General features: G+C 36.7%; 23 protein-coding genes and 2 long non-coding RNA genes across 51 annotated transcripts; 8 read left to right on the top strand and 17 right to left on the bottom strand.

Annotated features, from left to right (window-relative positions):
• The first annotated feature begins 13,539 nt into the window (after nucleotides 1–13,539).
• On the top strand, nucleotides 13,540–21,355 carry LOC118434714. The gene is made up of 5 exons (XM_035848860.1): nucleotides 13,540–13,739; nucleotides 20,711–20,772; nucleotides 20,834–20,899; nucleotides 20,967–21,053; nucleotides 21,116–21,355. Exons 1-5 carry the CDS (start codon nucleotides 13,712–13,714, stop codon nucleotides 21,182–21,184), a joined length of 312 nt encoding a protein of 103 aa, XP_035704753.1. The 5' UTR covers nucleotides 13,540–13,711; the 3' UTR covers nucleotides 21,185–21,355.
• Nucleotides 21,356–37,548: 16,193 nt separating this feature from the next.
• Nucleotides 37,549–44,604, bottom strand: LOC110855294 (CCAAT/enhancer-binding protein). 3 transcript variants are annotated; one of them, XM_022103738.2, is made up of 6 exons: nucleotides 43,128–44,582; nucleotides 42,844–43,043; nucleotides 42,414–42,697; nucleotides 40,488–40,589; nucleotides 40,181–40,207; nucleotides 37,549–38,953 (listed from the first exon to the last, which is right to left on the bottom strand). In XM_022103738.2, the coding sequence occupies exons 1-6, from the start codon at nucleotides 43,591–43,593 to the stop codon at nucleotides 38,944–38,946; spliced, it is 1,089 nt and encodes a 362-aa protein (XP_021959430.1). In that variant the 5' UTR covers nucleotides 43,594–44,582; the 3' UTR covers nucleotides 37,549–38,943. The 3 variants fall into 3 exon arrangements, with proteins under 3 accessions (XP_021959430.1, XP_021959411.1, XP_021959423.1); XM_022103719.2 differs by having other exon boundaries at nucleotides 42,844–44,581; XM_022103731.2 differs by lacking the exon at nucleotides 40,181–40,207 and having other exon boundaries at nucleotides 42,844–44,604.
• Nucleotides 44,605–48,883: 4,279 nt separating this feature from the next.
• LOC110853770 (CCAAT/enhancer-binding protein gamma) lies at nucleotides 48,884–51,055 on the top strand. Its single transcript, XM_022102099.2, has 6 exons — nucleotides 48,884–49,188; nucleotides 49,353–49,426; nucleotides 49,503–49,604; nucleotides 49,713–49,751; nucleotides 49,837–49,882; nucleotides 49,954–51,055. Exons 2-6 carry the CDS (start codon nucleotides 49,376–49,378, stop codon nucleotides 50,223–50,225), a joined length of 510 nt encoding a protein of 169 aa, XP_021957791.1. The 5' UTR covers nucleotides 48,884–49,188; nucleotides 49,353–49,375; the 3' UTR covers nucleotides 50,226–51,055.
• Nucleotides 51,056–53,506: 2,451 nt separating this feature from the next.
• Nucleotides 53,507–84,282, top strand: LOC110848319 (guanine nucleotide-binding protein G(s) subunit alpha). 5 transcript variants are annotated; one of them, XM_035851325.1, is made up of 20 exons: nucleotides 53,509–54,139; nucleotides 54,242–54,357; nucleotides 55,939–56,573; nucleotides 64,442–64,514; nucleotides 64,603–64,657; nucleotides 64,727–64,846; nucleotides 65,328–65,379; nucleotides 65,532–65,577; nucleotides 78,620–78,674; nucleotides 79,099–79,172; nucleotides 79,638–79,659; nucleotides 79,782–79,792; nucleotides 79,871–79,893; nucleotides 79,975–80,040; nucleotides 80,152–80,209; nucleotides 80,322–80,520; nucleotides 80,605–80,665; nucleotides 80,923–80,975; nucleotides 81,056–81,078; nucleotides 81,268–84,282. In XM_035851325.1, the coding sequence occupies exons 3-20, from the start codon at nucleotides 56,435–56,437 to the stop codon at nucleotides 81,275–81,277; spliced, it is 1,140 nt and encodes a 379-aa protein (XP_035707218.1). In that variant the 5' UTR covers nucleotides 53,509–54,139; nucleotides 54,242–54,357; nucleotides 55,939–56,434; the 3' UTR covers nucleotides 81,278–84,282. The 5 variants fall into 5 exon arrangements, with proteins under 5 accessions (XP_035707226.1, XP_035707218.1, XP_035707215.1 ...); XM_035851322.1 differs by having other exon boundaries at nucleotides 54,242–54,448; XM_035851324.1 differs by having other exon boundaries at nucleotides 53,509–54,165; nucleotides 54,242–54,448.
• A 379-nt stretch (nucleotides 84,283–84,661) lies between these two features.
• Nucleotides 84,662–86,006, top strand: LOC110842403. Of its 2 annotated transcripts, XR_002547346.2 has the most exons (3): nucleotides 84,662–85,494; nucleotides 85,556–85,629; nucleotides 85,702–86,006. It is a non-coding gene; the product is annotated as an uncharacterized LOC110842403 (long non-coding RNA). The 2 variants fall into 2 exon arrangements; XR_002547345.2 differs by having other exon boundaries at nucleotides 85,488–85,629.
• Nucleotides 85,980–89,732, bottom strand: LOC110842401 (acetyl-coenzyme A transporter 1). Of its 6 annotated transcripts, none has more exons than XR_004834721.1 (16): nucleotides 89,295–89,732; nucleotides 89,087–89,210; nucleotides 88,825–88,977; nucleotides 88,619–88,694; nucleotides 88,347–88,507; nucleotides 88,053–88,246; nucleotides 87,879–87,960; nucleotides 87,739–87,798; nucleotides 87,631–87,673; nucleotides 87,442–87,565; nucleotides 87,319–87,361; nucleotides 87,070–87,170; nucleotides 86,919–86,990; nucleotides 86,626–86,825; nucleotides 86,504–86,548; nucleotides 85,980–86,366 (listed from the first exon to the last, which is right to left on the bottom strand). XR_004834721.1 is itself a non-coding variant. In XM_035851306.1 (16 exons), the coding sequence occupies exons 1-14, from the start codon at nucleotides 89,514–89,516 to the stop codon at nucleotides 86,634–86,636; spliced, it is 1,647 nt and encodes a 548-aa protein (XP_035707199.1). In that variant the 5' UTR covers nucleotides 89,517–89,732; the 3' UTR covers nucleotides 85,980–86,366; nucleotides 86,535–86,548; nucleotides 86,626–86,633. The 6 variants fall into 6 exon arrangements, 4 of the variants coding, with proteins under 4 accessions (XP_035707199.1, XP_021943835.1, XP_021943834.1 ...); XM_035851306.1 differs by having other exon boundaries at nucleotides 86,535–86,548; XM_022088143.2 differs by lacking the exon at nucleotides 86,504–86,548.
• Nucleotides 89,733–89,878: 146 nt separating this feature from the next.
• On the bottom strand, nucleotides 89,879–105,817 carry LOC110842400 (probable serine/threonine-protein kinase HSL1). Of its 3 annotated transcripts, none has more exons than XM_022088139.2 (14): nucleotides 105,132–105,817; nucleotides 99,669–100,270; nucleotides 95,234–95,739; nucleotides 95,082–95,115; nucleotides 94,851–95,003; nucleotides 94,561–94,752; nucleotides 94,314–94,472; nucleotides 93,324–93,453; nucleotides 92,802–92,939; nucleotides 92,200–92,423; nucleotides 91,870–92,104; nucleotides 91,455–91,778; nucleotides 90,396–91,054; nucleotides 89,879–90,305 (listed from the first exon to the last, which is right to left on the bottom strand). In XM_022088139.2, exons 2-14 carry the CDS (start codon nucleotides 100,193–100,195, stop codon nucleotides 90,140–90,142), a joined length of 3,447 nt encoding a protein of 1,148 aa, XP_021943831.1. In that variant the 5' UTR covers nucleotides 100,196–100,270; nucleotides 105,132–105,817; the 3' UTR covers nucleotides 89,879–90,139. The 3 variants fall into 3 exon arrangements, with proteins under 3 accessions (XP_021943831.1, XP_035707169.1, XP_021943833.1); XM_035851276.1 differs by lacking the exon at nucleotides 105,132–105,817 and adding an exon at nucleotides 104,162–104,338; XM_022088141.2 differs by lacking the exons at nucleotides 99,669–100,270; nucleotides 105,132–105,817 and adding an exon at nucleotides 96,072–96,533.
• A 3,943-nt stretch (nucleotides 105,818–109,760) lies between these two features.
• On the bottom strand, nucleotides 109,761–130,119 carry LOC110843934. 4 transcript variants are annotated; one of them, XM_035851290.1, is made up of 16 exons: nucleotides 129,054–130,119; nucleotides 120,170–120,311; nucleotides 119,619–119,837; nucleotides 119,384–119,520; nucleotides 119,159–119,271; nucleotides 118,952–119,092; nucleotides 118,665–118,883; nucleotides 118,418–118,584; nucleotides 117,954–118,334; nucleotides 117,708–117,830; nucleotides 117,402–117,551; nucleotides 117,252–117,281; nucleotides 116,925–117,182; nucleotides 116,342–116,825; nucleotides 115,884–116,202; nucleotides 109,761–115,796 (listed from the first exon to the last, which is right to left on the bottom strand). In XM_035851290.1, exons 2-16 carry the CDS (start codon nucleotides 120,298–120,300, stop codon nucleotides 115,615–115,617), a joined length of 3,054 nt encoding a protein of 1,017 aa, XP_035707183.1. In that variant the 5' UTR covers nucleotides 120,301–120,311; nucleotides 129,054–130,119; the 3' UTR covers nucleotides 109,761–115,614. The 4 variants fall into 4 exon arrangements, with proteins under 4 accessions (XP_035707183.1, XP_035707179.1, XP_035707176.1 ...); XM_035851286.1 differs by lacking the exon at nucleotides 129,054–130,119 and adding an exon at nucleotides 128,392–128,942 and having other exon boundaries at nucleotides 115,899–116,202; XM_035851283.1 differs by lacking the exon at nucleotides 129,054–130,119 and adding an exon at nucleotides 128,392–128,941.
• A 155-nt stretch (nucleotides 130,120–130,274) lies between these two features.
• On the bottom strand, nucleotides 130,275–134,154 carry LOC118435355 (heparan sulfate glucosamine 3-O-sulfotransferase 4-like). Its single transcript, XM_035851339.1, has 4 exons — nucleotides 133,847–134,154; nucleotides 131,648–132,083; nucleotides 131,066–131,236; nucleotides 130,275–130,587 (listed from the first exon to the last, which is right to left on the bottom strand). Exons 2-4 carry the CDS (start codon nucleotides 131,879–131,881, stop codon nucleotides 130,357–130,359), a joined length of 636 nt encoding a protein of 211 aa, XP_035707232.1. The 5' UTR covers nucleotides 131,882–132,083; nucleotides 133,847–134,154; the 3' UTR covers nucleotides 130,275–130,356.
• A 3,920-nt stretch (nucleotides 134,155–138,074) lies between these two features.
• On the bottom strand, nucleotides 138,075–140,771 carry LOC110860215 (phosphatidylinositol/phosphatidylcholine transfer protein SFH2). 3 transcript variants are annotated; one of them, XM_022109277.1, is made up of 9 exons: nucleotides 140,628–140,753; nucleotides 140,420–140,564; nucleotides 139,500–139,664; nucleotides 139,274–139,393; nucleotides 139,062–139,176; nucleotides 138,833–138,981; nucleotides 138,691–138,748; nucleotides 138,514–138,591; nucleotides 138,075–138,447 (listed from the first exon to the last, which is right to left on the bottom strand). In XM_022109277.1, the coding sequence occupies exons 3-9, from the start codon at nucleotides 139,626–139,628 to the stop codon at nucleotides 138,269–138,271; spliced, it is 828 nt and encodes a 275-aa protein (XP_021964969.1). In that variant the 5' UTR covers nucleotides 139,629–139,664; nucleotides 140,420–140,564; nucleotides 140,628–140,753; the 3' UTR covers nucleotides 138,075–138,268. The 3 variants fall into 3 exon arrangements, with proteins under 3 accessions (XP_021964969.1, XP_021964975.1, XP_021964963.1); XM_022109283.2 differs by lacking the exon at nucleotides 140,420–140,564 and having other exon boundaries at nucleotides 140,628–140,771; XM_022109271.2 differs by having other exon boundaries at nucleotides 140,420–140,743.
• Nucleotides 140,772–141,502: 731 nt separating this feature from the next.
• On the bottom strand, nucleotides 141,503–144,120 carry LOC110850093 (pre-mRNA-processing factor 19). The gene is made up of 9 exons (XM_022097580.2): nucleotides 143,908–144,120; nucleotides 143,671–143,823; nucleotides 143,457–143,553; nucleotides 143,207–143,387; nucleotides 142,943–143,122; nucleotides 142,673–142,849; nucleotides 142,366–142,569; nucleotides 141,953–142,290; nucleotides 141,503–141,867 (listed from the first exon to the last, which is right to left on the bottom strand). The coding sequence occupies exons 1-9, from the start codon at nucleotides 143,924–143,926 to the stop codon at nucleotides 141,720–141,722; spliced, it is 1,497 nt and encodes a 498-aa protein (XP_021953272.1). The 5' UTR covers nucleotides 143,927–144,120; the 3' UTR covers nucleotides 141,503–141,719.
• A 373-nt stretch (nucleotides 144,121–144,493) lies between these two features.
• On the top strand, nucleotides 144,494–147,909 carry LOC110851250 (protein tumorous imaginal discs, mitochondrial). 3 transcript variants are annotated; one of them, XM_022098973.2, is made up of 10 exons: nucleotides 144,494–144,676; nucleotides 144,823–145,045; nucleotides 145,277–145,438; nucleotides 145,797–145,873; nucleotides 145,955–146,242; nucleotides 146,343–146,646; nucleotides 146,757–146,950; nucleotides 147,036–147,249; nucleotides 147,339–147,423; nucleotides 147,570–147,909. In XM_022098973.2, the coding sequence occupies exons 1-10, from the start codon at nucleotides 144,509–144,511 to the stop codon at nucleotides 147,604–147,606; spliced, it is 1,752 nt and encodes a 583-aa protein (XP_021954665.2). In that variant the 5' UTR covers nucleotides 144,494–144,508; the 3' UTR covers nucleotides 147,607–147,909. The 3 variants fall into 3 exon arrangements, with proteins under 3 accessions (XP_021954665.2, XP_021954655.1, XP_021954648.1); XM_022098963.2 differs by having other exon boundaries at nucleotides 144,611–144,732; nucleotides 144,834–145,045; nucleotides 147,570–147,771; XM_022098956.2 differs by having other exon boundaries at nucleotides 144,617–144,732; nucleotides 147,570–147,775.
• Nucleotides 147,910–148,059: 150 nt separating this feature from the next.
• Nucleotides 148,060–149,024, bottom strand: LOC110851275 (eukaryotic translation initiation factor eIF1). The gene is made up of 3 exons (XM_022098992.2): nucleotides 148,830–149,024; nucleotides 148,450–148,607; nucleotides 148,060–148,364 (listed from the first exon to the last, which is right to left on the bottom strand). Exons 1-3 carry the CDS (start codon nucleotides 148,855–148,857, stop codon nucleotides 148,218–148,220), a joined length of 333 nt encoding a protein of 110 aa, XP_021954684.1. The 5' UTR covers nucleotides 148,858–149,024; the 3' UTR covers nucleotides 148,060–148,217.
• A 187-nt stretch (nucleotides 149,025–149,211) lies between these two features.
• LOC110860266 lies at nucleotides 149,212–150,550 on the bottom strand. Its single transcript, XM_022109324.2, has 3 exons — nucleotides 150,188–150,550; nucleotides 149,936–150,109; nucleotides 149,212–149,855 (listed from the first exon to the last, which is right to left on the bottom strand). The coding sequence occupies exons 1-3, from the start codon at nucleotides 150,337–150,339 to the stop codon at nucleotides 149,840–149,842; spliced, it is 342 nt and encodes a 113-aa protein (XP_021965016.1). The 5' UTR covers nucleotides 150,340–150,550; the 3' UTR covers nucleotides 149,212–149,839.
• A 428-nt stretch (nucleotides 150,551–150,978) lies between these two features.
• LOC110841603 (regulator of MON1-CCZ1 complex) lies at nucleotides 150,979–154,476 on the bottom strand. The gene is made up of 10 exons (XM_022087288.2): nucleotides 154,011–154,476; nucleotides 153,770–153,931; nucleotides 153,544–153,690; nucleotides 153,283–153,451; nucleotides 153,028–153,187; nucleotides 152,781–152,886; nucleotides 152,242–152,694; nucleotides 151,876–152,169; nucleotides 151,619–151,758; nucleotides 150,979–151,534 (listed from the first exon to the last, which is right to left on the bottom strand). Exons 1-10 carry the CDS (start codon nucleotides 154,140–154,142, stop codon nucleotides 151,285–151,287), a joined length of 2,013 nt encoding a protein of 670 aa, XP_021942980.1. The 5' UTR covers nucleotides 154,143–154,476; the 3' UTR covers nucleotides 150,979–151,284.
• Nucleotides 154,477–154,549: 73 nt separating this feature from the next.
• LOC110858147 (p21-activated protein kinase-interacting protein 1-like) lies at nucleotides 154,550–157,405 on the top strand. 2 transcript variants are annotated; one of them, XM_022106825.2, is made up of 7 exons: nucleotides 154,550–154,708; nucleotides 154,834–154,986; nucleotides 155,070–155,232; nucleotides 155,815–155,988; nucleotides 156,083–156,303; nucleotides 156,603–156,791; nucleotides 156,882–157,405. In XM_022106825.2, the coding sequence occupies exons 2-7, from the start codon at nucleotides 154,870–154,872 to the stop codon at nucleotides 157,347–157,349; spliced, it is 1,332 nt and encodes a 443-aa protein (XP_021962517.1). In that variant the 5' UTR covers nucleotides 154,550–154,708; nucleotides 154,834–154,869; the 3' UTR covers nucleotides 157,350–157,405. The 2 variants fall into 2 exon arrangements, with proteins under 2 accessions (XP_021962517.1, XP_035716341.1); XM_035860448.1 differs by lacking the exon at nucleotides 154,550–154,708 and having other exon boundaries at nucleotides 154,837–154,972.
• Nucleotides 157,406–157,458: 53 nt separating this feature from the next.
• Nucleotides 157,459–162,309, bottom strand: LOC118439269. The gene is made up of 11 exons (XM_035860431.1): nucleotides 161,995–162,309; nucleotides 161,649–161,906; nucleotides 161,348–161,567; nucleotides 161,118–161,251; nucleotides 160,846–161,027; nucleotides 160,713–160,756; nucleotides 160,535–160,630; nucleotides 160,231–160,432; nucleotides 159,096–160,129; nucleotides 158,307–158,966; nucleotides 157,459–158,190 (listed from the first exon to the last, which is right to left on the bottom strand). Exons 1-11 carry the CDS (start codon nucleotides 162,235–162,237, stop codon nucleotides 157,577–157,579), a joined length of 3,687 nt encoding a protein of 1,228 aa, XP_035716324.1. The 5' UTR covers nucleotides 162,238–162,309; the 3' UTR covers nucleotides 157,459–157,576.
• A 571-nt stretch (nucleotides 162,310–162,880) lies between these two features.
• Nucleotides 162,881–208,980, bottom strand: LOC110843925 (putative GPI-anchored protein pfl2). 2 transcript variants are annotated; one of them, XM_022089987.2, is made up of 6 exons: nucleotides 208,371–208,980; nucleotides 195,286–195,627; nucleotides 171,842–172,639; nucleotides 166,396–167,685; nucleotides 165,826–166,026; nucleotides 162,881–165,704 (listed from the first exon to the last, which is right to left on the bottom strand). In XM_022089987.2, exons 2-6 carry the CDS (start codon nucleotides 195,392–195,394, stop codon nucleotides 165,034–165,036), a joined length of 3,069 nt encoding a protein of 1,022 aa, XP_021945679.1. In that variant the 5' UTR covers nucleotides 195,395–195,627; nucleotides 208,371–208,980; the 3' UTR covers nucleotides 162,881–165,033. The 2 variants fall into 2 exon arrangements, with proteins under 2 accessions (XP_021945679.1, XP_035716335.1); XM_035860442.1 differs by lacking the exon at nucleotides 208,371–208,980 and adding an exon at nucleotides 196,632–197,102.
• Nucleotides 177,747–178,456, top strand: LOC118439278. Its single transcript, XR_004837334.1, has 2 exons — nucleotides 177,747–178,076; nucleotides 178,293–178,456. It is a non-coding gene; the product is annotated as an uncharacterized LOC118439278 (long non-coding RNA).
• Nucleotides 208,981–211,668: 2,688 nt separating the features above from the next.
• LOC110843915 lies at nucleotides 211,669–235,566 on the bottom strand. 4 transcript variants are annotated; one of them, XM_035850492.1, is made up of 19 exons: nucleotides 235,164–235,566; nucleotides 234,739–234,850; nucleotides 234,041–234,662; nucleotides 217,841–218,030; nucleotides 215,922–215,957; nucleotides 215,733–215,843; nucleotides 215,594–215,660; nucleotides 215,491–215,525; nucleotides 215,192–215,323; nucleotides 214,741–215,099; nucleotides 214,344–214,624; nucleotides 214,053–214,192; nucleotides 213,687–213,979; nucleotides 213,514–213,592; nucleotides 213,381–213,435; nucleotides 213,270–213,289; nucleotides 212,934–213,066; nucleotides 212,632–212,852; nucleotides 211,669–212,556 (listed from the first exon to the last, which is right to left on the bottom strand). In XM_035850492.1, the coding sequence occupies exons 3-19, from the start codon at nucleotides 234,134–234,136 to the stop codon at nucleotides 212,222–212,224; spliced, it is 2,583 nt and encodes an 860-aa protein (XP_035706385.1). In that variant the 5' UTR covers nucleotides 234,137–234,662; nucleotides 234,739–234,850; nucleotides 235,164–235,566; the 3' UTR covers nucleotides 211,669–212,221. The 4 variants fall into 4 exon arrangements, with proteins under 4 accessions (XP_035706385.1, XP_035706390.1, XP_035706383.1 ...); XM_035850497.1 differs by having other exon boundaries at nucleotides 234,739–234,847; XM_035850490.1 differs by having other exon boundaries at nucleotides 234,739–235,566.
• On the bottom strand, nucleotides 220,021–221,306 carry LOC110863378. Its single transcript, XM_022112674.2, has 3 exons — nucleotides 221,146–221,306; nucleotides 220,693–220,833; nucleotides 220,021–220,591 (listed from the first exon to the last, which is right to left on the bottom strand). Exons 2-3 carry the CDS (start codon nucleotides 220,816–220,818, stop codon nucleotides 220,169–220,171), a joined length of 549 nt encoding a protein of 182 aa, XP_021968366.1. The 5' UTR covers nucleotides 220,819–220,833; nucleotides 221,146–221,306; the 3' UTR covers nucleotides 220,021–220,168.
• A 406-nt stretch (nucleotides 235,567–235,972) lies between the features above and the next one.
• On the top strand, nucleotides 235,973–236,776 carry LOC110863222 (cyclin-dependent kinase inhibitor 1C). Its single transcript, XM_022112477.2, has 5 exons — nucleotides 235,973–236,144; nucleotides 236,215–236,255; nucleotides 236,318–236,402; nucleotides 236,474–236,520; nucleotides 236,593–236,776. The coding sequence occupies exons 1-5, from the start codon at nucleotides 236,054–236,056 to the stop codon at nucleotides 236,680–236,682; spliced, it is 354 nt and encodes a 117-aa protein (XP_021968169.1). The 5' UTR covers nucleotides 235,973–236,053; the 3' UTR covers nucleotides 236,683–236,776.
• Nucleotides 236,777–236,800: 24 nt separating this feature from the next.
• On the bottom strand, nucleotides 236,801–237,690 carry LOC110863221. Its single transcript, XM_022112476.2, has 3 exons — nucleotides 237,482–237,690; nucleotides 237,265–237,406; nucleotides 236,801–237,199 (listed from the first exon to the last, which is right to left on the bottom strand). Exons 1-3 carry the CDS (start codon nucleotides 237,661–237,663, stop codon nucleotides 236,801–236,803), a joined length of 723 nt encoding a protein of 240 aa, XP_021968168.2. The 5' UTR covers nucleotides 237,664–237,690.
• Nucleotides 237,691–243,135: 5,445 nt separating this feature from the next.
• LOC110860133 lies at nucleotides 243,136–244,623 on the bottom strand. The gene is made up of 4 exons (XM_022109198.2): nucleotides 244,089–244,623; nucleotides 243,814–243,958; nucleotides 243,582–243,731; nucleotides 243,136–243,497 (listed from the first exon to the last, which is right to left on the bottom strand). The coding sequence occupies exons 1-4, from the start codon at nucleotides 244,457–244,459 to the stop codon at nucleotides 243,300–243,302; spliced, it is 864 nt and encodes a 287-aa protein (XP_021964890.1). The 5' UTR covers nucleotides 244,460–244,623; the 3' UTR covers nucleotides 243,136–243,299.
• A 1,054-nt stretch (nucleotides 244,624–245,677) lies between these two features.
• On the bottom strand, nucleotides 245,678–258,273 carry LOC110857898 (unconventional myosin-X). The gene is made up of 32 exons (XM_035850264.1): nucleotides 257,135–258,273; nucleotides 256,984–257,049; nucleotides 256,545–256,902; nucleotides 256,233–256,366; nucleotides 255,929–256,147; nucleotides 255,768–255,852; nucleotides 255,542–255,677; nucleotides 255,170–255,293; nucleotides 255,029–255,103; nucleotides 254,834–254,959; nucleotides 254,459–254,727; nucleotides 254,213–254,353; nucleotides 253,925–254,137; nucleotides 253,666–253,835; nucleotides 251,560–253,566; nucleotides 251,221–251,496; nucleotides 250,983–251,080; nucleotides 250,826–250,896; nucleotides 250,602–250,740; nucleotides 250,132–250,495; nucleotides 249,467–249,977; nucleotides 249,173–249,383; nucleotides 249,043–249,076; nucleotides 248,794–248,963; nucleotides 248,465–248,708; nucleotides 248,225–248,295; nucleotides 248,111–248,164; nucleotides 247,880–247,983; nucleotides 247,685–247,790; nucleotides 247,434–247,449; nucleotides 247,193–247,350; nucleotides 245,678–247,121 (listed from the first exon to the last, which is right to left on the bottom strand). Exons 1-32 carry the CDS (start codon nucleotides 257,243–257,245, stop codon nucleotides 246,783–246,785), a joined length of 7,200 nt encoding a protein of 2,399 aa, XP_035706157.1. The 5' UTR covers nucleotides 257,246–258,273; the 3' UTR covers nucleotides 245,678–246,782.
• Nucleotides 258,274–258,832: the final 559 nt, after the last annotated feature.

Below are 258,832 nucleotides of genomic sequence, written 5' to 3'. Positions count from 1 at the left end.
ATGGCACTTACTTTATCTGAATGAATGGCCAAGACAGAGCGAAGTACGATGGCAGCAAAAATAGCGAAATAAGTAAAGCATATTATGCCCTATTTATGACAAACCAGTATAAACACAAAGTATCGTAACAATATTGCAAATATTAGTATCTGTGACTTATAGTTGTGAAAATTATGGTTACAAATCAATGCATGGGATTACCCACACTCAGGAAATTCAAGTATTCCTCCATATGGAACATTAAGTTCCCTCAGTTGCTTAAACCTAACCAGAATTTGTAATTTCACCACTATTTGAGTTTTCAAAACCAGAGAGACACAACTAGTGGATATAGTTTGGGTAAATATTCGTCGTCCTGTTCTCATTAATTTTGGGATAAAGATGAAATTAATATAAGCAAAACTACTGAATTTATAATTTGAGGGTACAAATGTTCGTAATATATTTGCCCAAATAACAGGTAATAAATATGTGCTACAGAGCTGCAAGATGTCCATTTGAGTAACGTACTTATGTACAATAGTGCCAAATAACCTTCGCCTTTGATGCTGGTTGCATTACATGTGCATGCAGATAATTTCCTATATATCAACTCGAATGAAATGTGGAAGTCATGGCAGCCGTGAAGAGGATCAAACTGAATCCCCTTCTTCACTGTACGTAATAAGAACAATAAAATGTTCCTCAACTGATGTTCTTGAGTCAAAGTGAAATGCAATGGTCGAATTTTGTTTTCATAATTTTCTTCCATCAACAATGTTTCATTTATTTGAATAACATATATACGTAACTGCATAATAAGTACATATTCCGTCGAATGAGGCATTCTCAGCGTTCCCAGGCTAAAATTATGTATGCCTTTGGCTCGGACCAATTTAGATGTCAGTTCGTGCTCAAAGTTTGAGTTTAAAGAGAACTTGAGTGATACTTCTTCGCACAAGAGGATTAAATTATTCACCACCACACACGCCACACGACCGTCCCGTGCGTGTACTTATACCGACGCCATCAAAAGATAACCAAGACTTTTTTTCCAGCGAGGTTAAGATTTTTGAAGTTGTCCACATTGCTTGAACATTTACTACATATGTACAAGCACATGCTTACATTGTAGTCTATTTATTTGTGATGACCGGCATACGATGAACTTAAACTCAAATTGTGACTTCAGAAAGTAACACATATTCCCAACGACACACAGTCAATCAAGAATCGTTTACAAACTCATGAGCATAATTTGTGTATGCACGTACGGAGAAATGTGTCTGATGCACAGTGCATCGCGAACTGGTGATGTGCCTCATGAGGAGCATGATAATTATTGATCTTGCAGTCAACCGCACTGAAAAGTACCTCGTTCATTCATTCATACCGATGATGTGATGAGTATGACCGGGCGACTGACGTTTTGCACGTAACCTATCGAAACGGCAATTGCTCTTACATGATAACTTTTACGTTGTTGACCGATACCAAACGACAAATGGAATAGGATCATCAGGAGCTGTTTCATGAGCAAAAATTCCACAATCTCGGTTCAACATGGGACGAAGAATTCAATTTTGTTCATGCGATCTCATCGACACCGGCATAAAACGAACCACAAAATTTCAACTGCTTATAAGGATGGCAGGTCGTACATATTTATTTCACAATCAGATCTCAGAGTGTCCTATAACCGGGCATCTCAGTCCGTTCATAAATTGTCCAAAGATTCAAATTCTGAAAATTCTGAAAATATACGCTTAGAGTACTGTCAAGCAATTACTTCATCAGTTACTGAGCTGGATTACAGTGTTGACTGAATACAAATGGCTGTGACCCTCAATTTCGATGAGTTTTGTCAGGCAGTGCAGTGGGGAGGGTAAGAATTTTAATTTATATTGAGAATATTTTGTTTCACCATGAATAACGAAACCATATTTAGGTATACTCCAAGATATCCCAACTACCAGATATACTGCGGGCTTATCAAAGGGCTGCAACGTGGTCGTGGAAACATTGCGAGTCGATTAGAACTTGCAATGTTTCTTGCAAATATTCTCCACGACACGAACGGTTTTGAAGTGAGTGAGGACTCCCAATTTGAAGATGTTATGATGGATTGGAATGTACCGCTTTTCTACTGGGAAAAATATATTCATCAGATTGCACTTGTTGGAAATTTTGAAACTATAATAAATGCCGTGAATGGAATGGGAGCATCCCACTCGGACACCCTCCAGCAACTTCAACGCAGACTGGACCTTTATGCACATGTGCGCATTATCTTGGGAGTTTAAGAACGAGTAAGTGCATTCCGATAATAAAATCAACAAATGAAAATTTAGCATACTGTTTTGAAAGTAATACGGAGCACGCTGGAATTCTCTGATACGTCGCAATTTATTTGAATACCTGTGATCTATATCCTACCAAAATTTGATTAGAAATTATTGACGATGAATCCCTAACACTGAAATTCCTCGCTTCTCTCGTTTTCCCCTCTCAATCCTCATCACATCAATAATGTTGTATATCGCTGAGTAATTGTTTTGTTGTCCAATTTAAGGTAACAGCAGTCCCTTTGCTAGGGTAGCAGATAAAAGAAGATGACATTTGGCTTGATGGATTAAGATACGAGCAAAGTTAAATGCCAGACAGCCCAAAAAACCTTCAACTAATGAAAACATATATTTTTTACCGTTCTCCTATGTATGATGACCCTTTGGACGAACATATTGTTTCAAGATCTCGACGAGGGAGCATTAACAGGTCATAATTTTGCACAGAAATATCCAGCGCACTGCAATTTGTCCAACATTTCGGTGTGGGTGGGCCTCAACATTTAGTTGTAGTCGTTCTTCGAATATAATGTAGCATGACATGTCGTGTTCAATCGTGTGACATTTTTACACGCGTTTTTCCTATTACCTTCCATTCACCTTATTTCCCTGGAGGCTCCATCAATAATCTCTAATCTTTTACCCGTTCGATACCTGCTGTACTCGAGTGGGCCGTCGGTGAAGTGAATTTCTGTCAAATGACAAGATGATGTACTTATTGAGAATTAATCTTTCACGGCATGATGATACGCATATGGACTATATATTTTCAAATACTTTTTCGCTTTTCGGTTTTGCGAGTGTATTTTCATACGAAAAGACTTGTATAACTTAACTACATATGTAAGTGTTCAGTAGATATGAGCTTCAACTATGAGCTTACATGTGTAATAAAATGTAAAAGTCCCCTGTAAAAGTGTACAAAGAGTTGAGGACAATAACAGGACAATTGTTTTCATCCTCCGAGAGTGGAGAAAGAAAAAGCCGCACAGGGGTATCATTCGCAGTGGAAGTTGCGTCTCTTTATCCCAATAAAAGCATTTAAAATTCCATAAAATGAGCGTGTAAAATTAGCCTCTACTATTATCCCAGTTGAAGTGCTACTTGACCAGACACGAGGCAAATTACGTGAGATTCTCACACGGATTTATTCCTGTCCTTCCCATGGACGTGCATTCATCTGATGCATAAATTCATACGTACATGCATATCTGGAGGACTACTGAAAGTAGTCGTATGGAAAACCAGTTTTTGGAATTTTCCAACAGCTTTTCGACCCTGTCCCCATACTCCCCATTCACATTCCCATCGCATCACCGATATTGCCACGAGGAGCAGCCCGGAGGAGGACTGGACAATGCGGGGAATGTTGACGGAGAGAAACAGACAAGAAGATAACATTTTTTTTCTCCTGGATAAATTGCAAACAGGGACATTCGGCTCGGTCGTGCGAGTTAAAACCTGTCACAATAATTAACTTATGCCCTGCCGACAATACAAAACAGTAAACCTGTTGTTGCCCTTGTCTCGTCCGAGAAGTGATGTGGTGGGAAGTTGAGACTGTGATGATGGGGATTCCCCCAGCCCAGCATCAGTAGTAGGTTTGACAGTCATTAGTCTCATGTTCCCTCCGCATCCGTGATTCATACTACATATTCAGTGAAATAATGGAGCAAAGTAAGCATTATTATACAAAAAAGACCGGATGGATACCGGTCGGCTTTTGTGGTAACGGGATATTAATTTTTAAACTAGATAAACCAACAATTATTGTCCAGATTGTCAAATGGTGTCGTTTAAAAACGTGTTTGGGGCTGATAAAGGGACACCAAAATACTTAAATTAGGGCTCTCAAGTGGTTTATTTTTTCCATTTTTATTGTTAAATGGTGTTATAGAAAAATTTGTCGGAAAAATGGGCAAATTAGGTCTCTCATCCTCAGAACCAACTCGCATGTGATCCGAATTTTTCATATCATGTTTCTGGTTGTGGGCGACATAAAATGTCTACAAGTTTGCTTTTAAAAATGCTAAATTGTTTTCTTTAAGTTGTTGTTAAGTTGTTTTCGGTATGAATTGTCAAATAGATTTTTTTTATGTTACACTTAACCAATTCACTGCCGGCATACGTATACTTCTGTATACATAAATGGTTTGCATGGTATGTTTATAAATTCTTCGCGCTTATTTGAATTACTGAAAAATTATTTGCAAACACATAAACTCCAAATGGTGAATGAAGATGCTTCCTTCCCTTGAAAATATTTTTAAATTCGTTGTATGCAAATGAGCAATTTATTTAATAGACCTGAAACGAGCAAAAATGTAGGCAATGAATTAAATTATTATTAAGTATTGTCTATGCATTCCCACAACGTCGGGGGTTCCGGCTCATGCATGACGACCAATTGATTGATTGAGAACTGGATCGAATTTCCCTTCTTAAAAACAAAGCAGGAGAAATGTAGGGAGGTAATCAATACGCCAAAACTGCTTGTGTAATATTATCATTATTGATTGCTTACACGATATCTCCATACTTTGCTCGTTCTGGACAGTTTTCACGGATTTATTATTTCGCAAGAAAACTAAAGCCTTGAAGAAACGTAAAGTTTTTCAAATAGAAATTTTGTCAATGAATATTTTATCTATTCCGTCCGTCGGGCTGGGCTGTAAAAATTTTCTAAATGATAAAAAAAGTGAGTTGATGCAACAAACAAAACTAAAAACTAATAAGGTGACCAGTTTACTTGGAAGAATGGACAAGATTCGAATAAAACAACTGCGCGTTTCCTCGTCGGTCTCTTTCAAATGAATTCAATGGAAATCGAAACCGTTTCCTCTTCATATTTCAATGCAATTATTAAGATTTCGTAATATATTCAAACCCGCAGATTATAAAATGAGTATTGAACTGCGTACTATGCTATGGCAATGTCTTTTACAATGTCGGATAAAAATCCTGTGCTTTATTGCCCAACTCACCGACTAGTTCCAGGAGAAAAGTTAAAAGTGCAAGAGACAACTTGTTGAGTAACAGTTGTACTGGTCACTGCTTCGACAAAGAGAAACTATTATTACGGCACAGATTCGGGTTGGATGACGTAATCATGTATGGATTATGCTTATCAAGTAATTATAACAAACTCGAAACGACATGCGAAATACATTATTTGTATTCAGAATCTTAGGTGGCTCCAGATCCCAGATAGTTCTCTCACAAAACTGTACTGTTAAACTTTGCCAAGTCAAAGTAATACATTTTTAAAATTTTTATAAAGTACACCCAGCGGGCATTTTACAAATCCTAGTGGACATAAGTATGCACATGTATTATGATGGCCCAACACTGGATTACTTATTCGAGGAGAGATGAGTCTTCATTTTGGAAAACCTTAATCCGCATTCATTGAAATCACCATTCACAGACTTTTAATTTCATTTAGATCTGAAGATGACTAAACCATTGCTTTACTATCACATATACACATGTACCAGTAAAGAAGGAACAGAGTGAGACTTTCGTTCCATTCAAGTGTATGCGTACAAGTCTATATGCGTTTTGCGTGGCTTCAACAACCCGTCCAACCTGTTTCCGTTTATTCATGAGAAATCGGGCATTACTTGTCCACACACATAGTATAAATGAGCTTATGAAATGCTCGTTTGACATTACGATTAAAAATTGATATATAATTTGAAATCACTTAATTCGTCATTGTAAATCTGAACTATAAAACTTTAATGGAAAAATGAATAAGCATTTTTTAAATTAAAATATATTTATTTTGAGGGTAATAAATAAACCCAGATACTGCATTGCATAACACTACAATATTTCATTACTAATTGTAAGGTGCGAAAACAATGATTCCATGCGTTTCCAATGAACTGACAATTTTGTATTTGCCAGCTTTTCCAAGTGTCATATATATGTCGTATGGTATGGCCACATTGGAGGATAATTTTATCAAGATTTTCATTGGCAGTGTGACACTGAAGCAACCTTGTTGTCGGTTTTGGTCAGGAGGAAATTGACCTGCTCGATACGTAAGCATGTAAAAGAGGTTGGGCTGCTTGGTGGTCCAACAGGAATAAATACAAATATTAATCAAACCAATTAAAAGCCGCAAAAATAATGCGCATGGTCAGGGGTCACGTTTACCCGTGGATACATTTAATAATAAAACATTGAGCTATATGTACACACTGCATGCTGGTTATATAAACAGTCTCATCACCGAATGAAATACATGATGAATACATGTCTGTTTAATTTTTGACTGTGTTTCGCATGCTGTATATGTATTTAAGCAAAGGGTTAAGGTTGTGGGGTTCAGGAAAATGGGATGGGCAAGTTATTACTGTTTATTTTATTTTTATACAAATGCACTAATTCAGTTTGCCCAGATATTAATAATAAAAATTATCCCTTTGATCTAGGGCCCTGACGAGTGACGAGTCAGTCAGTAGTCAATTATCCTTGCTCCTCGTCGTAAATTTGCATTGTTCTCCCTGGAAATATTTGTATGTACAGATTCAGAGCTTCATCATCATGTTTATCAGAAGTTTGACATTTAGTCACATATTTAGTTCAAGAAGAATGATTAAACTACATGAATTAGATGATTAATATGGTGCACCGGCACTGGAAATTTGTTTGAAAAATGATTTATTAGTTTTCAAAAAATAGTTAAAATTACGTATTCTTTCACCAGAGCAGCATAATCTAAATTAAATAATCGTATCCCTTTTGGATTGAAATTTTGTTGGAATATTATTTAACGTATAAATAATGCGGTTAGTTGTGTAGGACTAATTTGAATAGTTTTAACCTTTTTTGAGTTAGGGAAGATATTCGTTAGTATGGATTGTTATGTAACGTATGTATTGAGGTAAAGCAACAGGTAACTCTTTTTATCCATTCCTTTCCTGCTGCTGTTGGATCTGAATAAAAATTAAGGGGATGTACAGCAAGACTGAATCTTACAGATTCAACACAGGTCAAAGTAAAATACCGCAACTACGCATTCAATATCAGGATCAAGGTGACATTAGTTGCATAACTACCGCAGGGTTTAATTGGTTCGGAAAGTAGTTTTGTGAAACATATATCCAAGTCTGGATTATGGAATCCATAACTTCATGGAATGACAGAGTTTTGTATGTGCTAATAAAAATATTTGCAAGTAAGTACTCAGCTTGATATTTACCGATAAGTAACTTGGCCCAATAATTGGTGCCTATGTATATAATGCATATGCATAAATACATATACTGGCACTCCAATATTGTGTGTATCTGCACCTCAATTAAAGAATGGTGTAGCACATTTTGGTGAAAATTGAAAAAATGAAAGCAATTATAGTCACTCAACTTACTACTCATCATTGTAAGTTGACTAACCGTCTAGTATAATATTGGCGGCATAGTGTATACATATATTTACAATAAATATGTATAGCGTTACTTTGTGGTAGTATTTAAATTTGTGGCTCTTGCGGCTTCTTCGCCAGATTAATCTTCACCTTGCTGATATCTGACCAAGGTTACTTTTTCTGCAAATGCTTCGTGTTCATGTATCAATTTGTTTGTTCAGTATTTAAAATTTAATCAAAACAGCTATCGTAAAGCAGCAGAACTAGAAAAGATGGCGACAGTTTAATGTACAAGCAAAAATACCAACGTCAACTTACATCAGCTACCTTTGAGCTGCGAGTGAATGTCAATATCGAAGATTAAAGATTACATATTATTCATTAGTTGGGTGACGAGGAGGATGTGTGTCTTGTGGGATGGGAAGCCCATGAGCTCTGTAGCATGGTCCAATTTGTACAACTCTTTTTTATCCGTGAGAAATCTACGGCTTTTCTTCTCTGCTGCAGACATAGACTCTTTTATTCAGTGTGCTTATTAGCTTATTATATTTTTTTCTCGACAATAAAAAATTAAAGCCTGATCAAAACCAAATGGAACGAAATGGGGCAATTAAAATGGGTTATCCAGCAAGTCCTTTACAATTTTTTACAGCATGAAAGCCTTGGAACACACTTGAATGAACTATTTGTTTAAAACAAAATACTCAAAGTTAATGTGTTGTAAATATTTTTGCGAATTACTGACCTCAACCACCTTCAAAATTTAGGCAGATGTAAAAAATTCAATATCGCTCTCGTAGCTCCCATCAAAAACCTAAAATGTCCAATAATTAACCACTGGGTAATTAGCGAACATTCATCATTCGTTGGACCACGGTTACCTTGTCCCTTGTACATAACACTTCGTGTAAATAAACTATGTGCCGTTTAATGAAGCATAAATTGTATAATCTGTTTTAGTCACGTTCCTCTGTACAGATTTTGTTTGATATCTGCTTCTCATTAACCTTAAGAAGTATGTCTTTAGTGAAACAAAGTATGAAGTATGATTACAAGCATAAAATAAGTCTCCTCATTGTGTCGCCGGCACAAGGAAAAAAGTTGGATCGGCGAAATCTGCAAAATTTTTAACTCTCTATCTTTTCATATTCTCAATAAAGTATGAAGATGTGTGTAAAACATAAATTGTGCGAGTGGAAATTCTCCATAGCGTCGACTAATTAGGTGTTATACTTACTTATGAGCGTTACATAAGTGTAACTTGATAGTTGTCTAACAACGAAAAAAAATGATAGAAAGAATGTAGAATGGCAAGTAAGGTACAGGTAAAACAATGCTATTAAGAGGGATATGATTGCCATCATTATTATTATTATTGACTGGAATGGAGTTGAGAAAATCCAGATTACGAGGAAAAGGACTGACCGACGGAAATTATACTAGAGGTCTGTGGTAGTTGTGGTACTTACTTGATGTTCCTCCTCTGTCGGCCGATTACACTTTATTAATGCCTTCCGTTTTTGTAATTAATGCATCATGCTTAATACTAAGGTTTGCGAATGGTATTCAATATTTTCAATATGCTAAGTATAAATTTCGTTCTGGTATATTTAATTCGCAAAGTATACCTGACAATCAAAATAAGCCATTGAATTAATGCGTAAGTAGAATGTATGTGTATATATGTAATTGTGGCTATGGCAGTGTTGGTCAAACGACCACCATCAATCCAATTTATCTGCCCTTCGATAGAAAATGGTTCGAAGCTGACGTGGAAAACAGATCTACCTATGAAACAAAACTAGTTAATGGTTGTTTATTATTATTAAAAACTTGTAATAACTGAATAAGTTGAGTTGGAATGGTGGTAAGTGACAAGCGTTTGTCGGTGTCGGTAGTTCAAATTAAAAATTGAGATCCATAATGTTCGTTTCATGTCCAGTCAGCAAAGGAAATGATTGAGATATTTAATTTTTTGCTCATTGCTGAATTTCTTTCGAGCAACCCAAAACTAATACAGCACAATCAGAATCACGTATATGTACATACACACTCGTCTATTGTTCCTTGCGCTTTATTCGATGTCCGTGTACTGCATGGGTTCTGGCTAAAAACTGCAAAGAAGCAGTAATACGCGTAAGGCACGTCGCCTACATGGCCAGACAACGGAGTCAATTTCACTGATGCACGCAAGTAATGGAAAGCGAGAAAATTATTTATCAAATTTGGAATAAGGATTAACCAAAAATCTGTTTTTAAATTCCACCTTGCAATCAAATCCATGAAAATTCTCATGGTAAGAAATGTCTCGTTAGTTAAAACTCAGGTCTCAATAATTGCGGTTGTTAAGAACAGTTCCCCAGATCAGCTACATACGCTAGACGATCCTTCCTTTTCATTTTGCAGGTGCTGGACACATATTTAAACTATTTAAACTATGAACAGTATTAATTTAGTTGACTTTGTATGTCCATGATTAGAGTTTTAAGGTTCGTATGTATTTCCACCAGAAGGAACGATATCAAATTGTGAATCTCCATAATAATGACTGCAATCCCGTCATCCGTTCTGCTCCAGTGACCTTTGAGTTGAGTGAGACATTGCACATTTCACACCTAATTTCATGCCTCATTGGCACCAAACAATGAGTAAATTTTCGTTCTACCTACAGTCGTCGTCGAGTCAAACTAGTAAAGTTATTTAATAATTTGTAGGTGTGAAATTAATCATGATACTCGGGTACACAAATTTCCCAGCAATAATGCGATCAATATTTTCAAGTGCACAATCCTTGGAGTAATAGCATTAATATAGTAAATGCATATGTATAATAGCACATACATATGCATAATAAAGTGTTTTATAATGAATTATATAAGTTTAGTTCATGCACTATTCATCTTACGAATCGGCTGTAACTGTTGAGGTAGGTAAAAATGTACCCATAACTTGGCATAAGATAACACTGTTGATAAACAATTAATAAATGTTGACCACAATATGTTAAAGAAATGGGGTCGGCTTGATAATGGGCTAGTTACAGCTCAGGCCTGTCTGATGATATAATGCAAGGAACGATTGACCAAAGTATGCAAGTAGGAAACCAGGAAGTGACCGCAGTTGCTTGTATGCATTTGTCTGGTTTGTAGGATCGACGAAAATGTGTCAGAACCATTGGTCATGGCAAATACTTAATTAAAGTGTTTTCAACGCCGAACCACTTCGTCCACAACCTTCCCCTCTAATTTAAAACATTTGCTTTTAGTTTCACCCAACAAGGTGCATGTACAATAGAGATGACTTAAATAACAAAATATGGTGACCATTGCAAACTTCTTGGCTATTTGTTCCCATTTTACTATTTGTACATTGGAGTTTATTTGTTTTGAAGATGATGCCTACCTATTTATTTATTTTAAATAAAAACGCAGAAATGAATTAGAATATGGCATATTGAAGCTTGGGATAATAATTGGCAGACCTAAGGAACTCTGCCTCGTTGACTACCTTGTGAAATAGTGCATGACATACAAATTATGAATTTAATGCCATTGCATCACAAATCCTCTCCCGTTAAGAAATTACAGTACAATTCTGAAAGTAATATTACTCATCTTTAGTGACGACGATATATATAGAACACAAATGTCGATTCTGGAAGATTGGAATACGAATCTGGTCTAAAAATGGCATTTGAATTGAAATAATACGAAGGAGAAGGTCGAAGGTTTGCGTTTTCCTTTCGACAGTTTGAATTTAGTCAACATTGTAAATTTACATTTGAATTTAGATAGCATGCACCTTAGTCTCCTTGCCAAACTTAAAATACGTATGTTTTCCTCTTCAACTTCAATTCGTTCAACGAATTTGGAGTAATTTCTCAAGAATACTCACTGCCGTCACCACCAACATCATGAAGAAAGTAAAAACGTAAGCGTTTACATTTGCATTTGATGCAATGCCTTTTAAGACAAACCGGCATTTTATGTGATGATTTCCCGAGTAGCGTACGGAATTCGACAATAAATATTATGATGATGCATATGTATGTATATATGCTACACTTTTCAGAAGAAATTGAAATTTGTTTTATTCCTTAACTGCTGAACAACTTGAAGCGAGTGGCCAAATAAATGTGATACCATCACATTTTAAAAATTCTGATAAATTTGTTCCTTAAAACTAATATGATACCTGTTTGCATGTAATTTTCCTCTCTACGTGGTGTATGTGAACAGGCGGACGTTTGTGCCACCGTAGTAAGTATTATATAAATAAGTGGGGAATTTGTGAAAGATTATAAGATGTAAAGTTAAGGTTTGTTGCATATTATCCGTAATTCGTGTAAATAGTTCATGACGTGCCGTGAGCGGAATTGAGGTTAAACTTTTTAAAGAAATGAAAAGTATTTCCTAGATGACATAATAGCCATCCATCCATCCATCCCAACTTCTATACCAGTCTGACTGCTATCAACACCATTGTATCACGATCACTCATCTCGCAGCACAATTTTAATAAGTTTACTACGAATTTCTTTACAAAAGCAAACTTGTAACAAAAGGTTGTCTGTTATAACTTGGCAGTGCGTACCCTGAACCTGAACTAAATATTTTTGGAAGTGGACGATATGAACATGAATGGCTGGGACACTTCAACTGCTTTTTGCGCCTGTTGGAAAAGAGGTCATTCATTTCTATTTTATCCAACCAAACTTGCTTCAAACGTGCGTATTGATTGATTATTGGATATATTTTGTGCGACACTTTTGACGGAAAGTATATGCGGACAGAGATGCAATGTACAAATGCATTGGTTATAACCTAATAAGTTGAACATATATTAATGACAACTTCATAAAAGTACAATTAACACGCACGGAAAAATTAAACTACGTAATCCCTCCAGATTAAGTTGTACTTATTATTTGACCAAATAATGCATGACAACTATACCAACTGTATTTTTTATATTGGATCTGGATTCATGTTAAATAATATATTTTGTTATTCCACTGACCGAGTCTCATCCCATCATCTCATCATCCTCTCTTTTTTATGAATAACGAGTGACCTACTAACGAAACCAATTCAAATGTACGCATATAATATGCATTACCTTACTGCCATAAATAAGCGAACCCTTGCTGCTTCTTCAATAGGTTTCAGCGTACAAATGCACCACTACAGCATCACCACACGTGTTTCTTAAGGGACTGAATCAAGTATTATTATTCGCATACCGTGCCGTCTTAATTTAAAGGTACATACGCAAGAATGCCATAAGGCTTCCACCACAGCCATCATAAATACTTGGCGAAGTCGGAAAGATGCAGGTACGAATAAAAGTAAAAGGATTCAAAGAAAAGATTACATTGCGAATGAAATGGAAGACGCGTAAAAGGGAGTTGAGATGCAAACTGATGATGTTCCTCCATCTCATCCTGTCGTGATTCATGTTTGGCCTATTTTTCTTCCTGCTTTTTCAAAACCATTCTTCACCATTCTGTGCTTAGTTGTAGTCGCACGGTAAGCGTCGGTGTAAGATTTTTCTTAAAACGTTGATAATTTTTCACGTTAAAAATTTGGAGTGGGCATTTCTTGCAATGTTTTTATTTTTTAATTGCGAACTGCAAATTTGTATGCTTAAACGTCGTCTGCAGATGATGAGGCAGAGATGAAAGCGCAGTTAAATACATACAAACGTGAGATATATATGTACGAAGGAAGAGATGATGTATTTCTGTACGTGCATGCATGCATACCGAGTGAGCAAAATGCAAACGCACATTGTATAATATGTATCTCACAAAGAGGGAAGTTAAATGGATGCAAACATTAAAATCTGTTAAGACCAGACCAGTAAAGTTATTCCGTTAGTAGACCAAGACGAGAATGAGAGGAAGACATCCTGCTGTTTAAAGTTGACAATTTCTCTGTTTAATTTGCACCCTGCTTGCTATGTGACTTGTTTGATGTGCTTGAGAGTGAATCTTTGTTCGTCTGAATGAATGATGTGGAGTTTGCTGTCGTCTTTTGGTATGTACCTCTTCGTCTATTTGGCTAGGGTTGAATACGTAAATTTTGCCTTGCATATTTTTATAAGTACGTGGTTATACAAGAGACTTAATATATGGTTAGTCACATTAATGTCTTGAATGTCTGAACAAAATTGTAAACATTGAAGATGTTTTCATTTTTAGTTTAAGAGAATTTATTCAAATTTTAAGGCAGACTATTTTGAACTGGATTTCTAGCTATTTCCACTAAAGTGCTGAATGTGATTTGACATTTGTGAGAACCAGAAGTGCCGACTGTTTGATAATCCATTTCCGTTCGTGTATTTACACGCTTTGCCTCAACCAGAATTTTATTGTCTCGTGCTGAGGACAATTAAGTCGTTGATACACATGTGAATGCATAATTGCACATACTGCACCCGTGCCCACGAGATAAAACAGGATGTATGTAACTTCCCGCAGGTGTACATATGTACGAGGCTTAAAAATTCGCACGTGCATATAGTTCATAGTGTGTGGTGCGAGTCTTTGGCTGATTTGCAATTTCACTTTCATTTAAAATACTGCAAAATGTACTGCGTGTGTATGCAAAAATGCATACATATATTAAGTAGGTAATAGGTATTAGCATAACTTTAATGAAATAAGTGATGGGACAAAACGATCAATTGATAAGCACAACTTAATTCGACTTATCCTTATTTTTTTTATATTTACATAATAATGGTGAGTAATTTTTTGTCCTAATTTTGAATTTTAATGGTTTCTACTTTGTAAATGACATTTCCTGGTTTGCTGCAAAACAAGGCATACTCGGGGAATCGATTGAATAGATTTTATACCAAATTGGAACAAACTCTTTCCAGGTCAATAAATAATAGTGAGAACAGTCAATCTAATAGTATTAGCGGTTAGCCATACATACAATGTGATAGCAATTCTCAACTTTGTAAAAATACTGCTTAAATGACCATTATTCAAATATTGTGCAGATAAAAACTAGTTATTATTACTAAAATTATTGTGCGTTGACTTTATTACTGAATACACAAGTCTTTGTGTGGCATAAAATATTTAATATGTGAGTTCCTTTTGCATTTTTTGTCTGAAATAATAATTAATGCATTTCATGTCATAAACCGCACCTCAAGAAACAGAATGAATATTTGTTGAAAATATTTTACATCATGAGGACGCGATGTTTTATCACTGTTTCTTTTCAGTTCATATTATTGCTAAAATAAGAATTTAACGACCGACTTCCATGTCATCCAAAGCATTTGTGCCCCAGCCATACTGAATCATTTTTATGGGTATCAAGGGCAGTAAATACATTATATGATCGAGATGCTTTAATTTGTCAAAAGATCTCGCATATCCAATGACACTTTGAATATTTTGAATCACTAATCAATGCACCAAGCAGTAATAAACCAAACAGGCAAGATGCAGTTGTGCAGCGTTTACACACAATCCCGTTATTTTATTGGCCAAGCAGTGTTACCTGCATGTGTGTGTATCCCCATATTACAAATTTAAGATCCTCACTCACACACTCTTCCTTTCTCTTTATTATGGACGAGCGCGGACACGACATTTTTTTTGTCCACGTTTAGAATGCGATAACTAAATAAAAAATCCCAAAGGTATCTCAAACTCCTCAGATGCATAAAGTAACCAGTTTAAATATTGTGCATATGTGCATAATGTTCAAAGTTATGTTATGTATGGCCCTAAGGGTGCGCACTTGAGCTCGGACAAATCCTGTGGATGTGGACAGGGTAAAACAAACATAATGCAATGCAAGTTGGCAGGAATTACCATTTTCAGATATCGCCAGTTTCAAAACTGAAATTATTCGAAGGTTGTAAAGTTGTAATAATAAATAGTAGTACACTTATTTGGACGTCTGGTACTATTTTCGTAGCATTAATAATAAATACCATGATTCCATAATAATCCACGAATTCTTCTTCAAATTAATTAAACAAACTGAAAAACGCATAAAAACAGTTTGTACATATGTACATGAGCAAGCAAAAACAGGTACTGCCATTCTAATTTGCAGAAAGTGTTACACGCAAGTTACAGAGTTTATTCGCTATACGACGTTATTAAGGTAATCTCAATTTGCACCACCGTCACCATATGAATGCAGGTCTGCGTACCTAAATGCATACGTTTGTACGCTATTATGAATTCAACGCGTATGCGTTTTTATGCCATTGTTACTTAACCTGTTAAATAATACTCACTTTAGCCCACTAACTAAGCTGCACCTCGCCAATAATAATACACAGCCAAGCAAGATAATGAATGCTGTGGCTGGCTGGCTGGCTGGCTGGGAGTGAATGGCAGTGGTGGTGGTGGAATAGGTAATAATGATAAAAAAGTTGGTCAACTTTCACTCTCTTCCTCATCCCTCGCCATTGTTATCACGACTCAACAATGGGCCGTCAACCTACATTTGCAAAACACGAAGGCAGGAACACACTCTGCAAATAAATGCTACTCGACTGTATTCCCTCTCTGTTAGATAACATGACTTATCCTCAGGTAAGGGTGTAATCCAACGTGATGGCAGGACACTTTTGCATAGGGATTGAGTTTGCACATATTTTGTAAGCAACATCTATGCGATGGGTCTGTGAAAGCATATATCTTGACGGGTTAGTGGTTACAAATATGAAGAAAATATATGAAATACGACTGAAAATGGATATTCATATCCATTGCATCCAGAAAATCCGCATAGTACGTCTTGTATCAAAAAAGTTGCCAGCCCTTGAATGAAAAGTAATTAGTGTAGTAATTTATAACACCATTAGCTATGTACATATGTGTTTATGATACTATGTACTTATATGATTTCAGACAATTGTAGGTTCTGAATCTGAATCGAACTTTTCGGTATGTATTGATGTATTAATTCGCAAGGTGGTACACATATCTACTTTTTGCTCATTTTAAAAATCCAGTTTTTACAATGATTCAACATTACGTGATGACATGAAATTTATAACAATAATTATTTACAATATCCTTAGACGATGCATCAAGTGTCTAATACCAAAAATTGTGCTTAATTAATAGCGTTTATATGTTTCACAAAGCTTACATATTGGGATTTAACTCTAGATTGTTATTGCATTATTGAGAATAGAACATGAACAGAAGTACAAATATTTCCTCCTTTATGTTCAACTTTGACTTGTATTTTTTTACCAAATCTATAAAAAATCTGAAATCGTGGTCCAAAATCCCTTCGTTGTAGATTCCAGCGTTCATATTTGCGATGTTACGACGTATGTGACAAAATTCAATACATATCCCATAAAATTCATGCTTAAAACGTTTATAGGTATTATCTACATGGTGACGATGTACTGAAATCTTGTAAGAGCAATAATTCGTACAGTACTATTTTTGCTGGACCTTCATCGTAAAATGTTAACTGGCTTTTGTCAGCCATTCAATATATTTTATTTTACGACCTACATTGTTGTTGCACATGGGAAATGAAACCTGGAGTTAGCTTCCTTATTTCACATGAACTTGGACGTCTTCCTTTGTCCAAATACTTACAAGTATTCGAATAGTAAATGTTTCGTTTACGCATGTCTTCAATTTATAATGCATTAATTTTCCAAATATTTACTCATACAGCGGATATTTGTAACAATATTAACGCAGAGATTATATCAAGCATTTAATTTTAGCCGAGTCTTACATCATAATTATTATTAGTAACCCTAAAAAACATTAATTCATTCTTCTGCTTTTCAAAGTACATATTCTTTAGTCAGAGCAGAAAGAAAATCGAGAATGTATGGTCACATTCCTACATTAATTTTATTTCTTTTTTGAGCTTCCAACAAAACCATCGGCTTTTGATCAATTTTATTAACTGGAAATTTCTACTCAGAGCTTCATTGACTAGTAATAATTTCTGTCAATACAGCATGTTGTATGTGAATTGATGCATTGATGTAAGACTTGTATTTTTCCTATTTTGTGTGTTATATAAATCCCTTGTATTCACCCCACTTAATTTTCCAATGGGAATGGGACAGGTTCAAGGTTTTCCCAATTCAATAACAGACGTGCTGATGATGAACGAGACCATACTGAACGTATGCACGTATTCATGCCAAACTGAAATCAAGTTTTCCTTCCTTGCTTCCTTTTTTTGCTTGATGAATATTATTGTCGGCTTGCAATTGCAAATTACAATGCGTTTAAGCAGTACAGCAAAAAAACATTGGGATGATAAGTAATGTGCTCTACTGCTGTGTGGTGCTGATGGCGTGAGTGTGGTAGCAAATGTACGTATGTATACGTATGCAGATATGTACCAGAGTTGATCTGCGTCAAAATTGATTTGTTAGATTCTGATTTAAAATTGTAATTTATTTATATTTAAAAATCGGTTCGGTTACATTTAAATTGCAAATTGTCATTTTTGAGGTGAGTTGACAAGGTTCAAATTCAGTCAAAATCTATTGGATCCGCAGATATCGCTCATCATGCCACATGTATAAATTATTTATTTATCACTCGCCCTCAGTCAGTCAGTCGCCAAGTTTTTTGTAAAAGATCAAAAAAATTTGCAGCGATTATTTTATTTGTAAATTATTTGTATGATAAAAATACTGTCACTGTTTTATAACCGTACCTTCAGTATGTACAAAAAACATGAGATCATGAAAATATTTTTTACTAAATTACGATAAGATACTTTTCATAAGTTTGTTATTCATAGTTTTTGAATGCACAGTGGAACGATAATCCATGCGAAAATAAGAAATATGTACGGGTAACAAGCTTTTTTGGCACAAAATGTCTTTTGTTTGACAAAACTAATCATGATGGTAGTAAAATAATTTGAGGTCGCAACTCCCCGCACTCTTCTCACAAGATACATCGTAGAATGAAATGTCACGGCATAACCGCAGCAGGTCACAAGATAAGTTAACCAGCGAAAGAGCAGTGTTTATCTGATAAGTATGATGCCATGGTTGGTCGACGTATGTATACTATGTAAGTCTACGTCTTTATACTTTTGTTATGTACACTTGATATGCATAAATCATATCTGCATGTACTATTATTTTATTATATGTAACCTGTGACCTCTCATTCTATAAATGTTTTAAATTATAAAATGACTGACGATCATTGATCATTCCAATTGATTATTGAGATCAAAGAAACCCCAACATGGGACTGAAAGGATTCATTAACACAATAATGCGACGACCAAGCACACAAATTTTGCTCTTCGTACATAACTGCATACACGAACATGAACATGAGCATGACTTGAGCTACTAGGAACACATTTTTGTCAGACATCAATATCAGATATAACTAACGAGAGCATCTACTTGTCTTTGCCGGAAAAGTTTACCTAAAGCTAGATACCTGTGTCCACAGGAGAGAACCAAGTCAAAACTTTGGAATATTTTATTGTTTTGAAGTTTGAGGGTTTAGTACAGCAGCGAACAGATGGATACAAGATGAAAATGAAATTTGAATTGTTAATAACGTATAGAATCGTTTAGAATTAAGTAGCGCCTTGCTGTGTGGCATAATTTTCCTCCTTATCGAACCAAGATGTATGTATTATAAATGTGTGGCAGCAATATTATTTTATTCCTTCAGCTTAATATTTAGAGCGGAAGACTTCACACGGTGAGACAAATTGGATTAACATTGGGATAGAGTGTGGTTATTTCGGATTAGTCGTTCTGCAAACTAACCCTACGTAATAAATTGGAACTTCATAGCGCGGATCAGTTGCAGAAAATAAGTTGTACGGGCTACTACTCGATTAAAATTGAGTTGTGCATAATAAATTATTTCAAAAATTTCATGGAATTTGATACGACTTTCCTCTAATATGTCAAAATTTCAGCTTAGTCCTATCGTTCCAAAAAGCTATGATTCACCGATAATATCAGCATAAAGATCAGTTAATTAATTCCGCTATGAAATCTCAAAGTTTAATTTATCTTTTTGAAGAAGAACGCATGCATTCTGGGCATGCTATTTATTGTAAATGTAACACTAGCTTTCGGAGCACTTATTCCTTCATCAGGTTTTTACAAATTCGATTAATTTGTCATTCTCAAGGATATTCATGTTCCTGTCGAACTGGAGTCGCCCAAGAACATTATCGGTCTTTTTGTGAGACCGCTCAAATAAAATGATATTAGACAATTTTTTGTTTCCAAAATAATTCCTTTATGATCTCCAGAAGGATTACTTTGCTTGTTAGATGCTCCGAATTCATTGAATATTTACGAAGGAAGCGATAACTTATCGATTTACTGTGTCACGGTAGGAACTCCGAAAAGAAGCTGTAATTGAAGAAGAAGGGGAAAGATCTTCAAGGAAATATATATTACCTACATGTATTTATATACATACGGACGTGGGGCACGTATATATGTATATACCTGTATATATGCACTATTGAGGGACCTCTTGATTGATCCTGTGGATAGTTCGTTTATTTGGCTCTGATTGAATAAGAGAGCGTGATGTTTGATTTGTCGAGTAATTTGAAACCGATCCAACCCATCGTAATCGTTTTTCATTACTATAGGATTTAGAACTACAAACCACAAATTTGTTCTATGTGCATGCTGGTTAAGGTGAGAAACAGAGAAGTTATTAATTTTCTTGACAAAGTAGAGATTCATGAAAATCACAAAGAAACATTGACCATGCCCACGTTAGCATATTTTCTATAAAATTCTCTTGAGAGATATTGCATACATTGTAAAATTTCACAATGTGTACAATATATAAATCCTTAGAAATATGCATATGCTCCATATTAACGTCTAAAGAAGTGAATCTCAATTTGCCCATACACTTACGTATGTACAAATTCATACGTGTTGCTTCTATAAGACTGTCGTATTCTACTGATTTTCACTCGTCAATTGTATCGTGAAATCTAAACTCAAATTAATTATCCAGCAACGTCAATGTCAAAACATGACGACGACGACAACGACGACGGTCGGTCCGGATGTAACCAGGTAATTTTCGTTCAGCGATTTGTCCCGTGTTCAAAGAATGAAATGAATCCTATCTCCCCAGAAATCACCACTCAAGGAGAGGGAGGAAAATCAACCCTTTCTTGCGGTCTTGGTCTTGGTCGGCGAGGTAAATTTGATCCGAATTTCACAGATCACATCTCTGATAAAGAGAACAAAGCATGTTTACCCACCAGCTCCTTTGTCACTCACGGATCTCTCACTGGCCAGAACTGAACCAGTCCGATCGACACCCTTCACAGAAATGGATTAACAATATGCAGGTTTAAATCTTAAAGCTTCAAATAAATGCTGAACTATATGCTCAACTCTTTGATTTATGCAGGAGACACTTATCATCCTCTCTTATCTTGGCTCGGTGCACTCACTCGACCTAGAATCTCAGAATCCGTAAAACCTCGTGAAGTAAAGGATATTGTACACTCGGTGAAACGCACATCTCGCGGCTGGAAATATGACATAGCAGTTCAATTTATTTCATCTATGTAAATGGAGCTCATTGAATCAATCAATCAAGCACAGAAAAACAAGGGAAAAGGCAGAATAAAAGATAATGCTTCTTCAATGTGCGAGCATGTACTAAATGGAGATTTCATGCCAGTTACGTGTATTACGACGCGTACGTATTTATTACATAAATTACATCAACAGCATCGTCAAATGATGGGTTTGCAGAGATAATTATTTATTAAGAGCCCGCAGAGTCACTTGCTATGTACATAGGTGCATATGTGTACATATATGAGTACATATGTGAATAATGGGGGAAACAACTAAATAGGTTCCACAAACTGGAGTATTGTACTGCCCAGTTAGTTCATTTGCATATATTCGTCAAGGAAGAACGAATACTCAGCGAAATTCCACGTGTGTTTGCAGAGGGAAATGGACCCCAGACGAAGAAGGACTTGAGGGTCCTTTTGTAACTGCATACCTGTGCTTGCCCAACTTCCACCCATTCATCGGACTGCTTGAACTGCTCAACTCACTCACCTTGCCCTTTTGTTCCTTCATTAAGCATTCATATGTCCCCTCATTAAACAGAAGAGTAAAATAAAGACAATCTTTTCATTATCTGACCCGTTTTGTGTTACGTCGTCGTTTACCAGTACGTTTTTTCGTGCGACGTAAAAAGTTTGTACATATGAAGGATTCCTCCTGAGCAAATTATTTACTCAGGGCACCATGCCATCATTTTAATTGTCTTTTACTTGTCCTATTTCGATGCATTTTCAATTTAACGGTCTTTCCTCATCTCATTTGAATATCAGTTTAGATTTGAAATGTCAAGTGCTTACACGATTGAGCATCTGCACTTTTGAAATCCCGTTTCTTTCTTGAGGACTCAAGTGCCCACCTTCTTGGCCAAAGTGACAAACGAACCAGGTGCGCTGACATGTTTTTACTCGTGTAAATTGATCACGTTATAATGTTTGACCAACTTGCCGTTGCGCAATGGCACCAAAGCTGCCACACATTTCGATCGCTACGGAAAATGGAGCATTAATTACTATTTAGTAAAACGATGAGAATTGATTTTGGCACTGCATTTCCACCGCTTGGCAAATGGATTAAGAGACCATGTCCGAGTAGGTGATGCGAAGATGGTTGGAGTGATTGTGCAATTTTTGTTCTGAAGAAAGTAAGCAGTGCACCCGGCTCCCCTCGCCCTGGTTTCATTCCATCCATTCTCTAATCCAGGAAGGGAAGCACAATTAAATGAAGGGCATGCCATCCTGAGCTCCAGACAGCAATACAAAGAATATCTGTACGTATGTACGTGTGGGATAAAATAGTTACCTTACGTGACCAGTGGTGGTGGTGAATTGAATAATCGCCTGCAGGCTGACTGTATGAATGTATAGACAACTTCTCTCTTCAAGATTTTGCAATTTCCGTATTTTTCTTAACTCTGTACAATGCCATGCATCATGGAGAGAGAGGAGGGTTTGCCCACATTCATAGCCATTGGCCTGTGCTTTGGATCATGTTACGTGACGAGACGAGATGCATTTATTTGTCCAGAGAAAGAGAACCGAGTGAGCTGGATGGACAGTGTTTCGCAATGCCCCTCCATCCTTGTCAGGACATTGAGAGAGTATGGACATCGGAAATCGACGACCACTTTTTAGGGACTGAAAGTGAAATAAAATCTAATCTGGATTTTTTGGGTTTTGGTTTTCTTTCGCAGTAAACTATTTGTGAATCCATTTTTCACAACTCATTATTTAATGTGAAAAAATATTAAAAAGATTCTGCATTTTAATAAAATAAGCTTATTGAGTCAACCTACATATATTTTATCTCTTTCCAAGTGTCGATTATCTCATTCCTCGCGGAATTCCTTCCAGCTTATTTTTTATTCTTATTACATCTTTAAATAATTCATAATACGTCTGCTTCCCGAAAAATGGGTGTAATAATTCACATAAGACTCCGAGTTGAGTGCTGTCCTTGCTTTTGTCCAGCCGAGTACAAGTTTGCTCGAGTAGAATAAATGGATTTGGAAGAGTTTGTGCATGTTTAAATAAGGTGAATTAAATGAGTGGATAAACATGCCGGATAAATATCCACTTGAGGAGGATTCCGAGCAGACTTTCTCCTCTGGACGGAGCAGAGGAAGGAGCAGAAGAAGACGACGACGAGAGCGAGGAGGAAGGAGATTATTAAATATTGCAGTTAGGAAAACAAAACAATAACCGGCCCACAGGGGCTGCCTCCTCCGTGTCCTTTCGTCCTTGTTAAATATTCTGATTCCCAGAGACTTGCCCTCCCAACAGCCCAGCCATGTATACTCAGACCATCCCATGACGTATGCATATAGCTGGGAGGAAATTATTATGGCGAGGCATTTTCCGCCCCACTGCACACCCAAACATGCTTATGTGTTTCTTGTTTTGCCTCGTGGACTGAAATTTGGGAGAAATGCTACGCAAATAAAAGTGAGAGCAAGTGTAAAACTCTCTCCCCTGCTGCTTTTGCTCTTTGCTGCTATGGGCATAAGCAGAGAGTTATTTCACCGTTGGGGAAAGCAGAGGTTCTGTGGACAAATCTGAGCCAGATATGCAGAAAGAAGACGAGGAGACTTGTTGCTTTGCCCCTCGTTCGTCTCCCCACTCGACAATCTTTCCCTACTTGTTCCCTGCTGCTGATTAACGCCACACTAATGAGATTCTACTTCTGCCCCAGTTAACCCACACCAAGAAGAAGAATTTAATGTAAACGAGTAACACATACTTGGAAATCTCAAAGTACCCCGAAAAAGATTATCGAGTTGAACAGTGAAGTAAAATTCACATGACATTTCACTCTTCATACATACATCTTTGATTTCGAAATTCTTCATTGAGATGAACAAGAGCATAGAATTAGAATATCTAGTTCACAAACTTACATCTAAACAGCATAGCTGAACTAGGTCTTCTGGGAGAACTGAAATGGATGATCGGATGGGAAAATTGAGATTTACTCCAGGTAAAAAAATATGGAACTTAAAAAATGTCACTTTGTTTAGTATCCACCTCTCACTCTCTTTCTCTGCGTTGAATTGAATGTATAGATGAGTTGACATGAGATGAGATGATGCATGAGGACGACGACGATGTGATACGACGATCATAATAAATAATGACCATTCTCATTGTCCTCTCCACTCCTTCAATCCAACATTGTTGTAGTTCAGAGAGAGAGAGTAGTTCACACGTTCCGAGGACGACGATGCATTGCAAAAGAGTCCACCTCCTCAAAAGTCCGAATCCGGTTTCGCCAGTTTCTCCCAGTTGTGTGAGGTAGAGACGTAGTGGGTTCCATGTCATGCGGTAAATACTTGCATTATTCCACGCTGAATGGTGAATGGGATTGCGGCATCCCCTTTGTGTCCAAGGGATGATTATGATGATGATGATGATGCTTCTGCTGGGGCCCTTCAGTTACAGGGTCACTTTCTCCTGTATTCGAATTTTTCTCTCGGTTTTTTCTTGAACTGCTCTTGCTTGCATAACAAACATAGTACGATGCTGAGTCGTGAGTGGACAGAAGAGTGGACACTGAAAAATTCAGTGAAAAACTGTACACATTTTTGAAAACGATTGAATCATATTCAAAAGACTTTGGTTGTGGGATTGCTCGCTGTTCTCGTGTGAAAACACTGGGAGATTGGAAATTGATCTGTTAATCATCTCAACCCCAATACTTCTGTTGGGGAAGGGTAGGAACGACACAAAAATCGACGTAAAGGGTGAAGAAGAACGTCTTTGTCTTTAGGTGACGTTGATTAATCTGTAAATTATTAGTTTTTGCTAGTCGCAGCCTTGAAACAATGACGTAGGTATTAACAAATGAAACTTTGTGTGTTCGGGTACATAATGTGGGAATTGTGATCTTGTCGTCACTTTCCTGAGCAAACGTAAGGGGTGACTTTCATGCAAGAAATTTGATCCTCTTTATGCTCATTAACAGGGGAAATAGTCCAATTAGTTATTTTTATATTAAAATCAATAAAATACGAAGGGAAACATTTTCAGAAGTCTTAAATTGGAATTCGAATTATACATCGGACAAGAAAAGAAAGTATTAGGAATATTCGTGTATTACTGAAAACTTGCAGGCTCAAGAAGCCCCAACTTTTTCGTATAATTGAAAAGCATGGGGATTCCAAGTACGCATTAAAATTATCAATTAGGAAGCAAATGTGAGTTGTTAGAGTCAATGTCAAGTGAGATGAGATGAGATAAAGTTTGTTCAACTCTTATTTTTCAATGACACACCTATTCATCAGCTCCTGCTGGTGATGATGAGGATGACATGACACCAATTATCCGCTCCAATGTGGACAACAAAATCAGCAGAATATATGTTTACAAGTAACAGCTTTCGCCCATATTGCAGGTAAACGCTTCCTCCTCCTACAACGGTACACTGGCGTTTGTTAGGCTGCTTTAACAAATATATATAGTTCAGTAAGTGAATAATAAAGTACCATTCATGCTGCATGTACAATTTTAACTAGGCTGGTTGAAAAAAAAGTTTGCATATATCAGACAATCTTCTTACACATGTATGTGCAGATATGTGTATTAATACGGAGTCTGATCCCGTAAAATGTCAAAATTTATTGGGATTCCATCAGATTGAAATGCTCGCCAACGACGCAGTTGCATATGATATCCGTATATCGAGTAGATGGAGTAAAAAGGGTTCAGTTATATTTACTTGCGCGATGAGTGATGATGAGCGACCTTCATTTCTTTACTGTTTAAATATATCAATGAAATAAAACATTTCCCTGTTGGCCGAATGGCATTATTATATTCAAGTGCTTATTATGTTATGCAGTGCTATTTATGTCCATGTCTGGGTGGTATTCATAGTGTGAGTGTCAACAGACATACATGTGTACAGCATACAATTCCTCAGTGCGAGTCTCACAATTTATGCTGTGCAATAATGTGCTGTATGTAGGTGACCACGAATCCGCATTTTATGATGTCTATACAAAAAGATGCTTTATAATTTGTTGGCTTGTATAATATGTTATTATATGTTAAATGGTTAGTAATTACAGCCAAATTGGTTAATTAATATAATATACGCACACAAGTTTAGCTTTTTCCCCTTAGCTGAAACTTTGATTAAAAACAATTGGGAATACTTAGGATTAGTAGTGTGTACATACTGATCTGATAAATGATAAATAAAGGAGTTCTAAGGTACTGCAGATCAATACCTAAATTTTCCCATGCTCCAATTCTAAGTCGATTTGATTTACAAAAAAGTTACAATGTTTGTATCGACATTTTTTCCATTTGAAATAAAGCCCCAGTTGTTGGATTGAATGGAGCTGCAGAGAGAAAAATGTTGACAATGAGAGCGATTAAAAGGTCCAGTCAGTGCTTTATTCAAACTTCACCCGTCCATTAAATTCACAAGGCGTACCTGACCAGTGACCATACTGGTTCGTCGCATATTCTTGAAACTCATAGCGATGCATGTCGGAAGCTAAATAATAATGAATCGCTTCTGAGAATCTCAGAACTCCCACCGAATTGACACCACGTATTTTTTTAGCAAAGTGAACCATTTTATTCCTCATCCATTTGACTTCTTTTTATACTGCATTGACACTGCCATGACTGATACCTGATTGAAATGAACAGTGGTATGCATGTAAATACCTTGGCTCTTAAGTTCATCGTTATGATCTTGTTTTCAAACCTGGGCTTCAAGTCGTAATGTGAGCTCGAGAAGGTGTAACATAGGGAAGGACCTTCATCCCCCGCTTGGCAGAACAAAAATATTTACCGTACATTTGCGGAGGTAAGACTCGTCTGAGCGAGGGATTCTTTGTTCATCTTTTCTATTTAAGAAGACTCCGCGGTTCTGCAATAAAATCAGACTCATTCCAAACGACATATTTAATAAAAGCTTTATTTTGCACATCTGGGACCGAGCAGACTACTCGACGACGACAAACGAACACACACTTAAATGCATACGGGTAGGCTTTGTTCATTCGCTCACACTTTCTCTGCTGCGACTTCAATGAAGTGAAGGAGGGACAGAAGAAATAGATGGCAAATGTTTGTGGCAATGTCCAGTCTGGAATAAGAACGATCTTCCACATTTTGTCATTGTCGAGAGAAACGAGCAAAAAATCGAAATCCTTTTGTGACAAATTCTCTCACGGAACCACTTGTGCACATGTACGTACGGATGGATGAAGATGGACTCACAGTGGATTGAATGCATGGCGATCTTGTATCGACTGATTTGGTGGGGATGGGGATCACAAATACCAAGTCCTAACATAATGGCTCGAAGAATCCCTGTCAGATTTAGGAGGAAATGAGCAAAATTATGGAGTTATGAATTTCCTCAGTTCCAGTGGGTCCAAGGAAGCAGGTGTTTTAAAAGAAGAAATTTGTTTGCAAAAAAGATTCTTTCGAAAGAATTGTGATATGCTGCTTCCACGTATCTAAATGTGGATCAAAAATAGAATATATTAAGCCATGTGTATCTCGCTCGTGTGTAGCTTATGCAGTCGTTGATCGTTGTATGGAAATCATGATCAAGCTTTGAGATATTTGATTTGCATCTGTGTTTGCAGAAGTGAATTTGAGGCAAAGGATCAAACATCAGGTGAGTGGAGGAGTGAGTGAGGATTGGAGGGTTTAATCCGTCATCATCATTTCGTGAGTCATCGTATTATATCATGAATGTTGTCCTAACATACAAGCATCAGGATCGGAGAACATAATTCCTGCTGGATAAGCCTGACTGGATTTGCTGTAACGATGATATGAAGGAAAACATGTAAATATATATATCTATATTTCGTTCCCCTTGAACTTGGATTTGGGTTTTGGAATTTAAAAAATTATTAGTGGGGTATGATTTATGTAACTAGTTTTGTATGTTGTATTGGTATTCTACGTTTCTGTGCAATACTAATATTACAATATTCTACTTATGCACATATATATATATTGCAAAAATCCTTAATCCTTTAAGTACGTTGTTAGGTATTTGCCTAACTAAGAAAAATCTTTTGCACACCGTTGAACTATCCTAATTTTCTGCACCACACCGACTAATATCTCAGAGAAAAAAAACACTTTCATTCCATAAACCCCTTTGGATTATTCAGATTAGATGTAAACTAGTTAGTTGAGATTGCAAAAGTATAAATCCTTCAATTTTAGTCGGATCTAAAACAAAATCTAGGTTTAAGCATTCTTAGTCAAACGGCGAATAAAAAAATCGCAAAATAATTGATAATACATATACTCTGAACAAAGAGAGAAGTTCTGCGTCGAATTAAATGGAATGCAATGGTCTGTGTAATGGGAACATGATCTCATGCGAAAATATCCGAGCATCTTTTTACCCTTGTTCGGCATTGACAAAGTGAACCCTCTGCAAAAAATAGCACCCCCCAATACACTTTGTCACAATGTTTTCCAGGATTGTAAACATTTGGAATGCATACATATTCACGCACTTGGAGTGTAGTACAGAAATATCAAAATGTCACACAAACATTTTATTTGCAGAGTTAGGAAGCACTTTTTATGTATGTACATAAACGCTATTACTCGTGTATTGTTGACCACCGTTTAATAAATGTATACGTCCATTCCATCCCTTGCTTGGGTGCGTATGGTAAGAAAGTCTTGCGTCGTCCAGACGTTTTTTTGCCCTATATACTTACATACACATTTAGGTAAGCATAGAAAGGGCCAGCTGCCTTATTTTTTCTGCTGTAAACTCATTTTCTCTTCAATTTAAATTCAGCAGAAGAACATGGCAATATGTTTTGGCCGAACTGTAGACAATTTTTCTATTCACAAACAAATCTAGTGGTATTGATATATGGCAACTGGAGGAATGTATCTTACTTGCGTGTGAGACGAAATTTTACAAGATGGCATTTAGCTCTATGGTTACAGTAGTGGTGACAAAATCATGTAAGTGTCGCGTCGTTGTAGTAGCATACTTGTCCACATCCTTAATTCGTCACGCATACAGAAGACTTGCTACATATGCGTAAGAAGAAAAGGAAAGGGTTGTAAAGTGGGCTGTGTACTTGGAATTACTTTATTATGCTCTGGCTCCCTTTGAAATGGGAGAAAAGGGTTGAAGTTGAAAGCAATTGGGGTGAAACTAACAAAAACTGTGAAAGGTGAAGGTTTTTAGCCTGGTCCGGTCGGCACGTGGCAAAAATAAATAAAAAACACCTTGGATTATGGACTGAATTAGTATTCTTATGATTCATGACTTTATTTAAATGGAAGCTCCACTTTCATCAACGTTTGCTAATCGTGGTCTTTTATATGCACCTATGTAGTATATGCACCTTCTGATGGTATACCAGATTTCCATAAAGTGGTCGATTTTATGTAAGCTCGTGTCAATTTATTTTGTACGGAGTACACAGGACACGCTGTGACTATCATTTTGTATCAAATTGTATCAAATATAACTGAATCGACATGATATGTCAGACTGATGTCCATTTGGCAACCTGTATGTAGCCTCCACCTTGCTTGATTTGTTGGAAATCGTGCATATTTGATCAGGAGTACGAAATGTCAAGCTGGGTATTACCAAGCTCTTAACGGAAGTAGGTATATTCAAGTACAGATTTTGGTTAAAAAGTTTCCACAGCTCCATTTATTCTGATTTCTTGCAAGCAATTTCAACAGATATTTAGAGAAGGATAATTTGGTGACTGGCGTTTTTATGATAAAATGTCTAATAATGCGAGTACACCTTCCTTTAGATCCATGGAGTACACAGATATTTATTAAACTCTTATCCTGGCCGTGATCTTCCAGATTCTAGTGAGTTGTCTACGCACGCGAATTAAGAAATATTCAAATTAAAAAGTCTGGTTGTTGCCATGAAATGAGACCAAAATTGTTTTGCTCCTCGACTACTTACTCACTTTTTATACGCTCAACTGCAATGCTATTTATTACTTTAATTTAAATTGGAGTTCACACAGCATCTGGTCGTAGGTACAAGTGGGACCAAATAAATGCTTTTGTGTAGGTAATAATATCAAACTTGAACTTGACTCGATCCTCCAAAGTGCGAGGAGAGTATGAAATTTAGTTTTCTTTTTTGGACAAAATGATACTTAATTGTGGTGACTCGGTCGACACGCACGACGCACGTCAAGCCGTGCGGAATAATAGCCACGCACTTTTACCAGATCATAATAATGACTGCATGTAAATATCTCTGTGTACGCGTGGATGGGATACAATTTGGGTTCATGAAGTGGGGTTAAATGTGAATTTATTGGTGAAAGGTTACAATTTCGAACAGGTGGTTGAATGCAATTTGGGGGAAATGTGAGACTTTGCGTTTTTAACTAATTTCTTTCTTATCATGTAAATACAAATATATTCTGCTGTTCGGTGTTGAAGAGACAATGTTTGTAAATATGAGGACAATGTTGATGTATTTAGAATCAGACGATGATCGTAAATACAACGTGATGATAAATAAATAAATCCTCACACAACAAGGAACAGACTCGCCATTGACATTGTTAATAATTTGCTGTCTGGTGGTCGGGCTTATCATCAAATCTGGAGGTCATCAGAAACTTTTCCATTTATTTAACGTGCTTATTGGCTTTATATGATAACTGTTTTAAAAGGAAAAAAGGTGTTGTATAAGCTGCTGTGGCGAGTCAACAACGCAATTAATTGCAGCGCCCTGAAATATCGTGTATTAAGTGAGTTAGAAACACTATTCAATTACCTAGGACCAAATTTTCTTACTCGCTGGTAATATTCATGTTGTTTTTCTGATCATTATCCCCAAATTTTCCACCAGCCTGCTTCTCAAAATACCTATGGAAACTTTTTGTTCAATTTTTACTCCGGCCGGATCCCATCTTCCAATGGCCTGTCTATTTATTTAGCAATCCTATTACTGCATACACGGGTTCCACTTGACAGACATGCAAATATATCTTCCGGGGAGACCAACACGTAATGAAACGGGGAAATATAAATCACAATGATCATCTGACCCACCAAGTGACCATGAATGAGTGATAATATATATGATATGCTCCCACGTATGCAGTTTAGTTCCTGGATATTGCGGTGACAACAGTGTGATTACGTAGAATGGCATTACAATGGTATTGCACATAACAGTTAATTGTTAATTAGGTTTGGCATAGACAAATTCAATTAGGCTGTTAAGGGTTGAAGGCCAGTCAGCCAGGCAGTTTGGATGGACAAGATGAAGGCCACCCGGGTTTATATTTATTTATAATCTGTCTGTTGCTCAACACACACCATTGTCTCGTTGTCCAAAATACCCATCAAAGTTATCCCTCATCAGGAACTATTTCTACCCGGAAGAGATGTATGCAACACTTCAGGAGAATCAATGCATCGGATTTTTGGGCAATGCGGAGATAAATCGGAGAATACTTCAATAACAAATATCTCATCACACTAATGAAGGACAGTTATTTATACTGATCTAAAGCAATGTATTAGTCCGGTTACATCTACATGTTAACGAGAGTGTAAAATGTATTAAAATTATAATGCATTACAATGTACATTAAAAATGAAGTTTGCATGAAATCTATAGAAAAGCATTACATGATTCACAACAAAAATTAAAATTACTGAATTCAGATAGAAAAGTCCTCTGCAGGCGCCGCCTATAAAATGCCTAATAGATTTTGAATTTTACAATTTTATGTAATACAAGTCGCAGAATAATGACATGAAAATCCACACACTTACAGCAACATTGGCGTTTTAATAATTCCTTGTACTACGACGTATTTATAATTCCACTAATGTCACTGCGATTGACTCATATTTATGAAACATTAGATTATTTTAATTATGATTCTGGTAGTAGTGACAAGTGCAGTGCGCAAAAGATTAGTATTTAACTTTATGCATAACAAGACGAGGGTGTATTCTAAGGAGGAGAGCTTCACCACCTGCCCCTCTCAGATCGTGATGTGCTTTGCATATGTGGTAGGGTCCTATGAGTGTACTATAACCCTGAAGTGGTTTGACTCCATGGCCACATTTGCGCCCGCCACACCCACTCAAAGGGATGAAAATCATAAAAGTGACCAACTTCAAAAATCCACCAAAAATCCAATTTTGATCGGATTTTGATAAAATTTACATTTTTGTAATCCCAGATACTTGTTTGATCATATCCAGTAGCAATCTCAACTCTTTTGAAATTTTCGAAATTTTCAGGCATTTTCGGGCTGATGAATTATTCGAAAAAATTCAAAATTTCAAAAAAGTTGAGATTGCTACTGGATATGATCAAGCAAGTATCTGGGATTACAAAAATGTAAATTTTTCCAAACTCCGAGCAAAATTGGATTTTTGGCGAGGGTTTGAACAAGTGAAAACAGGGCTTTTTTCGTGTTTTTGGCGCCTTTGAGTGGGTGTGGCGGGCGCAAATGTGGCCATGGAGTCAAACCACTTCAGGGTTATAGTACACTCATAGGACCCTACCACATATGCAAAGCACATCAAGATCTGAGAGGGGCAGGTGGTGAAGCTCCCCTCCTAAGTCCCGTTATTAGTTTGTTGACTTTTTGGAATGCGACACACACACAAGCAGTGACGACGACGATGAGGGACAAATGCACGGTCGGGTTATGAATTGGCCTTTAAGGTCATATGATGAGAGTACGATATGCCTATTAACCATGTTTAGTAGTGAGTTTGATGGGGCATTTACACACAATTATTATATTAATCCGATCTTGTTGTAGATTTATTTGTTGTGAAATGTCAGGTGTGGTGATGGTCACGGCGCAGTTGTAAAAAAAGGGAAGTGGATGAACAATTTTTATTTAAGATAGGTTACGAAGGCTTTCTGGAACGACTCTGAGTCATCCTGCACACACCTTTTTGGAGAGATCTGATTAAGAACTGCTATTATTTGGCAGAAAAAAAGTAACCAATAATTTTTATATCCAGAAGTCAAAGGTGTTTGAAGTCGTCCATGACCACTTGACTTTGACCTTTTATTCTTTGTTATGCATGGTCAAGAATTGCGATAAACTCAACGTCAATTAATCAGAGTTGTTGTAATCCTTCGTTACATAAAATATGTTTACAGCAGCTCCAACATCACATTATATTTTACTATTGAGATTGAATTAAGGAATTACTTATGGTTAAATGAAGATGATGATCTCATCATCAACCAGCCACTAGCCAGCTGGAACGATTCCCTGATAATTATTTTTAGCTGATGGAAATCAAAATTTCCTTTGGTTTAAAAATTTCCATAATTCCATTACAAACTTCAAAAATTTTATATCGCTGATGAGAATTTTTCCAATGTTTATTTAAGAGTACAATTTGCAAATGAATTTGGTAAATCCAGTTATGGAACTTGATTTTGTGTGATATGCACATATGCATGAATCAGTTGGCAAGAGAAGAGTATTAAAAAGTTGGTGGTCGGATCGAGATAAAACCACTCAACAGTTGGTGGATCAAAAAATGTTGTCTAGAAACCCATTCCATCCAACGGTATACGCTGTCCATAGATACGACGACTTATCTTAATCATTTTTATTTTGGAACGAGTGCTTGACTTTTTGTGGCGTATCCTTCCTCTGAACCTCATTGGTGGATCTGTTCAGAGTTGGAGGTGTGCCCCTCAACTCATGCTTATCATCAGTTCTCTACTTCTGCACCATGTGCAAAATCGAAAATAAGCTGTAAACAAGCACTTGAATAGAATTGAAGGAATAAACATTTATCACAAGGGGATTGGAGGCCGCTTTATAATTCCAAATCCAGACTTTAATTGATACTCTAATCTTTATGAAGTACGTATGTATCTATGTACATATGTAAAATATAATCATGTGCTCCACGGTTTATCAGGAACGTACAGCCTTAATTTTCAAAATTGCCATTAATTAATTTTTTTCGATAAAAGTTTAGATCATCAAATAGTTTGTTAAAAACTCAATTTTTTCATCCACTATAATCACGTATGCAAAGAGTTAATCCATCTTGCTGCAATTTTTTTTGATAGTCCCAGCTTTTCCATGCACAAAATGCTATACATGTTCACATAAGTACGTATCGTTTCGACAAGAAAAAGCTGCAGATGATCAGATTTGAGTATGACTGGAGACAACGTTATCTTATTTATCATACCATAAAGTCGTTTATCGCATCCATCCGCGTGTATCTATCTACGCGGCGGAAAGGGTAAGGTGAGAGGTCATGGAGATCACAAGAGTAGAATATTTATAAGTATGGTGGTTATCCTCCGTCTACTTCAAAAATCAAACTATTTGTTCATTTAACAGGCCACTGCAGCCCAGATTGATTCTTCTTTTCCATCCTCAGCATTGCCTCACTTGTGACTTCACTTGTTACATCTCAAAGATAGAGGACAGAGAAAAAGAGAGAATCTTGAGTTTGGTCGGAAATATAATTTATTTATACGTGTCCTTCTTTGGTGGCGAACATGGAATGAATTGTATGGAAAAATATGCTTTTGTTTGCCACCGTCATTTCGATATACTTATTGAGCTCGTTAATTTCATCTTGGTGGTATGTGTGTGATACTATTTTGCTGCGTCAACCCCTAGTTTGAGAGAGCCCGAGAGAGAATGAATTGACTGAATTGATTCTTTGTTCCTGTAATCTCTAAACTCAATTAAGAATTTACGCTTCTTCAGCTTGCTACACCATAAATACACACGCTGGAGTTTGGAAGTTTTTTCGTCTTGATGGCATGATGATGATGTGTCGTTCTTATTTTGATAAATTGAATCTTGTTTGTGAAAACTGATAATTATTAGCTATACGCACATACACACACTACGTCCATCCCTCCAGGATACAATCGTTTCATTCAAAATGGCTTGGCAGAATCTACGACGACAGATATTATTCTGCTGATCAGACGTATGTATGTACATACTTATGTATTTATGTACATATGTGCGTAGTATTTGTTCAAATTTTCAGCTCAGACTGTGGCGACTGTATTGATGAAGCACAACAATATATGGATGGTGCGCTTATCTGTTGTGAGGTTGTTGTTTTCGTCGGATAAGTATTTGTTCTGTGGAAGGAAGGAGCAAGACGCAGAACCAATCATGTGAGGACTCATGTGGGTGTGTCATCAGAGTACAAATGAAATTGTGTCATCACAGTTACATAAATCTGTTTAAATTTGAAATGATGAAAATTCTAGGAAACGACTCAATAATGTGTTACATCGATGCTCAATAAACCTGCTATGAATATGCTATCAACTACAAATAACTGTATACCAAGTTTCTTGCATGGTTAATATTTCGTTTATGTTAAACAGTAGCTATACATTTAGTCAGTTAAATTTAATGTTGAACCAAAAAATCAGATTAGATTATTTGGATATCAGATTATTGGACCCACCTCCAGCACTCGAATGATATGCATACCACATTTCAAGTGTTATTTCTATTGATATTAACTTAATTCCATTAGGCCTAAAATCAAACCAAGTGCAGTTTAGTCATACAAATGCCTATCTATGTATACATACACTAATATATACACTAATATAATGGAGATAAGCATGTAGCTCTTGGTGGAATATGTTGATGATAAACTTGAACGACACACCTTGAATCTCGACCAATCCCATCATCTGCTAATCTACACGAATCTGGCTGGGAAAGTGACAAAATCTTTGCCCAATTGCTTGAACCATATCTGATCTCAAACTCACACTAATTGGCCTAATTTTGAGCACTAATTTAATTTTGCAGAATAAGCACAAGTAATTAAATATCTTCCAGTAAAATTTAGTCTTATTCGACTAATGAAAAACTTTCCTAAACTTTTCTTTGCATGGATCCAGTATTGGCAGGTTATACAAGATTGAAAGCATACTTCATAGCTCATGTGCAAAAAATTGCACAACCCGTAAATCCAATTTGACTTACTTATAATATATGGGCTTAATTGACACTTGAGCATTATGAGATGACAGTTGACACGAGCGACAGATTACTTTCTTATCCATTTTTCTCCTAGTGACTTCTGTACATGGCTTTGGTATTTATGACGCCAAGCATGAAAACGAAAACTCTTTTGTGGTATCCAAATTGCTAATTATGTTTAAAAGTTTTTGCAGATGGCTGGGATGAATAATTTCAGGCAGTAATGCAATTAAATTAATTGGTCATTTGTAGCTCACCTGCCGACGTTCTAGACTAATTGAATTAAAAAGTATTGGAAGGACGTATTGCTTGTGAGTTGCCAATTTTTATCTTTGCTGAGCACAAGCCAAAGGTTTATAGTCTTCCTATAAAGTTTAAATGTCAAACTCATCTATTTTCAAGAAAGATAATTCGATAAAATATGTCGTCCTCATTGGATATTTAATTACTTGCCAAATAATTATATGTAATAAGTAGTCTGCAGAAAGTGGATATCTCATGTCACCCCAAAGTACAGTTGACAGTCCGAGTGTTTGTCCATGCATGGTATTATTTTAACTATCTTTACAAAGGTACCTTGTAATGAGCTGAAATTATATCAAAATAATAGTGAATAAAATCTTGATTCAGTATCAATATTAAATTCGATCGAAAATTTCAACCTGGTTTTACCCTGACTAATCTTAAGTGCGTATAACAGCGAAGTTTGCCGTAATAATATGGGTAACCCACGGTAATCACGGTCTTGATTTAAAATTGTATAATGTTATTTACTTAAACTTGGGTCTATGGAACTTCGAATTTACGATAACGTCGGTGGATAATAAAATTAGGCAGAAGCAGATACCAGAAGGTTTGCAAAGGGGCAGAGTGAAATTTTCCGTTCGTCCCACACCTGAAATTTATTTATCTCCAGTTCTCCGCTTTGAGGTGTGTGTCAATCAATAGCCCAGCTAGTGTAGATTTATATGCCGAATTTTTTTTCTTATGACGGAGATATTTAAGGTTTTATATAATGGCAGATATTTATATGCATATGTGAACTTTTATTATCGTGACGCCCGTAAACAATCAGGAACAAGAGAGGAAGGAAGTCTTACATGCCCACGGTGGGCAGCCCACCACATTGCAGATATGTATAAAAATACATATACGTGCAGTAGCCATTTCCTTGTATGATTTATTTTTTCAATCGCCGTGGAAAATGTAAATATGATTAATTTTGTAAGAATGCATGCTTGTGAGTAAAAACAGGAGAGCCACAACCGCAAAAAAGGTTTAAAATAATTTGAGGATTTATTTAACGTCAACGTTTTCATACTTAATAATATCCTGCTGCTGTATTGAATAATTTTACTACATTCTACTAAATACTTTAACTAGTAATAATATCGTGTAGTAAACTCATTTGTGTACGTATAATAATCGATCTATTTCTCGATTATGTATACATTTCACACGATATGTTATGATTTCTGATTTATCTATGTACGCAAATATCTTGGCGGTGGGGTAGGTGTGAATTTACATGAAAAACAAAGTACAGTGTCGCATCTAATACCTTAGCAATTACCGGATTTTACATTATTTTGGTATATTTTATAAGGGGATGGGTTACAGACAACAAGAATTCAAGTGCATCAGTTTTACTTCTTCTTCTCTTTATTCTACATCAGTATATTTTTGCTGTACAGATATTTAATACATTTAAACATTTACAAACTGTACAATGTAAACTAAATTACTGACTCTGGTACGCATGCTTCGTTACGACATATGCCTGTACAAAAAATAATAAACTTGTGCAAGTTTAAATAAGTAAAAATAAAATGCAAATCTAATGTAAAGCGATATATAAAAATTAGTGTTTTTTTAACGTGAGAGAACAAATAGGAGCACAAAAATAAGACATAAATTATTTCGAAAGGAAAAAAATGGGCTACTTTTAGCTAATTAAATCGTAAACTGAGGAGTTACTAAGTCTATGTAAAAAAAAGTTTGTTTTGTACACAAAATCACACATCACCCTTCGTTTTTGGGAATCGCAATTCTCGTTCAACACTATCTAACTGACTCTGGTATGTAATAATAAGTGACCACGACTAAGGATAAAACGTGTGCATAAGAGCCATTGTGAATGTAAGTTATAAGTTGATAATAAAATAATATGTGTATGATAATAGCCATGTCCTGCTACGTCACTGTTGAAAGAAATGAATGAGTGAAATATTTAGAGGATGGAACACAAGTCAAAACTATAAAATATTCATAATATGTTGAACCCGAGAGTTAAACGGAATAATAACTTGAGAAGCTTTAAAGTAAAAAAATGACTACAAAATTTGTCTTACTGGAAACCAGCATCAGTGTTTTTCAAATTTTACTGTCATAGAAAATATTGAATTTGTAAATAATGTGTGATGCAACAAACTTGGGAAAAATTTCAGGAAATATTTCTATCTCGTTATCACTAGGTATTTGTAATGTAATAATAATAATTGGGTAATGTGAGTGACTATAATTACTAATGTTGTATAAGCATACATCGTTGAATGCTGTTGAGATACTTGGATTAACGGTTGGGTAGTTGGTTGGTTGGATCATTTGGAATATACGAAATTTCAAATCTTCATCAGTATCGGTCGCCATCCGCATCACGTCCCGTCGCATTTTCACTGCATACTGAAAAATTACAAAATTTATGAGTTACATATTTGCGAATACTTTCTGCATGTGTTTAAATTATGTGTGTGTTGAGAATAGAAACAAGAAGTGAATACACGTGCATGTGTAGCTATTGTGTACGCTTGATTAAAATTAACATTAAAGTCATGACAGTTCAGCAGACAACACTTGTTCTGTCTTTACTTATCAATTAACCTCATAAGCTACACAAAATTTAGCCAGTATTTGCCAAAGTAAATAAATCATTCGATAAAGTGAACAGAATAAAACTGATAAGTAAATTATCAAATCAAGCAGTGTTATCAATTCCAATGCCAATGCCATGCCATGCACACAAAAAGAGATGATTATTATGCTGAACCGAACTTTGCAAATTCAGATTACTCCAACAATACAAGGTTGTCCTGTCTGTATGTGAACGGGTTGATTTGATATCGGGTGTTCCGTATAGCTTTAAAGAAGAAAGAGTATTAAGTTGCCCCGTTTTGCAACGGTAGTGCTCCTCACCTGACGTCTCAATTGTATGCCTATACGCACCCTGTAATTATCGGACCGGTCTGGACTTGACATTTATTGGCCTATCTGCTGAGTCAACATTTATTTTATAATACAATTCGCAAACAAACGCTTTATCTCAAAGTGCGAACTTGTTAAGTCAGATAGATCCGACGGCGACGACTATGCAAAACGGACGGACGGCTATTATTATCAATATGATGACGACGGATACTCACTCATGATTCTCAAAATAATGGGTGCAATTAAAACCCAACGTGTAGTATGCAGTAGCAGAGTGACGTTTATATTTCTAGTCATCATGGATGCTGATGGACATATTTGTATTAACTTTGCACGTTTGCATATACAAAAGCTAACGGGTTGTGTTAATTTTCAACCTTTGTCCTCAATACTGATTTGTTGGGGACTTGATGAGTGCATGGATGCTGCTGATGAGTGAGTAATGAAATCTCACATTCATTCATTCACTCACTCATCTTAATAGTGCATCAAACCAATTCAATTAATACCTGTGATTATTGGGGCTATTTATGTTAAATAACTTCTAAATAAAATGACTCATAAATACGTCAAAAATGCAATCAATCATGCGCTATGATAATTAATTGATGAGCTAAGCACACAATGTAACCCATTACTTTAAACTGTAGTATATAAGCATATCTAAATTAATTTGGTAATCATATACATCAATAAAATACCCACCTTTTAAAGGAAGCGAAACTTGGAAATCTGAAAACAAGACAAACAAGCAAAAATGAAAATAAATAGAATAGAAGGGTAAAAAACCATGCATTTTTGCATAATGCTTAGCTAATATATGCGAGCAAATTAAAGTATCAAAGTTATAAAATAAAGTACTCAAATTGCTAAAAACAAAAACTGGGCAACATTGGAATATGCAGCATGCAAAAGGAAAGGTGATGGGGATGTACTTTGAGATTTTATGCATGAATAGGTTTGATTCGGATGATGACGACGGGGTGAAAAGTAGTAAAAGTCAGTCACTTACTGAATCCCGTTTTGAATGTGATGGTGCTGGAACGCCTCGAGGTGTTTGTTGAATTCTCGTCCAAGCTGTTCTGGTAGCGCACCCACGTTGGAGAAGAAAGATCTGAGAAACGGTATTTGATTTTAATAATAAATATAGTGCCATGATGGACTACTTTTCAGCCTGCAATGCGTATTTCTCAAACTGCTTCAACGAGGTAAAAGGCTAAAATAAATTTTTATTATGCTTTGTTGTAAGTAACTATCCTTATCAAGCCACGCAGAAAAAAAATGCCAAACACAGATCTTGGAGCGCGTCAAGAGAAGGCTTGGGTTAAGCACGCCACAAACCTGATGCATTGTTTGTCTTATCCCGTTGAGTTGAGTTCTTTCCCAAACACTGTGCTGTTAGTACACGACTTTTCTCCCCCAATTTGTCACACTGAACCAGAACTAGGCAAACATGGATAATGCTCAGATTTTTCAACAATTACAAAATTACGATAACTTCGGAATTACAATACTTGCTTCCCCCCCTTTACCTATACCTGAGCTAGCTGAAATTTGGGAATGGAACACAAGAACAGGTCTACCAATCTTTGGAAATCCGGAAAGACGTAAGTGTTTTTCCATTATTTTTTTTTGCAAGTTGTATGTATAAGTTAATTACTAATAATATTTTGTGTTTGATATAAATATTTATTTAGCTTGGTCACGATATGTTGTTGATTCACTTATGAACCAACAATTAAGAGATGGGTTGGAAAGTAATTCTGAGGAGTTTCGAGTAACATGCTCAGGAAATATGAAACGGAAATTTCTGGGGGATTTGCTAAAGTCTGACATCAAAAAAATTCGAGTTGTTGATGACAAGAACGACATCATCATAAGGAAGACACTTCAACAGCTTCTACCATTCGACGACGTGTATGGAGAAGGACCTTTAAAAACGACAAAGAATGACTCCACTAATCCAAAAACTGTCCCAGGTATTTTTTTACATTTGTAATAATATAATAATAATTTATTACAATGAGATACCCCTGATAACAGGGTCATTACATCCCAAGGAGCATATGTTGTATGTTGTATGCAGCATATGTTTTAAATTAAGGCTTTCTTCCCAAACAGATTTGCTCATCGAGGTAAACCGCAATGCAGCGAGAGGGTATACTGGACCAGGCACTTTTCGATGCAGAGAGGGGCATTGCTTGGTTACTGGACCTAATATCTCCGGGACGCCCAACTCGATTCAATGGGGACCACAACCGCATCATAATTTGCCCCTCCGCAAAAGATTTAATTGCCAGTCTAACAACGTAGTGTATATGATACATTGTGTGGCCTGCATACGTAATGGAAACTGGAGTACATATATCGGGAGTACTAATTCAGTAAGTCTTTATGCAAATCTAACTTAATTTTGAACATATATTTATAAAATGTTAACTGTTTTTTATGAGGCCGAAAATATCCACCAGCGATTTAGTCAACATAAACAAATCGTATGCGATCAAACGCTGAGAGAATGGTACCCACCACCAAATCTAGAGGCAACAGTTTTGAGACGTTTGAATGGAGAAGAAGATGATGACGATTTGCTGCAAGATCCCTACATCCATTTTACCTATGTGCACACCCATGACGATAAGAGGTACACCCTTCTTGATGGAAATTTCCCAACAGATAGATGCAAAAATAGATGCGAATCGTATTATAAGCTTGTTTGTGGAAATTATGAATATGACCCATATACTTTGTCCGGCTCACTTAACAGAAAGAATTAATTGTAACTGTTTTGTTCTCGACCCAGGACTGACTATTGACTTGATTGTTGCTCTAAATTATGTGATTTTTTATATGAATTATATAATACAGTTGATGAATTTGTTATTTGTATTTTTCTACAGACGTTCCAATCATTAAATAAACTATATTGAATTGTAACCTGAGAAACGTCAACTCTTCCGTCAGCAAGTCAATCTTTTTCTGCAGACGCTCATTTTCTTTGCACAATATTTTGACCCTTTCCTCCGTCTCACGGGAACGAAGCTTGGCCTTTTCCCTACTTTTCCGAACCGCAATGTTGTTCCTTTCCCTCCTCCTCTTGTACTCGTCCGACGCCTTGTCCACGTTCTTCAGCTTCTTGCTCAGGTGGTGGTGATGGTTCGAGTGGCCGTGAGAATGACCCAACAACTTTTGACTCGGGTGTCCTCCGTTGAATGTGAGGACCTACGTGATAATAATGATCATGATCATCATGATAGCATGTAAAATGGTGGGATTCGCTTGGAAACAGTATGCTCTGGTATGTACACAATATGCCCTCTTCGAACATGTTGATTAATCGAAAGTAAACAATTTTTGTCTGCACTTACCCCATTTTTCCCGACGGTAAGCCCTTGTTCCGCACCCTGGTGGTGATGAACCCCACCCATCTGATGAATGTTTCCTCCGCCATAGGTTGGTGAGTACGAGCTGCCCCCACCACCTCCCCCACCCCCAGAGCTGCTCGTGCTACTCGTGCTCGAGGGTGAGGTGAGATTGTTGGATGAGGAGTATGAGGAATATCCAGGGTCTGAGGAGGATGATACCGTGTTGGCATTAAAGTCAAGTCGATGATTATCCATGGGTTCAGATTTAACGCCTTCTCCACTCTCACCTCCTCCGCCTCCTCCTCCTCCGTGGTTCATGTGGGGGCTGGATGAAGGGCTGGAACTCGCAGAATTCGGGGCGAAACTCCCTCCATGCACGGGTTGTGGGAGGTACGCCAAGGGATTGCCGCCACTGTGTCGAAAGTGTTGCTGCTGTTGACCATTGTTGTGATGGTTATTGTTGTGTTGCTGTTGTTGGTGGGGGTGGTGGTGATGAGACTGGGTGTGAACGAGATGGTTCCTCAGACTGAGTTGAGTGTGTGCCGCGGATCCAGACACCTTATCTTGAAGAAGTTCAGGGAAGAGTCCCTCGCTAACCTCAAAGTTGGGATCATCGATAAGGCTTTGAAGGTCGAGGGATAACTCTGGATTGTCCAGATCTGAGGGGTCAATTTCACCTTGGTTCGAGAGGAAGGATCGCACTTTGACAGAGAGAGCTGCCTTCTTCAAGTTTTCGATTCCAGTGTCATACATGATGATGTCTGCTTTACTTTTATGGTTACGAGTAACTACGTTGACAAAAATGGGTATTGAAGAAATAAGTTATTGGTTGCAATCGTCGAATAAAAATCCATCACACAAGAACAAAATTGCATTTACATTATTTCCTTGACTGTTGTGAATAAGTTGCTTGTTTGAAATTTCAAAAACAAACACAAATGTAATTGTCAATTGTTTAGAATGAAAACGAGAGTGAGTTTGAGTGAATGAGCGAGTGAGTCTGGCTAATTGGAGAGTCGCACTTTTTTATTTTTTGTTGTTTGGCTTAACCCAGTTTCTTTCTCTTTGGTGGAGCCGGTATAATTGTAGAATAACGCAGCAGCAGTTGTGATTAAATAACCTATTGTCTCACCACAACATTATTATAATCGCAGAGGAGGCAGTCACTTTTTATTTTACTTGTTTTAGTCACCAACTAAGTACAGCGACCACGAAATAAATGCTACTTCCGTATTTCCTTAAAGTCTCACATTTCCCACATTTCTCACTCAAAAACTAAGCTTCACGACTTTAGTGTCTGTTTCGTTACTGGTTTCCTTGTTTTTATTAATCCAGTTTTTAATACACTTTTAGACGAAAAAAATATATATTTATTTCGGCTGTAACAGTTTCCAAAATTTTGAAATATTCCAAGTTCAATTTTGTTTTTGCTATATTTGACACAATTTGGTTTCACTCTTGTCAGTCGCACCACGGACTGCCAACTACTGGCTGAGCTTCTTCCTCGTCTCAACTTTGCGGCTATGCAGAGATGGAATATGTGTGCCTGTCTGGCTCACTATGGAGTTGACAGAATATGACCAATTTGTTTGTGTGAAGGATAATTTGAAAATATTTAGGTTGACTTAAACCGAAAATTTGCGGAGGAGTTGTTGTTCGCGATACGTTCGCTATGGGTGTCGAAAGGGAAATGATTTGGGTGGAGGTAGAGCAATGCTACAAAAGCATGGAGTGGAATTATCAAACTTCAACCCTTTTCCCCTTCTCCACCACCAAAAGCACCACTAAAAACTCTTATGCCATCAGGTTATGCATGTGAGACTTGTGAGTTGGGTAGTTGTGTGTGGGAATCAGACAGTGGTGCTGCTGACTTATTCGTGTGTGCCTCACTCACGTATTGAACAATGATTTACTTTACTTTTACTCTTAACATTATTTAACGTTGGCCTGCATTGTGCTAATGTTATGTCATACGACGAGGAGGATGATGTTAGTGAACTACTTTTGCTTGACGCTGGTGGTGGATTGGATGTGCAAAATAATGCAGTTGTTGTACATGTAAGGCAAAGAGGAAATGCAGGTAGGATGCCAAAAGTGGAGTCCCGACACACATTATTCGTATAACTTGTATTACATCCATGTAATATGCGCAGAGGGTATGAATTTGTGGAAGTCTGTTAGTGAACTAATTTCGATTATTGGAGTCTAGGTTAAGATTTCATTTCTTAATTTGACCAGGAGCGAGTCTATGAAATCTCGCGATAATATGAGACGAACCAACCTGGAGGTGTTGTGTTAGGGGTGGAAACCGTTGAAACGGGTTGCTGGGGAAATTGAGATTCTCGGGAAATAGGTGAAACGCGTCCGTTCGTTTCTTCAATATGTTTGAGAAACCGCACAGTTCTATTATTAAAATGATTTAATTTGCATATAGACTGGCATAGGTTCATAAGAACGTCTTAATCAGTCGGAAATGGTAAGATACCAAGGCAGTTATAAAATTAAAGTAGGTATTTCCATTTTATCCCCATTGCAGATTTTGGGATCGCATATCTGGATTTGTTTTATTTATTTATGTATTTAATTAAGTATAATTAAAATAAGATTAATAGGATAAGAGGCCGATGCTTTATTTCGAAAATCGAACGGATGAGACATTAGGACATAATTGATATATTTTATTACAATCAGAATAACACGGTGCGTCCGACTAATTACACCATCAGTATTGTACTCATTTTGCAAAATTTCCATAAAAAACAAGAGTGAAAAGGATACGATCCAATCTAAGATGATGGGATATCAGCAGCCGCATATGGCACGCGTGTGTACTTTGGGAGGTGGTGTGGGAGATATGCCATTTAAATTGGACTTGTATTCATCAATTAAGGAAACAGAGCGGACCAATTCTCTTCCTCTTTATGAATGCATTTCTATTGTGCACGCTCAGCATGTCGGGTAAAAAAAGTATGCAATAATAATATTTCGCATTAATGTCATAATGTTATGCAACGCATTATTCTCATGGGAAGAAAACGATGATGGGGGTTTTGAGATAACTGTGAGATTTGAGCTTGTTTGAAAGATTACTATATTTCATTTCATGACAAATACGTTAAGATAATGTTTTTGTCACTTTGTGATTTTATGTGCTTCAACTGGAATATTGAAAATATTGGCAATATTAGAAAATATATAGTTTTAAATATATGTAAACACTGCTACCAAAAGCTAAGAAGTTTTTAAATGTGAAAATATTGGGGACATTAATAATGCGTAGCTTTAGAGCGTTTCACTTTCAATTTCATGTTCTTGTACCCCATGGTACTTGACAATAGAAGTGAGTAATATTAATAATACGACAAATATGCATACAACACATCCCCTTCTACATTGTTAGAGAGTAACGCCAGTAGCAGTAGTACTACAACGAGTTGCAGTAGTGACCCACTTACCTTCCTGCTTCTGCAAAAGATTATTAGCCCGTATCGACTTACACTCGATCTCCCACTCCATTATAATTATGTTGGGATTTGATGCATAACCTGTTGCGCATTATGCAATGCAACTTATGATTATCCAAATTAAATTAACTCGAATGCTGGTCGTCAACTTGACTTGGTTTGCTGGGTCTGACCAAAAGAAAACAAGCTCAGAAAACAGGTCTTTAACTCGCTCAGTCATCAGCAGTGTGTGTTCGCCACCACGTCAATAAGCCATTTTATTATTACATCACCGCAAATCAACACAAACTTCTTCCTACTTTTTTCCTCTGTTTAAATAGACTGTCCTCTTTTCTGTTGTTGTGGTGCTTTCATGCACCTGTTTGACCTCTTTCAATGTTCTATCGATCAGGTCTTGGATAATGTGAGAAGAAGAGCAAATTGGGAACCGGAGATTGCATGTCTCGATCTTCTCCAAATGTATCTTCAAGTCGTGCAAAATTGCAGGGCTCCAGGAAAGGTTTTATTTATTGGTTTGTGATTTGCAGCATTTTACACCAATTTGAAATGACGGTGAGATGAAATGTCATCGATGAGGTAGTAATACGCATCTGTGCTCTGCAAATGGTGTACTTCAGACGTCTTATTGTTTTTAAAAATAAGAGACAATCAGATATATTTTGATTGACGTAGATTGGTGTTCATGTCTCTAACGTGGAAGTGGTTTGGCTGGATAGAGGTAGGATAAATAGACAAATGTAAATATAATGAACGCGTGGACGTACAACTTCAATAATGATTCACGACAAGGATCTATTGGTACATGGTTTTCAATAAGTCTTCTATTTATGACAAGAGTTATATTTTCAGAGCATTGCTAAAATACTCAAAATTCAAAATCCAAACACTGCCTGTAGGACGGGGAACGTTTTCCTTATTCACTATTCAACCTGAAAATATGGAAATAGTGAGAGCCATTCCTCAAAAACAATCTTCATTGCGAATGTGCATACATGTGGAGGTTTTACAAGTCTATATTGTCAGATTTAATAAATGCGTAACGTCAAATAAGTATGCATACAGATTTTATCCATCTTCATGCCACGACCAACTACTGAATAATGACTAAATCTATACGAAATTGAACCATTTTTATGTGCATCGCACTAAATAATTTAAAGATATATGCTCTTGATCTTCGTCTTAATTTCAATAGGTGCAATAACCCAGTCGCTAAACTGCACTCATTCTTCATTCCTTTCAAATAAAAATACATATCTACATATGTACATACATACATATTACATCTGGGAAACATACAACATCGCAATTCGCAAATGATATTGGGATTTGTCAAAAATATCCTCGACAGGATCGATTTTGCTAATTTTGAGCGATATATACAGAACCATGTTGGAACTACATATTAAATTCGCATCGGTGTGTATGTGTCAATCCAAGCAACTTAAATATTGTAAGAAAAGGAAGATCGTAAGGAGAAGTTTCGGTGTGTATTTTTCTATAATTTTCCAAAATCCACTAGTGCTTACAACTTGGGAGCTTCATTTTAAATGCGGAAGTTGCACTTTTCTTAATTACTCTGAGCAAGAAAATGAGCAAACGTAATAAAAAATATAAAACTTTGCATTGCGATCACTACTAGTGTGACACGCCCGATTAAAACGGTTACTTAATAAAAAGCAATGTTGGAAGTGCAAAAGTTTGCCATTTGTCACTTTGCATGATTAGCTGGCTTTAATCGGCCGAATGGCAAGGTGATATTTGGATGCATACAGGCATCCCTTGCCTGGAGAAAATTGATGAAAATCAACTGAAGGTCTGCGATAAGTTGGCAGACAAATCTATCGTTGGACTTTGGCGTTGTTGGCGATCGTGGTTCTGAAGGGGAAACGTGAGAGCAGCACCTCACTGGCGCAGACAAAGAGAAAGAGTCGGAAGGGAGTCTCCATCACAAACGTTTAAACTAAACCAGATAGTTCAATCAAAGCCCAAAAACATTTTTTAGCACATTTCCTTCTGGAACAATTTGTCATGAACACGTGAAAAGTATGTGTACCCGTGTCCCCAAAATATTGGCACTTTAGAACCAAATTATACATCAGTATTACCAGGATTATCTATTATGTATGTAAATACAACATGAGACATATAAAACCTAATATTACGGAGACTTGGTATTTTAACTGATACCTTTCTTTAAAAGAGAACACAAATGGCTTTATCAGTTTTGGAGAAATCCTTCCTTTAAGCAACAAAAACAACGCATACATGATGTTTAAAATTCGAACAATGTTCATCTAAAATTGTAAATATTAATATAAATATTTCTACTTCAGGCGACACAGTTTTTTTAAACATGACATATTGTAAAATGGTAAAACAAGGTCCCTTCACATTCTCATTGGTTCGAAATCCTAGCTTTGCAGAAACATTCTGTGCCCTCAGCAACTTCCTCCTTTTCTAAATACACGCCACGCTATGTGAACGCCTCTCGTTCACAATAGCATAATCGTCGAAAAGAGAGATTTCAGTGGTGGTGTTATATTATTATACGTTGTCGTACTTTACTTACGTAGCCCACTGCTGCGAGAAGAAATTGTGAAATCGTAGATGACGAAATCTCAAGCCAACCAAAAACCAACCAGCCAACTCTGGCTCCAGTCCACCTTTCTCCAGCCTTACTTACTTATGTACCACGGCAGTTCTTCGGACAAAATCATAATAGTCATTCATACAGTCAAGTTTAACCAACAACACGAATATTATCATCCCATCGCAATCAAGGAAGTGAAAATTTCTACAACTAGGAAGTAAATACTTTAGGGGAGAAACCAGCAAACGGAGGATTGCAACATCAAGATTACAAGCTACACACGCACTACAGGTAAGATTTCATATGAAAAGAAGAAGCCCGATTTACAGAAAATTTAGAAAATTTTTGCTAAAGTAGAATATTCTCGATATTAGAGAGCGGTGACAAGTTTTTATATGTTGTTTCGTAGTTTATCATAAAAATTCTGATTTAGCTTTATTATTTGGTTTGGATAGGCTAATTTGTCGTTGGTGGGAGGATGGGGTCAAAAAAGAAGGGTTCATCAGGTCCGGAGAAGCACTCGATGGAGGTATTTCCCAATATATTTATATATATATTTTGTGAATGTCTTTATTATATATTGACTCACGAACCCTTTTGTATAGTACAAGGAAAAGAGGATGAAGAACAACGTCGCCGTGAAGCGGAGTCGGGACAAGAGCAAGATGAAGGCGCGTGAGGCGCAAAGTCGTGTCCAACAACTTCAGGTAACATTTTAATATTATATGATTTATTATATGATGTTTATTAGTACGATCAGAAACTAGTTAAAACATTAACTCAACTCTTTGTACTAACAAGATATATATTTTCAGGCCCAGAACGAGCACCTGCACAACACGGTGGACTCCATGGTAACCAACAAAAACGATAAGATGCACAAAGTATTTCAAAGTAAGCAGTGTCAAATTGTATTGAAATTATTTTTCTTCTTGGCAGACCTCTGAACTGCGGTACTTGAAGGACTTGCTCATCTCACAAGCTGGTATAGTTAAGAGTTTGAAAAAATTTCGCTTAAAGGGTCTTATCAGCTTACCTAAAATTGATTTGACTTAGGAACCTCTGAATATTTGAGTCCTGATACGGCTGCAGATCTGGAGGATTTGTTGATGGATGACGCACCACGCGATTTGGGAAAGCTGACCTCGGTTTTAAATGAGGTGAAACGCATTCAAGCGATTCAAAAGAACGGGATGGAGTCTATTGGGAGTCATCAGCAGCAGAATCATCTTTATGCTGCTGGAAATGCTTCGAGTTCCGGCTACTCTCAGATGCACATGTACAACGCCGGTGCTGACGTATTTGATGCGAGTAATCCTTACTTGTAAATTGCAGGGGACATTATGTAATATAGACGAATAAGAAATAGTTTATTGGTGTTTATTTTCTTGCTAATCTCATATATGTAGCAATCTAGAAATATTTAAAAAAGTTAGCTAGCACATTTCTGGTTTTGAAATACTTAAGATTAGAGTTTCTTGTGAATCATACATTTTTCTGAATTCTTATTCACTATTATTTGTGTGTGATGTATTCAACGTTACCGAATTAAGATATTGTACAAGTTGTTTGTGAACTTTGGCCGATTAAGCAACACTCTTTAACTGTCCAACTACACGTATATGCACACACCTAACCAAATATTATTTTTGTCTATCTGTGGTAACTACTTAATTCATAATCTACATTTTTACATTGATTTTGTTGTTTAATGTGTTATTCCTCAGCTAGTAATTTCTATGTTATTAAATGACATAAAACGCATATTGTATTCTGATTTGTAATTTCGGAAGGAACTTTTATTTTTTGTATCGATTCACTTTTAAATGCATACTACAAATAATATAAATATATGACGCCAGAATATTATCAATGTGTACAATTTCAATTCAAATATTCATATAAAATACTATTCGTATGTATTACAACAGGTTTAAAAGTTCACCATTATTCGAATATTCTATATAAGAGTAACTTTGACTCACTTTAGCTTTAAATCAGTAACGGCATATTTTTTTGATTAGTTAATTTCACGTGGTTTATTGTCTGTGTATGAAGGTATTTGTGTACAGTAAAAAAACGAATTGTCTCGGTGACTCGATATTACCAATTAGTAGTTTGTTACAAATAAAGAATAAATGTTGGTGGATAAAAAATGTTTCATATGTGGCTAATTTAATATCTAAACCTAAATCAATTAAATAGTTTTCATATTATTGCATTGAACTATGTATTTCCAAGTTAATTTAGGATCCTTAAAATTAGCTAGGATTCAAGTATATGATTTACATACGTGTGTACATATTTGGAGGAAACCAAGATTCATAAGCCCATTCTCGTCATAATTTATCCAGGCTTCACTTAATCACGTAGTGGAACCAATTCAAAGAATCCTTGTCTGGATGTCGGATAACCAACTTGCACGAGGTTCAATTATCTGGTCAATAAGTTACATTTCTCCCAAGTCATTGAATAGTTTCAATACTGCATTATTATGTTTCCATGTGTGTGTAATAATAAGGCCACCTGAAAGTAAGCTTCCCAAACGCTTATTAAATACCATTTCCTTGACAAAAAATTGATCCGAATGGGAATTGTGCCAAATTGATATTGCTACGAGTTTGTATAATTGCCGCAAATTTGCCAAAGTCATGATTTACCCAAGAATTGAGGTTATTGAGAATCAGAATGTGTATAATGTGACATCAAATAATAAGTACATGATTTTCCGAAAAATCTAAATCCACCAGATAAGGTTTAACCAAACCCTCCCCCATGAGAAATATATGTAAGTATGCATAAACGTAGATTATGAAATGAAGAGTAGAATTCCTGTACAAATCCAAGGGGATTTAATAAATAGTGAGTCATATCCACGATTGCAATAATTATCTACGTATAATACGGTATTCGCAATCCGAAAATGGCATGGACATTGAATAATTCCACAAAACCATAAGATTATAATCCATATAAAGCATTAGCGAAATAATAAACACATAAAACTTATTGTGTGTCATAAATTTTGAAATTGAGAATCCACGTTTGAATGACGTAAATTTATTATATTGACCGTTCACGATGCCTATCACACATTCAGCTCCTCCGGTTCCTCATCAGTATAGAATTGAATTTATGTAATACAGCTTTTCAGCAGATTTCTTTCTAAAATGATCATTATGAGGAAATTGATCTTATAAATACGTAAAGAAACCTGCAAATTTTTTTCTTACTAAATACATACGTGGAATTTTTTCTTCTGCATATCGTAATAATCGAAAAGTGTATAAAACTATAATCTCAGACTCAAAGCTTGCCGACACAAGAGCAAAAAGCTGTTGTCTGCAAGGCTTAACTGACTTTTGGATTGGAAACTAGCCGGAGAATCCAGCATTAAGCGAAATTAAATAGATTGACATCCAGCAGAAATAAAGTGCCGAGATAACCAAGTAACGTATCCATGTTACAACACTGGCTCCACGGCAAAGTGGAAAGTTGAATCTACTTTGCAGTTCAATTGACACTGACAACCACGACTATCAATTACGAAAGTCTATTAATAAAATTTGCAAATATTTTAAGCAAACTTGAATATTTAAAAAATAATTAGACCCGTAATGCCTATACATCACAAGCAGGGGACTCATTTTGGTTTGGCATTTTACGACATTGAAGCGACATCATGAAACGAATCCTGGGTAGCATATTTATTTGCTTTGTCCATGTCTCTCTCACTTTCTCTCCATGTCACAAGGACAGCTCTGAAATAAGTGACTTGTGCTGTTTCCGAGTATCATGATATAAATTTCGCATTTCACTGAACTTATCTTGACATATTATATTCATTGGCGAGTTTGCGGCGCTACGCTATTGCCACGACTCTACTCAAATCAAAATCATCTCGCTCGAGAGTAAACTTGGAACATTTTGCCCGAATTTTACAAAGGACAAGCACAGAGATGTATATGTAGTAAGTGTAAAGTAAAGGTAGCATCACTCCACACACATACATGCATTCAAGTAAAATGAGGTGGAAGTAAATGCTCTGTAATTTTTGTTACAGATACGGATATACAACAAGATGCATGCATGTATATTGAATTAACTTGGTTGTACTTGTACCAGAAATTGTACCACCAGCAACAAAACTCACATTACATTTCAACAGTAGTGCATTACGGCAGTAAAAACGAGGCAGAAGCTTCAGAAGAGGAGACAAGAGGTGAGTTAAAAGAGATAAGCATATCACATCACATCAAAAGCAGTAAAGGGTTGCATTGCATGACCAGAGAGATGCAAATAAAACTTGCTTTTAAACCAGCCCAACCACCATGTCCTGCCAAATCTACTGATTCACAACATAATTTTCGCATTGCAATTTCAAACCCATGTTATCCACGTCTCATCATCCTCCCCAGCAAAATGGTTGAACTCCTCACAAAAGCAAGTCTTGGTGTTCAAACCTCCACGTACACACCTCTTCTCTCTCTCTCTCTTAATAGCTATCTGCTATCTGCTGGCTTTTAATATACCAACAAGACCAGTTCAGTTTTGCTTTACTTATTTGCCCTTAGCCCATGCATGCAGGAGTCAGTCGGCAAAACCTTGCGACTCTCTTTCCTCCACATAGCAGTCGTGCCATTACGACCAGAGCATTGCCTGTGCTCTATATATTATTATATTCCCATGTAGTCTTTAGTTCAGTTTAGTTAGTGTCTCTCCTTCAACTTAGCACGAGCAGAAGAGGCAGTAGGCCGAACAGAAAGAGTTAAAGTGAGTGAGACCACGGGAATTGCTATTGGATTGTGCGCAGAGCGAGTGCAGAAATTCGCAAGTCTTGTACCACACCAACCAACCAACCAGCCAGCCAACATTGGATGGAGGAGATTGGATATTTAGGATCTGCTGGATTCAACATTTGCACAAAGTGAGACGGGCAGACAGGACAGACCGTGAGCTCAGCCAACAACCTCTTCTTTCTCCATCCAGCTTCTTCGCAAACCAGCACATTACACCATATTCTTGGTCTTTTTTTCACCAATCTCTCCCAATCTCTCTCCCACCACCACTGGGAGAAAACACCTCTCGTCCGCCCCACAGGATTTTATTTCGAAACATTCCCCCCAAGGAGAAAGCAGTCGTCCGTTGTTCGAGGACCGTCACCACCAGTGAAAGCAGAGGGGAAAAGCGAGGAGGAAATTGGAGTGATTGGAGAGAGGAGAATAATGCATCTAATCTCAATGTAAGTCAGTCCATGCAGAGAGTCAAGTAAGTAAGTGAGTGAGTGAGCAGAGAAGTGGATGGATCGACGACGACGAGTATATTGTTGTCTTCATTTCCCTAGATCAACACACACACCCAATTCGCAAATTCGCTTTTCCTTCATCTTACACCACTAAAACCAAAAACACTCAAATTGTGAAAACACATCAGCCTTCCTACACACACACCAAGTGGGAGGTGGGAGCGAGCAGCTAATAAATAGGATAAAACACAAGCCGTGCATTTGTGTGTGTGTATCTGTGTGTGTCTGTGTAATGGGGATTATTTGGTAAATAATAATAATTCAGGCTGGATATTATTATCATATGTGTGTGGTGGCCGACTCAAACAGAAGCCTATGGCACAGCAGCAGATATGTGAGAGGAGGAGGAGAGAGAGCTCTAATTGGTATCAATTTGATTTAATGTTGGAAACGATTATTAAAAGATGGCTAAAGTGCTTTATGGGTTAATTTGTGCAAGAAGCACGAGAGGAAAGTGAGAAAAAGTCTTGGGTTTTATGGTGGTCTTGGGAAGATTTTTTCATGTCTCGGTCTCTCTGCAATAATTTTGGACTAGGTTTAAATAAATAGATCGGCAGAGATATTCTTGCCAGCATATCGACTACTTTTCCTGTCCGGATTCGATTGTTCAATAAGTACTGAAATTTTAATTACTTGCAATGTTCGCCATTTCAAGTTCAAAATAGTTAAATAAATTATAAATTCGGCACCACAATTGATTAATTCCAAACACCTTGTTATGCAAACAATTGGGGATTCATTTATTTGGATAAGGGCACAAGTATCTAGAACAGAGTGGAAAAGTTTTCTCAGATTATTATTGCAAAAGCCTTTGACGTTGTCTACTGCCTTAGTAGTAATGCCTTTTGAATGTCTGTAATTACCAACATATTTTCCTCAGCACCTTCCTCTACAAATACAACACCATAGTTTTCATGTCTTTAGGACTGTATGTACATACAAATCATATTCAATGTACATCAATCCTTCATGATGGAATTTGACAGAATTGCTCCACTCTGTTTTGCTACTGATTGCTGTAAATTGCCCAAAATTTCCGGCATTGCTATCCATCCACCAACCATGCATCACACTCTTCTTGCGAGTTTTTGTTCTTAGAAATTTAATTTGGTGTGTGGTGTCTTGTGTTATTTCATGCTAGAAGCAAAACGAAAGATCTATGTATTTAAAATTCATAACGTAAATGTTTTATATTTCTGTGAATATTTCGCATGCAATTTTAAATTCCGAGCATACGTTAATCAATTCATATCATCTATTTAGCAAAATTCCATTCATACGAATACAGCATAGAGTACACATAATCACCACAAATCTAATCTAGTTTAAAGGCAGTCCAATTAAAAACACTGAAGACGCCAAACAAGGGTCTTGATTCTTTGTCACGAAAATGCGCTTTGTAAATATTTGCTGTAACTTGATCAAAAGTTAAGTGGTGGAGTGCCATTAGTCCATGGCAACTGTGGACACTGAATTGGAGTGACACATGTATATATACATATATGTGTATGAATATATACATGAATGGATGTGTGCAGATGAATGAATATGAATGAGTGAGGGAATGTGGTATGCCTGCGTATAGTTAAATATTTAGTAATAACTTTCAAGTATTTCAATTTGTCTCTCTCGATGTTGTTGGATTGTTATGATATTTTCGACATAATTTGCATATGTTGCAAGGTCCAAATCGTATCGTACTAAGTATCGTATTTTTTGTTTGTTTACGGTTTCAGAAATCTCGTGGACCAAGCCAGCTGGTCCTGGTGTGTGTGACAATCATTTTTCAGAATTGATTTTTCAAGAAGGGGCTCTTTCACAACAGGAAAATTGTGAACACGATGTGGTGCTAACATTGAAATTATTTTGTTGGCAATCTTATTAAACCTGACTGAAAATGGTGCAATACTACAACTAAAATTAATCACAATTCCTGCTGGACTCGGATATATTTATTAGCGTAAGAGAAAGTCAATACCGTTTTAGTGGCGAGTCTGTTCATTTCTCCTTCACACAATCAATGTTTGTCGATCTGAGCTTAAAATAGTAGAATAAGAAAGAAAGAGAGACGGGACGAAAGAGAAGGTCAAGTTGAAAGTGCAGAAAATACTAATAAATAAAGTGCTATCGATAGTTAAGCAATTTGCGGACAGACTCCAACTTGTGGAAGGATCGGAGGAGGAGTTTTTGTGATACTGTGGTTGGAGTTGGTTGAGCCGAGCCCCTTATGACATGGGGTGCTTCGGTGGCAGTGGCTCGAAAAACGACCAAGAGGAAGATAAGCGGAGGAAGGAGGCGAATAAAAAAATTAATGCACAGATCCAGAGGGACAAACAGATCTACAGGGCCACACATCGGCTTCTCCTACTGGGTAAGTACACACAGTTTTCATTACCTATTCACTGGAAAATAGGCCAGTTCTTCAGTCTGGATAAGCAAGAACTAGCTGTAAATACATAGTAATCATTTTAATTTTGGTTTGAGACACGAGATCTGGATTGCAATCCAGGATTGCTTGGCACATAATGTAGATAAATACGTATATATGTGCAGGTAAAACAATAGTGATGTGGCAGCGTATGGGGATATATTTATTTGGTTGGCGTTATACATGCATGCATGCATACATAGGTACATACGTTGTGTGTATGTGACACGTCGTCTTATCACCGAACGAACGGATTATCCTATCATCTCATCTCTACACATATGCAAATATTTATAAGAGTTGTCTGGCGAAATGGTTTTTAAAATTGGGTATTCGTATCTAGCAAAAATAATAATTCTGTTTCATCATAACAAAATGCCGTGGACTTTTTGGGGATTTTAGAACCGAATTCATATAAGAATATTTATTTAGCAGGAGAAAAGTGAAGCTGATACTTGAGAAATTCACTCTTTGCTCATGAAGTCAGTCATTTATTCAGGATTCTTGGAGATTTTTGCGGTTGGGGGATAATGAGAGACTTATATTTCTTTCATTAGTAACGAGCAATTTCATAGCATTTATGAGAACAGGAGGTGTTTTAGAAAGGAGAACCCGGATCCGCGGAATTTCGCAGAAATCATCACGTTTGACTAGAATATGTCTCTCGATTTATCCTTCCGTGTGTGTACAACATTCTGCCTTTGATCTAGACTGAATGGGTAACAAGGTATAGAAATATTTCGATTTGTAAACATAATAATAAACGCGATGTCCTCATTACTTCTCGTCCCAGGATGACTACTCGTTCAAACTCTCGGCATAAGTGGAACTCGGAGCGTTGCACAATTTAAATCAATCAAGATACGATTAAGGAATTTTATTTTTTAATCTCACATTCATATCATTCTCAATATACGCACTCGAACCTCTTCTTGTTTTCTTTGTCCGCTCTATTCACGAAGGATTTCTCATACTCATGCAGGACGCTCATTAGTATAATTCAATACGCTTCTCGTGGATTTGTTGGTGAAAAAGAGTTGAAGACATACTTTACATATTGTCGTCAATATCAAATTATTTTCAGAATCAAACATAAGAAGTGTAGAGTTGCATATTTGGTACGTAGTTCGTCCCAGCCATAAGTACTGCCGCGTTTTTTAGCACTTCCCCAGGATATCAATCAGAAATGCTAATTGCTGAACGACTACAAATGCAGACATGACAAAGCTTTTATTATAAGCTATGGATCAATTTTCTTTATGCCACTAAAAAATCTGCAAGTCAAGACGTTGTGATAATGTCCATCAGATGGAACTTCTTCGTGACAGTAATGGGGACGACGGAATCAGATTTCGTCTGGCGCTGGCCAAACTGGATTCAATTATGTAATTCTATCTCATATTCACACAACAGCGGATGGTTAACTAGTCTATTTATAACTATTTTCAATTTTATTCAAATTGACAAAAGTTATTCATATGTACCATTCATAATTAATGCTTTACTACCTGACCTACGCGTCAAGTACAAGAGCCAAAGTTCTCCTGAAATGAGTTACGATCACGTTACGATGCTGTTGTCTTGACTTTTAGAACAAGTGAATCGATCAATACATGAAGTTTGACTACCTACCAAGACCAGCCGCCGCGGTTGAGTAATAAGGATAACTGCTGCAGACGAAATAAAATTAGATGACTTATTATGTTTCCCTTTCGAAATGACGGATACAGGAGAAGGTGATGTTATGCACTAATATGGACGCTACAACCACACGGTGTGAACGTGGACAAACCGATAAACATTCCATTGACCATAAATATAATTTTAAATATTGATTGTCACTTTAGAAGGATGTATGTACACACATGCGAACGTGATGAATGAGACGAATGCCGTCTGACATGACATGCTGACATTGACATTCGTTCCTGAGCTTGCTTGCTTCTATTTTATTATGGCTGGTCACATTAAATGAATGATTTACAAGAATTTTCGTGCAATCCTATGATTCAGCACTGTTCTGGGATACGAAGGGAATACGAAGGACAATTCAAACGTGAATTTGCAAAAATGCTTTATACTTCATTTGCGATCAGTTCTAAATACTCATTCTCAAATAATGTGTGTTAGTCCAAGCTTTGTTTTGGAAGATTTGTTTGTCTAGTCTTTTTTTTATTCCTGTTCCAAGTTTTTATCCAACAGTACAACTATTTAACTATTTTGTTTTGCACGTTTTCATGTAAATAAATATGTTGGCTAAATCTTAAGATTACTTGGCGTTTTTATGATACATCTGATGTTCTTGCCGTTTCATGGGTTACAGTATTTAGATCCAGACAATCTGAGGAGCTGGGTTGGCTCTGAACCCAACACTCTCATCGTCTCGTGCTTGCGCTGGCTTTGCTGGCATATTTGCTTGCTAATAAAGCCCATGTTGACAACCTTGTTTCTTAAAATAATACTGGACTAGGGAACATATTAATATAATGATCTCGATAGAAGGAACAGCACAGACACGTAGATGTATAGATATAGGGACGCCTAGAGCAGTGTTCAAATATCAGTTTAACGAACGGATTCCACCCACTGCACTACCGAGCCAACTATACGAATGTACATATTTATATGCTGCTGAGCAAGATTAAAACATATATGCACCTCATTTGGTAGACGACATAGTCACACATTATTATTGTATTAACGTGATTGCTCAAAAGTAAAATATTCAACTGCAAATTTAAGTAAGACAGGGATTATCCTTTTAAAAATGGCCAACAACTACATATTATTAATTTCGCGATAGACACATATGTTCAAGTAGAATATATAGAAGAATGCATATCACTACGTTATTTTTTATATAATCCTGTAAAGTGACTAACACCATGATGGGAAATCAAGCCAATCTACTTTTGGTGTCCAATCTATACACATACTTTGCTCAGCCAGCGTCATACCCAAATTCAGCAAATGCATATTTAAGTATGTGTGTAAATGCTGAGCCGTCTGCTTGTTACGTTTATTTTAAATACGAACTCCACCTTGTTTGTTATACTTTGTCAACTTAGTTCCACATTGTTAGTAAAACATGCGATACTTGCATAAAATTCAGCGAAATAAAAATCTCTGCAGGCAACACTGGTAATAAGTCAGTCAACTGTGTCTCCCTCACATTAAAATAAAATCCAGATTCGACCATACATGTCAACTGCCAAACAAACCATCAAGGACTTGACGTACGTGATGCAATTCCCAATTAGGTCTATGCGCCATTAACACTTGGAAATATTACTTTACTACCTCGAATCACATATACTTTGACAACAACTTTTATTGTACAGTGGAATAAATGACAGTCAGAAAATGGTTGAAGGGTTTGTGCGGATGGCAATGTTCAAAATCTCTTTTCAAAAAACGGCTACAAGAATTTACGAAAAATATTGCGAGTAACCGGATATAAATTTATTAATTCTTATGTAATTGCCCATTTGTCTACAAGACATTTGTGCGAATTTTGTTATGAGTCAACGTCTGAAGAAGTTCTGGCACATGGTAGATTCAAACCACGTCCTGATTAGGTAGTTATACACAATTATTGATTGGACTACATTGTGTCAACACTTGACATGTTTATTGACACTGTAATACATAATACGCAATATGGGAGGTAAACTGGCCGATAGACTGCCATTCATTGTATTTATTAAACTTGGTAACTCTTACTGTGAGAGTGTAGCCCTTAAACAAAATCGAGTCAAGAGTTGTGCGACAATAAAATTAATAAAAATTCTAAACAATTTCATGTCTAACAACTTCCACACACATACTTTTGTAAAGCAGGTTTACTACGAGAATGAGACTTCACTTTCACATAAAGTTTGAAAATAGAAACTCTGCACATGCTTTCCTTATGCTATACATACTTAAATGAATGTATGTAACAATTAAAAATCACAATTAAAAATTATTGACTCTAAAATTTGACACCTCCAAAAGTCCAAAGATGAGAGAACAATTAGGTAGTTTTTTTAATTTATTAACGGCTCACTCTGTTTTCGAATGACTGTCGACTTTTTACGGTGAATGAGTCACTCATCATTTAGAGTAAAATTGAAACTAACTCTAAAGCAGACTAATGCAGTTCCACGAATAATCCTTACGTATTCCTTGTTAAACAACATAATTCACTTCATGTCCAGCAAACGAGTGTCAAAATAACCATTGGGGAATATGCCGCGCTAATCATTGTAAATTTAATGGCTATGTTCTTCCACCATTTAATTAGCTGATCGTGTACATGTCCATACTTCAAATGAGCCAAGGCTGGTTAGATTGTAGATGATTTCAGTGCTGCATGCGGGGAAATGTATGTGCAGCAAAATATATGTTAGTTTTTAGTTATTGCTGGCTGCATGATGTAATAATTAGTACAGGTACATGTATTAACTGTTTGTTTTGCATAATGAATCTCAGTCAGTCAGCACTTTGCCGTGTGGAGGGTTATAGTGGAATTGCAGTTGCTGAGACATAATGGTTTTATTTATTGCTCCATGTGATTGGTTCTGGAGGCGTGGAACGCAACGCGTCGTGGATATCGTCGTACCACGAAAACTTTACTCATAGATACTTGTTGTTTGCAATCTACCGATACTTAATTTGAATTGTCTCCTTTCTTGATGCAATGTTGATTTTGTTGTCATAAGTATGACAGACAACTGCTGTATGCTTCCATGTGATCCTCCACGCAAATTTAGGCGAGTGGAGTGTGAAGAGTTTGTAAAATATTATGCCATTATCCTCGATCGGATGAAAAATATAATTTTTTAACAATAGAAGGATAGCATACACAATTTGACAATATCATATTTTGTAGCACGAAGTCGTTATCCCACGGTTTTCTCAACATGCCACATATCAGATATCCCGTTTATTGTTTGCCGTTTAGGTCCTTTCAGCACTGACATCTCATATTTCATACACACTGAAATTACGTAAGATAAGATAACGGTGGATTTACTTTGTTGGCTGTTTCAAATGAATGTAAATGATCCGTCGTTTCATAATTATCAAGTATTATTGCGATTGATTTTATGGGAGAAAATATGAGCCTTGGGAGACCTGACGACTTGTGTGGATTAGGTTTCTTTGTGGCGTGAGAGAGATGATACTTCTTCCCTTATTATCCTAGTTGGAAATCAATAAGACGACGCCTGCACTTGCCATTCTAATATTTGTTTTTGTAAAGTAAAAATTCAAAGCCAAGCGCCTAATAGTTCTATCTAATACATAGGGCGACAGGGTCGTATATTCCGTGTCACTTGTCTGCCTTTATGGTATCCGTTCATCGAGGAACACATCCTCTCACCTTGGTTGGGGTGCAAATTATGACTCGATTTGTTATTAGTTCTAGATATTTGTTAAAACAATTGTTAATTTTCAGCAATTGATCTGTCGTCAATAGTCAATGATATCATCAATCTGGTAAATGTTGATACGGATTTATGCATGTGTATGCATGTCTCGGAAATCGTAGCAAAAGCAATATGCTCACAAACAAGACTAGTAAAATATTGTTCTGACGAAATAATGACAAATGAGTTTGGGCAACCCAAATTGATACACGAGTAGTGAGTGGCTCACTACCTAGTTTTGTGTTTTTTTCTCATTTGTATACAAACCAACTGTTAGATTTCTGCCATCAACCGATCAATGTGCATGTAATAAATATGCATATACATACATCGAACAGGAAGAATTACGATTCCTTATAATTTATTGATCTACATCTCTTCCCAATGATGGGCAACTACCGTTCGAAGACGTACTTTCATCACAAAGATCTTTTCAGCCTTTGCAGCTTTTCAGCCTTTGCCTCAGCAACAGAAAACTTAGTTTTTTTACTACAAGTCCATCACTACTTATCAGTTTAGATGACCTTTTCCTCTGAATTTTGTCATACTTTCCCCATCACCGATCACGACTGAATGACTGACCCGACTGGCTGCTGAGTTAACAATTTGTCTAATAGTCGATATACTTATTACATTTGTTATTATTATTCGTTTTTCGTGTCCCGACAGTCTTTGTGACTTTCTCCAAAAACAAAGGTTACGTTGGATTATGATGGAGTGTGATGTACTCCTGATGATGATATGGTGGTGTATTAAATATGTGTATGTAGTAAAGCGTTCTCTCGCTGCTGGGTCGATCGATCCAATTATATTGCAGCATTACATGAGAACGAGGGAAAAGTATTTGGCCAGAGGAGGAAGAAGAAAAAGAAGTCAACTGCATAGACTTTCCCTCACTCACCCACACCACCAGCACCACCACCTCGCTTTCTCCCTCCCTCCAGTCGGCGGAGAAAATTATACAAAACTCTCTGGCCCACAATTCCACCCATATATATTCAATATGTGAATCAATAGCACGCCAGCCAAACTACCTCCTCACAGCCTCCTCTCCCATCAATAATCTATCAATTAATCGCTACTCCTATCCAACCCCATGAAAAACAGGAAAAAAAGTTGAGTTCATGTCCGCACTGTGTGAGAAGTTTTGACCGATATTTAATTCTTGTAAAATGTCCTCTCATATAATAAAAAGAGCAATGAACAAAGGAGCTCTTAAAGAAATGCCAACAATGTGAATTAGACCCTGAGCAGTAAAAAAAATTCTTTAAACCCGTCCGGATGGATTTATGTCTTCAATAAGACAAATCCAATCTACACAATGAAATGAAATGTAAGCGTAAATCGGCAGAGTTTGACAAGGAGGGATCTACACGTTCATATATCCGCTTGACAAAAGTATTTCAAGAATTTCCTATTTTCTCCATCAACAAACGAACAGATTGAAAAGCGATATTATTATTTATATTGAGTTTGGAGTACGAGCCAAGCTATAATTCTTCCATGAATGGGACAGAGATGAAATGCTCAGATCAAGACGTTTTATCATCCTCCGCTCCTCTTACTACTAGAAGATACATATTTCGCCAAGTTGAATTTTTTAACTGTCTGCAATACTTATTTATACCAAAAGACGAGTATGGATTTAGATATATGCATGAATACGGGATTAATGGGGTCAATGTCGTCATTGTATGAGATGATTTTTTTAATTCGCAAACTGATTGAGTTCGGCTTTTGGTACAAATAAATGGTTTTGTACAATTTAAAATGACATATTGTATGGGTATTCAATCGTTATGGCAGTTCGCATAAAAAATAAGTTTTTTTATGCTTTACAAAATAAAAACATGCCCTGGAAGTGCGTTTTGCCAACCTTCATAAATCAAAATTTCCAACGGAAAGTTTACAGACCAATGAATTTAGGTTTTTATGCACTACGCCAATTACACTAACGCATGAAATGAATACCCCCATTATTTATTTATTTACCAATGTGAGTCCTTTTAACAAGAACAACTTTCTTTATCACAACTATTATGTTCATTAAATTTTATTCAAGTTCTCAGGATTTTTAGGAAGCAAACTCTGCCCTCATTTCATGGCCAGGTTCATGTCGATTTGTATAATTATTTATAGCATAGAGTAAATAAATTCCCATATTAACAAAAATGAAATTTTCTGCATACAGTTTTATGTGCCACACTAACGATCTGAAACGAGTTTAAAGGTGCTGAACATTGATTACATATTTGCATTGAAGCCAAGTACTGACCCGCACATCTCAATTGTTTAAATATAGGTTTTGTGCAAGATTATTTTTGGCTAGTTTGATAACATCTGGATACGTATGTATATTTTGAAATTAAGCAATATATTTGCAATATTTGTGTATTACAGGTGCCGGTGAGTCTGGGAAGAGTACCATCGTAAAACAAATGAGAATATTACACGTTGACGGATTTAGTGAAGAGTGAGTAGTCAAAATTATATAAATATTTTCTTGTGTGTATAGAATTTTTGAATGGATTCTTAATTGATTCCAATTTTCCTCGTTTCAGCGAAAAGAGACTTAAAATAGAAGATATCAAAAAAAATGTTAGAGATGCAATATTGGTAAGTTTACTTTCCCCTCCTTTTCTCATCCTCCTTCTAGTTGAAGACTAATCCAATTTGCTTTGGTAGACAATTACTGGAGCGATGAGCACACTGACCCCACCCGTTCAACTGGAACATCCCGAAAACCAATTTAGAGTGGATTATATCCAAGACGTTGCCTCCCAACCTGACTTCGACTATCCACACGTAAGTCATTCATCCTTCTATATCCATCCGTCCTAACTGCTCCCAACCCTCAATAACTGCATACATCAGACCTGTCCGTTCACTCATCACTTTCACCATGCACCCTTCTTCCTCATGAGCACCACATGTGTGTACGTAGGACCAGGTGTGTATGTAAAACATGTCTAGTTGCATATATGCACACAGGCTTCAACGTAATTAAGCATCCAAATGTGTGCATAATGTGATTCGAATGACGACCCTGGTAGAAAAATGTTCCAATTTTTAGAAAATGACATACCCAGTGTGGGGTCCTCACACGAGGTAGCAGCCACCGTGATCTGAAGTAGACAGATTGAACCAAAACTTAAATCCTCTAAGTTCCCTATTTTAATTAGGACTCAATACTCTCACGTTTGTTCTTAACTAAGGAGGAGAGGTGGTAGTTTCCCCTGATTTCTTCTCACTCATTCATTCAATGTGGGTGTGTTTTGACTTGTAGGAGTTTTACGAAAACACGGAAGAGCTGTGGAAAGACCGTGGAGTCCAAACATGTAAGTTTATTATAATTAAAATCAAGCAGTAATAATCTATTCATCAGGACGTATGTATTAATTAATGAAAGTCTCATGGGACGAGGAGAGAGATTCGAGTTTGTTAACAAAGTATGTATCAGTGTCTAACATGCGTTTTCCTTCCCATACAGGTTTCGAGAGATCCAATGAATATCAACTAATAGACTGTGCAAAATAGTAAGGACCTCAATTTTATTCTGAGCATAATTATTCCCGTAATCTCTTGGTGGTTGAACTGGGCATTTTGAAAAGATGATGAAAATTTTCTAGCATTGCATATTATTTAAATGTGCTGCACTGTGCATGACAGTCATTAGTTGCAATTGTTAGGAGAGGATATCCTCCACTAATATCCTCTACATTTTCCAGTACGTAGCACTGGAATTTTGTGCATCAATGTCAATGTACATATGAAGTCTTTCGAGTTAAGCTCCTCTAAAATTGAGTGGTGGAGAATCAACATTTTGCTAAATCCATGTTCGAAAACAACCAAATTAGGAAGGTATTAAGAAAGGAAAGTATGCACATGGAAAGCAATGCCAGTAAATATTTATTTGTCTTGTTTTTTCTGTGATGGGTACTTTACTGAATAAAATCAAGTTAGCTCAAACTGAGAATATCACTAATATACTGTTTACATCACTTTATTATCAGGATTATTGCGTCACTTATGCCCACTTTGCTTTATAACCTTGTTCCACTTTAGTTTTGAACTTATTAGTTTAACTGGTTAAATTAAGTGGTAAGTTGGTTTGGTTGTAATTGTGAAGTGCAGATGTTGTTTGTCAAAATGAGTGTGGCTAAAGACTCGGCTAAATACATAGTTTGTCACTTGCAGATCGGTATACGTATGTAACTCAGCCTAAAAATAACGACGTCATTCGAGTTACAGAATGATACACTTCGTATTTAAAATATACAATAAAAAATATTGCGTTTTGCTAATAAAACGGAAGTTTAATGGTAAAAATTTGCTGCACTCGTGTAGAATTTTCAAAAATTTCAAAGCATACATATTTACTTGCACAATATCCCGAAATAGTAATGGTGAAACTGATTCCATTACTTTCAATCAAAGGGCTTGCTCAACTTAAAAAAGAATACGAGATGAGGTGGTTCATTAATTAGTCAGTCTGGTCTGGGTCTGGGCAGAGGCAGAAGTAGAGGCATGACAGATCCATTTGTTATGCATATTTCAGTTCTTTTCATGGCCACGGTCGTCTTATAGTCAGTTCTGCATGTTCTACTCCCATGTAAAACTGGACTGGCTTCGGATAAATATGACTCATTTCCATTCGCCAATATTTGTAGGCGTTGTGATTTTTACAATACAACGAGAAAGTGCAATACGAAATACATAAAAATGTACTTGATGCACTTTAATTCATTCATTCAGTGATTTAAAAATAATGTAAATATGGCTTTACAACAGTTAATTTTTATTGTTATTAAGAAACGCTAACATAATTGTCATATGTTCAAAATAGAGTTCTCTTGAATATTCATGAACATTTTCCTTGTTTGTTTTCTTATGCGATCTGGACTTTATGTTTAAAGTCGTCCAACATTGTCGTCCTTGAAGTAAACAAGTCTGCCGGATACTGCAGCCAGACAGATGAAATTAAATAAGCAAGTCTAGAAAGGAAGAAAGATGTCAATTTTTTGGTTCACCTTTTTGCAAAACAAATACAACTACAATTAAGATACGTCGAATTGATATGTAGTACAATACGTGTAGAGTGCATCAGAACTGAACCATGCACATTCTTAATTGGCACTGTGTGTTGCTCCTCAACGGACATAATGCTGTCCATGTTTATTTTTGTAACGTATGCACAGAGATACATTTCTCCTGTATTGATCTCATTGGATTTATTGAAATTCTCCGCTATGGTAGACTAATCTCAGGAATATGCGAAGATGGGAGTTACGTACACATGTAATGCATAGACAGCAATGAGTGGAACTATATCCGATTCCTGTTGCTAATCATACACCCAATTAGGGTTTTGGTTGTATTATTTATATTAGCAGAGCAAATCATGAACATACATATTTTGTATGGGATTTTTTACTTTGCAAGTACACAAACTTACCTACCGTTACGTGATTCGATTATAATCATCCTTGAAATAAATTGAATGTCATGATACGGATAAGAGACGTACTTTGATAGATTTGCAGCCGACAAAGCTCAATTGTGCTCACTTGAATAGCGACATGCATTCTGTACGACAAAAAGAAAACTAAACTTGAGGTAGGTCAGAAGAACCAGTGCACAAGTTTTCTTTTTGATGGTTGAACCATGTTTATGAAAGCACCAGCAGCTTATATATTTGTATTATTGACCACTCACAATCCTATTACCAATTCCCAGAAATGATGAAACGGCGTGGGTTTATTCTCTGATGGCTCAAAACATGTCTCGACGTAATCACATACGACTCACTCACAATAAATACATGGACGTATTTGTCAGATCTCTGTTACTCTAGATTCAGTGATGTCGTATCGCGGAAGCAAGAAATTATTTATTTATTGGATCTGGCATGATCCGATGCATTTCTAATGTGTGCATGGTACCTGTTGAGTTTAAGCACTTGCTGATTAAACTGGCTGAAAAGACACTTAAATGAAACTTAAATGAAGAAGTTGTGTGCCTTCAGCTCTACGGCCCACCCATCCACACCCACGTCCATCCATGCATTCACTCGCTAACTCACTCACAGGAATTTATGCTGCACGAGGTTGAACAAAGAGAAAAGCTACAACTGCGACTACTTGCGTAAGCAGTGACATAAAAGTAAGTAGCTGGGTGAAAGTAACGATCATGTCCGAAGCTCAAGTAGTGTAATGTGCAAGAGTGTGGGTGCTGATGAGAGGGTGACAGAGAGAGAGAGAGAGAGAAAGAGAAAGCAGCCTCACAGAGCCCGGGGCCGCACACACCTATGATTTTTATTTTTGTGCAGTTCATAACCTTATTGAAAGTATGTACATGCATGTGTACATAAATATGTACAGTGATAAAGATCACATGCTTTCAGATCTGCAATGAGTATAAGATATGGCTGCTTATTTGGCTTAAACTGTGTTACCATTTTCACTCATCGCAAAATAATGAAAAGAAGAGATTTATTAGGAACTCGTCTAGAAGTAATTCTGTAGTTACTGTTGATTGGATAGGCCCGTGTTATTTTTATTTTACTCAAAGCCATCTACCTCTCTTAATAAAATCTCAGAGTAGACGTGTTCAACTCGAACTATTTATACGTAGGAAAACAATATACGTGACGACATAACCGGATTAATTACCCATTTTGAGTATTGGATACTATTTTACGGTGTCAAGCCTCCTCCTCCTCTGATGTCACATGTCACTTTGACCCAACTCCTTTAATTGTCTATCTGCGTTACAGCCATGACCACTTGCGCACTTATCGCATGCAGATTTGCCAGCCTGGGGACGCCTCTGCTGTCTCTTGTGTTTATTTGGCAATATAATTACAGAAACACGTCAGACACACCCTCGAGTAGATGAGATGGACATTTGTTGACAAACAGGAATAGACTTTTGTTTGCGCACTTTGGAAAGAAAATGTACAGGTTGCATTTTATGTGTGGATATTTAGTGTGTTTTCATCCCAGTTCAGCTCAATTTCATCCAGCTCAAAATGCTGTAAAACTAGGAATGGAAAAGAAACAAGGAAAATTGAAATTGAATGGCACTTGAATGGAATGGGTGACGCACATGCAGCTTCCTTCCGGAGAGATCAGATATACGGAGAGCGTCACCACCTGCCCTTCACAGATCTCGATGCCCTTTGGATATGTGGTAGGGTCCTATGAGTGTACTAAAACCCTGCAGTGGTTTGACTCCATGGCCACATTTACGTCCGCCACACCCACTCAAAGGGATGAAAACCACAAAAGTTACCAACTTCAAAAATCCAATTTTGCGCGGATTTTGATAAAATTTGCATTTTTGTGATCCCAGATACTTGTCTGATAATATTCAATAGCAATCTCAACTTTTTTGAAATTTTCGAAATTTTCGAGCTGATGAACTATTCGAAAAAATTCAAAATTTCAAAAAAGTTGGGATATCTACTGGATATGATCACACAAGTATCTGGGATCACAAAAATGTAAATTTTATCAAAATCCGAGCAAAATTGGATTTTTGGTGACATTTAAAGTACATGAAAACGGCTTTTTTCGTGTTTTACGCGACTTTGAGTGGGTGTGGCGGGCGCAAATGTGGCCATGGAGTCAAACCACTTCAGGGTTTTAGTACACTCATAGGACCCTACCACATATCCAAAGGGCATCGAGATCTGTGAAGGGCAGGTGGTGAAGCTCCCCTCCTGAGAGTTGTGTATTGTGGTCCACTACATACTCCATAAGCCCCACCTCTCACGTCTCTCGGCATATTTATGTGTGTGTACATACATGTGCATAGAAAGCAAATATGTATTTTACTTTTCCAAGAATGCACAAGCTTAGCTGATTCAAAATTTAGAGTATATTTTTAGTTGTTGTTTAGCTGTTGAAGTCGGAGATTGTCAGAAATCTTGTTTTCATTCATGCTGACACAAGTGTTTTCAAGATTCTGAAAATAGAATTTTGTCAGGAGTTTCCAATTAAACTAACTTCACACATTGTACTCCTTAAGGGTAATTTCATCTGTATGTTATGAAAATTGGACATTGTGTCTAGTTTAACCTGTGGCTTGATTATTAAATTGTGAAATCGTGCCCACTTGGACATCAAATTTAAGCCAACCTACGTTGTACTACTATGAATTCCAGGGTTGCCAGGCTTTCCGCCATGACTGTCTGTCTTTGACACTATTTCGGTAGAACGATCAAGGTCATCCAATCGACTTGAAAGTTTGCACACCCTTTGTATAGCCCCCAGATTAGGAATTACCTACAAAGATCGAAATTAAGGAAAATGCGGCGAAAGTTTCTGGCTCGGGCTACATCAAGCCTGCCCAATGAATTTTGCTATGGATATTGCCATACTTTCTCTTATGTATTACTAAGGAAAACCTGCTCACTTTTCTCACCATTTCCAATCGACCGTGAATGGCGAATGGAGTAGAAGATTTCGCATAAAACTGTAATAACAGATAGCTCGATACCATGTACATTCTGGTAAATGAAACATCCCAAGTTCAAGAACATAATAATACTTTTCCTCCTCCCCAGCCCACTCAATAGCACTGTTTCCATACGAGCAGTGTTTACTCGGGAGTGGAGTTGCCGGTGATGTTGGAGAGTGCAGTTGTTTGTTGATAAGCAGCAGCAGGAAGAAAGGGATCGAGAGACAAGAGAGGCTTTGGACCAACTCTGGCTTTCTGACGTCATTGCATTACCTAACTCAACTCCAGTGCTGGTCCCCTCTTTCACACATCCAGATTTTGTGAACAAAATTGCACAAGAAAATTTTGCCACGAGAGAGAAAGAGAGACGGAAATACTGTCCCTTGTTGCTTAACCAAGTCCTTGAAAAACAAGACATGGGCTGGATGCGTGTGTGTGTAACAGATGTAATGACTTCCTTGTCTCGTCCTGAAATACGTAAAGTTGTTTACGCAATTTTATACTTTATAAAACTGCAAATAACTAGGTTCAAATAATACACTACTAATATTTGTGCTTCTATTTTTATTCCACTGGTTTAAACTTGGTGAAAGTTTCGTCTTTTTCTGGAAAAGTTGGTATTAGCACGTGTTTACTTTTGTAAATAGAGTCCCAACAGAGCGAATAAAACTTGAAAGTTTTATTCTTAACTGTGTCAACTTTTTACGTTTCACCATGATCATTAGTACATTACATTATGTGTGCTTATCCTTAGTATGAATTAATATTAAGCTATACACATAGGATGATGCGTATGGTTGTGCTGCAATTATCTAGAAGGACTATTAGTGCATACACTCATAGTTGACAGTTTATTTAAAAAGTTTCAAGTCTAATCTTTCATCTAATAACTATCAGAATCGGGGAAAGAAAAACTTCATGATTCGAAAAAAAGAGTTAAAAACATGAACTAGGTTTTCTTAAATGTAAAATAATTTATCCATCTGGAATCTCAACTTGATAAGAAAGTGTTTGTAAAGGCTGTCTGAGGCTCAGCCTAGTAGGAAGATTTTAGGGTGGGGGAGTGATAAATGTGCGAACGAGGTAGAAGGTGCATCATAAAGGCCGAAATTATTGTGAAGGATATGGAGTGTGGGAAAAGAAATGAGTTTGGCGGAGAGTATGCAGGGAGAAGGAAACGTCTATAGAAGAGAAGAAGAAGTGTGAAGTAGATGAAATGTGGTGAAGTAAACCAAAGTGAAAGCACGGTGAGGAAGTGCAAAAGTCAAAGAAGGAGAAAGTGTTAGCACTGCACACACTGTGAGCGTATAACCTGCTTCACCTCTCATTAGCGGGTGTAAGTAGTTTTCCACCACGACCAGCCAGAGCATCACTCCCATTCTATTCGGCACTTTCACTTGCCACAATGTCGGAACAGAGATTGCAATATGAAAACTCAAGCCTCACCTGAGTGAGAATATGTTCAAGTAACATCTCCTTAAACACCTGAAACCATGGGTTTTTGGTCGATTTCCTTTTCGAAATACTTGGTAGTAATGATTTTCGTGGTGGGATCTGAACCATACAGTTTCCCATTGTGAGGAAGGAATGAGGAGGAACCTGATGAAAGCAAGCCGCCGTGGACGAGCAGGCCTCTGATCAGGCCTCTGATCTGCTGTTGCTGCTGCCTGATGCATGGGGAGAAAGTGGGAGACGAGGCTGGCTGAGCTGCTCTCTCGAATCGAAACCTCCTCCTGCCGGTGGTGTTGCTGGGGGATGTATTTGTGTTGGGTCTGCCTGGCTGGCTGGCGAACCTAAACCTGTGTAAACCAAGAATCGGATAATGTTGGTTGAATGGTGACTGAACCTATTGATCAGTTCAGATCACATAGCATAGTGTTGGCCAGCCGCAATCATGCCGCCACCGCGAGGGGACTTTCACTTATTTGGTGTACAATAGGAAATATGATCCACAAACGAAATGTCGATGACAATTGAATAGAGAGCTTATACTCAAACTCCGCTATGATTAAAGTGCGACTCGAAACGTAGTACAACTATTCCTTCCACTTGACTTGTGTACACACACAGGACGTCACAATAATAAATAAAACCATCTCATCTTAGAAAATGCACATTTTTTCCGAGGGTGAAAGCAATAACAAAAGTACGAGTGGGAAATGGCTTGGTCCGAATGTGGGACGACTGATGGACGTATAACCTACATATCCGAAGCATGTGTGCGAGTGTTGCACCACCACCAGCATCATCAGTGAGTGAAGAGATCGCAAATTGTGTGAGCAGTTGATCATCATCATCATCCTTGGCTAGATTCTTTCCGCTATTTTTAGCAAAACTCCCTAAAATTGTGATCCGTGTTGTGAGTTGCATATGTTGTAGTAGTGCCTATGTTGGTGTTCGCTCGGCGCCCAGTGTCGTCGGTTCGGAGGAGGAGGAGGAGGAGGCGGCCGCGATGGTCGCTTAAATGAAATGAATGTATCACATCATCTTCTCTTGCATTCAACGAACTAACTAACTCGGTTAACTCGGTTCCCCTGTTTTGGTCCACGTTGCAAATTCTATACATTATATATCACACGAGTGTCGGCAGGTTTCGCATGGAAGCAAAGAGAAAGAGAGATAAACGCCCCTGAACTCGGTCGGTCAGTCAGTCGGTTACGAGATCGAACAAATAAATGCTTGCGATGCGTGTGTTTTCTAGTCATCCAGAAAACTTGCTCGGCCAGTTATGATAACTTTCATAAATTCAAAAGGGCTAATACCTAGTAGTGCACTTTCTGCATAGAAAATCCTCATTGTTTTGCATAAATATGTCATACAGGAATTTAATCAAGAATAGATTGACATAAATGAATTGCAGAAATAAAATTGCTACAAGAGTCAGAAGACAACTTTGTTGTCGTATGTACATATACGATGCATGAGCAGATACTAATCGCCAATGTATTTTATTGTTTTTTTAAGTATACCTCCACGTATTGTTTTATGAAGTAGTGTTGCTAGAATGATTGGAAATTATTAAATGAACATTTTTTGGGAGGTAGAAAAGTTGTCTAGGAAAAACGATTGATTCACTGCTACACCAGAGCAATCTTTTTTTATTTACAAAGTTGTGAGGAAAGGGCACGTTACTGTCTTTGATCTGATTGAATGTAAGTTGAAGTTGGTAGGGAACCACTCCCCCACGATGATTGTGATTGATATTTCTTTTATTCATGTGTTAAACATATCTCTAAAAGCGGATCCATTCGTTTTAATGCTACATAGAGTTCTACATACATACATGGTCATGTCAGATGGTCGGATTGTAATGCAATCAGCAAATAGAAATGTCGGTGCGGTCTGACAAGGTAAGAAATGTGAGTTGAGCGGATGAAAATAAAGTTTACGAAATTGTAACGATTTGTTCGAAAACTTGAAGGAGTAGGAATAGGACATAAATTAGGATCGGCTGTATGGAAAGTGGGGAGAAAGTATTATTTTAGCTTCAATTCTTTCGCAGAATATATGCACATAGGTCTCATGAATGGACTTAATGGCATCATCAATTATTCAAAAACTCATTAGCTTTTCACAATTTAAAATCTAGCCCAAACGTTACTAAATTAATCTTTCGACGCACAACTACAAGTATTTAGACAATTGCAAAATATATGTCTTTAGCATAGTCTAAATAAGCTCTGTAGAAGTTTTATCAATGTATTTTCTGATTATTCCATTTATGTGCTTTCACTCAAGGGATGATTAATTTGATGTTACTATACATTGGTTTTGTCCGTTCAATCGAATTTTGTAAAATAAGTCTTGGAAAGTTCGAAAAATTATCACTTCATTGTTAACGTTGCAAGAGTGAAAATTCCTTACTGGCACAACCTATATTAACATGAAATTAATCCCCCAAGTGCAATCCCCTTGCATTGAAGTATGTACTCTTATAAGAAGTCCTTACTTATAAAGATTTGGATTTGATACATGATACGCTTTGGAAATTTGGAAGAAATATTGCTCAAAAAGTGTGTCGGGAGAATATTTGTTTGTTTTATTTTATGGTCCATTCAAATCAATTCACTTCATTTCCTGACAAGAAAAGTTGGTTATGTTAGCACGTGGATCAGCCTTAGCGAGGCTGATTCTGGAGAAGGACCACACCTTGATACTCTAGATGATAAAAGTCTGCTCGTCTGCCATGGCTTACCTTCATCCGTCCCGCACAGCTTCCCGTTATTATGATTATTATATTATTATCGAATCACTCTCAATATTGGTTTCCTTTTCTCCTTTCTCCCAACCCAGAATTGGCGACTTCCTTGTTTAAAGGCAGGATTTGCAGAGGAGGGAATGGCTGATAGAGGAGCCTACTCCTTGTTGACTTTATGTGTTGTGGGAGACTTTATGTAATAACCACCAGCAGGCTGAATGCAGGCTTTATTACGGTTTTGTTGTGATTATTTCCGTATTTTCAATTGTTATTGGGAAAATGTGCCATAAATCATGGTATATTGTGTTAACCTCAACATATGTATATCTACCTGTTACATTATCTGCATACACACGTCTAATTCTAATCCACATTCCACCCAAATGTTGACTATATTTTTGAAGTAGCAAATTTCTATCTATTTGCATTTCTACATAATTGAAATTTATATATATTGGTCGCTTTCAAAGTTGATCAAGTCGATAAATTATTTGTTTAAATAAAAGTAATATGACAATGAGCATAATCTTACCATACTGAATTTATATGAGTAAATATGCTAGCAAATTAGTGCAATAATGAACATTTTCCAATTTAAAATCCAAGACTGGGTCAAATAAAGAGTGAAAAAGTAGCAAGTAAACAAGTTGGAGGCGGCGTATATAGACCGCACTTTCTTGCATGCGTACATCTTAATATAATATCCTCCTCTCCACCTATCTTATCGAACGAATCGAGTTATCGACTACCCACTCCGACCTGTTTTATTTAATGTTGTTGTTCCTGGATTGATGTTGTGAGGACGAACGTATTTATTTATAGCAGACCACAGAGATGGATTTCATTCTCATTTGACTAAAAATAGACCCCGATTCTAAATCCGTGGAGGAGTGGAGGTATATATAGAAAAACTCGGAAACAAATCACAAACAAGAAATTCAACAAAGTTCACCGTCAAGTCGTACAAGGGAAAATTTGCTATAGATCATCATTAACGGGTGGCTGGTGGTTCGGTGGGTATAAATTTACCAACGTACACAATATTGTTTCCTAATATAAACCTCCAACCTTGTCTCCTATTCAAATTATACTCCAATTCCTCATGCTCATATTTTTAGTGTGGGATCAGACCACAACTTTTTTTTTGTATCATGATCGAGAGTCATATCTCAACCAGGAAAGGCCATAATATCCACCTCCTCTAAACACACGGACTCATTGCATGGCAGAAGAGATGTTGGAATGAGCTCTCCTGTTGGGAAATAAAGGATTGACTACTTGGCAGAATGGCAGAGAGGAGTATACGTACATAGGTATACGGATATATATTTCTATGTGTGGCAGTGGCCTACATTCCAGATTCCAGAAGACCAGATTCCGAAATGAATGTAGTCCATAGCAGAGAGTTGGTTGGTGAGTGAGACGGATGGGATGATGAGGGAAAGGCGAGTTCAACTCAAGCAAGGAATGGTTTCCTCTGGGAGAAAGCACCAGGCACGGCGGCTCCTAGGCTCCTATAGCGGGGGAGTGAGTGAGGTGTGTGAGTTGCTGGAATATAAGTAAGTGGATCGGCGTGTGCGGATGTATGTGCACTGGATGAGCGACTCGTGCCTTGCCTTTCGCCTCTGCCCCCCTTTGTTGTGCGGAGAAGTGCTATAGAGGAGACGACGAGGACTTTCACTCCCTCGGAAAGAAGGGCTGATGAATATTTTCAATTTGTGGAGCCAGAGAGGAAATAATGTTGGTGATGAAAAGGAGAATGTCTTCATTATTTGTAGAGGTTGCATAAGCTTTGTTGATGTTTATACCCATGCAAACAAGCCATGGCCTCGCCGGCATTATCAGCGTACGTATTAAGCAGATGCGGACTTTCACCTGCAGTTGTTGAGTGTGTTGTGCTATTTTCTTTTTACACTGACCAAGTTTCGATTTAAAGAATGCAATATGGATTTCAAGGTTAAGCCGAGACAACTTTTTTCAAAGAGAAGAGATGAACGCTTTGATGGGATGATAGATTTGAGCAGTCTTTGTGATTTTCAATAAATTTGGGAATTTGAGGGATTCGAGTTATTTTAGAATGTTTGGTTTGTCCAGAGCGTAATAATAGAATTATAGAGTAGAGCAGAGAGCTACTAGGATTACGAGAGAGAGAGAGAGTAAAGGAAAACGCTCAGGAGTAATCTAGGTCAAGCCAAGTTAGACTCACTCTACTTCCAATCCTTCCATTATTATTATTTCCAACCAGGCTGGTTGTGTGGTGCATTCCAAATGGTGACTAGAGTATCGAGTGCTCGTCCAAGCACTTTGTTAAACTTGACAAATATGATGCGGACGAAGAAATTGCAAGGAAAAAAGAGGACAAAAATTACACTTGTGTAGCGTTGAGGTGATTTGTTGGCTGGAAGTGTGTTCACCTGGAGAAGGTGAGTGAGACAGCCTCCAGATCAGTGTGGATGGACCGAATGTTTTGGTGAGCATTGAGTCGAGTAGTGAGATTTGATGAGAAAAGAAAGCATTCTCTGGCTGCTCTCTGGGTGGTTCGGTGGGTTGGTCGGTGTGGGTGTTTCCAACTTTCTCCCTTCTGCCGAACTGTGCCACATGTCTGCCAGTCAAGGGCATCCTCTCCAGTGACCCACCACCAGCACCATCCCAGCAAAAACACGCCATCCACGTATTCACAAAAGTATCCGGTACAACCGCAATTGCAACGGGTGGAATATAATGCATGAATTATGCAGACTGGTTATGGGTTGAGACAAAAATAATCAAATTGTTACCCTCAATTTCATGCATAATTATTTAATGTGGTAAATTCGAGAAAATGGAAACCCCTGAACTTGAAACCGTGTAAGAAGAGGACGTGAAATTAAATTAATATTTATTACCTCGTATTGATTGTTTTAGTAAGAGTTGAACATTGTCAGTTTGTTTAAGGTCAACGTTGTAAACAAACATTATGTTAGGAACGGGATGGTGAGATGGATGGGTGGACAAACACGGTGAGCATGCCCCTCTGGAGAAAGTAGGTCTGCCTGAATTTCATGGACAAGTCAAGGTTCTTTCCTTCTCGGCTCTCTTTTGAAGGAAAAGGAAACCCTGTTGGATTCTAGATTTTTACTTTTACTCCTTTCATGCCTGGCTGGTTGTCAGCATGGTCTGCAATTCGAAGATCACATAATATTCATCTCCCTCGCTAAGTCCTCCTCCAAATCTCTAAGTCTTCAAATAACTCCCAAATCTTCCTTTTGTTATGTTCTCAAGTCTGTCGAGAAGAAAAGGAAGGAAAGAAATAAAATGTCTTTCTTATTCCATTCTGCCCAAAACTCCTATGATTTCCACACTGCTAAAATACAATGCACTAAACGTAGCGTCACATATCAATAAAAGTGTTCATAGTTGTACAGATGTAGTAAATATCCCAGATTTGGGTAGGATGCATGTACACACTATCTGCTATCTAAAGGTGAATGTAATTTTTAGTATATTACTATTGTGAAGTACTTTACCCAACTTTCTGCATTACCGAGGTTTTCTCCTCAACCCACATCAGGTTTTCCCTCTACTTTATTCCCCATATCAACAAATAAGTGGCATTTCTTTTATTAATACGTCGTTTTGTTGAATAAATTATAAGCTAAGACCGATAATAAATAAATGTGCTTCCGGTGCACATGTAAAAAGATAATAACTAAATATTACGTGTAACAACTATAAGGATGTGTCATTATCATAAATAATATATACATATTTGCATAATAATGACGCAATTTTTCACTTCATTTTTCTTTCATACAAGTAAATATGTCCAGTTCAACTGTCAAACTAATGTCAATTATTGTTCATCGTTCAATTTTATACCAAGATAAATCATGCCTGGTTAATGAATGAAATCTAAATGCTGTTTTTTTGTTTTCCAGTTTTTTAGATAAGGTTAGCGATATAAAGCTAACAAATTATACGCCTACTGAGCAAGTAAGTATATTATTTAAAAAATTGTTACAAAAAGTCATACAAAAGACAAACAAACCAGTCAATATATTGTCCACTTTTTTGTCATTTGTAGTCCTAATTCGATACATATTATGGCAGTTCAGTAGGAAAACCTTTACAAAACTACTCATAAGATGTGTCAATTTGAATGATTTATTCATGCCAATTAAAAATTTAAATGGTTTTCTATCCTACTTATTTAGTGGACTGTTTTATTTGCATTGTCATAATTTATGGTTGTTGGCAAAGGTTTACGAGTTGCGAAAATAAACCTTATATGAGAATTTGCCTTCCAGTAGAAAGAAGGGCAAATTCACAATTAAAAATTTGACAAAGATGGGAAGTGTTTAGCGAGATAAACATTTAGTGTCTCAAGTTGTACATTGTGGTTATTTCGTTTTTACAGGATATATTACGGTGTCGTGTTCTAACGTCGGGTATTTTCGAAACTCGGTTCCAAGTAGACAAAGTAAATTTTCAGTAAGTGAACTTTCTACTTATGTAACTCCAGCTCACAAGCTAACATAAAAACGCTTATTTTCAAATGCAGTGTGGAACTTGTCATTCATGTTGGGTATTGTTATTTGAGTGCTTATTGTGACGAAACAAAATGTGTGTTTGGTGTATTCGTGCAGTTCTTTCTCACACTTCTGACTTTTGATCGCGTCTCACGTAAGATTTTCTTACAGGCTGAAAATTGAAGAACCAATTACATCATTTTTTAGAAAATATTCTTTACAAAAACTTATGATTAACAGCAACAAACTTGTATTTCATGTTTTAATTCGTAATGGCAAGCAGACCCAAGTATGAATTCCAAGTTCCATTACTAGTGACCATATATACTTCATGCAAAAATCAATTTTGGGGGGTCACAGTTTGCGTTTTTACATTGTGTTTTTAAACTTACAATATGTCCTTAATATTGTCTTTTCTTAATCGCAGTTTATTCGACGTAGGAGGACAGGTTTGTCTTAATAAAGATTATTATAAAGTTTGAAATTAGTATTAATTGTGAATATTTTTTTATATTGCGACATGAATGATTCCTCGTGTTAATTTAATTTTTAACATGATGTCGTTCACCAGAGGTCGGAACGGTAAGACATCGTTCGTTTTACTTGCAGTATTTTTTTTACCTTGTTAATTAATTCTCTTAATTCTTGTCTTAATTCTAGGAATAAGTGGATTCAATGTTTTAGTAAGTATTTATTTGCATCACTTGTATGCGTTCTGGCATCAAGTGTCGGACATGTTAGCTAATTTCTTGTGCACTTTTCAGATGACGTGACTGCCATAATCTTCGTGACTGCTTGTAGTAGTTTCAACATGGTGCTTAGAGAAGACGGTAAGAATACATAATACAATTCAATACCAACAATTAAAATTCGGATCCATGAAACTCAGCTACGAGTGCATAGTAAAAGCACACTTTATTCTCTTTTTCTATGTAATGCAGCTTCCCAAAACCGGCTCAAAGAGTCCCTCGAGTTATTCAAAAGCATTTGGAACAACAGGTCGGTAACTAATTTACAATTCCATTGCAATGAATATAAATAAGAAATGTATTATTATGATGAATGCATGTGCAATTTTTAAAATTGTGCTTATCGTCTCCTTCCCATTCAGATGGCTACGGACAATCTCAGTGATTCTGTTTTTAAACAAACAAGACCTGTTGGCGGAGAAAATAAAGGCTGGCAGGTCCAAGCTGGAAGACTATTTCCCCGACTTTACGAGATACCAGACGCCAAGTGACGCGGCATCGGAACCCGGCGATGACCCCGAATTCGTCCGCGCCAAGTATTTCATTCGCGATGAGTTTCTCGTAAGTATTTTCATGTTAAAGTGCGCTACATACATATATTACATAGCAGAGAAAAGTGATCATCCATTTTTTAAATTATAACAGCGGATCAGCACAGCAAGTGGGGATAATAAGCATTACTGCTACCCTCACTTCACATGTGCAGGTAATAAATGTTATTGGAAATTGTTGTAAGCATACGAATAAATCATATGGGGCGAATTAAGGTAGCTATTCAATTAGGGTATACAGTTTTTCATAAATACGGCATTTTTACCACAGTGGTTGGCGGACCTCGGACCTCGCCAGTCCGAAATAGTTCATGCTTTTAGGATGTAGAAAGTTGTTGGATACCTACCGTAATTGTCTTAGCTACCTTGAGGGAGAATAAAATTGCATTAATTTTGATCTGAATCTTTGTAGTTGACACGGAGAATATCCGTCGAGTGTTTAACGACTGCCGAGATATCATTCAGGTTAGCGTTGGTTTTCTCACTTTGCCAAACCATATGAACATATGAATGAGTATAAATATGAATTTTATTTCTTTTTGCAGAGGATGCACCTCCGTCAATACGAGTAAATTTTTTAAAGATAATTATTTAACTTTCTGCTATAATTTTTTCTACTTTAAAAAATTGAAGAGATCAAATTTTAAGGCTCGGAATTTTTACAAAGCTATGAAAATTGTCGCGGAAAGTTAACTAATTCTGTTGATAAAAGGATTCTTATGGATTTCAACCTGATTGATGTCTTTCTGTAAATTAGGTTGCTATGAAACAAGAATCAAAATTATCTCATTTATTGGAAGTATCGGAGCAACCTCATGGCTTGTCTTCATCCACGACCCCCATCACCACCACCACGGTTACTTATTCCACCGACTGGACTACTCCATCGAAGCGCATAATCACGACCACCGTTTACTTGATTGACTACATGAATAATAATATGTGTATGCTTTAGTTGGACAACTCGGACCTTATCTTTTTACACACTCGTAGTTCACAACCAATCATTATTACTCAATTTTCGCGATTCATTCTATAAACAACCGATTACAATAGGGCTCATATTTTCAGTCCAATTGAATCGTTGCATCATTTGTTTTACTAGACCATCAATGCCTCCATTTTGAGTTGCTTATAAGAAAAAAAAACAATTGTTACGAGCCAGCAACGAACTGAGGATTACTTTATGCTTTGAATTTGAATGAATTTCACAAGTGTTCTCATCTACAATTTCTTTTCATCAATCATATCATTTGTAATTTCATGGAACCTTATTATTATTATTATTATATTATGTCAATCAAGTACCTTAACACACCAACAACCCAGCAAGCAGTGAAAAAAACAATCTTTTAGAATAACTAATAAAGTTGACCTAAGGCAGCCATTTCCAGAAAAAAAAGTCTCTAGTCTTCCCGACACGTTTACATCAAATTAATTACATTACAATGTCATTAAGTATAATCTTAAAGTAAAATTAATACATAAATATAATAATTAATTGTAATTTAATGGAGAAAAAAGCCGAGCTGTGTACTGTGAGGTTTATTATTTCAAACAGGTGCAATTTAAAAATTTTACTCCTTGTTTCATTATTCGTCTTTTTAGAATATAGTGGACAAGGTTAAACGCTTTCAATTCAAATGACGCTATATTGTTACATTATTATTATTGTTACATATTATATAATAGAAGACAGTACAGTGCAGTTTGTTTAGAGACAGATGAGTACATTGCCATTAATAATTAATTTTCATAATAATGCGCCGTCATAATGTCGTTTGCCACGATTATCGAGTATAATAATAGGTTCATTCAGTCCCATCAGCTCTGATAGCCTTATTTTTAACGTTTTATAAACACCTTTTTTTGGTATAAAGTTTATATGAATTTCAAAAGTCCCCACCATATGAACTTGCTCTTGTTTGTCAATTGTCAATATTTTATGTACAGTTTTGTTTTATTTTACTAGAAATATTTTTTAAGTATCAAATTACAGTCAGTCAATTTTTCATTCATTCCTCAGGACAGAATCTCGATCCAAGTCCACAATGTTGAGTTCTTATTTAGTTATATATAAAGCTTTAAAGTTATTATTACTTTACGCAATTGTTAAGTATATTTCTTTGACGTCGTAGTTGTGAAATTATATAAATTTGTGAGAGAACAAATTCCTATGAATTGATGTTTTTTTTGTGGGTGCAATCAACGGCAATCAAGACTTGACTTATTTTATCCAGACAAGCTGTCGCCCATCCATCCATTTTAAGAGTTTTTACCGTAAAAGATTTACAAATCCAAAGTTACAAATTTCAATCTGTATCTGCGTACACCTTTGGGTAAAACACTGTAAATTAAAAAAAGTTCTTTTCATAAATCACCCTCCAAAGCTGAAAATCATTGTTTAAAATTTTGAACTTTGCGAAGTTTAAATGCCAAGGTTGATTATTTTGACTTTTCGTTTTTGAATAAAAAATAAAAGAGTCTTATCATGTAAAATTTGATTTGGTAATAAATTGCCAGATAAGCTACTTAATAACAGACCTATGATACAAGCATCGATAACAGAAAGTCTTCTTCATTAGTGAGGGTATAACGAAATGTGCATCAGAACTAATTTACCATGAACAAACTAAACCAATGAATGTGTTTTATACTGATTAATTAATTAAAACCGCTACATACGAGATAAGTTACGCTCTAGTGATAAGTGTTCAGAGTGGAAATAAGTAACTTGGTTTAATAGCCAGTATAAAGAAACAAGCCAACTATGCTAAATAAAAATAGCCAAGTGTGCGTATGGATGGATGCATGTACTTTTTGAAGCAGGACAAGTGATTTGTTATTAATTTCTTGATTTACTTGTGTTTGCAAATTTTGTTGAGAAACTAAATTATTTTGTTAACTCTGTTATTGTTCCTCACTATTTTCACACTATTAATTAAATTTTAATTATTTGTATATCAATGTATTCATTGTCAAGTAAAATCAAAACATGCCATTGCTTAAAGAATTGCTTATTTACAACTTATTGGTGCTAAATATGAGGTTATCTTAAATGCTATGAATCAGAAATATAATGGCACTTTATGCAGCATTTCTACTAAAAGCGAACATGAGAATCACGCAATTATTGAGTACACTATACATATAAATATATATATATATAAATATATATATTGAATACATATAGTATAATTTTGTAATTACAGACTAGAGCAATTATACACACAGACACCCTTGTTGTGTTCTTTTTATATAAAGGTACGTTGTCTTCTGATGCGGTCATGATATACATATATAGTGCTATATAAGTAATGTAATAAAGCTATAATATAACAAAATACGCCATTCTCCTCGACTACTCTAATACATTTGAGAGCATAAGGTTAAAAAAGGTGAATTAATATGGATTTTACGAACAATTTTTTACAAAACCATGCCCACGAAACAGAATGTATGAATGTCGAAAACCATGATGACCTACCTTCATTAGGGTCACGCCAGCACATTTAATTTATACATATAAATTTACTTTAAGCCAATTCCCTCCGTAATTCCCGCATATGATGTAAGCCATGATATATTATGAAGCTGCATTTGCATCTCCGTAGCTTTAATGATGAACTTAAGCTGAATTAATTATCTACCTTAATGATGTCTACATGAAACGAATAAATGTATAATTATAAAAAATATGTATGTCATGTACCGTCACACTACATAAAATATAACGGAAGAAAGGTGGAATAAATTACACTTAAAGAAAATACCCAATTCTGCATACATTAATCTATTGTTAATAAATGCATAAATATTAGCATAAGCGAATAGTCCGAACATTCTGCCTAGGATGGATGGATGGATTAGATTACTACATAGATTCGGTATTGACAACATTTTATTACATACAGATTTACAAAAATTATCAAAATTACTCTCCCCTCTATCTTGATCGGTAGCGTTTGTCATTTATAATTGGCAAGAACACGCAATGAAAAGTTAACTTGTCTAAAAAAGCATAAAGCTTTGGTAAAAATAGGTACTGGTTTATGGTATGCAAATTCGTACTGTCAACTTTGTTTCACCTCTGAAAAATATGGTTCTCATTCAGTTGTGGTTTGGCATCTTACTGCCAAACTCTTACTCTGTACAAAGCAAGCGCTTATGCAAAAAATAGTTACTCTAACTTGTAAAATTTAAAGGATAGGTGCACAAATTAATCCTAATCCTAAGTTATCCCACACTGAGAATTGATCAGGTAGTTGAAGAATTGTACAAAGAACTACAGATAGAGGTACATACATAGAGTTGCATGGGTTGCATGGCAATTTTTTATGCACATACTGATTGTTAGTACATCATTTCAACAATATGCATATGTCTCGCTCAGACTATATTTTATTTTTAAAAGCATCCAATGCATGGAGAATTCCATTAGATGTAAGTTCTTTTAAAACAGAAAATCAACACTTTAATTGAGTATGAAACATGATGTTATTTAACACAATGTGTAAAATGCAAATGCATCTATATATTCTGCTTTATGTAAGGTTTTTCTGAAGTTTTTTGCTTACGCTAAATTGCATGATAAAACAAGTAAATTTTTATGGATCAACTTTTAGGAAAGTGTAATAATTAGCTAGCAACTGGAGGCATCATGATATGAACGAGTGTTGAGTTGAAGGTTTTGAGGCAGATTTTGTGAGTTGAAGGTTGTAAGGAAGATAAACTCATACAAGGAGTTGAGGTAGGATGGTTATATGAATTCGTGGACTTCCAACAAAGGATTTGCACCTCAGAGACAGAATAATTTTACAACGTGTTTTTCTACAAGGCCAACACGTCCAGTTATTCATATACCCACTGACAGAAGTGAAAAAGTTCGGGTTGCCGCATGATGGCACATGATACTATTACATAGGACAAAGAAATTAACATGATTTCCACCATCGAGTCTGCTGACTCGATGAAAAAGTCTTATGTAAGAAGAATGAAAAAAGATTTTAGGGTTGAGGTCACTTTTCATTTCATTTGTGTGGCAGGCTCCAAGTGGACCAGTTGTAACGGCGATAGCTTAGTTGACTTACCTAAGTACCACATTATTGATTTATTGACTGTAAGTTTTCTCAATTTTAATTTATGGTAGAATCTTTAAGAATATGAATATATATTTTCATCCCTTATGCAGATCAACTGGTTTAAAATTGAAGCATACGAAACATGAAGCTGTCGGAGTGTAAAAACTATTTCTTTTACTGCATAAACGAACAAATTGAACTTTTGAAGCCGTACCTGCTGTCACTGCTAATCACCTTATGGTTCATCCTGGTATGGAAGTTGTCTCCAATGGCATTTGGCGTGATTGGAATAACGTTACTTAATTTTATACTGATATGTGGTTTACTAATTACAAAGTTCTTGGAGAATGTAAGTTTTGCATTTTAACATTCGATCAGTTTTTGTAGATTTATGTTTGATAAATTGTTTTTATTATTTTAATGTATATCATACTTTATTTAAAACGTGTAGATTTGATCTCTACGTAATTCCAACCTTGTATAACTAACTAAATGATCTCAATAGTTGTTGAAAAATATCACATTTTCACTAATTAGTAATAAATATCTTATGTCAATAAAATTATAGCTATACCTGCATTATCAGTGCATTACACCTGCAATTTAGTTGACAATAAGGCGACACGATTTTCTAAAAACTTGAAATTAGCACCACCCAGTTACTATTTGGTACTTTGGTAGATTTTGAGATAAAAACGTGACTTGCAAGCATGCAATGCAATACAACATATAGATGAGGATATCCCAATATCCATGGAACGTAGCAACATATATCCTGTTTACAGTCTTTTGTCAAGGTCTTTGTACTAGGGGGGGTTGCTTTGGAGATGAACTCGAAGCTACAACATTGTTGTAGCTTCGAATTCATCTCCAAAGCAACCCCCCAAGTGCAGGGACCTTGGTCTTTTGTACATTAAAGCTATATAATTCGTGCGGAAGTTACTTCAATGTCCGCACCTTTAAAGGAAAAGTATAAACTAGATTCAGAATCTTTAAAAAAATTGGTTTCGATAATTTTTACTTATATAACATACTAAGCTAGTCAATGTTCTTTCCTATTTGATTCAGAGCTTTGAACTTTCCACTGTCGATCAGATTTCGATTGTAATTTGTTAATTGTTGGCTTGCCCCATGTGTAAACCCAAATTAGACCGATAATAACACAAATTACAGACTCAATATAGTAGCCGTCCACTTCTGCTATACATTTAGATTTTAGAGTAGAGCTACAGGCCTGTAAAAAGAAACAAATAAAATCATTAATATATATTGGTGGATATGAATGCGGTGATCCAGCAATTAAATGAAACATTCATAAACTACATGCCTGCTTTAACTCATGAGTGGAACAGTCATTATCAGATCTTGCCTCACAGTACTTACGACTAAGTGGATCAACCTTAAATATAAATGAATATAGTACATGATTATTTCAATAATTATGATTTTTAAGATTTTCATCAATCTGGTCTATTCACCATCCATAAAGCCAAAGTTCCGGGCCAGTTTCCCCCAAGATTGCTTAATGTGTTTAGAAGAGTCATATAGGTTCCTCCAACGGTGGGATCACTAATTTTGGCTGTTCGAAAAAGACAAATACATGTTTTAGCTGTGTATTATGTTCACGTCAATAAGAATTTGTTTTCCATATAATGTGAAGCATTCACTTCTGATATTTTATATCAAATCTCCCTCAACGATACATTGAAAATAAAACCGAAACTTACCGAAAAAACTCATCACTGCCACAAACATACTGTACACAGAGATCTAAACCACACCCACATTTCGTATGAACATGTTATCCAACCTCAATTAAAATATATATGCTTTTTATTATAAGTTCTAACCTGATGTATGGAATATACCAACACTAAAAACGTGTAATACGGCCATCCATAAGAACCATCTGCAGATGCAAAATACCTCGGGGTTGCGTATACAATTGCAGCAAAGATAAGACCAAATACAAGTCTGTTTTGGGCAAAAAAAATAATCATGAGATCATGCGTAGTCATTTTTATGCTAGATAAACTCACCTGATGGGCATAGCTTTTATAAATATTCCCATTGGTTTTGACCCTAGTTAAAGGTTATTTCGTTTAGTTCATTGGATTATTGTAGATTATTAGGTAACCAATTTTTACCAGCAGTGTATTTGCTTATGAAAAGCGGCAGGACAATTTGCAAAGGGGTCATTGGGATTGCTAAAATAAATAATTCAGTCAGACTTCAGGTAATCTTACGGCAAATCTGTATCATCCTGATATCACGTGATAAATCTAACCTAATAGGGCCAAGCGATCTTTTGGAACTCCTGCCTCTACTAATTTTAGTCCTGTTACAGAGTCTGCTGCAGCAAAGCCAATCTGTTTGAATTAGAAGACAAACATTAACACAATGTATACATCAATCAGATAACACAGTTATGTTCAATATACTAGAATATATGGACACCAACCTTGCATGTGAGTAGGAAAAGAATAAGTCTCTTTACAGATTTTAGACGAATAATGTGCCACAACAATTTATAGCTATCTACAAGGCTGAGACGAGGTTCATCTGAAAAGTCTATTTCCTCTGGTTTCTCAGTTTTTAGAATCCATACAAGAGTGGTGGTGATTAGGAAGACCCAGCTCCAAAAGTAGAGGAATTCTATATATTTAATAAAAATAACATCTAAGTAAATGAAATCGAATGCTATTTTGACTATTCATAGATTATGAATAGTAAAGAGCAGCAAATTCTTGAATACCAGAGAGGGTCACCATTCCAATAGCTTTCGCTGCATCTGCAGATCGCAAATAATTGTTGCAGAAATCCGCAGATTCCAAAGCCAGGAAAACAACATACCCCAAGAAGTAACCAGCCGTTTGTCCAACACTATTGCATGTGGAAGCGTATCCAACATTTTCCCTGAAACGATCGATACCACAAGTTTCACACTTATAGCATAATTTACAGAGTGACAATTTGTTGTCGAACTAAGCCTCCTAACTTAGTAATACGGCATCCAAAAAATTATACCTCCTCAACATAGTTAGTGCCCACCCATCAACAGCAATATCTTGAGTCGCAGCGAGGAAATTAAGGCAGAAGAAGACTGCAAGAAAAAAGTAAAAATTACAAATTAAAATTTTTGTATGTACATATTATGTACTTATTTGGGTATTGATACTTAAGTTAATTATAGTTGTTCATTCAATCGTTACATAAGGATAGTAACCCTGTACCTGCGGTAATCTTTGTAATGTTCCCTTGTTCCAACAGGCCATCAACTTGAAAACTAAGACTGAACATAAAAATTCCAAGGAGGTACTGCATTGGCACCAACCACGTTTTTCTTCGTCCAAATCTCTCCGAGTAGATCGAGTCAACAATGGGAGCTGAAAAAAATCGAAAAAATCATTTCGAATCGACATTTTTTTAATACTATGTACTAAAACTCGATGATGTGATGATATATTAATCTCATCGGGATATTTTTATACGTACCCCACAATAATTTAAGGCTAAAGGGCCAGTAGGCAAAGGAGAACTTGGCTTGTTCCGTGTACGTCGCTGCAGATTTATTCAACAGAATCATTGGGATGGATGCAATCAGACCGAGTGGAATTCCCTACAAACAAGTTAATACTTTTACTTTACTCTTAATAATGGTATTGGCAAGACCGTAACAAGACCAGAATTTTAAGTAGTTCACCTGTAGAATGTAGAGGAAGAGTAGGAGGAGAATAGACGACAGGTCTTTTTTATAATCTGGTTCTCCATGGTAGATTCCTCCAGATTCAGATGTCGACGAGACCTTGCGCTTCCCCTTGGTCCGAGACGCCTGAGATGGTGTCGTGCGATTGTTACTGCTCATCGGAACTTCCAGGTAAGAAGAAGTACTCCCATTACTCGCCGACTTTTTTGTGTTGGTCATTCCTGTCGTTGTCCGTCCTCCCCTTTAATCAGCTTAGTTGCACAATTAATTTTAAGAAACCGTCAAAATTCTAGAAATCTTCGTAGGCCAAATATCGCACTAATTGTAATCTTTTTCGGAGCCATATGTGGAAATGTCCAATTGATTACAAATTTATTTCTGACGTGTTGACATTGGCTGAAGAATTTGGTTCGAATTTCCCTGCTCCCTGGGCTATGAGCGAATTTGTATCATGTAAAATGGTACGTATATGGTACGTAATACGTATTAGGATTTAGAATATGGATCCATGAAAAAAATGCATGAAAAAATCCAAGCGTTCCTGGGATTTTAATAATAAATATAAAGTAGGGTAACCTTTGTTGTTATTTTGACATTGTCGATTTATTATAGTCGATTTATTATATTAATTATATTATTATTATATTCTCTCTTTACTCATGTCTAACAGTATTTATATTTAAGCTAATAGGGAGCTTTATTATGTAATCATTTGAAGCGATTAAACAATTTACATAAACTCATCGTGTTTTTAATTCACTTAATTTATCACAATATAACAAATATAATCGAATTTTGTAATTTAAAATAAGGGAAACTAAATTTTGAGAAACTGGTCATTATTAATCATCGTCAACATAGTCTTCATATTCGTAGTCGTCTTCGTCGTCATCTTCCTCGTCCTCAGTCACGTGACGGCCTTTCCTTCCCCCAAGATTGTTTGTATTCCCATTGGGAAAAGAGTGTGGGCCGGATGAGGCTACACTACTGCTGCATGTGCACTTGCATCTAGTGAAAGCATTTCAATAATTAGATTTTGTTTCATTTATGTCATAAATACATTTGGATAATAGTTGGCTTCATTAAATTTTGTAGCACCTTCTACACGGGAATGGAGTGGACGATGACGAGGTCAGAGGACTCCTTCGTCTCCCGTTCCCATTGGTGTTTCGATACAATTGTGTTACAGCACGATCTAAGGTGTCCAACATGTCGTCACTCGATTCGCCATTGTGGTATTCATTATTATTATTCGACTTTCTCATCCCTCCGATCGCATGGTCTAGATGATTGTCCTCTTCGTCCTCTTCGTCCAATGTTGAAGAGATGGAGCGCTTCATGTTAAGAAGACCCCCAGGAGAGTTTTCTTCGAGAAATTCGTGGCTAGTGTCCTCCTCCGGAATTTGGTCCTCCTCTTCCACGGTGGGGGTCGTAAACGACTTTTGTTTGAGGTATGTATCGAATCCAGGAGTTTTAGAACTACTGGCTTCCGAGCTTAGAGACATATCAGTAACTTTTGAATCTTCTCCTCGCATGGGGGATGTTGGCAGGTTTAGGTGCAGTTGGCGAAAATTGAGGTCCTTGTTGTACGTGTTTTGAATACTGGGGAGAACTGAGGAAGGGGTATTTGCAGCACTGTCGCAAAAACTGGATTCGTCTGTCTGAGTCTCGCTATGAGCTAGATGATTATAATTTGTACGGTAGGAAGAGTATGACGCGCACGGTGAGTACGAGTGGGTGACCGGAGTCCCAACAACCTAGAACAAAGGAAACGTAAGTTGTAATAGATATCGTCACAAAGGCTGAAAACGAAATCTCCTTATAAAGAAAGATAGTCAATTCAAATAGTTTCATAAGAAGAAGAACCACCAATGAATAAGGGTATGCACAGTGTAGTCGTTAGAACCTATGAAATTACTTGCAATAGTATATAATATTTTAGGCAATTTAGAAATTTCATTCAATTTCAAACGGAGACTCCATTATCAAACATTCTATTTTAATATTCCAAGGGCGACAATATGTAGGCCCCTTTATGCCACAACAGTGAGTCTAATTCACTTAATACATAGTGTGCAAGACCCTTTCATCATTCGTATTACCCTTCACATAAACTTATCACATTTCGAACAATCAATGTTCTGCAACATGACTTACCCTTTCGAGATGCGGACTATTCCTGGGAGACATGATTTTAGAATAATTTTCATGACTCTTGGATCTTCGATGGCGATATTTGCGATATCTGTTCGTCTTCACAGAGTCAACAGATATTGCATTCAGCAGTAACGGCAGGCATTTTCCTTTTCCTCCAGTTGTGGTTGGAGTAGAAGATGCCAAAGCAGAGACAGTGGCTGGCAGGTCATTTTCTGCATCAATTTGCTCTCTAAACACCGATTCAGGCTTCTGCGAGGATAAATTTAATTCAGTGTAGAGTTCTCGAGTTTCTGAAGCTTCTGGATTAGTTTCATCTTGCTCGTTCTAAAAGAAAGTGGATATTAGCACACTACATTACGGAACGGACACAAAAAGTAGTATTATACCACATTATAATACTTATTGTTATACTCACATAAGAAATCCCACTCAAAACATGCTCTGGGGATGTGGGAGTCGTAGAATCGTCAGTTTTATCCGTTGAGTGGGAATTTACAACAAGAAGAGCAGTCCTTTTCCTCAGTGGAGTTCGAGGAGGATAGTCTACAGTCACTGGGTTGGAATGGTTGTTTGTCGAATTGCTTTCGAATAACGGTTTGAAGCGTCGTTTGTACTTGGATGCTGGGTTCAGTCCTACTTGTTGCTCCCTCCTAAATCAAAACAAGTTGTTATTAACAATACAGGTTTGGGGGAAATTTGTATATTTTAGTTCTATAAAGTGGACACATGTCTAATGATTACTTACTTGAGCAAATCCTTTTCTCTGTGTTTTAACGTTCCGAGAAATTCGCTCAGTTCAACGTAAAGGTTCTCTGTGCGTTCCAATTTTCTGAGATAATGTTCTCTAATATCTTGCGCATGTCGAAGCTCTTCTTTTCTTTTGCGAATTACAGCATCCTCCGCTTTCGAATGCGACTTCCGAGTCCTCGCCTTCAACATCTGCTCTCTAAGCTCTTCTTTCCAGGTAGTCTAAAATTCAAGCAACTCATATCAGCGAAAATGCATATAGAAAGTACATATATAACACAATTCAATTAACCAGAGAACAGGTATATAAGTCTAGAACATTGATACTAAACCATATTTAGAATTTCATGCAAGTTGATATTGCAGACTGCAGATCGAGTTTTGTCGTAACAAATGTTTCGTGAACAACGCAATTACTTATGTACTTTGACTTGAAAGGTGGTACATAAACAAGCTGAAAGCCATGTTTCACTCATAAACTAATATATGCTGAACTAGTCCTATTATTGCATATGCTCTCTCTCTTTCACTTTCAAGAAAACAAGAAACCATTTCGAAGTACATAGAGAGACTTATTTATTTACTATTATTTCAACTTACTTGCATTCGAAGATATTGATCTGGTGGTGTGGCTAAAATTTCGTCAGAGGCAATATCCAAGTGGAGAACAATGTGTTTAAAACTTGGTCTGTTTCTTGGTTTGAGACTCAAACATTGTTTTATTAACAACTTATAACCCTGTAAAAACATTAATCAAATTAATCATCCTCGTCACATCACAGGTTTACCGATGTAAAGCATTAAAAATATTTTAGTTGTGCTGATGACATTTGTTTGCATATACTACGTATGTATATGAATAAAAATTGACAAATGAACGCCTTGCTAACGTCAAATTACTTTTAAGCTTATTAAAGAGCAAAGGGCGATAAGTAATATAGTTGTGCCCTTCATTAGTGTAGCTTACGTTATGCTGCATAACGTAAGCTATGTACACTAATAAAACATATTCATAATAATAATGAGCATAGACTTTCACCCAATGACAGCATTATTATCATTTATTTTTGCGCAGAGAAAGACGGATCGATCCTAGTTTGACTATGTCTTGATTGTGCTTACCTCGGGACAAGACGCAGGCATAGGAAGATGCAGAGAATTGTTGCCAACTCCCCACATGACGGCAGAAGAGTCTACATCCTTGTAGGGCGTTTCACAAGTTATCAGTTCCCACAAAACTACGCCGAAAGACCTGGAATTAGTTTTCCAAATGATAATATTAGTCACTTATGAAAGATATCCATGCGATGCGAGTTTCATTTATTATTAACATAAAGTCTAGTTCATTGCTAGCATAGTCTTTTGCGTACACCTAAAAGCTAGTAAATATTGAATATCACTTGAGATCTGGATGAAACTACTGCTACGATTTTCAGCATTCCCTTTGATGTTTCATTTCATTATACGACGGCGTGCCCGGATTACTATCTCTGATGTTCCGTAACACACTTATTTCACTACCTAAAGCTGCTCGAGTCATGAGAACTAACGAAACTAATCAAACTGACCTAAATTTGAAACTCGATCATCAGCGTTGGAAAAGCTTTCTTCTGACTATCATACATAGGCCCACGAGTCGGAGAGCTTGTATATATATTTACTTAATTTAAAGTGGACTACTGGGCGGAACGCCTACACTTTCGTAAACAGAAATAAAGTACGAGTAAGTGTATAACCAATTCTGAATTTATTAGTAGTGAGTCTAAAGTCAGTTAGGTAATATATATATGCGGCCAAAAATAATAATGACGAAGATGAAAAGAAATCAAAATACTTTGAAAATAATGTAATCCTCGAAATTAAAATGTCAAGGAGGTTGCACGTCATAGTAGGCAAACCTTTCATGAAATAGTTCAAAGCATATACCTTTTGCCTTGCTAATTAATTTAAACTTCAGTTTCAGACTCATTCTGCGAATTTCAAGATTTGAACAAAGGGAAAATGATTCCACAAATTATCTACTATATGTACAGTGATCTATTTAGCATCAAAAGCCTTGTCCGTGTCCCTCTTTGTAATCCGGCAAAATGATAATAAATTAAATATACATACCAAGTGTCCACTCGTTCATTGCATGGCTCATTGCGAATAATTTCTGGAGCCATCCACGCCACAGTTCCGGCGAAACTCATCTTTGTGCTTTGCTCATTGTAGTGGCGACACGTTCCAAAATCACTAATCTTGGCTATTTCATTTGTTCCAATAAGTATACTATGAAACATACGAACAATCAATGTTGAAATGTCTATACAAAATTAACGGTAGATCTTAATAAAGTTTAGAAATATGAAACACTTACTTGGGACTCTTGAGATCACGATGAACAATTTTGTGATGATGTAAATAATTCATCCCCGAAGCGATGTGTTTTGACCAATCCACGAGTCTTTTGGGGGGAATTTCTTCTCCACGATTAATTATGCTATACAGCGTTCCAAACGGACAATACTCCATTATTATACAATAGATTGGAGTTTGAGTACATATTCCTCTGTAATTATAAACGATGTCAATTATTTTGTGTGTGTGGCAAAAAGGACAAATCGCGTCAGAAAGTTGAGTGAGTAATGTATTTTATGGGAATCTCACTTGAACTGAATTATATTTTGGTGATTGAGCTTTCGTAAGTGCTTTATCTCAGTCTCTTTGACATCACGAACTTTCTTGACAGCAACCCACTCGCTTCGCAACTTCCCTTTGAAGACAGCACCTTGGGCTCCAGACCCCAGCCACTCGAGGTCACTTAAATTGGTATTAATACAAAGAGTTAATATGCGAAAAGTGCTAAATATGAGATGAAATGGACTAAGAACAAACTACCTTATGTGTTCGAATGGAATTTCCCAATCGTCCGCTGCAGTTTGCGGAAAAAAAACACGATATTAAGTTAAATGAATCGAATGCAACCACATGTAATATGTTTTATAGCCACACATATTTATAAACCATGCGGATAATGGACACTTGTGTACCTTGATTGAGATGTTTCAAGTCATGATTCGCTTTTCCCAAGATTGTCCACACAGGTCTCAAGCAGCCCAAGAGTCCGTTGAACCAACTGTGCCCTTGACCACTGCTCCCACTGGCACCCCCACTACTGCCGGACATGGCAGACCCATCAGGCCCAATCACGGCAAGTGTATTGGTATTGTCAGAATTGCTTGAGGTAGCAACTTTAGTTTCCCCTGGTTCTATTAGGAGCACAGTCGTGTTATTCTTGCCGCCGTGACCTGGGTGTTGGTACTGACATCGAGGGAGGGGATCGTATGTCGAGTTGATTGTTAACCCCCTGGTCTTGTCCATGTTCAGATTTGAGAGGATGTCAGCTTGTTGATGGACTGGGACAGAACAACTCGTCCACTCGGAGGGACGGAGGGCGTTATGTCCCAGTTTGTCAGGACTGGCTTGATTATTAGCGTGGGTTGTGACATCAGGGACGGAGAGGGTGAGGGAGAGCTTGTCGTGGACGAGCATAACACTATAAAATAAACAAAATGTCTGTTATCATAACAGTGTGCCTAATGTATGAAAATTATTGAAACTATAGCCATATTATTTCAATTATCAAAACATTATGATCACATGTCATGTACTTAGCATCACCAACGCAAAATGAACTGCCGATTCAACGTTTTCTTGGTATCCGCGAACAAATATTACATTACAGCTTGTATTTTACAACCTTATGCATTGTACGAATACAAATGCAAATCTCTTTCTTAGACATATTCATCCAACGTACATATCATTACATATGTCGACCTTAACATTGTCGCAGCGTGTATAATTGATGGAGAAAGTGAACAATACTTTTTGGTAATCTGGGTGAACTGTCCTTCTGCTGTCATAAAGGTTGAGGAGCCTGGTGGGGAATCATCGGAGGTCGTGGTAGTCTCCCCACCACATCCTTCAGCAGGTGCATAGGGTCGTGCCCTGCTCCTCCTTCGGCCCCTTCGTCGGGAATAAGGCAGGCGACAGCAGTACAGGGCCTCTTGTAGAAAACTTGTCGACAGCATCTTCCCCGTTTAAAGTTTAGCACTTCTTACAACTTTTTACACTTCTGGACAACCATTTCAAGATTTTGAATAGAGCCCGAACAATGGAGAATGTGCAGTGGCTGAGGTTTTAGTAAAATTCACTTATGATGACAATTTGATTGAAATTTGAAATTATAAATATAAATCCCGATAAATATTAAATAATGTGCAGCAGGATTTGCTGCCTACAACAGATACAGATCACATGAGACGAGCTAACATCACCCTTATTTAATTTACAGCCTATATACATCCATAAATCGCATTTACATTCGTCCGCTCATGTACATACAATATGTATATAGCCTAATTATCACACATCGCTCTAACTGCTGGCGTTCTTGCACAAAGACGTTGAAGCTGGCAACACCGCGCCTCGATCCCTTCTCTTTCTCGTCCACAGTGTCTACAAGCACTCAAATTTATATTTGGAAGAATACGGAAGGAACGCGAACGGAATGTACATAACTTCCAGCGAGATAGGAATGTCAATTTTTGGGTGGAAGGACTGAAAGACGCCAAAAGTAAGAGAGCTGAGGAGGGGAGCTTGCGAGGTTGATAATAACAGATCCTGATGCCCTTTGGATATGTGGTAGGGTCCTATGAGTGTACTAAAACCTGAAGTGGTTTGACTCCATAGCCACATTTGCGCCCGCCACACCCACTCAAAAATGCCCAAAAAACGCTTTCACTCCAGGTTTCACTCATTCAAATCCACGCCAAAAATCCAATTTTACTCGGATTTTGAAATTTCTTTCACCATTACACTCCCAGATAGTTGCTTTCTTCAATCCAATGTCAAACTCAATTTTGATGATGATTATTTCGCAGGCATAATTTGCGTTGTGGATTACTACAACAATGCTCATTCAGAATTTTAAATTTTAAAAATACTAATAATTTCGAAAATATTGAGTTTGATATCGAATTGAAGAAAGCAACTATCTGGGAGTGTAATGGTGAAAGAAATTTCAAAATCCGAGCAAAATTGGATTTTTGGCGTGGATTTGAGTGAGTGAAAACCGGAGTGAAAGCGGTTTTTGAGCATTTTTGAGTGGGTGTGGCGGGCGCAAATGTGGCTATGGAGTCAAACCACTTCAGGGTTTTAGTACACTCATAGGACCCTACCACATATCCAAAGGGCATCAGGATCTGTTATTATCAACCTCGCAAGCTCCCCTCCTGAGTTGGCGTGAAAACATTTGCAAAAAATTGAGCTGTTCTGAGCATCAGAAATTGAATTCCCAATTCAATCGTGAGACGGCCTTAAGGAAGGTTTAAAAAATTAAAAAGTCGTAGCATGAAAGTTTCACTGGAAAGTTTTTAGTTTCTACGACATTCGGAGGCTATATATAAATAGTTTAACTACCATTAAGCTATATAGTTATCAAATAAGTACGCACATGTGGTTGAGAACCATGACATGGGCAATGATAATGTCAAAGTTTTCACTGAACTGCAGTGTGTGCATATGTTTGTATAATATGGAATTTGAGAATATTTGGGTATGTAACATGTATGTACATACATATTGATATGACATACCAATACATGTACAAGGTTAGAAATAGTTAGAATACAATTTGGTGTAATAGAGAGTTGGAGATTCCTTGTACTCTGACTGTAGACTGTACTGTGGACTCTAGATGATGACGTCATCAGCTTTTTGTACTAATTCTACAGTCTACAGTAGACAAATTGAAACACGGGCTCAATTTGTACTACTGTGGAAAAATCAAGGGTTGGCAACTAGGATATCTCTAGAACGCCTCAATGTAATCAGACGCCGTTTTCGCCATTTTGCTTCTAATTTTTGACCCTAGGTCGAGTTCGAAGATGGGCTCCCTGTGGTCAAGGTCAAGGTCACCCTGGCGTGAAGTAAACGCAAAATTGTATCTTAATTTTCATATGCGGTATCATTTTAAAGGAAATTTCACCAAGAATTTATAGTCGTCAATACTTTTGACCTACGACCAACCAATGACCGAAAGGACGAGGTCAAAGGTCGCAATTTAAGTGTCGACTGTTTTAGACGTGTATTAAGGCGAGAATTTAAGAAATCTGCATAGCTTTAACGTATGAAGACCCCGTGACCATGTTCACGAGGTCAAAGGTCAAAAATGTTAATATTTTATTTCAACCGTTGCAGACGTAGTTCACTTTGAAGCGAGGAGTTCAGAAATTACTATCATTTCGGCTTATATCAGCCTGGTGACCGTTTTAATCGAGGTCAAGGGTAAAAAATTTCGACTTTTTGGTTTGATCGTTTTAAACGCACATGTTGGAGGGATTCTCATTTTGTATATCATGAGTTGATTTGTCTCAATTTTTGACTCATCTATTTCGCGGAGTTTTACAATACAATTTTTTCAGAGTACAAAATAATGAAATTCTCCAGGTCTTTTGATTTTTGTACTAATTTTTGTATTGTACTGTAGTCACAGTACAGTACAAGTAAAAGTACAAAAAATCTCCAACTCTCTAATGTTGATACTGATATTAATACGCTTCCCTTGTTTAATATTCACACATTACTCCTACAGCACTTGTACATGTGTTGTCTCACCGTGTTAACAACGACGGTTGATCAACCATAATCAAATCATCATCATCATCATAATAATGAATGATTCAGATTGATTTTAGCTCAAATTGAATATTGCCTGCGATTACGAATTATGATTACGGATAAATTAATTTATTGACTAGTACCGTCAATTGTATCCACCCTTTCATGCAAATGGAATGGAAGATGGTACATGTCTCACACAATTAGTAAATTAATCTAACTATGATGCGACATGGGATTATGAATCCATGCATTAAAATTAAACACATTTCGGCATAAGTAATGCATGTTTTTAATTTTAATACCCCGACCTTAGTAACATTACTATTCGGTTATATTCAGCTTATGCTTGGCCATTCCAGTTTATTGCGTAACAACTTATAAGTGATGTGCATGATTGTTTGTTTCAGCATTTGATTCACAGATCTATATACGGATATATATCCATATATTTCATTATTGTCAGTGTCAATTTGTCAGCTCGAATGTAAACCTAACCTGAATTACAGCCAGCTTGTTTCATGAGACGAGTTCATGAAACAAAACTTTGACAACTTTCAATGCCTTTTTATCAGGAACGACGTATCGACTGAATTCCATTGTGATGAGGGAATCATGGAAAGTATCAATATGACAGAATTTATTCGTGAATGATGAATTGAGGTGTGCATACGTGCGATTGTATCATTAATAAATAGCAGCCAATAAGTAAACAATGTCAAACATTAATGATGACTTTTGATACGAGTGCTATGAGATCATAATTTATAACGAGAGTAATTTTGAGTGATCGCTTATTACCTGTCAGAGTGGTAATTGCTCTGCAAAATCCTTAATTCGTCCATTGACCGGAAGTTCCCAGCTCCAGGGTCAGATAAAATTTGAGCCACATAATTCTCAGTAATATTCATTTCGTTGTAGTCCGAGATCTGTTGAGACTCTTTTAAACTCTGGCTGAATCGGTTGTTGATCTTGTTCTCGGAAGAATTTTGACTGGAAATGTTAATATTTTTCAGGCTTTGGCTCAACTTTTTTCGAAGCTTGACGTTGAGAATGATGCCATCGCTTTCACAACAGTCAATCACACTTTTGCAACTTTTCGAAAATTTTGAACTTTTTGAAATTTTATTAGAGTTTGTCAGAGGCAACGTCTTCGTCTTCTTGATAGCATTTTTTATGCTGATGGTCGAATGTCTATCACTTTGGTTGAGATTTGAGATGCGACACTTTTCCAGCTCGAATGCAGCGTTGCTGATGTCAACATAAGAGAGGGAAAGTGCTGATGAAATCCTTCTCTCCCCGAGAAGAGACACGGCTGGAGGCTTCATCCTGGAGGATCACTGACGATGACGACAAAGGTCCACTGCCCTTTATTACTCTAACTTGACACTGTACCGTCCAATCTGCAAACACGACAATAGACGGGGAACCCATTGTTAATTTGTTTTTATTTATTTGGTGTCGATACGTTGCACGGAATAATATCACCGTTTGCTTATTTAAGTTTTAATATAGATTTCTTTTGCATAAGCTTTCAAATGTAGAATATGGATTGATAGTTTATTAATTTTATTTTACAAAGACTGAGTATTTGCAAGATGATCGATTATTGTTGCTGAAAATATAACCCTGGTGTCTATATGTCCTTTCGTGATTTTCATACTGTCAGATTCACAATTTGTGTGTATTGCTGTCGGAACGGCAAACTGAGAATGAAATATCAAACTGGGGATTCCCAAACGATGAGTGGAGTGGAGTCTCCAGGAAAGCCCACAACCGAGGGTCTGGTACGTGCTGGATGTTTGGTGGCAAGAAAGATACGCATTCTATGGAAGTTGCCCTTTCCCAGAATGGAGATTCGGCCTTTAGTGAGAGAGAGAAAGGGGGAGAACCGAAATTCGGAGTCGTCGGAGAGGAATAACCACGGCCACAAAGTAAGTAAGACACCCGCACTCAGCTCCAGAATAATATCGATTTCGCTTCACCAGGACGGGAAAGTTGAGAGAAAGGCTTTCTCCGTCCGCGAGACTATCTATCTCACCCACACGACGACCAAGTCTGGACTGCTCTCCTTCTTTGGCCGACGTCACTACCCAGCACGTACTTTTTTACGTACTTTATATGTGCACTGCTTAGCGCGATACGACCCTATCTCCTTTTGTGCTATGTTTGGTATGAATATATGTATGCAATGCTTCAGCAGAGAAAAGAACGGAAAATAGAAAGTGGGATTTTTACTGGCATCATGTGAGCAGAATTCCATCGTGTCCTTATTTCTATTAAAGATTATGCCCGAGAATTATCGAGGGTGGACATTGGAGCCAGAAGGAAATTCGAGCATTTCGGATTTCTAAGAAATGTACGATTAACAGGAAAAGAAGTATGTACATGAACGAGCAGCCGTAATTCTGGGTATCTGCATATGCGGATAATTTTTTTCCAATTTTGCAACGTAATAACGTAGAGTTTTGCAGACCTTCAACTGCTACAACTGATAAAATATACTTAAAAACTCATAACACATGCAAGTATTTGCTTCATTTCTTTAATCCTGCGAGTTAAACATTACTGAATCTAGCACCAAAAGTGTCTATGCATTTGTACTTGATTTGCTAGTTCTAAAAGCTATTACAATTTAATTTGCATGCCATTTGCAGCGCGATTTTTATTTGCATGCCATTCTGTCATTCTCCTCTTCTCAACCTTCCGATTCCGGGTAACATATAAACGTAAAGTGATAAGTAGACCAGACAAACGCAAGTATTTAGGTTCCCTGCACAACATATATTTTGCGCAATTTTTGCTCTTTGATTTTCAGATTATCAAGATTTTATAGTTGTATTTTCTCTTGTTTTTGACTTGCTCTTTTACTCGCCGTGACCGTAGAGCCTTAATTTGAGTCAGTTTCATTCAGCAGGTTTCATGAGCTTTCCTTCACACCACATAAAATGTCATAATGACCACGTGACATGGCGTGTTCATTGCGTATTTACATTGATACAGCCCAGAACATAGCGTTACGTAGTGCTATGAATGCGGTGCTTTGTATGCAGTGCTTTCTCTTTTATCTGAATTGGAGGTAATGGTGTTGCTGATACTTGCATAAAGTATTTATGAGGACCTTGCACCTGATACTTTGCCTCGTTCCGAGAAATAACGCAGGAACACATGTTTGGGAAAATGTCACCATTCATCAGTTTCTGACATGCACGACAGTATAATTGCATAACTTCACAGTAGCATAAACGGTCACAATAACAAAACTCAAAGCTACTAATATTTCCAAGGATATTATCTTGTGCATACATAGGTTTCGTTTCAGAACACTTTTACATGTTTCTTTAAACTTTCAGAACAAATGGCAGGGCATTATAATAATCTGTACAACTATTATCTGTGAATTCTCGGAAGAGGAAAGTTGACACAAATCTAATAAATCCTAAACCTACGATGGCTCTCGATAACAATAAAATGTTCCTGAAAGTAAACATTGTCAAACAATATTTACATCTCGTGAGAGATATTCTTCTTCTAAAGTTTACAATTTCAAGATCTTACGCTATACTTATAAACACGATGCCTGATTCTCAAAACATTACAGTCCTACTTGCTTGACCATAATCCTTATCAAGTCTTTCTATGAATCTTCATGGTGTAAACTGAAAAACAAATTAAAATTAATTGTTATTGCCAATGCTTCCCCACCCAGTGGATTGGATAAGTAACTTGCTCTTTACTCTTCTCTCTCCCTGATTTGACATGCTCGACTTATCAACCATCACGACATTTCACGCTAGTCCAAGTCGAAACATTTCATTTTTATGATGCCTTATTAATGAATGCCTGATAAAAGTATATCGAGTCAACGTGGCACAATAGCTATTAGTTTCTGGAATTTGTGATTCTCAGAAACAATCGTGTACTATTTAAATAGTTATTCTATCAAGAAAAATCAACACTTTTTAGATATATTTCACTCAGACGTTATAATTTGTATTGGAACATATTTCAATGAGGGATCTGGAGATTGATACGACAATGAACTTGTAAAAAACAGCAGGACAAATGCACAAGGTACAACTCAGCCTTTAATTATGCTATATAATATCATGAATGCATGCAAATCCAATACATTCATACGTGCATATATCCAACAACAAACGGATGAGAAAACTCATAATGACAAAAGTTGAACGGGAATGCATGTGTATTTAGGTTTAGGTACATAATGAGAGCAATAAAATTCAGCGAACGGCCACTGAACGCTGAACGACGTGTGCTTTATATTTACGACGAATAGAAAATACTGCCGACATGTTGAAGAAATTCTCATTGCCATTGATTTGTTCTTATAAATAATGAAAATGGGTTACCCTGAGCATGCATGTCCCAAACCATTTCCCGGTGTATTGAGCACAAACTTAAAGTCAATGTCATGGTGAAAGGGACGAATGCAAATTTTTTGACCTGCACAACCAACGGCATAATGGATTGCTTGGTTAATATGAGACTTGGGGTCCAACTTTTGGATTTTATTTTAAACTTATCAACAAAATCAGAGGAAACTAGGATTTCCTGAAATTGACTTTCTGAATTTTTCTTTGTGTTCGTTATTTCTAGGTACAATTTTTCATCTTTTATGATATTCTGACTATTTCAAATACCTCTTCACCTTTATTATAGACATAATACTGAGCTAAGAGATTCAATAAATGTATCTCAGTTCAAACCTACTGATATTTATAAAGGGTAAAATTGATTTTGTGGTTGGTGGTCAGTCTGTGGTTTAATAATAGCTATTTATTGCTGTGGCATAACTTGGAGTTGTTGTCACATAACACGTACTGCAGCAGATATGAAGGGGCAATGCAACCATTCTAAAGAAATGAGTATGTCAAATGTCGCTTTCACAACAGTTTATTGTGTGAAGGAGACAGCAACCCTTGCCTTGTGGACCAGAGATATAATACGAAGCAGATGAATGACAGACCAACTTTTTTAGTGGAAAACGTGACAAAAAACTTTCGATAGCTAAATACGTCGTACGATACATCGAGTTTTACTATAGAGAAAAATACCAATAAAGAATAAGAATCCAGAAGTTGGTGAGAGTACACAAAATATATGAATTTACGGGATTTATATACTGCCAAATTGTTACAATGTGACTTACGCAGTAATGAGTATCTTATACGATATGAACATATCTTCTTTTTTGCCTATTTTAAAACTTATTTGATTACAAAAAAGAGACATACTTATGAAAACTAAGCGTGTCTGAATTTAAAAAGTACCTGGTCAATAAGCCTTTTATCCTTGTCCTTTTAAGCTTCATGCGCGAACTCACTTATCAAAAATCAGGAACTAAAATATAGCATTTGAAGTAGTTTAATGACGCACGCAAACTTCTTAATTGAAAGACGAGAATTAACTGGAAAAGAAGCTGCCAGCAATAAGAGTCATTACTACGAGGCAACTCCAACCAAGCCAAACCAGGTCTGCGGTGACCTAACTTTTACTTGATCGACTCACGTACGGACGCACGTATGTACATCATAAGGTGCTCGTAATGAGCATTGCATGATAAGCTTGATATGATAAGAAAGGAGATAATTATTGTGTATGTATGGATGGAGATGACTTGGGCGTTAGTCATACCTGGATTAGACGTAGAATTCGCCAATTTGTACTTGTTGAATGGCTCGTACAGATGAAATAGCACCTGTTGCATTATTATTACGTTCACTATTCAGTCGCCGTGTTGAAGGTTGCAATTCAACGAGAATTTGCAATCAGTTCCAGAACTGCTCATGTTCAGTTCAATAACAGAACCAAAATGGTTCAATTAGCCGCATCACAGACCAGATAAACGACGACGAGCCTAGTATGTACATGTTCGATTAATTATTTGTGATATGCGAAATCAGGTCTAAACTGTTTTGCAAATCTAAATCGTAATCAATATCAGCAAGTCAACTGTGTGTTGGCTGTGTTAGCAAATTCTGTTTGCATTACCTGTCCCATATCTCATCCGCTATTTACCTCTTGTTACAATAAATGCACAGCAACAGTCATGATATAAATATTTAATATGCATCTAAAATAATGTATGGATGATGTAGTTGTGTTTTGCTGGAAATCATTAACTCGTAAAATCTAGTACATTTTTTTCAATATACCAGAAGCGCTATTTCTTAATTTCCCATGAATCAAAAGTTATACAGCCAGAAATGTGGAAATCATTCACTATAAGCAGTTCATTACCTGAATGCTAAAGGTTGGACGGATATTGACCCGGATCCTCATCAATTAGATATCTCAATTTTTTGTATAATAGTCACCTTTTTATTTTATTGATGACAACGTTTTTCAATCAATAAACACTTCATTCCGTGCAGCTAATTGAGTATTAAGTAAAATGTGCTCACTTTAACGGGAAAATCCCATCTTTTCATATTGCTCCATCAAACACATTCACTTTTACGCATCCAGTACGAAGTCGATATTATATTCTCTCATAACTAGCAAATATGTATGTGCATACCAAATGCATTGCATTGCATTTCAGTACCGTTTGTACATTTAAGTAAATTCACCTGAGTTATTTGATTGGCACAAGGAAATAATAAACTTAAACTATGCCGTGCTCAGCTAGTCAACTTGGTTATCGTAAACAATTGCAATCCATGACGTCAATGAAGTGGTGAGGTCACTGTAGCACCTCAATCCACAATCTCTCTTATTGGGGCACCATACATACCGTCTCACTTTTCGTGTAACTGTTAACTTTTATGTGCAATTAACATTGCCGTCGTTACGGAGCTAAAGTTTTAATACTTTTAAATCCAGCAATAGTATTTGTTATTAGGAATAAAAATATCGTTCTCTTTTAGAAATTCTGTGGTTCAGTGGGACTGGGTCTCTAATGCGTACCTAATTGTGTAGGTGAAGAAAATGCACTGAACTACCTTTGAGGCAACGCTATTTTGCGTCGACAATGAAATATACAATGCAACCCCCTACCAGCAAACCACTTCTCTCTAAGCATGGTTGGTGCACCTTGCCTTACCCTCCTCCATCCACCATCAACATAACCACCAACGAGCAAAAAAAGGTAGAGCCAACAACAATAGGTACATACGCCATCAAGTCAGAAGCAAGTCGACGTGTTGCAAACAATCCTTGCCACTGATGGCTCAAGGAATAAAACGTTACCATCAATCGTCCCAACAATGCGCCGGGGGCGAGAGCGAGAGGGGTTGAAGAGTTGAATTGGCTGAGGTGTAAAATGGACTTTTGCTCCTCATGATGATCACAATAAGCGATGAGACGAGGATGAAATTACATATTGCATCGTGTTCTAAAATGTTTTTCCAACATTGAAAACAACGTCTGGGTCTGGACTTGGAAAATGCATGCAATGTATCTCGCAAGAAGTTGAGACTTTCGAGAAATCGAGGTAAATATGTAAGGGACATGCAAACACCGACGCCGTATTCTGCTCAACTTGAACACGAATCTGCTCAGGGGGAAGGACTTGGATAGGCATTTGTTGGATTGCAGATATTGCAGGCACTCTATTTTACAATGAGACTGGGCAGACTGATGGACAATGGAAATGAGAGAGGAGAACGGATGTTGTAAAAATGTACTCCCCTCCATTCCTCTCTGAATTGTTGCCACTTGGTTGTTGCAGGGACACACGAACGATATTGCACCGTCGAACGGAGTTTAGACGAAGGGGTTGAATTTCAATTGTGTTGGATTGGACTTGGACATAGGTACCATGCGACTTAAGTGAGTGAGGTACTATGGCTGCATATGGCACGCAATTAATATCCACCAGCAGCCGATCTAATCACCCAAACTCCGTTCATTGTGAACGAAATACAACATAGCCACGCTTAAATTTCGTACCTGGCTTTCGAGTATGCTTGCATGAAAAGCTGAAAGTAAGTTTCATTTATTTCTCAAGCAAAAGTTTACTATGGCATTTTTCATGAGACTGACAAAGTTTAGTTTAAATAAACTCCTTCATGTCATGAACCTACTTACTCCATGCCCTGACAACCACTCCATTTCAAAGGGAGATTTTTGTTTGAAGGGTGTCTGAAAGATACCTTTTCGTGCTTATGCAAGTACTTCTCAGCTTTCATACATATATGGTTCACACAATTGATAGCAGGTAGTTATGAAGAAGGCTTTAGTACTTATTCACAAAACATTAACCATTTTTACCTGTTCATACAAGTCACAAGTGTCGCGTGATTTTAGCCGTAATAAGCCTACAAAGTAAAAAGATTGGAACTTAATTTTCTTTCGACGGCTCTGCAATGTTAATATCCAGCATTCACATAATGACAAGCTTCAAAGCTTATAATGAAATGAGACCTAAATACTACTATGAGCACAACTTTTGCTTTCAATACCTTCTACAATTGCGCAAAGGCTTTTGACTGAAAAAGATACAAGACTGCACTAGTTTGAGAGATTATATTGCATTTTAAAATAATTGTCTCAAAAATGCTGTACCATTATCAGCATAAAACATACATACAGTTTCCAACCGAAGATTGATGATAAATAATTACTTATTATTCAATGTGAACTTTATGCATTTGTATGCAAAACAAGTCAACAAATACTACGTATACGCTTTCTGAAACATGGGATCTTTTCTTACCTTATCTTTCAGGTTAACTGTGGAAATCGTAATGTAGTCCATTCGGTACAATACAGGATCACTTAACAACGAAATCAGGTAGGAAATACTTAAATAGTTTTCAATCCTCCGAGTTCATTGAGTAGGCAAATGTCAAATCAGAGACAATTGAATGACTTTTACTGCAGGCATGAATATACGTCAGTACATGTGCACATGCATAACATTTCAATGATTTGCGAGAATATTAACACAAGCTTAACAAGTGTTGGATTAAAAATCAAAGTACGTTTAACACCTTGCTGAGTTAATGATGAGACCAAATGTTTGGTAAATTGTATATGAAATTAATATTTTCTTCAAACAAACAGGAATCCAAAGGTGTTATATGACAGTAATCTGTTTACATCACACCGACTGACAGCACAACAGTTATGCAACTACAAGAGAAAATTATCTCAGCATCATTTATATAACAATTACACATGGAAATCCAGAAAGATTATTGGCATGGGATTTTGTGTGGGTCGGCTCAGTTCTTGTTTGGCTGCTGTTTCAATGAGTTCCCAGAATCTGTAAATGATATTCCATCCAACACCCCCATTAAGCATCCTACCAAAACCGTTAAGGAAAACCGAGACAGTGCAATTTAAAATGTGTGATTGGATTTCTACTACGACGAACGAGCACTCTTTTCTTCATCTTTTTCATTCCCATACATTGTCCATACCGTGTAGTATCTTATTCCATGGCCCATCCTTTGCTCATGAAGTAAGCACCCGATGATCAAATATACACTCGTCAACTACTGCATGTATGAATGAATCTCTATCTGAACTTGTAGTGTTAAGGAGAACAAACAAGACAGGGAATTGCATGGTTTAAAATTTTGGTATGAATTTTCTGTATCAATGTTCATAATTTTTGGGCATGGTGCCAAGACCTGAAAGAAACTGAAAACAAGGACTACGTACGGAGGTGACTGCGTCACCTCCGTACGTTTTGACAACGCCACTTGTCTCGCTGCTGCCTACCATAACGTGTAAGAACAACTTGAAGTAACCTTCAACCTTTATTTTCCGGGGAATCCTACAAATTATCCAACATTGGGTGAATCATCCGAAATGGGAAAACTGTCCCGGGGATCCGAATCGGCAGACTTTTTCTACATGAGAGTGTCATCATTTGCAATGATTTTAGCCCTGGCCTGCCGAGTGCCGGGTATCTACCGACAACACATGCCAAAAACTTTGTGCTTTGTTGACATCTGACATCATCTGTTAAATTTATGCTCAATTAAAGTATGCATGCACAATAAGTGGATTTATATATCTCAGCCGACATCCAGGAACCAAAGGAAAATAAATATATAGTGAATGACTGAATTTTTTCATGTAAAAAGTTACCAAGAACAAAACTTAACTAACATGAAGTGTAAAAACAAAATAATATGTATTTATTATGTATGTATGCATATATAAATAGGCGTATATAAATAATTAGTAAGTTTTCTAGTTTTGATACGAAATAGAAATTGTCTTTATAATAAATAAGTCTGTTTAAATTGTCCAAACTACGTGCGATTGATTAAAGTTGGCGTAACAAAGGTGACCAATATTGCATGCAAATATTAATGCTGCGAAGAAGTATTATATTTCACTTTCGTTTTCCCGACTTCGTTGGTTGTTCGTTTTTCAATATAATTATTGAACGTATGTACTCACGTCACTTCTTTGCATATCTCGCAAATTGGACATATCAACATAACTTGCAAAGTTTTGCGAGATTTCCCAAAAATTTTGCTGGAAAACCATAGGATTTTTTAGCAAATTTACCCAGCAATACATATGTTCTTATTTCGCAAAATTATTTCAGAAACTGATCCTCATCATCGTCAACAAGAGAAATTATAGAAATCCATGGAAACAATATCAAAATAGGCGTTTTTATTGGATTTGCGAATCCCCTCAGGACAAATATTTTGATCTTCGCAAGTTTTCTAAATGAGTTTCGATGCGAAATAAGACGTTGTCGTGAGGACGCCATTATATTGTTACCTTCATTGATCCTTTGAAATGCATACATATTTATTATTTATATTCCTCTGCAATAATGAGAACAGATAAGTGCAGTATGGAATTTCGAATCGCAATTTGCGATACATGGTTTCAGTAATTAGATGCGAAAAATTATGATGTAAACAATGCAGATTCGAAAACCACGAGTAGTTGTAGTCTTTTTGTTATAAAAATGAGTCGATTTTATTCTCTTTTCGTCATTTGGCTGCTTTCATGTTTTCTCGTCCCAACATTACATTTGCGTCATTTATATACATTAATTCTATATGGTTGTCATTGTATAGCTTCGTATTATTATTACAAATGAAATGCACCGCCAGTAGATGACCTTAAAATTACCGGAGAACGATAAATTGTTTCTAATTTACTTATCATGACGTCAATTAATGTCGGGCCCAGTGTCCGTCCATGTCGATTTTTGCATACATATATTATTCATTAATTTACACAATATAGCAAAGTTTTTTATTCTTCTGTTTCACTTTACTAAATTAAATTAATAATGCACAAACTGCTTCCCCTGCTTTGCGTTCGAAGCTCCATCAAACATCAAGAGCTTATTTTGTTAATTTTTATAATCCCTCACGTTTTATGGAAAACTTTGTAATAGTAGTCAAATTATCTGTCATTAAATAATTTCACACTCAAATCCAGCTATGATTATAAATCCAACAAAAAAGTTTTTCACCGATTAGTTACTTGAAATTGTGTGGTGTACGAAAGGAACGGCATCGTCGCAAAAGATTAATTTGTCAAGATTAATTTTTAGAAAACACGTACTTTAATGAACCGGCCAATAATCCAACAACTTTTGGACAGACTGGGAGGGAAGAACTGCAATTCATGGCGACACAACTTTGAAAAAGCGATACTTGATTATCTATCACAGCGACTAGTAAAACACCTCTACCGAAATTGTCATTATATAGAGTCGCAATGCGTACCTACATATGTGCATATTCCGCAGTGTTTTGCAATAATTCTGACAATCACTATATGTATTTATGTTCATAAGTAAGTGTATAATTTATAGACTTTAAGCACATGTACATACCATGCAGCTACTTAATCACTTGGGATTTGCAGAGTTTGTGTTCAGTTTTGAAATACAAGACATCAATTTGGTTTTGTATCTTTGTTTCATTTATTTTAAATGTTCACGACTGCTTAATGTAATTTTCTTCCAAATCGAAGGGTCGAAGTAGTGATTCAAAGAAGGCAATTCAAATATTACACAGTTTGGTATGTTTAATAATAGCTCAATCTTGTTTTCTGGGGTCTGAGAGTTAAAATATTTTACAATTTGTCATTTCTTTAAATGAAAATACTGACACAAATTTGGCTGCTCGCTGCAAGACTTTACCTAATAAGTACATACATACATGGACACTGATATCGTCCCAAATAGGGCTAACTGCAATATACATGTACCTTAGAACACGCCATGTATCACCCAAGTATGCATACACACGCATCATGTAAATATATCTATGCAGGCCCCGGAATTTTAACAATCGTAAATGGAATTATGTATTAGCGGCATGAGCAATTAATGGCCGGGAGGATTTTAAACCCCGAATTTCACAATACACCCTTAATAATGCCTGCACACATTCATATCATTCTCAGCATGTATAACCAATCACAAAGGTGGCTGTAATACACTTATATGTAGTGTCTTAAAAGGCAAGGGGTAATAACTGAAACAACACATTTAACCAATAAAAAAGAAACAAAATCAAATGCAAACAAAAATCAAAAAATCTCCACTCAACTACAACTTTATATATTTCTTTGTTTTTACTTTTTTTAATGTAATAACAAAACTGTATTTTTGAACATGAACGTATGCAACTCAAACAATTCAAGCATTCTCAATTCATTCAGAAAATAAATCAAAATTCAACCGAAGTGGAAAAGAGGCAAAACAAAATACGAGTAAAACCAAACATTTGAATTTAGTAAATTTTCTATCAGATAAATTAGTACAAGTTAACAGTCAACAGAGGTACAACAATACAGAGCTTAATATGAGTATATAGTACATAAGGTTCTAAACATGATAATAATTCATAGTAACACAAGCAACACAATTGTGTGCTGAGCAATAAAGCAACAATAATACCAATAAAAACGACGACACGGTTCCAATTCCACCAAAATTTAGATGTCTGAAGAAACACTTGAAGAATTTAGAATTTTTGACTGGTACATACGAGGACCCATGTCCTCTTACAATGCATAATTTATGCTTTCTTGCACGAATGACTGACTGAGACACATCGACATTTGGAACATTATTTAAGCATTATTTAGCCAAAAAACAAGTAAATAATAAATTTGAAGTTATAATTGTCATTACTAATTAATTAGGTACATCGAATTGTTATGCGTGTATATAGGCAGTTACTTTATGTCTTGTATAAATTATTTGAAACTCTACAAAGTGACTTTTTTCTTAAAGTTGATCAAGGGTTGGGATGAGACGACTATGTATTAGGATACACTTATCGGAATCTGTGAGGATTCGCCAAGTCAAGTTCGTAAAACAAGTGGTAGGGTTTCCTTCAATGACAAATGCCCATCCATTCATATCAGAAAATCGCAAAATAATAATCAGAGTTAAATATAATAACAATAAAGGTGTGGTCAGGAAGGCAAATATATATGTATTAGCACAGCCTAATTGATTGTTCCACCAACCTGTACACTCTTTGCTAACCATTAAATTAAATAAATCATCAAGTACAGCCCTACATATGTGTATATCCAGTCATATAACGTGCAGGAATATTTCTAGCAGAACTACAAATATTTCCTACATGTTTATATTATACACGACCGACAAAAAAAACATTCTTCGTCACTCTTTTTAGTTTTAGAGTGGTACTCAACCGTGAAACAATTAAGAAACAAATAAATTGCAATAATGTTGCTGCAGCGTACGATAATTCATTAACTTAATTTACAAATGGTCGAAACCCAGTTCCGCTAATTTGTTGGTTTGAAATAATTATAGATAGCATACAGTTTAAAATATATTTGCAATTAAATTACCACGTTCACTATCGAAACTAATAAAACGAACAGCTTCCCTACATACAAATATTAATTAGACAAAATACGTGTAGCCCATACACAATGACAATAATTTAATGAAGAGCACGAATAATTAGTTAATTTTAACGGATTTAGTAATTTCAGCAAATCTTCAGCCACTTTCCTTCTCATCAGACATCCTTAAACAAACCTAAGACCGCTATCGACGTCCTATACTTTCTTTCCATCGCCTCCTTAAGGAAGATTACGTGATTCATTTAAATTTCGACATTAACGTGAATCACGATTGCAAATTATTATATCACTACCATAATTGTATTCATTCTAGTAATAAATAAATTGATGTTAAGTCTTATGTTTTTCTTATCCTAATCTGTATTAATATAGTAATCAGAAAAACTCAAGCTAATATTATTATGAATATTACGTAATTGTCGACATTACAAAGGACAAAAGGCAAGAGATATAATTCTAGAATTATTCATGTTTCTTAAAAATTGCTTTAGTCGTATGCATAGTAGGTTTATTTTTGGTGAACTCAATTCTCGGAAAATTATGTATACACATACATATCTAGTAGCTCTGGTGAAATATAATATTTTTTGTTAATGCTGGCGATGCAAAAGGTAATTTAATAAGTCTTAAACAACCTTCCACTGTCTTACTTATCGGACTGGACTGATTAATTGCGGACACACACCAATATTTGTCTCAAGTTCCCTACTACATCGTCTAATCCAACAATAGTTAGTTCCCCATGAATGTATTCGGGTAAGAAATAAGCATCGTCCTAAAATATCAAATTGTCCTTGATTCGTTTGAAGTAATTAAGAATTGCCTCGCGAATTGAAAAGATACGAGTTGAGAGTTGTCGACATAAATTTAGTACGCTTTGCTGATTTGTATAATTTGGTCTGAGCAAAGTAACCGACCATTATCATAGTCTTTTTATCGAAAGAGTAAATCCCCCTTAACCTACAAATATTAAATGATGGCTTTCACTGGCTTTAAACCCTAAAAATAGATTATTATAGCAAAACTGATAAAAACCAAGGCAATTTAAACCAATATAAATTCTAATCACCAAAATATTGTAAAAACATTAAGTGACATTATACATAATACAAGCATAATAATGAATACATGATTTGGTAATTGGTACTATATTTAACGACTTGTTAAGACCAACAAAAATAACAAAACTTTCAATCGCTCAATTGTTATGTCTTTCCTTCCATCATCTGAACAGGGGTTGTTTTGTAGCAAGAAATTTATCCAGCAAAATATTATGAATGAATGGTAAAATTGAGGCACATTGCTTTCCTAATTTATTTTGCGTGAACTTAACAGACTTTTAATTCATGAACATATGAGCCAAAACAAAACTTTAATTCTGCATCTATTAATTGAAACCATTATTCCAGCTAAATATTATCTGTTAGTCTTTTTAACTGCAACGTATACAATTTCACATACTATATAGATTCGTAGTACTTTTATCACAAACACGCACACAAACATACGCCCTGGGTTGCACACACATTTGCATTGATTTTAATTTACCTTTAAATCGATAATAGTATCATCCTATTGTGTCTAACATAAAGATTTGATTGTGATTTGGCAATATGATAAATTCTTATTATTTAAATCGTTGGTCTAGCAAAATTTCGCCCCAACTCAAACTATTGTTCTAGTCGACCCTACATATGCATAGGATACTGATTGCCCATATTTCATCATATCGAGGATGAATAATTTTCCAAATATTGGACTGCAGAATTTAGCATCGATCTTTTTTAGGAATTGACTTGGTCAAATGATAAGTACACTACAACAACTGACAACCATCCTCCTTATTATGTAATGTTATAATTCTCCACTGCATTCATTGGATCAGTTAGAGTTACTTATCATATGGCCGCAGATTAAGTTTAAAACAATGACCGATGAATGCGCAAATATCACTGTCATCGCTCCCCTGGCTTAATTTTATAGTACCTAACGTATTAAATTACAAATACCAGTAAATCAGTTCTTTTGCTTAACATAAATGAGTCACTATCTATTATTGTAGTGTATAGTAATAGACGAGTTATGATGATAAGATTATTAGTTTGGTTGGTAGGACAGGTAATACAAAAGGATGGAAAACTTGATACCTCCAATATGCAAGCCAAGTCAAAGCTGCCTAACTGAAAGCAATGAATGGTCATATTTTTTTCCAAGGGTTGTACAAGTATAGAGGGTAGCTATTCGAATTGGCAACTACTTTTTTTTACTATGTGGTTAGTCGACTCAATTAAAAAGGAGTATAAATAGAAATTGTGGCAAAAGACCACTTTTGATAAGAAACCCTTTTCTTCTTTTACTTTACATGGTTTATATAATGCAGATCACAATAAAGTTTATCAAATGCAGGGCAATCAATTACTTATAATCGTAATTTCGAAAATACTAAAATTTCCAATCAAATGCGAAAATATTACTGAAGAGAATTATGTAGCATCCTACATTGCTTACAGAATTGTTATCCTTTGAATAATGCGGATGATTTTGAACAAGATAAGCATGGCGAATGAATTATCTAATAATCGGTACATTTTTAAAAACTTAAATTTTAAGTTAGCGTTCCCTGAAATACGTTTACGCTGCATAAGGTAAATTGGTAAAGTTCTTACAAATTAATTCGAAACGTCAAAGTTCACTTTAGGATTAGTTGGGCTTTAGAATTCGTCGGTTGATGTAGAGAAGTAGTAATTTGAAAGAAATCTGAAAACTTAATAAGTGGCGATGGGTGGGTGAATATTATTACAGAGCTAAAGTTGTAACTGGGTAGGATTGATTGCTGGTTGGGACCGTTGAGATGATATATAGGGATGCGGTGCGTTTGACGCTGTGGGCAGCGGAGATAGACGATGATGGCTGGAGTAAAGTGAACAACTTTTCACTTTGGAGACCTTGGGCCTCTCGCAGGTGGTGGCCTACTACTCGCTCCAGAATTACTCCCAGTATCTGATGCGTCAGACGTGACGCGGCTTCGGGGTCCCCTATTTCGATAGTTCCTTTCTGGGTAACGACCTTGAGTCTGATCTACACGATCTCGGTCACTATTCCCACGCGTGTTCCCTGTAGGATAAGACAGATATCAATAATGCAATTTGCAAGTTTAAAAACAACGTATTTCGAAATAAATTCTCAAAATGCAATAGTTACTAGATGATTGCGCACGAGTGTCTTTGTTGTCACGAGAGCTCCTTCCCTTCCTTTCATCCTGAAAAGACTGAGCACCTGAGGAACTTTGTGGAGGACTATTTATTTGAGTATGTGCAGCACTTGTGGAAGATGAATTAGAAGACGAGGACGACGTTGTAGGAGGTCCATGAACAGCAGCAGCATCTTTACGACTTTGTGCCACTTGTGCATAGCTTAAGCGCGCAGGGCCTTCGTCATTTGAAAGATTTGAGCAATCTTCTGCCTTCTTACCATCCCCTTGTCCAGACTCTTTTCGCTCATTTTCGCTACAGCGCACCGACTGTATTAGAACACAAATTCAACAAAAGTATTTATATCCGCCATTCGACAAGTATTAAAAATCAGTATATATTCGCACATTCGCGTTCTGTATGTATAAATATAATTGAAATAATAAATATATCATATGTTATGAATACCTCCTTGGGATTGTGATCAGTGACTCCAGAAAACGGTTTTGCACTAGCAGGGGTTGGCACTTTGACAAAGTTCGGAGCTGGGAAAGCCTCCTTATCTGTACTTAGTTTACTACTGGTAGGATTGACGATCGTTCCCCCAGCACCAGCACCACTACCAAGACGATTATTGTCTGGATACAGAGTCGAAGGAGCACCGCGCATCGAGTTTGGGGAGGGGTTGTTTAAAGGCACTTCAGTTCCGGTTATGTGTGAAACTCCAACACGATTAAGATTACTAGGAATAATTGGAGATTTACTTGCACCTCCTTGTTGTGAAGTTACGGATTTTCGATAATTGTTCCCAACAATTTGGGCCAGTTGTTGAGTTTGTTGTATCTGACTATTATTTCTGCTGTTTCCACCATTTGGTTGGTCCCCATATAGGAGGTGTTCATCAGTTCGTGTTGATTTGTCAGCCGTTTGTGTATGGCTCACAACGCCAGTTCTGGAAATAAATAAATAAATGCATTTAATAAGTGACCAAAGATCACGGTTTGCTGGTAACCAAAGACATATGTGCATATTAAACCACTTGTAGTCTTACTTTGCTTGAATGCTATCGTGATTCTCATCGGCACTGCCGACTCCAATCTCGCGATACTCTTTCTTAAATAAATGACTAGACATGTCGTTGCTATCTTCTTTCTGCGCCGCAGACACAACAACCTCACCAGGGGATCCAGAGCTAATTGATGATCCAGGCTCGGCAGCACTGACGACGATCTCATTAGGCCCTTCCTTATCAGCAGAAGAACCATCATCTAATTTCACACCCTTGAAACCCTTTACCACATCGGATAGTCTGCAGAAAAGATTTTGATTAATTCGAGTTCAAAGAATCGATTTATTTTATGAAAAATCTCCAACGTACCCTTTTGGTATCGAAGTGACACGGGGAGTTCTAGAATGGCAACAATGTAAGTGATAATTAGACTAATACATAGCAGATCACCAAAAATAAGATAAAGTGCATATCATTAGCAAATAGTAATAAAAACTAGGGTCATAAAATTGAACTTGCCTAATTTCTCCATTTTTGCTGGATGCATTGGCTGAACCTGGAAGCGGTGGAAACGATCCTTCCAAATCCAAATCAATTTGATGATTTTGATTTGTTACAGATAATTGTGCAGGGATTTGAGGTGAGACGGCTACTGGAGGATTAATGCGGCTGAAAAGAAGATAGGAGAAAATAAAATAATATATCATTGACTTTGCTAAACCAAGAGGTTTGTCCTTTTCTCTAATTAGTCTTTGAAAACTGATTTCATCATTCAACTGTAATCTATTACTTGTTTCATATAAATAAAAATAATATTCAGTTTACCTGGACGGATTTCCTCGATAATTTGAAGAACTAGATGTACCAGGTGAGCTATAGTCATACGACGAGCACTCCTCGTCTCGACGGGGGAGCCTTCTAGAGCTGGAGCTCATACTAGACCTTGGTCTACAGAACGAAATAACAAGATTATAAACATATACAACGCAACAAAGACAACGTTTTGCATGAATATATAGATATAGATAATGAATGATTGGTTCACTATAATAATAACAATTATATAATTACCTCGAATCGCCAGTCCCACGATATGGACGCGTATAATGACCGTTGTCAACCACGTGGGGTAAACTTTGGGAATATGCGTTACTACTATAGTGTCGACCTCCATTTGTGGATTGATTAGATGAGTTTTGAATCGAATTATGGGGCACCGAAGGATGATGGTTGGAGTGAGAAGACGGATGAGAAATCAAACTTTGTGGTACCATGCCTAGAAGGGGAGCAGGAACAGGAGCGGTGTTCTTGCGGGGTGGCTGGTTATTACTGCTATATGACTGTTGATGTTGTTGTGGCTGGAGTCCATTATTGTTTCCTCCAGTACCGCTCACAACTTGAGAATCACTGCCTGAACTCATTGTTCTTCTCGGACCAACGCCACGCATGGGGCTAAACATTATTTGGTACATGAATGAGAACAGTTAGAATGTATAATACAAAGCTTCTTAAATAAATGCAAAAAAGTTCCATACTTGAGATTACGTGACCTTAGATTATTCATTGGGGCTGACTTCCCATATCCTGATGGGCCTTGAGGTTGAAGTCCGTTCAGGGAGAACATAGATAGACTGTCAAAATATCCAGGCCATTGCCCAAATCCTGGATAGTTCGATGGTAGGGGGAATACATTTTGATGAACCTGGATAAATAAACTAATATCTCAGCATATGCTTTCTAGTCAATTTGTTTTTTTAATCTTCGACTTATCATAATACATACCTGCTGTGCAGGGGCATATAAAGATGCAGGCCCATTGTTTGCACCAGTTTGTTGTTGTTGACTTGCAGGTACGAATGGAGTCGCCGTCGCCATGTAAGACTGCATCATCCCTCCAGGTTGACTGTATCCATTTTTTATGCCTGCGGGGACACCAATTGCAACTCCTTGTGAGAGTAAAGTCGTTGGCTTTGATTTGATTCTTGCCATGATAGGATGACCCTGTAGGATAATCAAATATATTCAAATTGTGCTTATACTGAGAATTACCTTATGGAATTATGAACTACCTTAAACTCTCGAACATCTTCTCTTAGGTATCTGTGGGCCTGCATAGCATCTTCATCTGATTCAAAGCTGACATACCAAGAGTCGTTGAAGGCAAATTCACAACCCGTACACTTGGGACAATTCTCGTTGTCGAATATGTTCTAAAGTGTTTTTGTAAAGTTAACAAATTACATGATAACTTATTGATTATTTGATAAGTAACATACCTTGATTTCTTCCGCTGAAGTAGATGACGGAATGCCCCGAAGAATGACAACAGTTCGATGGCTGACAGGCCTGACTCTTTTGCCGTCAGGATGCACCTGAACATTTGCCGATTCTAAAATAATTAAATTTAATACAAAATTGTATTGCATCCATTCAATCACTATTGGTGCATAGCTAATATAATGTGTACTTATAATATTAGTATTAAAAATAATAATCAATACCTCTCAGTACTTCCGTGACGAGATTAATATCAGATGTTAGTTTTTTAACCATATTGAAAGTCGCTAAGGTAGCAATCGGAACGTAGTGGTCCTGATCCATCTGAGTAACCAAGTATTTGTCGATTGCCAAATTCTCCCTGCATCCCATAATTAAAGTTATAAGTACCCACAATCAAAGTGACCCATTCGTGGCTATCATAATTATTATCAACTATGTGTTACGGCGACGACTTACGGCGAAAAGTAATATTCGAGTTGAATTAGAAGCATTCGTTTTAGCTCGGTAATAGGAAGGTCAGGTATGTGACCAGCTTGGGCAGGTTGACCTGAGATAGTTTCATGACTGTTGAACCCTCGTTTATTTTCCGAGCCATTGAAATTCTGCAATTCAGCAGCCGTCTCGACTGTTTCGCCGTACAAATCCTGCGGCATTATCATTCCATTCATGCCGCTACTGAAAAACAATTCACGCATTTATTTAACATACATTTTGTATAAAAACCTTTGAAATTAAATAATGAGAACAAATACAAATTTGTATCCACTAAAGAAAATTGAAAATGTAAAATCTAATGCATCGCCTGCAAATACTAGTTGTCAAAAAACATAAGTATTACTAATAATTTTCAATTTTTGGCTCCTTCTTTACTTTATAGTTTCTTTGCATATACACATACATGCAAAGAAAATAGAAATATTGTTGCTACAAATAAAGCGTCCAGTGAAGCAAATACAAAATCATCAATTTTTCCAAACTACACTATCAATGGGGGAAAGAAAACTTACTGATGATGTTCAGAGTATTGGGTTGCAGATTGATGAGGATGAGGGGTGTGGGTGGTACCCACAGGTTGATACACCATTGTTGGCCCAGGCTCCCCAACCGATCTAACCGAAGATCCAATCTCCCCATTCATGTAAGCGCCACCTAAATAAAAAAATCCAGCATTAAACTACAATATAATGTTATACTATATTTTATAGGGCTTGCCATACAAATATTGCATACATGGTACAACCACCATTACCATATGTACAGCAGCTTATAATTAGTTCAGTAGCTCTCATTAGAATCGTATCATAATGTTTGCATAATTATTTATCAGCTTTGAAATGAGATAAAGATAGAACTCCGACGTGACTCTATCAAACTCGGGCCACTTGAATTTGATTCAAAAAGAACTTTTCTGAGTAATAAACAACTGATATTTGATACCCATGAAATTCAACAACAATGCCATCATTGTACCGTTAGTTAGTGTTTTCTTATTGTGTACTCCGCTTGACTAAGCACAAAACATAAACCCGAGATGGTTTACGTATCAACTACACACCAAATTCAGGATCTCAGTATTGTATTATTTATTGATTACGACACAAAATTAGTTAGTTGACCTTGATCAAACCAATATCCATTTCCAACTGGTTGCTGGAGGTATCGAATTGGTTCATAATAACACATCCCATTGTGATACCGAGAATGCATAACTGTCTGATGAGGGAGGCAAATTCTTCAGTAATTACAAATTAGGAGGATTATTAACTTATTCGTCCTGAGACCGACATAGCCAGAGAGCCTCTCGGACCATGTCGATCCAGTATAACATAATGACGACGTTTTTCTTCTTCTTATCTTGTCTTCCTCCACAGTCAATTACAAATCAACAGCTTTTCTGCTGGTAACACTCACACATTACATCAATTAACTTTGTACAAAAAACGGACGCTAGTGTCTAATTGTTCAGTTAGGCTGACATTCGTCTTTCCGGTCCTCTGCCTTGTGTAAGTTCATAAATATCTACTTTTATGAGTATATAAGCTGATTGGAATGCTAATTATTTAAATCTGATTTGAAATTTAAGTGTAAATATAAGTAAAAACAAAGTAAATGCTGGCGCTGTGTTTGTGTTGCATAAATTGAGTATTTTTTTTGGTGGGAAGGCGGCTTGTCTAGAAGCACAAGAGAGAGCGAGAGAGCAGCGACTTTTTGTTTCTCCCGATTCGCCCGTCTGACCAGAGGTGGTGACAATGGTCACAAATAGTTAGCACCTTTTTAATTATGAGTACCTTAGAAAGATCTTAAATCTTAGGATTAGATCTTATGTCTGCTTTCAAACTTATCACAACCAGGAGTTTATTTAAACATGTAATTGAAACAAAAAATTGGCTAAATTTGGGCTCCTACTGCGAGAAATGAGAATTACACTCTAGCTAGATTATGGTTTAGTTATCGTCGTCATATAAATTAAAATTAAAAATTACACACCATATTAAAATGGCTAATCCTTTCATCCTGTAACTTGACTTACGCGAATATGATACATTTCAGCAATCGAAATCAAATCCAGATTGATTATGAAACGTTGTTAATACAGTCGTAATATTAATTTCCTGAGAAGTGTACGAGATGCACCGAGTGAATGCTTTTGCTAGAAAATACAAGACTACTAAAGGAACGATTTTATGAATGGAGTGCAAGGAGATATCAAATTAGCAGCCCATTCACTCAATTTCTTGAGGTGATGAGAAATACCATTCATTAAAGTTCAATTAGGGCAGACAACGAGGTAATTATTATTTCGCTTTCCTCAGTTCACTAAGATAACGTAATAACACTACTTGGCTTCAATTGCAAAGGTTTAGCAGGGATGAGAATTGAGAGGGCATGTTATCAGTGTTTGAGTTTTAATAGTGGAAGTAAATCCGTCAGAGCATTGTTATTTATTACCAACCCCAACCTCAACTCAACCTCGAAGTAAATTGAACCAATGAAACTGACTAATACTGTTCAACCGAAAATCTTTAAACTGTAATCTAATTTTCTTTTGCATTTTCTCCAAATAATTTTAGGAAATACGGAAATTATTTAATGTCTAACTCCATAAAGGAAGGTTGAAATTTGAATCACCAGTTCATGACTTTCCCAATTTGAGCTATTTATGAAATCGAGATTAGTTAAAAATGCTCGTACTTTTAAGAAATTCACTTAAACAATAATTTCAAGCCAAAAATTAGTCAACAGTTGCGGACGCGGACCCAGTAAGCTCAAGTTCTTCAATTTTTTCACCCATTTTTATCTTACAATATATGCCATCAAATGAACACACACATGTGCACTATATAAATTGGTGTGTTGATAAATTTTGAACAAAATTATTCCAGGATGACTTTACTTGCACATATCAATCAGTATTATGTCAAGTTCACAGGATTGGCATTCCATTTAACAGCTTTTCTCAGTAAGAAAATTAGATTCAGGCATGCATAGTTTTTAAAAACGTTTGATAGTTCCTTCTAATGTAAGTAATGTATTATGATTTACGAGATGGTAGTCGAAAATTGCTCACTACATGTATTTTGTAAAATAAAATGTGTCAATTCAATGCACAATGAACGATTCAAATGAATCACAGACATTTTTCTTCATCGTTGTTTGTAGTTCTGGATTCACGTCCTTCCTTTCATCTTCCCAATGTCCACACTGCTTATGCTTACTACAGAGATTACAAGAAAATATCACGACCAACCTGCTACTAATCGTTAGCTGGCTTTGAACAACTATCATACTTGTTCTTCTCCGTACAAACAAATCCAAGAAGTTAGTACATTGTAATTTAAACCATGGTTAAACCCCCACCACCACCACTGCCAACACAATGTAATAAGTTATTACATTGTGGTTATAAGTTATTAAGTCATAAGTTATTACTAATAACAGAAACCTCTACAAACCATCCATGGGACGGAAAAGCAGGGCCAGGATCAAAGTTCAATAGGCCATGCACCACTATGTACATATGAATTCGATACTTTTGTTTGTCGACAGACAGGGCTGCACTGCGCTGCGCTGGAGGGGAAGATGGGTTTCAGGTGGGACACAGGTATGCACATTCGTATCTCTGCAGAGAGTCGTAGCAAAAGACTAGCAGGATGTTTCTGATTGAAGTGACAGTGATTTTTAAAATGGTCATGACGGAACAACCTTTCACCTCGCACAACTTCACTTCCGTTCGTTCACTTATGAGCAAATGTATGCGCCTGCTGCTTCGTAACATGCCAGATAAATACACAGGATTATTATTGACATTAATTCCATTCAGACCATAATTTCCAGAATTGATACTGGATTCGCATCTCGCATGATTAGTTTCATCATATTAATATTAAGCCAAGTCGTATTACCCACCATTGTAAATTTATTCTTCCCAGTTCCCACCTCCACAGGCACTTTTAGTGAATAATTGGAAACGTAGTGGATTTCAATTTCAAAAGTTCATAGATTAACATTTAAAATATGATCAAATGACGCTGTGCCAGGTAATGAATACTTGGCGAGGGCTCGATTTAAGCTAAATAATTTAATTTCGCAACAGTAAAACCGACGCTTGACTTGATTATGCAAATATCAGCATGCAGAGGTTTCTATGTAGTTTAAATAATTCCCTACTTGAATCATACATACGTTTGATTGTGCTTTTCGATGCGAGTCCAATGCTATGAGGAGATTCTTACCTGTTGTTTATTATCATATGAAGAACTTCTTCATCTCGACGAGAAAAGAAGATAACAAACTCGAAAGAAGCAGCAAGTTGTGCACCCCAATTCCCTCACTTCCACCACGGACGCCTTCAACAATTGAGCCAGACAAGATGATTTGCTACAAGTAGTTACTACTACTACCATACATCACAACCACAGACATTGGGCTACACGGCTATCGACATCGTATCACAATCAAAGAAGCAGACAGCCCATGGCTCACAACGCGAAAAGAAACCGATTGTTGGCATAGAGAATTCCAAATTCAATTTAGTCTTTACGTTACGAAAGACTTGTTTCGTTATATTACTTGCACCCATTCACAACTTGACTTCAAACAGGTTTTGTCCAACTTAAATACAACTCAGATGCCCATATTGTGAAAATGCGTACAAAATTCAAATAGTAAAATGTTCACTTGTAAAATGTGTAGGTCACTAGCCAACGGTTTAGTTCGACGAGTTTGATTGTAATCAATTATCGGAATAATACACACTTTGGGTTTGTAGAAATGAAGTAGAGACCGATTATCTTCTGTTCCATAAGATAATGCGTAGAAAAAATATCCCCCTTGATGGGTTTTTAAGCCTCATACACGAGAACCGGCACAAAATTTCCAAATGCTATCTTGCAATTGAGGAATGAATTGAAGGTATATTACGTAGGTGGGCAGGGTGTTGGAGCATGCCAGCCAGCCACGATGGAATGGAATGGATAACGACGAGGAATTCGGAAGGATTTAAAAAGGAAGTTGGTTGGTTGGTAAAGTAAGATTTGTACGATGCGATGAGAATAGAATAGTCTATCCGAAAATGCAGTGCAGTGCAATCCGAGAAAGCCAAACCAATCCAAATAACCGAACAACAACCGAAGGAGAAGAGTAGAGTACAAACGCATGTACTTACGACATGCAGCGTTAGCTAATAAGTTGGTTTAGTCTGTTATCAAATGCATATATATTGTGTAGTGATATTCACATAAAGTCGTCGCTATAATGCTTTTTGCTACCACATCTACAAGCACCGGTTGGATTGCAGAATCTGAGGAGAAGAATTACCATCTCTGAATGACTGACGAGAGGAAAATCAAGACCTAAAAATTTAACTTTCTTAACCATAACCAACACCAAATAATGTAAATATGTAACATGGAGAATGTTCAATTGTTGTTAAATTTTCATGGCCAACAAGCCATTTAAATATAGCATTATTAACATAAAGTGAATCAGAAATGAGAAGAGGCATGAACTTTTCAGTAAAATCACACTAGTTTCGGCACATTCAAGAGCGGAGAACCAATAGCATAAACTTTTAGATCTTGATCGTCTTTAGATCATAAGCGATAAGTGTACTAAAACCACCAAACGATTTTAATAATTTCACACAAAAGTATGAAAATAGCAGAAAAATACTTTTCGTTCATAACCTATGCCAAAAGTACAATTTTTTCGGACCTTGATCATCAAAAAAAATGTTGCCTTGTGTATTATATTCGAATGAACCTTTTTCAAAGACATTCGAAAATATCTAACAATTTAAAAAAAGTTGATATTGAGCGTGATTGAGTAATTATCGAGGACAGAGAAAATATAACGATTGTGTTTTTTGTGAATTCTTTAGTGGCGTGAATTTGGCGTTGGGCGCCCATTGAGGAGGTGTGGTTAGGTTGATCCAGCCTCCTCACCCACCTTCGGTTTTCCAAGTCCTCCAAGGACATCAGATGTAGATGTAGATGTTCTCCTCAGTTCAACCACGTAATATTTGGAGCCAACACTCTTTCTGGTCATGACTACATATCGGCGCAAGTCGATGCATTCACAAATTACGAAGAACGAAAGCATGATGCATACATATCTATGACTTCGACACTGCTATTTACACTCCAATCCCAAAACTAGTTTATACATTGGTAACGAATGCGTAGTGCAACTAAACCACGAGTTTTAATAATGAGAGACTACTTTGCGTGTGCAACTTATTCGCTCAGTCATCTTTTCTCCGTACCGTATGCTAAAATACACGTAAGCTGTAGCTTATCCTCAAATACGAGTAGGCAGAAGCAGACTTGCATAAATGCATTGAAAGCTACGCAAAAGTCACAAGTTGTGAGATAGGCGATTCGCTCATTATTAATATACCAAGTCAGTAGTATAATACTGACTCGGTCGAATTTTTTTCACGCTTAGCTAGGATGACATACATACCACATACACAGACAGCACCGACTAAAGAGCTGCAAATCAATGGACATACGCTCTTTGACTGATGACTGAATTCAAATACGCCAAATTCATCAGCATCCAAGTGTACGGTATTGGTTTTACACCATGCTGCATGTCCGTCCATCCAACCAACAACAAGCTCATCTTCATGACTGCAATCTCTTTGCTTACACACTTTTCGTCCGCTGCTAAATAAAATGGCAAGTTTAAAGTGTTTCTACAACAACTGAATGCAATTGGTTTGGTGGTGTGTGCATTGGATTTTCATTTTATGAGACAAAGAAAGGAACCTTCATGACCACACTGACACACCGCAAGATAAATGCACCTGCCTCTGCAGAGGCAGGTAAACTCTTTTTAACAACGAGATGCCATTGACTTTCCTGACTGAACGAACACCTATTAACCATGTCATTTGCAGATATAGACATTACACGTTATGAGATTATGATGTTTGGTACATGTATTTGCAGAAACGTGAAGGCGAAAAATGCTAAACAGATACAAAATTTCTAGAAAGGTAGATAGATAATGACACAACTGCAACATACATCCATTGGCTCAAGCCAGGAACGTGACCGAACAATCATTCGTACAAACAACATTATGCAAATCAAATCTTGAAAAACGGGAAAGGAATTAAAGAAAGCCAGAATTGTACTGGTCATCTCTCTTCGCCAATAATACATGCACGTACAAATGAGTATGTCTTGTATTACATAACTCACACCGTCTTGCCCGTACTGTTCCTGCTAGTTGAATAATAAAATATAAACATTCGAAATTAATGCCGTGCTCCAAATGACGAGAGTGTATCAATAAGTTTACTATGATGTTTTTGCTTAATTTTATCCGGCTACATTTCTGACTAATGTTTTGTTATAAATTTTTAATAGCTATGTATGACACTGGGACACGATAAACTGTTAAACAACGGACTTATTATTAGTCAATCAACCTCATATAGTCAAATACATGACTCAATCACTCTTCTTATAAACTACTCCATTCATAAAGATGTCCACAATTACCAAATTTTTCCGTCATACGAGTTATTAATAAAAACTATTATGGAATTGTGCATATGCGTGACTATACGCTGAACTCGCAGTAGTCGAAGTATTAGTATTATTAGATTTCATGCTTTAAGTATTTTTTGGTATGTCTACCGACCACACAATTGATAATAGCAGCAGTTCAAAATCCTCATCCGGAGCGATTTTCAATCTATTTTGCCTTTCTTCTCCAGTTGATCGTGTGTCTAATAAACTGGAGCGATTATTAATTACTATATTTTTCAACAGTTAAATTTAAAAGTTCATTTCAAATTATATTTTTATCCCATGTGCATATTCGTACACAAATGTATCATGCATTTTTTTGAGTGTTTAAATCAAGACACAATTTTCCCCCTTCTAAAAAATGGTTCTGACAGATAAATAATGTAGCAGATCAATCCTCGAAACCTCTGATTTTGTAAATAATTAATCATCATCCGTGCATCTCTTGTTCATTTGAATATCAAATGGATTCTGAATAATAATGCATAATATGGAATAAATGCTGATAACACATTAACATTCATTTCACATTCTCCCCTGTGCCCTGATCTGATATGAATCGACAATTTCTACCTGGTGACAACCTTTTGCTCGCATTTATTATATTCATCTTTTAACTTGCTTTCCCTGAGGTCTGCACATTTTGAACCATCTGAATAATAGTCGTTCTACAGATGTTAAAAAAATCTCTGCATGTCGAAAGGCACACGGATTTACATAGGTATTGGTACGTGTGAGAGTGGGCCGTGGTGGATGAATAGGCATGTATTTTATAACGAATTTTATTGAATCGACCGATTCCTGCATCTACGCTGCCTCAGTGGCTGCACTGTAAATTGTAATATCTGTGTTATCTAGGTCACCTTTTTCGATTCGCGTTATCTCTCTCTCTATGCTATTCTGTGATCTGATGGTATGATGATTTGATGTCCAACTAGCTCCTTTTTTCACTTAGCAGATGACCACTTGGTTGGGGTATTGAATTTAGTTCAGTCATTCTAAATAAGCCCGTAGGTAACCACTACATTTAGAAATTTCAATGTCAATCTTTACGATAAACACATTTCCTCTAACTATTAATTGAAATGTGACCTTTCCAAATTCTATTTACAAGTACTCTGAACATAATTTTGAAATCACGTAATTCGGAACCAATTATATTCAACTTCAGATTACAGCTCACTCACCTGTTAGCATTTATTATGAGTGAAGAGGTAGAAGAAGAAGCTTTTACTGTGATAGGATTAAAGATTTTGCGTCACATCTCGCATGTTCCAGGAATCCAGAATTATTATAACTCGTTGTCCAAAGTTATTGATGAGTATGCATGCATTAGTTGGGTTAAAACAGCTATAATATTCTAGACTATATTATATTGCAGAGTTGCCTTTTCCTTTTGTACCCACGTACATTATTATTATTCATCAGTGGTAATTGTTGTACGCATGGTAATGACGGTGATGCATCCCACTACTCCGTTTCGATTCATGTCGCCGTCGTCGTAATATTCAAAATCGTCGATTAAGACTTAAGTCATCATGTCTTAAGAGACATGATGGCACAATGTATTATTACTTCATTATCCAATCCAGAGAAGAGAAGGCAGAAAATATTACTGTTCTTATTATTAATATTGTTGGCAAGTTTAGGTTCAAAACTTAATTTTTGTCTTTAAATTGCTTCGTTATAGTTAAGTTGCATGATAATGTCATTATATTGATTTCAATTATTTTAGATATGAAGTGTATAGTGTGTCTTAACAATCTATATATTAGCAATGAAACAAGTAAATCATAATATAAATAAATAAAAATTTAAACAAAATATAAAATTAAACAAAAACGCTTACCCTTTATGGGAATGATTGTCGTTATCCTGAACGAACAAATGAAACTAAATGATAAGCTTTTCTTATCCTGTGTGATCCAAGTTTTTAACACAAACAGTCACAAATTCATGTAGGTCTCTTAATTTTTTTTCAGCTAATGGTAGAACAATAGAGAAAATACAAATCAATCGAAACCATAAGCAGCAACAAACTAATTATTTAGAAAGAAAACGTTCGTTCGACTTTATAAAACGTCGCCTAATCTATCCAACGACATGAGATTTAAACTGGTGATTTGCTGTGCCACGCTTGCAAAACTTTATATGTATGTATAAACTTTAAATCGTACGTGAAAACAGTTAAGCATTAATTTGTGTCTAAATTATTGCATAATTGAATTATGGACTTGGAACTGTTGGGTGCGTTAGGGCACTTATATTATAGCACATATAATTCGTATCCTTAATATTTCGAGAAAGGAATCACAAATCACAGCACTAAACGTTACAGACGGCCAACATCTTAATAAAATAGCCACAGTAGTACAACTTTTTATTGCTGCAGTTTTCGAACCAATCTGATAGTGTCAGATGTCAGAAATTCCAAAATATCCTCCTCCTCTTCCTTCTGTAGCTGATATAAGTTGCTCCAATTATTCTGATTCTGAAGGTTAAATTTGCTACGTACAACCCACAACTTGAAACTTTGGAATTTGATTATTAAGAATCCAATGAATGGGAGAAAATTATGTATATGACAGCACTAAAAACCAATCGAATTAGTGGACCAGGATAAAGGACGAGAAAGTGCGAACCCTTGGTGAAAATGTTCAAGTGTTTTTCACAAATGTCTGAGCCCCTTTTAACCCTTCCCTTTTGGAGAAAAGTGGTGAAGAAATTTAAATTCGACTCGACTTTATTTTTTTGGGGACAACAGCAGAGGAGTTCGAAACACGACGACTAATGTATTGCAGGAGTGAGTCTGCCGTTCTTCTCTATACTCCTCACAAATCTGATGATGAGAGAAATCCCACTGACTGACTGACTTGCAGCGAGAGAGGAGAGAGTGCGAATCCTTGCAGAGTGGAATACACAACCACATCGTCACTCCTCATTCCCTCAAATGGGCCAAAAATCAATCAAAATTTTTAACAAAGACTTTTAATATAAATAAAACCAAAACGGACAAAAATAACTCTTCTTATGATTAAATGTAATTTTGGTCCATCACTTCATTTGTTTGTATTCGGGTTTGTTGGTTTTAGGATGACATTTGAGGAGGAAATTATTTCATTGTTTGTAATTTTTTTAAACCAATTTTTGAACTAATTGCGAAGGGTGATGAGAATGGAGATATTCATTGTGTGCTCCCTTGGTTGGGAGTTTTTACCTTTAGAGGAGGGAGCAGCGGGTATCTCGAATGGGGAGAAAGTTTGGGGCGACTTGCGATGGTAACGGTTGTGGTGTCGCGCCACGCCACTGACCCCATGCTGCTTGGCGAGGAAGGGATGTTGTGCCACTCCCCCTGTCACCACAGGTCCGCCGCCAAGCCCTTGCTGCAAGAACAACCAGCCAATATTTGTATAAGATTAGTATAAGAAGCCAAGATGTACAGGTACATATTATCTGCACATAAGGATTCTTATTCCTTTGCATGATTCAGTTTTAAAACATACGTTAACTCAATAAAATGTTGGAAAACAAAATAAGCTTAATGAATGCAAGAAGAGAGATAGTATAATTGGGGAAAGGTAAAGAATGATAGTAATCTCAGAAATTGATCATCGGGAAATTGTCGAAACTGTAGAATTGCGCGAAAAACATGTAAACTATATACTCATTTTTTCTGGTTTTTTGCTTATACTTCGCTTTAGTATAATGTATGCATACTTTATTGTACTGGATAGATTATACATACAGTGTGCGATATTGGGCCAAAATGGTATTCAACATAGAACCAGTTTAAAGGGATCATGCAAAAGAGAAAGTGGCACGAGTGGAGAAAGCTGCATATTTTACAAACTGCATGCTCACTCTTGTTGCTCCAGACCCAGTGGAGCTGCTGGTCCCCTCATGCTGATGCTTCCCACTCCGATGCTGAAGACCGCCGGGTCGCTGCCCAGGCGGGAAGGTCGGCAATGCGGGAGGTGCGGGAGGAGGAACGCTGGCGTTCGCTGGAGTCACCGTCACACTATTCGGCGTCAACTGCAAGCACAAAAGCTTAATGTAATTCTTCGAACCAAGTAAATGGATGAAATGAACAAAGAACAACTCTCGTGTAGGAATTGTAAGTCATATATCATTCATTAGATATTCATAACTACTAAACACATTAATCAATAATCAATACAACAAATTTATTATTAACGCAATTCATACTCAATCTACTACTACATATTATTTCTAAAAAGCCCACTAGCTGATTAAGTTATTTGTTTGTAAGGACACAGAATTTTCATAGCTTATATAATTAATTAATGAAGTAGGGGGAATTTTAGCCGTTCTCGGTTTCGCCGACCGTTTGATTTCTACTTAGCTTCCTCTTCAAACACATAGTTCTCTTGCAATATGTATGCATATAAAATAGGTTGAATTGGTTGAATTGGCGAGCCTGACCTTTTGGATGATGTAGCATCGAGGGCTGTAGGAGGTGCAGACGTAGGTGCCGTTGACGTCGAGGCAAGCTGTGAGGGTGTCGGTAATGAGGGGCGGGGGAGTCTGGGTGACTGGTGGTGGTGGCGGCGGGGGTGGTTGGCAACGGAGGTTTGGAGGGGGGACGGTGAACAGAGAGTTGGAGGCACTGCTCACCAGCTGTTGTTGCGTCAAGTGGCGATGGTTCCGGTGGGGCATTGGTGGCTGGAGGCACTCACCCGAGACTGCTACTCACCCCTCCCCCACGACCGCCTCCGAACATTCTGCTTCCCACTAATTTTGGCATGCACCTGAAGCAGAAAATATGATGACGACGAGAATAATGCGAGCTCTGTTGCTCAAGTTCAGGTTTTGTACTTGTCCCTGATTTTCGTACGTCCCCCGTTCTTTGCATACATACCTAGAAGACCATGAAAGTCAATCATTATAATATCGCCATTTTGGATAGACACAAATTTCAATTTCAGTGTAGTTATATACTACAAGCTTCAAAAGCTGGTTTCATACGAACATGTAATTCATGAAAATGTCAGAATAACATGGTTCACCAGAGGAGGGGAGGTTGTGTATTCCGGATCTCAATGCCCTTTGGATATGTTATAGTGTCCCAAGTATGAAAAACAACCCTGAAGTGGTTTGATGCCACGACCACATTTGCGCCCGCCACACCCACTCAAAGGTGCCCAAAAAACGCTTTCACTCCAGCTTTCACTCATTCAACACCACGTCAAAAATCTAATTTTACTCGTATTTTGAAATTTCTTTCACTATTATACTCCCAGATAGTTGTTTTCTTATATTCAACATCAAACTCAACTTTTTCGATGACTATTTCACGGGGATAATTTGCGTTGTTGATTACTGAAACAATGCTCATTTGGAATTTTAAATTTTATAAATGCTAAAAAGTTCCAAAAGTTGAGTTTGAAGTTGGATATAAGAAAACAACTATCAGGGAGTATAATGGCGAAAGAAATTTCAAAATAAGAGTAAAATTGGATTTTTGGCGTGGATTTTAATGAGTGAAAGCTGGAGTGAAAGCGTTTTTGGGCACCTTTGAGTGGGTGTGGCGGGCGCAAATGTGGCCGTGGCATCAAACCACTTCAGGGCTATTGCTCATGCAACTATAACATATCCAAAGGGCATTGAGATCCGTGAGTTGATAGTACGCAACCTCCTCTCCTGAGTGAATTGAATATATGGTTCACCGAATATATATTCAGTCCAAACACTCCTTTTCCTTCTTAAAATACTAAATTCGTTGGGGGAGGCGGTTCTAATCCATTATCCAAACAAGTGAAATTGATGTCTACGTTATACTTTTGGTTTATTTATCCTTCCCGATTTCTGGGAGAGCTAAGAGAGATATTTGTTTGCGTTTAGGGTTGGGGAGAAAGTGAATTCAAGTAAACATAGAAGATGGAGAAAGAAAATCGATGAGATTATAAGAAAACAACCTGTTGAGCTCTCCCACTCTTCGGAAACCTTATTTATTTATATTCATAGTATATAATAATTTACTGGGATAACATAATTCCTGCTGTGATAGCTTCAATCTTAGTAGTACATTACATGTATCTGTCAGTTTACATAAATCAGTGACAAATAAACAATTTTCAGCCTGAACTACATAAGACTTGCGGAATCGTAATGTCCGGCTGTAAGACGCTAATAGATGAACCACTGCACCGATTGTTAGAGACTTGTCTTAAAATGTATACTTTGACATGAGTGAGAAGAAAGATGAGAATGATCGGTCCAGTGGTTGCATGACCACTGGGACTCCCAGTTTGGGAGTAAATAGCATCGAATATTGTGTAAATTTCTACAAGTTTTGTAGCAGGGGATCCAATAGAGTGACCAGCATTGTTTTTTTTAATTCTTCTAATAGTAAGGTGAAATTTTTGCTGTTTAACAGCAAGTTACCATGCACCTGACATACTATGTCAGGTGCATGGTAACTTGTACCCAGAAAAGTAAGCTGTAACCAAAATTTTTGGTCAAGAATAGTCGAAATATTGAAACTATGAAAAACCATATATTTAAATATTTTTGAAAAACTGGCAATTTCAATAGAAATAGTTCGAATAGTTCGAAATATTAATATTTCGAACAACAAAAATTTCAATATTTATGAGACACTTGAAAATATTAGTAACATACCCTACAGACTTCATTTGGCCCAGGGACAGAGTCCGCTTCTAAATTTTTTTGTCCGAATTGTCCGGACTACTACTAATGCCTAGCTCCTCCTGTGGTGGGGGATGGTCAAATGTTTGTTAAATATTATTTGACACCAAAAACTTAGCTCTGCACACATTTGCTTTGACTTTTGACCTCTTATTCAGGTATAAAATAATGTGGTTGATGTTGAAAATAGCCAACACCACCGGGGTTACACAGCACTCGCGGTGAAAGTGATTGGATGACATTTATTTTATTTTAACTTATTAATCCTTCCTGAGCCACTCTTTCTCTCCATTTCGTTGTATCGCACATCGTTGGAGTTGATATTTCCCTTCATTTCGGTACATAGTCTGTATGTTCTGTTTAATGCTTCGTATTGCCAGCACATTCATGCACATTTATATATTCAACCAAATTGCTTAGGGCTTCCCACGGGACGAGATAATCCTGTCCCCATCGGGTGGGACTTTCCTTTCAGTCGAGCACATCCCAATTCGAAAGTAAAAACCACCCCAAAACTTTAACTCATCTATAACTTTTTAAAATTTTAAAATCGGTCAACAATTGGCCGAGTAATTTGAGTACGAAATAAAAACATTATGAACAGTACAATGCCCCATTGCGATCGGGGAAGAACGGGTTTCGGACCCGATCCAGAATTGGTAACAACAATTTCCCCAATCAATTATGAAATTGATTGATTGTTACCAATTGTTAATCTAGCTCAGCCAGCTTAATATGTTTTTTGCGATTGGTTGAAATGAATTACCAAAAATGATCACTAGGTTTCAACCTAGTGACACTATAGTATAATAATACTAGTATAATTATAGTTTAGCACAATTTAGTTATAGTAGTTAGTACAAGCAATAACTAATGCTGCTTATCACCACCACGATTGCTTTGACATTTAGTAGCTACTCCCTTAACGGTTGCGACAAATGATAAAGTGAAAAATCTTGTATCATTAATTTTTTGCATTGCTGATAGCATCACTGAAAAATTTTCTCTGTCATCACATAGTTTTGATTTCCACTATCATCATATGACTTTATTTTGTTCTTGCTCTCACAACTTGGCCTGCTGGACAAGATCCACCCACCCACGCGTCACTCGTTTTGCCATAACCTGGAGTGGTTTACTAATATTTATGAACGAAATGAGTAGTTAAATAGCAGATACAGATTCAGCTACTCGTTCAAGAACTATTGTAGTTGTTTGAAAAACCTGTAAATCCTTTCCTGAAAAAAGCTATAAGAACACTAATAAATTTTGAGAATGGATTTGTTAGCAACTATGAATTCCACATTCAGTTACATATCTACATACATGTCTATGATGCTGTCAGCAGGGAATACAACGTTATCAAATGTTATTAGCCCACGCATTACAATGGATACCCATTCTCAATGTATAAAAATTGCAATTTGTATGTTTTCTGGGACAGTAATGTCTTTTACATGCATGGGCTGCATATTCCAGAAAGCTACGCAAGTAGAGCAAGACTGAAAGGGCAAGAGAGAAAGGCAAATGAACTGACAACAATATAATTTAGTTGTTGGTTGTCTCCTTTATTTGAGACGATGGAAATGTGACACCCAGGCTGCATAGCAATGCAAAAAGAGAATAATCTAATCATGCAACTAGTTGTTTTTCATGCTTTCCAAGTCCATGAAATGTGGGTATACGACGACACCGAGAAAATAAGAATATGTACATTGCTTGTTGATCAGATTGGGATCCAATACATACTTTTATGTCATCTTTTTGATCTAGTTTGGATCAGAATTGAAAGAAACAAGGGAGAAAAAAAATCAGCAAGTCTTGGGTTTTCTTCAGCGTTACTGATAAATTTAGTCTGCATGAACTATGTACGTATGTATGTGTTAATGCGTTTCATTGGTTAATTGAACGGGTGATAATTAAATTAAATATTGGAGATCATCATGACCACAGTTTATACACTTGGTTAGGAATTAAGTTTAAATCTACGTAGCTTAGACTCAAGTTTTGTATTTCGTTTTATGAATGTCACAATTAGTCACGCTACACCGTCGTCCATGTCATCGCTGAGCTAGGTCATCCCTGTCGACGTGATTTATGGATCACTTAAACTCCTTACTCGTGAGTGAGACATGGAAGCGAGCCGTGGGGGAACAGGAGCAAGCAACATGGGTCTGACTTCTGTGTGTGTCGTCGTGGCGCAGTCGCCGGCCAACGTTTGGTGAAAGGAGTCTGGAGAATGATTATTTACACTGAATCACACCATATGGTCAGAATGACTTTCTCCGCCACCACCACCACCAGCCCAACCATGCAACCAAAACCATATGCATTTCATTTCTCCGCAACTTTCATCTCAATTTAACAAGTGAAAAGTGTGAATAGGAAGGACAATTTGTTGCGTAATTGACATATAACCCAATAAAAAGAATACTTTGTAAAGTTTGCATCATGCCTGAGACCCATGGATTAACGAACGATTGCTACTACTTGACGGAAATCATAAAGTTATGTTCGGATCGACATTTCAAAATACTCTTATTTTTGCTTTATAAGTTGTCATTATCAGTAACTTACCAGTTTCTCCTCTCACGAATATGTTGCCCACATATCCACTGATTGTCTATCTATTTTTCCTCCACACTATTTTACAAAGAGAAAGCAGTGTCTCTGGCGTAAAACTGTTTACAAATTTCTTGTCCAGATTGTTCACCAATTTCAACAATATTGATGCAGTGTATTGTTCTGACTTCACATATACGCTATTTTCGTCCAAATTATGTAAGCTGTCAGTCAACCACCCGATATGTCTCACGGAATAAGGAAGTGGATCATTCAGAGTGCGTTTCCAAATGTTCACCACCAGCTTCACCATTCGTTCATAGCACAAAAGCAACGTTATTATTGGTGAGAGAAATGTTATGGCGTAGCATTCTGCCTCCGTAATTCATTTTGGCACAGCACTTTCACCACTGCCACTACAAAGTGTGCTTTTCTAGTCGGTGGTACTACATGTAAGCAAACGAATGATGACTTGACTTCACCCACACCAAGTGAAAATGTCACATCACCACAGCCACCACTTCTGGTGGACATATGTGGCTTTATGCTTAAGTGAGCCATGCTTCAACCCACAGATGTACCAAACATAAGTTGCTTTCTTCACCATATTTCTACATCCTTGCCATACTTTCACTATTTTTTTGGTTGGCTGATTGATCAGAGTCGATGACGATGATGAAGGTAATGTGTCCGAGAATTCAGATGTATGTAGTACAAGACGAGCGTCAGTCAACGTTGATTACTTTTGTCAAAACTCTTACATGTATCCACGACACGTTTGTTTGTAGCCTACAAGAACATAGCCCCACTGCTTCCCCTCTCATCTCAAATCACTTCATCTACATGTGCTTAAGTTTGTCGGCTGCTGTGGTCTGACGTCAATGATATGAATTTCTCGTTTTTTTCATGAATATACAAATTAGATTTTTGAAGATCCACTTTCACTAAACATGTTGTCACTGAATTTGTACAACACGAATGTCGCCTTGTTTAGAGACGAATGCATCAACTGAGAATGAGAGAAAATCCCAAAGAGCGTTCTGTCTAAGGCGATTTTCTGGACACCGGGAGGAGAAAGTGGAGGACCTGGTGAAAAGAGAGAGAGAGTTGTTTGCTCACTGAAGTGTGGAGATGAACTGGCGAAATGGGATGAAATCGGAGTGGAGAAAGTTCTGTGCACGGGAGAAACTCGGTGTTTCCGTGATGGAGTAAGTGGTGGTTTGCGTTATGTCTCACTGCAGGTCCATGCAAACGGAGGACATAAGTGAGACTTTTTCGGTTTTATGTATTTCGTCTCATTCAACTCCACGGGGTTGCTGCTTTGAAGAAAACGAATGAATGCTACTTATAGACAGACTGTAATTAGTCCGAGTTTTATACAGAACTCCGAAGACCATTCAAAGTATTATGCCATTTCATATGCATATAGTGCACCAACGGTAATAGGGTATGAAAATTACACCCTAGTACGTACGTATGCGACACAGGTTTCTCTTTCTGATAGTGCAATAAGTAAACAACGCAGATCAAGAGAAGTAGTACAATAATTCCTAAATGTTTCTTCTTAATGTACGTATACGTATTGAAATTGCCTTAATTTTCTATGAATTTTTTTCTTAGCTTGAAGCTTAATTCAAACTTTGTATGAAGTGAATGTATTATTATTTATTTAGTTCACTTGGTAAGAACTTGACATTGACCATTTGTTTTTTGAATATTGAAAATTAATGTATCAATTGGAGATTGGTCTGAAATGTATACTTCGTAATAATAACTATCAGTATCTGTAATCGTATGTTCGAAGCATCCTATTCACTTGATAACTTTATTTAGCTAATAAGGATGTCGTCGTGTTCCACCGAATTCTGTATAAAGTTGATTCTTGTCTACTAAGGAGTACAGATAATTTCGCCACTTGTCCTTATCTGGACCAAAAACTCTCAGCGCAACTCTTGTCTCTGGAGCCATGATGGGCTGAAGGAGTTGAAGCACGGTTTCAAACAACCCTGGAGCTGTAATGGTAAATTCATAGCATATATTTAAAATATGAACTTCAACTACGCATCGGGATGACTTACTATTCACTAGGATAATTTTATCTGAAAGATTTGGGAAGTGTACTTGGTGGAGAAAGTACTGATAAATTGTTGGCAAACCTGAAAAGACAATGCATTTGTTGGATAGTTAGAAAAACAATATTAGGCAAACTTATTAATAATGAATACGATTTCATCTATGTAAATATGTCGTTTTACATTGAAAGCATCCTTGTTGAGCCAAATTAAAATTAGCCAGGTTGATCAGAAAAATGGCCTAAAAATTGGATTACTTTAATTTTAATTAGATGTAACTTTAACTTAATAGAACTTTAATTTGCAGGTTTGTGTTTGGCCTTGCCTGCGTCACATTTTCTCCTCTCGCCTGTTTCTCCCGGATTTGGAGAGCAACGTCCTCGAAAGCCTTGTCCAAGTAGCGGATCACACGGTCACGTTTTCCTTGGACAATGCCCTTCCGCAAGTCCCAATCACCCAGGGAAAATGAGACAACTATGCAATATGGGAAGAAATTCCAATAATTTTTTTTTACATTTTTTGTCTCATCGACATTCACATCATATTCCACTTACTTGGTCGTCCTTCCTTGTCTACGGTGTCTGTACTGTATGGATAGTCGTTTTCTATATCGGACCAATCCTCACTAAGTATCCCTTCAAGGTTATTCTCCTCTCGAAACTTTAAGTTCTACAAGTGACATGACATGACAAGAAAGATTGAGAAATTAAGAAAAGAATATGTAGAAATTTGCACATATTTCATATGCAAAGTTTTGCAAATTTACATCAATCATACGCTGCTCAGCGTCCTTTAAATTCAAGTTAGCAGCCCTGAGAAACCTTATTAGATAGAGGTCTGTCTTCATATAGTCGTGCTTGAGTCTAGGAAGGATAATTTGCTTGTACTGCAAAAAGAACAATAAATGCCTATATGTGTTACATCAGAATACTTCATGCTTATTTATGATTAAAAACATTTCTGCACATGCATAATGGGAGGAAACTACCAACCTGTTGCAAAGCAGCCAGCTCCTTGGGTGAGATCCTTAGCTCTTCCTCGACCGGTATTGCGCTCACTATGACCAATGACGCGATAACCAAACCACAGTGTAAAATTCGTTTATAGATTCCTCGCTCCATGTTGGCGAATAAATATGGAGTATACACGACTTAAATCTGGACAGAAAAACAATTTTTATTGTTTGCATATAAAATTTTCTAGCTCAACTTCCTTCTTAAATCAATGCAGTACACGCTGTGGATTATGATGCCTAACTATGTACATATACGTAGATTCTCAGTATTTTGTGCAATTAACTGGTTTGTGAATTTTCTCATGAAAAATGATACTCTGATCCAATTTATGTATCGCAATTACGTTGGTTGGGTTAAAACTACTGGACTGCTACATGTTTCAACTTGGAAACATTAGTAAATGCCAAGTTAAACCATATTCTAACTAAGTAAATGCCTGTGAAGTACTTTGAATTGACAAACCCTGATAAATAGAACCACAGGTAGAATCACTAGGTAAATATATGTAAAGGGTATTGTTGTCAGGTAGTCGTGTAGACTTAGAATTTAGCAATATTCTTGTTGCATACATGTGCATTTGATGTGGTTTATCACTTTGTCAAATGAAAGCAATAACAAACCAGATGCACCCTGTAACCTTCCTTTTAACCTTAGTCTTAAAATCTTAGTTTAGTAAATAGAAATACATGGAATTATTGCAGCATATTATCCATTTGGGTAGCCTACATTCGTCTCTGGAAAGATGATCCTACTCACCTAGTTTGACAAAATTGAGACAGATACTATGTATGTATATTATGAAAGTAGGTAATAATAAAGTAATATAATTTCAGGGCCTCTGTCCAAGGCTGTTCATGAACCTTAAACAGAAAAATTTTATCTTCAAAGGAACTTACCACCAATACAATAAGTCGAAACTTTTAACGTAACACACACTTTCAATTCAACTATCCTCTCTGGATCAGTAAACTCGTCTCAATTATAACACCATACGGCACATATATGTTATGTAGATGCAGCGAATACAAGTAATCATAAAGTCTAATAAATCGTTAAACCAAGAGTAAATAATAGCTTAATTAAGGTTAGTTGAAATGATGCTACCTGTGAATCAAGCTCTGCTAGACTACATAAAATTATTGTTATTATCTTTTTGCAGTGAGTGTTAATACGAGCGAGGAGTGTACCACGAACCAACAGCAAAAACTAAAAGTTGTCCACATAATAACACAGCAACCCATGAATGCAATATAGCTTGCCTTGGCAAATAACAGCAATATTCATAGGCAACAATACATTAACAATAGTGATCTGCATGTGCAGGTGAGTGAGTGTGAGAGAGAGTAAAATATGAATAGGGTAGCATAGCGTCATGTCACACAAGTATAGCAATATGTCGTTGCTCTATTTATTCTTGGGAGCCCTGGGGCTTTTGCATATCTATCTTCTCATCGTCAGTTCAAGTCACAAGATGAATTTTAAGTAATAATGCCAATATGTCCACACGAGCATGAGGGGATTAAACACGCAGTTTCTCTCTCGGGTGTTGGTCTGTTTGGTTACCTGACCCACGCCGTTGCATCCCAGCAGAAATTATGAAGTCGTGCATATGTAATTAAGCTGTGTTAGTTATTGTTTGCACCCCTACTTATGTATGAAGTAACAATTTTTTATTATGCGAATCAATATTCGAACTCTGCAAGCAAAGGTCGACTTTCCAAATAAATTCTCTTCTGAAATATGCTTTGGTAAATTACATGGGACAAAAAGAAGCGGTTGCTTGTAGTATAATCTGTGCTATGCTAAAATGTTTGATTTTGTTTGTTGCAAGGTAAACTCGTAAGATCTAGGCGTAACATTAATAATGTTACATTATCCACATGAATTTCTGCATGTAAGAACCGGACAAGTACACGGGATATTAAAATTAATATTAAAGTCAAACCAGGTTTTAAGCAAATGCACGAGAGACATTTGTGTATGACATTTAAAATTATTTAATCCAGGATTAAGAAGTGATCAAGTATTGTTTAATTGATTAATTAATAAATTACAGCAACGAGAATGTATACAAAAAGTATTTCAAACGAATAGTAGCTGGTAAAGTAAAAGTCTAATTACGTAATAGTCCTGTCTTAAATTGTATTATAACGAAATATATATACATATATAGATATAACTACTTTGTTTTACAACCTACTGCTGTTCTCCATAAATTTTCAGGGAGCGATCCAAAGAAGTTGACGCAATAAATGATGCATTTTGTCCAAATCGAACACCAGTAGCAGTACCAGTGTGATCGTTATACACAGCAATTTCATTCCACAACTTGCAACCATAGACTCTGGAATTAAACAGATACACATAAATATGCATGCAAATATATAGAAAGGATAAAACAAATTGACAAACAAATATTTCAATAATACCTGACATCCGAGCCACTCACTGCCAAATAGGTACCAGTTTGATCAAAGGCTAAATCAGTGATAGAGTAGTTATCAGCCATTTCGATGGTTTTAAAGTTTTTGAGTTTTCGCAGATCCCACAATTTGACACATGCATCTTCTGCAGCAGTGGCCAAGTAATATCCGTTTTCAGAAAATGCAATTGAAATAATTCTCCCATTATGTCCAGGGAAATTTGCAACATTTGACTGTTCCTTCAAGTCCCAAATTCTTACGACGGATTTCAAAGTTCCAATCGCACAGATCAAACCATCAGGATGGAATTTTGCAGCAAACAACGGACTTTCCTCGTCTCCTATCTAAACCATTTTAAAATAATTTATCAATTATAACAACCCATACTTGAAAGTCTGTAAATTTCAAAAGGTACGAACCACTTTAGCCAGAACAGATCCAGTTCGAAAATCTGAAAATGCCCAGTACTGATCCATTGAGGATGAGAGTATGTAATCCCCTGTAGCATGCAGAGAAAGTCCAGTAATAGCTCCATCATGGGCACGGATCACTTGACGGAGTTGAGATGATTGTGCATCCCACAAGCGAATCGTGCAATCCAGGGAACCACTCAACACAGAAGTCTACAAGACATATTACAGTGATATAAACATTATTTAAAACTGAATATTTTAAAATAAAATGTATATAACACGTATATAAAACTACTATATATGATCTACGCACCTCGTCTTGATGACAAAGAACAGAAATAACTTTCTTTGAATGTCCTTTCATGGAGGCAACAACTTGTTCGCTTTCTTTATTGAATACGGTAACAATTTTATCATTTCCTCCCGTGACCACAGTACTTCCTTGGATATCCAAACACAGAATCCCTGGGCTACTGGCACTATGTAGTCCCTAAATAAAACGTAAAATAAGATATAGGCTAAATTGTAACACGTAATTTAAATTGTGTATGAATATTATTTACGTTGGACGATTAAAACTTACAGTATGAGATGCAATGACTTGATATTCTTTAATGGCTTCTGCTGATGCTAGATTTTGAGGAATTGCTTTGCCCTTTCTTTTCCTTTCTTGTGTGAGAACAGCTGCAGTATCCTGTAGTTTCTGATGAATTTCAGCACTGATGCCGATCGCCACTGTTTGTCCTCCTGCTGCTTCAAACGCCTGCGAAATTATTAGAATTATACGATTAAATAGTATATTATAACAAATTCAACTTAATTCAACGTTAATTTAAACTATACTTACTCCTGCTTGTCCACCCGTTGCAACATACGCCTGGGTTTGAGGTTTAAGGGTCGCAAGGGCCCCACGAGCTTCCGCCACCTCATCTGTCAGGCGAGCAATAACTCTGCACGCGGCCTCACGTTCATACAAGGCAAGGGACAACTCTTTTCTAGCAATGTTCAGTTGGTCGCTCAACGTAAAGCTAGAAAAATAAATTATCCAGTCACAACAACACACGACACATTAACAAACTTGTTGTTCAACAATGTACCTGTGAAGTGCCATTGCGTCCCATTCATCCTGAAGAATTTTAAGAATAGCAGGGATGCTTGTGCAACTAGGAGGTTTGGGTTTAACGAATGCAGGAGCTAAGAAATTTGAAATTAAATAAACACTCATCAAGTATTGCAGCCATCATGTGTGACACGTTACATGGAACAAAGGTGGACCTCAACAAGTGATCACATAATCACAAGACAACATACCTTTAATCTCTATAAGTTGATCAATATCCAAGGGCTCTCCATTTATTGGGTCCTTGCCTCCATTCTCTGCCAGAAGTTTTTCAATTAATCGTTTCTCAAAGACGGTGCCAGATGTTGGTGCAATTACGGCGGTGTCTGGGACGTGATTGGAAACTAGAAGGAACAAAATATTCAATATTAAAGTAATGCAAAATTTAAATGCTTCATGAACTGAAAGGCAAATAAACAAATTCGTACTTGCGCAAACGAGTGCCATTCTCCAATTGTTTAATTGATAAAGTAATTCAACAAAAGTTGCTTAACTTGCACTCAAAATCAATGAGGCGTTTGACAAAAATGTTTTGAAATTATTTAGTTTCAAAATTCTTTATTTTTCTAGTTTGAATAATTTACAACCACCGGCAAGCAAGTTGCAAGGGAAGCTTTCGAGTCGTCGGCTCTCCGCTGATGCCGCGCCATAGCTCGGCCACTCCAGTCCGCACGTCGAGATGGCAGGACAGCACAAGTTTCTTTTTATGCTCTTTGTTCTTTCAACTAATCGCAAATAAATTCTACATTATTTTTTATAACTCATAATTTATTGAATTAATAACTATTAATTATTAAATGAATGACACCACCGTACTGGTCTTGCCTGACGTGTACGTTTTCATTAAGTGAATTTGGGTGACTAAATATTAGAATTTAGAACAAATACAAAATGTATGCAGACTTTCAATAATTCAAACCGAATGAGATATGAATAAACCATAACATTTTTATTTTTTATAGCGACCTCTGAGTCCGGAATATATAAAAAATATTAGTAACTTTCTAAAATGCACTAAAAAAACAAGGAATGACATTTTTTATTCATGGATATGTCCAAGTGTTGAGTAGCGGTTGCATCATAATCTCGGCCGAAGGTGCCATCGAGTTACTGCTTGCGGGAAGGGGGACCGAAATCTCAATTTTTGTCGCACACCTTTCCTCGATTTTGTGGGAACACGTTTGTGATTTTGTGAATGTAAGTCCCTGCTGATTTTGACAAGTCTAGTTATTTTATTTATGGTGTTCGAGAAGGTTAGTTATCTAGTTATAATTGGTCCCAGTCACCTCATCCACATGATACATTTCTCGCTAGCTCTTACATAATTTGAATACATAAACTAGTTACTTCACAGTGCATTGTACAAAAACAAGAAAATCATGGCAAGTACTGTGAGTGGGAAGCTACTTGTTTCCAGGAAAGCTTTAGAGGGGCTGCTTCTACGCCCATCCAATCAAGTCATTCGAAGTCGAGGTGCAAGCAGCAGAGGATACCACACCTTAATTCGACCCAATCATAACCGGTGCCACCCCCTCAGCTCTATAAAAACTAGTAAAACTACAGCAGGTGAAAAGTAGAATTTTTTGCACGTTACTTACATGTTTTGTTAAATGCCTTGTGACGGTTGGACTGCAGACTGCACCAAAAAGTGCACATGTCGATCTCATTCTAAATGTTTGAGGATACTGTCTTATTAAATAAGAATATCGTACTGTGCGACTCATACATTATTGTGTATTATTATTCACTCACAATTGTTACCAATTGGTCTAACATGCATAATTTGTTGCATTTCAGCTGAATCCAGTTTGTCCAAGATCTCAGTCGACTTTTCCATCCAACTCAAGCGATCAATTCATGTGTCTTCTAATCTATCACAGAGGAAGGATTACTACCAGATTTTAGGAATACCAAAAAACGCAGCCACAAAAGAAGTGAAAAACGCGTATTACAAATTAGGTTAGATACCAATTCCAATTTGTGTAAAAATAGTGTTCACTATTCACCTTTAAAGCACATACATAACATTAGATGATTGAAGCTAAGACCTAGTAGTAACTAGTAGTAAGGGAACTACCAACAAGGAAATTATAATGTAATTTTTAATTTCAAATTGGATATATTTTGTATTGTCAATGGTTCAGAGTGTTTTTAATAATTATTTGCGAAGGGTCTGCAAGCTTTAAAAAAAAGAAATTATTCCTAGATGTGATTACGTGATTGTAATTTCCAAAGCTTTCACAATGTCAGTCTTTCTCTTTTCACTTTTCCATAAAATTTCCCTTCTAAGTGCTAACATAAGTTCACTAATTTTCAGCCAAACAATATCACCCGGATACCAACAAGGACTCTAATGCGAAACTAAAGTTTCAGGATGTGTCTGAAGCGTATGAGGTATAACTGCACACATTCAAATGCAATATTATTAGTCGTGATGACTGTTGATATAATATAATTACAACTGAATTGGAACAGGTTCTTTCTGACGATACGAAAAGACGAGAATATGATGCTTGGGGACGAACCTCGGAACAAATGGGGCGTGAAGGATACGGGGGAGGAAGAGGATTTGGTAGTGGAGCACAAGGTGGAGGTCCTCAATGGCAATACCAGTCGTCTGTTGACCCTGAAGAGCTATTTAGAAAAATATTTGGAGAGTTTCGAGATCCTCGATTTGGTGGTAATCCGTTTGGACAAGGGTTTGGAAATTTTGGTGGCGGAGGGGAAGAAGATGAAGCGTTTGGATTTGGAGGTGCTCAAGAGGTACTTAGTTATGAAATTGACATACTTCTATTACAACAATATTAATTGGTCTATATTCTGACACTAGAGATTTATTTTTATTGTTGTTCGTGTGTTGCAGCAAATATTGATGAATCTTACCTTTGAAGAAGCAGCACGTGGTTGCCTTAAAGACACAAAGGTAAACGTGACAGAGACGTGTCCCAAGTGTGAGGGGACAAAAGCTGCACCTGGTTCAAAAACTCAGAAATGTACTTCGTGCAATGGAACTGGAATGGAAACCATTGCAACAGGACCTTTCGTAATGCGAAGTACTTGTAGAAGGTGCAAAGGAACTAGACAAATAATAACAAATCCTTGTGGAAATTGTCGGGGGACAGGAAATGTAGTGAATCGGAAAACCGTTACAGTTCCAGTTCCGGCAGGTACATATACCGTATAAATGCCTCAATAGTAAAAATTACTTTATTTTTAGATATCTAGTAAATAATTTTTAATTGAGATCGATTAATGAGTAAGAATATTTTAAACTCAGGAATCGAAGACTCTCAAACAGTTAGAATGCCGGTTGGGAAAAAGGAAGTTTTTATCACGTTCAGAGTGGAAAAGTCAGATTATTTTACAAGAGATGGTATAGATGTGCATACAGACACTAGTATCTCATTTTGTCAAGCTGCCCTTGGTGGAAGTACACGGATCAAGGGAGTCCACGAGAATTTTGACCTTGATGTAAGCGGCAAGTTATTTTTTAACGTCCACTATTCACTATTTGAAATTCTGTATTTAACAGTGTTCTCCTATAATATCCTTCTAGATTCCACCAGGCACAAGTTCGCACACTCGAATGCGTCTTAGGGGTAAAGGAATCAAACGCGTAAACGGATTCGGTCATGGAGATCACTATGTTCACATTAAGATAAAAATCCCTACTGGACTTACGCCAGAGCAAGAAGCATTAATACGTGCATTTGCAGAATATGAGACGAATACTCCTGGGACGATTAAAGGTGTCACTAAAACAAAGTCTGGTGAGTGTCAAATGTAAATCTTATGTTATGACTGTATAAATCGTGATTGATTTTATATAATTTTAAATAATCTAATGCATCCAATCCAGGTCAATCTACTAATGCAGGAAGTGAAACTGAAGGAAAAGGAGGAGCTGGAGAATTTCTCAAGAAAATTAAAGATGCCATATTAGGGTGACAATCTATGACGAAGTTTTTTATAGTTCTTTAGCTTAAATTTAAACATACTTTTGATGTTTAGTTTTCTGCAATAGATAATCCATTGTCTTTTACTTTTACTCGCTAAGCAGTTATTTAAGTAAAACTTGATTTTTGAACAGGATGAACAATGGCCATGAACCTCCAGCAAGATCTTAAAAGCAACTGTCGTATCCTATCGTCATCGCATTAAATATTGACCATGCTTGCTACGATAAAATCTAGTAGTAACTATATTTCAGGAGTGAACGTAATGTGAACCATTAAAATTATTAAATATATATATATAGTTTTCGAATAAACTTGACTTGAAAACTCACGCAAGAAACACAAGATGTCCAATGTGTCATAATGTTTTATTCTCTAGGTAGACAAATTCGTTTATCAAGCAATTTACCATAAATGTGCACAACATTCAGCTGAAGTGAAAATATTTCTACACTTCAAAAAAAATTTATAAAACACGAAAAAATAAATAGTCAATTCGTTCCTGACACTGCTTTAATCTTGAATTAATTTGAACTAAATTTAATGCCTTATTCGTGATAGCTGCTATTTTATAACAGTTTATAATGAAACGTGTATGTCGGTGCCCAAGAATGTATAAAAAAATTAACTTGCTTCATATCAACATATTCTTTCGCAATTAATGCAAATATTATAATTCCATTTGATACAGATGATTCTTGATGGTTCAGTACATTCTTGATGTTTACCTTAATTTACAAATAGTAGAAGCAATAGGTTTGATACAAAAAGACAAAAAAAATCTAAAATCCGTGAACTTTGAGTTGATCTGGTTTTGCGAGACCAGTTTTGGTCAGCCACTGGCAAATGTTTTCTCGTTGATCTCCCTGCAGTTGCAAAACTTCTCCGTATTCGGGATGCTCAACGACAGTTCCGTTGCAAGCGAATTCCTAATTAATTATAACCATTGTTAATAATATTATTTCAGTGCTAAAATTGGATGATGCTAAAAATTTTGTATCGTCGTGTACACACCTTTTTGCAGGCACGGACAATTTTCTTCAAGTCATATTCCGAAGAGAGTCCTTGGACCGTGGTGAGCGTTTTACGACCGTTGCGCTGTTGGATTCTTATGTGAACGAAACCATCTTGAACACCCTCTTCCGAGCCCTTAATTGCATCAGCAAAAGGGTCTGGAACCAACAAAAACAAACAAATTAAATACTCAGATACAGTGACTCATTTATGTAGGAGAGAAATTTGTGCTTTGATTTGCTGAACTACACGTACATAATCTAACAACATAATTTTGTTAGTGGGCTGATTTTAACTAATAACTAAACTTGACAAAAAAACAGCTTGACTTTTAATAATTAAAAGTCAAAATTAACAACTCTTTCAAAAATAATGCTTACCGAAAGTGTTCAAATTCTGGATTGACATACGCCCGTAGTTCTTTTTCTTCTTAGGAGAATAAGTTCCTCCTTTAATTAACTAGAAATTTAAATTATTTGGAATAGTTTGCCAAATTTTGAGAAGAACTTGATCGAAATCGAAGTAGTGGATATTGCAGAAGAAAAGAAGACGAAAGAAATGTGCGGAGTCGGTGTATGCAGCAGAGGAGCGCTCACAGACGTGTTTTTGGTGAAGAGGAGAGTCTGTTGGCTTGGTTGCTGACCGACGCTCGTGGTGGACAGGGCTCAAATTGGAGGGTGTGAGTAGATGGCGCATCCTGCCGAGGGTAGATTGTGGAGCAGTTATTTATGCTGATGGAATGTGGGGAATCTGAGGCAAATATTATTTCTCATCCTTATCTTATTTATTTCATTTACTAAAAATACTTTACTATAAAAAATGTAACGAAATATATTCAGATATATATATTCCAACTAGGACAATTACAGTAAAATTACAATCCGGCGACTCTCTCAATTACAAACAGAGTACTCTGTCCATATCGTAATAATAGTTCAAAAAATACATTTCGATAACCAATAGAATAGATAGATATATCTAGGTACAAACAAGTAAAAATCAATTATGCTAGAATTATATGGATTCAAAATATCCTTGTTATTACGTTCGTCTGTAAATGAACACAATCCTTAAATACATCAATAAGGATAAATGAAAGTTGAGTCGAGATACTCACTTTACAACAATATACACTTGGCAGGTTGGTACATTGTGATATATTTCAACTATAAATTACTTAATCATTGTCGGTAGGTTAGCGGCTTATGAGAACAGACTATATTTCTCTTTGTAGGCAGTGACGTGCAATGATATTGTTTAGTGAAAAAGTCACCAATTACATGGAAAAAGAAGACTTCCGTTGTATTAGGCACGTTGGTAATAAAATTTTATCACATGGCGAGGCAGTAATATTAAGGTTGCAAGAGGTAGAGTATGTAGAGCCATTAAATTACGCACCGTTATATCTGTATAAGGTTAAAATAAACGTTTGCATTGTCTTGTACCAAATTTTTGTACACGCAAATATAATAAATAAAACACTTACTTGACGTTCATATTCTTTTTAGCGTGTCCAGTATAATTATTTTGAGCCGAGGCTCGCCTATCCTGTTCAGAGTTTCGCTGTGCCGTTTTTCTCTTCGTTCGACGAGGCGGAGGCTTGCTGATAAACAGCGTGCCCGTAGTCGTCACAGATGAGGGAGTTGGTGATACCCCACGCCTGCAATGCAAAATGTTTGACAAATACAGACTACGAAATATTTAATATAAAATAATTAACTAACAGGATTTAACTAACCTTCTTCGTTTACGCTGTTTACGTTCATTCTTGTGGAATGTCCTATGTTCGTCCAGTTCCTCCTTCGTAAATTCCTTGCCCACACACTTTCTGCACGTATAGATAATGTCCATCTGGGCATTTTCGTCTGATGAGCTGTCATCAGACTCCATTTTCGTAAAATTAGTAGTTTTAAACTACTAGTTTAGCAGAGTCTTCTCACGATAAGGTCTTGGCTGACTTGGAAAGATAGAGCGACGACTGACGAGGGAGATTACAAGTGCACGCGGCCAAGAAAGATCATGTTGAGATTTTGTATCACTGTGCTCACATATTTGCACTTTACTTTGTAGTGCTGGATGGATTCATGTAAATCATGGTTATTTAAAATCTTGGAACTTTGGAATTATGTTAAAATAGATGAAAGAATCGTCTCTAAGTTCTAAACATTGACTAGCTGGGATACAAATGTACATAATAATGATACGGTTGGAAAACGCATTTCTCCGAAATACAAATATTTATGACAGGATGGCAATAATATTAGTTGGTAAATGGGCTTACTGAACGATCTCATTGTAGGTCCTAAAAAGGGCAATGGACCCAAAAGTGATTCTTGTCTTCCGAACTAATATACATAACATGCATTTTTAATTATAGAAAAATAAAATTTTCAGTTGTAGATATGTAAATACATCCTCATACATATGTATGAGTCAAAGAAAAGGAAATGTAACAAATGTATCAATGAATTGTTAAATGGAAATCGTCCTTCGATGTAATGAGATGACCATTAGAAAACAAAATCCAAGTTCTGGGAAATAAAAAGTATTTTTATTCGTATGAATGAGTGACTTGTTATTTAAGTAGATAGGTATTAATAAATTCCATCTGGCGAAGGAACTTGATGAAATATATTATTTTTAATTTTCCTATGTGAATACAGCTGCAAGGTGCATGCATATACTAAAAATGGTGTTATCTCTGAGTAATGTATTTCATTTTGAAATATGGTATTTAAAAACGATTGTATCAATTATTAAGTTGCAGTATTTGTACGATTAACGAGCGTTTATTAAATAAAGAAATAACTATGTAAAACGCATGTATTTTATAAATCATTGTGGGGCACCATCCGCAAAAAAATTGGAACATGCAGAGCTTTTCCCAAAAACAGATTGGAAATGTTGCACATAAAGATCACACATTTCATTAGCCTCAAACACCGGCGTTCCTCGAACTCTAATATTTCTCTCTTCAAAAAATTTAAAAACTGCGTAGAAAACTGACTTGTCCTTGGTTTTCATTGCAGCGTCCAAAAATTTACGTGCTGAAATGTGATCAGTTCTCTCACAGCTTTGGACAAACCTAACATTTTAAAAAACGGACTTTGATTATAAACAGATAAGATGGTGGGGATGCTATATCATACTTTATTGCATTGCCTCTTACCTCATTGCAGGAATAATTTTCTGCTTATTAATCAAAATTTCGACAATCAAATCATTTGCAGTCGATAAACGCCTGAGCATATCCAAGGCAAGTTGATACGCAGCTGGATAAACCCCTTCCAGTGACAATAGTAAACATGCCTTTAATAAAATTATATTTATAGTTACGTATGTGTGCCCACTTATATCAGTCATTGTACATTTAGGTACATGTACTTAGTACATAGGTAATACTTTTTTAAAAATCATAAACCTTACCAAGGGTTTCGAGTCGCTGACTACATGATATTGTAGGAATTGGTGAAGTTGATAAAAAGCCTTCTGTCTGACCATTGCATGGAGAATCAACTCGTAGATATAGTGTTGCACCGGGATTTGGAATTGGGACAGTGAACGGATATATTCAGTCAAGATTATGACAACAAATTGATCAGTGACATTGCTGCAGTTGGCAAAGTTGGAGAAAATGTGGGTGTATAGGTCCTGTTGGTCCACGAGGACAATTCCTTTGGAAGCCAATCTCTCCGACTTCCCGTGGACAGGCAACGACATCTTCAATAAAACATTTAGAGATCGTAAAAATATTTTCACAACAATTATGACAATATATATGGCGCTGTTAACCTGGTTTTGCATTTCCACGTCCAGAAAACTCTTATAATTTTCATTTAATTTGTCAAACATTCCTGAAATCAGGGTTAAATCTGGAACACATTCCTCGGCCATGATAGTGGATTGTAATAGCTTTAAAATATATTTTTTCCCATTTGATCGCTGGAGAAAAAACTCAACGAGTCGAATTTTGTCGTGCATAAGGTTTTTGATCGAGTCCAACTTCAGTTGTAAGTACCACAGACATCCGAGTTTGGCGTCGATAATCACATTTGGTTGAAAGACGACCCAATTAACGGAATAAAGTTCACAATCAATTTCCGATTTTTCTCCCAGTGGAGTTGTTGTGCTCATAGGTAGTTTCAGCTGGAATGGTTTTATCGGCATTGGAACAACCAAAGTTTGGTGGTACGTAGCGTACCCATCAAACCCACCACTTAGACGTACGTCGAAAATCATTGAGCTCTAAAAAACGAAAGTTAAACCAATTGAAATAACCTGATAAAATAAGGCAAATCCTAAAAATATATCTTAAAACAAACAAAACTTACCCTTGAAGCTTGATGATGGACTATAATTAAATTGTCAATCACATTTATAGCGAATCGACCACTGGTATCCAACTTTAAGACGTGTGATTTAGGAGTAGTTTTCTCCCTACGTGTCAGACAAAAGAATTAACATGCTATATATGAATATTATGTAATTTTTTAAATGTATCCTAGTTCAAAATGCGTGCATTACATATTACATGAAATGCAATAAATAATGATATACACATATGCATTATATTAATACCTATTTAGTACATAGACATCAATTTCAGCACCACTGCACGTCGAGCTTTTGGGCTTGTGTCTCAGGATCAAAACGGCCGTTTGATTATACAAAGATGCAATTGATACATCTCGCTCGCTGGCTCGCTCAGGAGTCGCTTGGGAGCTAGTAGCCTGGTCAACTATTTGTTAATACTTGGTTAACTAATGCTGCTCGAAAATTTATTCAATTAATGAATACATAAAAGAGACCAATCTCATTCTCATAGTGTCTTACCGTCCAACTTTGGGAACTTGTAGATATTTCCAGGTTTGAGCTGAAACGGTTGAATCAATCCCCCTGTAGATGAAATTACCAAAATATTGCTTTCTGGTGAATGAAGAAACCAATCCACATTAATGGAAACATTTTTCAAGAATTTTAGCATTCGTTTTTCCGGATACACCTGTCCAAAGTAAAATTAAATGGCATATTACAAAGTTCTCGAATACTTTTCATCTCACATTGTAATTAATTTGATTTAAAATAAGGTCATACTTGAAATAATTCCAGTCCCAATTTTGTTATGAACAATATTTCGTTGAATGCAATCCAAATAAATCCCAAAATCGTAGCATTTTTGTTTTTACAAGATTGAGAATATTCTGGGAGATTTTCCGAGCTATAAACAAAGTTCATAAATTCCTGAAAAACAAATGTGCCGTTTAATGTTAAAAAATCTCTCTTTATACAAACCAAACGTTTCTTTTAAGTACTCACTCACCACGGAATGAGCTGATCGTTGAACGCTAAGAATTTTCAAGTCTGGTGAAAATTTGATGGATAAAACTGGACCTTTGTCCTCCATACGGAAGGAGCACTTTAAATTGTCCTTGTGTCCTTTCACCACAACACCTGTCGCACCCCCTGAACGCACCGCAAATACCTGTCAAAGCATATCAAAACTTGAGATTATTTTTCCTGCTAAAATAAAATTGTCGTTAGTAAAAATTAACGCAAAGTACCTGTTGATTGGCATCATCATAAAATATAATGGTTACTTTGGACCCAGGTTCAAAACGAATGGGGTCAGAGCAGAGGTTGAGATACAGATTTTCCTCAGCAAAAGCCAATTCTTCAGCAGAGTTTTCCATCATGGAATCATGTCAGGTTGGTCTCTTATCTTTGTTTACTCTTATTCTGTTTTTCTGGACTTTGGACGAATTTCTAGTGACACCTAAAGTTCTCTATTCTACAAATTCTCCAGCTAAATGGATTGCACAATTGCAATCTGCAATTTGCAGAGAAACCTCAAACGGGTTGCTTGCGGTAGATATATTTTCAATGTCAAATATTCAGGAAATTTCACACATTTTCAACAAATCCAAAATTGGCAGCAGGACAAAATACGACCAGCAACTCCTTCCACAAATAATGCACTGAATAATAACCAAGTGAGAACTATAAAGTCAAAAGTGAGAAGAATAAAAATAACACGAAGAGCGATCATGCGATTGAATAAATATTTATTTGTCAACCTATTTCTTTCCTCACCCGCCTCAGCACAGTCTCAACTTGAGAGCCTGCAGCAAGACTGACCATTTTGCTGCATGCTCTCCACGTGCTCACTACTCCAGCAAACTCGCAATATTTCCTAAAAATCGGACCGTCTTCTTCTTGACGTCATTTATTGAATCTGTTTAATTTGAATGCAATTGAAAAGGTAAGGTAGAAAAATTACCGGAATAGTTTTAGCTTTTGTCGACAAATTCTGTATAATTATAATTAAATAATTCTACCCATCTTATATTAATTTGCAAATTCTAAAATCTAAAAATTTAATTTCAGAATCTAGTTGAAAGCTCATTTATCACTTCACATGTTATGATGGAGTGTCAAGATCTGGAATCGGAAGGGGTTGAAATTATTGTGGGTACTTATGAAGAATTCGTACTAGGTTACAAATTATCAGGTGACGAGAGTGAAGGTGAGGGTCGACATGTAAGTATTTCAGAATTTTTGAACATGTTTTCACAGATTATCAATGCGTAGATTAATAAATTATTTGTTGTGCTTGATTACAGAAGCTCAAGTTGACGCAGAGTTTTACAAACCATTCCCACAGTGGAAGCATACGATCTGTTTCCGTCGCTGGAAAATATCTGGCTTCTGGTAGTGCAGATGAAGCTATTCGACTTATTAACATGGGATTGAGAGTTGAACATGGGTATATGCAGCAACAATCAGGTATGCGACTTTTGGTTAATTTGCAATATTATATCCGAACATGAGTTTGATTCAGTTAGGTAGTTGTATTGTTTGCTGTCGTACGTTTTACGTATAACATATAAGCAGCCTTTCGTTCGGGACGTACTACCCGGGTTCATTAACAGATCCCTCATTTTTGTACACGATGGTGAGAGAGGAGAGGAGCTCCTCCTAAAACTATTTTAGTCTAGTTCTGCACGTACTTCATTTCTCAGATAGATTAGCTCTTTTTAATGCCGTAGATCATTATAGTTCTACTTGAGACAAATTAAAGAAATTTCATAAGGTAATGTGACTCTTGTAGAGACTTTTTGCTTTGTTGCACATTGGCACATGCTTACCACAAGGTTATCTCCGTATATGGTAGCCTTGTTAGTGAAGTGTGCGAAAGCAAAAGGGGGTTCATTTGCGTGGATAAGCGATTATGTTTAGCTGCGTCAGATAACTCGACCTACAAGAGTCCAGTCTACCACTATACAAATTATTTACAATAAGTTATATTGTATAGCTAATAATAGGGAAAAATGGAACATATCAACTTGAACAATTTCTATTCTAAAGGTACAATCACCTGCATCACTAATTTTGGGTCGAAATACCTCTTCAGTGGCAGCACTGATGGAACAATATGCATTTGGAAGTGTGGAAGTTGGATATGTGAAAAGACTTTGCACGCTCATGTCGGAGGTGTTTTGGACGTCAGCATCCATCCCAGTGGGAAATTGGCCCTATCAGGTTAGATGGACTACATTATAAAAACAACTTACTTTTGTTGTACAGTGTGATTGATTTGATTACCAACTAATTAATTTTATTGTTTTTCTTTAAGTTGGAATGGATAAAACTCTGAAAACATGGAATTTGATTAAAGGACGAACCGGATTTGTTACAAATCTACATGGTGTTGGCGATGTAGTGAGATGGTCACCTGAAGGAACTTACTATGCTGTTGGGATTTCCAATCGACTTGATGTATACAATGTGGAGACTGCCAAAGTAGTATATTCTGTGCCTTTTGGAAAGAGAGTTTCATCGCTGTGCTTTCCAAATGTATGTTTTTAATCTTGTGATTGATTTGAAATTATTGTGCCACGTATTTTATGAACGTTTGACAAACTTAAGCACATACTTACCTCAGTGGCGACTATATTTAAATGTTGTCTTTGGCATTACAATGTGCAATAATAACTGGTAGTTAATTAGCGCAGAGTTTTTCTTCATAACGCTCTGCGTCAGTCAACTCACCCATAAATAGATTACAATTATTTTAAAACTTTTAAAAAGTATATTAATGAATGAGTTTATAATTATTTGATAGATTTCTTATACATTTCTTGTATACATTGTAGGACGATGTCGTGATCATGGCTGGCGATAAAGATACCGTAGAAGTTCACAACATTACAAAGTCCAAAAAGTTGTCAGAATTCAAGGCTCATAAAGTTCGAGTGAAAGACATGAGATTCATTGTGGAGCATAATTTACTCGTCACTGGTTCCAATTGTGATCAATACATTAAACTATGGAGATTCAAAGACGTAATAACAGTAACTATCTATTTGACGATTATCATTGCATGTGTAGGAATGAGTGAGTATGATATTTATTTTGTGATTTGAAATTTGCAGGAGTCTTGCTCTACCTCACCTACCTTAGTGACCGAGTTGGATACAACCTGTAGAATCACATGTCTTACAGTTTGGAGTAAAAGTATTGCTAAAAGCCAATCAGATATTGCCACTCCTGAAGTGGAATCCATAGATAAGACTGCAAAAACTAACAAAAATGATGAAATCTCTGATGATGATGAGAAAGTCAATGACGAGGATGATGATGAAGAATTATCCAAACTTAGGACCTCAAAAGTGAATAAAACTAAACTTGGGAAACTCGACAAAAAGTCAAAGAAGAACGTACGAACGTTGAAGGAGCAGGGCAAAAAACGTAAAGTTAATCCGTCTGAAAGCATGGTTCCCAACTCTAACAAGAAATTGTTAGGTGGGAAGGAAACTAAAACGGTAGACGTAAAACAACAGTCAAAACCAATTGCCGAGCCTCCAAAGAAAAAGAGAAAAACAAAAAATTCTAAACCATAAGTTGTTATTATTATATTTACTGAAATATATAATTTATTGCGGCTTTTGAAAATTTACGAATCAGAATTTTTATCATTTTTAATAAAAATAGTCACAAAAACTACTCCAATTGTTCATTATTTTACAACTCGTCAGTACTTTTATTATAGTTTTACACTAATTTATGGATGCATAACTGTTCATATTGTATCAAGCGTAATATTAATAATTCATTGTTCACATTTTGTTTACAAATACTTTCTGCCGGTTCCAGATCCCTTCGGTCCCAAAGGCAAACTGTTTCTCAGCTTAAATAATTCCGATGCTCTGATAGTGGACGAGTCAGGTTTGTCAAAATCTCCAATTGTGGAAGTAGGATTCTTCAATGAAGAATGTCCACCATAGTGAGTTCCAGTTTTATTGAGGATATGACGAGGACGAGAGAAACGCTGTTGATGATTGCCAAAGTTGGATGCCGAAGCCATTTGAACTGATTCGAACCCATTCTTATTAATGGAAGGTGTAGTTGTGTTCTGGTATGGTCCTTTAAGGACTGGTCGTTGGGAAGGGATGCCTGGAAAGTAAGCTGATGAGCTTCGTCCATGAGAACGATGACCCCCTTGACTGGGCAGCCTGGCATACGCGTTGTATCCGACGTGTGACGAGTTGGCCACTGCAACCTCCGTGTCCGAAAAAGAATGAGGTTGTCGCTGATCTGCATTTTTCTTGAATGAGGGACCCTGAAAACCTTTGTTGTAAGATCGGCCTCCGAAGGGTCGTCGTGGCTGAGGTTCAACTGGCCCTTCCTCAACACGGGCGTAAGGGTTGAAGGCAAACTTGACTTTTGCAGTGTCTTTGATACCTACTTTAATATAGAATACGCCATGTCATTTTTCTCAAGCAAAATTAAACCAAACAAGTTTATCAGGTAAAGTATTTATGACATATACATGCAATAAGGTCCTATTGTAATTGTACCTTCTGGGTTTCGAACCTTCTTTCTCCCGTTGGTGAGAACTATCTCTTCGGTTGAGTGACCGTTGAGAGTCTTATTGGTTTTATTATTGTTGACCACATTACTCTTATAAATGGAATCTTGCGACTGTGATAGGGTGACCCGAGTGCCCTTACTCTCAAATCCAGTTAATCTATTGCTCCCTCCAACCGATTCATTGGTAAATGTTGTTGATCCTTTTAACGCAAGAAGATTAGAAGTCTTTCTGGTCGCAAGCTTTTCCTTATTTGTAAAACTAGTTAGGGAGTTACTGTTGGGCCTGAATTCTCCGATGCCCGGTAACTTGTCCAGTACTTTCGTCTGTCTGGTATTCGCATTCCGATTGTTGTTAACTTGAGGTAGGGACTTGCTGTACCTCAGATCTGTCTTTGGACCCCACTGTTGGAAAAAGTCATCTGCCTGTGAAGTTTCCCAGTCGTCGTCTTCCACACCAGCATTGTCATTGTCATACGTGGAAGAGGCTGCAAACGTCTTGAGTCCTTTAGGTTTGTAGGGATTTACAAACGCATCGGTTGCTTCACCGGCACCCGTTTTTCTTGCCATTGTGTTTTTAATTCGGGTAAAGTCTTCTGTATAGTCGCAAGTATCAAAATTATCTCCAAACGTGTCACCCTGGCCCTGACCTACACCGTGTGAAACGTGAACACAGTTGAAAAGAGTGAAAGAATTCACGAATATCAAGAAATCAATGCGAATAGCATAGCGAATTATAATGTGGCAAGGAGGCAGCTACTATTTTTACTCATTTTTACCTTCAAATCCAGATCGCGATGGTGGTGGGTTCACATTGCCTTTCCGATTCGGCAAAGACGTCATTGGGTTGCTCGTCACTGCTTTTTGAAACATAGACTGAGGCAAGTAGTCGTACTGGCTTTCTCCACTTATTGATACTTCACGAGATTGTTCAAATTTCTTGACGGTATTCCTCATGTCAACCTTTAACGGGGTCTTGACATTATCCGTTTTCCAGCAAAGATCGCCATATTCCTCAACACTCACGTCATGTTTTTGACAAAGAAGCTCAAACTTTTTGAACGCTTCTGGTTTCTCATCATCGTCACCACCATCTTCTCGTTTGCCTGATGGCATTGTCAGAATTGAAATATTTTTGGAACCTCCGTATCTTTTTGCTTCAGACGGACTAGTATTTGTTAACAACGTTGTTGAGTCAGAGACGGACTTGGTTGCTGGAATTGATGGGGTCGTCCATGTTGAGAACTGCTCACCAGCGCTGCTACTACTGCTGCTTGTGCGTGGTGAAACGTTGGGGGCTTGACGAAATGAGCTTGGAACAGGAATAGAAGACACGTCCAAGTTTTCATACTGATTTTGAAGTTCCAAGTCAAGATGATAGACCCCGTGTCCGTGGCTAGAGTCCAACAAGTTGTTATCGGCTGGTTCCGTCCTAAAATTTGTATAACCATCCACGGTGTCGGTGTCATTGTCAAAGTTTGCAAAGGGTTCCTCAGTTGGGTGACCTTCATTTTCTGAACGAATGGTTTTGAGTAAATCCTCCTCCCCGTCAGTGTCTGTGGTAGAATCTACAAACTCATCGTCATCAGCTTGATGTGGATAGTATTTTGATTTCAAATGGGATAACGACGCGTAGGACGATGAGAAATTATTGAGACCAACACCAAATGGATTAAGGTCACTAATCATTTCCTTTCGGTCAATCATGCTGTACAATGCGTTTTGATAGTCAACTATATCTAGTTTCAGGCAGTCATTTAGTGGAGGATGAAAAGGTCCTGGAGCTCGCATTTCCTTGGAGGTGTCTCTTACACTTAAAATTGAAATATAGAATTTGTCAATCAATAACTTCGCTGCAATGCGTTGCAAATAATAAAATATAGTGCAGAAATTATAGAAATTGTTTCTACCTACTTTTGCATGTAAGGATGATTCAGCACCTCTTCCACGGTTAGTCGATGAGCAGGTGAGAAGTGCAAAAGTCTCTCAATTATGTCCACTGTAGAACAGTCAAAGTTTTGGAAAATGTCTGCGATGGATGGACCCCGTTGTTTGATAAAACTCTTAATTATGTCTACATTCTGGTGGTCAACAAATTTGCACAAATCTTCAATTTCTGAAAGATCATACATGTAATAATTCAGATTTTATGAGTTTATGCGCAAAAATAATGTATTTATAAAAATAACGTGGTCACGTAGAAAATAAATATGTGTACCATTATTGTCTGGAGTGATGATTGTTGTCATTATAAGCTGTAATTGGTGGCTAGTCGATTCTCCAGCAAAAAGCACTCTTTTCAATAACATTTCCCCTATTTTGATGAAGTAAAATCTTACAGTGACAGTCAGTTACCCCGAAATGACATATTTAAAAGACGGATTGTTTATATTCACCTAGAATGCACCCAAACGCCCACATGTCCATGAATTTAGAGTATCTAAAATTGTACAGCAATTTTCATTTTAATAATAAATACGTGCAACTTCAATTGTAATTTTATCTGCAGATAAAGTTAGACTTGCTCACACTCGGCTGGAAACGATGATCTCTGGGGGTCTATACCATCTTGTTGCGACATAGTCTGTGAGCTGAGGATCCCCATCTGTCTGACCTGTCAAATCCAGTTCAAAATCTGCAGGAAGCGATCTGGCCAAGCCCAAATCAGCGAGTTTTACATTCAACCTTTCATCCAGAAGTATATTTGCCGGCTACAAACATTGCATAAATAATTGGATTATTAAAAGATTTGAACAAAACGCAAGTGACACGACTTAATAAAATGGTTTATTGCTGCTTACCTTAAGGTCTCTGTGAATTATTTGGGCAGAGTGTAAATAGTTGAGGGCGAGAGTCAGTTGATATGCTACGCGTCTCGTGCTGGTCTCTGTCAAACGCTCTGGATTTCGCTCAATGATCTTGTATAAATCAAACTCTGTAAGCACACATACAAAATTTCATCGTCTGGAGTGAGGGGGAGATTTTTGTTAACAATATGAATCTGACATGTTACAGAATTGGTGATACTTACTCATTAGGGGAAAGACGATGTACAGGTCTAAAGAATTAACAGCAGGGTGACCTCCAATTATGCTAATTATGTTTGGATGGTGACCAAATGCCTTGAGAAACACGACCTCTCGATACGTCCTTTGAGAATCTGTTGTATTTCTAAATGCTTCAAAAATCTTCTTGAGAGCAACCTTTCGTCCACTCCGCTTCTCCATTGCCTCCCAAACAACGCCATACGCCTACAAATACCAAGATATATTTTCAAACTTACTGTAAAAAATATCAGTTATGTAATTACAAAAAATACAATTATTTCTTACCCCTTTTCCCAATCGACGACTCAAAGTGTACAACTTATCAACTACTGGGTCTATTTTTTCCATCACTTTATCATCAGATGTGGATTTTTTCTCGTCCAGGACGTATTGTTGCGTAGTTCCTCCTGCCAACAACGTTGGTGATTTTAACAATTGTGTCGGAAATGATGTTTGTGCAAACTGTTTGAGGTTCAGTTGACGTGTTTTTATTTTGGCCAAGTCTTCAGCAAGATATGAAACACTGGTCGAAGTTTTTCTTGCCTATAAATTGTACATTATGCACATGTAACATTTGGCACAATTATTTAAATAAATATTTTTTTCACACGTGGAAGCGGACAATTTTTACCTTATCAAATGCGAGGGGTGGAGGAGGCACCTTGACCTCACTGAATTCTCCCAAATTTATAGAATCTCCGCCTCCGTCTAAACGAGGAACAAAGTTCATGACGGAGATTTTGTCAGACTTTTCAGGTTCGGCAAGAGTTGAGCGTTTTTCCTTTGTTGTGGAAAGAACAGCTCTCTTCGCAGTTGCTGAAGACGATGGCCAGCTCACTGACAGGCCACCGTGAAGGTCCTTTGGAGGCTTCATTTCTTATCTTCTCGAGAACAAGCCACAACTACGCTGGTGGTGGCTAGAAACGAAAAAAGGACGCTTATGCTGCCTTGTCTTTACTCGTCTTGTTCAATCTCGACTTCTAGAGATACACAAAAATCTACGTTGGTTCAGAGTAGTTGGACATTTGCACTTTATGCTTATCATACGTGTTGTTTAAATAGTTTGCTGGTTACATTGCCTTCTGCTGTCTATTGAAATTCCGGTATGGAAACTTTTATCGATTTGTTTTGATAAAACTTCAAAAAAACTTGTGTTGTTACCACGCCACGATGGTGTGGTATCCATGGGTAATTTTCCCATCCATCCGGAGCAGAAAGGGTTGCTTTCACCCCTCTCAATTCGGGGCTGCTCCACGTTATTTTCTGGAAATCGAACAAACTAAAAATCCCCACCTTTCTAAATAATACCCTCTTTCTTCACACCTATTTTAATCACACACAGTGCTTTATAATAATCATGTAACAAATCTGGTCATTATTGCAAAAATGCTGTTAAAAATTGAAAATGACGCATGTAAAACAGATTGAATTTAGTGAACTTATGCATTTTGAAAGATTCGTCTGCATCAAGAACTTAAATAGGTCATAGTGCAAATAAATTATTCTGATTCAAGGTATTAGTTTTGTTATAAAAAACACTTAAGTTTTTATTTTGTTTTACTTATTCGAAGTGGTAAAGATATCACAGAGCTATAAAAACACATGCCTATATTGTAATGTTTGACCCAAAAAGATCAAACGGAACTTACAAAAGCTTTGTAACAACAACTTTCATGTATTGGATACAGTACAAGCTTAATTTTTCTGCATATACATAGGTAATGACTTATCATACTGCTAAAATAAATGTGACAAAGATTGCAATAAAAATAGTACAGTGGGAGATGGTCAACATTAAGTAATTCACTAGACAATTATCGTGTTTGAGATGCATAATACGGTTTGATAGAATAGTATAACACAAAGCAATAACAAGTCGGAGTCAAAAAATCTCAAGTAATTGGTTTACGTACTCGTTATAAATATTATACGTAAGTAACAATTCGGAGCGTATTGCACAACACCTCCATTCATACTTAAATGTCGAGTTTACATTGTCGGAATATGTTAAACTTTTGCATTGTGCGAATTTATCTTTTACTTTTGCTAACATGTTCGTAACATTATTATAAACTTTTATCCACGAATTCATTCAATTAAACGTCGCAGTACCCGGGCTCTACATAAATATATTTATGTAGTTACTGGTAAAATCGAACCTGCAGATTTCGGAATTTTTTTTAAATCTCTCAACAACTTTGGGAACTGTAAGGTCATATTTTCAAAAGTAAAGTAGAAGTAGGGTATTTGAAGTATTGTAGATTTTCTTAAACTCTTGATTTCCTTAACGATGACGATCAAGTACTTACGTAGGGATAGTCTCACTGATTCAGGTTTAGCACATATCTATTTAATTGTTAGACTTGTGTATGGTTAACTTTAAGTGGAATTCAATCGGAGCTGTATTGTATAATAACTAACTAATTACGAGTAATTACATAACACTTAATTTTATGCAACCTGACTAGACAAGCCTTTTGCACCCATAAATCCTACGGTTTTCAGACTATCATTTCATTCACAAAATCAAGCAGCAGGCCACGCAAATAAGTACGGCAACTATTTATGTATAAATATAATCAACAGCGAAATTATTTCAAGAGTGCAATCATATGTAGCAGTATGCAATAATATAATACAAAGTTTTAACTTGCAAGAATAATCATGTTGGTTGAAACTTAAATAATAATATCATAAATGACTTGCCTGTAATCACAATCAAATTAGTTTAGTAGGAGAGTTTAGTTGCTGGCTATTCATATGTACAATTTGCATATCGCACCAATAGCGTCGATAACACTCTCTAAAATCTATTATCTTTATAATCAAGTACTTATGTATATTGTGTACACTTTATTATAATCAGTAGATTTTAACAAGAGAAGAAGGAGGAGGAACGTATGACTAACAAAGAGTGAAGGAAATTTGCTATATAAACCTCGACCGACCTTTTATTGTCATCACTATAAATTGTTTGGTGCCCTGCTTAAGTAATAAATATCTGACCTTTTACGAACTTGTAACTTCATGGAAATGTGGAGATATGCCACAACTGGCCTATCACGCCTATCTTTCGTTTGGCATCGAGTCTGGAGGAGTAGGTCACAATTATGCATTGCTTATTAACCAAATAGCAACAGTACTAGCATACTATACAAGATGTATATATGCGTCATTAGTGATGGTGCAATATGTCTTAAAGGTTTTCAAAACCGCTGCGTTTTGGAAAATGGATCTAGAAAGTTGCCATTACAATTTAAATCAGTCAAAATTCTAAGAGTTATAGAACCAGTATACAATAAAATTTCACCGGGCAGCCTTCTCCCTTTTTCCATTTTTTCAATCTCATTCAATTCATTTTTCCCTATTCATCCAGAATTCAAGTCAACATTATGAGTTTAGCAATGATCCATACGTAGCAGATGTCTCAAATTATCTATATGCAAGTACGAACACGTCACAACTGTTTTCGGCCAAACTTGAATACATATATAAATTTGCATCAATAGGAAAATTGTTTGAACCCGGAATTATTTTGTGGCTGGACTTTTTAGTCGAACAATGACGCAAATCTTTTGGGCTAGGCTTCTCTGTGACATGGATTTTATGACAATTTGATGTTCAGGGCTTGATGAGGTTGGAATTAGAACCGCAGGAGAACATCTTACAGTCAATTGGTCTTATGCCGTATGCTATAAAGCCACTTGATAACCCGCGCATTTCGCTCGACAATTGAAGGTTCCCCATGATGTACCACAAGAGTGGTGGCGTTATGATTATTGTTTCCATAAGCTTGGTTGTTGTTGGGTGGAGCACCGCTGACGGTTTTTGAGTTTTGGCAAGGTTTGCCACCAGGTTGAACTGGAGAATCCTCAGAGTCACCACTCCCACTCCTCCGAGCACAAGAGTCCACACTGGATACGCTGGAGAAGAAAACAGGAGACTCGTCATCATCCCCTTTAGTCGCGTCGCCTTCCTTCCCTTTGGCGTGATGTGTGTGAAGTTGGGGCGAAAAGGGAGAAAGCGAATCAATTTTGTTGTCTAGTCCAAGTTGGTCAAAAAATCGATCTAGCTCGGCTTTCCCTCCTTGAAGGACCAGATTTTCATAGGTTGAGGATGAAGGTCGAGCATAAATGTGAGGTTGTTGGTAGGTGGAGAGGAGAGAATTATGGTGGTGAGAGATGTTGTGCCCTTGACTGTAGTGGGAGGAGGGTTGAAGCGTGTGGTAAGCGTGGGCGTAAGTCGGATGGGATAGTTGTTGGTAATGACTTTGGTGGTGCTGGTGGCTGTGGTGGTGTTGATGCTTTGGTTGCGGTGCTTGATGATACAGAGAACTTTTTCCTGGAAGGTAAAAACATACAAATTCAGTTTTACATAAGGAAGTACGCTATTTATATAGGGAAGAGCTTATTATGGGTGTCATGTCCATGTATTTCCTGCATTCATGTATTTTGGTTCCTACCGAGTGAGGCATGGGCAGTTGTGGCTGATGGGAAGTCGGAAGTGGAGACTGAGGAGTGCAGAGGGACTGGAGGAGGGGGTCCCAAGTCCACATGGACCAGAGTAAAGCCCGGAGTCAGCGTCGCACTCCGACTCGCTTTCATATACCGGCCGATGTCCGACTTTGAGCGCGAGAGGCTGGGGCGTCGTACTGGAGGAGAAGCTGAAATGTATAGAAAATTGGATTTGCTTTTAAACGAGCTGGCGAAATTAAGGTGGGATTGGAGAAAATTAGAACAGGATTAATCATAACGATCGAGGTGGTTTAATGACTTTGAAAGCTCTGCTCTGACGCACATGCCTCCTCACCCGTCTCATTCGAGAAATAAGATTAGATTACGTAAAAATATTGAGCCGAGTTATAAAAGAATTTAATTTGTTCGCCATGATATGCGCTTGACTCATTCAATCTTCTCATAATCATTCGCACTACTAGTTGCTAGCAGCGGTATGTATGTAGCAGGAGAAAGTAAATCCGTGCAGAATGATTACATTACATAGATATACGGAGACTGCATGATGGCTAACTCACCATTTCGAGCAGGTTTAGACGCATGTGACATGGACAGACTTTGGCCAACTTCCATGTAATGATTTCCTTCCGGATTTTGCAACTCCGACTGTTGCGAGGTGGTAGCACGGCACAGAGAAGTAATGGATTTGGACAACTTCCCACTCTTACTGCTTTCTCCAGCACCCTTGCTGAAGGAGATACTGCTCATACGATCCCCACTTTTCTTGCCCATTTCTCCAGAAGACAAAGTGGAAGATATTTTGCTTTGGCCCCGACTCGGAGACTTTTCTCTTACTCCCAGCGAGGTGTATGGAGATGTCGTTGAGGTGACGCCATCCGCAGACGTGGCAGACTTGCGACTATTGTTTCGACTCAGCTGCTTAGTATTTGAAGAAACTGATAAATAATGCTGCACATTGTCATCTGCTGCTCTGGAAGAGTCGTCATCATCCCCGTCCACATCGTCCCCAGAAATTCCACCCTCCTCGGACTCATCCCCGTTGTTCTCCTCCTCTGAGGGAGATGCCGTGTTGGAGTTTGACCTCGAAGTGTTTTGCGCTATACTCACATTGCTGTTGAAAACAGAGTTGGACGCACTCTCAGAAGGTCGACGACTCACACTGACGGGATGCGAAGCTGAATTGTTTTCCATGTCCTGGTGTGACATGGGACTAGACGACGACAACCGAGAACGGGACCGATCCAACGGACTGTTGTTCATGGACACATCATCGCCATGACTTTGAGACCTGCTTGAGATGGAGGATACTCCAGACATGGATACCGCAGCGGAAAGAGGGACCTTTGCTAGTTGGGCCGAGATTGGAGGTGTGGTAGTAGAAGCCCCAAAGGTTTTCACCGAGCGGTCGCTTACACATGAGCCTTGTCTGTCCAACATGGGTGTGACTGGTGTGGAAAATGCGGGTGGTGGAGAAATGATGGGCCCAGAATCGGACATCGGAGACTCCATGACCACGTCTGGTGGGGTTGGGGGCAAAATTGGTGATGGAAGCGTCATTGGTTGAACTGTGGCATCCGTGGTGGAAGAGGAGGAGTTGCGAGCTTGACTTCGTCGGATGACCGTTCCCGTGTTTTCTCCACTCTTGTGCCGATTTTTGCGTGGGGGTGGTGGGGGCAGGATAATATGGTTGGTGATTTGTTCGAGGACTGCGACCGGGGGAGGTAAAATTTGGTTGAGACGTTGTGGAAAGTCAGAAGGTCTGCTAGGCTTGGAGCTTGTGCGTGGACTTTTCGGTGGGAGTGGGGGAGGACTGTCAGATTCTCCATGGTCGTCCTTTCGCACTTTCCCTGCAGACACACAAACGAATATTAATTAAAATTTCAATAACATAACACAATTGTGCAGTTGGTTTAATACGAAATCAATCAGCTTGATTAGATTTTGGATACAAATTTCCTGAAGTATAAATGCCGGAAACTATTGCATTTTACATTCCGTTCCTCATCTAGCATAATACTTGGATAGATGAATCATTACGACATACAAATAGGACGACAGAAAGCGGACACATGCATGCACAGTTATTGCGTCAATGATTGAAGGTTTTATAATTGGAGTTGTGGTTCAAAAGGACTACATGGAACTGTGCTTGGTCAGTGTTGTGGGATTATTACAGGGGTTGAAATTGTCGTGTCATTTTGTCCAAACAAAAAATCCTGGAGCCTAGAAACGGGGTCCAGGAAATCAAGTCATCAACCTCATAAATCCTTCCTTCCGGTTGAGCAACCAACTCAACTCAATCGTTAATTTTTTAACCATTTTAAAACGTACTCCAGCACCTGCGAGTTTTCATTATTTCATGATTTTTAGCATATAAATCTTCCATATTGACCACTTATTTTCAGTCTTAATATTTAAAAGCTTGAAAGAATTATTATTATGCACACACGTATCCATTAATAAGAACTACTGAAGTGGATATTTAAAAAATAAAACTCTGAAAGGCACATTCATCTATTTTACTGCAAAGCATCCGGTGGTGTTCCGTGGTAATTTAATTTACAGCCATTAATTACATTGTACCGTAATCCCCAGTTTCATACTATTACTAACCTTTAATCTACCTTAAATTTATTTAGTTGTTTTGCTCCGACAGCAACAAAGCAACTACAAACGAACGTTGAAATGGCTTAGAACGAATTTTTGGACAAAAAAGGGAGACAAAAAATCACAAATGAGAGATCATTACGCCAAACAGACCGCTACACCCGAACACGAAATGATATGCATTTCGAATCTATGTGGCATTTATTTGGCTCGTTTGTAAAATCTTAGTGGATGCAATCCATAAATTTGTTTAAACAAGGCAACATTTTTACTGCTTTTATTTTGAATTGAACCTATAAGTTCATAGGACAAATATTTTATGACACACAGGAAGACAAGTTTGTTTTCTGTGCACACAAAGACAGAAAATCTGCAGGCGTGACGAATAGCTCTAATTATAGGAAACTACATAACGCTAATACATATTTACATGTCATGCATTTATTAAAATATTTTTACCGCTGTTTTAAATATTAATACGTAAATAAGTACATGTACGCATACACACATAGACTTATCGCTAGATATCTTATTTTGTATTTGTAGTAGTCTTATTTTCCCGTATGATTTCACTTGACCTATCTCAAAACGAGTTATACCGTTTAACCAGGAGTAAATTATTGAATTTATTAATTTAATATGTTTACGATTTATGTGTGTATCTTCCCCGTTGACAGAAATCTCTGGTTTTACTTACATAAATGAGTTTGAAAATGTACTGTAAATTTTCACTCATTCATTCATTAGACTGGTCAGTCTAATTATGCAATTACTATGCAAGAAATATAGCTGCATCTCTACTATAAGATAATGATTTGCTTTTTCGCCATGCATGCAAAATATTTGGCTTTATATCGGTTTGGCTGTACCATATACATATTCCTTTGCTGGTTTTGATTGCAAACAAACATTGGAAACAAGATCCATTTAAATTGGTCTGTGTATCAAGTTGCAAAATTTGTAAGGCAAGCAGACGAATTCGCCGATCAATAATATCTGTACGTAGAAGCCAAATGTATGTAGCTACATGTAAATCAGAGAACAAAAGCAAAGTGTGCAAGTTCCTTTCCCTTGTTTGCGGTCACTTGTTTTCAACAAAGTTTGGACAGGTTGACATCAAATCATCATCAAACTCACCAAACTAGACTTGTGCTAGTGGTATTGCATGCCATGTCAAGTCCACGTCAAATGATTAGACGAGACGAAATTGGCAACAATGGTTAGCTTATCTTTAATTGTATACACATAAAAGAACATCACCGCAACGGCTACAAAATAGTACAAACTAGCTGATGTAGTCAGTATATTGTAGATATTGATAGAATTCAAGACTTTACTCAACAAATTACTGCTCATGATATCGGTGAAGAGAGATTCTCAAGAAATTGCAAGACTATAACTTTCTTATTTATTTGTATAACAAGATTCTATTTACTTCAATGACTGGATACAGTAAAATCTCCAACATAATGTTGATTAATCATTTCTATATATTTTTATATACTTATATCCATTAATTACCATTTTATCTTCTTTATAGTTCATAAATGAAGGATAAAGTCCTCAGATAAGTATTTTCCTTACTGTTAATTTTCCTTGTTATTTTCTAAAATGTCACTTTTTAAACAAAGACATGTTTAATGAAAATCTTTAGGGATAGTAAGTCGTAGATTGAGATTTTAAGATAAAGGAAAAAATAATTAATCAATCAAAGCGTGTCACGGACGGATACAATCAGAAAATATTGAGAATGGAGTATCGCATCTCGCTCAATAAAAGAAATGCCTTTGCTTACGATGCATTGATGGACCATGGATTGATAACTATAATAATAACGACGAGAATTATGGTAGACAAAATAAAGACCAAAACGACAGATCATTCGACTTTCACTTCTTTCCAAGTCATTGACTTGACCATTCACATAAAAACCAAACCTGCTTCTGCTGCAGTTAGGTTTGGTTCATTCATCAATTAATTCCTTTAACAGACAGAGCAAAGGTAGTGCCCACAAGCTTTTGTAAGTATATGTATCGTAAGCTAATAAACGTTTAATATTGCATCACACACGGATTTGTTGCAACTTTTTCTTCTATCCTACAACCAACGAGTAGTGCAAGAACCAAGAACGGCACATACATACATAGATACATAAAAGCGTGTATAAACTTATAATTTGGCTGACAGCAACGTGTGGGTTTAATGATTTTTTTTCTTGTACTTGTAAAATTGAAAAAATTCGAAAGCTATGTAAAGTAAATGTAATGTTGTAAAGTATTAAACTAATACGATATAACCAATTAAATGAAAACGCTATTCTGTATTTGTGTTAATGAAAGTTTGCTGTTTGGTGAGGATTTTTGCAATTTAAATCAGTTTTGACGCAGTTTTGTGGCCTGTAAGTCTTTTCCTTTTGGCATCAGCATAAATGTCTCGTATCATTTCGCATATATTTATATTTATGAGCAGAATAATCGGAATCATATTTTGTCAATGTAAATGTTTCTGATGAAATACGCATTCAGAAGTACGCAAATCAGTAAAGAGATCAAGATCAATATCATCAGTGGCGTGATGCACAAATGCATAAATACAAATTGAGGTGGATAAAATATCTCAAGAAACAATCACATTTCTTAGTCTTATGCATTCACTTGCACTTTAGTTGTTACTTGTAATTCTAAAGTTCATTTGTCGTATTTGCTCATAATTTATGTTTATTCACAACTCACAGACAAAACCTTTCTTCAGTAATACATGTGTCATACAAAAATAAATAAATGGATTACAGAAGATTAAAGTCCGTGCCCTACGAGTTGTAAGGTGTGATGTTGATCATAAAATGCCTTCTAGCTCATTTTTTGCCTGAAATAGTGCATGGAATCGTGGGAAAGTCAGAGATCTGCGGATTACCAATTGAGGATTAAGTTCGCTACTGCCTACTAAAATGAATACGAAAAAATAATAAAAACACGAGTTTAAATAATCGTTGCAACAAATAAACGTCGTAATAATCTGAAATTACTGACATGAAGAAATCATCTACAGATCTTATGGCCTGCAAGTTACGTATCCTTTTTAAATTCTTACAAAATTATTATGGTTGCTGCATGTACTTAACTGTGCCAATTAACGATTATTAGTAATCCAACAGTAGTATTTATTGTCATAATGCAAATGTGAAATTAGTAACTCATTCTAATACACGCAGTAGTTGCATAAGCTAACAGACAGATTATAGTAGGTGTACCATCCTATATAGTTCATTTTGGACAAAAATATCTACTGAAACTGGGCAACCAAGAAACTTTTTTGTTTCACAATTATCGAATTGCTTATCATAATTCGGCATATTTGATGCTCTATGAATTGACACGCATCAAAAGTTATTCTTACCTTGATTTGGTTTCAAGTTGACAATTGGCAAGTTCGCAGTGACATGTTTCTCCAGGCTGCTGTACAGAGACCCACTCTGACTAAATGAGGTGAAAGTCATGGTTCCAGTTGTGGTGGGAGGACACATTTCACCGTTCGAAACGAGTGTGGGGACCACCATTCCTGCCGGAGCTATTTTGGGAGCCGAGCTATGGCTTTTACCACTTCCACTCCCACTCGAGTGGTTGGAGGCCAACTCCTTGCGTGGGATGGGTTGGGCGATTCCAGGAGGAGGGGCTGGTTGTGGTGCAGCAGAGTTCCTCTTTCCAGAGGACGAGGAGAAGTGCTTCGTCTTTTTCTCGACATATTCCCCCCAATTTTCTCCAAAATTGTTGCTCTTGGTTCCATCAACGATTTTGGGTGGTTGGGAGTAATGATTAGTATTTGAATTGCTGCTGTGCTTCGAACTTTTGTGGTGACTTTGGTGATGGTGTTTCTCCCGTTTAATGGAGTTGAGGTAATTTGAATGCATTAGATGCAAGTGGTCCAAGTGCTCGTGGGGGTACGGGGGACATGTTCCGCATGTGTAGGTGAACATGGTGTAGGGAAAGTTTGACATTGTGGGTGGGGCTGATGGGGGTCCACCTCGGTCTCGGTAGCTGTGTCCAAGTGACATGTTAAATGTGGGAGACTGGGGACTAGTTGTCACATGAAGATGTTCCGCATTCTTAAACTCTTGCTTGTTGTCCAATACACTTTCGGATTTCACGTAAAATGCTTTCGTCTCTTGAAGCAATTCTACTGCACTCTTCCTCCGACCTGAAAGAAACCATAAAATTGGGAGAAAGATTAAAAATGAGAAACAGCCATATTCACATAGATCTGAACGTTGGTCGTGCATATGGTTATATTATTATTGCACGTCTACAGTACATACATGTATGTCTGAGATTTATGAGATTTTTTACATCCAAACAAAATGTTGCAAACTCGGAAAAAATGTGAATTTCAATTTCATTTTGTTCATGCGAATGCGGTACAACTGCATTGTTTTGTACTACTTTACAAAAGTATACAATAATTCACTTTAACTTGACAGCAAGCACCAGTGTGTGTGTTGTGTAACTGGTTCGATATTGTGTCCTTGTATTGTGGCGTCATATTAAAGTTCAGATACGTTCTTTTGTCGGGAGAACGATAAAGCCAGCGAGGAAAAGAAAATCAACTTTCACAATTTGTGCGTACAAAAAACACCGAATTTATTTAAGCCTTAAAAACATGTATGCATAATTAGAGCACTATTTGACTGTATTTATGAAAGGAATTTGAATGATCCTTATTGTCAGAAATTTGATTTTAATGGCAAGATAGAACTGAGGGATAGTAATAATTTGAAAATATGTACTTCAGGGTTGACGTTGAGTTCCATGGCAGTTCTACATTGCAGACAATTCGTACATAAACTGCATTCTCACAACCAGTACGCCCTGAACCTCGATATTGCAAAGTTTGGCGTATTCCTTGTAGTCTAAAGTCCTTATGAGACTACAGAAAGTACCTACGCAAAAAACGCTATTGATCTTTCTGACTCTAGAATTATTTGGGTGAAAGAAGTAAAAGCATTTCTTTTGAAGTTACAGTTAATCAAGTTTATCTGAATAGTGCAATTTGATTTACTAATGTACCATTTAAAGCCTATATTTGAGTAATTTTAGTAAACCAGAACCTATTATTTACTAATTTAAGGTTTGGTAAAAGTCATTCTCGCTACAAACGAGGCAAATGAATTGAGGACAATTATGCTTCTTTGTGGGAAATACTTGTAATTTTACAAACCATTGTACGTTTGTTATTTGATCTTTGTTGACTGCTTGTACAAGATCAAAGCTTTCATGATGCGGGGTGATGAACAAAATGCTCATACATTCGTATCCATCTCGATGGTTTTGGGTTTCGATTCCAGTCAAAGTGCTTTTCTCCACACCACCAACTGCTGCTGCTAAAATAGAAGGAAGATTGACGTGACAGTGATAATTTATTTAGCACGTGTCGTGTCCTCATTTCCTTTTCTTTCTACTCTATCTGATGACGTAAAAAGTTTCCTTCTTACAATGAAAAGGACTAAATCCCTGGTAAAAAGAAGTAGCTCATCTGTGTTAGGCGTTTAGTCCAGACGCAGAAAAGCAGACTGAGCACGATTTTGCATAATTGTTCAAAAACGAGATACTTTCAAAGAAACGGCACAATTTTGCGACACAAGCAGCCAAGTCAAGAACTTTTCAAGCGACAAACACAAGGGCTTCTTTCTTATGATAAACCCCGAGAGAAATGACGACAGTGAATCAAAAAATTTATTTCGCAGGTTTTGTCCAATGCAATATGTGCGTTACATTTATTCATGATGCAGTTACTAATTCATACTAACATTCATACCAACTCGCACAGAACCCTTAAAAGACAGTGCACCCATTTGTGTATTCAGTCATCTGTAAGACTTGCTAATGAAAATGAAGTTGAATCAACCTTTACATATGACCGTTTAGCCATTAGGGGCTATTATGTTACAAAAGGAAGAGCGAAGTAACGGGACAACACCCCCATTTGGGATGCGAATTGAGAACGTAATTATCAAATAAGCTAATCAACCACGACCAAACTAAACCACATCAAACCATCCACTACGTCCCATATTTATCAGGGTGTACATGTGTACATACAATTACGTGTGTTGAGACTTGTAGACTCCTACAAAACCAACTTTCTCACAAGATCTTAACCCGATTCATTGATGCGTTGTGTACGTGGTTTGAGATGTGTATCTACAAGTTGTATATCTCAGTTTATTGTCTTTCCAAGAATGCAATATTGGGATCATGATTATGGCAGTTTTCGTGTATTTATTTAATTTCGAGATTATGGTCCATTTGTTGTGTTCTCATTACGAGGCTTCGCACCGAGTGGAAATAAAAGTTCATATGTGTAACACAAACACAAACACGAAAGTTAATCATACAATGAAATTCAGTTTGCCTTCCATTTAACTTCCGTCGTATTTATAAAAAGTGTACGTGTAATTTGTATGTTGAAAATATTTACAAAAATGCCAATGAAAGATTTTTCGCAACCACCGGATACGGATGTGCCAAAATAGAAAAATGGCTTACAATACCAAAATTGCATAATTTCATAAAAAATTGCAAATGCTGAGGCTTATCTCATCAGTGAATTTATATGCAAATTTATCATAGCCTCAAACTCTGCAATCATCCACCTGCTATAGCTTACCCTCCTCCACTTGAACCGTCCACTTGCCTTTTAAACATTTCGATTTAGAGAACAATGCAACAAAATACCTGCTGTGATTAAGCATTTTTTGTTCTCTTAGGAGGACAACCCTTCACCGACAGAATCACCGATCTTAACGCCCTTTGGATATGTTGTAGTCCTAGGTGAGTCTAGCAAAAGTGAAGAAGGATTTCATTCAATGGCCCCATTTGCGCCCGCCACACCCACTCAAAGGTGCGAAAAACACGAAAAATACCCTGTTTTCGTTCATTCAAAAAATCACCAAAAATCCAATTTTGATCGGATTTTCATAATTTAAGCATTTTTGTGATCCTAGATAGTTGCTTTATCATATCCAATAGCAAACTCAATTTTTTTAATTTTTTGAGTATTTTCGAAACTTTCCTGACCAGGGGTATGCCTTCGAAAAAATCAAAATTTCAAAAAAATTGAGTTAGCTATTGGATATGATAAAGCAACTATCTAGGATCACAAAAATGCTTAAATTATGAAAATCCGATTAAAATTGGATTTTTGGTGATTTTTTGAATGAACGAAAACAGGGTATTTTTCGTGTTTTTCGCACCTTTGAGTGGGTGTGGCGGGCGCAAATGGGGCCATTGAATGAAATCCTTCTTCACTTTTGCTAGACTCACCTAGGACTACAACATATCCAAAGGGCGTTAAGATCGGTGATTCTGTCGGTGAAGGGTTGTCCTCCTTAGTCAACCACTCGGTCAGTAACATCATTAGTTTGCTAAATCCAAGTAGCAGGCGAACCGAGAGTCCATCCAACAAATAATGCGTACATATGTACGTGCCCACATATGTGCACATGTATGTACATACGTCTACATATGCATACATATTGTACTGTATATGCATAGGACTAGTTGAATAATAATACAGATTTTAAATAGCCAAATCTGCAAGACCACACACACCATGACAAAAACAACACCTAAGCACACCAACAAAACCAGAACAAAACAAAACAAACAATGGATAATTGCAAAAGCAGACATGGCATATCTCTAGAATGGATTTTGTGAATTTTATGGATGCAAAAAATTATTGTGGGAAATCTGCCGCGACAAATTCTGTAGAATTTCAAAACTATCGTCACCTTTATTCTACTTGATTAGTTCGATCCTACCAAATTTGGGTAAGAAAGTTGCTGAATAAAAATTTAGTCAAAACCTTATTGCTTTATTACAATTTACATGAGCAGGTGCAAAGGTGCGCTTAATATGTGGCTATATCAATCAGCATTTACTTAATTTAATTATCAATACAAGTTTCAATATCTTTGGTCAGATTCCGTGTCATGCATTTTGCGCAAGATATTCCAACAACTTGTTATGCTAAAAACTTACGAAAAGTAGTGAATTTATGCATTGTTCGTCAAATATTTTATCGTTTATTATTAATGCGACTTTCTGTTTCTAATTCTCTTATCAAATTGAAAGGTGGGCCAAAAGGGTAGGGCGGGGATGACAAAAGTGAAAATGCGTGGGGGAGAAGAACCCATTAAAATTTTAGATTTTACATATATGTACTTGTCCTTCATGCTGATTACATATAAACGAAACCTAGTTATCTTAACTGGATGCCTACACACCAATTCACGTGAATTATGACAACGACTAAATAAAACAAGACCAGTTACCATACACAGAGAAAAGTACGACGACTGACGGCGCCGCAGATACATAGTCACCGAGAAGCAATTAATTAATTAGCTCTGTCCTTTATTATAACTGCTCAACTGTTATTGGGATCATTACTACCTCGCTCATTAAGATTTGTCTACTGCTTCTCAATGAATTTGGAATGGCAGCAGCTCCTCAAAATACTCGACAACTTGCTTTCTTTCGTTTCTTTTATGCATGAGCTATTTAATTTGGCCCAACTTTTTTGCAGGCCATGCCATAGAAAAGTTCCCACACTAAGTCAACTTTCAATAGTTTCAACTCAGAACAGATGTTAGAATAGTGGGATTTGATGTAGACGGATGCAGAAAAAAGTCAAATGCGACTCATTTTTTGTTGTAATTCAGTCGTTATACAATGTTAATTTAAGCATTTACAAGTTTGTAATGTACACTGCATTAGCTGACAGAAGGTTATTTATCATTCGTTTAATTATGTAGTAAGACCATGTTAAATGGACAAAGGAACATGATTTTCAGAGACGGTTTTCTAAGGATCATGTTATTTCGTGTGCCGTCATGCCATCTTAACCATGCTCAATCTGCTCTTATTGAAAGAAGAATTTTGCTATTTGAGCGATATACAAGCATCCTGAAATCATCAAAGTGACATAAATGAAGCGTATTGTTATGCTTTAAACAATTGTGTGCATAATCTTTTAACGTTTATTGGAGATCCAATAAACCCATTTTTTAATAGGAATATCTGACACATGGTTAAATATTGAATGTTTAATGATAAAATAACTCGTGTGCTTTAACACATGTGAACTCGAGTAACATATTTGTGTGCATTTCAGAATTATGTATTTGTTTGACAAGATCAGAATGCTCATGTGAACCAAGAGCCGAAGTAAAATATGTTCACATGATTTTTTATACCATTTCTCACTGCAATTTCCATATCAGACATAATTCAGTTTCTAGTGTGATTTATTCATTTCGTGTTCCCGGCTAATTGATTTCAACAAGTCTGGATAAAAGGCCACAAATAAGAAAATTTCTTTATTCAACCTGTCAACCCAGCATGGGAATTAACCAGGCGTGGCGTAACCTATTTGCCATCGTATCCGCTACTGCCTGTGATAATGCAAATCTGAACTTTCTCCATAAACGGCGAACGCATGCAAGAACCTCATTAAGCATAAACTTGGACAATACTAAATTCAACACCTTTCTTTCAGCTTTGCAAGTTGCTGCTAAAATGTTTAAATTTGGGAAGTTGAGGTTTCTCACTTGTCTTTGGAATTTGACAAATTGGTGAGATTTTTAACTAATTTTCAATATACATATGTATTGACAAAGATGATTGTGGCAAATATTGAAAATGTAAAGTACACTTAATTCACCTGAGAGACAGCTAAACCAACTTGTTCCAAAAGTTCCATAAGTTCACGATTTATCGCCTAAATTAAGCTTAGCATGGCACTGTTAGCGATAAAAAAATGACTCACACTTTTGAACATTAATATGTAGATTGACCGATATGGAGAAATCAGGTGGGGTTCACAAATGGAATAAATTATGCTCCATTTCCGGTGCAATGCACGCGACCTAACATGGAGATGAAGTACACAACACAACTACAAATACAGTACATCGTGGGTGATTGATGTGAAAAATAAATTACATTTTGAGTGGATGGATAGTACGAGTTCTCTGTACGCACTTCACAAATTGGTTAAACTGGGGTAAATTTTTAAGCAGTTTACATTTAGAAAATATGGGACATGTAAGTACGAGACGATAAGTGAAAAACTGTTTGTCTACTGCAATATCCACACATGTACACACACAACCATACACGTGCCTGCTAGTATTTTCTTAGCGACAGCATATCGATTTCTTCGCATGGATTGGACCCCTAACTTAACGTCCGAGCGACTTCTCACTTTCTTTGGTTCCTACTTCAGGACTCAAAATGTTTTCCGGTTTTCCGAATAAATCGAAAAATCGATCATATTCAATAAGTTTGATATCCGCTCAAATATTTTCCACACATATCGAACTGAACTGGTTCAGAAAACCAAGGTAAGAAGCTTTTCAGTGCACGTACTAGAATATTCAAGTATTGACTTTACCACATCAACTTATCGGAGAACATACCCCCCTCGTACACACAACCTTTTTCCATTCAATGCATAAACATGAGGAAACTTGGTGATGATAACATAGGCTCCACGTATTCTGCTACACACGAGGTGGAAGCCAACCGATTTCTGAATCGTAATGGTTGGTCATTGGTTTATCGCCTCGTTCGTCCGTCAACGTGAAAGCCAAATTTTTTTCACCTCAGATGACAGCATAAAGCTTTCTCCCGTCATGATGCGAAAATAAACCTCTGCCAGGCTTCGAATAATTTTAAGCCTCACTCCAGGATTAAATGTGGCTACTGAGCCCTATTCCTTGACACTTTATCACTCTATAGCACGGAAACGTTTTACTTGTTACAAAGTAAAACTCAAGAATCATGACTACCGAGCGAGTAAGGAAGTTCACCAAACAATGGAATGATTTATTAATAAGCTCTTATTGCAACCTCCAATCGTCAAATACAGACCCGACAAAGTCGACAAAATTGACATTGCGTGCTACAAAACATCACTGGCCAAGACATCTCAACCGTGGAGAAAAATCAAAATCAATACCAAGGACGTATGAGGTATAGACGCTCTTTTACATATGTACAACGACAACGACGGTGGAAAAGCGGGTCGTCTGAGGGACAGAAATGATAAGTTGCAGACTCCAGACTACATTTACACAGATTTATCATTCTTGCTTCTTTGTTGTACCCAACTCTAGCAAGGAGGAGGTTGGAGAAAGTGGGATAAAAGTACCACGGTTGGTTGGAATTGCGTCATGAAGGCTTTCTGACATCAACTTTCTCAGGTTTTGTTCATCCATAATCGATTCCATAAATCGTGATCAATTCAAGCTCACCAAGCGTTTGAAAATCTTTTAAGACAGGCTTAACTAAAATTTTTATTGATTATGATTATGACGACAACAAAAAGAATGCCCTACATTTCTACTTGAAAATAGAGTTCAGTACAGCTTGCCAAATATACAATTTAATAAGTAGGTGCTTTATGTAATAGTAGACATGCATAAAAAAGTGACGCACAAATAAAGTTTTATTTATGTTGGGAAAGAAACACTCGTCCAAGGTGTGTACAATCTGCACACTCAATCAATTTAAAGGACTGGTTGAGATTGGGAAATAGACGCCAAAATATGGAGTCCATAAACACTATCTCCATTCCATGGTTGGAAACAACACGTGTGTAAAAGTTTGAACTTTCACTCTTTGACGAGTATCCCCCCAAAAAGTTCCCCCAACATCATCGGGCACGATACCATCCCGCATCCCGCGGTATTAGAATGTGTCAGAGTTGTCATTAAGTTTACGGTAAATAATAAATAGTTGTAGTACACACACTTGGCGATGGCAAGTTCGTTCGAAGAAAGTTGGGAAAAAATAATGTCAGACTTCTCATTACAGCACAATGTGCAGGGAGGACATTTCAACATTAGGCGTGATGTGATCCTGTCCAGTTTCAAGTAGAAACAGAGTAATAAATGACTCGCAAAAGGTACATACAAGAGTGTTTCAGGGGTTAAAAATAGCAAAAGAAATTTGGGTCAAATCTGCTTACTTTCAAAACAGTGTTAATTTATTTGCTCTACTTGACTGTCATCGCTGTTCTGTAAAAAATGTCCTAGCAGTATCACAACTTCGGTTAAGGTAATTCAGCCAACCTGAATATTTTGTTCTTACGTTTATGTGTGTATAACTTATAGAGTATAAGTGCTTAGGTATGTATTTTGTATACTTGATACATACATATAACATATAAGACGCACACAATACGAGCATTTCATAAAGAAGAGAGATCTTCAACTGACAAGACAAAAATGGCTGTCACATGATTGATAAATTGGGAAATGTGTGTAGGAGGAGAAGACCGATTAGATTAGACATCTATGTATGAATGCTACGTCGGATGGAATTGTAAAGATACAAGTAAATTGTCTTCGGTTCCCCCCAAAGTGTTGTTATAAATATCCAAAATCGATGTTAAACAAAGCAAATCTTCGTGTTAAGCATCCTAAATACATATCTGAAACTTTCATGGTCACATCCGAACATGGCGTGTTTCAATGATTATGAAAATATCCAGGACAAGAAAGACAATGAAAGTGCTCTCTCACGATACAGTTCTTTCTGGATACATACACGTACAGCCAGTTTAATACTGGAATATATCCAATCAATGGTCAAGGACATCTCGTGACATGGAAACTATTAGTTTGAATAAAACGTAATCCGAGATGGTTCGTATGTTCGTCTTTCCATTAGATGAGTCCATCTCCAGAAACACGACAGGGCCCACGGAGCTGAGGAGGAGATGGTGGTGAAAGCGATACCACATGTACTCCGGGTGCTGGAGAAAGTTGTAGCCGAGCTGAGTAAGCCCGGAAGAAGAAGAAACTCGAAGCCCAACTCTGGACCTACGTGCTTCTTGCTGTATAAATTTATTGTTGTGTACGCAGTATGGACTGGGCTGCGAGTGCTCAGCAGATAAATTATGTTAAGTGATGCGATATATTTTAGCTTCTATATTTTTTTCTTAATGTCCCAGATATAAATAAGTTGGCCTTTCATCATATCAGTTCTGAGAATATGTACATAGGTACCTGCAGCAAGTTTTGCTATAAACTATGACGGCATATTAAATAGGTTTGTGTGCGACTGCGATGATTTGCCATTGGATGATTTGGAAACTGTTTAGATCAAATAAAACCAATTAATTCTCAAAATTTCAAACTCGCTATGATACTAAATTAAGAGTAAATTACCAAATGTCCCCAGAAAGAAAGTGTCAGAACGTTTTAGACCAGTAAAAATGAATGCGTGAATCAAATTTAATGAAACTTTTGTGTTATACTAATGATGAGTATACCGAAGTTTTTTTGTCCTTCAATTGTCAAAATACATCTTGGATGCCGGTGGAGAGCCGACCTTGTCGAACACCTCTCATGAGCGCTTTGCCACTCGTTTCATCAACTTCTATGATGACTTTCTCCATAGCCCGTCGAAGTTTTTTGAAATTTCTTGGTGTGCTTTTTTTCTAAGTATATTGTTACGCAATTAGTGCCCAAAATCTTTCAATGGACCGAAATTAAGGTACGTTTGGAGGGATGTCTTTTTTCTCGACGAAATCAGTTTTTTTGACTCGATGGTACCCTGTCACTATTTTGGCATTCTAGCACGTGCGCATGTCAGACCAAAATAGAACGCGTTTGTTTTTGATAGATGGGGTCAATCTCTTGATGATTCACTCTTTCAAATAAAGTGCAAAGTTCATATTCATGGTTGAAGCGAATGTATTAGAGATGTTCTCATTTTTGTCCGTCGCCAGCCATTTTATGCATTTCATTGGAAATTTTGCTTGGCTTTGAATTTATAATTCGAACGAACGTCATTTTTACTTCAACATGAGTAGAACATTACACCATTGACGCTTCGAGGTCAACGGGGCAGTGGTTTTCATAATCCACGACGAGGAAATTCTAGGAATCGATTTCAATATTTTTTCAAAAGGTTTTGGAAAATTTGTTTCAGCTCCAGCTTTTTCACCTTCGTTGTATTTTGGCGCGGTTTTAATGGTGTACGTTTTGAAGCCCATCTTATTGGCTTTGATCTTGCGAATATAGGTTTTGGAAATTTTTAGTTGTCTGGGTTCAACCCTTACGGGTATGTTGGGGTTGCGTCAAATAGATTTTTTCACATTTCGCGTGAGTCTATTGGTCTCCTGGCGGACAGGTTGACAAGGAAAAATTTTACATTTTACATTTTCACGATCCTTAGATATGTATAGTGCATGACTAATTTTGTCCGGGGCATCCCTTGAAGAATGAAGTGGTCACGAGCCATTTTCCGATTCGAGAAAAACATTTTTTTGACTGAGTGGCAAAATAATTTTTCCACTTCTCCCACATTTTGTGCTGTAATTTTTTAACGGACAGAGATAATCAAATTCTGCTTTCAGTTCAGAAATTCAGTTTTAGAAAGCTTATAAAATTTGCCTATTTTGCCTATTTTTTACATATCCAAAATTAATTTGTAAGTGGTTGAAAAAATAAGGGGAAACTTGACACTTTCTTTGTGGGGACACTTGATAGCAAGTTAAATCTTGAATAGGGAGGAAATAAACTTTATACGTGAAGTAAACCCTATTCATAATTAAAAACGGTTCAAACCCCGTCCTGCTTCCAATTTTAAATGTATATTTATTAGAGAAAAACTTTTCCTTGACTTCATACTACTGATATTTTCATCACATATCAAAAATACACGCATAAGTTACACCAGTTTTTCAACGAGCTAAACTCCATAGCCTTCAAGCCGAGGACTCTAGTCTTGCCATATTTCATAAGAAAGAAAGTAAACGTAAATCATCAAATGGCGACTCAATATCCCTTCGTAATTGAGATGAAAATGTGAACAACACAATTACTCGAAAATGTAAACAAAAAGCTAATTGACTTTCGCTGTTTTCGCTGTTTTCTAATTATCCATCGTCTCGTTTCTTATTCGGAGAAAGCTCTCTCAAGAAAGTGGAGCAGGTGGCGTGGAACGTGGGGTAGTTGATGGGAATTAATGCAAATTAAATTCAGTTCAGTCAGCACAGTTAGTAGTGCTGCTGCTCTCTTCAAGTTAAGGCATGTAAGCTGGGCTCAAATTTTCGAAAATATACTGCGTTAACCTGCAGAACTGTATGTACCTACCTACTTATATCCATACACTGCTGTGAGAGTGATTATTGGAAGGAGGGAAATACCCATATGTCCAGACTCGATCTAGCTAAAGTTGTGATGTTCCCTATTCTTCACAAGCTATTTCGTTGGATATTCTCCACGGGATTGTTAAAAATGCGGTTGCTGACAGAAAACGTAGCTACAACACGGGTGACAGGATGCAGTGTGTGTGGTGGATACCATTAAAACCGGGGTATTTGGGTTCATACAATTCTAATCCTGAGGAAGCTGTGCTTGGTTGGGCTGCGTGTTTGACCCCTGACATTTACAGCTCCGAGATGCGCCGCTTGCTTTCTCTCAACGCTTTCTCCGGACCAAATTTCCCTGCTGGCGGAGGAGCAGATTCGTGGAGTACAACTTTCAACTGCTACCAACAAAACCAACCACTTTTGCTGCAGCATCATTCACTTTACTCACGAATGAACTATTTCCTCAATCATCCTCACAGCAGAGAGACAAAGTAAACCAACCTCTCAATTCTAACAACGTCCTGCACCTTCCCATTCGTTTTTCTGCCTCTCAAGAGGTACGCACTTGGCGTGTTTTCAAGCTGCACTTCAAACTCAAATATTGGAAACGTTTAATACTTATTACCAGTAAATATACGACTAAATAAATATTCTATTTAGCAAACATCTCTCTATTTTCCTGCCGATCCTTAAAGTAAATATTCATTCTATGACAAATTGGTGGTGGTCCATACATATGTATGCATGGCGCATGGAGTCATTCCATTCAATAAAACCCCATGTTCCTCTACATCGTTTACACTCTTGTCCTGAGCAATAAATTCTCGTCTCCAGCATCTCTCTGTCTGTCAGGATTGGAAACCTGGAACATTTATATTTTCCTCAAAGAAATACTGCAAATGGGACAAAATTTGGTTTTCTGCTCTAAAGAAATCAGTGCGGAATAGTGAGTCAGGATACTTTACGTACGTACGTACATATGCAGCCTACTTTTGATAAGTAATATTGGATAAGCCTATGTTCCTAGACCTACATTCAGATATCCAACCACTACTGAACTGACTGACCCCGCTCTCCCGACTGCTCCAATCCTACCCAAGTCCTCCTAACTCTTCTTCTCTGCTTCAAACCCATCACGTTCCTCTGCCAAGAAATCCTTGAACTCCGAGAACCGAAAGAGCTGGAAATGGAGCTCCACCCAACAATAAATCTGCTCCAAAATAAATCCAATGCCAATAATGCGAGTGAGAGAGTGTTATAAAAAATCCTTTGTTCTCATCCTCCTTTTTTCCGTGTAAGCATTATGGAGTTTCTTTATGGGAAGGGAAAGTCGGGGAAAGGTACAAAAAGAATCAGAATTTGGCTGAGCAGAAATTTTGAGCAGCTTCCTTAATCCTTACTTTGGCAAAACTAAAAATCAATCAGGACTTGGCAAGTACATTTCAAGATCTCAACTAAATAAGAGCTGTGATATATGTACATATTTGCATACTTATATTCTTCAAACTTTCTCGGAGTTTGGACCAAGTGGGAAAGATTCCATTTCTCTGATTTTTAAGACGGAGGCCTGATTTTTATTATCACTGCTGATTCGCATTTTTGTATCTATACATAGGAATTAATCTCCATATTATTATTCATCCTCCATTTAACACATCCAATCTATACAGAGGAAGATTGAACTATTACTCAAAATGAGATGAATTTTTTGCATAAGCTACAAATGGGGAAAGAATGTCTATTGAAGACTCGACAGCAGAAATATTTTTTATTAGAAAGTATATTTAAATCCAAATGGAATTTTATTTTTATGATGCGTAGTAGCTAAACACACGTGCATGCCAATCCAATTCAAAGATAATACGATTCGTCAAGATGTCAAGAGGCCCAAACTACATGTATAATAAATACATACATATGAACATTGATTGAAAAAATCCAACTACTCAACTAAATTATGTTTCAGACTGAAGTTTGATACTCAAATTCGGATGCGACACATGGTTTAATACTTGACAAATTTGAAAATGATTTTTGTTTACGTCAACGTCTAGCAAATTGGCATTTGTAGTAAATTGTACACGTGAGTCCATAGTAGAAGAATGAGCAAAGGGAATTAATTTTGGAAACTAAACTCGGTCAATCAAGACACGCCGAGGTATTAGGATGAGTAAAAACCGGTCTGCGAAGTGTGTGTGTTATGACATTTGTTAGATGGGTGTCTTACTTTTTGTGTCAGTGTGCTCTCTCTGGGCTCACTCATTTCCAAAAATTGGTATTGGTACCAATCTCATCGTCAGTTTGTAGCTTATCAGAAAAAAAATATGAAGAAAATCCCTTTGAAGTTGTATGTACATGCATGCAACGGATACACACACGTATTTACGACCGACGAAATTGATCCATGTTGGTGTGTTGAAAAGTCACTGTCGGTGAGTGGGTGGTTAGTTAGTTGGTTGTAGTGGCTAAATTACTCGAGGTTAGTCCAATAAGAAGGAGCTCAAGTGAGAGGAACATTTTAACCGTTTTAAATCTTTCTTTTCTCAAGCGGTTTCTGATTAGACAATAAAATTCCGAGTAAATGAGCCTTTTGCTTACAATCACGGGAAGCAGAACTAAAAGAGATTTAGAGAATGAACTGACGAGATTTCGTATGATGTGGCTTAATTAATACCCGGAGGTTGGTATGGTACCGTGTCGTGCGTTGCAATTCTTGTTGTTGCATCATCAAAAAAAGAATAGTCACGAATCATTAAGGAATTGACGAAAAGATGACATTTGTTCATTGTATAGAGAAAAAGAGTTACAATGATTGAGGTACATACGCGTGGTAAGTAAATGTGTAAGCAACTTAGAGAAAACGGTGCAAACTTTTGTGGGTGTGCTCAATTGTCGAATTTTGTTCTTCAAGACAGCTTAACTACTATTTAATTACTCGTATTTAGTAAATAATAATAATGGATGACGGTTTTGTACATGCGTGGTTTTTACTAATTAACAAAGAAGGCATCCTTCCTTTTGTTTTCGTGATAATACATTTAGTGCTAATACCCACTGTCACATTTGGGTTCGCGAAAGTCAGCATAGGTCAACATTATGTTAACCTAGCAATTTACAAATAGGATCGATTAAGGTTTTAACCGTGATTTCAATAAATGATGATGAAAACCGGTGGCATGTGGTTCTGACATACTGAACCTCTAACCTTTCGCACTGGCTGTTATCCTGCACAGTGTTATGTTACTCTGTGCACGATGTTACCTGCCGTATATGCTTATTGTTGTAAATAAATGAAGGTGAGGTTTTTCTACTTTTTGTGTAAATCAAAACTCGACATGGATAAATTGCACTCAAGACAATCTTACCGCTACTCACACTTCCCACGCAATAGGAAGATAATTACTAGAATTACAAGAAATTGGTGCGATAAGCGGTATCACCCAGCCGTATTTACGTACTTCACCTCTCGAATGACGCTACGTTGAGCTGCAATTTGTACAATATCCTCCTCGTCATTCATTCTTATTATCCGGATTTTGTAAAATTTGAATTTATTATAAAATTAATGATACGACGGTTCAATCCGTGTAGCACTGTGTGTACAAAAGAGTATTTTAATATTTGGGAAAAGTTACTTGGCATTCATTCATTTATATATAACGGAATTTTTCATCACTTTGAAGGTAGGAAGGGGACGGACAAGCATGGAGGTGGAAGTACAATAATTCCCTCCTCCCCCGACCACATTGCGTCTTTATAGAATGCATAATATTCATTCTGAAATTAGTATACAAATATGAATCAAATTCAAAAATCGAAAATAAAAAAGTAAAATAGGTAAAAATATTCAGATATTTCAGATATGAGACACCTGAACCCTCATGCAAAATTTCAGGGTTCTACGACAATTTATAAAATTTGCTCCGGATCTGTCATATAGAAGTGTACTTGCACTTAACGATTTTTATTCCTCGTCAGTCAACATATTCATATACATGCACATAAATTGCACCAACATTTGACACAAAAAGTGTGTGTTTATAAAAATTGCGAGATTGTTCTGCTTCACGCTTTTAATAAAAATTGGTTGCCCTTCGTCTCCCTGCTCACTGTGTGAAGCAGTAGTACTGGCATTGAAGAAATTTTATCCATCGCCAAGTAGGATTCGCAACTAATTTTTTGATTGGCTAAGGTTCCATATATAATCGTAAAATTCCAATATGCATGCTACTAATTGTACAACGCCACATCTTATCAAAATCAATAAAACAGCAGGATGTGAACGGTTTATGTCAGATTTTATTAGCATTTACAATGTACCATGCAAATTTAAATTCTCTTATAAAAACCCATATAGCTTAACAAAGCCCGAGCCATTTTTCTAGTTTCTTGCTTAATTTCGAAAACCAGCGTGGTTCATCTTCTTCAAGTCCGACTGACTGACCAATAGGTTACAAAAATGGCGTCGTTATTTTGCATCAATTTTTCAAAATGCAGCATGCAAACTTTCCAGTTTTTTTAATCAATTTTGAAAATCAGTATGGGTGACCGTGTTGGTCTGGACCTGGCTTAATGTCTTTGATCTGATATGCAACTACACTTTCATGTCAAATTTCAGATTTCTACGTCAATTTGTTGCTATTACCCTACCTAATTATTACCCCCACTGGTCAACCACTTGACTGATCATTCTCACCTTCCAACTCATCGATGTCAATGTCAATGTACTTTCATTTAACAATCGGTGTGGTGGTTCATCTCTTAGGTTGCTACACGGACAGCCGGACATTGCGATTCCATAAGTCCTATATAACTCAGCTAAAAATTAAAATATACCGCAACTTTAGCACGAAACCAGTTATCACCAGACACCTCAACCTCTTCAGATTTAAAATACATACATATGCATACACATATGTATACCATGTAGTCAATCCTCCCGCTTACTGAAATAAGCACAGGTAAGAATTTAATTTCAGCTTTTGATGCTAACATGACGGTGCTGCCCTTTCTGAAGAATTACCATAAACCATCGCGAGACGTATCCAATACAGAAAGGTTGAATTATTACGTGCAATTTTGCTCACACGACGCTGATGATGAAACTGATATAACTGCTTCAGCTCTGACAGGTTGACTGACTTATTTAATGCCAGCCATGTATGCAAAAATCTGTACGGGACTTTATTTGGACAATATTTTGAGCCTGATAAGAATCACTTCACTACAACTACGTAAGTACTACAAGTACATACAAGAGAAAAAAACATTAAATTGCAATTGAACAGTGCGTTTTATTTTATTAGGCATTATACATGGCTTTATGATTTGGAAATGTGCGATACTGCACTTAATCCAAGTTATTTCACTCAGTTATTCCATGAATGCAGTAAGAATTCGGAATATTTATCAGGTAAGCATGAATGGCATTAGACTGCACAGTAATAAAAAATTATGACCATGTCCTTCTGCACCAGGCATTCATCTGGTTGAACTCTAGTGATCCCTAGTATGAATTTAATAATTCCCTAACAGCTACATTATTATGTGATTACGTTGTGCATTTCTCTGAACCATAGGAAAAGCAAAAATATTCTTTATTGTCTCTGAGTAAGAGGATTACAATTTGACGGGGCAAAGGTCGCTATTTGCGACTTGCACCTTCACGAATTGTAAATTCCGGAAGGTGAATCTTAATACCTTTAGCAGGCATTTGAAACCAAACAGAAATTTTATGAAAAGTGGAATTTATGCAGTTGTACCAAGTAAAATACTCGTGTCAAGATGGGTTTAGGCATGCGATTTAAATATGCGAGTTTTTAAAGTTCAAGACAGGATAGAATATGAAATTGACCAGGTTTATTAGCAACCTCCCCTATAAGAATTGCAGCTAGGCTGACCAATGCTTATGGAACACTGTAGGCTAGCAGACTCAATATATCAGATGATATGCATCATCATGGCATTCACACCTGGGGCATCAGTTCTCACGCTTTCATCCCACAATTCCAAAACCAAGAAGCATCAAATTCAGCATCAAAAGTACAGGCAGTAGCCACACTCGTCCATTCACGTTTTCAGTTTTTTGTCGAGCTGGAAACATCCAGGATCTTGATTAGAACATAAACACATGTCATCACCACTACAGATTCGTAGCATGTATTGATTCCAGACGACTCCATGCATATCGTTTCTTCAGTCGTATAACACTGTTCTGAATAGTAACTTGAAGAATAATTCATGGATTCTGGGGACATGGTTTACTGTAAATATGGCGAGCTTTTGGAATACTTTATTCCTGGTTCAAGTCGTTATAAAGTCGAAGTAAATATGTTAAATTGCTATTTACTTTTAGCGAATAAAAAGTAAGTCGTCTTATGGCAGGGCCAAAAGTTGAGATAATTTACGACTTCCACATTGGCAGTCTACCAAATGACAATGTTTAATTTCATGCTGATGGCAAGATTAAACCAAATTTAGCTGTTAATTCGCATAAGTGCCAAATCCGTCTCATCAAGTTCATTAGGTGTAAACTCACTCTGGTATCTTTACACATCAACAGTAATTATTTTCCTTATCTTTTCTAATGAAGCTTAAGTTATGAACGCACAAGTAAACACGTACGTAGCACTTGCGGGAGGTGCAGCACTAAATGCATGAAGGATTTGTCCTGCGTTGCGAATGCTCACGATAAAATATAATTAATGAGTCTCAAATAGAAAAATGGCTTCGGGCAACAAACGTACAAATAGAACGAGGTGTGAGTACAAATTTGAATAGTGGACTAAACTTACTTAAAGTCATCTCTCTAAATAAAGCCAGATAAGTCTAAGCCGCCTCAGTCAGAGTGCTCACTCGTCCATGTGCAAATCTGAACAACTGTGTCAGGTGAGTACTATGTGATTCAACTTACAAACTATTACAACACCTCGATGATAAAGGTGTGACGAAGGGATGACAAACCGAATCAATGCCAATGACACCCATACAAACTTTGTGACCTTTATCTTCTCACGCAAAGATATGACGAGCAATTAATTCCTCGTAGAATATATGTAGTGCACCCTGTAAATCACAATCGAATACCGAGTTTGCATATATTGATACGACCCTTACGGACCTGGATATACAGTATCCAGGGCCGTCTCTGATCACGCATTGGGCGCGATGGTGGTGGCGAACTTGCAGCAAAAAAATTGGTCGTACCGAACTACACCAAGTATTACCAAAATACCTCCAGGGATCTGAACCATATCCAGCAACCCTGCAACTACTCAGGAGGAGAGTACGCCAACCTGATAATGACAGATCTTGATGTCCTTTGGATATATGGTAGTATCCCCTCTGAAAGTAAAAAGTGTGAAGCGGTTTGATGCCATGGCCCAATTTACGCCCGTCACACCCCTTTGAAGGCGCGCCCGATGCCAAACTAGCTGCACTAAAAAATTCGCCAAAAATCCAATTTTCTTCGGATTTTCATAATAGTTACATATTTATGATCCCAAATAGTTGCTTTGTCATATCAGATATCAATCTGAACTATTTTGGAATTTTGAATTTTTTCAAGCCATGCCCTTTTCAGGAAATATTCGAAAATATTGAAAATTTCTGAAAAGTTAATTTTGCAACTCAATATGATAAAGGGACTATCTGGGATCACAAATATATAATTATTATGAAAATCCGAACAAAATTGGATTTTTGGCGAATTTTTTAGTGCAGCTAGTTTGGCATCGGGCGCGCCTTCAAAGGGGTGTGACGGACGTAAATTTGGCCATGGCATCAAACCGCTTCACACTTTTTACTTTCAGAGGGGGTACTACCATATATCCAAAGGACATCAAGATCTGTCATTATCAGGTTGGCGTACTCTCCTCCTCAGCAACACTCTGCTCAGACTAGAACAGAGCATTGGATTGCACAGATTTTGTATTATCTTAAACTTTCCCAATTTGCTTTTCGCCATAAAATTAATATCGCAGATTCACTTCAAAAATCCTTCTCAAACGTAATTTATGGATCATCATCCTTTTACGAGCTCTTTTGCCATATATGAAGCAAAAAAGTTTTTCTCCTCTTCTCTCCTCCTCTAGTCTCAAAGCCTTCGCAGCCAAGTCTTCGTGCATTCGGAATGAGCAACACCATATCTGCATCCACCAACTGGGACTTTATAGAAGCAAATGAAATGCAAGCGAAGAACAACAATCCTAGCTCCCCTGCAACGGGCAAAAGTGGAGAAGTCTGTTCAGATCTTCGAAAGATCTTAGCAAAACATTCATAATCTTCACCTTTGTAAAACATCATCATCTGGATCCTCTTCTTTCACTTCTTTTACGCGTTTTAAAGACTCGTAGTCGCTCTTATCATGTGAATTTGTCTTCGGGCCGTCCTTTCATGATGATATGAGTATCGTATGTGCCATAATAAATGAAATTCACAACATGGGTTGGGTAATCATCTCACAGATTACAACGTACAATCTCTTGAGTATATTGCTAACTGTAGATATGCACATACATATGTACATAGATGCTACGCATACCTCGTCTGGTATACCTGACTGACAGCATAAATATTTTTGCAGTCTCCTCAAATAGTCACATGCCGACTTTTGTACCATTTATTTGTCATCCTAGTGTTAGGAGTTCACCTCATTCCCGTCGTCCTTATGTATTTAGATACGTATAGAAGAGTAGCATAACTTGTCTGCTTGAGTTACGGTTCATTCACGACATTTCAGGGTTTGAACAGCCACGCATCCGTGTGAGCCCTTGGCTACATGCATGTATACGTGCTCAAGATGCTGCAAGTCCCCTCTAAGAATGTGCCTGGAGTGGCCGAAGAAACCCCTGGAGCAATTCAAATAGCTTTTCTTAACGCATGGACCAAGGAAAGCAAAGATCACGGATAAAAAGGTTCCTGGAGAATGAGGCGTTGAAATCATTCCAAACATTTATCTTCTGCTCTTTAAATAAATACTTTACTCACAAGAGAGATAAGGACACATTCTCTGCTGTAAAGTACCATATTACAAAAAATAAATCGACTGCTTTGTCGTGCTGCCCAGCGTCAGGATTTTCAGATTATTCAAGATTTAACGCATTTAAATGGAACCTGGGCTACAAAATAATGAATCCAATAACAAATGTGTGAATTGGATTCTGTTTAAAATCTACTTACACATCTCAAGCGGATCTATGTATTCTAAATATTAAAATTAACATTTGTACACGTTGTTTGGAGGCTTAAAAATGGCATTTTATTTATGTACAAAGTGACAACGAAGTACACCCATATTCAATAACTCTTGGCACAACCGTTGTCAAATGTTCATCGCATTTGGGGTACAATTGAGTAAGTATGCCTTTGCATGAAGGAATCCATTCCTTGTTAAATATAAAAAAGTTATGCATGCCCAAAAGTTTGAACTCCAAAGTTTTGATCATTTGTTGACGAGAATGCAACCAAGTGTGATAATAATTTGTCAAAATGCTGGAATCTGCCATCATTAACTATTAACTATCCTTTATATAATCTCATCCGTGTCTAAGGAAAATATCTCCGAAGTAAAACATGCATCAGGGTATGGATGCCATTCTTGAAAATGTTTTAGATTCTTGTGCAAGAGATTATTTGGTTTTATGACACTTCATACCCCTCATTTCATCCCCACAATTCATACCTAACACATTTCATTCCCTCGTATTTCCTGCCCCCCATTCATGCTGATAATAAGTTGGCAAATTCAGTTCCATCTTGATTCTCAAAATTAGTAAAAAAAAAAACAAACGAATTCAATGATCCAAACTTAAATTACTAAAAAATAAGAAACAATGACCTGAATAGCAAAATTGATAAAATTTTAAAACTGTCCTGAGAGGTATTACAGTTAGTCCAATGAATTGTGAGAGAATGAAACGTAGGAAGTGTGTGGTGTGAATTGTCCCGACATCGCTTATATATTTCTATCAGTAAGTATTATTATGTACAACGCCACGATTTCCAAGCGAATATTATGCATTCTAGTTCGTAGCAACTTGGAACATTTTGTGCCAGCAGAAGCTCGGTATTATATTATTTATGTGCGTATATAAACTGAAGCAACCTTTTCATCTAGAGACGCTTAAAAGAAAAGTCATAAATTACAGGTTTAATGTCGCAAAACTAATTATCAATGTTTCTTGAGATCAGAAACGATCGTAGAAGTTTGTGGGAGACGAAAATAGATTGAAATTGAGATGTTATTACAACATATTCTGTCCTCAATAGTGTCGAAATAATGACCGTAATTTCCAATTTGTATTAAAGTTTATTTTTCGAATTTTCTATTTGCGCATATGAAGAATGGAAACTTCTTGTGGGTTCGTAAAGTACTTTGAATAATTTAGCACAGTGTCCCTTTGTCTTTTTATTATTGTTTAGGATATGAAAGTCGCTCTGAAACTCAGTAGACCCACCCCAACATTTTCCAAATTGTTAGGTTTGTCAGCTTCCTCGGGATATTCAAAATTCAAACCCATTGTACATACGTACATACTTGCTGCTGCTCAAGTCCAAATTAAATTCAGAAAGAAGGGAGCGAAAATGCAACAGCAAACATTTCACAAGAAAAAGGGTTGAAATGGCTGAATCCAACTCATACATACGGATCCCAAAAAGTAGCGTCTTACAGAAGATAACTATGCATCGTTTTGGTCCCATCCATCCGACGACGAGTAGCACAACCTAACCAACTTGGAAAATTATCAGTATTACCGTTTATTTTCTTTCTTCCTCAAGAGGAAACTTGTCGGGGAATCGGAATGGAAAATCTGAGAAAAAGGGATAAATAAGTTTGCACATAATTGACGCTTGTTAGATACGTAACAAGCGTCTGAGTAGCATCTATGCCCACGCACATTTGTTACGGAAGAATAATTCGCCTTTGTAAGCGAAATATAAAATATCAAAAAGTTGTCTTCATTTTGTTTAAAAGTTTTGCTCGTTTGTAATAATCAGTAAAAAAAAACTAAAATCTCAATAATCCATGAAATGATGGCAAACACACGAGTGATTCCTGCTTAGCACATACATAACTTAAATCCTTTCCCTGGCTGCGCATAGCGTAAGTAATGCTAAAGAAAGTAATGAAATTGCACCATTCCATCATCATCTATAGTTATTGTTGGATAAATGGAGAAAATTCCCGTATTTTGGTTACAATAGTTGAGATGAAATAGGGTGAAACCAGCAGGGGAGCCATTCTTCAAAGTATGGAGGATATTGGAGTTTTATTCTATTTTGAGTTCACACTCGGATATCATCCTCCGCTGCCTATTCCTCAGCCATCTCGTACATTATACGCCCATGTACTTGCTGCCTGATGATACCCTGCAAGATTCTTTAACTTCCCATCTTTCGTTCCTGGAAAAATCCGGGCAGTTGATGTGATGTCAGTGGAAAGGAGTGTAACGCGATAAAGCCGTATCTACCACCCTTGGGTTCCCCTGGGTAATGAGATGACACTGATACCGAAATTGATATGAATGATGGAGGATGGATTGGCATTGTCTTATTTCAAGGAGATTGTGTGTGTGGGCACCAATACAATTTAGTGCTCCCGACAGTAACTCGATTTTTTTTTGATTTTGTAATGTTTGCTACTGCGGTATTGAGAAAAAGTTTGGAGATCTTACCATGGTTTGGCCTTCCCATGGACCCATAGTAATTGTTGCGAAGGTAAACAGTCGGGTTCCTCGTTTGGAGCGGAGGGGGTTTATGATGGATGAGGGACGTGGTGGTCATCCTTCTTCTTACTCATGAATGGATCCACTTTCTACTGGGGGAAGAACTTTGACTTGATTTGTTCTTGGTTTTTTGGGGTCTTGGAATTTCCCTGGGTAAATTTTGTTCTTATGAAACGAATGTATTGCACAGTAGAGTTTGTTTAGCCCAAAAAGAGCTCCATTTCATGATTCAATCATAGTTTCAGAAGTCAGTTGTAGGGATTCTTGAGTCCTTCAAATGTTGTAGAATATCTAAAAAGTAACAAGAAAAAGAAAATTTACTCAAAAATATGAAGCATAGCAATCTACAAACTGTAAAATGTCGATATCGACCGATTTTAGTATTACTAGAAGCATCATACGTGGCCGTGAATGCTCCAGAAATCTATTAACCCCACTTACTCAAGATTTGAGGACCACCCCGAAGCGACCAAGATAACTAAACTCAATCACCAATTCTGTTTCTTTTTGAAATAAAAAAGGTTAAAATAAACATCTCTGAAGTGGGAAGGGACGAACAATTGTCAACTCAGTGACCAACTGAGCAAGTAAAAATCTTTTATCTGCACCAGCACAACCAATCTTCACAATATATTTTTTTGTCACAGTTCTGTAAGGGTTTCATCAGTGATACAAATTCAGCTTAAAAAGCTCGACAGGGTGTCAGTTAGTGACTCGCTTTTCAGGGCATCTGAGACAGGAGTAAGTTCTCGAATGACTAAATTCATTTTCATGGTTGTATTTACTTGTGCAGGTGAATTGTCACAAATTGTGGAAAATGCGGCAAGTATTTTATTGTTAATGTATTACGTATGTACATAGAGCTCATCCGCTACCAACTTGGCTTGCTCAAACAGAAACAACAATGGTCAGAAAAAAACAGCAAAGGAGCTGTTTATTCACTTCCAAAATTAACAACAGCTATCTTTTCGGCTGGCGTCAAAATACAAAAGTCAGGAAGGTCAGAGTTAGAAGCGAAAATAAATAAATCATATTCCCAATTTTGCCAGTATATAAAACCTTTGTCAATACTGGGCAGTAATAAATATTAAAACATGTCGATGGTATAGATACTTCAGGAATAGTGCAGAATATGTACGTAGATACTTCTACGTATAGATGCTATGAAAACAAAATCATTCAGTTGAGGATGGTTGAGATGAGACATATGACTTGTAAGTGCATATTTATGACCACGATTTTATTTTTCATCTCTCTGTGAGCATACTTATGTATGCACATGTATATGTATTTACCTGCTAAAAGATGTAGGTATTCCATCATCCACAAGAGTTATTGAACTTGCACACAAGTTTTCCCAATGATAAAAAACGAAACGAAGCCTTCGCTGTCGCCCGAAGGGAGAATGACACAGTGACCAATTTCACATTACGATAGCCATACACGACGATTAGTAAGGATAAGCCAACCACACTCATATTCAAGCCAAACCAATTTTAGCAGCCCCATTGTGGTCGCACTTGTGCTAAATAGTTATCCGATCAATTTATTTCTGTTAAGGAGTAACAATAAATGAAATTACTCTTTTAAAACTTTTCTAAACTTTTGGTAGACTACGTTTTAGCAAAGAAACCAATATGTTATTCAGGACAGTCTAAGTCTAACAATACTACAAGTGTGAGATTTTTAATTTACGAGACACTTTGTATACACAATTTCTGAGCAGAGTTCAATAGAAAATATTACAACAAAAGAAAATCTTCCCTCTTACTTTTTTCCTGTTTTATTGATATGCACATTATATTTCGCACATTTGTTAAACAAAGCAAATTAACTATTTCCTTATTATATACGCATTTACATATACTTCACTGGTTTTCTTAGAGTATGATTACTCAACTACCATAAAAATGTTAATTGCTACGAAAGCAATTTTACATGAATAAGAAATGTACATACTCGTGTTATTAGCGGATTTCAGTATGGTACTAAAAATATTTTTCTTAATATTGATACGATAAAATAATACAACTTTGCAATTAAACCACAACGATCGTAAACTTTCCTTATTAGTCCTTATGAATTAATATCTAAAATTGAAATAACATCTCGACATATACAAATATGTAACTGTACTTTAATTAAGTATTGTTTTTGACAATAAGATATTATTGACAATGCATTGGCGTGATTTTTATTTATGGACTTTAACTAGTCGTTAAAATGAGAGATGTCGATTGTAATGTCTTCCTTATAGAGTCAAAAACCTTTAAAGTTCATTGTCAAAGGCCACGGTGCAAAATCATAAAGCATTTTCAGATATTTTGCAAATTATTATTATTACTCTTTAGAATGCATTTCCAAGGGTAGTTCATCGTTTATGCAGTTTCATAAATTCATCATATGCACTTCTACCCATTCTGTGGTATAAATATAGATTGATTGTTACATTGCCAGCAAAAAAGTGCCTTAATCTTTTAATGGTTCGTTAGCATCGCATGTTGCATCGAATTAAAACCGAGTTAACCTAGAAAAGCGCGACATAGATCATCAATCTAAAATTCAACCAAATCCTCGTCCATTCCCATTATTACTTTCACGAGGAGAGAAATGTATGCACAATGGGCGCAGAAGAAGAACGAGCGAGCATAAACAATGCGCAACAAGACAAGAACTAATGATCACTCACCAGTCACCACATTCAGAAGGAGACGCTAAACCAAGAGCAATGTCGTTGTTATTGTTGATTATTTTATAAGGCGTTGAAAATTGCAACAAATTATTAGTCGTGCTCGTGCATTTGAGCTGCACCACGAGGTGTTGCTCTTTGTTGGTATCACTATTTTGCATCAATCTTCATCTTGGTATGCTTTGCCTGCATCAATGTATTCCTCCATCGCAGCACGACGACACACAGATAAGGCCACGTAAATTTGTTGATCATTGTGCATTGTCCATGTAAATAAGTAAAAGGTGGTGCTGAGGTTAGGGAAAAGAGAGTCGAGACACCAAAATGCACTCCCTCCCATCATGGCAAGTGCATAATGTATTGTTATCATACATTGCAGCCCAAAATTCAATACTCAATTTAATTCGACAATCGAAGGACCAAATATAGGTCACGAAGACTCACAAAGAAAAGATAATCACACGTCAAAATTTTTGTGTCGCAGACTCAAAAATGAAATCTTGTATTATGATGGGAGATCCACTCGACTTGATGCAAATGGTCTTGTTGCTCAATGTTTTAACGTCATTCTAAATATATTTATACATGCGTGTATATTTTCACATTATATTTTTGCATGCTGCCAATCGCAGTATATTTTTTCAAATCTTGAAAACACTTGGCAAGAGAATAACAAAATTAGGATTCATCCATCGACCGTAAAAATCGATTATCTAGCAATGCTATCTCCGTCTCTGTGTAATTTCTTCACGTTCATCCAACTGCATGTGTATGCTGTGCCACTTTAACGCTAATTGCAAAAATGGTAGAGGAATACTGTCGTCGTGTCTTTGGGCAAATATTTCGTCGCATGCAGGGGAATAAATTTGATCCGCATTCGCAATTTCTGATTCGGCCGCCTTTGTCTCCGACATCGCAGAGGTTGCTGATGAGTTACGACGAGATATGACGAACTATACGACGCACGGATGACAAGAGGATGACACCAAAGGTAGCGTTGCGAAATGATTTAAGATACACCGCGAGATTGTCAAAGACTGATTATTTCAGAACAAGTGCACTCAATTGACGTAACAATGATGAATTACGTACAATGAATAAAATGGATCCATTAGCAAAGTATTGAAATACGTATTGATAAATTTCCTATATTGTATGACACATTTTAGATTTGAGATAAAAATTGATGCGCCGCCGAACTTTTTATGTATGTGTTTAAGTACATTCATTTTATATAATATTTTTGTTTAGTGAGTAGTCAGATGTGTACAAATATTCAGAACATTCGTCAGGATAACATCCAATTTATTTTAATTTGCTGAGTTACTTTGTTTCCAGATACTTAATTCGTTAATAAGATCAGAAGACCTCATCAGAAATTCCTCAGTTATATAAAAGGTAAATTCATGCTAAGCATCATAATATTACTTGTTTAATAAATGCCAGTAATTACTCATTAATGAAGCCATCAAGGGAATTTCGGATGAACATATTAGATATTGAATTCAACAAGTAATGAAGGGATTTGTTTCCAAACCAAAAGTTAAAAACATGCGAAAACCAATAACGAGTCAAAGTGAAATTCACTTTGTATAATGAATCTTATTACTTGCCAAGAGGTTTAATTTTGTCATGTCACATAAATAATGTATTTGTAAATATTTTGTACGTTTGTTTTGTACTGCGTATCATTAAACACCATACATCAAACTAACCACATAAGGATACTGATGTATCGACAGAAAATTAGCCCTTTTTAATAGGTGACGTATATATTATAAAAAATAGTCAACTGTATTTCGCAAAATATCAACTGACCCACTCATTTTAATTTCTGGAATTATTTAATAAGCCATAATTATGTTATCAATTTTCACATTTCACATTTTTATCAAGGTATTTATCAAAGCCATGCCCAAATTTTTACCAAAAGTGCAGTAAAACGTATTTAAGTATTATGTAAATATGTGCATACATACATATGCAATGCATATTATGCATTCCACTTTGACGAATATAGCAAAAATTGCAGCATACCAAATCAGAGTTTGGCTCATTGATTTTTAGAAATCTTTATCATCACGTCCCACATTTGATACACATAGTCATCAACCTAGTCTTAAAAAAAGTGGATACAAAATTATATAACTTTGATGCTTTTTACATGAAAATTCCCACATCACGCATCACCGCATTAGTTAAAATGAAGTCAACTGAATCACGTCCCAGGTTTACGTCCCAAGCCCATGTAAAAAAAGTTAGGCTTATGTAGGCAATCAACGACTAGACGAAGGAGGTTTTAATGTAACATTGAATTGCTGAATTGAATAAAATCCAATCAAAATGACAACCCAAGTTTTGAGGGCAACTAACTCATGAAATTGAACTTCTTATATAAGGCAAGAACGTTCGTCATTTTTGTCGCTCAAAATATCTTGCTAGGCTCTTGCTGAATTCAATAACAGGATTCTTTAAATAGCTTTGTCTAGTCAAATCCGAACAAAAAAATGAAACGTTTGATACATCACTCACGTTTATGTCAATCATGTGAAAACTTGTCTAACTCACTGTTCCAGAAGTGCATTTGCTTGTACCGCAGTTGTTATTTTGTACGCATTCCTGACATATGTGTGTACAAATGTCTGTGTGTCATAAGCAATTTGTCATGATGCATGTTTATTTTTTTGTAAAATCCGATGTCACACATTTTGAAGTTCGAATTCATCTAATCCTCGTTTCTTACTCATCTAACAGTATTTATTTAGCTTAAGGCAGAAGGCTCCTTTTCCTTTGTTTAATAGAATGCCATTAACAAACAGGGATTCTGCTAGCTTGCTTTGCAAATGTCAATTCTGAAACTTTCAGATTCAACAAGTCGTTCATTTCTTTCAAACTGAAAAATTGAAACTTATAAATACATGTCTTATGGTTGATTAGTGATTGGACCCATGTTTTTAAACATACATATTTAACAATTCTAAAGTAAATGTAAAGGCAATATTACTGCAGTAATATTCATGAACCATTAAATTAAGTCACTTTGCATTTTAAACGCAGTTGGATTTAGATCTCTATCCGTCAATGGTATTAAGTTTTGGATTGTTCGTCAGTATTAAGTATTTGGTCAATATTAATGGGGTACACAGATACGTATAAATATATTCTTGCAGGGTTACAAAGTTAATCGAGTTCCGTCAGACAGTTAACAATGCCTACTTTATGTAGATAGATCTATTTGATGTAATACCTTTCACACATCTAGAATCGTGTTTTTTTCAATGAAATGATTAGAAGATTTTTCTAAATATTGACCTTTCATGCGAAGGCAATAAAATCTTTACAACTTTAGAACCAGACTACGCTCTTCAGATAAAGGCATTCTATTTTTTGCACCTAGTCACACTTCTTAGAATTCAATATTATCAACGTAAAATCAGTTAGCCGATTTAATTTCAAGACATGAAACACTTACAACCAGATAGTGAACAGGATTATGCAGAAAATGCCGCACATATGTAATTGACAGCTGATAGTTTCAAATAAGGAATTATTATTCGGACTAAACGGCATGAAACATTTGTTAAGACTCGGAAATCAATAAACAAGGATGATTTCTAAAATTAGTAATAGTCCAACCATCTCACTCCTGCTGTATGCATCTGGCTGGTGATATTAAAAGCACCAATTTTGATCGTCGCTGGACAGATGTTGCAAGAATAAAAGCATGACTTAAAAGGATGAAATAACGTGCGGCACGCGTTTGTTCCAAGAAAACTTGGGTTATAGATGCATAGATGCATATGCCTTGACTTTGCCTGTCCAGAATGAACCAGGTTATCAATCTGTACAGGAAATGAATGAATGATGTTTGTGTCTTGTGTGGAGCCAGGTGGAAACCGATGGACAGATGCATAAAAAAATTAAGCAATTCAAATCCATAATACAGATTGACATGTGCACACACTTTGGTCTCGCCCCAGCTCAATAAGGAAGTCCATTTATAATTTACAGAATATAATGCAGCACATCAATGCAAATTACAAAAGTTAAGAATTGTCTTTCAAAATTAAGTTCAAACCCAGTCTTTAAATGAAATTGAAACCATCACGCGATGATACGAACAATCAGAGTATGGGGACAAGCAGGACAGCAACTTTAGGAAATCTACATATTTAAGCATTAAGCAACTTAGCCCATTTTCATTATTTAATTCTTTAATTGGCAAGTTTTGCAAAGTTTTCCTCTGTTAATAATAGCGAATTTAATCGCAGAGCAGTTCTTATTCAATTGTAGATACATGCGTGGACTTTTTTTAGTGACGCAATGACATCACATCAGTCGAAGTAAGTACTTTAGCAGAGAGAGCCTTTCCGTGTTGTCCTAAATACTTATTTACTCGTGCATCTCTCCGTCACTTGCAAAATTCAATTTTTAATCCAAAACTTGTGAGCAAACTGCCACATTTTGTATATGGTTACATGCCTACGATGCATATGTACATATGTGTGGTAGGTAATGGGTATGCATAAACCATGGAAAACTTTAGTATATAGTAACAACTTGAAGGATTTAAAAGTCAACTATTTCAGCAACAGTAGCACGTAACTAATTATATATTTCTGCACGTGTTCATGGCTTATTCGTAATCTGGAAATAGTCAAAGTTCATTTATGTATTTACTTATTGATTGGTACGTGCCCTCCACTTAAACAAACTAGATGCATATTCCAATTCCACTTGATCTTATTTGTGCTCTATTCAACATTTTCAAATCATTTATGAACTCAACTATAACTGAATTGTGGGTTCAGAATTAGATCATGACTATGATTTAATAGCATATTGGACTCATTCACACTGTGAAAAGATCAGTCGCACTATTATCATTGAAAAGCATTATTATAATTTAAATCTACCAACCAACTCTACAAAAGAAACATGTCGAAATTGAAAAAAAGAAATGAAAGTTTTGAGGGCAACCACAAAAATTGCTTTTGTACCTCTGAAGTTGAACTTGACCTTCTGTACAATAATTTAAAGGCAAGCATCATACAAAATTCCCATTTGTAAAGTGTGGTTGCTTGTATTTCTTCAACATACATAAAAAAAGATGAAGGAGATGAAGCACATAACCGAATATATTTTGAGCCATAAATACAATAAGTAATAAAGTGACAGACGCTTTACACAGTTAAAATACGTGTGCACACTCAACACAAAACAGCCACGCCTTCAGTATAACCCCACATCAAAAAATTTAGAAAATTGATTAAAGGGGACGATTGTTTTTGTATTTACAAGCATGTTATGATGGAATTGCTGGGATCGGGAGAAACGCCATACGAATACGTGCATTGTGATTGTTTAGAGAGATCATTAGTGATCACTTGAATTTGATAATATGCATTGATGCTCTCTTATCCCACTAACTTGATCAATGGAAAAAGGACGAGGAAAAAGTTTTGCTAACATGTCAATCACACGAGCAAATGTTGGCTATTTATAGTTTCTTCCAGTTTTAAATTGACCAGCACTCTGGTGGAGCAGTGATACATTAAACTATATTTTTACTTGATTTCTATAAACATAGCATGAAAGATTAATAATAATAATACATAAAAATGTTCCATCTGCTTTATATGTGAAATACTTTCTGGATTTTGTATCGTGTCCCGAAAATTATCCTTATAAGTTGGTAAATTATTTAGCTTGCATGCATGGTTTAGGACATTTCGTATTAATTTATTGACAAGCAAGTCATGCAGTACAACGATGTAGTACGCTTTAATTAAATAAGTATACAGAGAATACATTATGTGCATGCGTATATATTTATGTGCATATTGATCGGTTTTGATGGCGTACATATTTATTAGTTGATGACCTAAAATAGTTACAGAACCCTGACATTTTGTGAAAATGCAATTAGTCTAAAGTTCACGTTGCTTATAGATTCAAATTGTATTACCTCCCTATTAATTTTGACAATAACGCATCAATTGTTTGGCAGTTTAAAGTATTCTATATTTTGTTGGCTTACTTCTAAAAGAAACGTAATAGTGCTTAAAAGCCATAATCGGCGTCTATTTTAATTGCAAAGTTAAAGTTATCGCAACAACCAAACTTTCTGCATTCTGCATTTAAAAATTGATTGATTTTTTTGCATGGTAAGTTAGCTCGAGATGCGATAAAGCGCGACGGCGGAAATGAGAAGAATGCACACAAATTTCTGTTGTTCACCGTACTGCACGTTGATATTTTACTACATTGAGCACACATTCATAATATGTAAATATGTACAAATATCCGAACCCGAGACTCATTTCGGGGCTATGATGTTTCGTCCTACCATGAACTTCCTACACATGCATTGTAACTTTCTTTTATTCCCATTCAAACAAATAGGGGAACAATGGAGAATATACGTACAACATGTAACGGGGGAAGTTCTCCAGACTTCCCGAACGAGGAGATGACAAAGTGGAGAAATGTAAACAAAGTTGTAAGATTTCTGGATGGAAGAAAGAAGAAAGTGTGACTAAAACAATTTTAAACTTTTTCAGACCTACTTACAAAGTTTAAACCATTTCTTTTGAGACATTGCACCTTTTTCTGAGAGAGAACCTCTGGAGAGGATCGAGACGTCAGGCTTCGAGATATTGAAGTGGCACAATTTAATTTACCTCTGTCCTTGCCTCCCAATCTCCCCTCACACACAGAACGAAGACGAATGTGATGCGCCTCTCATACGTGTATGACTCGGATAATTTTCTTTGATTTGATTGATCATTGATGTCATTAGGAGTCCAGCCGACTGAGGAGTTGAGTGAAAGTGCTGGTGAAAGGACGACCAATATTGAATTCTGAGAGGCGAATGAGCACTTCTTTAAAGGAGTGGTGGTGGTGGTGGTAATTCAGACGGAAGCTGGGTCTGGTCAGTAACAAGAGACGGAAGAAATTGGTGCAAAATGAGATATACATACTTCCATACATACATGCGGGTTGTCTATCTATCTATCTGTCTATCTGGCCCACCACGACGAGGACCAGCAGCAGGAGCAGCAACCACTCTCATCCCGCACCATCAAGTATTACTCTGTGGAGAGAAAGTGGAGAAAGTGCGCGCATGCCTTTCTTCCCGTCTTCTTACTCACTTTTGCATTAAACTTTCTCCAGTTCATGGGCTCGGAATGTGTGCTTTGTCTCTCTCCGTACAAACCCTGCACCCAATCCAATGCCGCATAAAAGAGTAAACCAAAAACACACATGATTAATCTTGAAAAAATACTTTATTGAAATTGCAAATGATCCGTTGACGTCAAACAAGAACATTTCATCTGTTCCTTTACATGGAGCATATCATCATTCAAATCCTTTTCCATTTGCCAAGAATAACGGAAGCTATTTATTCACTATTTATTCTGTGGCTTACTCGTACGTGCTTTCTCCAGATTCTTTGAGCTTGTTTTCCCCCAATTCGAGGTAAAATCAATAATTGAAACAGAAAGGCGTAGCTAGCTGCAGATGCTGGATGCTCACAATCCAAAGATTCAAACGTGTTGTGATTAACGTGCAGGAGATCATCAGGATTTACGTGTTGGATGAACTTTAAAACTACTGTTTAAAATAAGAGTGAGAGGAGAAGAGTGAAATTAACAAACCAGATCCATGCAAAACCGCTTATTTGCCTTCGTGCAACTCTGCAAGAGAGATATTTGACCCCGAACAACTCGCACATTTTAATCTCGGCTGATGAATCCGCTTCCATCTTGCCAACCCATACGCAACCCAAGCATCGAGCTACTACATACGTATGTACCTGCCTGCAGTGCATATCAGAGAAGAACTGCCATGTATGGAGCGTTCATAAGCAAGTACGCAATAAGGTGGAAACCGGCTGGGCTAAGATTTCATTAATCATTTTAACATGCTGTCATATAGCTTTCTTCTTCTTCTTTATACCACAACTAACGACCATGCCGTTTAAGGGAGCAAGTTAAATATATCTGATTTGCAATGGTCGCATAAGACAGAAATGATTAAATGTCTGCAAAACAAAATGGGGAACGTGCAATTCCGACAAGGCGAACAATAGAAGAGCTGCTATGTACATACGCAGCAAATACCGAACATCTCTCATCCGACGGACCTGCAGACGAAGAAGAAGAAGGAGAACGGGAATACCGACCCGTACTACCAAAAGGCACACTGCATTTTGCAAAATTAGCAGGATCGGACGGGGTAAATGACTCAGGTTGAAGAATTGAATGGAGATGAGATTAGACAATTGGAACACAAACCCACCAATCGGTTTGACTGCCAGAGAGACGGAGCACCTGACTCGCATCACATTTCCATTATTGTGCCACAAGCCAACTCCTGGGTTTGCAAAGGACGATTCCGCGTCTTGCTTTTTATTGGATGGCAAATTTAATGCAAATTTGAAATAGGGCTTCTGGCTGTTATAGTTAGTTTTGCATATATTTTATTTATACTCCTACGTGGGGTGTGGTGGGACTCGTTTAATGGCCATTTGGCCAAACCAGTATCTGCGGATTTATAGGTACACATATAACTTGATACATATAACCAAACCCCAGCAAGGTGGGCAAATTAAGTAGTGATCTCATTCGGGCTAATCTAATTTTCAACAACTCTCAGCATTTGCTATAAAATCTCGTTTTAGTCAACATTTTAGGGTTCAAAATCATATTAGTTTAAGACAATGAGTAAACACTTTGTGGTCTTGAAGAGTCTTGCTCCTTCTGAAGATTAAAGTGGTTTGTTGAAATGGAATACAGCGAATCTTCTTGACAGAAGTTGACGCATTTGTATGTACAAGACGAGAACCTGGGATGGATGGGTGGATAGTAATACTTATTACTTATTTCCATCTCTAAAAGTAGCAAAATTTCACTTGGATTTTGCATATGCATGTATTTAGTTGTAGGTAAGTACGGTTGTACTTGGTTTGAAATTTATTGGAACACAAGAAGGAAATAAATACTTAGCTTGGGGAGCAATTACATGTTGATTTAATTATGTTCGATGCATTTCATGCCCTACTTAGATTTTTGGAAATTAAAATTTTGCCATCATGTCTCTACGTTATTTCGGATAACGAGCAACGACTTTGCAAAGTCAATAACGGCTACATACAAAAGCATCCGAAACAAGAAATTCGTCAAGTGGGCTTACACTACAGAAAATGGCTATTTTTGTTTCTCGTGATCACTTTTATTCCCTGCTGACTTCAACCAAGCGAAAGGAAGGTTAATCTTCTTTATCTTTCGTGTATATACTTCCATACATGGCACTCCAGCGGAAGAACCAGGTCTGGACCAGACTTCCCAAAATTAGAAGCTGGACTAATTGTCGACGCAATAGATATATTTCCATTGTTGAGCCCTTATTTCCCAATACAACTCTACCCAAAATCCCATCATTCCGACTCTTTGTCCACCGAGTTAACTGGGGTTCTGGGAAACATCAAGAGTCGATACAAAACAATGCCGCATCCTTAAAATGAATAACCTCCACCACCACTCCCACCCCCCATTGACTGGCTCCAAAGATGGACCACCAATTTTATTACGTAAATAGATTTGATCATATCACACCATCCAAACCAGCCATTACTTATTTACGAGTGCATGTGTATTCAAATGCAGTTATTGCATTACATGGAAAGAATTATGCCGAGTATTTGCCATTTGACACAGCTAACGAGCAACATGGTCGGCCGGCAGTATTACTGAAAGCAAAACATCGATAACTTTCCAATATTTTTTACTGTGACCATCATCCGTGGTTTACAGAGACTCAGTTTAATTTCATACCAGAAAATTGATTCATTGTTCTGCACCTCGTACATACTTAAATAAATCGAGGCGGTGGTGCACGTAGCCAAAAGTTGTGGAGTTTCTCATGATTGATACAATACAACGATTTTAAAATGCAGTGCTTCGCTCGCATGGATCGAAAGGACGATGACGAAGAGAGATTATTCGAGTAGTGCTTAGAATAAATCTTATGCATCTTTCATGCAGCAATGCAAAAATGCATGTACAATAACCTGGCTCAATGAGAAATAATGCAAGTATTCTGACATGCGTACGTACCTAACGTTCATTCACACTTGACTTGGATTTGAAGATGAAAGTGAAATCATTGAAACATCAAGAAAAAGGTAACTAATCAAATGATGAGTATTCTTAATCTAAATCACATCAACACTTGATATGAACGAAATTGTGAACAGGCAAATAATCATCCTTTATTATTTGCCAACATTACATGCAAAGCAATAAGAAGTATAAATAAGATATGAGTGGAGAGTACTTACAACAAGTTAATAGGTTTATACTCCAAATCCCATCCAATTGCTGAATCCATTTACTTTTTAAGGTAGAATTGAACAGCAATTAAAGAAATTCGATTTCAACAAACAAACTGAAAGTACATTTTTACTTTCTAACAGCACAAATAAATTTATTTAAACATACTCATTTTCCAGGAGTTACATGTTAATACATGAATATGTAATGGTCACATTCTTTTAAAGGTACTGACATACAAATGCTACGACGGTGAGAAATATCCAGAAAAAAGTTTCTACATGCTTTTTAAGGAGGAAATCACATTTTTTTACAAGACAAAGAATTGTTTTTGGTAAAGCGTATGTATGTGTCTATAAAACCGCAATTATTATTTAGCACAGATTTTCATGTACGTACGTACATTTGCACATATGCCAATTCAACTCGAGTATGAGGACACCAATTGCAGCCGAGTATCTCGCCGCATCTGCAGAACAGGGTGTCAGGTTAATCTATCACTTCACGGGATAACCATAAACGGTTAGCAAACGCTAGTTTCGAAAGGTGGTGCAGGGAGACGCGTTTTGAGACGGTACTACTTGCCCTGTAGCCAGAGCAGAACTGAACTCTCCGTGCAATGGGTTAGTCAACAAAAAGAGTAAACTCAGCCACGTCTAGTCGTCTGCTGCCTGAGATAAAATTCGAATGTTCATGTGCTCAGCCGAACAAGCAGCTCGTCGTTGCTATGCCTCGGCGAGATTCGATGCCATTCGATCCTATTGTTGTTGGGTTGCCTATCATCGACCTCCTGTCATATCATCTATGCAATCCATGCAGTCATTCCTGCATCAAACAAGCGTTCCTCTTTCAGGACGTATCCCTCGAGCTAAGATAACAATGAATTTACGTCGATGACGGTTGCATGCCACGAATAAGTCTCACTAATCAAATTATAAACCTGCAGTGCGTGGCCAGCGTTCATAAAGCCCGAGTCAGGGTTGACTTCCAACAATTGAATTATTGATCACAAGTCATGTACACCAATTACGACGACGCGTCATATTAATTAAATTCTATTCGGTAGTGCTTGCGTGTTATGTGGACTTTTTTTTGCTAATTCAATTGGTTCAAAATTTTCAAAAGTCGTCCCGAGTTAATTATCTCTTCATAAATTTTAAAGATATGAATAAATACTTATTCTGGTTCCACATGTAAAATCTAAACTTTATTCTTACATACGTGATGATTAAGCGCAGGCTATGAGTACAAATAAACCACCGATTGCACACTGATAAGGATTGCAAAGGACGCTTCCGTAATGCAAGCGTCACCTTTTTGACGAATCGAGCTAGCAATTGTTTCCATTATCGTGGTCGATTTTTCTGGCTACTTGGCAATCCAAGTCATTGCTCAAATGTCAATTTTTACCTAGAATCGGGGGTTATATATAAATCGTCATCTCCATCAGTCAGTATGATAAATCGCATAAAATATCCGATCGACTTGAAATCCGATGACAGATAAGGAAAGAGTTGGAAGCAGTGCTGCTTTTTGTGCACACGAAATTATTTTTATCTACGCATGGTGCATAAAAATGTACAAAAATGCATAAAAATGCATAAAAATAAATGAAATGCAATTTATGTATGCATGGGATTTCATATTTTCAAGAAATTATATATATTTTGCTACCCTATCAAATGGGTGTAATATTCAGTTATCTAAACTTCTACTTGCAATTTGGTATCGAATAACACGAAATTACTCGGAAATAAAATAGAATCATAGATTTATTTTGTAAAAAAATACAGCCTTCGAGTTATAATTCTGCCGTCTTTAAAAACTTTTATTCATTTTTCATATTGAAAAATGGAAAATATGTAGTTTGCCACTAAAATACTAAATTAATGAGAAAAATGTAATACAATAGCAGAACTATTTCTTAATTAATCGAATATTGAGAAAAATTGCAATATTACAATAGTAATTGCAGGTAAACGAGTTTCGTGCATTTTCATGCACTTTTCCGGATTTTTGAGGGCGTCATTAAATGTTTAAAAACATTTTTATGCACTAATTTCGTGCAGGGTACAAAATGAGCCAAAAGTGCAAGTCTTTTTCGCATCGATTTCACCAAATTGCACATAAAAAATTACAAATTCAGTTTTGGGTGGGGGGATTAATATAGCATAGCTGTTTTTGAATTATATTCAACCACACCCCCTTCAAAAATTGGGGAAGAAAATTGGGAAAAATGAGAAGGTCAATGTACACTCGGTACAGAAAGAAGTAGATACCAACTTGCATTTGACATTTGACTTCCCTCATGAATATGAACATTTTGATGCATCAAGACTTTCAAAATTCGAAAATTGGCGGTTTTTCGACCTACATATAAATCGTTAAAAAAGTGACCTTAGCGGTCATTTCGCGGCTGACAACCTGATGCCAGATTTTTCTTCGTCAGAAGTGCCACATTTTCCGCTTTTGTTGTCCGCTGCGAAATGACCGCTACCATGACTTTTTTGGGGTCAAAGTTTCTGAGGGAGGGGCTTATACGGCAGGAGCCGTAACAATGTATAGGTATTTATGATATACATAAAGGTAATTACATAGAAGCTATTAAAACAGCCTCAAATCGCCCCAAATTTAAAACTTAAGCTTTTCTGAATTTATAATGATGATATGCATTCGAAAATTAACGCTATGAGGCTTATCAACGAAGTTATCAATTTTTCAGATAAGCAAATTTAGTTTATCCAAATCGCCCCAAACTTAAAACTTAAGCTTTTCTGAATTTATAATGATGATATGCATTCGAAAATTAACGCTATCGGGCTTATCACTGCGCTTATCAGTTTTTAAGATAAGCAAATTTAGTTTGTCCAAATCTCCCCAAATTTAAAACTTAAGCTTATCTGAATATATAATGGTAGTATCCACTCGAAAATAAACGCTATCGGGCTTATCACTGCGCTTATCAGTTTTTAAGATAAGCAAATTTAGTTTGTCCAATTCGCCCCAAATTTAAAACTTAAGCTCAACGATTTATCAACTGAACCAACTCGTGTAAGAGATGAAAAGCATCTCAACACGAGTTGGTTCATAATCCCGGTAAACAATTTGAAGAGAGTGAGAAGTGAGACGGACCACCATACGGCACTGGCAACGACAGTCAGCCGTGGTGGTGGATACCCACCAGAATCCGAGTCTCACTCTGCCTTTCGCTAAATAATGGAAACTGCGTTTGTGAAACGGTTGGGCTGGTTCAGCTCGCAGGTGTTTAAGACGCTGGTTGAAAGTAAGAGACTCAAAAGGCATCAATTCATAATTAATTAAATGCTTTATTGTCATTCCTGTATAATAATTGCATATAGAACATTTTTAAATTTTCATTTCAAAATGTTTTAATAAGAAATTCGATAATAATTATTAATTAACCACTACTATGTACTATATACAGTTTATTAATGTACAAAATTGCAAACAGACGTAGAAAATAATACCGCTCATCGTTTTCGCATGTTTAAGATTAAACTAATCGTAAGTACACCTCGTCGTCAAATATTTGTTAATACCTACTTTTACTAAACACTATGTGTAATACAACTCTTAATTGACCAGGATAAAAATGGTAAAAAACCCCATAAAAGTTTACGACGATAAAGATTCATTTAAAAGGACTAACAATTCTCACATTCAAATTTTAAGAATTAAATAAACACACAAGTTAAAATATCGCTCATGGGGGGGACCCATGTAGTTCTTTAAATGAAGTTATTGCATGCATATAGAGAACAATTTAAATTGAAAAGTAGTGAATAATATTAATTTGAGCCCTTTGTGGAATGTGAAATGAACGAATAGTGTGGTTGCACTAGGAATTATTGGTGAGAGCTTCGATAGTTTTTAGAATCCAATCTGTGCTGCCCCCAATGGCGGAGACCCTTTGTTTTTCTATGCCACATTTAGGTCTGGAATCGGTGGGGACAATCCCAGCCAATGCCCACTCCTTGGTTTCCTCATTTTGACAGTAGATTGCTCCTCCTGGAAATACTTTAATCTCTTTTAAGCAGTCACGTCCGGGAGGGTCATTTTCGAAACAAAGGGCGGACGGTTTGGGACTTATAGGAGATTTCTTCTGCCTACTAAATGGGATTGGGTTACAAGATTCTTGACTCAACTGATGCATTGGTGTTTCTACTAATTCATCTGAAAAGTAATTGCACACTTTAGTAAACTTAAAATGAAACAGGTTAGAGCAATTCCTGATAATATTAGTCGTACCTCCTTTACTCCACCCAAGTCTTTTACAATTACTGGGTATTTTCTCCCAAGAAGGAAATCCTAAACCTGTTCGGCCTTCGGGTTCATCCGGCAGACAAATGTGTCGAGCAAAATCGGAGAAAATGACAGGTGATGCCATTTTGATGAGGACGAGATGATCCCCAAGAGGAGACTTGACCATTCCCACGACACGTCGTTCCTGCTGCCACGGGGACACGGTGCTGTTGGGCAAACATACATAAGGACCATTACAAATTTGATGAGAAAAGTACGCATAATAAAACTCATGAGTAAGTGCCTACCTCATCCTGACCCTACCAAAATGCACAGTCCATCTTGCTTTAGATTGCCCACTGAAACAATTGTCTGAAGTGATTAACCACTGCGAAGTCACGAGCGTGGCGTCACAAACATGGTCTCCGTCTTTGAAGAGGGCTACAAAAATAAGGAAGTGATGGGGATTTTCAGAATTTTACTAAAGAATTGAAAGGAATTTATGAGTAATATGAAGCAAGTTGGAAGAATTGAGGAAATTTTTAGTGGACTTGTTGGATATGCCCAATTTCTTTGTAAAAGTACATTTGGCTACATTCGTACATGAAACTATTTATTGTCGCAGAAGGTAAAATTCTAATTACCTGCATGCCACGGCCAATCCCTAAATACGGAATAAATTATATCAATCAATAATCTCGTACAAACGACACTATTCATTATTGAAACATATGAAAAACGTATATGAGGTATACCCATGACCGGCCCAGCCCTTCGAGTTTCGTTGGTGAGAAGGACGCTGTCCACATTCTTTAAAAGTAAATTGAAGAGATGATTCATGTTTGCACAAATTCAGACAACTATAACTGAATTATTATGAATTATTACCCAAGTGATTACAACCCACATAAAGGACTTTTTTAGAGGGGCAAGTTCCTGCAGAAAAAGTGACCTCCGTCGAAGACCCCTAATTTATGGAGAGAAATAAGATGAATTAGAATTATTATAAAACATGTACACATGGTGCATATAGCAAATAATAATGTCTAGATATTCCCTACCGGTTCCTGTATCCTAACATAGGTCCCCACATCTTTTCCCTTGTCATCTTCGGCCTCTCCATCGGGTTGAATTCGGACAAACGCAACTTTTCGAAACCCCAACAGTTCGCATGCGGACGATCCAATATTGTCCAGTAAAAGTTGCGAGTCTTGGCTCCACAAAGAGTTGGACTGCGATTCATTCCTCTCCACGCAAAGTTTTCCAAGTTTTCCTTGGTCATGAACAAAAAGGTAGCCTTCGTTAAAGTATTGGTGGACATATCCAGCTGCTTCAGCGGACGGAGCGAGCGTTACTGGGAAAAATGTACAAAGTTGTTATATAATTTATGTATTTGTAAAATTATATTTATTCATATTTATATTTACGGCAAGCTTTTTCGTCGCTACTATTTGGACAATCGATAGTTCCGTCACACTTCTTATCTGGAGAGATGCATTGATTTGAAATACCGCAGTGGAAATGACCGGGAGTGCAGTAGGGACAATGCAATTCGTCGGAGAAATCACTGAAAATTCATTTAATAAATTCATTTACTTTAAGATTTCATCAAAATATTTGCCTATTGTATTATAAAATTAGTGAATGTGCTAATCTCTCTTGATGGAAAAACAATTAACGATTAACTAATTATTTTAAAATAAATGCCAATGACTTACATGCAGTCCATTACTCCATCACAAATCCTCTGTTTCTGCCCAGTCTCGTACAAAGATTGGACACAACCTGGTTTCGTAATGCATGACCCCACCCCATTCCACTCTCCTCCGCACTTTAGCTTATCCTTAATCTGACGAGGCAACTTGTGTCCACAATTTGACATAAATTCATCACAATAATCTCTGCATGGAAGAAGTGGGAGACCGTTATTATCCAAATGTTGTTCCTTCTGGCAGGCAACTCCCCATGAGCAAAGGAAATGTGCGGCGAAAGGGTAACACTGTTTGAAAGATTTACTCTTGTTACTTGAATAATGGTGATTGCTATTTACATACTTTTTTAAATTGCCAAGTGCCACAATTAAAGTCATGGTCTAGCATCATTTTAAAACAGTACCTGAGATTCCACTATTGAAGCGAGTTGTAATACGGTCAGATCGTCCAGATGTCTTTGTTGTTTAGAAGATGTCACATTGACACAGAAATCGATGGACAGCGGGGCGCAACTTCCATCCACTGAATTGATGGAACTGGACTCACTGCTCGAATCAAGCACTTCTCCCAAGTCATTGGCAGTGGCTTGGCTTTTCTTTGAAACTTTCTCGTGCTTGTTGGCGTGTCGAGTCGTGGAGGAGAAGAGGCTCGGCCGTTGTGTCGAAATATATGTGGAGTCTTCAGAGGAGACATTTCCACTTTCGATGACGACATAGTTCCGATCAGTCGTGGCTGGGAGGTACAGGAAGGCCATACTTCGTTCTTTGTAATAAATAATAGTAAAATTAATACATGCATAAATATGTTTTAAGTCGTAGGTTGAAATTATAAGTAAAGTGTTGTAAATAAGATGCCTTGAATTTCCAGAGAATCCTGATCCACAACAAGTGTTCCATTTAGAATCCCTTTTGCATTTCTTACGAAATCAGCAAACACGATGAAGAGGTCCCCAGCATCAACTCTAATTCGGTGTGTGTCCACATGCACTGAAATATCATTATTATTGGTATGTAAATATATTTCTTGAACACAGACTCAGATACATTTTAAATCTAACGAAAATTGAGACATAAAAGGTGGACTTCTACGACTTGTTGCAAGTGTTTGTCTTATTTTTTATTTATACATTTCAACAATTTACTACTATACTTACAATTAAAGTATACAGTGAGTGGTCCATTCTTGATTCTGAAAACCAAACAAAGCATTGATGAATGAAGCGACTGATAATATTTATGTATGCATTTATTGCTTACCCATCAAATGCTAAAATCTCTGATTCGATGAAAGCATTCTTTACCACACTTTGAGAATATAGGGAATCTATCCGACAAATGATTTATGGAAGTTGTATTTTTCGATTTTCGGTCTCCATATATTTATTTTGTAGCTTACCAATCAAAGATTTGTACTTTTGAGACTTATTTTTGAACAGAGAAGAGTCAAGTTTAGACAGGGATTCGTCATATGTATCCCCTTTCCTTATCGTCATTGTTCCCCGGAAAACTAATTAAAAATTAATATACAAATGAATATTAGATATACATAACACTATATCGTAAATTTCGCATATGGGGGCATTACCTTGTTCCATTAAGGGCGACATGCTCAGGAACTGATCTGAAAGTAATAAAACACAAACATTATTACGAGCATACAATATACTTAATTTAACATCGCATTATGCTCAATTATAAAAATCATTATTATTGAATCTGGCTAGGTATGTAACCCTTGTGACAATGACAATGACTGCACCAAGTTGATAATGACATGCAGATTTTAATCTAATTACGAACAAAACAGTTTAGCTCTCATCGCTAGGAAAGCTAAACAAGAGTTATCAAGCCGATATCACTTGAAGAAAAGTGATATTCCCAGTATTTCCCATGAGAAATTACAGTATAGGTTTCTTTACTTTCCATTCTGTTACATATGTACATACATATTTTGCTTGATTTGGCGAGGTGCAGCATTTGTGCTCACACCAAAACACATGTATTTACTACATGACCTGGGGGATTATGCACGCGTATTATCTGGTAAAAAATCGATGAATTATCCACCTTAAATTTCAATCTGGTCTCACACAAGACAAATGACACCACGCATGATAAAACCGCCTCAAACGACGCATTAACCCTATGAAATTAAATGAAAGCATGTCATGTAGTATTTTTTTTTCCTTTACCAAGAATAAAATATCAAATCTGGATATACATACATGCGTTGTGTTGTAGCGCATATTTATGTACATATTTATTTGTAGTGAAGTGAATCCCTTGCTATTACTTATTTTGTCATTTATGTCAGGAACGCATCATAGACTAAGAATCATAGTTCATAAGCATCCCGTAACATACAAATTGTTTTCCTATACATGCTAATTATTACTTGATAATTGTTAATAATAATGCACATGACTTTATACTTGAAGCCTTGTTTTGGCTCTCTATAACTATTTAAATAATACACAATTCTTTGTGGAACAAATTCGATAGTAAGCAGAAATGTCCAGAAAAAAATCAACACCTCGTTGAATTTAACAACGAATTTGTCAAACCACAAAAAAAAATCTAGTTCAATTCCACTAAGAATGATGATGTTGACAAAGTTTTTTTGCCAAAAACGTAAAAGTAGAATACCATTGTGGTGAACATACTTTTTGCACGTACACAACACAAAGTAAAAATCGAATTGGCTCATTTACTTAATTCGTATCAATTTGTTGTTTTGGTAGTTCAGCCAAAGAATGAAATTCACCTACGCAAATGCAGATAGAAATATAGGGCAAAATGTTGCGGATTGCCGAATTGCGGGTGCTTGGATAGGTTTCTCTAAATTTATCTAAATTATTTAGTACAATGTGCGATGTTGAAATCACCTCCATGTTCGTTATGCTTGCTATAGTATATTTTTTTCTGAATGAATTACTTGTGTTTATTTCAAAAGATAAATATGTGTGCAACCTAACGCAATGCTTCCGAAGCATGAAGTACACAAAGCAAATTCTTTATAAACTTTTGCATGATGCAAGTAATCAGGTTCAACAAAGATGCAAAGAATAACTTACTTTTGGCAATATGTTGCAAAATATTTGTGTCAGTGGCATTGCACTATTTCAAGGTTTAACAATAATACCTGTTGCATATATTTATTTTAAACGAGACAGTCTGAGACTATTTTTTTAAGACCACAAATTAAAGAAGTGCATTTTTGGATACTAAAAATACTAAGGGACGCTAATTGTGGGTCCAACAGTAGTTTGTAAGCCATGATGCCACGGACTCATGTAATTAGCGCATCTTTGATTCAGTATAAATTCAAATGACGGTGATAAAATGCCAATAACTTTACTATAGCGTATATAATGGTAACTTTAAGCAGAATATTCGTATATATACTGTAATGTCGCAATGGGTATTTCTCTGGCTTCACAAAATGTTTTGCATTATAAATTTTGAATAAATTATTGAGTGAAGGGTTTCGAAGAATCTACTTACATCCAAGGTAAATCCCAACACAGGCTCCAATCCCAACGAATAACACGGCGACAGCGATGCAAGCGCATAATTTCCTATGAAATCTGAATTTGCGTGTCACATGGATATCTGAAGCCGTGGAGGATGTGGTTGAACTTGATGATGAGATCGGAGGGAATATCCTTGACAATTGGGGAAATCCACCACCATACTGCAAAACAAACATCAAATCCATTCATTTCTTTAGGTAATTAAAAATCCGAGTTTAAAATCTTAATTTCTTAATTTCTTGCTTCAGAAGCATCATAATGTTGTGACCCGAACACCATATCGAAATGCGTAACAGAACTCAGGAATGTAACAATGACTAATGAATTGTAATTGGGTATTGTGAGCGTATCATAAATATCACATATTGCATACACAATTCTGTCATAATCAATGATTCATAATTCGAAACACTTCTAGTTAAGGATACAGTGCTTCGAAACCTTGAAGTCGTTCTCAATTAAAAAAGGTTGACATACATAAATCTCCTTTTGCTTCTGACAATGAAGAGAATAGCCTGAAATTTCTCCAAGAAACTCAGTAAAGCCTTCAAAGTCCAACTGTTCGTTTTCATTATTGTCGCAATAAGTGGTACGGCTTTCCCTCTCGTTTGCATTGATTAGTGCCATCTTGCATTTCCTTAAGAGTCCGGATTAATTAAATCAAAGTTGATCCATAGCAGGACCACTTCGGCACAACAATAGGTGAATATACCCAGTCTGCATTAACTTACACGAGTTACTGTGATGATAACAATGGCTAATTGTTAACTAAACATACACACGTCTAGATATATTCCGTCCAACCAAACAAAATCAACCGTTCAAAGGCTAGTTGTCAGTCACAGTCACACAGCCTAAATGTATAATTGTCTCAAATCGCTTAGGTTGACGCCCTATCACGTTAACCAACAATTCCCTGCGTCGCGTGAGCATGTATTATGATTACATAGGTAGATTCATATATGTATCGATCCGATATGCATTATCCAACGATTTCAGTTCAGTTCGACCTAATTGTTAAATAAAACTGTTTATAATTGGGATAGGGTTATGGATTAGCATCCAATTATTGGTAAAACATTCTGCGTATTTCGTAGCTGGTGGTGAGTGAAGAAGCGTGGTAAAAAATGTCAGACAAGACAAACAATGACTGATACTGATTCGACGTTGGGATAAGATGGTGGCGATAAATGTGATAACCCACACATTCGGTCTTTTGGTTGGATGATTTCTGTAGCCCATTTACGCTTAACACTCACTCACACATATAGAAATTAGAACAATTGACAGATTTGAGCATTGCACAAATCTATGCAAATTAGTGGAAAATCAGACAATGCGATTCCCATGATAAGGGATGCATGTAAATGCATGAAACCTACTACTGTGTAGTTTCAGTCACACTTTTCACTCTCTTGTTTGTGTGGTTTGTCTTCACCTGGTCGTGAACTTCGCACATTAAGAGTTGGTGACAATTAAATATGTAGCATTTTCTTTAGATTCACGAAATGACAAAAAGCGCAACAAAGTAAATCCAACGCGTCTTCACAATTCTCTTCGTAAAAGACAATGATGAGCACAAGCCCGAGTTCAAGAAGTAGACTGACTTGCAAGCAATAAGAATAAAAACAAGTAGGCGCAAAAGGTAAGCACCAATTAATTTGGTGTTGCTGGTTGAGCTGGCATCAAATTCACTGTTTTTACCTCAAACAAACAAAAGTTCCCCAGCCCCAGAGGGTTTTCTGGCGCATCAGGCGTCACTCATATACAATACATACGTATTCTTTCCTTCTGTTACTATTTATGGCTAAGTGGTCTATGTGGGTGGAATTAATCCGCAATGGCTGCCTACTATGTATAGTACTCTTATTCATCAGATCAGAAGTGAATATTCCATTAATTATCATCATGATTTGGTTTCCGATGCGAGTGCAAAGGGACTAAATGGAACTAAAAGCATACGATGATAAGCCAATGACCTAACTCCGGGCGAGATGGAAAAACTTAATGCACACACACTTCATACATTAACTGCATTAAGTATAAATTCAAAAGTGCTAAATGCATATCAAAAATATTTTTGTGCAAAATTTAAGCAGTAGAATATGGACCATGCATTTACACAATGTGTTTACAAAAAATATTCACCAATTACTTAGAAAGACAACAATTTAATATACCTGCTGCATATAGCAGTAAAAAATTTAAGTTGACAATAGAATTGTGAATCAATTATTGAATTAAACAAGATTGAAATGGATCAAGCAGATAAGTATTCATTCAATTGAAGCTCAGCTTTTTAAAACGGGCAAAAATTATATTCCTGGATTGCATTAGCTTTGGTAGTCAAATCTAGAATCGTTTCCTCAGCAGAGCTGTCCGCAACATCGTTTTCTGATGAAGCAGGAATCTCAGTTGTAATTGTAGGAGCAGGAGGGTCAGGATCAGGGACATTATCATTCGTCGCTGCAGGAATAGGAACAGAGACATCGTCATTCAGTTCGGTGTCTTGAATCTCTGGTTGCGCTAATTCCGGTGCTACTTCATCTGTCACAGCAGCGACTGCATTCTTTTCTTCTTCATCATCATCAGCCTTTTCCAGTCGTAACCTTATTTCTTCATCAATGAATACCAATTCCACAAACGTACGATCAAAATTGGAAACCGAATTGTAGCCGGACTTTCGTCGTAATCCAGCCTTATAATACTCCGCATAGGTCATCTGAAAAAATATATAAAAAAATCAGTTGGGGCGATTAGCTGACTTCTGCTTATTATTACGAATAATCTAGAATCCAGCTTAGATTATTGTTGAAAACTTACCACACCAAGGTTGTGTGGAAGAATTGTTGAAGAATCCAATTGAAGATCGTTCTGATCAGTGTTTACCATTGTTTGTCCTTGAAAACGACGCCCAGGTCGGATTTGCGTCACAGTTTTCTGAACCATTTGACTTTCTCAAAACTAGAAAAACGATCAATTAAAAGTTGTAAGAGCATCAAACATAACCAACCAAAACCAACCATCATCATCGAATAAGTATATTTTTCATTCAATTCCAATTCAGTAAGGATGGTACAAACAACAAAATTAAGATATACTAAAATAAAAGGGCCATTGTTAATCAACAAATAAATTATCAATAATTATTTAAAAGTTGAAAGTAGGATTAGAAAAATCCTTCATTAGATCTGGTTCGATAATAACTTGGAATTTGAGAACAATCATCAAACAGGGGACAGGTTGAGTAGTAGTAATAATAAATCAAGTACTTACCGCACACGAGCTTATCAAGATAATTCGATATCTGCTGCACTGTATTGACTTTTCATTTAACCGAGGACAGAGGAGCACAAAATAATTTGGACGGCAGCAACAGCAGTGAAGTTGATAATTGTTGGAGAAAAGTTGAGTTTTGCTGTCAGTTTTGCAGATGGTACTGGTTGTTCCTTTCGGATCGAGTGACTATGCCAACATGCCCCATGTTTCGTTCATCAGTCTCACTTTAGTCGACGAATCGATCTTCTGATAGGCGTCCGAGGTCGCCATTCGGTTCGAAAACCACTGTTTTCTTTATTGAAAAACCGTTGTTTTTTATTTCAGTAACTTTTTGTAGGGTTTTCTAGGTTTTTATAAAATTTGGGGCGGGTTGAAACAAATTTCTTCAAAATACATATTAGAGTAAAACTGTTAGAATTTAGCATGAAATTTTACGTCTTTTCGTATATGACTTGGACTTTTAAGTTAAAATTTCATTTTTTATTTTCAATGTAAACAAAAATTACATGTAAATTTTACATGTAAACCAAATAGAAAGTTTAATATTCAAGTCATACATGAAAATGCTAAAAATTCCATGCTGAAACCGAAAAATTGATTAGTAGCAATCTAACAATGAGGAGGTGTGAGGTGGTTATCGCCGATATCCACCGGACTAATTTTAAATTGTTCACGTTCAAAAATAAGTGGACCCGTATTTTTTCGTTTTCCTGAATGTTTACGCCCTTGGCGGAATTTTCAAAAAAAATTTCAGCCAAAATTCGGATTTTTAAAAAGGCTGTAACTTTACGAATTTTAACCCGATTTCAAAAAATAAACCCATTTTTTGTTCAGAATTACATCCCTGAAAATATAAAAATTCATTTTAAAAAAACTTTTAATTTTCAAAAAATTATCGTTTTTTGGGTTTATAAAAATTCAGAAATAGCATGAAAATATCAAATTTTTAAAATTTTTTAAAATGAATTTTTATATTTTCAATTGATCGATGTCGTATTCACAGGTAAAATTGCCAATTGGTCGTTTGAATCAGAATGCTGCTGACATAGGACCGTGATATGCTTCATCCTCCTCCCCACATCTTTGAACATAATTAATGATCAATATCCAAAAGCTCAAAGTAAACTTATAGTGAGGGTATTCATTATTTCTTCGTATCCATCGTATCGTAAAATAGTTTACGAAGAAAAAACAAGGGGTCAGGTTTAGTAAAAATCGTAAGCGTAGTAACGTGATTTTCGATGAGAAAATCTTACGACGCTTACAAAATCTCGTAAGCTTCGTAAGCACGATTGCTTGACTTTTAATGCCTAGTTACCCTTAACGGTTGCGACAAATGGTCGAGTTACAAATAAAATAATTATTTTTAAAATAGTTGGTGTAAAAGTCCCTTACAAATACACCAACTACTTTGGCCTTTAATAACTTTTGAACGGGCAGACATAAAGACTTAATTCTTAAAGATGAAATCATCGTAATTTTTAGCTTGATTTTTTAAGCTAAAAATCTCGAGGGTACTATTTCGAAGATTGAACTTGAAATCCCCAGTGTGCAGCCTTTACGAGACCGAGTCAAGCTCGCTGTTATCGGTCAAACCGACCATTTTGCATAGAATTTTACTGTACCAAATGCATTTTACTAATGCACTTTACGCCTGTTTTTGTCAAATATACAATGTGTATTATGCACGTGCATACATATTATGCATTGGTGAAAATTTCAACTAAATTCAGGGTTTTAGCCCGAATCAGGGCTTATGTACCCGTTATGTCCGTCTGTCCGTCTTGCGTCTTGTCATCTCGTAAAACTAATCGTAACAATATGAATTAAAATAGGAAATTTTCCGAGTTTATTAAGTTCGTGTTTTGTAATGGTTTATACAGATATACCGAAAATAAATCACAAAATTATGTATATGCACATCGTTCATTACGAGTCCTGCTCTCAGAATAATGCCATCTTACAAGGCTCCGCAAAATTGTTGTCTTTTTAGCCTAAGTCAGTTCTTATCATGTCCTTCCGGAACACGATAGCCAAAATAGCTGAACCGATTGAGCTGAAATTTTCAGAACGGGTGAGACCGTAGGGCTTGATCCATACAGATTTTTCAAAAATATGTCACTCCACAAGTTTAAATGCATTTGGTATATTACAATTTCATGGAAAATGGTTGGTTTGACCGACAACCACAGAGTTTGACTCGGGCTCACTGGAGATTTCAAGTTTAATTTTCGAAATAGTACTAGTGTTCTCAATGGGCTTCGGGTTGGCCCGGACCGGACCGAAATCCGACGGTTCGGTCCCGGATTGGGCCATCCGCCAATCCGGACCGAAAGTTTCGGTCCGGTCCTCGGTCCGGTTTCGGATCAGCTTTTCGAGGACCGGACCGGACCGCCGGTTTTCGGTCCGCCCGAATATTTTGGCGCGCAAGAAAATTTGAATGCTTCGACCTCGAATTTGTGAATTTTTTCCGTTTAACTCATGAATTTTCAGTGTGTTCAAACTCTACGTTACGTAGTTTTCAAAAGTTCTCACATGATCCATAAAAATTATGTCTTTTAGGTTTTAAAGTTTTTACGCTCCTTGATTTTGGGAGGATTTTTTTAATTCCTACTCTTGCTAATGTATTTTAAAAATTAAAAAGATCTGTTAATTGTTGAGAAGGAAAATTGGCCCTGAGATTATATGTATAACCACACTGGCCGATAAAACTTATGAGACCTCATTCGATATATGTATCTACCTATTTAAATCTGAAACATTTGGCATTCTGGCTATACTTAAGTATATTCATTCATATATGTATGTACCAAGTACCATATATGTCTCATGTATAGTTGCATATATGTACTATATGTGTAATTATGGTACTATACTATTGCTTTCAGACTCTCCATCCACCCAAAAGAGCTTTGGATCAAGCAAGTCCGACGTCGAAAAACGGCGTCCAGGCACGACGTCCAAGAATTATGTTAGCCGAGTCAGCCGAATTATCCTATTATTTAACACCAGTTTATTTTATTTTGGCGTTCAAATTATTCAATTAGTGGCAGGAATTTGGGTAGTTGAGTGACTTTTACGCCAAAAATAAACTGGTCTCAAATAATAGGATAATTCGGTTGCTTCGGCTAACATAATTTTTAAACGTCGTGCCTGGACGCCGTTTTTCGACGTCGGACTTGCTTGATCCAAAGCTCTTTTGGGTGGATGGAGAGTCTGAAAGCAATAGTACTATGGGTCTTTATACTATAATTCTATATTTTTCGGTCCGCCCGGATTGACCGGTCCGGTCCTGGTCCGGTCCCGGTCCGGTTCTGGGCCGAGGGGAAATTTTTCGGTCCGGTTTCGGATTGGTCGTTTCGGGCCTCGGTCCGGTTTCGGATCAGGGCTGATCCGGACCAATCCGGACCATTGAGAACTCTAAATAGTACCCTCGAGATTTTTAGCTTAAAAAATCAAGCTAAAAATTACGATGATTTCAACCTCAAGAATTAAGTCTCTATGTCTGCCCATTCAAAAGTAATTAAGGGTCAAAGTAGTTGGAGACTCAAACGCCCTTTTTGAACCAACTATTTTAAAATGAATTTTTTATTTGTAACTCGACCATTTGTCGCAACCGTTAAGGGAGACTAACGTTACCTAGATACTTAAAGTCAAGCAATCGTGCTTCGTAAGTTATTTTACGATACGAAGAATACTAAGGATACCAAGGTCCTGGGGAGGAATTCAATTGGTAAATAGGCAAGGCGTAAGCACAGATTTTGCTCAGCGAGCGAAAGTTGCGATTCAATTAAAAGTAGACTTAGGAAAACACTTAAGCAAAAATTACAATTCAATTACGAAAAAATATGCTCAGAACTGTCTTAAACTGTCTTTAAAAGTGCTCCGGACCACTTTTATCTTTAGCGTAACTATTTTCTAGGCTAAATTTTGTTTCTAAATCAAAAGTATTAACTGCTCTTGGGTTCTTCCGATCTAAAGTTTGCAAGTTTGCCGTTCCTCCGCCAGTCACTCATTTCATTTTTGTTATTTCCACTTTCTTGACTGTGGACTTCAATGATCGGAACTTCTTTTTCAGTTCCACGAGGTCACGAGGTGGGCGCGCCAAGGTCACTGCGTTGACTTTTTGGGCGACGAGGTGCCCAAGCCTCGTTTTCCGTTCGTTCGTCAAACTCGAACTGAACTTGCTATACACTGCGTCGTAATGCAATCCAACAGCCTCCACAAGAGCGTCACATTCTCGAACCGAGAAATTTGGCCGTCATTTACTTTCTGAGAAAAAGAGGTAAATAACAATTTTTAGCCCGAGTCAGGGCTTATAGAACCGTCATGTCCGTCCGTCTGTCTGTCTGTCCGTCTGTCTGTCCGGCACGAGAGAGCCAAAACGGCTGAACCGATTGACTTGAAATTTTTACCATATGCATATTGGACAAATTTAGGAAACGAGTTCGAAGAGGAGCGAAATCGGTCCAGCGGTTGACCGGTGGGGGTCATCGGAGTGGGTGGGGTATTATGCACCAAAATTTCAAAACTGGAGTAGAGAGCTGAAATTTGGTACAGAGGTTGCTAATGGCTCCTACTAGATAAAAATGACTTCAAGTTGGAAAAATTTTCATCTTGAGTGACCCTATGGGGTGACCCATACCGACTTTAAAAAATCATCATATCGAACTGAAATTTGGTGGAGAGGTTGTTTATGGGTTTTAATGAAAGACTATGATATGATATTGGTAAAATTATTATCTGGAGCGACCCTATGGGGTGACCCATACTGATTTTTAAAAATCGTTATATCGAGCTGAAATTTGATATGGAGGCTGAAAAAGTGAAACTATCTAACAAACTTTTAACCATCCACAACGCGGAAGTTGGTGATATTATGTCGGTCAATTCGGAAAAAAAATTAGAAGCGGGCTCTGACTTATTGAGTCAGGGTCTATGTCCCTGACTCGGGCTATATGGAGTCGGCACTGTAGGTTTTTTAAATAAATCCTTATAAGGAATAATACGGACAAATTTTTGTTTCCTCATTTACTTACTTATTTTATCCTCCATCTTCAAATCCACTGGATCCATTATCAAGTCAATTAATGACTTGAATTAATTAAATAAATGAGCAGAATGTGGTAAAGACAATAACACAACAATAAAACTCGCGCGAATGAAATTTGTTGACCTTTAGGAAAAGTTACGCAGAGCTAAGCAAAAGAAATCAAGAATACGTAAATGTTTGAAATAGGCATGCGTATGTCACAAAATGAATTAAATCGCATTTTTTGCTAAGCAAAATTTACGCTGAGCATTGCCTAAGCAAAAAACATGCTTAAGCATATTACAATTGAATTCCTCCCCTGAATTTTACTTAGTTACGTGTCTACATAAGGTTAGCTCATTTGATGGTAAATTTTGTGACCGAGAGCTTGGGACGAGTTTGGGATTATTGTGGGGAAAAAATTTGTTGTTACGTGAAGTTAAGGTAATTTTATAAAGTAATGATGATGATTTCTGGTGGTGGTGGTGGGGAAAATTGATGATTTCTTGAGCACATTTGATTATGGTAATGATAACGAAAGTGTAAATTTTAGAAAAACAAGTTTATGCATGCAACTACAATACAATTTGCCTACAAACTTATAGGCAGCATAATTAATACACTTTGAACGTAAATATGATTAAATTAGCGTATAAGAGTTCAAAATTGAATTGATCATCTCCAGATCAGCTTCGGCTGGGTCGGGAGGAAGCTCAAACTCTTCTTCGCCATCCCTAAATTCTTCATCTTCTTCATCCGAACGATCAATGCGTCCACGTACGTTATTTATGAACGCCAACCGTTTCCTTTCCCCATTAACGTACGACGCGTCCTCATATTTTAAATTAAGATGGCGAACTCGTAGCAGGGTGCGGAATTTTGCATACGTAGACAACACTTTCTTTGGTACATGAGAATAATTGGTATTCAGTAAACTATAAAATCTTCTCACAACTTTGGGCTTCATGTCGATAGTCATGTTTGGGTGCAGTATGGCAAAAATGTCTTCAAATTTTTTGACGGTGGAGTACCACATTGTTGAAGGCTCAACCATGTGGTACTCCACAGACCAGACCGATTCAGACCAGTGGATAAATGCATTGAAATTATTATGAAGCATTCTAACTTGACCTTCTGTAAAAAACTTTCTAAGTATCTTGTCCACTTTCGCCTTCTCATCAGTAAATTCTGTTGTTATTCTCTGTATCTGGACACGTAAACTCCGTATGGTTTTGTTTTTGGACTCAAGGGCCGTTTTACATTCTTGAATCTCCGATTTTAGTCTGGCAATTTCAATATGAAGCTGCAGTTCTAGTAATTAACATCAAATATGTATTATGTAAATTAGAGTTCGAAAAATAATTTATAGTGGTAATAAATACCATTATTTGAGGTGACATCGCTATTTATTGCGACGTTCGCCACGGTTTGTTGAATTTCTGTGCCACCCATTTCCATTCGATTCAATTCAATACATATGGGTGCGCCCATGTCAATCCGCATACGATCCGTATCAGGCAGTTGTGTCTCACCTTTAATGCATCGAAATTATAAGTAATTTTATTATAATAAATAATCCAATTATAATACCAGTTGGACTGTTCCACAGATTCAGAGTTGGTATTGCAATTGACTTTAAGACTGGGGCACCTCCTTTAGCTTTTATTCCGGTGACCTGACCTGCTACATAATCATTTGAAGAGAAATGACGGCTGCAAACCCCGAAGTTGTCAATTTTAAGGGATGATGTTCCAATTGTTCTGGAAATCCAAGTGGTCCGGAGGAGAGCATGTTTCGCATTGGGAAATGCGTGGACTTTATGAGAAGGCTTTCCTTTTCTGTTTGGACAACTTGAAATTGCGCAATTTCTCCCCATTGTCTTTTTATATTAAAAACGATAGACGACAACGTGCTCAAGAAATGTGTTAAAAAATCATCAATTTTCCCCACCACCACCACCAGAAATCATCATCATTACTTTATAAAATTACCTTAACTTCACGTAACAACAAATTTTTTCCCCACAATAATCCCAAACTCGTCCCAAGCTCTCGGTCACAAAATTTACCATCAAATGAGCTAACCTTATGTAGACACGTAACTAAGTAAAATTCAGGACCTTGAAGGATACGAAGAAATAATGAATACCCTCAGTATTTATAAAGTAAATAAATACGCGTACATATCTCAAAATCACTCAATCACAGTTGACAGTCTTCCATTCACATTATGGAGCGTCTGCGTCGGCACAGGCCTTCGCCGACTTCGTCATTGTTAAACGAGTTAAAAATAAAGGTAGTTTTTAGGCGTGTCAAATATTCCTTTGTGTCATTTTGTAAAAGTTGGACTGCAGCTGCTGATGCAACCTGATGCAGTCTATCATCCAAGAATGGTGGATACCGATTCGGCACATTAGGAACCTGTTGTGGCACTAAACATAAGTACGACACCACCCTTGGGTTTTGAAAGTATAACTGAATCGAGCGGCAAGATACGCACAAATTATTAGGCAGGGTGTCGATCGAATAATTTGCAAGATTACTTTTGACACAGGCATCTTTTGCACTTCAAATTAATTTGAACGCCTTGTTTAAAGAATCATGAGCACCGTGCCCATATTGCGTAGGGTAAATTTAAAATCGTAAGCATCTCCTTGCCATGAGGAGTTTTTCAGCATTCTTGTATCAATCTTGATTCCATTTGATAAATCTGTACATTAAATTAAATGTTGATGGAGATTTAATGCGATGTGTGAAGTTGATTATTATTGCAACAGTTTAGCTTGATAACCTAGTTACGTCGCTGCAAAAATTTCATGGCGCGTTGAATTTTCTTGAGGGCGCAAGAGTTTGGAATTGCATATGTTTTTGTAGGAATTCATTGTTGAGATTAATAAACTATGAATTCAGAAATGTGCAATATGTTACTAATAACTGTGAAAAATTAGAAAATGTCATGCGATAAACTCATTAATTCATAAATAAAATGCGCATACGTATACGTATGTGTGCGTTATGCATGTATATTTACATATGCACAACTTTTACACTTTTGGATTTATTTAATTATTTTAAAGCACGTTACACTAATATATTTTGTAAAACAATCGTTACAGTAATTCCCATTGCATATGTACATTTCATTTTTACTCTTTTTTCTTGTGCAGTCATGATAGGAAATGTAAAAATTTGTAAATATGGTGTGTAATGATAATTAACATTTTTATCAATCTCGCCTTCATACATCATGGCTTTCAATTAATCATTTATACTGGTCAATTTTCGAATTTTATTTGATTTTAGGATTTTAGAATGCTTTTACTTTCGGGTCAAGTTCTTTTAAAATTGCATCCTGTCCTGCTTAAAAGAAATGCAGAGTGAGTAAACGAGGTGCTAAACGATTGAATGCTTTTTACAACAAAAAGTAATTGACATAAATCTTCACTCGCCTAAATTTTATTTTCCCAACTCAATGCCAACTGAATGCAAAATATTGCACATTTTGTCAGCCGTGAAATATTTTTTTAAAGAAAAGTAGCCAAATACAGGAAAGGTCGTAGAATTACGTACACATTTCTTCAGTTCATGTTTAGTCGATTTGTGTCAAAAGCTCATCGAAATATGCTTATTTGACGTCCATGTACTTACTAGAAAATTCAATATTTCTTGCTATGCAAAAATAAAATAAAATGTGTATTATATTTTTCCGCTAAAGCCAAATTATCTATTAAAGTACTTATAAGTGGACCACACACATGCATAGTCACCAAACCAAAAAAATGACAGAATTATGTACAAAAGCAGCACAGAAACTAAATATTTAAACTAAAATTAACTTAATCCGCACCAATTCAGGAATTTGATGTTGTAGGGAAATGGGATAATTTTGATGCGTGAGGAAGATTGGGGCTGAAGTATGTATTAATTATGAGGAAAAGTATACGGATTCCTTGATGTAAGAAGATGAACGCTGGTTGCGGTTTGGTCAGTGGTTGAGTATTAAATAAATTAACTCTTAAAAGTAAGCCTTGGTGGGTCTGGCATTTAATTCTGTCCCAATTTTGAGGGATCATGAAAAACGCGTCTTGATTATTTTGTTTGGTTTTTTACTCATGTTTCGCTTGCAGGATTGAGAGTGAAGAATTTGCAGGGATGAAGATGAGATGATGATGATGAACACGCATAAGTTTCACGCAGCAGCAGTCACGATAATTGATGCATGAAGTAATTTTAGCAGAACATAGTTCTTCACTTCTTCTTATGCACATACATAGTCGTAAATGGTTCATAATTTCATTCATTTCTTTCAATCTGTAGATAAACGTATTGCTGCTAATCCTAAGTGGTCTAGTTTGTGCTGTCGCGAGAGGTGCATAAATACACGTGCATGTATTTAAATACGAGTACCATCGAAATTTAATTGTTGTAAGAGATTGAAGAAGAAAGGATGAGACTGCTTTTACAATAAACTTTCGATTTTATTGCGCATTCATATTTGTGACTGAAAAGTTATCGACGTCTTCTTTCACCTTTTCTAATAATGGCAGCATTTTTTCAAAATTCAAATTGACCACTAACAGGCCAACCACCATTCGTGCAAGTAAATTACTTTTGGGCCCATACTAAATATGTAGTAGTAAAAGTGACAGCTGTCGGCAATAAAGATTGGAGAAGTAGTGTCGAATCAATTCATGAAATGCCATGAATAACGAATTAAGAATATTGCCGAACCACAGAAGTAATAAAATAATGAATAAATTAATAATAGGAACAGATGGTCCATAATAAGAGTCAAAAGTTCTTTCAACTTTTGAAGAAATTCATTTTGCACAGAAACGTATTCTGATTATCAGGTATTAGACTTTGCTCTTAACAATTGTTAATTTTGATTATAACTTAAATAACACATATGATGAGTATTTAACTCGTGTGTATACAAAGTATTCATAAAAGCGAATTAGATTCATGCATGGGACGGAAATATGTACAAGAGCCGCAAAATTGCTATTAGAAAGAAAATACTTAGCGTTTTGTCAAGAATGACGCAAAGTGTGTAACTCTAAAAAGGATCATCTTTTACATTGTGCTTTATGACTGACATCCTTTTTTCCTGCGGTTTCCGTATTCCACATACATTGACTATGTCACTAGGTGAATTTTATCTTAAAAATTCGTCAATTCAACCAAATCGTCTGTGCGCACCGTACAAAAACCTCAATCCCAGTGTTGCCTGAAGTGCTCCAATTTAAATTTGTATCACACTAGCAGAAATATTTATTCGACATATCACTTTGAAGCTGAAATCTTGATCTTAATTTTATGAAATATATACAAAACCTTGAATCATGAAGCAATTACGTAAGTTAAGTTAAATTACTTTAAGTAATGATCTTAATGCTTCATAATGTATCTACCGACGCCAAATGTACCATATTCTTTATCCCACATAATAATTAGTTTAAACCTCAGAGGCGAACATACTGCTCACGGTATTCATACTTTGTCAGAACAAAATATTATTTGACAGCTCCTCCTGATGGTGGAAAATTTAAAAAATTAATATGAAAACACGCAACAGTTCAACAAAGACCTGTGATTTTCATTTTCTAATTGTTGAATAAATAATTAAATTGATAAAAAGAAATCTCAAACCCCAGCCGAGATTTAAAAGTGGGAATCCAACCATTGTTTCGACTCGCTACTTGTGCACTACTCGACAAGTACCAACTTTTAAATATGATTATGATGCAAATCATTTTATTTGTGAGTTTTATTAAATTGTGTGCACCAAAACTCTTCTTTGCACATCAGCTGACGAATTTGTGAGACAAACTCAGAGACGGAAGTTTGCAATTGCTTACTGCTGCACACCCCATATGACGCCATGAAATGCATAACTTTTGCAAAACAGCACGACCCATTTGGATTGTCTATATGACAGAGTTCTTCAACAATCCAAAAAATTAGAACAAAACTACTGACACATCTACAAAATATTTGAATTTGCTTTTACTTGGACTGAACTTTTATCCTAAATATTTTCCTCTTGTAAAAAATTTCTCCTTGAAGCGACGCAGGACGGAGTAGGGACTCGTAAATATTCAACAATTGAAACCTCAGCAATAAAATATAATCGAAAGACAGACACTGTGTTATTATTTAATAAAGATGAGGAGCACAATTCCCTGTGATGTTAAAATACATACCTCAAAATACATAAAAGTAAAGAAAAGGAACGACAAATGATAATATGCAGTCTTGCCTCATTAAATTATGTAAAGATGCACGTCTCCTCCTTTATTCTATGAAAAACACATTTTTTCATTCAAATGACCAAAAAATAAATTTGAATTCAAGCATAAAAGTTGAGTAACATCCCCCTAATTCATATGACATTAATCGTATATTTTCTTAAGTGAATGCTACTTACATGCTTTAAAAATTTTCATCGCGAGTATTAATCTCTCATTTCGATTGCACAATTTTTAGAAAAGTGGTCCATTTTAACAATTAAAGCATGCAGCGTATTACATGAAAAGATTTTATTTAATGGTGAATTAATTAAGATAGCAAAATTCAATCGTGTTTTCCCGTAGGGATTTTAAATGCAAATTTTGAATCATATGCAGCAATAATTTCAAAGAATATGGATTTAAGGCGTAATGGAATAATTCTGGTATAGAAATTTGATACTGCGTTCCGATTATTAATCAAGTTAATTTTATTTAGTTGTTTCACTTGTCTCACACCCATATTATACCGATGCACATGGGAAACACCCCGACTAATGAACATTGTCGTGAGCAACACGATAAAGCAATTTTGTCGTGCACGATCATTGTCTCTAATGAAAGGCGCATTGTTGTTTTTTATCATTATAAAACTAATAATATGCAGTTTGGTCCGACTATATACATGTGCAGCCACTGACTGAGAGTTGTGAAAACAATTAAAACCAACCGCGTCATATTCATTTGTGTAGTGTTTTACCAAAATAAATTTTCAGTATTATTTGTAATTTATATTTGGGTGTGTCTGGAAACTGCAATATCTGATCTTGAATTTTGACTGACTTGACTAATCAACAATCAAGTAAATTAAGTGCTAATGCCTCCAGGTTGACCAATACAATGCGTTGCCTGATGGATAAATATATTCAAAACAATGTACCAATTGTGCTTTTGACATTATGGATATTTCACGCATGTTCCACTATATCTCATTCCATTCAAATTTCTACAACAATGAAATCGACGAAGATCCTTTTAATACACGTATGCACATAGTATGTATCACATAGTTTTATTTTGCAAGTATTTGGAAACTACTTTTTCCATACATAACTCAATGTCAAGACTGACTGATTATTTATCAAGAGGAAGTTGCAAAATCAATCAAATTATTCAAATTTTGGGACAAAAAGAGGAATGATGATAAAAGTCAATTTGGCACATGAATCTAAATCTGATGATTTTTTTATTGTTACTAAATCAAAGTTATCTCTTTACAATGGTACAAGGGTTGTGTAATTTCCACGCAAAAGTGCATGCACGCACTTAATACAGCAGCTAAAGATTACATAGATGATGGGTTAAACGATAAATGCACGCTACACCTCAGCGAGCCATTTCTACGCCAAAGGCCGTAACAATATATATAAATACGACTAGTAGACGACTCCATCGCTGCGTTGGACCAATTTTTTCGAAGAAGTGTGTTTTTTTATTATTCCGAGGCGTTACATCTGTATCCACTATGATCAACCACGGTGTGTGGAATCAGGCACAACAAAGTACGTAAGTCTGTACGCAGATGTACGAAAACAGACCAATCGGTCGAGAGCGAAAAAAATAATGCTCACCCTGTCGAATCCATTTCCTCCAGCATTAGAATTAGCATGGTGTTTAAGATGGCAACTGTGCACTGAATGATGGTGATGTCTCGAATGTGAGTCCATGATTGATTTCACTAATGATGATTATCCAAATGTAAAAAAAGGTCCAGTCTTATGTACCCCATGCAAAGTTTAATAAGTATCAATTTAATAATTCGTGTCTCGAATTCCCCTCGCTCGCTAACGTAGTTATCACAGAGTAGAGTAAACTTATAGTTAACTTGAATGTATCATAGTGCCTCACGTGCAATTGGTATCACATTGTTTAGTTCGTTTTCAGGAACTAAAATGTTTAATAATTTTTCAAATTGCAAATATTTTGGCGTAAAAACAATTTTGAACATTTTATTTCACTTTTCACTAAACTTTCGCATATATGATGAACCCCCATAATGTGCCCATTCCTCAAATTAAATTGCTGAAGGACAGGGGCCAAAAATCTCTAAAAATGTCAGCTTTGAAGTTAATCTCGGAGTGCGTTTATAAAGCCAGGTCTGAGCGTGTCTTCGGATGTCGTCAGGCGTCAGTAGGGCGAAAAGTGGGGAAGGAGGAAGAAGTGGAAGTGTCCACGGATGAGGACGGATGGGAACTGAGAATTAGACAGAAACTAGAGTAAGTCATTGGGCTAACAATCACCTTCTTCTTACGACGACTACTTAGCTTACCTTCTCAAAGTGCCAAGGAGCTGACTGAAGAATCCTAGCGTGCATTGCTACTGTTGAAGAGATGCATCACGTTCTTAGGATTAGTGTGAATATCGTCAGCGTGCTGCGGCTGCTGGGAAAGCATGATATGCAACAATGAACGATAGCATCACAGCTATACATAGATTCGCATTATGAAAACAAAATTTGTGCCGTGTTATACAACGTGCATATCTTACGAGTTAATATATGCAAAGTAAGTAAGTTCTATAATTCGCATTTATAAAGTAAAATGCTAAAATCTTACTAATGTAATGGAATAAGTGACATCAAAATATTGGGGGTTGTATGGAATCGTAATTCGATACGGCGAAACATCATGGCATGTCATGGAAGAATATGAAATTAAAAGTGATCAAAGTGACCATGGAGGATGAGACCCATACCGTTTTTTAAAGCTTGATATTTGGTGGTTAAAAATGGCTTCCCTTCTAGAAAAAAGACGATATTTAAAGTTCAAGACTGTAAAGAAGCAAGCCCCACTGGTCATGGTAGTCGAGAGTCGAGGGGAAGGGTTTGTAAATATTTCAAAAATATGGTTCCAAATAATAGAAAATATTTAATAAACGTTCGACTATCTCCACCACTGAGGGTGGTAGTATTCTGGTCAAGTTGCACTCAAATTTAAAAGCGGACTCTGTCCTTAACTAAATGAAGTCTGCACTGTAGGTTATTTCATAATTTCATGGTCTTATTGAACTAATTATGCATTTATGCAACCACAAAAATTTCTGAATTCAGAAGTTGTTAGCAAAATATATTCAATCCACTGTGACTGAACAAAGCATTTTCTGTCTTATGAATTGGAAACCGTGAACCCATCGTACTAGGTTTATTGAATCAGGTGAAATAGCTCACCTCAACAGAATTAAAAAATATTTCTCGGGGGTGGCCAAAATACTCAACTTTCAAACTACTACATCCCTTTGAAGATATTCTTTCAAGTTCAATAGTTTAAATCATTTGAAGGTTAGCAGTGTTAGCACAACAAAGTTTTGGCAGGTTTTATTTGATAAAGCTGCATCTGTATCAACATCACGTACAGTATCTACATATTGGCGTGCAGTTATATATCACCATGAATAAAACTAGTCTGCTACTTTGTAAACTAAAATTAAAACTTATTGACGTCAAAGAAATAATTGCGGTGTGACTCCTATTGACCATATTCGGGTATAAAATTGAGCTTATGGAGTTTCGAAGTCATTCCAGCATCGCATTCCGTTGAGTTAAAATTGTAAGAACTTGTAAAAGTTTTAGCAATCCCCTAATCAAAATGGCCCGTGGACTAGTATTCTTGGCTGCCCTTGTCGGTTGTATTGCCGTCGCAGTGGCAATAATTCCACAGAACAAGATGTACTTTGCCAGTATGTTGAATTTACACAATAATCAATTGTTCTCACTGTCTAAGGGTCGAAAAATCTTTCATCTCCACAGTTCCTCTTCCGGCTCCAGCTCCAGCTCCTGCTGCTGCTCCAGTAATTTGTTCAATGTGGTAAATATTATACTCCTGAATTATAAATCGTGTCTATTTGCACAGGCCCCTGCGCCCGCGGGTAACACAACCGCAAGCAACACGACGACCGCTGCTCCAGCAACTGCCCAGCTAAATTTCATTCCATTGGGTAAGAGCAATAATGATAATGACAATAATACTTTGCCGGGTGTTTTCATAACGTGTATCTAAAATCCACAGGACAAGTTTTGGCCAACATTTTCATCGGCATCTTTGGAACGCTAACGGTACATTAACTACTTGCGAAAGTTTTTGTTTTCAATTGCATTAAAAATTTAACTATCAATTTGTATAACCAGCCTGGAGCCCTTAACATTTCCCCCCTTGGTGCTGTGATTGGCTGGCTTCTTGGGTCCTTTTTCGGAACTGGGTGGACCGCATCGGGTTAAGATCAGTTTTGGAGCGATGCTGAATCTTTATTTCTTCATTTTATCAACTATAAATTAATTTTGCTACAAGGGGATTAAAAAATTTGCAATTTAATCTGATCACTTAATTATTAGTCATTTACAAATAATTAGAAACCAAACAGGCATACAAAAAACATAATACAAGGTATGCAAATTCGTGTCGGAGTCCGAGTCCACCATTGCACCCATATCGAGCAGATTTTATGACGTAAGCATTTGACAATGCTTTGTTTCCAGTGAAGCCAAACCCCTGCGCAAAAACTTGCCCAGTTGGCTTGAGACAGATTTTGCTCCCTTTGAAATCGGTCTCTGAAAATAGTGACCACTCGTGAGTGCCAGTGAACCAAAAGGACGCAACTGAGAATTCGGACGAGGGGATGGGCGAAGAAGGGTGAACGAGGGGGGCGTGGCTCCAACTTGTCGACCTTGTCACCTTCACGACCTGACCAGCAAACTCTCTGGAGGAGTAGAGATGTATTTCTGGCGACCTTTGATACTAGAATAAGCTTGATGTAAATTTTTTGCGCAATATTGAGGGAAATTTACTTGCTTAAGCTTTACCGAGTCCCCCACCATCCGAAAGTTGTATAAAACAGAAGCCGCCCTTCCAATACAGAACGGAGTGGGACTGCAATTGACAATATAAGTTGAGACTGGACTCCCACAATTGAAGTTGGGCGAAGGACACGACCAAATTTGCCACCTGGTTTAGCAATGGAAAAAATCTTTAAATTGACTGGTGTGCCAAATGTGTTTAAGATTTTAGACGATAACTTACATCCCCTGCAAACTCATGGAGGCAAATGTGCTGCTGTTGACATTGTTGGTTGACTCATAAATTGTTGCAATTGGCAAAGAGTTGCATGTCGAACTAGCCTCGTAAAAGCGAACGTGTTGAATTTCTCCAGTTGTCCAGCCGAAAATGATGGAGAAACCTAAGAAAACGCTCAGTTTAGCCATTTCAACAATCTTTTCAAATCGAAGAAGAAAAAAACTAATAGTATTTTCGAGTGGATAATATTTTTGATGCAAAATATCGCAATCACTAACGCAGAATGAGATCCGAAGTCGTCGCAGCCTCGCCCTTGGTTGGAGCGTATTAAAAATTTTGAGAGCTATGATAACATCATGGCCTTGCATCTTCCATGCATATTTAATATTATTTAGCAAATGGCGCATGTACATTATCTCATATCTATACCGTTATGAAGCAAAAGTAATAAAATATGGATAATTTTGCATTCCAATATTTTCAATATGTGTGAATATATGCATATAATAAATGTTTCCGGGAATTATTAAATAAAACCAGAAATGACACATTGTGCGTACCAACTTTGTTTTTTAATAACTTACAAGCAAATTACCGAAATTGCAGACATGGATCTAATCAATTAGCTAACGATCCGTCACAAATGTGTTTGTGTATCTCGCCTAAATTACTCTACTGGGCTGGCATCAAAGATTAAACAATTACAAACACCAAGAACATCATCCGACGTGTTTTACGTGAGTGAAACCATCAACCATAATATTATACGTACACACATAGATACACCACATATCTAACAAACTTGAGACAACTACTGTGATTCTCACATTGTAACAACTACGAGTACATACATGTAATGACCAACTTAATCTACTTAAGCAAATTGTAATTTATCTTCGGTTGAGTTCATTTGTAAAGTGAGTTGGTTTGGTAAAAAATGTCAAACCCTAATGCCATTTTCTTGTGCTCCGCCAAGAGCTAATTTTTGCTATCGTCGAATTTCGAGCATAATAAAAAGTAGAACTAATGAGATCTGTCACAGACATATGTACGTAGGTTGTATTGAATACCATATCGGAGAGGATAATTCGATTGGGGTATGCATTAGGAACTTATAATCAGTCTATAATTGCATTTGAATTACACTAATCCTAAAAGTAAGAATAATTTCGATGATTACAATTTTATTCCATTTTACACCCATTGTACGTTTCTCTTGCGTCCGCCAACACTAAAAATGTTTGTATTATGAGATCGAAATTGCATTGATGAATCCAATAATTTATTAATTTCTAGTATTCCTCTCACAAAGTCGACCTGTTTTACGGTATGTTTTACTGAACGCCACAATATTATGGTAGCCAACAAAAGTAGGTTAGAAGGCATATAGCTTAAAGCAAACAGCGTGTTGGTGGTGTTTGTTGAATTGTTCTATTTCTTTCTCTCTTTTCTTATGCACTCCCACACTTTTCACAGATTCGAGTACAAAGAAAATAAAAGCATTATCTGCTGGCTGCCCAGCAAGCCATAAACATTCTATTCCTCACAAAAAGTTCAGAAAGCATGGCATTCATGTAAGTGAAGTAGTTCTGCAAATGCAACTCAACTGAATTTATGCACCTGGGACAAGAAATATACTTACGTGTTGTGGGTATCAGCGTCAAAGTGCGTAAATTATGCTACACCGACAGTCTTATATAGGATAGTCCATGCATAAGTAAATGGCAGAAGTGCTACATATTCCGTACGTTGAGAATTCATTTGTTGTTACGTTGAATTGAAAACGTAAGCAGATCCCGTTACCTTTCCCACCAGGTAGAATGCAGAACCGACAATTTCATCAAGAACCTTCCGCCAGCAGCTCCTTATCTCGGGTTCATTTAGTGTTTACTTTTACCTTAATAATACCTTATGCAAAATGTGAGCAGCATGAAATGTTTGCAGTAATCAGAAGTAATGTAAGCCAGTACTCGTGTAAAGAAAGATGGATAATGGATTACGTGTAAAATGGAAATCGTCGTAATTTGCATATGTAACTCCTCAGGGAAAACGCTGTAGGATTTCTTGTGAAATTATAAGGTAATCTCCTTAGGATGAGTAACAAAAGGGTGCAATCTGACACAGGCAGTGTACGGTGAGCAAATCGGATTTTTAGTCCAAGTCGATTGTGTGACACAGAATTACATATTTCTTATCACTGCGAGGCTTACCGTCGACACGGAAGTTGACTCACTTATTTTCGCATTCCTCTGCTCTGCACAAAATGTTTCGGTAGGAAACTAAACCTTATTGTGGATTGGACATTGGTTTCCATTTTTATTCAAATCCTTAATTGTATTCTCAAAGGTAGTAGTTGGGTGATGATGAGTGAATAGGACTACGCTACATTGTGTTATAAAAAAACTCGGCGACTTTATGAAAATTGGCTACTACATTTGCTACTAACCTAACTATATAGTTGGGTATATTTTTATTTAGCATAGTAGTGCATATGAATGTATAAAAGTAGTTAGTATGCATGTAAGATTGAAGCTGTGAAAATGAGGAACATAAATACTAAGGGGTGTGATATGTGTATGTAAATACATATATAACCTAGATTCCCCACCACTTCTTAATAGAAAATAATAAATTAAAATTATGGAAGTAAATCTGTCTACCAGGTTTAAGCATTAGTTTAAGTAATTTGTTGCAAAGTTGACTGCGTAGCGAATTTAGTTCGGATCGGATAGTAAATATATAAAGAAACGAATCGCTATGCAATTTTCAAGAATTCTCATAAGCTATGTGGCATGAATCTGCAAGTATAGAAGATTATAACGAATATCCTATATCCTATAGGTTCAGATCCTATATTATCTTAAAATGTGAAAAAATTGTAGCATCTTAAGACAACAACGATCTGAGGTGCGAAATGTTCGTCGACATGCTTTTAACGTTACTGCCTTGCATTTTCATCTCTCGCACTTTGCTTGTCAAAATAGGAAGTTGTGAGTTATTAGTAGCATACACTGCATAAAGTTACAGGTTGAGAAGAAAACAAAAGCCACAGGAGGTAATAAAACGTTAAACCGCAGCAAATAAATCCCGGTTTACTTCCATACTTACCTCATTCGTTGGGCAGCAGACGCCTGTCACAAAATGAGGTAAAATTTATAACGCGGTCCCATAACGTATCAATTTATGTGTTGTACTACTGCTTGCGATGTGCCACTGCTAGTATATTTATTGATACATAGGCAATCAGAAACCCTGCATATTTGTGCACCCTCCAAACTAATCCTAAGTATATACCTTGGAATACGATAATAATACCATTGTCGTAATATCGTCTCAACCAGGGTCTTTTGACTGTTTCCTTGGAGGATTTCTAGACAGGGTCATGTCAGTTCAAAAATTCTCCAAAATTTTTTTTTTTACAGATTTTAAAGTTTGGGAATACGGACTATTTTTGTTGGGAGAGCTTGGTTGTCAAGAAAAATAAAATATTTTATAAACCGTCGTAAAATGATAACGATTTAATTTAATTGCAAATTAAAATAATTATAAAATAATTGAACTAGGATCGGTATCAAAAACGGTACGTAAAAATTTTTCGCATGCATTTATGACGTTTTATTGAATATTTTATTTTTCTTGACAACCAAGCTCTCCCAGCAAAAATAGTCCGTATTCCCAAACTTTAAAATCTGTAAAAAAAAATTTTTGGAGAATTTTTGAACTGACATGACCCTGTCTAGAAATCCTCCAAGGAAACAGTCAAAAGACCCTGGGAGCTCATGCTCGAACGCGTCCTTAACTTAGCGACGTCGTAAATTAACGACGCCTTAATAACGACAAATTATAACAACGTATGCTCATCATTTGTCGTCAAGGCGTCGGAAAATGTTGTCGTTATGAGTTTAACGACATTGTCGGAAAAAAATCGTTAAAATTTGTAATCCATTTCCGATTAAGGGAGTGGTTCACAACGATCTTGGTAACTGAGGAGTTTTGTTCTTGCGTTTACTACCACTTTATTTTAGGTGTAGGAGTGGGATAAAATTTCAACCCACTTGTAATAACTTGTCAAACTATCCAAGAAAATTCTTAAGTAAAATGGGGAAGTCATTGTGAGCAGACATGTTTTCGAGTTTTTAAAATTATGTCATAATTTAAAAAGTTACAGAATTTACAAAATCAAGATTTTAGCTTAAAATTTGTTTGGAAATTCCGTTACGGACTAAAACGGGTATTCAGAAAAATGCAAAAATACGGGTCCTCTTAATATTGAGTGTACAAAATTAGTTTTAAGGTAAATGCAACTTTGATATTTTAATCTAAAGCTAAATTTTGATACTATAAATAAGTCGTTTTGAAAAAATTAGCAAATTAATTTTTGAGCAAATTTACTATGAAAAATTGCGAATTGTGAAAAAATTTTGAGTTATCTAAAAATCTCATTTTTCATAAGCACAGAAGCGCCGCATAATTATATTTTTTCCTTCAATCTCTCTCGATTAGGACTGCCAATGACTTCGACTCGAACTGTTCGAGTCAACGCATTTGACTCATGAGTTGCTGAGGATGAGTTGAATTGAGTTTGAGTCAATTCATTTCATTCATTCAATTCATTTCAAACGACTCATTTCAAAATGAGTGACTTGAACAATAATGAGTTTGAGCTGAGTTGCGGAAACTCATTAAGAATGTTTTATTGTCAATTTACCCTTTTTAAGATTTTCACCTTGATCGTACTCAGCGAAAATTTTATTTAAAAATCAGAAGTTCAAATGGGATTATTTGGCATCTTTGTAATGCATTTACTTAATACGTTACTCTAAAAATAGGTGAGTTGAGTTTCAGTCATTGACATTTAGTTGAGTTTGAGTTGAGACGAATTTGAGTCGACTTGAGTTAGAATCGACGATTTATATTATTGAGTTGAGTTAACTCAACCCATTGTCTCAAAACTCATGGAATTGATTCAATTTTAGAAATTGCATTTGATCTATAATTACTATTTTTTCCCGTTTGTAATAATTAAAGCTCTAAAATTAAAATTTGATTTTAATTGAGATATAAATTAAAGAAATTGCATTTAAATTTAATTATGTGCCAATCTCCGATAACAAAATTTCGGGCAGTCCAGCGACCCAATTTTTCCTAAAAAAAGTTGGCGTCAACCTACGCAAACCAACATATACCCACTCCCTGGTCAACAATCGTTAATAGCTTCTCGACCCACTCCACCATAAAATATTTGCATAATATATGAACTGATCCTAATTAACAGCAAATTACGACAAATTTATCTCGTTTCGACAGCTATTTAGGCGTCGAAAACTTTTACGACAAATTCCATGGTCTTACCGACAGTTAAAGTTTTGAGCATACGTCAGTGTCGTTACTAGCGACAAGTGCTAAGGACACATGCTCAAATGTGTCCTCAGCAATACCGACATCGCTAAAAATTATTTTGAGCATGTGTCGCTAATTTTTACGACGTCGCTAAGCTAACGACGCGTTCGAGCATGAGCTCCCTGGTCTCAACAATCTCAATATGAGTCACAGGGTTGATTAAGTTGACACCTTGGTATGTTGTGGTATAGAATTGCAACCTAATCAATACTTTGAGCTGAGCTTTCATAATAAAATGAGATGCTTCAAGTAAATACATGTTTGTGACTTCAATGCTTAAAATATTTAATATGATACAAATTTCATAAATAAAAGTTACAAATATTTACACTTTGTACATTTCGCATTATATAACAGATTAAAACGTAAAATTGCATAAATAGTAATAAAACACACACATACACGTGTTCATCGCCAAATCACTTTAAGGTTTGGTAGCAACAAAATTTAAAAATTTCCACTCGACCGAGATCACCGAAGAATTGTTATCTCCCGGATGTGTCGTCACCCCTCTGCTGCTGCCCAAATTGGATGTCACGTAGTCTATCATCTCTTCCATGAAGTCGTCGTGGAACTTTTCGGGCACTGTGCTCAGTGCAGATGTGATGGTGCAAAGGAATTCCTACATTTTGATAAACAAATGTTCCAAAACATGTTGATTCGTTTTGTAATGCGTATTAACGACGATTGAAATTAGTGCACCTACGCAAAGATTTCTAATGGAAGGGAATTCCAGTTTGATGTCATTGACAGTGAATCGATCAATTCGGAACCCGCAACTGAGAAGGGAATCTTTGATGGAGGATGGAGCATCAATGTCCTCGGCATAGGTCCATGGTGCGAATGAGGAATGGTTCTGTGTGTAAGAAATGGGACATTTAATTAATCACATGAAAATCACTACACATAAACAAGGGTTACGTAAATGTGGCACTAACCGTCAATTCTTTTTTCTCTGCATATTGTGCCCACTTCTCCTGGGAAAGGAGTTGATGTGGAATGCCATAAGCTTTCGAAAATGGCACCAACATTCCTACTTGACCTCCAGGTTTCAAAAAATCATAAACTTTGCTGATAAATCCGCTGAAATCGAAATCAAAATACAAATTAAATAAACTGTATGATATAAATATGTACATATTACGGCGAAGAATTTATGATCCAAATATTTAGATATGTATAACAATAGCTATACATTTTAGTCAAGACTCACCGATAATCCTGAACATAGCAGAGCACTAAATAGGCCACAAACTTGGAAACCATTTTCTCCTTGAATGTCCATTGATACTTGTCCATGATGTCCCCAATGGCAAAATAAATGTTTTCTTTGTTCTTACAGTTTTCATAGGCGAACCGGATCATATTTGGAGAGATGTCCACTCCGCAAATACATCTCGGGTTCGGAATTTTTGGGAAGAGATACTCAGTCATAAATTGACCTGATCCGCAGCCATAATCCATGATTATATCCCCTTCCTCCCATGACATGGACTCCACAAGTTCTTCAGCATTTTTGCTGTATGTCGATGAAATTGTGGGGTTCTCTGACTTGAAAGTTTCGTAACGTAATGGGTTCTCCATTTTTATATTTCAATTAGTACAGCGAAAAAAAAAACACTTAGAATGGAATAAGACTAATTTGATTAAAATAAATATGACAATAACCAGAAAGGTTTTCGACAATAAATTTTTGGTAAAGTTGCAGTTTTAAAGATTCAGAAATTCGACTGATGCATGATACACGTGCGGACGCGTCTTTTAAGGAGGGAGGGATCATGACGCAATAGTTAATCGTAAAAAGAAATATCAACATAACATGTTGATGTTTACCAATTATGAATATTGAAACGATCAAAGTGTTGTGGTATATGATACCACGAATTGTAATCACATAATCCTCATCGTCTTGTCGTCTTGCCTGAATTTATGCGCTTATATACACGTACATACATAAGGATGTACATATAATGAATATTTTCAACTCATGAATTTCTCTCTGTTGAGCTTATCGAAAGTATGTAATTAAGTATTAATAACCGGACGAAGGGATTTGTGTATACAGATTAAGCCTGCTCAATACAGACTCCACTAATCTGTACTGCACGCTGCCACTGAATTAAACCTTCTACTGGAAATTCCGAAACAAGAAGATGAGATGAAGGGGCAACGTAGAATCTAATCTTCCACGTCATCTGTTACCAGACAGTAAGGGAAATTCCAAATCAATGGAATTTATAAATAAACCAAAATGATTACTTATGTACGTGCAATGGGACACGACATTTCATAGCCAATCTTAATTCAAGTAAAAACAAATAGCCCATTTGTATTAAAACACTTTATTCGAAAAAAGTCGGCTCCAAAATCATCCCCAACAATTTAACGGGGACTTAATTATATTTTACGGTACGCATAATTCATACTTTTAATCTACATCTCGAGCTCCAATCCAATGCCAGAAAAAGAAGGATGGACCTTCCACATGGCAAATGCGATGCTTTGCATTGAATAGCAAGACTGATTGTGAGTATTGCAAGATTAAGATTGAAAGTGGGTCACATCCCTGAGGAAAATGATTTCCGAAGGATGTACCCAGAATGTGTCGCAATAGGTCAGATTAGGTCATGCCATCACAAAATAAGTGCGATTCAGTTCTCTCCAGATTTCTCAATCTTGTTTGGAAGGAGACGATGTGGAAGGCCCACGAAGAAGACAGACAGTTTTCTGTAATTGCGTGCGTGATGATGGACATGACATTTTCTCAGATTATGCATTAAATTTAACACTCTTCTTGACCAATTATTTCGTTCTTATCTTTATTACAGATACAAGTCCAGAGCCAAAAACAGTTCAATATGTAACGATTACCGTATTAATGCTATGTGCTATGTTGCGTACATGGATTTCTGCATGCCAATATAATTTGTTTACACTGATCACAAGTCTATAAATAAATTTATCTAGTGTAAACAAGTACAATATCATTGGTTAGGGCCATCAATTTATTATGCTAATTTTAGGTCGTCTCGTTGCAATGGGTTAGGTCAATTACATAACGTTTTCCGGGTTGTTGACAAGTTTTGTATCCAATTAATGATAATAACGAGTATTCAAAATGTTTAAATTGCTCAAGAGGTGCGAGAATGGAGAATTAAATGTTCATCATCATCTCTCATCATAATTAGTTTGCTGTACGAGAAGAACAATAACAAATAAGCTTTCATTTCTGCTAATTCTGCTTATCAAACTAATAATCTTCCAGGTTATTGAGTATTTTATATAGGAAGCAGGTTGAGTTGAAGATCCATTTCGGGATACAAAGGCTTAAAATGAGCAACATGTTAAAGCGACAGAATATAAGAATCGATGAGTTATGTTGCAGTCAATGCAAGCGATCTAGCTATCAATTATCTTAATTATATTTGCCTGAAGTGAATCTATCAGCAGTAAAAAAGATGAGAATACAATGTCGGTGGTTTACTGAGAGTCTAGTTATCTTTGCAAGATGTTGACTGTGCATTAACCTTGTGGATTATTTTGACTAGATCTGTTGTAGGTTGTAGCAGATAGTTTCTAAGAATATTTCTACCTATTAACTTATGATGACAAATTTGTGATCAATAAAAAAATGAACGGTTAAACCTAACGACCAAGGTCCAATGTCCATACATAAAACTCATAAAATCAGTCAAAGGTGAATAAGTCAACTTGTGTGCGTGCCGACTTAATTCGATAATTATAACAATCAGTCTCAATTCTAAAACAAATATGCGACGTTGATTTTGTGTTTTCAGTAAAACTGCTAAAACGATTAAAAAACGAACCAATATTAATACATCGTTATGCGTGTAACCCTGTCTGTCTAATCATGCATACATAGGTCTAATCTATGTATTTATATACTTTACTGCTGTTGCCTTTGTTGAATAAGTTTCTGCATCCTTTCTTCTTGCAACTTTTGCGTCTCACTAAGAACTAGCTGAATATACTCCTTCATTAACTGACTAATCTGATACCCTTGATTTGTATTGAGAATTACTTTACTCGGCTTTGGATTGCCACTCTGTTGCTGTTGCAAGTCGTTAGTCACGAGCATAAAACATGTTGGACTCGGACTGTACGAAATTATCATCTCGTAATCGAAGGAGCAGAGAGTGTTCCTCGTTCTTTGTTGGAGAAGATGAATTCCCTGTTGATCCACAGCCAGCCACAGTGTTCTTGGCCAGTTTGAAGTGAAAGATTGCTAGCAATAACACATTCACAAATTATGTTATACACAAGTTTATGACAATTTTCTTCATAAATAAAACTAACCGTGACATCGAAAATGCTCGCTCTGTGCAGAGGCCAAGATCTAAGGAGGTTCAGTACTGCCTGCTTCGCTTGTGAGCTGGGCGTTCCAATCAGACTTTGATGATGTCGTGCGACCGCTTCATGACTCACACTGGCAGCGATTCTCGTGGGGAGACAGCCTAAAAGTTTAGTTTTTAACCATTGCTATTAAATAGTACATTACATGCACGTATGTATTAATAATGATGTGATATAGTCTTACGTGATGACACCATGACCTGAAAACAAAAAGTATAGACTCGGTTTAAAATTGTAAGACAAGGGGTAACTCCTACCGATATATCGATTATCGCGATAAGGAGGAAAGAGGTAAAGAAATAGCACAAAATGTTTATTGTATGGTCTTGTCTACATCGTGTAATTTTTAATTGTATTACACGATGTGCCTTTTAGATGTGCAATTAAATTCGAATAAACGGTCGATTTTAATATTTATGTATACGTTCTACTCACATAGTCTGGAAACTCTGCTGAGTTTGAAGAAGTTCGATAGTCACCCAGCTCTAATTGGGCCTGGAGAGCCACCAGCATAGCAGCTTCAGTTTCTGACACGGGAAATCTGCCGACAAATTATGGATCGAATTTAGCATAAAATCGTTAATATCACGTCATCACAAGGACATTATCTTAATCAGCACCCCCACTCACCTATCATTCCTCGCCTGGTGAAGAAGCTGGTGGTAAATTAGTTCCTTTTCTACTTGGTCAGAAAGTTCGACTTCGGTAAATAAGTGTTTCTTCATGACGAATTTCTGAGGAGAATATCGGTTATAATAATTAAAATTTCAAATTATTGAGCACAGTGAAATAGATTTGGCATGAATATACAGGCATACACAGAGATTACTACTTAATTAAATTAAATATTAAATGTCTTACAAACTGAAGTTGCTGATTTGTACTTCTTTGCTTCTCCCATCTGGCCATCACCTCCTATAATATTTTTATCTTTAAACTGACTTGGATCGTTAATAATTTTAATAATTTTAATACCACTGGGCGTTCATTAGGGAGAAGGGAGCGCTCCCAGTTACCGACGCTACCAAGCTCGTACAGAGAATATCCTAGTTGACAATGAGACAATACGACTTTGGATTAGTAAAGCACCGTGAGAAATAATACTTTTTGTGGATTATTAACTGAAATCTATATCTTATACCATGTACAAGTAGTTGTATCGGTATTATTAGTTATACATACATAAGTCGCAAGTAACCTTATGCAGTTAATTACCTCTGACAGATTCACTGAGCCCAATTTTTGCCATTAAACCGTGAAGCAAATCGCTGGCAGTGTCGTTGGGCGTGAAGTTGAGAACATGGTATTTGCCATCCATTAGGAAGAATCGGGCTGTCAAAGGTTTGCGGTTTATGGTGCAAAGAATTTCCTGCTTGGATGGCGACCATTGGCGCCGATGTTGAGTTGCAATTGTTCCTCCAGTGTGTGCTGTGATTGCGCTTATTGTAGATTGTAGACACTGCAAACATATTACAAATGTCATATATTTATACAAGGAATAATGCAGAGTAAATGTGTGCATGTCAATAAGTATGTTATTCAACCTTCTCAGCAAAACGTGCAAATCTTCCTTCTTCTGTTACAGTGTCTGTTCCACAGCGCTTCAAATGTGCAAAGAGATATTTCCGAACGTAAGCATTGTTCGGAGGAACCAGAGAGCAGATTAAACTCAACACTGCCCAATTCCTCTGGTTGACTTTGCTGTTCGGATCGGCTGCGAAAAAATATATAAAAATATATCGATAGGTAGATAATGCTGTTCAGATAAAAAATAGTACTATTAAACAACTTACCATGATCCGTTGTTTGTTTAATTAGTTGGGAAAACTAAATATTAAAAACATGGTATGTGTAAAATGTTACAGGTAGATACACATTACTATATTTTACTCTATTTAATGTGAAAAACAAATATTTGTTTACCAATTCGTTAATCATTGATTCCTTACGCCAGCACTTTTCTAACACGGATTGCAAATGAGATGCTTGATCTTCTTCAGTCGCAATGATCTGACCCAGGACCCCCGCAAATTGCAGTAGCATTTGAAAAACGTTAATGGCGTTAAGATTATCTTCTTCATTTTCCAGCACAGTTAATGCGCTGGTGATAGGATACTTTGAGTATGAAAAGTACCTGCGTAAATGATTATGCATGATATGAATAGTACAAAAAGGATTCAGCAATGTTCTGCAAGGAATAAATACTCCAAAACTTACTCGACTGGAAAGTCCGTCTCATACTCAAATTGCTCAAATCTTCTAACAAATTGTCGTTGCCATTGTTCATTCATCTTTGACTTGCTTAAACGTCTTAGGGTACTTTTTAATTTAACTTGCAAGTTATAGTTGTCCTTTGGTTTTCTCAAAATTCCATTTTCTATCAACAGTTTTCTACAACTGATCAAGTTTTGGTACAGCCGGAATCGATCCTCGTTTGTAATTTGTTTTAACTTTCGAATCGTTGTAGTTTTATTATCGGAGGAAGCAAGTGTTGGAGCATAGCTGGTGATGAGGTTGGCTATTTCTGATGCTGATTTGGTCTCAAATACGAAACATTTGTGTGTGTCTGGGGGAAGAGAACGGTTCAGATTTATGGTTATCAGGTTCTCCGAGGATTGTAACTGGACAGACTCAATTTGGTCGTACGAATATTCGTACATGATGAACTTGTCGTCCGACTTGATCATTGATATTCCATCGCTGGATATACCGAGCAAAAGTGTGTTCCCTGTGAGTACACAATATAATCACATACAATACAAGCATAACGCTTTCACAGCCAAACTTTCCAAGGCAAGCCACTTCCAAACCTCAAATTAGGTGACATTTTTATTGGTTGGATTATTTTAAATTTTGCTATATGAATATTGAGCGGTACGTACCGTAAAGCCAATAACCACGATACACAACGTCGAATAAACTTGTTCCATACAAAGGATATTGCATCACACAAGACAAGAAATAAATTTTTGACACCAATTCACTCTTTCCTGATCCATATTGCTTGTGTGCTTGAGCCAAAATTTGCACCCATTGAGCATGAGGTCGCATCCGAAGTATTCGAGATGGAAGATAATTTTCTACTGCCGTATAATTTTCAGTGTTATTGGTTGTCGGCGTTCCAAGAAGAACTTGCAACTGAAGTCCGGAAAGTTGGAGAGCTACTTTCTCCGAAATTGGAAAAGCGTCGAGTTTTACGACAGAATGGACAGCTTGAGCATATAGAAGGTTCACCTCAGGAGAAAGCTACATAAATATACATAAGTTAATAGAGCTACATGAATATAATATAAATATCATTGCGTATCTGACACTACATACTTGGAGACACAATCAGAAATGTGAAATGTACCTGAGGAATTTCTCGGCAACTTTGTTTGAACAATCGTTTCTTGAATATGAACCGATTGTCTCCACATGATCCAAGAGAGTTTGCGTTGGAGGTGGTGCTCCTTTGTTTTTTTAACGTTCCCACCGTGTTAGACAACATTCTGCAATTCCGTTTAATTAGAACAATTACCATTTAACTAAATCAGTTTTTCCTTCTATTTTAATCCGATTTGGTAAATGTCTCACCCTTCTTTCTGAATTTGTGGTTGCAAGGTCGCCTGCTCCCACTTGGCGATAATGTCATAAATATAATGATGCTAAAAGAAAGCAGATTAATTGATGCAGCATGAATCTTTCACATATGCCTTATCATGTGCAAAAAAATTATTATTTGCGAATATACCTTCGGAATATGTTCTTCGTGAGTTTTTCCACATTCAAAAATTGCCCAAGTGTTGTCCACGGTGGTGAGCCCAATTTTTTCCGATAGCTTGACCATGGCTGAAAAAACACATACACGCATGTATTTCTACGGTGTCTTAGAAGACTAGTAATCAGTAAGGAATATAAATCAATTTGACTACTAAATAAGTGCTACTAATTTATTAAATGCATAATAATCCCTCATTAATTGCTTATACCGTCCCAAGCAGTGTCCATCGGGCTTATATCAATCGCTTTAGTTCGACCATCCAGGAAGAAAAAGCGGCACACAATAGTCCCCAATCGGCTCATAGCTTGCACCTCCACCGAGCTGGGTGGGAATCTTCTGCAGAAATTCAGCACGTTTGAATTTCTCTTCAGATTTTCTCTGACCCACTCAACTTGATCTGAAATCCTGCTCTCTTGATAGTTCTTGTTAAGAAATGAGAGCAAGTATTTTGAGAAAACCTTGCTGGGTTGGAATGACACGATTACTGGAAAAGGTCATAATCAAGTCAATAATCGTTTCTGATTATTAAATCCAAATTTGTACTTACCAAGACATAAGAGGAGATACAATTTTTCAATTTGTTCATTGCTCTCATTTTGATTGATGAGTCTAGTGATTTGAACATACACTTCATCTCGAATTTCATCCCTTTCTAAGCCATAGGATATTAAATTTTGAATAAACTGGAGCTCTGTTTCAGGTTTGAATTCTGCTCGGGCATACTTTTGCAAATCTCGGAACATGGTGATGCTTATGCTGATGTTTGATGGATCATACAGATGTAAATGCGAATTTGGAATGGTGCTACTTTTTGTGTAGCAAATCATTTCAGCTTTGGGAACAATGTTTTCTTTGGTGGACGTAGTGGACCGCTTGGATAACAAAAAATCCCCCTTGTTCTCCCAGTCGTTGAAATACTGCAGAGCAAACTCCAACATGGGAAACTCGTCCACAAGGTGATCGTTCTTGTTGTCGGGTACATTGCAATTGCTCTGATTTTGGTTGACATTGGCAGCAATTGGTGATGGGACAGCACCACCAGAATGTGCTTGGGTTGTAGTTAATTCTTGCAGCTTTCGAGTTACAATGTTTCTCTGCGGATGAATATTTCCATTCATCGTTATTGGAGGGGTGGTACGTGATTGAAATTTTGGAACCTGAGGCAGAGGTGGTTTCTGCAAAATTTTTGTGGTCACGTTGGGACCATTCGGAATGTTGTTGTTGTTCATATTTTGTTGAAGAGGAGGAGGTGGTGGTGCGGCTGGAGGTTGAGGTGGGCCAGACATTCCGCTATCTGCTGCGGTTCCCAATGGTTTGGGTGTCAAATTTACTACCGCATGACCTTGTGTTTGACCAGTAGAACCCATAAATTTCCACGATTTGGTGGACTGTGTGGATTCAATAGAATCTCGATCCCTATGTTTGTTGAGTAGTTGAGCATCTGCGGAGGTGGGAGGAGTAGGCGTGGACTGAACGCCATTGCTGATATCATGTCTTGGTTGAATAGATTCGTAGATTGGCTCTTCATTTCCATTGCGTACCGTCGTCGTTTTTCTCTGCACCTGTGCTTTCACGTCGACTATTTTTCCGGGATGCGTTTCTTGGGACGTATTGACTTGATTATTTTGACGAGTCCGTGCGACTGCTTGTTGCTTGGCCATCGCTGCAGTCAGGGTCGGTTTCATGAGATTGACTTGGCCTCCGGTCTTGTTATTAGCTCCTGTAATGGCCCCAGGTGGAATTGGTGGAGGAGGCACCTTCGGCTCCGGGAGAGTTGGTTGGTATTTGCCGAATTTGTTTAGAATGATAGTGCTGGGAGGTGGTGGTGGGCAAATCATGTTTTCTCCTGGAGGTGGGAGCGCAGGTGGGCTTGGGGGAATGTCACTTGAATTTCCATTATCACGGCGAATGTGGTCATTTTCTTCCGTCATGTCATCCTCATATTCCGATTCCAAAGAACTCAAATTGTGTGACCCTCTATTATTTGTTGTTGTCGTGGCTTGACTTTCCAACTCATCCTCTAAATTGGCAACAAGCAAATCCATTTGAGAACCAAGCGTCTCTAAATCGTTTTCTGATGGTGTTTCATTTTTATGGTTCACTGTAGAGCTGATGATTCGGTGAATTTCTGCAGCTGCGGCTGCGTCATTATCTTTGGCTTCTGTGAGGAAAGAGAACAAATTCTCAAAACCGCTTGTCTTCCCACCAAGTCCGCCTGCTGACTGCATTTCTGATAACTCTCTGGCGAGTTTATCCAACTCTTCTTTCGCTTCTTGACTGCTGTCGAGCGACCCGTCTTCAATCGAAGACCCGTTTTCTGATTGTTGCTGGATTATGGATTTGCGCTTATTGTTGTACTCCTCTTGTTTCCGCATGGCTTCTTCAACCTTTCGCATTTCTCTCAGGGCGACCGCCACCTCTCGAGCAAACATTCCTCGTAGATGAGATTGGATAACAATTGCGGCACGACGTTTCCGAAGAAATTTAAGTCGAAGTTTCCAGGTTCGGTAAAACGCCTGAATTATTAGCGTGGCACGAAGTCTCCCAGTGTAATCTAAAGAATAAGTACATTTTTTATTTATATTTTTATTTGCTTGTCGAATATTTTTCCCTAAATGAACTTGTCGAACTTGCGAAATGAGTTTTTTCTTACTTTTTCGAACCCGGAATCCTTTCCAAATTGCTTGAATTTTAGTGGCTTTGATATTAAAAACAGCTAGCCTTTTCTCTTCCAAAGGTTCGTATATCTTTCCTCTGAGAAAAACTTTATTGTGTCCCACTTGCCACTCAGTGACTGGAAATTTAAAGCTTTGTAGAATGTCTCTGAAATTCACAATTCATGAATTCAAATTACATGACTCTTCATTTACTTAACCAGCTTAAAATTATTTCCAATTTAATGACCAACTTACTTGGTAATCTCCTTCTTTGGTGGATACGTTCTGTACTTTCCCAAAATTTTATAGCGTTTTACAAAATCCTCAAAAGAAAAATGCACGGGGTAGCCCTCACGTCGAATTCGTATAATTTCCAACATGCCCAAGTACTTTAGCTGATCCATGACCAAGTTGGTGGCATAATTGTTTGGCTCTTTGTCCATATTTGGTTTTATACATCGAATATACCTATGATGAATCAATGCTTTTTTAATTCATTGAAGAAATTGAAGTGAAACTTAAAACAATGTATGATTTGCATACCAGGGGGTAGTACTCTGCAATACTTCAACTAATGTCCCAAGTTGAATTCTAAACGCCTCACTTACTGTGGGTTTGCATTTATTAGTGTTTGCATTTCTTCCCATGGTGTTCACTCCGGCTTTTTCCCCTGCATTCGACACTCTGAAATATTTTGTGGATATAAATTTATTAATATAAGAATATGTTCGCTCACCAAGGAATAAACGCAAGAATTAATCCGACATTTGCATAGTTTGCTATACGTACCTGGCCAAAGTGGTGGTCAGAAGATCTTGATAGTTCACCAACTCTCGAACAAATTCGTTTTCAGAATCGCTAATGAAATGGAAAAAGAGGTCTTGTTGCACATCTTTATTTTTGTCCACAAACCCTTCGATTTTGTATGTGACAGGTCCAGCATAGTGCTCAATTGTGAATTCCTTTTCCCAATTACGACGATCTTCAGGTTTGATGAAGCATGCGTTGGAGTTGTGAAACTCGGTGGTAATGTTGTTCAAATACGCCAGATCAGAGCCCTGAGTAAAATGTTAAGTTTTAAATAATTTGATATTTATGTATTGACAAGTTTTGCACGTGTTTGGACAAAAATGCAGTTTTTCATACATATGTACTGGTATGTACCTTTGGTAAATGACACTGTTCGGTTAACAACTTTAAAAGACATCGGGGAGGCTTCTCTATCAGTTCCAGACAAAGTGTATTATCTGTAAACTCGATATGACTGTATTTGATGCCCTCAGCCCGGTACTAGAATAAATTGTTCAATGTTATTCAACTACAGCGTCGGAAAAATGTCATAAATTATATTAAACTTACAATTTCTTGTTCAATCGAAAAAACATATTGGTTGAAAAATTTATGCATCTTCTCATTAGCGAAATTTATGCAGAACTGGAATATTCAATAAGTTGTGACCTTAAAAACAATTCAAAAGATGACATTTTCAAAACAACATACCTGTTCAAAGCTGTTGCAGGCAAAATTTTCAAATCCGAAAATATCCAAGAGACCTAGAAATTTACTGGCATCTTGTCCAGGATTTGTGCACGTGTTAATGTGACTGATGAGCCAAGCAAATGTTCTAAAGTGTTTTAACAAACAATAGGAGAAAAAAAATATTAATTTCAATTAAGGATGTAGTCTAAAAATTATTAGAAAAATTTGATTGAATAAAATCTGTTCTACTATGTAAATGCACAGTAGAACAAATTTTATTAGATTTCTTAATGATTATTGAAGTTGTTATTTTATTGAAAGTTAAAGTGACCCACGTTTTCCATAATTACGAGCTTATAAAAGTAGCATTTACGTATGATTTTGAGTAATTACCTCGAGTATAAGGCTTTGGACATGGCATGCCTATTTTCATTGGCCTCTTGTTTTTTTAAAGGAATTTCCGTGATGTTGCCTCTCACATTGATTTGCCTCGTTAGTAAAATGTGTTGAAGATCAGCTTGTTGAAGACCTAAGGATAGAAAGGAAAATGAATATATGTGGAAAATTTACTACAATTGCTTATCAGGATTAGCAGCAAGCAAAATATTTTTTAACCAACCAAGTAGAGATGAAATTGTTCCTGTCGTGACGTCCATATCAATCTTGGACAAGGTGCACCGCTCCTCAACATCGTCAACGACTTCCTAAGAATTTATATCGACATGTTCCGTCACATTATTACAGAAAGTCTAAACAAGCGGAAACAAAAATGAAAATTACCGCAAACTCTAAATTTCCCAGCCAAAGGATAGCAGAGATCGTTTTAAAAATTCCATCAGTAAAATTGGCTGGGATTTGTAGAACGTTGAAAGCCAGTCGAAGTTGGTCGAATCTCTTGGAGTCATCAACTCCATTGAGATTGATACATCCAGATTGGTTGAGATATTTGTACGTTTGGGCTGATTTAACATGGTACTGTTTACTCAAATCTTGGCTTAGCTGTTAAAAATGCATACAAAATACTGTTGAGCCATTAATCTTAAAATATTAAAACGTGACCATAAATCCATACATACGTTCTTACCTCAGCAGCCTTGGTGAGTTGATAAAAAACATGATAGTTCCGTTCATCCTTGGTCTGAAAAGTAATTCTACTTTGTTCCAACAAATAATCTTGAATAATACATCCTCGAATCATCCATTTAGAGTCAAAACAGACTAAAGTTCCGTGTTTAATTTGGAGCATGAAATAAGGGAAGAAAATCGATTAATTTATGTATAACCAAAGGTGAGTTAAAATTCGTATGTATGCGGAAGACGATGCATTGACGCATCGTCAATGCATTCAATATAATAAAAATAAAAATTGCTGATACAAATCAAATTAACGAATTACCTTGCATAAATTTTCCGAACCGACTGCTATTATCATTACGCTGAGTCTTGGCGTTTCCAAAAGCTTCAAGGATCGTGTTAGCTTCAAGGATCTGATGTTCAACCCACGTGGATACAGTTTGATAAGAACTCTGCGATGTAATGTGACAGAGGTAGTTCAAAATAAATTTAGTACTTTCGGTTTTGCCTGCACCACTTTCCCCACTTATCACAATAGACTGGTTGCACTTAAAGTCACCACTCGACGCGTCGATCCCAGTCCGCTTCAAGGACACGTACGCTGACTCTGCGATATTGTAAATGTGCGGGGGTAGACTGAAAGCCCCTGAACTTGCATTGTGGTACTTGTTCATATAAAACTGTAACGATAATGAAGGATTATTAAGTGTGTAGTAACAAATATTGTAATGCATTTTGAATATTTAAAGTAGGAAGCCTACCTCATCGTATATATGGAGCAACTCTTTATAAGGGTTGACCGAAATTAAGATGCTTCCGGAATATGTCTGCAAACATAGCAGAAATTCAGAAATGATACTCGTACATATAATTTGCATACTAAATACTTGGATATAAAAAAGTGTGACTTACGTAAACCACATCCCTGTTGTACCGTTTGACTAACACACTATTCACCTTTTCAATATTGATGTCAGAGATCGTGGTAAGATCGTTGCTATCCTGAAGGTCGGGATCTTCCATATTTGAAGAAAATTAAGCCTGGTCGTAGACTTTGATTATTAATTCTTCAGAACAACATCTACGAATATTGACAATTTCTTTTTCATTTCCGAATATTAAAAGATTTGGGGACAACTTTGTTGAGCAGTTTTAACTAAGAAAGGAACGCGTCAACTATGCAAGTGTGAGCAAGATTTGTGGTGATGCTTTCAGGAAGAATTCGCATCATTGCTTTATCTGACTCGTCATTGTCTCTCTAACCAACCAACCAACCACCCCAGCAAAATAAGGGATTCGCAATATGAATGTGCAATCAATAATGCGAATGAATGACTCATGCACAGGATTTGCGATGACTTGTCGCGTTCACTACACACAATTCCTTCCCCCTCTTGAGTACCACACCACTGTAATTCTCCTAATACCACTTTCTTCAAAAAGCATGTTTACCAGCCGCACTGGTCCCTGGTAGATGCGTCATTATTAGCCGTGGATTAGACATGGCTCACAATATACTTACAAGTTTTTCTTCTGTTCTAAAAACTTCCTAGGGATTTTTATTGTCATTGTTTAAATTTTAGATTGCTCATAACTAAAATGGCCTTACTATTTGCAATAGTACAACAACGCCGATTAAGTGGAAATTGTTATTAAACACTCCAGTCACAATTAACTCGAGTGGTGCTCGGTCCAGGAATTTCGGAGAGAGCACACCTCCTCTCCAACGAAGCAAGTCTCTTGTGTTTGCGTTTGCTGAAGATGTTGGTGAGACTGTAGGATCGGGATGTTTTTGGATTGAGTTCAATGGACCCGGTCCGGGTATTTGGCCACGGGTAGTTTGTACAATGTAGGCAGTCCTATATCCACTTTGTACCAATGCAACTTGTAACCTAGATCCAAACACAATTGTCTCCTTCCTCCTACCTCTTGAGACTAGTCTGTAAGAGACGACAACTAAATACTTCGTCACTTCATGGCATCAGTTGCAAATCTGATGAATGAATTTTGTTGCTCGACTCTGATATATCGTCCAACTATGAAATAAGGGTATGCAATAAGCAGTGAGATTCACAGGGCAAGGCATGATAACAATATGGCATGCATGGAAATAGAAGGGTTGTCTTGTCGGCTGATGCACACGGCGGATATAAAAAGAGTGTTTTACTTTTTTGTGACCCAACCATCCATGCCTTTTCGGGGTATATTCGGGAACTCTCGCTACCTTGTTTATTACATCCTTTTTCGTTTCAAGTGAAGCAGGAACCAGGTTTTGGTCCGTGTATGTGAGGGCTTCCTAAGTTGTAGGAAGAAACATCTTATTACACATCTTGCATTTATACTTAAGTAGGTACTAGCATGCATGCTTTGGGAGAGGAGGGTTGCCCAAGTGGGTATTAATTGCCAAAGTTATTTACTTACTAGCAAGGTCTAGAATTTGTAACTTTTGGGAACCGTATCAAAAATTTAACACCTCGATAGACGTAAAAAAAACTAACTTGATTAACCAATCGGCTGTCTCAATTTTCTAAAAGAATATCGCTACAATAAAGTCGTAAACTTGGCAAATTGAATGATTCCCCAAATCCACCATTTATATTAAGGGGCAAA

Source organism: Folsomia candida, unplaced genomic scaffold (assembly GCF_002217175.1).
Source record: "Folsomia candida strain VU population unplaced genomic scaffold, ASM221717v1 Fcan01_Sc001, whole genome shotgun sequence".
NCBI lineage: Eukaryota > Metazoa > Arthropoda > Collembola > Entomobryomorpha > Isotomidae > Folsomia > Folsomia candida.
This window is presented reverse-complemented; position numbering and strand designations above follow the sequence as displayed.

What these genes read in the sequence shown, in the direction of transcription:
- LOC110842401 (XM_035851306.1), bottom strand. Translation starts at nt 89,516, where the DNA reads ATGACCAACACAAAAAAGTCGGCGAGTAATGGGAGTACTTCTTCTTAC. An exon ending in TAGCCTTAAATTATTGTGGG is followed by an intron (nt 88,978 to 89,086) that starts GTACGTATAAAA and finishes GATTTTTTTCAG; the next exon opens with CTCCCATTGTTGACTCGATC. An exon ending in CCACTCATGAGTTAAAGCAG is followed by an intron (nt 86,826 to 86,918) that starts GCATGTAGTTTA and finishes TTCTTTTTACAG; the next exon opens with GCCTGTAGCTCTACTCTAAA.
- LOC118434714 (XM_035848860.1), top strand. Translation starts at nt 13,712, where the DNA reads ATGATGTGGAGTTTGCTGTCGTCTTTTG. An exon ending in GAGTTTGCTGTCGTCTTTTG is followed by an intron (nt 13,740 to 20,710) that starts GTATGTACCTCT and finishes TTAATTATCCAG; the next exon opens with CAACGTCAATGTCAAAACAT. An exon ending in TCTTGGTCTTGGTCGGCGAG is followed by an intron (nt 20,900 to 20,966) that starts GTAAATTTGATC and finishes TTTACCCACCAG; the next exon opens with CTCCTTTGTCACTCACGGAT.
- LOC118435355 (XM_035851339.1), bottom strand. Translation starts at nt 131,881, where the DNA reads ATGCCCCACCGGAACCATCGCCACTTGACGCAACAACAGCTGGTGAGC. An exon ending in GATGCTACATCATCCAAAAG is followed by an intron (nt 131,237 to 131,647) that starts GTCAGGCTCGCC and finishes TTGTGCTTGCAG; the next exon opens with TTGACGCCGAATAGTGTGAC. An exon ending in CTGGGTCTGGAGCAACAAGA is followed by an intron (nt 130,588 to 131,065) that starts GTGAGCATGCAG and finishes TTGTTCTTGCAG; the next exon opens with CAAGGGCTTGGCGGCGGACC.
- LOC110863221 (XM_022112476.2), bottom strand. Translation starts at nt 237,663, where the DNA reads ATGGCTAAACTGAGCGTTTTCTTAGGTTTCTCCATCATTTTCGGCTGG. An exon ending in TCCATGAGTTTGCAGGGGAT is followed by an intron (nt 237,407 to 237,481) that starts GTAAGTTATCGT and finishes TTGCTAAACCAG; the next exon opens with GTGGCAAATTTGGTCGTGTC. An exon ending in TTCGGATGGTGGGGGACTCG is followed by an intron (nt 237,200 to 237,264) that starts GTAAAGCTTAAG and finishes AGCTTATTCTAG; the next exon opens with TATCAAAGGTCGCCAGAAAT.
- LOC110848319 (XM_022095506.2), top strand. Translation starts at nt 56,435, where the DNA reads ATGGGGTGCTTCGGTGGCAGTGGCTCGAAAAACGACCAAGAGGAAGAT. An exon ending in TAAGTGGATTCAATGTTTTA is followed by an intron (nt 79,894 to 79,974) that starts GTAAGTATTTAT and finishes TGCACTTTTCAG; the next exon opens with ATGACGTGACTGCCATAATC. An exon ending in CCCTCACTTCACATGTGCAG is followed by an intron (nt 80,666 to 80,922) that starts GTAATAAATGTT and finishes GAATCTTTGTAG; the next exon opens with TTGACACGGAGAATATCCGT.
- LOC110857898 (XM_035850264.1), bottom strand. Translation starts at nt 257,245, where the DNA reads ATGGAAGATCCCGACCTTCAGGATAGCAACGATCTTACCACGATCTCT. An exon ending in TGCTCCATATATACGATGAG is followed by an intron (nt 256,903 to 256,983) that starts GTAGGCTTCCTA and finishes TTATCGTTACAG; the next exon opens with TTTTATATGAACAAGTACCA. An exon ending in GTATCTCCTCTTATGTCTTG is followed by an intron (nt 251,497 to 251,559) that starts GTAAGTACAAAT and finishes GACCTTTTCCAG; the next exon opens with TAATCGTGTCATTCCAACCC.
- LOC110851275 (XM_022098992.2), bottom strand. Translation starts at nt 148,857, where the DNA reads ATGTCAATCCAGAATTTGAACACTTTCG. An exon ending in CCAGAATTTGAACACTTTCG is followed by an intron (nt 148,608 to 148,829) that starts GTAAGCATTATT and finishes TGTTGGTTCCAG; the next exon opens with ACCCTTTTGCTGATGCAATT. An exon ending in TTGTCCGTGCCTGCAAAAAG is followed by an intron (nt 148,365 to 148,449) that starts GTGTGTACACGA and finishes ATAATTAATTAG; the next exon opens with GAATTCGCTTGCAACGGAAC.
- LOC110858147 (XM_022106825.2), top strand. Translation starts at nt 154,870, where the DNA reads ATGATGGAGTGTCAAGATCTGGAATCGGAAGGGGTTGAAATTATTGTG. An exon ending in GTATATGCAGCAACAATCAG is followed by an intron (nt 155,233 to 155,814) that starts GTATGCGACTTT and finishes TCTATTCTAAAG; the next exon opens with GTACAATCACCTGCATCACT. An exon ending in CATCGCTGTGCTTTCCAAAT is followed by an intron (nt 156,304 to 156,602) that starts GTATGTTTTTAA and finishes TATACATTGTAG; the next exon opens with GACGATGTCGTGATCATGGC.
- LOC110863378 (XM_022112674.2), bottom strand. Translation starts at nt 220,818, where the DNA reads ATGGTTCAGAAAACTGTGACGCAAATCCGACCTGGGCGTCGTTTTCAA. An exon ending in TTCCACACAACCTTGGTGTG is followed by an intron (nt 220,592 to 220,692) that starts GTAAGTTTTCAA and finishes ATATTTTTTCAG; the next exon opens with ATGACCTATGCGGAGTATTA.
- LOC110850093 (XM_022097580.2), bottom strand. An exon ending in TCAACTTATAGAGATTAAAG is followed by an intron (nt 143,554 to 143,670) that starts GTATGTTGTCTT and finishes CAAATTTCTTAG; the next exon opens with CTCCTGCATTCGTTAAACCC. An exon ending in GATCTGTTCTGGCTAAAGTG is followed by an intron (nt 142,291 to 142,365) that starts GTTCGTACCTTT and finishes AAAATGGTTTAG; the next exon opens with ATAGGAGACGAGGAAAGTCC.
- LOC110855294 (XM_022103719.2), bottom strand. Translation starts at nt 43,593, where the DNA reads ATGTATGACACTGGAATCGAAAACTTGAAGAAGGCAGCTCTCTCTGTC. An exon ending in TTACCGTCGGGAAAAATGGG is followed by an intron (nt 42,698 to 42,843) that starts GTAAGTGCAGAC and finishes ATTATCACGTAG; the next exon opens with GTCCTCACATTCAACGGAGG. An exon ending in CACATTCAAAACGGGATTCA is followed by an intron (nt 40,208 to 40,487) that starts GTAAGTGACTGA and finishes TCTTGTTTTCAG; the next exon opens with ATTTCCAAGTTTCGCTTCCT.
- LOC110860215 (XM_022109283.2), bottom strand. Translation starts at nt 139,628, where the DNA reads ATGGAGCGAGGAATCTATAAACGAATTTTACACTGTGGTTTGGTTATC. An exon ending in CTGAGCAGCGTATGATTGAT is followed by an intron (nt 139,177 to 139,273) that starts GTAAATTTGCAA and finishes TGTCACTTGTAG; the next exon opens with AACTTAAAGTTTCGAGAGGA. An exon ending in AGACAAGGAAGGACGACCAA is followed by an intron (nt 138,982 to 139,061) that starts GTAAGTGGAATA and finishes CATATTGCATAG; the next exon opens with TTGTCTCATTTTCCCTGGGT.
- LOC110860266 (XM_022109324.2), bottom strand. Translation starts at nt 150,339, where the DNA reads ATGGAGTCTGATGACAGCTCATCAGACGAAAATGCCCAGATGGACATT. An exon ending in AAACAGCGTAAACGAAGAAG is followed by an intron (nt 150,110 to 150,187) that starts GTTAGTTAAATC and finishes TTTGCATTGCAG; the next exon opens with GCGTGGGGTATCACCAACTC.
- LOC110843925 (XM_022089987.2), bottom strand. Translation starts at nt 195,394, where the DNA reads ATGACCACCACGTCCCTCATCCATCATAAACCCCCTCCGCTCCAAACG. An exon ending in CATGGGAAGGCCAAACCATG is followed by an intron (nt 172,640 to 195,285) that starts GTAAGATCTCCA and finishes GGTTTCTTTCAG; the next exon opens with GTCGGAGGAAGAGTGCAGTA. An exon ending in CAACTTGAAACCAAATCAAG is followed by an intron (nt 167,686 to 171,841) that starts GTAAGAATAACT and finishes GTGTGTCTGCAG; the next exon opens with GGAAAGTGCGAAAGGACGAC.
- LOC118439269 (XM_035860431.1), bottom strand. Translation starts at nt 162,237, where the DNA reads ATGAAGCCTCCAAAGGACCTTCACGGTGGCCTGTCAGTGAGCTGGCCA. An exon ending in GGCGTTTGGGTGCATTCTAG is followed by an intron (nt 160,631 to 160,712) that starts GTGAATATAAAC and finishes TCATCAAAATAG; the next exon opens with GGGAAATGTTATTGAAAAGA. An exon ending in AATCATCCTTACATGCAAAA is followed by an intron (nt 160,130 to 160,230) that starts GTAGGTAGAAAC and finishes TTCAATTTTAAG; the next exon opens with TGTAAGAGACACCTCCAAGG.
- LOC110843915 (XM_022089975.2), bottom strand. Translation starts at nt 218,496, where the DNA reads ATGGCACTAATCAATGCAAACGAGAGGGAAAGCCGTACCACTTATTGC. An exon ending in AGAAGCAAAAGGAGATTTAT is followed by an intron (nt 218,031 to 218,346) that starts GTATGTCAACCT and finishes TTTGTTTTGCAG; the next exon opens with TATGGTGGTGGATTTCCCCA. An exon ending in TTTGGTAGGGTCAGGATGAG is followed by an intron (nt 212,853 to 212,933) that starts GTAGGCACTTAC and finishes TTTGCCCAACAG; the next exon opens with CACCGTGTCCCCGTGGCAGC.
- LOC110863222 (XM_022112477.2), top strand. Translation starts at nt 236,054, where the DNA reads ATGGCCCGTGGACTAGTATTCTTGGCTGCCCTTGTCGGTTGTATTGCC. An exon ending in CAGCTCCTGCTGCTGCTCCA is followed by an intron (nt 236,256 to 236,317) that starts GTAATTTGTTCA and finishes CTATTTGCACAG; the next exon opens with GCCCCTGCGCCCGCGGGTAA. An exon ending in GCATCTTTGGAACGCTAACG is followed by an intron (nt 236,521 to 236,592) that starts GTACATTAACTA and finishes TTGTATAACCAG; the next exon opens with CCTGGAGCCCTTAACATTTC.
- LOC110851250 (XM_022098973.2), top strand. Translation starts at nt 144,509, where the DNA reads ATGACATTTTTTATTCATGGATATGTCCAAGTGTTGAGTAGCGGTTGC. An exon ending in AAACGCGTATTACAAATTAG is followed by an intron (nt 145,439 to 145,796) that starts GTTAGATACCAA and finishes ACTAATTTTCAG; the next exon opens with CCAAACAATATCACCCGGAT. An exon ending in ATTAAAGATGCCATATTAGG is followed by an intron (nt 147,424 to 147,569) that starts GTGACAATCTAT and finishes ATTTTTGAACAG; the next exon opens with GATGAACAATGGCCATGAAC.
- LOC110860133 (XM_022109198.2), bottom strand. Translation starts at nt 244,459, where the DNA reads ATGGAGAACCCATTACGTTACGAAACTTTCAAGTCAGAGAACCCCACA. An exon ending in TGCTATGTTCAGGATTATCG is followed by an intron (nt 243,959 to 244,088) that starts GTGAGTCTTGAC and finishes TTTCGATTTCAG; the next exon opens with CGGATTTATCAGCAAAGTTT. An exon ending in CAGAGAAAAAAGAATTGACG is followed by an intron (nt 243,732 to 243,813) that starts GTTAGTGCCACA and finishes TCTTACACACAG; the next exon opens with AACCATTCCTCATTCGCACC.
- LOC110853770 (XM_022102099.2), top strand. Translation starts at nt 49,376, where the DNA reads ATGGGGTCAAAAAAGAAGGGTTCATCAGGTCCGGAGAAGCACTCGATG. An exon ending in CGGAGAAGCACTCGATGGAG is followed by an intron (nt 49,427 to 49,502) that starts GTATTTCCCAAT and finishes CCTTTTGTATAG; the next exon opens with TACAAGGAAAAGAGGATGAA. An exon ending in ACAACACGGTGGACTCCATG is followed by an intron (nt 49,752 to 49,836) that starts GTAACCAACAAA and finishes TCTTCTTGGCAG; the next exon opens with ACCTCTGAACTGCGGTACTT.
- LOC110843934 (XM_035851283.1), bottom strand. An exon ending in CTTCAGCGGAAGAAATCAAG is followed by an intron (nt 119,093 to 119,158) that starts GTATGTTACTTA and finishes AAAACACTTTAG; the next exon opens with AACATATTCGACAACGAGAA. An exon ending in GTCACTTCGATACCAAAAGG is followed by an intron (nt 117,183 to 117,251) that starts GTACGTTGGAGA and finishes TCTTTTCTGCAG; the next exon opens with ACTATCCGATGTGGTAAAGG.
- LOC110841603 (XM_022087288.2), bottom strand. Translation starts at nt 154,142, where the DNA reads ATGATGGAAAACTCTGCTGAAGAATTGGCTTTTGCTGAGGAAAATCTG. An exon ending in TCCATCATCAAGCTTCAAGG is followed by an intron (nt 152,695 to 152,780) that starts GTAAGTTTTGTT and finishes TTCGTTTTTTAG; the next exon opens with AGCTCAATGATTTTCGACGT. An exon ending in AAAATTATTCCTGCAATGAG is followed by an intron (nt 151,535 to 151,618) that starts GTAAGAGGCAAT and finishes TTAAAATGTTAG; the next exon opens with GTTTGTCCAAAGCTGTGAGA.
- LOC110842400 (XM_022088139.2), bottom strand. Translation starts at nt 100,195, where the DNA reads ATGAAGCCTCCAGCCGTGTCTCTTCTCGGGGAGAGAAGGATTTCATCA. An exon ending in CGTGATCTCAAGAGTCCCAA is followed by an intron (nt 94,473 to 94,560) that starts GTAAGTGTTTCA and finishes TATGTTTCATAG; the next exon opens with TATACTTATTGGAACAAATG. An exon ending in ATAGTCCGCATCTCGAAAGG is followed by an intron (nt 91,055 to 91,454) that starts GTAAGTCATGTT and finishes CCTTTGTTCTAG; the next exon opens with GTTGTTGGGACTCCGGTCAC.